At 55.1% G+C, this 219,207-nt stretch overlaps 57 protein-coding genes across 57 annotated transcripts in view; 26 read left to right on the top strand and 31 right to left on the bottom strand.

Annotated features, from left to right (window-relative positions):
• Positions 1-449: 449 nt before the first annotated feature.
• ITC1 (Imitation switch two complex protein 1) lies at positions 450-3,807 on the top strand (the record flags this gene model as incomplete). The annotated part of the gene is made up of 7 exons (XM_037322269.1): positions 450-452; positions 507-572; positions 627-685; positions 739-757; positions 810-875; positions 924-2,659; positions 2,709-3,807. 7 exons carry the CDS (start codon positions 450-452, stop codon positions 3,805-3,807), a joined length of 3,048 nt encoding a protein of 1,015 aa, XP_037179478.1.
• Positions 3,808-7,558: 3,751 nt separating this feature from the next.
• CGCA056_v007019 (putative Xaa-Pro aminopeptidase) lies at positions 7,559-9,671 on the bottom strand (the record flags this gene model as incomplete). Its single annotated transcript, XM_037322268.1, has 5 exons — positions 7,559-7,769; positions 7,835-8,941; positions 8,999-9,125; positions 9,263-9,336; positions 9,613-9,671. The coding sequence occupies 5 exons, from the start codon at positions 9,669-9,671 to the stop codon at positions 7,559-7,561; spliced, it is 1,578 nt and encodes a 525-aa protein (XP_037179949.1).
• A 2,927-nt stretch (positions 9,672-12,598) lies between these two features.
• Positions 12,599-15,736, bottom strand: ASG1-5 (Activator of stress genes 1; the record flags this gene model as incomplete). Its single annotated transcript, XM_037322267.1, has 5 exons — positions 12,599-13,450; positions 13,504-13,888; positions 13,942-14,571; positions 14,623-15,370; positions 15,424-15,736. 5 exons carry the CDS (start codon positions 15,734-15,736, stop codon positions 12,599-12,601), a joined length of 2,928 nt encoding a protein of 975 aa, XP_037179950.1.
• Positions 15,737-25,223: 9,487 nt separating this feature from the next.
• csn-1 (COP9 signalosome complex subunit 1) lies at positions 25,224-27,151 on the top strand (the record flags this gene model as incomplete). Its single annotated transcript, XM_037322266.1, has 5 exons — positions 25,224-25,308; positions 25,484-25,528; positions 25,749-26,029; positions 26,088-26,849; positions 26,912-27,151. The coding sequence occupies 5 exons, from the start codon at positions 25,224-25,226 to the stop codon at positions 27,149-27,151; spliced, it is 1,413 nt and encodes a 470-aa protein (XP_037179947.1).
• Positions 27,152-28,814: 1,663 nt separating this feature from the next.
• On the bottom strand, positions 28,815-29,920 carry prp18 (Pre-mRNA-splicing factor 18; the record flags this gene model as incomplete). The annotated part of the gene is made up of 2 exons (XM_037322265.1): positions 28,815-29,138; positions 29,201-29,920. 2 exons carry the CDS (start codon positions 29,918-29,920, stop codon positions 28,815-28,817), a joined length of 1,044 nt encoding a protein of 347 aa, XP_037179948.1.
• Positions 29,921-30,576: 656 nt separating this feature from the next.
• On the top strand, positions 30,577-31,430 carry SAP18 (Histone deacetylase complex subunit SAP18; the record flags this gene model as incomplete). The annotated part of the gene is made up of 2 exons (XM_037322264.1): positions 30,577-30,650; positions 30,722-31,430. 2 exons carry the CDS (start codon positions 30,577-30,579, stop codon positions 31,428-31,430), a joined length of 783 nt encoding a protein of 260 aa, XP_037179945.1.
• An 876-nt stretch (positions 31,431-32,306) lies between these two features.
• Positions 32,307-32,775, bottom strand: CGCA056_v007014 (uncharacterized protein; the record flags this gene model as incomplete). Its single annotated transcript, XM_037322263.1, has 4 exons — positions 32,307-32,360; positions 32,449-32,564; positions 32,658-32,693; positions 32,751-32,775. The coding sequence occupies 4 exons, from the start codon at positions 32,773-32,775 to the stop codon at positions 32,307-32,309; spliced, it is 231 nt and encodes a 76-aa protein (XP_037179946.1).
• Positions 32,776-33,972: 1,197 nt separating this feature from the next.
• On the top strand, positions 33,973-34,893 carry GTT1-1 (Glutathione S-transferase 1; the record flags this gene model as incomplete). The annotated part of the gene is made up of 3 exons (XM_037322262.1): positions 33,973-34,007; positions 34,056-34,441; positions 34,508-34,893. The coding sequence occupies 3 exons, from the start codon at positions 33,973-33,975 to the stop codon at positions 34,891-34,893; spliced, it is 807 nt and encodes a 268-aa protein (XP_037179943.1).
• A 393-nt stretch (positions 34,894-35,286) lies between these two features.
• CGCA056_v007012 (Pentatricopeptide repeat-containing protein) lies at positions 35,287-37,794 on the top strand (the record flags this gene model as incomplete). Its single annotated transcript, XM_037322261.1, has 1 exon — positions 35,287-37,794. The coding sequence occupies one exon, from the start codon at positions 35,287-35,289 to the stop codon at positions 37,792-37,794; it is 2,508 nt and encodes an 835-aa protein (XP_037179944.1).
• Positions 37,795-38,575: 781 nt separating this feature from the next.
• MCPA-0 (putative metallocarboxypeptidase A) lies at positions 38,576-39,986 on the bottom strand (the record flags this gene model as incomplete). Its single annotated transcript, XM_037322260.1, has 2 exons — positions 38,576-39,192; positions 39,410-39,986. The coding sequence occupies 2 exons, from the start codon at positions 39,984-39,986 to the stop codon at positions 38,576-38,578; spliced, it is 1,194 nt and encodes a 397-aa protein (XP_037179941.1).
• Positions 39,987-43,239: 3,253 nt separating this feature from the next.
• Positions 43,240-43,770, top strand: CGCA056_v007010 (uncharacterized protein; the record flags this gene model as incomplete). Its single annotated transcript, XM_037322259.1, has 1 exon — positions 43,240-43,770. One exon carries the CDS (start codon positions 43,240-43,242, stop codon positions 43,768-43,770), a length of 531 nt encoding a protein of 176 aa, XP_037179942.1.
• A 3,346-nt stretch (positions 43,771-47,116) lies between these two features.
• On the bottom strand, positions 47,117-48,412 carry CGCA056_v007009 (uncharacterized protein; the record flags this gene model as incomplete). The annotated part of the gene is made up of 2 exons (XM_037322258.1): positions 47,117-48,217; positions 48,272-48,412. 2 exons carry the CDS (start codon positions 48,410-48,412, stop codon positions 47,117-47,119), a joined length of 1,242 nt encoding a protein of 413 aa, XP_037179061.1.
• Positions 48,413-56,459: 8,047 nt separating this feature from the next.
• SUR2 (Sphingolipid C4-hydroxylase SUR2) lies at positions 56,460-57,693 on the bottom strand (the record flags this gene model as incomplete). The annotated part of the gene is made up of 2 exons (XM_037322257.1): positions 56,460-56,920; positions 57,006-57,693. 2 exons carry the CDS (start codon positions 57,691-57,693, stop codon positions 56,460-56,462), a joined length of 1,149 nt encoding a protein of 382 aa, XP_037179060.1.
• A 2,142-nt stretch (positions 57,694-59,835) lies between these two features.
• Positions 59,836-60,747, top strand: CGCA056_v007007 (Translationally-controlled tumor protein-like protein; the record flags this gene model as incomplete). The annotated part of the gene is made up of 5 exons (XM_037322256.1): positions 59,836-59,850; positions 60,019-60,130; positions 60,237-60,374; positions 60,445-60,607; positions 60,663-60,747. 5 exons carry the CDS (start codon positions 59,836-59,838, stop codon positions 60,745-60,747), a joined length of 513 nt encoding a protein of 170 aa, XP_037179063.1.
• A 350-nt stretch (positions 60,748-61,097) lies between these two features.
• On the bottom strand, positions 61,098-62,356 carry CGCA056_v007006 (uncharacterized protein; the record flags this gene model as incomplete). Its single annotated transcript, XM_037322255.1, has 2 exons — positions 61,098-62,219; positions 62,279-62,356. 2 exons carry the CDS (start codon positions 62,354-62,356, stop codon positions 61,098-61,100), a joined length of 1,200 nt encoding a protein of 399 aa, XP_037179062.1.
• A 528-nt stretch (positions 62,357-62,884) lies between these two features.
• MTW1 (Kinetochore-associated protein MTW1) lies at positions 62,885-63,999 on the top strand (the record flags this gene model as incomplete). Its single annotated transcript, XM_037322254.1, has 2 exons — positions 62,885-62,947; positions 63,013-63,999. The coding sequence occupies 2 exons, from the start codon at positions 62,885-62,887 to the stop codon at positions 63,997-63,999; spliced, it is 1,050 nt and encodes a 349-aa protein (XP_037179065.1).
• A 1,506-nt stretch (positions 64,000-65,505) lies between these two features.
• ATG15 (putative lipase ATG15) lies at positions 65,506-67,401 on the bottom strand (the record flags this gene model as incomplete). Its single annotated transcript, XM_037322253.1, has 1 exon — positions 65,506-67,401. The coding sequence occupies one exon, from the start codon at positions 67,399-67,401 to the stop codon at positions 65,506-65,508; it is 1,896 nt and encodes a 631-aa protein (XP_037179064.1).
• A 1,552-nt stretch (positions 67,402-68,953) lies between these two features.
• On the top strand, positions 68,954-71,330 carry vps902 (Vacuolar protein sorting-associated protein 9b; the record flags this gene model as incomplete). The annotated part of the gene is made up of 3 exons (XM_037322252.1): positions 68,954-69,291; positions 69,345-71,073; positions 71,124-71,330. The coding sequence occupies 3 exons, from the start codon at positions 68,954-68,956 to the stop codon at positions 71,328-71,330; spliced, it is 2,274 nt and encodes a 757-aa protein (XP_037179067.1).
• A 956-nt stretch (positions 71,331-72,286) lies between these two features.
• Positions 72,287-74,934, bottom strand: ain1 (Alpha-actinin-like protein 1; the record flags this gene model as incomplete). Its single annotated transcript, XM_037322251.1, has 4 exons — positions 72,287-73,163; positions 73,218-74,197; positions 74,264-74,330; positions 74,420-74,934. 4 exons carry the CDS (start codon positions 74,932-74,934, stop codon positions 72,287-72,289), a joined length of 2,439 nt encoding a protein of 812 aa, XP_037179066.1.
• Positions 74,935-77,347: 2,413 nt separating this feature from the next.
• CGCA056_v007001 (putative D-lactate dehydrogenase) lies at positions 77,348-79,276 on the top strand (the record flags this gene model as incomplete). Its single annotated transcript, XM_037322250.1, has 2 exons — positions 77,348-78,970; positions 79,244-79,276. 2 exons carry the CDS (start codon positions 77,348-77,350, stop codon positions 79,274-79,276), a joined length of 1,656 nt encoding a protein of 551 aa, XP_037179069.1.
• Positions 79,277-81,527: 2,251 nt separating this feature from the next.
• On the top strand, positions 81,528-83,188 carry atnN-10 (Aspercryptin biosynthesis cluster-specific transcription regulator atnN; the record flags this gene model as incomplete). The annotated part of the gene is made up of 4 exons (XM_037322249.1): positions 81,528-81,587; positions 81,659-82,150; positions 82,203-82,349; positions 82,397-83,188. The coding sequence occupies 4 exons, from the start codon at positions 81,528-81,530 to the stop codon at positions 83,186-83,188; spliced, it is 1,491 nt and encodes a 496-aa protein (XP_037179068.1).
• Positions 83,189-83,999: 811 nt separating this feature from the next.
• Positions 84,000-85,028, top strand: PRE6 (Proteasome subunit alpha type-4; the record flags this gene model as incomplete). The annotated part of the gene is made up of 5 exons (XM_037322248.1): positions 84,000-84,030; positions 84,088-84,094; positions 84,150-84,202; positions 84,259-84,646; positions 84,701-85,028. 5 exons carry the CDS (start codon positions 84,000-84,002, stop codon positions 85,026-85,028), a joined length of 807 nt encoding a protein of 268 aa, XP_037180446.1.
• A 157-nt stretch (positions 85,029-85,185) lies between these two features.
• CGCA056_v006998 (Uncharacterized protein) lies at positions 85,186-85,668 on the bottom strand (the record flags this gene model as incomplete). The annotated part of the gene is made up of 3 exons (XM_037322247.1): positions 85,186-85,505; positions 85,567-85,610; positions 85,664-85,668. The coding sequence occupies 3 exons, from the start codon at positions 85,666-85,668 to the stop codon at positions 85,186-85,188; spliced, it is 369 nt and encodes a 122-aa protein (XP_037180447.1).
• An 820-nt stretch (positions 85,669-86,488) lies between these two features.
• On the top strand, positions 86,489-88,969 carry SSL2 (General transcription and DNA repair factor IIH helicase subunit XPB; the record flags this gene model as incomplete). The annotated part of the gene is made up of 1 exon (XM_037322246.1): positions 86,489-88,969. The coding sequence occupies one exon, from the start codon at positions 86,489-86,491 to the stop codon at positions 88,967-88,969; it is 2,481 nt and encodes an 826-aa protein (XP_037180170.1).
• Positions 88,970-93,711: 4,742 nt separating this feature from the next.
• TRK2-1 (Low-affinity potassium transport protein) lies at positions 93,712-96,581 on the top strand (the record flags this gene model as incomplete). The annotated part of the gene is made up of 3 exons (XM_037322245.1): positions 93,712-93,811; positions 93,892-95,582; positions 95,634-96,581. The coding sequence occupies 3 exons, from the start codon at positions 93,712-93,714 to the stop codon at positions 96,579-96,581; spliced, it is 2,739 nt and encodes a 912-aa protein (XP_037180171.1).
• A 746-nt stretch (positions 96,582-97,327) lies between these two features.
• Positions 97,328-98,075, bottom strand: CGCA056_v006995 (54S ribosomal protein subunit img1; the record flags this gene model as incomplete). The annotated part of the gene is made up of 2 exons (XM_037322244.1): positions 97,328-97,842; positions 97,898-98,075. 2 exons carry the CDS (start codon positions 98,073-98,075, stop codon positions 97,328-97,330), a joined length of 693 nt encoding a protein of 230 aa, XP_037180172.1.
• Positions 98,076-98,345: 270 nt separating this feature from the next.
• CGCA056_v006994 (uncharacterized protein) lies at positions 98,346-99,552 on the top strand (the record flags this gene model as incomplete). Its single annotated transcript, XM_037322243.1, has 2 exons — positions 98,346-98,460; positions 98,513-99,552. The coding sequence occupies 2 exons, from the start codon at positions 98,346-98,348 to the stop codon at positions 99,550-99,552; spliced, it is 1,155 nt and encodes a 384-aa protein (XP_037180173.1).
• A 181-nt stretch (positions 99,553-99,733) lies between these two features.
• Positions 99,734-100,919, bottom strand: cys-17 (Cysteine synthase 1; the record flags this gene model as incomplete). The annotated part of the gene is made up of 2 exons (XM_037322242.1): positions 99,734-100,731; positions 100,802-100,919. 2 exons carry the CDS (start codon positions 100,917-100,919, stop codon positions 99,734-99,736), a joined length of 1,116 nt encoding a protein of 371 aa, XP_037180166.1.
• A 2,071-nt stretch (positions 100,920-102,990) lies between these two features.
• CHFR (E3 ubiquitin-protein ligase CHFR) lies at positions 102,991-105,949 on the bottom strand (the record flags this gene model as incomplete). The annotated part of the gene is made up of 2 exons (XM_037322241.1): positions 102,991-105,750; positions 105,899-105,949. The coding sequence occupies 2 exons, from the start codon at positions 105,947-105,949 to the stop codon at positions 102,991-102,993; spliced, it is 2,811 nt and encodes a 936-aa protein (XP_037180167.1).
• An 809-nt stretch (positions 105,950-106,758) lies between these two features.
• CGCA056_v006991 (putative enoyl-CoA hydratase) lies at positions 106,759-107,688 on the bottom strand (the record flags this gene model as incomplete). The annotated part of the gene is made up of 2 exons (XM_037322240.1): positions 106,759-107,489; positions 107,553-107,688. The coding sequence occupies 2 exons, from the start codon at positions 107,686-107,688 to the stop codon at positions 106,759-106,761; spliced, it is 867 nt and encodes a 288-aa protein (XP_037180168.1).
• Positions 107,689-108,552: 864 nt separating this feature from the next.
• Rer1 lies at positions 108,553-109,248 on the top strand (the record flags this gene model as incomplete). Its single annotated transcript, XM_037322239.1, has 3 exons — positions 108,553-108,621; positions 108,682-109,099; positions 109,160-109,248. 3 exons carry the CDS (start codon positions 108,553-108,555, stop codon positions 109,246-109,248), a joined length of 576 nt encoding a protein of 191 aa, XP_037180169.1.
• A 653-nt stretch (positions 109,249-109,901) lies between these two features.
• Positions 109,902-111,357, top strand: CGCA056_v006989 (RNA polymerase II-associated protein 1-like protein; the record flags this gene model as incomplete). The annotated part of the gene is made up of 2 exons (XM_037322238.1): positions 109,902-110,172; positions 110,225-111,357. 2 exons carry the CDS (start codon positions 109,902-109,904, stop codon positions 111,355-111,357), a joined length of 1,404 nt encoding a protein of 467 aa, XP_037179536.1.
• A 579-nt stretch (positions 111,358-111,936) lies between these two features.
• On the bottom strand, positions 111,937-113,873 carry CXT1-3 (Beta-1,2-xylosyltransferase 1; the record flags this gene model as incomplete). Its single annotated transcript, XM_037322237.1, has 2 exons — positions 111,937-112,012; positions 112,084-113,873. 2 exons carry the CDS (start codon positions 113,871-113,873, stop codon positions 111,937-111,939), a joined length of 1,866 nt encoding a protein of 621 aa, XP_037179535.1.
• Positions 113,874-117,047: 3,174 nt separating this feature from the next.
• On the top strand, positions 117,048-118,491 carry FUN26 (Nucleoside transporter FUN26; the record flags this gene model as incomplete). Its single annotated transcript, XM_037322236.1, has 2 exons — positions 117,048-117,232; positions 117,294-118,491. The coding sequence occupies 2 exons, from the start codon at positions 117,048-117,050 to the stop codon at positions 118,489-118,491; spliced, it is 1,383 nt and encodes a 460-aa protein (XP_037179534.1).
• A 180-nt stretch (positions 118,492-118,671) lies between these two features.
• Positions 118,672-119,523, bottom strand: CGCA056_v006986 (uncharacterized protein; the record flags this gene model as incomplete). Its single annotated transcript, XM_037322235.1, has 1 exon — positions 118,672-119,523. The coding sequence occupies one exon, from the start codon at positions 119,521-119,523 to the stop codon at positions 118,672-118,674; it is 852 nt and encodes a 283-aa protein (XP_037179533.1).
• A 389-nt stretch (positions 119,524-119,912) lies between these two features.
• Positions 119,913-121,185, bottom strand: CGCA056_v006985 (uncharacterized protein; the record flags this gene model as incomplete). Its single annotated transcript, XM_037322234.1, has 2 exons — positions 119,913-120,937; positions 120,990-121,185. 2 exons carry the CDS (start codon positions 121,183-121,185, stop codon positions 119,913-119,915), a joined length of 1,221 nt encoding a protein of 406 aa, XP_037179532.1.
• A 3,283-nt stretch (positions 121,186-124,468) lies between these two features.
• On the top strand, positions 124,469-126,619 carry MDM34 (Mitochondrial distribution and morphology protein 34; the record flags this gene model as incomplete). The annotated part of the gene is made up of 2 exons (XM_037322233.1): positions 124,469-124,735; positions 125,243-126,619. The coding sequence occupies 2 exons, from the start codon at positions 124,469-124,471 to the stop codon at positions 126,617-126,619; spliced, it is 1,644 nt and encodes a 547-aa protein (XP_037179531.1).
• A 1,724-nt stretch (positions 126,620-128,343) lies between these two features.
• On the bottom strand, positions 128,344-129,211 carry CGCA056_v006983 (Protein AF-9-like protein; the record flags this gene model as incomplete). Its single annotated transcript, XM_037322232.1, has 2 exons — positions 128,344-128,912; positions 128,971-129,211. 2 exons carry the CDS (start codon positions 129,209-129,211, stop codon positions 128,344-128,346), a joined length of 810 nt encoding a protein of 269 aa, XP_037179530.1.
• A 1,175-nt stretch (positions 129,212-130,386) lies between these two features.
• On the top strand, positions 130,387-131,323 carry CGCA056_v006982 (Uncharacterized protein; the record flags this gene model as incomplete). Its single annotated transcript, XM_037322231.1, has 2 exons — positions 130,387-130,499; positions 130,558-131,323. 2 exons carry the CDS (start codon positions 130,387-130,389, stop codon positions 131,321-131,323), a joined length of 879 nt encoding a protein of 292 aa, XP_037179529.1.
• A 100-nt stretch (positions 131,324-131,423) lies between these two features.
• Positions 131,424-132,338, bottom strand: SYF2 (Pre-mRNA-splicing factor SYF2; the record flags this gene model as incomplete). The annotated part of the gene is made up of 1 exon (XM_037322230.1): positions 131,424-132,338. The coding sequence occupies one exon, from the start codon at positions 132,336-132,338 to the stop codon at positions 131,424-131,426; it is 915 nt and encodes a 304-aa protein (XP_037179528.1).
• Positions 132,339-132,800: 462 nt separating this feature from the next.
• CGCA056_v006980 (uncharacterized protein) lies at positions 132,801-134,042 on the top strand (the record flags this gene model as incomplete). The annotated part of the gene is made up of 1 exon (XM_037322229.1): positions 132,801-134,042. The coding sequence occupies one exon, from the start codon at positions 132,801-132,803 to the stop codon at positions 134,040-134,042; it is 1,242 nt and encodes a 413-aa protein (XP_037179527.1).
• Positions 134,043-135,671: 1,629 nt separating this feature from the next.
• CGCA056_v006979 (Kelch repeat-containing protein) lies at positions 135,672-137,938 on the top strand (the record flags this gene model as incomplete). Its single annotated transcript, XM_037322228.1, has 3 exons — positions 135,672-135,849; positions 135,927-136,617; positions 136,672-137,938. 3 exons carry the CDS (start codon positions 135,672-135,674, stop codon positions 137,936-137,938), a joined length of 2,136 nt encoding a protein of 711 aa, XP_037178869.1.
• Positions 137,939-139,795: 1,857 nt separating this feature from the next.
• Positions 139,796-141,345, bottom strand: CGCA056_v006978 (uncharacterized protein; the record flags this gene model as incomplete). The annotated part of the gene is made up of 3 exons (XM_037322227.1): positions 139,796-139,971; positions 140,917-141,106; positions 141,313-141,345. 3 exons carry the CDS (start codon positions 141,343-141,345, stop codon positions 139,796-139,798), a joined length of 399 nt encoding a protein of 132 aa, XP_037178870.1.
• Positions 141,346-150,048: 8,703 nt separating this feature from the next.
• Positions 150,049-151,130, top strand: CGCA056_v006977 (uncharacterized protein; the record flags this gene model as incomplete). The annotated part of the gene is made up of 2 exons (XM_037322226.1): positions 150,049-150,260; positions 150,380-151,130. The coding sequence occupies 2 exons, from the start codon at positions 150,049-150,051 to the stop codon at positions 151,128-151,130; spliced, it is 963 nt and encodes a 320-aa protein (XP_037178867.1).
• A 4,028-nt stretch (positions 151,131-155,158) lies between these two features.
• On the bottom strand, positions 155,159-156,843 carry Haspin (Serine/threonine-protein kinase haspin; the record flags this gene model as incomplete). Its single annotated transcript, XM_037322225.1, has 2 exons — positions 155,159-155,818; positions 155,866-156,843. The coding sequence occupies 2 exons, from the start codon at positions 156,841-156,843 to the stop codon at positions 155,159-155,161; spliced, it is 1,638 nt and encodes a 545-aa protein (XP_037178868.1).
• Positions 156,844-157,248: 405 nt separating this feature from the next.
• CGCA056_v006975 (UPF0674 endoplasmic reticulum membrane protein) lies at positions 157,249-158,746 on the top strand (the record flags this gene model as incomplete). Its single annotated transcript, XM_037322224.1, has 3 exons — positions 157,249-157,321; positions 157,452-158,319; positions 158,374-158,746. The coding sequence occupies 3 exons, from the start codon at positions 157,249-157,251 to the stop codon at positions 158,744-158,746; spliced, it is 1,314 nt and encodes a 437-aa protein (XP_037178865.1).
• Positions 158,747-159,025: 279 nt separating this feature from the next.
• Positions 159,026-159,592, bottom strand: ECM15 (UPF0045 protein ECM15; the record flags this gene model as incomplete). The annotated part of the gene is made up of 3 exons (XM_037322223.1): positions 159,026-159,095; positions 159,154-159,256; positions 159,412-159,592. The coding sequence occupies 3 exons, from the start codon at positions 159,590-159,592 to the stop codon at positions 159,026-159,028; spliced, it is 354 nt and encodes a 117-aa protein (XP_037178866.1).
• A 704-nt stretch (positions 159,593-160,296) lies between these two features.
• On the bottom strand, positions 160,297-161,421 carry CGCA056_v006973 (PI-PLC X domain-containing protein 1; the record flags this gene model as incomplete). The annotated part of the gene is made up of 1 exon (XM_037322222.1): positions 160,297-161,421. One exon carries the CDS (start codon positions 161,419-161,421, stop codon positions 160,297-160,299), a length of 1,125 nt encoding a protein of 374 aa, XP_037178863.1.
• A 4,888-nt stretch (positions 161,422-166,309) lies between these two features.
• Positions 166,310-167,884, bottom strand: cdc37 (Hsp90 co-chaperone Cdc37; the record flags this gene model as incomplete). The annotated part of the gene is made up of 3 exons (XM_037322221.1): positions 166,310-166,432; positions 166,516-167,799; positions 167,861-167,884. 3 exons carry the CDS (start codon positions 167,882-167,884, stop codon positions 166,310-166,312), a joined length of 1,431 nt encoding a protein of 476 aa, XP_037178864.1.
• Positions 167,885-168,227: 343 nt separating this feature from the next.
• Positions 168,228-169,061, bottom strand: CGCA056_v006971 (Uncharacterized protein; the record flags this gene model as incomplete). Its single annotated transcript, XM_037322220.1, has 1 exon — positions 168,228-169,061. One exon carries the CDS (start codon positions 169,059-169,061, stop codon positions 168,228-168,230), a length of 834 nt encoding a protein of 277 aa, XP_037178861.1.
• Positions 169,062-169,463: 402 nt separating this feature from the next.
• On the bottom strand, positions 169,464-175,358 carry mot1 (putative helicase mot1; the record flags this gene model as incomplete). Its single annotated transcript, XM_037322219.1, has 3 exons — positions 169,464-175,116; positions 175,254-175,271; positions 175,348-175,358. The coding sequence occupies 3 exons, from the start codon at positions 175,356-175,358 to the stop codon at positions 169,464-169,466; spliced, it is 5,682 nt and encodes a 1,893-aa protein (XP_037178862.1).
• A 4,738-nt stretch (positions 175,359-180,096) lies between these two features.
• On the top strand, positions 180,097-183,809 carry sudA (Chromosome segregation protein sudA; the record flags this gene model as incomplete). The annotated part of the gene is made up of 3 exons (XM_037322218.1): positions 180,097-180,134; positions 180,193-183,458; positions 183,511-183,809. The coding sequence occupies 3 exons, from the start codon at positions 180,097-180,099 to the stop codon at positions 183,807-183,809; spliced, it is 3,603 nt and encodes a 1,200-aa protein (XP_037179740.1).
• A 4,758-nt stretch (positions 183,810-188,567) lies between these two features.
• On the bottom strand, positions 188,568-191,921 carry pma-1-1 (Plasma membrane ATPase; the record flags this gene model as incomplete). Its single annotated transcript, XM_037322217.1, has 5 exons — positions 188,568-189,194; positions 189,250-190,968; positions 191,057-191,280; positions 191,380-191,678; positions 191,740-191,921. 5 exons carry the CDS (start codon positions 191,919-191,921, stop codon positions 188,568-188,570), a joined length of 3,051 nt encoding a protein of 1,016 aa, XP_037179739.1.
• Positions 191,922-209,682: 17,761 nt separating this feature from the next.
• On the bottom strand, positions 209,683-211,232 carry CGCA056_v006967 (uncharacterized protein; the record flags this gene model as incomplete). Its single annotated transcript, XM_037322216.1, has 4 exons — positions 209,683-210,379; positions 210,443-210,752; positions 210,809-210,910; positions 210,983-211,232. The coding sequence occupies 4 exons, from the start codon at positions 211,230-211,232 to the stop codon at positions 209,683-209,685; spliced, it is 1,359 nt and encodes a 452-aa protein (XP_037179742.1).
• A 429-nt stretch (positions 211,233-211,661) lies between these two features.
• On the bottom strand, positions 211,662-212,782 carry atnD-6 (Short chain dehydrogenase atnD; the record flags this gene model as incomplete). Its single annotated transcript, XM_037322215.1, has 3 exons — positions 211,662-212,055; positions 212,113-212,484; positions 212,535-212,782. 3 exons carry the CDS (start codon positions 212,780-212,782, stop codon positions 211,662-211,664), a joined length of 1,014 nt encoding a protein of 337 aa, XP_037179741.1.
• A 1,810-nt stretch (positions 212,783-214,592) lies between these two features.
• On the bottom strand, positions 214,593-215,174 carry CGCA056_v006965 (uncharacterized protein; the record flags this gene model as incomplete). Its single annotated transcript, XM_037322214.1, has 1 exon — positions 214,593-215,174. One exon carries the CDS (start codon positions 215,172-215,174, stop codon positions 214,593-214,595), a length of 582 nt encoding a protein of 193 aa, XP_037179704.1.
• A 375-nt stretch (positions 215,175-215,549) lies between these two features.
• The window catches only part of CGCA056_v006964 (uncharacterized protein), a gene marked incomplete at both ends in the record, with an annotated part of 3,865 nt that continues 207 nt past the window's right edge, over positions 215,550-219,207 (top strand). Inside the window, 3 exons of the mRNA XM_037322213.1 lie at positions 215,550-215,694; positions 215,750-216,517; positions 216,926-219,207. The exon at positions 216,926-219,207 is cut by the window's right edge and continues 207 nt beyond it. Coding sequence (XP_037179743.1) covers positions 215,550-215,694; positions 215,750-216,517; positions 216,926-219,207 — 3,195 coding nt within the window. The remainder of the gene's footprint in view (positions 215,695-215,749; positions 216,518-216,925) is intronic.

Below are 219,207 nucleotides of genomic sequence, written 5' to 3'. Positions count from 1 at the left end.
TTTTCCCTTTTCCTTTCCCTCCCCAAGCTCACCACTTCTCTTCCCACCTTTTTGTTTTTTCCCCTCGACGTTTCACCCACGACTCGCAGGCTGCGCGTTTCCTCCATTAGCCCGCGACCACAACCACCCTCAACATCGCCATTTGCAACCACATCTACCGCCCTGACACGTCTTGTTCGACCCGCACCGCGTCCGCCAACTCGCGTGTAAGTGCACCGCCGAACCCGCTCTCTCCCCTGCCCGACACCTCGACCGCGCCTCCGCCCCCTCCGGCCGCGACCACAACAACCCGCCACGACCAGCACGACGCGCCGCTATCGACCGGCAGATGCTTCTCGAGAGTCTCTGACACCACTTACACCGGTTCAAGAGAAGGAAGGCTGCAATACAGCCCCGTTGCGCATTTGGACCTCGACTTTTGGACCATGCCATTGTAGCCCACCGCCACCATGGTACGGACCCCGTACGTGCCCCGAGGGAGCGCGCGCCGCTGACTTGCAATCCAGGTCTTATTCAAGCGCAAACCGGTGCAGTTCTTGCCGCCCAAGGACATTAAGGATGACAATGCAGAGGTTCGAAAATTGAACTTCACGGACGATGCGACGAATACTGATGTAAGCCCTCAGGTCTGGCACATACCGCAGACCGGTGAAGTCTTCGCCCATTATGAAGACTATTTAACCAGGTGAGCTCCCCGTTTTTGCGCTCTGGTGGGTGTTCCGAGCTAACTCGGTGAAGAATGGATTTCTACAAACAGGTATGTTTAGTCTAGGTGGGGCTATGGGCCAAGACTTGCTCACACCGCATAGCGCCGATTCATTTGCCAGATCACAGGGCACTCTGGCTTGACGTTTTTCGAAGCTCTCAAGAGCGAGGTTTGTGCTAAGACGTCATCCCCACACCCAGACACTAACACGCGATAGCTTGCTGGCGCCGAAGAAGTCGAGCAGGCCTTCCCCGAAGCCCTCAAGGGCCCGGTGCTGCGACGCGTACAATTCCAAACGGTCTCTCGAATCGATACCCTGGTAGACATGGTTTTTGAAGAGTTCAGGGCGGACTACTACCCTGGCGAAGCAGTCACGGTCAGCACGGCAGACGGAGAGAGGCTGCAGGGCGTTGTCAGAGAAAAGACCCGGTTTGGAGGCAAGGTACTACCCGACGGCACCTTGACACCTCCTTACACTAGATACACGGTCAGCCTCGACGAGAGACCCGGCGCCGAAGCTGTGGTTGACGACGATCACATCTGGCGCGATCGCAAGATCTTCACGAAGTCGGTCCTGCGCTCTTTTATCAAGAAGACGGTGACGCGCGAGGCATGGAACGGCGCCCCGTGGCTCGTCAAGCAGGACTATGCGGCACAATACCACATCGACTCTCGGGTCCCGGCTCACCTGCGCTACGATACAAAGTTAATGGAGCGGAAGCAGATCCAAGCACAGAAGCGAGCAAACCAGCCGCATGGCCAAGAGGCAAACGGAGCAAACGGTGTAAACGGAGCTATGCAGAACGGGCCGGCTAGGTTACCGGAACTGAAACCGGCACCAAAGAACCAGAAGGGCAAGCTGCAGCACCAATCTCCGGATTTCGACGGCAAGGGTTCGCAGGGCATGCTTGCTGGACATGAAGGCGTATTTCAGGCGCCTCCTCATAAGAATCCCTTCCAGCTCCCTCTCAACTTCAGAAACCAGCAAATGCAGCACTCCATGGCTGCTCCCGAAGTACCCCCACCGCCTCCGCCGCCAAAATATCCCATCGAAGATTTGCAGGTACCGATGAGGGAGGGTGTTGTCAGACCACCGCTGTCGTTCTTCTGCAAGAACCCTCCAGCCGAGACCGATGATGCCACCAAGGGCAGCGCTGGCCCGCAGGACAAGATTTCGATGGAGTCAGTCGGCTTGTTCCTGGAGACGTGGGATACGCTCAACGTCTACTGCGAGATTTTCAAGCTGGATTCATTTACATTTGACGATTTTGTTGAAGCGATGTGCGCTGCATCCGAAGAGACGACGATTCAGCTATTCGAAGAGATTCACTGCGCCGTTTTGAAACAGCTCGTCAGCGCTGAGGCAGACGGTGGCAAGGTCAACGTCCCACTGCCAGAAGTCGAGGAGGAGGACGACTCTGAGGAGGAAGAGGAAGAAGAAGAAAAGGAGCCCACACCTGAACCTGACAGACCGCCTGCTAGAGCCACTAGAAGCAGTCTGGCGAGGGCCGAGGCAGAGAGATTGGCTGCGGAGGCGAGGGCCGCTGAGAAGGAGAGCGAAAATGTGGAGCCCGTAATCAAGCATCGCGCAGACGAGGTTCTCGAGGACTACGACTGGATTGAAGAACTTCGAAAGCGAAACTTCGCAAATGGCGGCTGGGAGAGAATCATCGTTGGTCTGCTTCATCAGCTGTCGAAGGACGAACGGCATGAGAAACAATGCGAGGACCTCCTCGCTCAGATCGTTCCCCCGGAGGTGGAGCAGCCCACGCAGGACACCGTCAGGGAGCAGTACGCCAACCTTGACGTCAACCTTCGCGTCCAGGCACTGCAAATCATTTGCTTGCTTACCACCAGAACCAAGGCCATGCGCACGTACATGGAGGAGTGCAGCGAACAGATGACTGCTTTCCGCAAAGAGAAGATTGACTGGCAGCGTCAGAGGAAACAAGCGTGAGTTACGTCAACCCCATCTCACCTGAGAGTGCTAACATCCCGCAAGACTTGAGGAGCTGCGTGTCCTTAACGACCAGCGCAAGATCTTGTTGCCCGACAACATGCCACCGTCGCCGCCTCCTGAAGCGGAGAAGCAGGATGAAGACGTCAAGATGGCCGATGCTGATGACTCAATCGCGGATGCCGAGGATGCAGTTGCCGACTCCGAGGAAGAGGGCGCTCCCCGCAGAAACATCCGCCGTGCCAACGACCGTGCTGCTGAGAGGCAGCGCAAGCGCGAAGAAGAAAAGAAACGCAAAGAGAAAGCCGAGGCCGCGAAGGTGCCGAAGCAATCGAAACAGTTCATCAAGGTCCTCAAGGATATCACCAAGAAGGAGGAATTCATCAAGAAGTGTGAAGAGGAAATTGCTGTCATCGACAACGACCTTCGCGAAGCAGACTGCGGTCGAACCAGGGTGCTTGGCAAGGATCGATTCTGGAACAGATACTACTGGTTTGAGCGGAACGGAATGCCCTACGGTGGGCTTCCGGACAGCTCTACAGCTGCCGCCGAATACGCCAACGGTTGCATATGGGTTCAAGGACCTGACGACCTGGAACGCGAGGGCTACATCGACACCGATCCCGAGTACCAGGCCGAGTACAAGACCAAGTTCGATATGACTGTTCCGGAACGCAAAAAGCTGGAAGAGGGCGCTACTAGCGTTTACAACGCGCGTCAGTGGGGCTTCTACAGCGAGCCGGAGCAAGTTGACGAGCTCCTGAAGTGGCTCGATCCTCGCGGATTCAACGAGCTGCGACTCAGGAAAGAGATTGTGGCCTTCAAGGACAAGATCGTAAAGCACATGGAAAACCGAAAGAATTACCTCGCCAGCGCAGAGCCCGAGGAGAAGGAGGAGAAGAAGGAGAAGAGGAGAGACTCCAAGCGGATGAGTACAAGAGGCCGCCATCATGAGCCGACGCCTGAACCGACGAATTACCGCTGCCTGTTTTGGGAGAACACAACAGCTATGGAGGAACTGGGTCGCCTCCATTCTGAGCCCCCTCCTCCCCCAAGACCCAGGAAGCAGACGACAAAGAAGAGACAGGCCGTTGAGCCCTCTCCCTCTCCCGAGCCGGCGCCGAAGACAAGACGGCGCAAGTAAACGACACGAACACAAAGCAGTCACGGCCTGATGGCCGTGTGATGTACTGCCCTGCATTCACTGTAATTACTAGACGTGGCCTGTAACGACTGAACAGAGCCATCGGTATGGGCTGATCTTGCCCAGCACCGACTTTTCGGGGCTTGTTTTTGGAGCTCCTGCGAGCTTTGTTTCATGGACCTGGCAAAACATAAACTTTGGTGTTCCGGTAACTGAAAAGAAGAAATCTGACGGATGTTCACCACAACTGGGGGACAAGTCGAATTATTTGCAGCATGGCTGGCGGGTGAAGGAACTTTTCAAAGCATTGGGCTGGCGGGTTGGATGGCGTGCGTGGTTTGCATTAGCTACATGGGGCTTGGGTTATAGACTCTCCAAAAAGAAATTCACGGATTATTGTTCTGGATGCACAGGCTTGAAACACGTGTGGTGATATGTGCTTTGGGGAAGGTTTTCCTTCGTTCATGGTTTGGCAATTAAAAGAACGACGGCGCTTCATGCCGTATGATGCTGAAGATACCACGCTACTTTCCATCAAACCGATGAGATGCCGGGAGAGGTCATGGTCACAATGTCGTCTAGTCTAGGCAAGATTTCCAAATCTCAGGAAGACGTTAACGAAATACTCCAATGCAATTCGACAGGCGATATTCCGCATCGTGAATCGATACCAGTGCATCGGAAGTTGCTTGGACTGGTTCTTTCCCTGCCCTACGTACTTAAAGTCGTTGCAGCTTGAACTCGAGGTAACCACCGAGTGGCATAACTTCTTCCATTGCGTCAGGTGTACCTGCCATTGCGTCAGGCGATTGGAAGGTCGAATCCTATCCTTCACAACCAAGGGGCTGCCAGCTTCGGCTCCTGACCGAAAACATACAGCAGGCAGCTCCGCAGGTGAAGCTGCGTGAGTTGCCAATGCCGGCACAAAACACAATGTAGAGAAGGTTGTGTCGTAGCCCATTCTTCCTTTCGACACACCCACGATGAGCGTTTACTCCTGACAACTAGGGGGCAGCTGCCGGTATGCAGCAAGAGCAGATGCAGGGCGTGCTGCTAACGATACCGGCAAAGGTCTTTCCTCAGAAGGTGATACAGGCCTTCCTTTTGCTCCCACACACCCCATGGTGGTTATTGCCTTCGAAGTTGGAGAATATAATGGGAAAGCGCCACGGGGCAAGACCAGCAACGGCAACTGGACAAGACCGCCGTTCTAACGACTTCTAGGCTCCCTCTTCTCCCGGAAACCTCCTCAATTCTACTCTAACAACAACAACACTTCTCCCGCATCCATCTACGCCCGTCTCAATTTTGGCTGCACTACCACATTCTTCTTCTCAGCAGTTCGATACTTCAACTTACCAGCTTATCATCGTCCGATTCGCTGCATACCCATAACATCGCCATACTCTTCCCACCATGGCTAGCTCCAGTACCACCGCGACGCCCCCGAATGTTGACTGGGAAACATGGTCTGTAGGCCACAAAATCTTCCAAGATCAGTACTGGGAACAGATTCTGGATAGCCAGGACGAAGGATTTAAACGCGCCAACCTCAGATTCCGAGACTAGAGGTGTCTTCCAAGGACGCGTCTGACCTTTGCCATTTAGCGACAAAGGTCACTGGTGACTTGAGAAAATACGTGCAGCACATCTGGCTGAACACAGCATTCCATCAATGCAAATGTGAATGCCAGCCTGATAAGACAGAACCAGACGATGAGGCGGAACCAGACGATGAGGCGGAACCAGACGAGGAGATGGACAAACGACACAAGAAAGTGTTGAGAGAAGCCATCCTACAGCTTTTTCGCGCCTTGAAAGATTGGGAAGCGCCCGGTCCAAACGAAAAAGGCATTGCAATCGAATTTAGCGCACAGTCGTTTTCTTACAAGGCGCACTTCAACTTCGACTAGTCATATTTTGGGTCGCGTGACGAAATAGGGGCTCAGCTAAGCCCTGAAGTTGGACATCAGGAGCCTAACAAATCGGCTTTTCCGGACTACACGAAGCGCATTCACAAAAATATGACTTTCCGTTTTCCTCGGAAGGATTATACTGAGGTTCAAGCAGTCACCAAGTTCGTACTGCGCAGACAGTTCCGTCACAGCCTGATGTGCCCGCCAGAAAATTGCGGAGACAACTGCTGGTTTGGACTAAGAGCCATCTTGAGAATGTTGCCTAACCTTGAGTCTCTGGTGTACGAACCATGGCGAGCGTGGAATGACGAGCACCAGCCCCTTTACGATCGAGGTAAGTACGCAGACTATTCACATGATACTTTGACCGAAGCAAGGACGACTGCAAGGACGACTGCAAGGACGACTGCAAGGACGACTGCAAGGACGACAGAAAGGACGACTGCAAGGACGACAGAAAGGACACTCACTTTCATCCATTGTCCCATTCAGCGCTGACTTCTATGATTAAGAATACAGGAACTGGTTGTGTATGCTGCCAGGAAAAGTAAAAAACCTATCCGTGTATGAGGACAACAACGAGTCCTACGCCAAGAGGATTGCCGGTGTTGATCGCCTTCTTCGTGTCCGCAACACTTCCCTCGGAGAGGCGTTTGCTAAGGCAAGCCAAAATCTCACAAAATTATCCGTCGCATTCATGGTCGAGGCCGATGACTTTTTTGACAAGTGCTGGTGGAAATAGGACCTCCAATGGCCACATTTGGAGTCTCTTGCACTGACGTCGCGGCTACTCGTGGGCGACGATCGCAAGGCAATATTGGATATGCTGAAGCGGGCCGCAAATGTTGCTAAACGCATGATTAACCTCAAAACCATGGCGATATGGTTTGGCGCTGAACATAAAGCGTATTGTTTCACATACCGCCAACGCGACGGGCGCAGTTGGATCACCTGGCAAGGCAATGAGCTTTTGGCAGATGATCCCGAGCTGATTCAGTCCTGGGCAAGTGTAACCGAGACACATAATGCCTCTTTTGACGGTTTCGAGCAGAAGGGGTTATCGGACATAGCGTGGAAATTTCACAAACCACACTTTGCAGGCTTGACAGAGGAGTTGAACTCAGCTCAAGAGCTCAAATCTCATGGCCATGCGGTGTTCCTCCTTGGGGATAACTTGCCCGGAGATGTCGTTGATCCTCTCTCTCTATGGCAGATGCAGCAGGAAGCTCGCGTGCTGTGAGCGTTTCCATGTATGTTAGGGTGCGGACTTAGCACAGAATGATTGTTATGAGTTTTGCTAGCCAGACAGTGTCAGCTGGCTATCCGGGCAGTGTCCACAAACAAGTATATCTTTGCAAAGCGACTATGTTTCCTGTCGTCGTCGTCGTCGTCGTCGTCGTCGTCGTCATCCTCATCCTCTTTCATTGTTATTTTTTTTCGCTACCCCTGTGGTTTCTCTACTGCTGTCGTCGTACCTGCTGGGACTCTTATCGTTCATTGTCCGTCCTGTTATGTTTGTCTTCCGTGTCGTCGTTTCCATTATCTACATCGTTCTCACCCACATAGGCAGCAAGGCTCTTTTGTAGACTTGCGGACTTCGGCGGCACTCCCAATCGTCGAGCAAGCAGATTTCGGGTTCAACGATCAGCGTCGCCATCATGTCTTGTCAATTATGTAATCGTTGGATACTAAACCTCGCCATCAAAACCGCTCAATCGCAACCCAACAAGCCGCGCATACCATCTCAGCAACGCTCGCCCCAAGAAAAAGCCACACACGACGCTTCCCCCTTGTCATCATCCGTCTATACAAGAGAGTAAAAGAAAGAGAAAAGCTTAGGCCTTGCCATTGATGACTCTCAACAGCTCCTCGCCCTTTGGCGCCCCGGTCGAGAGGTTCTCGTAGCCGTCGTCCGTGACGAGGATGTCGTCCTCGATTCGCACGCCGCCGACGCGGTAGTACTTTTCCAGCACGGCCTTGTTGATGAAGCGCGCGTGGCGGGGGTTGCTGAGGAAGTAGCCCTCGATGTATTCCCTGCAAAAGTACCTGTGTTCCTCGCGTCAGCATTTCTTTTCACAGCAACGGGTGTTGTTGGGGATGGCGAGACTTACACGCCCGGCTCGACGGTGACGATCATGTTCTTCTTCAGGTACTGCCGGCCCTTGTACGGCGGGGGCACCGACGCAGCGGCGGCCGTGGCCCGCGCCATGGCGCCCATCATCTCCGGCGTGATGACCTCCCGCTTGCCCACGCGCCCGCCGGCGCCGCCGCCCATGGCGTTGTTTAGGAGGAGGAGCCGCTCCCTGCCCGAGACGTCGTGCACCTCGAGGCCGACGTGGTGGCCGAGGCCGTGGGGGAAGAAGGCGGCGACGGTGCCGGCGTCCCAGAGCTCGGCGGGGTCGCCCTTGAGCACGCCGAGGGCGAGCAACCCCTTCTGGGCGACCTGGCTGGCGTGGATGTGCAGGTCGAAGAAGAGCGTGCCCGGACGGATCATGGCGATGCACTCGTCCTGCATGCGCTCGACGATGTCGTGGATGGCTTTCGCCTCGGGGGAGAAGCGGCCCGGGATGGGGAGGGTGCGGGTGATGTCGCTGGCGTAGCAGCGCCACTCGCAGCCGGCGTCGAAGACGACGACGTCGCGGCCCTCGAGGGGCTGGTCGTTTGCGTCGTAGTGGAGGGTGCCGGCGTTGGGGCCGCTGCCGGCGATGATGGCGTAGGCCTGGTCGCGGGTGCCGGCGGTGGTGCAGCGGGCCTGGAAGATGGCCTCGATCTCGGCCTCGTTCTCGAGGTGGAGCAGGCGCTCCGCGACGCGGCGGTGGGCGGCGGCGGAGACGGCGTTGGCCTTGCGGATCATGGCGACCTCGTACTCGGTCTTGACGACGCGGGCCTGGTCGACGGCGGGCTGGAGGGAGGTGAGGTCGACGCGGACGTCGGCCATCTCGCGGAGGAACTCGCCCGAGAGGGGCACCTGGTCCGGGTGGATGACGTAGAGGGTCGAACCCGGGGCGAGGTGGCGGTAGAGGAACTTGTTGAGCTGGGTGGTGTAGCGGACGTCGTCGACGTCGAACTGCTTGAGGCACTCGGCGATGCCCGGGGTGCGGCCGAACCAGAGGACCTGGCGCGGCTCGACGTAGGGGACCCAGAGGATGAGGCGGTCCGAGGCGAGCTCGTAGGTGACGGCGCAGTCGGCGAAGTTGGCGCCGCTCAGGTAGTAGAAGCTATTCGCGGTGTTAGTCGGCTTGAGGTCCGTAAGGTTTGGTGGGGGGAGGCTTTACTATCGTCGTTGCCTGAAGGCCGGGCCCATGTCCGAGTCTTCATATTCGCGGCTTGGTTCGCCGGGGAGGAAGATGAGGCCATCGCTAACGTTGAGCTCGGCGGCGACCTTGCGGGCGTGAAGTTTGGCTTCACGGTGTTAGTCTCAGTACTTTGTTATATTGATGATGAAACACAGTCATTTCCACGGGCCTCCCAATAGGCTCACATAACATCACAGCAAATACACTTTCTCACAACCACCATTAAAACGGAAAGTTGCATACCGGGATACTTGGCCGGGATCGGCGCGACAGAGTTGACAGACTCGGCCGTCGGTGAAGTCTTCACCTCGATAGCCCTTCACCGAAGCACAAAACACAAATCAGCAAATATTACTCATCAGTCGGTGTGAACAGGCAAGAGAATCAGAGCGCGTGAGTGAGTGAGAGAGAGATAGGTGGAGGGGTGTGTGTGTGCAAGCAAGCAAACACGGGAACAGCAGGAAGCTCGTTCTGGCATCTCGGGATGGCCGAAGAGGAGCTGCGTGGTGTCTCTCGCCTCCATCGCCAAGGCTCGAGTTCCCGGATTCGACAGAAGGAGATGGAAGTGAACGCGCAATGCTTTCTCCACCTACAGAGCATCAAACTCATCCACCACCACGACATCGTGATCAACGGCGCTCTCCATCGTCATGGTTGCTTCTTTCTGCGATCCTGTGCCGTCTCTTGGGTCGTGAGCAAAAGGCGGGGTCCCTAGTATGTGGTGGTGATGGGTGGTGGGCGTGTGTTTCCCCGTCGTCCGATGGCAAGGGTGGGTGGTGATGGGCGGTGGGTGGTGGTTGGTTCGGCAAGGCGGTCTGACGACGACTGAGTTCCCGCCCAAGAGGCTCTAGAACGTCCCGCGATGGGCCAAGGCAGAGGAAACGCAGATGCGGCTGGGATTAAGGTAAGGTACAAGGTTTTGGGTCTTGGGGTAAGGTAAGGCAAGGCAAGGCAAGGCAAGGCAAGGCCAAGGCAGGTTTAGTTGGGCTGGGTATCCGTAGTGTAAGGTAAGGTAGGCAGAGTGGGATGCAGATGTGACGGGACCTCTGGGTCTCTGGGTGCGTGCCGCTGCGGCTCTGTGGTTCAGCCCAATAGGCGATGCGGCTCGTGAAGGGTGGTTTGTGCTGGATGGGGGTGGCGTTTACGTGGCGTCGCGTGCCAAGACTCTCCCGAGCGGTACCGCAGCGGTGCACTGTAGGGCCAAGTACCTACCGCAGCGTGGGTTCGGACAACAGCCGCGGGCAGGCTACCTTACTTACCCAGAAGCTAGATCAGGTCTCGGTTGCAAGGCGAAACCTGGGGATTGGTCGATCGGTGTCGTTTGTTTGGTGGAGGGGCACTGCGCAGTAAGGGTTGGAGGAGGAAGGAGGGGCCGGAATGACGATGACACTGGAGCGTGCGTGCATGTGTCGTCGTCGTCGTCGTTGTTGTTGTTGTTGTCTTCGGCAGCAAGGGAACTGGGAACAGGTCGAACCGGCGGCGGTGGTATGCGATGAGTGGTGTGTGGGCTCCCGGATCGTCCCCGTCGTTCTGCGTTGGCGCAAGTTCCGCTCTTCGGTGCCTCCGAGAGGTGACGACGGCACGGGGGCGTCTGTTCGGTGTTGCGGGATTACGAAGTCTGACTAAAACGCCTTGAAGCGTCGCTACGAGCCAGAAAAAAAGTGGCCCGGTTCGACGACCTCAGGGTTCTTCTACGCGTAGTGCGAGGAGATGCAGCATGACAAACAACCGTCCCGTGATAGGACGGCCCGTCGTTCAGAAAGAGGGCCCGGCGCGCGAGATTCCCATCGTCCGCGGTGGCCCGCAGTGTCACGACTCACCGGTGGACCGCCCCTTCATTCAGCCCAGTGCGCGCCGTCGCCCGCCATTAAGCGCCCCATCAAAAAGAACATGCAAGAGAAGGAAGGGGGCCGACTTCGGTGCCGAAACGGCCTGCCGCTGCGAGCTGGATTCTGATAAGGATTTAGCGGAGATATCATACCCACCGCGCTACGCCCAGCCAGAGCCCACCACTGTCGTCTTGGGTGTGGACCGAGGACGGTTCCTGTAGGGAAAAAAGCGCCGCGATCCAATCACTGCCAATGTCCAGCTTCACCAGTGTTGTATGTATCCCTACTCCGGTACGAATACATACAGTGCCCCTCTCTACATACCTGGTAACTGACCCCCCTTGTCCCCTGGATTTGCAGCGGCGGAAGGTACCGTTCGAACGACTCCCCCCCCCCCCCTGCTACTCACCTCACCATCTCCATCGGGGTCACACTGTGTGCTCGCCAACATGTCTCAAGGTCCCGCGAAGAGGGGAACGAAGAAGACCTCAATACGGTGAGCCATCATCGTAGGTAGCGACCGACGGGACCCCGAGCTAGGAAGGTGGGCAGAACATTCAATATGTTTTTGCTTCAGCGCACGAACAGAGGACCGCGGTACGGGCACTCCTGTCACACGTACTTTTTCTCTCTTCAACGGATACGTACAACGCTCTGGAAACAGGCGGCCAACGGTTCCCGCCTTTTACTCCTCTCGCATCAGCCCCGTCTTTCGTTTCCCTGAATCCCGCATGACTCCTCCTCCAAAACCGATACGAGTAGCGAAGGAAGGTACTTGCTTGTACATAGATTAGTATCCCGCCCCCAAATGTCGAGGCGTTGGGGAACCGCTTTTCTTGCCAAAAAAGCCAAGATCGCGAGAGAACGGTGATCACACACACCCACCCACCCCTGCCTGGTAAAACCCGTCAATCGCGCCATGCCTTACCGATACCAACCCCCTCCCTCTCCTCCACTGCACAGGCTGAACGTAACGTACCTCGGCCGCCTGTAGGTCAAAAGTCTTGGCCTGTAGCTGCGATGCGATGCCATGCCATGCGCTGCAATGCACGCCGAGCTGCACTCCATTCCATCACCTACGTAGTGTACATAGTAGTATGCCTGGGGAGGGGACCGTTTGTGTCGCAAGTGGTCCCTGGAGAGCACTTTTGTTCCCGCCTGAATCAACCCTCCTTCAACCCCACCTGGAGGTTGTCACTCCGTCACCCCATGCCCCAAAGCTTGATGGGCCTCCTGCTGCCTACCTAGGTAGCTCACATAGATGAAAACAGATAAATGGTCATGATGTTGGTACAGTTGTCTATATCCAATTGTATACTAGCTGCTGCATCAACTACCATACAGGGCACAGATTCGTAAAGTGCTTCGGGGAGTATGCACACATGTCTCCCCTGAATAGATCCATGAACCTTCATTGAACGGCTCGTTGGTGATGTTGTTGATGGTGGCGGTCCTTGCCTTTCGAGTCGCCTCGCCCTTTGTCTTGCCTCGCCTTCGTCCTGGTGACCGTTTCCGCCTCTTGCCAATGCAGACTTGATTGTAAAACCCTTTATATCAAGTAACAACCTGAACGCCTGCGGGAACCGATATGCCCCCTATACCACTCCCCCAGCCGGCTGGCTCTTTCCACAATCCTCTCCTCTCCTCCTGTCAAAAAAGAACCCCTAGAAAAATAATCGCACCCTGAGCTCGCAGGGCTCCAAAAATAATGCTGGGTATCACTTGAAGCGAAATGGTGCTGCCGCCCCCCTCACAGGCCCTGATATCCGTTCCTGGCGAGCAATCCCGCTGCCCAGTTGCTTTGATAGCCAGCAGACTCAGCGAGCATCCTGTCAATGTCTCCGGGTCGTTGCTGCTGCATGTGCGCTCGCCTGGCCTGCTCTATCCTCGCGGCGTCCGACATGCCCGGGTATCCCGAGTGCTGGTACATGTTAGACATGTCGAACCCTGACTGGTGGTGTTGGTGGTGGTGTTGTTGCGGCGGTTGCTGCTGACCCTGTCCCTGGTGCAGGAAGTAGGCCGGAGACTGGCCGAGGAGCTGCGTGTCAATGTCGTCGAATGCGCCGGGCATCATGAATGAGGACGCATCCTGCGGGCCGCTGACGTTGTTCGGCCCGGGTCCCTTCTGGTAGCCCAGCTCCATCATGGGCTGGTTGGGGTAGGCAAACGGGTCCTCCGACGGGAACATGAGCGAGTCGAGCTTGCTGATGTGGTTCATGTTGTTGCTGTGCGCGTGTGGTGGCGGGAATCCTTGCGGACGGGTCGAGCTGGCCGACGTGCTCACCGAGTCCGGAGTCGCCCGCGAAGCCATGTCCATGGAGAGTAGATCCTGCATCGCGAGGTTCGGGTCCTGGTACGCGGCCTCCGAGATGGGCACCCCGTCGAAGGAGCCACGGACGTGCGACAGCCGCCCGCTGGCGATGGACACACTGGGCGATCGGCTCATGTCTTCGGATCGGCGATGGTTCATAACCCCGTGCATGCCCGGGTGGCCATGGATGGGTATCGAGCTGGTCTTTGGCCCGGGTGCCGATCGCTTCTTCGTAGGGATCGGCTGCGCCTTGGCCTGACGGAGCCTCTCGGGCAATTGTTCAAACAAGACCTGCCCTATATTAGCCCATGTCGCGCCAAGAACAGATTGGGGTAAGCACTTACGTTGAGGGCGTCGGTGACCCTGTCGGCGGCTTGGCTCTTGTTCTTCAGTTTCGCAACAATGTCTCTTCCTGCAATGGCGTCCTCAAGGACCTCCGCGGAGCCTGGCTTTTCGGGATTCTCGATGGCGTAGAAGACGAGCGAGAGAATGGCGAAGAACTCGGTGAAGAGCATAAACCAATAAGGCCCGGCAAGCACGTTTTGCTTGCGGATTTCGATGCCAATATGGACAATGTTGCGCGAGACGCTGATGCATGCCGCGGCGCAAGCATACGAAAGCTCGTCAATGTTCTTGTCCATGCTGATCCGAGGAGACACGTAGTGAAGGAACGGCCTGTAAAGAACGAGCTGCACATGCGCGTAGGCGAATCTCAATAAATGACGGACGCTGTGGCATTGTTAGCAAATTAGTCTGTTGTCAAGGGTCCCAATTTGACCTACCGGATGACCTCGACAGGACCGTCAGGGCTGGGCCGCCATTGCGCAGGCAGAACCTCGTACCACTCCTGCAACTCGGTCTCGATCCGTTTGATGTTCGCGTAGCTGATAAGGTACGTCGCGCCCGGCTTGTCTCCCTTCATGACGCTCTGCCCAAGGCCCTTCAACGGATAGACGAACTTGAGGATCTTGGCCAGAATTTCCATCAGACGAGTGTGGGCGTTGAAGGCCTCGAAGAACGAAAAGACCCCCGGCGGGGGAGTCAGGATACCCTCGTTCGTGATGTATTCGTCGTCGATCTCGGTTGGGTACGGCTGATCAATATCGTCTGCGTTGAGCAGTAGCGGGAATCCAAGCATGGCCGAAACGTAGACATCCATCTGTCGGATCACCCAGAATACCCTCTTCCTTACTTCCTGTTCGATGATGGAAATCTGCTCGTGCTTCAAGAACCTGTGCAGACCCATGCGCAGAGCTGATCGGAGTGCGATACCCACGAACGCGTAACATCCGCTTAGGTTCGAGGTTGCTTGCAGGAACAGAATCATAAAGAGCAGTGCTTGAAGGGATGTCAGGTCTCGACATTCCGTGATGTCTTGAAGAATCCTCCTGGCGGTGTCATAGTATTTCATTCTGTGACAGAGGTTAGGTGAGGTTCAAAGATTGGAAGTTGTTATTACGTACCCCTCTTCCGCGGACTCCTTGTAGGCCACGGGAGGAGCGGTCTCGTCCAAGTTGGCATACATGCAGCCCAGGGCCATAACAGCAAATAGCAAGCCCACAAAACGGTGCTCTTCCTTGGTGTAATCTTCGTGAGACTTTTCGTAAACGCGGTCAAATAATTCGTAAAAGGTGGGAATGTGAACCACCCGGATCAGGCAGGTAGCGCAGTTGAGCGAGTAGTAGCAGAGCTTCCTTGCCACTTCCTTTGGGGGAAGTTCAGGAGCAGTTGCCAACGACGCGTCGAAAGGGGAGGAGGCGGCTGATGCTGGGGAATCCAGGTTGATCAAGCCAGCAGGTCGTTCTGGTCGAGGGAGAAAGGGTACTTTGGTCACCGGTCCCATCATGCCCCGGAAGTTCTCCTTCATGCGGCGCAAAAAGACAGCCCCAGATGACACACCGTGAAAGTCCCAACCGCCCCTCTCGTCCAAGTCCAGTTGGCCTATGGACTCGATCATGGACAGAAGCTGAGCGTCTTTCTCCTCAGGGATAGCAAAGGGGTCTTGCCTCAACTTGGATACCGCCGCTCGTGCGTGCTCCCTGTTGCGGAACTCTTGCTGGACAGCAGGGTCGAGCGTGGGATCGGCCAAGTCGACGTCCGGCATGAACTTGCGCAAAAGAGCTTCTGCACGTTGCAGGCGGCTTTCCAATGCCTCAATGTACTGAGGAGCAGGATTGCGCCTGCGGTTTGAAGGCTTGTCATATGTGCATTCTGGCGAAGTTGTCAATAAGTTAGGCGTAACAGAGCTCTCGGAATCTACAAACCGTAGCTGTAAACTGAGCAATGAGTGCAAGGCTGCTTGCCATCGCACTTGATTTTTTTGCGTCTGCACTCGTCGCATGCCCTGGTTACACGTCGACGTTTCTGTACGGGAGCGTTGGGGGCGTCAGGGCCGCCAGCCTTTTCGTCCATGTCAGAACCAGAATGGCTGCCGCTGGGCGAGGGAGGTTCCTTGACGGGCCATCCAGCGGAAGGCGCCGCAGATTCGTTGTCCGACATGTTGGGAGAGACGCCAGAAGCTTGCGAATCCGGGGGAGAGTTGTTGTCGGTCTTGACAGGGCGTGGTGGAGGACTCATTGCTGGTGGTGGTGGTGGGAGCAAAACCAACAAGAGGTGCGTGTGCCAAGAAATGCCAGATTGGATGTGATGTGTGGTTGTGTAGTAGCTGTTTGTGGTGGTGGTGGTGGTGACAGCTCGTTCGAGCTCACGGTTCTCGGTGTAAGTGCAGTTATGGTGGACGAGCTCTTTGCATATTTGTGTATGTGTGCAAGGGTAGTTGTCCGACAAGCCAACCCAATTGCTAGGAACGGCTTCCGGACTGACCAGTCTTGAACATTTGAAGAAGAACGAAACGTGTGCCAAGACTTCGCGGGGGATAGAAGGAAGATAAGTTTAAACAAGACGGGAGACGAGAGGAGGAGCCGGGGGATCTTTTGCCTCTTTGCTGGCTCGTTTGGGTAGCTGGGGGGTGGAAGGCCCTTGTTTAAGGCCGAGCAGGGTGCGGGTGCGGTGCGGTGCGGTGCGGTGGTGCGGTGCAGCGCAGCGAGCAGCAGACTGAGAGATGGGCGTGAGGTGTGTGTAAGTCGCGCGGAAGCTGAGCGCGAGGATGGATTACGTAGCGGTAGGTAGCGTCTCGGCCGGGGTTGGTTGAGACAAGAGAGTACACGAGTCGAGGGTATGGAGAATATGGTCCCGCACGGTGCAGTCACCGCGCTACTGGGACTGACTGCAACACACAGGACACGATCTGGCGGCAGCGGGAAGGGTGGTGTAGTGTACTCCCCCCCCCCCCCCCCCCCCAGTCCCAGTACACTAGCACTCTGTAGTGTACCTGCCTTGCCCTCCTAGGACTTGGAGACTGGAGTCTAGCACCCCGGCTCGAGGCAAGCTGTAGCAGTATCCTAGGATCTTGGGGGTGTGTATGTGTGTCTGCTCTTCCTGTGTACTGGTTGGGTCACTTAGCGGATAGGGACAAGAGGGAACGGAGACAATACGAAACCGTCGCGAAGGGGGACGGGGAAGCTAGGACGAAAGGACAATAGGGATCGGTACGAGGGTCAACGCCGCGAGTATGTAATGTGTGAGTGTGAGTGGTAGTGGAGGGGGGCAGAAGAGGGGATGAAAGTTGGGGAGTTCGACTTGGAGACATGATAGAGAGTGTGTGTCCAAGTCGAAGGAGGGGAGGGGAGGGGAGAGGGGCGAGCATGAGAGGAACAGGGGAGGCGTAAGGCAGACTACACTGTGACTGCTGAGCATGTACTTACAAGGCCAGCAATAAGCCAAGATGAATTAAGGTAAGGCGAGCAGAGCGTCCAGACGACCTGTCGTGGCGCTCGTGCTTGGGACACTGGCGGAAGCGCGAGGAGACACAAGGGACAAGACCTTTTCGAACTGGGTTCTTGGGCTGAGAAGAGCACAACACAATGGCATGTACCGCTTCCCCCCAGCAAGCAACAAGAGAAGAAAGGGCCCGCCGATGGGGGACCGGGAGGGGGGGCGTATTCCAGGGAAGATGGAGGTAGGGTGGTGAAAGCTCGGTCGAGGCGACCGTGGTGAGAGATGCGCGGTAGCCATTGGTGACAGATGGCGGCAGCTAGATGCGCGAAAGAGACCATCTCCGCGGTACGCATGGTCTGTGAGCGATGCGCACAATGACTACTGTTGTTGTGGTCATTTTTTGTACCTGTATATGCACAGAATATGAGGACGGAAAGTACGTGGGTTAGAAGTCAGTACATGAGCATGTGCCTATGGCGAGTTTGCGCCGTATCTCGTCGCAGAGTACCTTTCCGCTGGGAGGAGTGGGAGGAACGGGGATCGTGTGTCGATTCCACCGAAAGCCAAGACAAAACAAAACGGACGAAAAGAGACGCTCAAAATCGAAAGGGTGCCCGCCCCTGGACCTGACATCTGTTGGTGCTAGGACTTTCAAACTCTGAACAAAGGGGAGCATCCCGACCCGCTAGTGTTCTCTGCAGAGTGCAACAGGCAGCACGGGCGAAAAGTGCGGTGCTGGGATAAGCTAGAGCGGCGAGGACGCTCTGAAATGTACAGGAACAGAAGGTAAGGTAGAGCGAGACTCTCAACCCCGACGGTGGTCGGTGGCATAGAGTCCGGACTCGAGGGGCCATGCTTGTTTCCGTGTTAAAAGCGCCATTGCAAGTGGAGGGCGTCAGGACAATGACGAGATTGGAGTAGTTGGAGCTTCTATCTTGAGAACTTGAGCTAGGCTCCGTTGAGTTAACATGTTGTAGGCAAAAATAGCAGTGCTTTGTGGTGCGGGTAATCTGAACGAACGGAAGGGTTCTTTTGAAAAAGCCAACGGTGCGAAGGGGGCGAGAAGCTAAGCGTGGATGTAGAATTTCGGGTTGGGGTTTGGCTTCGGGCCCGCAGACTTGCAAATGCTCCCTTCCCTTGTCTTGACGAGTTAATGATGATGGCCATTCTGCCGGGCCTGTAACCAAAGAATGGGGACTGAGACTGGGACTGGACCTGGGAACTGCCGTTGGTGGCTGTCAGTCAGTACCTGGGCGAGTACGTCGTACACTGCCATTTGCGGAGGCGCAAGTGGTACGTGTAATTCCGTGTAAACACAATATGGCTGATTGCGATTGCAAGGAGCATCTCGTCTCTGCTTCGTCTCATGGCTATCAAGTGATTAATTGGCCGTGGGACGTACCGCGCGGGAGACCACACACGCTTCGGAACACTCTCAGACTGGCTCTGGGCCGTCGCAGGGCGGGCATACTTCAGCGAGTAATCGCTCTGTATGGGATGAATAATAGCGGCGAGAGTGAGCGACCTGAGTCGAGCACGCAGCAACCGGACGGGCATCTTTGGGGCCCCCGGCTGATTTGACTCGAAAAGGAATAATAAAAGCGGAGGTTTTTCGGGAATGGATGCAGCTCGTTTTTGTTCGATGGAGACTCTTTGAGAGAAAGAGATCCGTTGCAACCAGGACCCGTCGGCCGCGGAACGCTGAGTTGCTCCTGAGAGCCTGTGGTGCAATAAGCCGCCCCCCTTCTGCTGCTGCTGTGTGCTTCGCAGAGCAGCGACCGTCGACCTTGCTTGCTTGCGCCATGTCAGTCAACTCTCCTCACAGCATCATCAGTCATGTCGCAACGCCTGCAGCTCTGCGTCTTGTGGATTGAGAGCCTGCAGCGCCAACGATGTTCGTGCATGCGTTTGGATGCACGGTGGAGCCGGGGGTACGTATGCCTTTTTACCCTTTTCTGATGTTTGTGTCTTTTGCGAATCTTGTTTGAAGCCAACCGCAGCCCTGAATTCCACGCCATTCGGTACCTTACCGCATGGCAACGTGGTGTAAGGAACCTCAATCTGCACACACACGGTAAAGCTTCTGGGTAGCAGTAGCAATGACAGACCGCCACGGGACTGTCATCCGCCCGGTCTCGTCCGGCAAGCTCCATCAAGCCACCAGCGTCTGCAAGACAAACCAAGGCCTGGTCTGACGGTCCACCATCGCTAGGGTTAAGCGGATGCCATTCAACAGGTCTAGGATGTTTGTATGTGTCCATGAATAGATCACGGAAGCAAAAAGAGAGCAAGCCTAGGCGCTTTGTCTTGTCCTCCAGCTCAAGTCAGCAGGAAGAGATTCTCAGTGGAAAGGTAGAGAGAAGAAAAAAGTCGAGTCCTCAGTCAACGCTGACTTATCCCACCTGCCTGCTATGCACGAGACGCTGGATAAAAAGTGATCCAATTGGATCGGAATTGATTCCCAGGACACCCCCGGTCAGGTCCCCGACAAGGGTACCTCCTTAATGCAAAGCAGTTCCTGTTGCGACCAGTCGAGCGCAGAGGTCAGCAGAAAATCAAATAAAAAAAACGAGACCACAAAAACCTAGTGAAAGTGAAATGGTAATGGTAATCAGAGATGGGGGACTGGTCTGATCCGTCGCCGTCGTCATTTAGTATGAGGCAGATAATGACCATCCCTAGTCCCTGGGTGCACTCGGTCCCGAGTAGTATACAAGGTAGGCCATCAACTCATTCGGTCTCCGAGTTGAGCTGGCGGAGCTAAGGCTTTTTGACTTGGCCAGACGATACCACGGCGCATGGCAGGCCCAGTTTCCAAATTGTAAGGACGGGGCCTGCTGGCTCAAACGGTCTGTGATGGTGCAGAGAGTCTGGGCTCCGCACCCGCGCCCGCGCCAGCAGCGAGCAGCCAGCAGCCAGAAGGTCTTTCGTCCTTGCTTCATCGGTCCATCCCAAGCATCGCATGAGAGTGGCTCTCTGTCATCGGCTATTCCCAGCAATGGCCTTGTCAGCGACATCAGCCGCTGCCTCGTCTTGCGATTGCCTTTTTTTCTCTCTTCAAGCTGTGACTCTTGCCCTCCCTCGGCCTCCACCCACATTCCTTGGTGATGGAGGCAGGAGTTGGTCCGAGGTTGGGATCGAGGGTCCAGTGCGTTTGTTCATTGTGTCGCCATTGTGGAGAGGCACAACAGACACGGCAGGTGAGACCATCCGCGCCGATCCAAAAAAGTATGGAGGATGGCATACACCTTCGTGACCTTGCACAGGGACCGGGAGACAAGCTAGACCAACGGGAGTGCCACTGGCCAAGAGCCAAGTTGCAGGACAAGAAAAGGCGGCGGCGACGAAGACGACGACGACGACGACGACGACGCAGGCGGGTCGCCCCCTTTGTCGTGGCATGAAGCAAGGCCGTCGAGTCTTCTGGCCGAGTGTGTGTGTGTGTGTGTGTGTGTGTGTGTGTGTGTATGAGAGTGAGCGTTCAGGTGTGAGTTGTGTGCGCGCAGGCGAGTGGCCCGCAGGACCCCTGTACTTCTTGGTGGCCCCCCCTCTTCCGGATAGCCAGCTCGCAGAAAGATGGGCATCTGGCATGGCCATCGCGAGATTCTGGGCTTTGGATGCAAGCATTGTGGGAATGGAAGACGCATGGAATATTCGAAAAGGCTTCGTTTGGTGGATTACCGTCGCATGGTTGACGGGACGTTGTCAAATGGTCCGCCCTACAGAAGAGCAGGGCCCAGGGCTGAGGGAAGGTGAGGTTCTGAAGTCTTGGCATCCGTCATTGGGGTCGACTCTATTGCGAGTTTTGGCTGTCAATTTTCTCTTTTCGCGGGAAGGGGGGAGCCATTGGATCAGATTGGCGTCCCGTCGGGTGATTGATTGTGTTAAGGTACAGAGGGTACGGGTACGGTAAGTGCGAGACCTGAGCCCTGGAAGGCGCTTGGGGGTGGTGCTTGCCGCTGGGCTGGTTCTGGCTCTGGCTCTGGCGGCTTGGCTTGGGACGGGGGGGGGGGTTGAGCTCCTGCTCCAAAAAAAGCTCCAGCTTCCAGCCTTTGGGGTCCTTCCTTCCATTGGGGTGAGTGACCTGCACCTGCCGCTGGTTGTCTGTCTCTGTCTTAGAATGGGCAAGCGCTGGGCATCGTTCCTGCCACAGGTCACCCGCATGCCGTGCTTTCCCCCTCAAACGGTACAAACGGCAAGAGGCAGGAATCTTTCTTTGGTCCGTAAGTACCTTCCCTGCTTGCTTGCTTAGGTTCAATACCTACGGTAGGAGCTGAGGTACGAACTGACTGAGGCGGCCGGTAGAAGGTGACGACAACGGCAAGTGCCAGGCCACGGACCACAGGGCAGCAGCCAACGGCAACGCCAATGCCGTGACGTCCCTTGGATTGGATACTGTCACCACCGCGTCAGCCCAAGGGCGGGGGGCCAGAAAACGCAAGAGCTTCCTGGTCTTAAGTCTTGGCATGCTCGATTTTCCTCTTTGCCAAGACTTCCACCCCGCCCCTTCGCGCTTGCGCTTGTCTTGACAACATCCATCGATTGTAAAGAGCCTCAGTTGATATATCAAACGTTCTGGAGATGCTGTGAATTGGGCTTTTTTCCCCGTTGTTTTTTGCTCCCAAAACTGCCCAAAAATGCCTCGTCGCTGCCGACCGTCTCGCACCCCCAGGAGTGTGCTCGGGTGTCAGAAAGCAGGAAATCAAGGAACCGGCCACGTTACCTTGGTGCCCTCGCCCTCGCCCTCGCCCATCCGCGCCCGCCCTCGTTATTTCCGCAAAAATTCAATCAAAGAGAAAGAAGAGCCAAAAGACTTAATGCATGTGTCAGCCACTAGCAGGGCCACCATTGTTGACACTGTCCTCCAGAGGTACACCCAAGTACAGTGTGAGCGAGCAGCATGGGGGCGGACCGACCGTCCACATCGCTAAATCTTGGTACGTACCCTTTCCTTTTTTTTCCCCCTCCCCCTTCCTCTCTCATCTTTTATCTGCATTCTGGCACCCTGGTACCCTGCCATCCTGGCACTGCTTCAAAACCCCGGCAAGGTACCTTACAGATTGTACCCGAACCACTCACTCGACTCTGAATCTGCCCGAGTGGTCCTTCTCTTCAGAGCAGGAGCCACCCGAGCCGACCGCAACGCTGAACCACAGTGCTCACGGCTGCTTACCAGCTTGGGGCACCTCAGTCACCACGACCACATCGCCCACCTGCGACCCCCCTCCATCCCCTGACGCGACAGCGACCCGACGGCTTCCATTCAGACAGCACCCACAGGACCACACAACATGCCCTACACCACGATAACGGCCAGACTTCTGAGCAGGAGACCCTCGCAAGACGCGGACATTCATTCCAACGTCCATCCTCTAGGAAGCAAGTCATGACTTGGGTATTCAAGGCTGCGTCTTTTTATGGAATACGGATACTCTGTCTCTGACAATATCCTCCTACCTTTTGCCCGACTGATGAGTGATCCCCCGCCGCCGGGCCCAGCGTTGGAAATGGAACCCGTCATTCGCGCCCAAATTCGCTCCAGCACCCTGCCCTTGCTTCGGCCCTGCTCTGCTGGACTGGACCAGGCCCGGTTGACCTTCCATTGTGAGGCCTGACCTGGACCTTGTCTGGCTCTCTGGAGACTTGTCTGGCTAGAAGACCAGACCAAACCAGCCCAGCCTAGTTGCTCTAGGCTCTAGCCTCCATGCCGCTGTTGCAGTCGTTGAAAATCAATCTCTCGGGCGAGCAACCCTTCGCCGATGGCTACACTTTCTCCTGCAGCAAATCAGGAGCACCGTCAACAAAATAATAGACTGAAAACCTGAGCTGAATCTGAGACTAGCCAACAGGGATCTTTTGCTTTCCCCAGTCCCATCAATCGGCACCGGTTAACTCTGGTGCGCATCGTCACAAGGCCTGCGCATTAGATCACTTTCGCCAGACATAGACTGGCAACAGGCGTAGAGCATCAAACAGTAATATGCTGCCGTAGAGGTCGACCGCGTAAGACGTGCAAGCCAAGGACACTCGTATGGAATCGATCGAATTGGCATGCAGTACCGCACCCAACGAAGCACATACCACCTGCGCTCGACAATTCAGCCCGTCTTTTTAGCTTTGAGTTGCTTGGAAACAACACTTACTCGGTCAACTACCGTCCTGTCACCTGCTGTCTGTGATCATTCCATCACCCAAAGTGCAGCGTAACTGTCTGAACAGGTACGTACCTAAACCTGCCTTGCAGCGCACATCACCTTCAACAAGATAAAATATTGGCTTGTTTTTTCTTGCTTGAGTTGCTGATTTCTGCGGTTTGGATTCGGGCTCCAGTCGCAACCGTAAGACCAGTGCCATCCTCAATGCCGGCCCTGGCCCTTGTCACTGTTGAGGATTCATGTCCAACTGATCCATTCTGATCCAACCCCGATGCTGCCCTGTCGGTCCATGACGGTCTTGCCTCCATCCATCAACCCTCCTCCCGCTCGGTCATCAAACGAATCAGTGCACGAACAGGCCAAGGGTACGAACGAAGAACAAGGTGCGGCTTCTGCTTCCGCGGTCCATCTTACCACCGGCTGAACAGGGTGAGCCCAGTAGCATTGGAGTTTCTGGTTGATGTAAACTTTGCTGCCGTTTGTGTTTACAGCTGGTCTCACCACGACATAAATCGTCGTCGGCTTCGTTGTAAAGACGTTCACAAACAGTGGCTTTGTACTAGGCGTCTTCGCCGCGCTAATCGCATGAGAAGTGTCAGGCTATGAATGCACAAGTCCGCTTATCGGGTTGTAAAGTTGCCGGTCTACCTATGCACAACTTGACAGCCTGACCAGGCGTAAGACAACTCAAAGGGAATGCAGAAAACAGTGGCATCTGTGAGGATCAAGTGGACTTCGTGGGAGTCGGTACCCAGCTTTTGCATCCCATCCGTACATAGTCTGCAAGATACATTCATAGAAAGTGAGGTGAGGTAAGATGAGGCAGGCAGGCGTGGCAGTTTCCATGGTTCCGTTCCCTTCACTCAATCTACCTTACCGTATCGCCAAGACTTTGTACCTTATCCTTATTCTCAGTGATCGACCGACTGCCGCATCTGGTCACCAATCACTGGCTCCGCGACACGCAACGAGATCGCCAGTGTCATATCTGCGATTACCATTCTGCACACTTTTTTACTTCTACCTACAACGTTGCAGTTGCAGTCACAAGTGCAGCACCACTTTTGACTTTCGACACCACGGTCGAAGAGAGTCGCGACACGGACAGACAGCTCCTCGATACACATGCACCTCAGCTCAAGGACTTGTATCCGCTGCGTGGAGGAAGTACCTCTGGCTGTTCACTGTCTTATTCAGGTACCTCCCCTCCTTATTCAATTACCCCGCAAAAACGGCCCCCAGCCACTGCCAAACAGTCTCTGATTTGCTGGAGGCGCCACCAGCCTGCTGCGCCTGCCTGGCTCTGCCTGCAGTTGCCATCCTCACCATCCCTCCATCTCTCCCATCGTGCCATCACATCACCTCCATCCAGTCGTCCTTGCCCCGTCTCATTCATCTCTTGCGCGCAGTGCGACACAGACGCCAGGGTCCATTTTCCATCGTTGTCATTCGCCTGCAGCTCTCCGGTTGCATCCCACGAGTTCATACACGAGACGGTCACAGAAGCGGCAGAAGCAATTCGAGCGGCACATTCCTACCTGGCCTGAGCAGTCGACCGACGTAAGTGAGGCCTTCCACCTTTCTCTGAGCTTCCACCTTTCCACCTTGTACCTTGTCGGCGTTAGCCTCGCCTTCGCCTGCCTGGCCTGCCTATTCGTACCGTACCGTACCCGCCTTACCCTTCCCCAACTGTCACTGTCCCGTCCCTGTTCAAACGGCCAACCTGAGATAGAGCCCCTCATTCCACCCGACCTCAATCTTCCACTCATTCTACGACCATCCACCGCTTCCACCAGCCCCTTTCTCTCTGCTAGCCCGGGCAACTCTAAACCGCTATCGGTGCCATCGGCCACCGCATCTCTCATCCCCATCCCCGGCCTTATCTTCGCCGTCCTTGCCCTCGTTGCCGGCGTGCCTTTCGTTCCCCCTCGCCTCGGTCTCGTTGCCGTCCTCCGCAGTCCTCTTGCTCGGTACGACACGCCCCCCCCCCCCTGGTACAGAGCACTGTACTGGCCTAACGTCCGCACCATACCTTGAGGTGCCGTCCCTTCATTAGTGTCACCGATATACACCTTGCCAGCCCCCTGCTAACGGTCATTTACAGAGCGCTGATACGATATCGCAATCTCATCATGGCTGCCACCAGCGCCAACGCCAATACCTCCCTGTTGACCTTCTTCACCCAGATGGAAAATCAGGGCGGCGTCATTGTCAAAGGTGCGTACGCCCGTTGTCTAAGCCTTGCTCAACGTCCGAGCTAAGCCTCTCACTCATCTTCACCGTGCCCATTCCCCTCATCGAGCCGGGTCCCGGTCCTCCCTTTCCCTGTCTTGTCTCAAACAGGAAATCAGTGCCAAGACGCGTGGCCTGCTAACCCGCTGTCACTCTCTAGACATCCCCAAACTCGATCTAGATCTGTACATCCAGAACTACACAGGTATGTACGCTCTGCTCTCACACCCCAGCACCTCGTCTCAACCTTGTTTCTCGTAAACTGCGCCTTGTTGCCCGTCCATACCCTCGCGGGTCCTCCTTGGCTCAGCCTCCGTCCGCGCCTCCGCCCTCGTCTCCCCGCCTGCCAAGAAATTCCGCCGTTCCTCTCAGGGACCACCACTCATAGGGGACCACACTACTCACTCTTCTCTCACCTGTCACAGGCCGTACCCGCTTTGAACGACTGTTCCTGATCGGCCGGACTTGCGTGCCGCTCTGTGTCGACGCCCTGAAAGCTGCAGTCGCCGAAGCCAAACAGGGTCAAGACATTCAACGATACCGTGAGGCTTTTGAGCACATTCACATCGCCGCTCCTTCTGAGCCTGAGGCCGTCTTCGATCAAGAATGGGTAGACAACACCGACAGGGCCAACAAGGCCAAGACCCACAACCTTGAAAATGAACTGAAAGGTTACAAGATGAATCTTATCAAGGAGAGCATTCGGGTTTGTTTACAACGATCATCTGGCCCTTACGAACCTGGGAACTGACAGAATGATACAGATGGGCAACGAGGATCTGGGCCGTCACTTCGAGGCCACCGGCGACCTCAACAGTGCTGGCGAGGCTTACAGTCGAATGCGACCCGATGTGAGCACATCGAAGCATATCATCGACGTCGGCAAGCACCTCGTTCATGTCTCCCTTCAGCGCCGCGAATGGCCCATGGTCATTGCCAACCTGAGCAAGATCACCGGAGTACAGAACGGCGACGACGAAAAGGGGCTTCAACCCTACGTCAAGATAGTCCAGGGGATTGCCCTCATGGGTTTGGATAAGTTTGAGGAGGCAGCTAAGAGCTTCTTGCAGACGGATGCCGGCAAAGAGGGAGTGGACTACAGCAATATCGCGAGCCCCAACGACGTGGCAGTGTACGGTGGCCTCCTGGCTCTGGCGACCATGGACCGGAAAGACTTACAGACCCGCGTTCTTGACAACCAGAACTTCAGAACCTTTTTGGAACTGGAGCCTCACATTCGCAAAGCCATCTCTCTCTTCGTCAACGGTCGGTACTCGGCATGTCTGGCGATCCTCGAGGCGTACCGTGCCGACTACTTGCTGGACATCTATCTCCAGAAGCACGTCAATGCCTTGTACTCTCAGATTCGGAGCAAGTGTATTGTGCAGTACTTCATTCCGTTTTCTTGCGTCACCCTCAGCAGTTTGGAAGAGTCCTTTGCAGTTGAGGGCCAATCGCTTGTCGATGAGCTTGTTACCATGATCAAGAATGGCTCCTTGCAAGCCCGAATCAACACAATTGACAAGGTAAGTCCGCGGCCCCCGAATTCGAACACCCCAAAGCGAAATCGCACAGTGCTAACGCACAGGCCAATTGCCAGACATTGGTCGCCGTGTCTCCGAACCCCCGAGCCAACCTGCAAAAGCTGGTCCTTGACACGATTGATGGCTACGAGCGGGACGCCCTCGAGCGGATCCGCCGCATGAGTATCATCGCAGCAGAGATGGAGGTGAAAAACCCCCGTAAGGGCACTGCTCATGAGGGTGTTGATGCACTCTGGTTCGAGCAGTCGAACCGGCCAATGGCGGCCGCCGGCGAGCTGAGCTGAGCTGCACAATGTACGTCGCCCTGAAAAGGGTACCGGCCGAGTGTTGGAGCAGTTCTCCGCGCATCGGACGCGAATCGGCAGGCGATGAATGCTGCCGAGCCAGAGAAACGAGGGGCACTTTTGACGATCCACTCGGGCACCCTAGTCAGAAACCCTAAAAATTGGCTGGATGAATGCCAATGCAGAACGGGCGGGTTGGCGCCGGATCATTGGTTCCCCTGAGAGAGGCATACGTACGCTCGCCAACATTTTAGCAACACTGTGGTATCATTCAGACGTCATGGCACTTTTTGCGCCAGAAACAACCCCATTAGCCACTAGGATCAGGGTCACTGGTTGAAGACTTCACGCAGCTGGACGGTGGAGCGGCCAAAGGAACATTTGGTGGTGTTGATCGCGGGATCCCCGGGGCCGATAGATTGAGGCTTACGCAGCAGGCATAGGGATGTGTCAAGGGAAAGGGTACAGTGGCACCAATGGGAATAATCGGGAATGAACTGCTGCCCGTATTCTATGCGACACTGCCTGCGTGCTTGTGCTTCGCCCGAACCGTGTCCACTACGTGAATCCAGCATTGTTCGTGCCTAATTCCAAGTTAAGCTTACCCTGTCGACGGGATCAGAGGACGATAACCGGCGCTTCTCCTCGTAACGGTCTAGCGGGCGAAGATGGTGTTGTGTGCCACATCTCGACATGCGCATGCCTGCAAAAGCAGTTGCACAGTGCTGTCAAGTCTCTCTTTCTCTCGTCTCTCGCTTAACGGAGAATGGGCCTGAACCACCAGGGACCTTTCGGTAGGTGTAGGGGTGGTGGCGGGTTGGAAGGAGAGAGCCTGGGAAGAGACACCTGATGATCGCTGCTTGGCTCCATACTCAAGTGGGCGCAAGGCTCCATTAGCATGACCGGGGCGATGAAATCACACCGAGGCAGAAGAGTCCCCATCCCCTGTTTCCCAGTCGCATCTACCGCAAATAAAAGCCGGTGAGTCTTCAAAATGGGGCGCATTTTGGAGGGACCCGACGCCTCTGCTGTATCTTTTGTCCTTTTTTTTTTTTTTTTTTCTCTTAATTAGGGGCCAAAAAGGCTGTCAAGGATGCAAGATATAGGAAACTCGGAGGCATGTCTCCAACTGACCCTTGGAGGGTAGGAGGGGCGCGGTTCGTGTTCCTAGACTGCATCAGGAAGTCCAACAGTCCTTGCCCACGATCCATCGCGGCAAAAGAGTAGGGGAGGGGGAAAAAGAGGCTTTGGTCTCCATCAAAACTCCATATCCATATCGACCTCGCTTTCGCCTTCCTTTCCCTTTTCTAGTGGGATGCCCGCCTGTCAGTCCGGGACTAAAATGCACCCGCTAAACCAATGAGCAAGATATTACAAACAGTATCGAAGTACAAGTTTTCATGGTGATGATGGCGCGAGTGAGCCCGTAGAAGCAGAAGTAAGGGGAGCGAGTGAAGGGGGAAATGCCGAATGTGCGTAGCCCTGTCTGATGGCGCGTTACCTCCACTCAAAAAACTCCTCCTTTGGCGGTCTCGGCATTGTAACAAGTTCACAAAAGTTCTGCCCCAAAAAAACCTTGGTGACCTTGGCAAACCTGAGTCGTCGTACGTAGTCCTCTTTTTTTTTTCCGCCGTCGTGCATCGGGTGATTGGGCTCGATTCGCTCATCCCATCAATTGCCGCACGTCGGTGGGCGGCCAGCGGACCTGCGCAAAGGTGAGCAGTCGCTTGATGCTCTGCAGGTACTTGCGGGTGACCTCGTCGCCCATGACGTGCCCGCGCTCGCCGTCGTGCAGCTTCTCGCGGGCACTGCGCTCGTGGATGCCCACCATGGTGACTCCGATGGGCCAGGCGGCCTTGCCGATGGACAGGCGGAGGTAACCGTCGTTCGCGTCGACGTAGCGGCGCTCTTGCGCGGCTTGGACGATCTCGATGATGGGGGCGAGGAGGTCGTCGTCCAGGTCGTACTTTTCAAACTTGCGGAAGAGCTGCGAGAGTGGTGTCAGGAACTAAGTGGCTAGCTGGCAGACGAGGGTGGTCGTGGGCATACCGGCTTCAGATTCTCGCGGCTTTGCACCATCGCGCTGTAGGCTGTCTTGCTGGCCGTGGTGTCCCGCCGCTCTTGCTCCATCGCCTTCTCGTACTCCGTCAGGACCATCGTGAAGTACGAAGCGAGCTGCCTGAACAGCCATCGCCTGCCCTCCTTGTCCTTGGGCACCGTGCCGTCGACCTTCATGTCCTTCTCCTCGACCAGCTGCAGCGTCGTCGGTATCGGGCCCTTGGTCACCACCGTCGTGAGCCTCCTGTACCTCCGCAGCCTGACCGCGTGGCTCTCCCCAAACAGCGTCGCCGGCTCGCCCAGATCGCGCAGCTTCGTGTAGAGTTCTTCGTCGGGTATATCCTCCATGCCATCCTCCATCTCCGAGACGTCCTCGCTGCTGGCCTTGACGAGCTCCGGGAGCCCGAGCCGCCGCCGTCGCGCGCGCTCTTCCTCCTCCTCTTGCTCCTCACGCCGCTTCCGTGACTCCTCCGCCAGCCGTTGTCTCTTCTCCTCGCGAATCTTGTGCTCCTCCGCCGCCTCCTCTTCTCGCTTGCGTTTCGCGGCGGCCTTCTGCTCTCGCTCTTTCTCGAGGCGGGCTTGTTCAGCCAGGTACTCCTCCTTCCGCTTCGCTTCGACGTCGGCGCGCTTGAGGTACTTTGAGGATGACGACGAGCTGGACTCCTTTGATGACTTGCCCAGCTCCTTTGACATGAGCGCTGCGAAATCCATGATTACGGTTCGCTGTCTATCGATCGTTGGGGGTTCGTCGTCAGGGGGACTTCGTAGGTCGCCGTGGCCAGTGCTGGCTAGGGGTGGGTCCGTTCCAGCTCAGAAGGCTGTGTTGTCTCGTGCCTGCGTCGCGATGGCAGTCCCGTCCCTTGATGGGTCGATGAAAAGTCGATGAGATGTCGTTGAACAGCTCGGCATGGGATAAAAGAAAAAAATCGGATAAAACGTTCCGCAAAAGCTTACTTTGCTTTATTTTTACGTGTTTCCCCCACACCTTGGGGGAGGCAGTGCAAAAAGTTGTGGTGGACGATCCATGCATGGAAGCTCTGGAAGATCGCGCTTAACTTGCACAGCCTCACTCGCCTACGACCTTGACTCCAGTCCGGGGGAACGCACACACGCAAACTAGTTCCCGCGTTTTCCTGCTGGACACCCCCCGAAAACGTGTCTTTGTACCTGTTCGTCGCAAGGGGAGCTTGTCAAGCTTTTTTTTCCGGGCGTTTTCCTTTACTCCACCGATTTCCTGTGTTTTGCAGGCTTAGGTGCTTGCATTTGACGTCGTGTGTGCGGTGTTGGTTTCGTGATACTTCACCCATCCGACCACACCCACCCGACTTCCGAACCACCTGCTCAAGCCAGAGCCAAGGAAGGACGTGATGGCTTCATACGACCGGGAGGTGACTACCCCATTCTTGCTCCGGCTTTTCTACAAGAATGGGTCATTTCACAGGTAAAGTGGGACTCAGGCACCCTGTCGCTTCGGGCTTGTAGACACAGCTTGCTAATGAATTGATATCCCAGGCCGGACGAGTTCGCATCAAGGAGCCTGCCACCGTCACTGTCGCTCTACACCTGGCCCAGCAGTACCCTCACCGAGCTGGCGGAGCAATTAGCTGCGGAAGATCCCTCCCTCCTCCCAAGCCCGTCCGGGGGCACAAGGCTCGCGTTCCGATTGATCTACCCCGACGCCCGAAACGCGGCAGCCACCGCGGGCGCACATCACGCCCCGACACAACCACGGTTCATGGTGAAAGACCTAGGCAGCGTAGTGCTCGGCGGCGACGGCGCTTCGGCAGCGCTGCTTGCCGCGGCCAACGGCGCGGAGGGAGACGATGGAGATACCGAGATGGCGGGAGCTGCCGCGCTGGCGACCGCGGAGACGGCGACGAAGGACAAGACGCTTGGGGAATTCAAGTTCGTGGTGGGCGACTACGTCTCATGCGCCATCTTGCCGCCGCTCGCCGACGGCTCCGTTGCGCCGGCGATAACGGCACGGAATGATAGGCCAACGGGCCCGAGGGGTCCTGCGGCTGGGCATCCTCCGCACAATAACCGGCGAGATGCTGGGTTTGCAGGACGCCCGGGTCGGGACAGGGAACGGCGTCGCTCTGGGTTTGGAGACGGTGGTTTCCCTGAGGGCGAGTGGAGGAGAGGTGAGAGGCTCCCTGATGAGGCCCCTGACCGGTCTTGGGGAAGAGGGAGGCGGGGAGAGAGGGGCGGCAGATGGTGATTTGGACCCATTTTGTTCAGTTGCGACCCGAGGAGTTTCTGGCTTTCCGGGTCTTCATCGACTTTGCCTCCAACTGGAAACGACAATGTCGGCTTCACTCGTTCGGAGATGGGTTCTACAGACTTTGGTCAACGAGGTAGGCTTCGGAAATTATACGCCGCTCCGTGGTTGTTGACCTGATAATCACAGGGGACCGCGCGACCGGGTAGCCATCTTCGGGATGTGAGGGCCCTATTCGCCCAGATTTGGACGATATAAGCGACGGATGGAAAACTGCATCATATGACCGATCCAGGCTCACCATTGAGCTCCGAGAAGACGTTGGGGACGAAGTTTGACGCCTAGGCGGGTTTCCTAGATAGCTTCCGGCATGGAAGCAGCATGGAAAGTTACGAACTATGGGAGACGACGATGATCAGGGGCCGCCGATGGGTTTGTCAAAGCCCCAGTAGGCACATTCAGGGCAAGATGGATTCAATGCTGAGAATGCATCACGGAAGTGGTGTACATCTATGGCTCTGTCGGCATGCCGTCAACTCGAGAGATTTTGTGAGACGAGCATGGTTCGCCAGAAATACCGGAGGCAAGGAAGCAGAAAGGGGGCTTCGGATCACGACTAAGGGAACGATTGCGGTGGCTTCGCAATCGGCACGGCGTGAAGGTTATCAAAAGGGATACCAATTGTTTTCATTGGGGCCATTAGCAGCCATACATCATCGGGACATATCAATCAGAACATGCTTCAAACACGGCAAATGTGACCTGAGGCGTTGCTTCGAGCAAATGGAAACTTGAATTGTTTTTCATTTATTTCTTCCGTTCCAGCGTGGATCTCCAGGCTTATGTACGACCACAGCTCCATTGTACCAAGTCGATCTATCGCTCGTAGACGAGGTCGCCCTTGCGCTTCGCACGCAGATCCCAGAGACCCTGTTCATTGCGTCAGTATATGTGCCCTTTGGGTATTCCAAAGCGTGCTTAACGCCAGGCGGAGTTCGGGAGAGAGGGTAGGGCTCACGTCGGTCTTGTAGCCAATGTATCCGATGATCGCAGGGACAACGGCAATGTAGATGAAGGAAATGCGGGCTGTTCTCGGCGTCCATCGGAAGAAGATGTGTCTGTTGCTCTGCATGTCTGTTCGGCGTCCTCGGTTAGCACCTCCACTGCTCCTTCTCTCGCGACGCAATCGATTATATCAATCTAGCTCGGATATTGGATTTAACGTACGTCCCAGCTTGACCAAGGCCGGGTCAAGGGCCAGCTCTGTCCGCAAGAATTAGCATTTCTTCAGGTGTATTTTTGGGTGTCAGATTGGCTCACTGTGGTGCTCAACGCCGCCTGCCATCTTGATCGATGTCAGGGCAATGCTCAATCTGTTTCCTGGAGAAGAATTGGCTCAGTCGGGACGACGAAGTTTGCGGGTTTCCGGGGTTAATCGGCAGAGCTCATCGACTTGTGCTGCTTGAAACGCCGTGATGCGCGATGCTCAGCCGACCGTTGGAGTTGCTTGCTTAGGTAATACCGTCTCATGCCTTGAGGGTCAGGCAATAACCAATCATAAGGGCTGCATTAGCCAGATGCTTAGACACTGTGACACTGTGCGAGGCTGCGCTCTCCAGAGCGCCCTGACAGTTTGAAGTCAGCACGAACACTGTCTGACAGACTTGTCCGGCTCCCGCAGGCCTCCTCAAGCTGGAATTGCTGCTGTTTACATAATCACACCAAGTCAACGTGCCAGAGTGGTTAATGGGCTGCCCTGCTATTACATCCAGCCTTCGCTGGAAAATATACAGGCAGTGGCTTCGGTCGCGCAAGTTCGAATCTTGTCGTTGACGCAATTTCTTTTTGCCATTTTTCGTCAACATCCCGTATATTCCGCTCTCTTCGTGTGTGGTTTCGCCGATACTTTTGAAGTTATCGTCTGAACTTTGGCTGTTTCTCCCAGCATTCAATTGAGTTGTGCTGCAGTCGCAAAGTGCCTCGCACTCGGGTTTCAATGAAGACTACCTAGTGCTTCTTATATTGACTTCAGGATCGTAGCTCAGCATCGACGAAACTGCTGTCTACTCAATTTTACCCCCCAAGACTCTAATCATTATGACGCTAACGTGTGAGATCTGGACCAGAGGGAATTGTAGTCGGAGCCAAGAGTTCCTCCGAAGATGCAGTCTCTCCGACGATGATGAATTGGACACTTGATTAGGATGTCGACCGATGCGTTTGTGCCGAGGCAAGCCTAAAATGTGGGGGCCTCATCTGGTGTTGCTCAGAATGCGCTGCTGCGACACAGGACGGTCCAAGTGTTTTTGTTTGGAAGCAGGTGAAGGTGAACTCGGTGGGGCCCGGACACTTGAGTTTCCGGTGTACTAGTGACGTATAAAATGAGGGACATGACCTCGGTGATTTATTTGTTTGCCGGTTTATTTATACGATACTGTGATTGCAAAAAGGTTCGGCCATTGTCTTGAGACAGTTCAGCTACGTTCAGTAACACCGGAAAAGATAAGACGCAGTACCACATACCAAGCGAAACATTAGCAGGATGGCAACAGAGGAACCCAAGGTGAAGCTCTACTGGTAAGTGTCCGTGAAGTCCTGTACGACCAAGATCTCACATACCACTAGGTTGGAGCAGTCCAGAGCCCAGAATATCCTTTGGCTGCTCGAAGAGCTAAAGATCAAGTATGAAGTGGAGGTCTTCCATCGCAACAAGCAGACTCTGCTTGCGCCTCCAGAGCTAGCCAAGGTTCATCCCCTCGGCAAGTCTCCAGTCATCGAGATCTTCCCAGGTGGCTCTGGAGAGTCAATCAAGCTGGCAGAGAGCGGTTACATGACGCAGTACCTGTGTGATCACTTTGGCAAAGACTCCGGTCTGATCCCTAAGAAGTGGAAGGACGGCCAAGAAGGCAAAATCGGAGGAGAGACCGAAGAGTGGACGAGATGCCAGTATTATATGCATTACGTTGAAGGAAGTCTGCTTCCTGTCTTTACCTTGTCTCTTGTCATCTCAGGTTGGTCTATCTCGAATGCCTCAATCGAGCATCTTGTCAGATCTCACAACTAACACGCTTCGTCAGCCCTCAAATCGGACAATGTCCCCTTCATCGTCCGGCCTATCACTTCGGTGGTCGCAAACAGGATCTTCAGCATGATGATCTTCCCTAACGCCAAGAAGCACCTGTCCATGATCGAGGAGCATCTTGCAACTGCTCCAGGTGGAGGAGACAAGTACATTTGCGGTCCCAACTTGACAGCTGCCGATATCCTACTCAGTTTTGCCCTCATCGCTGCTGAGGGCAGGCTGGACGGATTTGGAAATTGGCCAGGAGGCTCAGCCAAGAAAACTTACCCGAAGGTATTTGCGTATATCGAGCGACTCAAGAAGGAGCCCGGGTATGAACGATCTGCTCAGAAGATCCGCGAGATTGATGGCAAGTTTGAGGCCACCATCTCTCGATTCTAAGGGGTATGGGGGTTGGGAAACTGGTGGGCGGAGAACATATACCACTTTGCATTGTTTTTCTTTCTTCCTTTTCTGTTAGTAAATTGACAATGGTAACAACTTTACGTAACCTACCTATCAAGTAGAAACGTTACTTGGCCTGGTGACCTGAGGCTGAACATCTCTCGTGAAAGTGGGAGAAGCGAACCTGGGCCCAAGCTCTCTCGGATAGGTATCCGCACGTCTTAGCGCTACAGCCAATTGACAGGGGCGGTAGCCACACACCAAATCGGCGTGCATCCTTCCGTGCCCCGACCTTGCGTCCCGGAATTTTTATCGAAAATCAACAACTTGCAGCTCAACGCAAGCCTCCAACCCCACGTCACACGGTTGCTCGCCCGATTGCCAGACGCCATGCTGGCTTCGAGGACGGTATGCGCTCGCTGCCGGACCAGGCTTCTAGCTGGCGCGATCGCTGCCAGCACCACCCGCCCGAACTCGACAGCAAGTTTCCCCTCCGTCACTGCCGAGCAACCCTCCGACACGACAGCGCAGCCACCGCGGGCCCAGGCCTCTGAGGCTTCTCCAAACAAGACCCGTTCAAGAAGATCAAAGAACGATGCCGATGCGAAGAAGCGAGCGCTGGACTTGTTCGAAAGCGCCATCAACAAGAGCAGGGGCGAAGAAGCCGTTGCGCAGGAGACGCCGTACACCTTGGAGAAGCTGGCCCGGCTTGCGAAAATACTCGATACTGTCCTGAACTCGAATTTGAAGAAGAACATCACTATTGAAATCGCAGCGAGGAACTTCGTTATTCTGGAGACAGAGGTCTTGCCAAGTTTACGAAACTCGAAGATACCACAACCTATCTTGATGGAAGCTTCGCAAGCATTGCGACAACTTATAGACTTCAAACTCGTCAATACGCATGCGAAAGAACTCCCGAGCCTGACAGACCTCTGCCGACTCATGTCTGATTTCGGAAATGTGAAGCCTCAGTCACGTTTGCAGTTCATTAACACATTCCTAAATGCAATCTTACCAACGCTTTCCGAAGCAAAAGATGACGCCAACATGGAGTCCGCAACTGTAGAAGAGAGGTTACTACAGGATCTTGTCGATTTCTGGAAGCATTTTACTGCGTTACGGCGCGTGGACAGCGGTCTCCGATCCGAGCCGAAATTCTGGCTCACCTCGAGACCGGACTTGCGAAGCAGCGACCAGCCGGTGAAGCTCTTCAGGCTGCTACTGCATTCTGTAGCAGCCAACGTGGTCGGATTGGACACTGCGTTAGTGACTACTTATGTCCTACTTTCAGACCCTGCATACGAACACACAAAAGCGAGGGAAGATGCGGCGCCTCTCCTCGAAGCGTTGGAACCCATTATCAAGCGTTTCGACCGCGGAAAACTTCACCCTCTATTTGAGGCGCAACCTAAGTTGTGGCAGTTTGTTGAACCAAGGGCAGACTGGCGGGTCATTCAAGCGGCTCCCAACGTGTTGGGTGAGTTCGCCACTGCTGCGCCAGACGGCTGGGCCCCAAAACATGGCAAATTCGCCTACGCACTGTGGCACAAACGCTTCAACATGGCGTACCGTGGAAACGACCATGCAGCCGTGCAGCAGGCTTGGAGAGATCTTATCGAGCCACCTAATGATGCAAGTCGGGCGGGCAAACTCCGTAGATGTCCTGAGCTGTTCGATTACATATTGCACATTGCCTGCCATAAATCTCGATATGAGAAGGCCATATACACGCAGGTCATCTACGAGGTTTTAGAATACATGAAGGCCATCGGCCTCGAGCCAACAATCAGGACATACACCTCTATGATGGAGGGTTGGAAGCTGGCAAAACGAATCGAGCCTATCGAACACATGTGGGAGTCTATCACGACAGTCGGGCTGAAACTGGACCATCAGATTTGGTCAAGTCGGATATCTGCGCTTGGCGGGCTTGGAGCAGGGTGGGATGGCATCAGAGCGCTCACCCAGATGGACAAAGCGTGGCAAGAGGCAGTAAAGAACGGAACAGAGGACCAGGCTCTCAAACCTGCCATGTCGAACGTAAATGCGGCAATATCCGGGCTTCTGTGGCGAAACCGCATGGACGGCGTAAAGAAGGTCTTGGAGTGGGCTTCTGAGAGGGGCCTGCAGCCTGACATCTACACCTTCAACATGCTTCTCTCCAGCATGTTGAAGCAAGGCAAACACGAGGAGGCGGACAGGATACTAGTCAGCATGAAAGCGGCAGGTGTCAAGCCAGACGGCGCCACTTTCACCATTATCATGGATACCGCCTTCGCCGACATATCCCAGCAGTCGCCCGAGGAGCAGAAAGCCACTATTGGGAATGTCTTCAGGGAAATGAAGGCCTGCGGTATCGACCCGAATCAGGAGACGTATGCCAAGATGATACATTCTCTCATCAGACAGGGCGACGTCGCGCGGTCGTCCATCACAGCCATCCTCGCCCACCTGCGCGCCACTGGCCAGCAGCCCTCCACCGAGATCTGCACCATGCTCGTCGAGTACTTCATCGACCATCAGCCCGACCTCGACACCGTCCGCGCCCTCGTTGACGACCGCCGGTCCCGCGCACGCGCTCTGACGGACCGCGTCTTCTGGGAGACCGTCATCAAGTACTACCACCGCGCAGACGACCTCGACGGCGCTCTCGAGATCGTGTACGACCTCGACGACTGGGGTATCTGGCCTGGCCTGCCGCTGCTGGAGCCCCTGCTCCGGTCACTACTTCACCGCAAGGACTGGGACGCCGCTAAGAAGCTCGTGGGCACCGTACGGCGACAGCCCCGTCCGGAGGCTGCTGACCGAGAAAGTCGGTACTGGAGGCATGCTTTCTGGGCTGTGGCAAGGGATTACGACTTGGTTGATCACAACGCACAGGTGGTGCAGAATTAGTGATGGCCCTCCCTTTGTACGATGTCGAAGAGACTATTGCATCACACGTTAGAATACTAAAACCAATGCCTCTTCATTTGTAGCCTTTTGTTGGTGATATTAAGACTTAAGTGAAATCAAAATTGGCGACTTGTCCCGGGGTGGTTGATTGATCAGCCCGCGGGCGGCGAACTCATTCCCAAAGAAATACGAAGTCGTAGGAATGATGGACCACCTCCCACTTCTTGCTAACGTACCGCCCTTTTTTGAGATGGATCAAGACTGACCCATATCCAAGAAAGGGCCCCCATGGCATGTTGGTTGTTGATCTGGCACTATGACAAACCACGCGAGGGTCTTTGAGGGTTCTTCCTCCCAAATGCCCATTGAACAAGGCGTTGCCCTGGCTCAAAAGTTCATAATAGATAGAAATAATCATGTGTCAGTCCTGAAAACGTCCCCTTTGGAGTACTGTTCACGTCTGCAGCAGTCCCAGGGAATGTAATGCCACCTATGTTATTCGAGTGAGCTGAGGCAAACCATTGCATATGTTCCGCTGACAGAAAGACGCCGTGTATCTTGATATTCCTCTCATGAGCATCCTAGTATACGGTTTTCCGGAACCATGATCTGTTTGAGTGTTTTATCAAAGTGCAAGCTTCACACAAGGTCACCGGCTGGTGGCTTAAACAAGCTCCAAGTGTCAACCATGGCAGCGAAACTTTGTGGGGGAATCTCTTCACGACAGTGCCCTAGTTGCGGCCTGGAACCTCCAATATGCCCTCATGCTTCGAGGTGGAATCTAGCCAACAACACCAAGAACATACTTGATCCCCGCCCAGTGCTCCTTGACCGTCGGCCGAATCAACTCCGGAGGTAGCACGAAGCCACCGGCACCACTGGTCTTAGGCCTCAACTCAACACTCCAAGAATACGTAGCATTCAGCGCGCCGTGATGGAAGTCTCTCGCAGAACCAGTGGAGTAGTACAAGATCTCACATGAAGGTCCGACCTGATACTCCTCACCACTCGTCGCGTTGATAGCAGCTGCGTAACCGCCGCCAACATCACGCTGTGCCTGCAGGTTCTTGGGGAGGACATCTGGCGCACAAGAGAAACCCCAAGGGAGGAGAATGAGCTGTGAGTAGCTGTGCCAGTCAATGAAGAGGCGAATGCCCCCCGGCGTGGCGGCTAGCTTGCGGGAGAGAGCGGAGAGAACGACGTTCTCAGTCGTGTCACCAGGGCTGAGGCCTCGGAAGGTCTGGCTGCAAGGATCTGATGAGACGCTACCGTCCTCGAGGGGGTAGTTCCATTGGAAGTCCCAGTTACGGTTACCGTCAGTGCCGATACAGGTGATGTTGGAACGTGGTTGACGGTTCTTCCGCCAGAGACGATCTGTCGTTTGGGTATATACGAAGCCTTGATGAAAGTTAGTGCATTGAGGAGCACAAGTAGGACAGGGAATTCTTGCCGTCTGGATTGTGGAAGGGCACGATGTAGAAGTCGTATGCGTCGAAGAATGCTGTAACATTCTTGTTCCCCGACCGATGGCCTTCGATGAGCTGATAAGTCAGGTATTCGACAGTCTGCACCAATGATATCAGTACATACGATGTCATCTCATTGGGAACGCTACTTGCCATAGTTGTGATCCATTCTCTGGCGTGAACGGTACCGTGCCAAAGGACAATGGGCTTGTTCTCTGCCGGTTTTCCACCCCAAAGCTTCAGCCCAAAGATGTTGCGCCCTTCGTACGAAGATCCAATGTCCAGCCACTGCGAGTTGTTTGGGAACGCGGCATGAAGATCCTTCCAATATTGTACGTGGTCATCATATGAGTGGTAGGAGTCGAACCAGCTTAGACTTGGCAAGCCGCCTCGTTTCGTCAATGGGGTAGACTTAATGACTCGAGATTCTTCCCTAATCTGGTTGCCCAAGTCGTTGCTCAGAAGTTGGGTATCAAGTCCTAAAGCCTCGAAGCCGCCAATGTCATTCGGCGGAACCGCGACCTCAATGAATTCTTTCAAGTCGATGGAGGGGAATGACACTAAACGGGATTGGAGGTCGCTGGGTGCATTGGCGGTTGACACCCGGTAGACATGGTATCCATCATAATTGACTTTTGCGTCTCGCGGGGCGTTGCTACTAGTGATTTTCACAGCAGAAGCTGCGACGAGGGGTGACAGAACCGCCAGGTAACTGGCGAACTTCATCATGACTTTGAGCTTCGCCCGGCTGCTAGTGTTGCTTGGAATGACATAGTGGCCTGGAAATAACATTTGAACCAAGTAGGCTTTATATGCGCAAGCCCCTTGATGGGCTTCCTCCTGGCTCAATAAACTCAACAGGGGCAAAGTGAGGGGTTCACTCTTGACAACATGCAAGCCAAGACCAGGATGCTTGGATGACGTTCTAGAAGTCTTTTGCTTGGTACCATTCTGATATTCCTTTCGTGAGATTGTCTATTATTCGGTGGAGGTAGCCTGTATAGGTTCGCCGTGATGTTGCATGGAAATGCAGAGCTACTCCCAGAAAAGTAGGTGCGAAGCATTTCGGGGTCTGAGGCGACTCCAACTTCCACATTACGTTTGCTTGGCATCGAGGATAACCGGCCACTTTAGTTGAACCTTCCGTCTGCGGATGCGGAAGAAGCATAGGCTTGCTTGGATCTGACACGCTGCCAGCATGTCAACTTACGTGAATCATTCGGCGGTATTGGTCTTTTGGCCAAGAATTAGGATTCATATGCTGGTGATCACGCACTCGCAAGGCCTGCTCCGGAATAGTCCCGGCGAGTCCGGCTCCTGACGGGGACCCACTTTTCGGTTCTCTTCCGTATTCGCATCCGACACATCTGGATGTCACGCGGAGCCGGTTCGAGCAGCATTGTGTCTACCCAGTCTTCTTTGGCAGGCCAAAGTGACTCGTTTAGTACTACTTTATATAGCCCACCAAGTATCCGGGGAACGTTAGTGAGCTAGAACTCGAACATGTATGTTTAATTGTGCCAAGCAGTACGAGTGTTATTTGGACATTGGCTGCCTTTTCTGGACCAGCCTAAATCCGGCCTTCGAATCCGCAAAGCTCTATGTCGGATTCCTCATAGGAAAAAAACAACAAGCAACGGGATGTCATACAAAACCAATTCAGATTCTATGCTAGTCGGGCGTGTGAGTAAAATGATTGAGCATACCTCAGCTGGAGTTCGTCTTACTTAGTATCGGACCCAAGCTCCGGCGTGTGCCCCCTAAAGGCTCCACTAGGTAGGCTGCTCAGCGTCGACCGGTTTGGACCCCAAACGCCAACCCCAATTCACCTTACCTACCTAACCTACAGTTTACCTGAGCGTCCCTTGAAGCTAGGTACGTGCAGTGAGTACAGATGGTCCGACGTCACAGGTGCCTGTGACAGCCGCCACTTTCCAGATTTTTTTTTCTCTCCAACTTTGACGCGTCGTCTATTTCTCAACATAGGTGTTCCTTAGCAAAAACATCGAATTATTGCCGCCAAACGCCAGTTCTACGACCTACGAGCGACGTTTTTGTCGCGGAACAATTGCACTGCGGAAATGGGCTAGAAATCACAACCGAAATATCGATACCGACCGACGCGATGGCTACCGAGAGCTCCAAACCTTCGTCGCGCGACGAGTCTTCCGACTCTGGAAGCGGAAGCGACAGCGAAAATGAAACCCCATCGGCAGCCACCCCGACGACGGTCGAATGGCTTGCAACCGGCCGTGCAAAGCGTTCCACAGCCGGCAACCGAATGAAGTCGATGCTGGCCAATGAAGAACCCGACTCCGATCTCGAGCTCCTGTTTGCCGAAGACGACAACGACGAGGGCTTCACCGATGTCGACGATGGCGGTTCCGACATACAGATGGACTCGTCATCCGACGACGAAGACGAGCAGAACCAAGGGGACGACATGGAAGGAGAAAAGGAGCTGGAGAAGCAGGCCAGGGAGAAGAAGGCTGCGGCGCGGAAGCGGAAAGCCCAGGAAGTCATACCGGCCAAGTTCAGGAAGAAGGTCCGCATCGACGCAAATCAGAATACTGCACCAGCTCCGCGGCCCAAAAAGAAATCAGAACGATCAAGTTGGCTACCGTCGCCTGCCGACATGCCCGTCCGTGCCTCGTCCCGACAGACAACAGTGCTCAGCAAGGAGCAGCTGCATCAACAGATGAAGGAACGAGAGGCGAAGCGCTTGAAGCAGGCGAAAGCAATGGAAAAGAAGGCCCAGAGGCAAGCGGAATCAAAGAAGCCGCCGATGACACAAGCAGAGCGACTCGCTGAAGCCGCCATTGTGGAAAAGCGGAACTCCAAGTCTCTGAACAGATGGGAAGAAGCGGAGAAGGCTCGTGAGGAGGAGCGGCTGGCCAAGATTGCAGCGCTGCAGAATCGCACGCTCAAGGGACCTGTTGTCACGTACTGGAGTGGTTTGGGCGAATGGGAGCATCATTTGAAGCATGTTGGCAGGGTCGCGGAAGAGGAGAAGCCTGTGCGGAAGAAGCGGGAGAAGAAGGAGAAGCCAGAGAAGGGCAAAGGCAAGGAGAAGGACGGGAAGGAAGGCGAGAAGGCGGAGGAGAAGAAGGGAGATGGACCAACATCCACTGCGACTCCTACGCCTGGGTCCGAGACTACGCCTTCGAAGCCGGCAGACGGACAAGGGGAGTCGGAACCTGAAGCTCCATCAGCGCCGTCAGTATCGACAACTGGTGATGCCCCTCAGACAAATGGTACCCCGAAGGCACCATCGCCACCCACGCCATCTCCAGCAACACCGGCGGAGGCGACTCCAGCCATCAAGACAGAAGACAGACCCAGCGTCATGGCACCTCCGTCTATGGCACCGCCTTCATTAGCATCTCCTTCGTGTGCGACTCCTTCTCTGGCAGCACCTCCATCCCTGGCACCTCCTACAATTCCACCAGCCGCAACTATCTCACCTGCACCCTCCCAACCTGAAAACCAGCCAAGGCTCATGGCACCACCATCAATATCACCTCCACCATCAATGAGCGCACCGTTAATGGCTCCTCCGCCAATACCTCCTCCGCCGAAGACTTCGGTTCTGGCAGCTCCGGTACTGGCACCACCAGTCCTCGCGCCGCCCCTGGGAGGCATACACCTGGGACACCACAACTCACAACCTAAATCCAACGTTCTCGCGCCGCCCAACACGTCACAACACCGATCTCCTCTCTCCATGCCCGCTCCGCCTCCACCTCCAACGGCGAGACCCCCGCCTCCGCCACAGGCACCCCTTCAACCGACTCAACCTCGAGCTCCCCCAAAACCTCCTGTAATGGCTCCGTTACCACCGCCGCCGCCAGCAGAACCTCCAAAGCCCGAAGAGCAACCCCCAAGCGAGGTGGCCCGCAGCGCATTCATCCTCCGCAACTTTGACGAAGACATGATCAAGGATAAGACAACCCAGACGCAGATTCTCTTCGGACGGAGGATGGACCGCCTTGCGAAGCCCGCCCCTCGCCCAGTTTGCGTCATCACCGCTCACCCGGCTCGCTACCGGGACCCCGATACGGGTCTACCTTATTATGACGTTCGTGCATACCGGGAGATTCAAAGACTCCGCCGTGGTGAGTACAAATGGAGCAGTCTGCTCGGCGCCTGGGTCGGCAGTTGCAACCACGCAGCTCGCGGTGTCCCGGAGAGGTTCCTGAAGGGTGACGGCAAACCCAAGCCCAAGCCAAAGGAGAAGGAGGTGAACGTCACCATCGGGGCACCCTCCGAAAAGCAAGAAGGTAAAGAGGACAAGACCGCCTCACCCCCACAAGAAGGGGGGAAGGAACAGCCGGAAACGGTGGCGGAGAAGCAAACGGTTCCAGCCCCGTCTCCGTCCACACCGCAGACGCCGCAAGCGCCGCAGGCCGTGGTCCAGGCGCCAGCCCAACCTCAGACTCAGGAAGCGAAACCGGCAGCGACCGAACCTACAACGGCCCCTGTGGCCGCTTCGGTCGCGACACCAGTCTGAGTAAGAGGAGACTTTGGTGGTTGCGTCCCTGAATAATGGCGGCGGGAGAACGCCTAAAACCTAAGACGCTCTTTATAGGCTCATACCGATCAGATCGGAACGAGGGGCCGAAACAGGAACGGGGGGTTTAGGGGAACGTAGGGGAAGTGGAGGGCGGGTAGCCTGTGCATGAAGAAGCTTGTTCGCCCGTTGGTGTTGACGCCCGTAATGAACCGCTCTTGGTCTGTAATCATATCTCTATATCGTATGTAACAATACCCTCAGGGCGCTTCTTCGAAGCCAGCCTCTGATGTCTCGAGAATATCTCGAGCAATACATGTTCTGCCTCACAAGGTCACCGAACCAATCTCTCTCACGTTCTGGAATATGCATTAGGCCATCAAACAAGATTACCTACAACGCTAGAATTTCAACCGTTCACCAGCTTCACGAACGCACCCACTCGCAGTACACCCCACCCAAAAGACACCGGGTGCTGCCACACATCGGAGCACTTGGGGCAGAAACGTTAAACGGGGCTCCGGCCGGAGATGTGTCGGCGCCGGAGCTCTCTCGACCATTTCGTCCTGCTGCAAACAATACATGTATTAAGGGGGTCAGGAACAAACCGGAAGGTGTTAGAGAGGGCGGCCCTGTCCACTGGAAGGGGTGAACTTGCAAAACGAAAGGAAAATAGACGTTGACGGGCACACAGTAGCATGAAAAACGTTAAAAATTGAATTGTCTTGGAAGTGTCGTTGAGGGTGTGCTAGCGTAGTGCGAAGAGTCGAAATATGCTTTCCTTCACAGACGGTACAGATCCTTTCTCATGTTGGGACGTCTTCAATCTTCAGACCAGGTACACTCAGACGAGAAGACTCTCTGTCGTTGGCCGGCGACCTTAGTCACAGCTCGACCCGTTCGGCCACTCACACCCTTCGTCTCGACTCTCACCACACGCAGCTCAAGTTTTTCTCATTACTCGTGTGCGTACAGTCTATCCCGTGTAAGCATAGTCAGGCACACACACACTCAGTCACACACAACCACACGGGGAGGGCGACGACGAGGAGGGCAAGAAAGGCACCTGCACACCATCTTTCCTCCTCCCTCGTTACGTACGCACGCAGCGCACGCACATTACTCACCCACACGTAGACCACCACAGAAGGGGGGAGAGTGCGCGCGCGGGCAGGTTTGCTGCAACACAGACGCATGATTACACTTAAGCTCTCATCAAAGCACACCAGACACATAAGACTCACACCCACCCACCCACTCGCCCATCTTAATCCATCCCAAGCTTTCGGGTTCGATATCGGATTCCCGTCTGCCCCCACCGGCCACCACCCGCCGTCCGTCAACCTCGTCCACTCATTCAGGCACTACACTTTCACTTCTCACTGACAGCCTCATCGGACGAGTGATCAGGTCAGGGCAGGTCCAGGGGAAAACTGCAACCGCCCGAAGGGAAAAGGACGTGTTTGAAGATCGCCTTGCTTAACGTTCACGTAGTGTTGGCTGACCCCCTTGACACTCCCACCCACCACAGGCGCCCTCCCCGAACGAATTACAAGCCAGTTGTCCGTCTTGGCGGGGACCAACAGAACGACAAACCGAGACTGAAGACACCAAGAAAGAGAAAAGATGGGAGGATTTAACTCGCACGAACATGGACCAGCTCACCACAGGCCGCTGTAATGCTCGCGGCCCTTCGACCAAACCCATCTCGACCGTCCCTCTCTCGGCCGTGAATGTAGGGCTCGTAGCTTTCCTCCACGGCGGCCCCGAAAAGGGGACTGCGGACACACGCATACCACCACCACCACCATCATCATATCTCGCGATGCTATATCGTCCGTTTACCCCCCGAATAAGATTAAGAGAAGGTCATGTCGTCACCACCCTCATTACGCAGGTACGCACAAAAAAACCTGCTTAATCTTGCGTACCTGAGCTGGAAGAATGAGGGCATTCCCCCCCCCCCCCCCCCCTCACGAGACCTTCACCATGCTGCTCAACACCCTCTTGGCCTCTGCGCCCCCGCCTCACTAGGACATGCAGCAAGCAATGCGCGCGCGTGACGGGCGTCCGAAAGAGGGGAAAATAAAGAATCATGAGGAATACCCGTCTAGAGGAAGTATCGTCAAATTCGAAAACCTGATTAGCCCAAATGTTGCTTTCCCATGAAAGAAGAGGAGTAATCCCGCGCTACGCGTGTCTTGGTCGGCGACTCCGCTCGACGACGACGGTTAAGAACATGCGGAAAATGAATCCAGCATGCAGTCTCGAGACTAAACTTTTCCATCATCTTCGATCTGCTGCATAACGCCAGTCAGTCCCTCCTCCCCACTTGCTTCGTGTTCCTGACCACTGGTAACTCGACCAGCAAGCTAAGCTTCTTTGACGGGTTTGATCTTCCTCTCACACTTATACACACACACACACCACCTGACTGACCACTGGGCCACGCGGAACTTGGACATATGGGGAATGAGAAGCCGCCGAGCCTCATGTTCGCGCGCCCGTGCCCCGTAGTGTGCTGTCCCAGTTTCGATGTGCTTCCTGTTTGGATGCTGTGAAACCTGCTGCGAAGATGCGTCTTGGCTTTTCGTCGCAACCGGCCTATTTTCGAATCAATGCTTGAAGCCCAAGTTTTCCAGACGGCGGGCTGTGTGTATTATCTTTAGATCCTGAGAAACATTGGCAACATTGGCAAAGTGGCTGGGCTGGCTCTTTCACAGGGCGGTGTAAGTCACGCGCAAAGATCATGCTGTTTGTAGATGCAAAAGTTTCTCGAGTCATTGCAGATTTTTCATTCCTCACCTAGCAAATCCATACATTGTTCCACATGGCACATTACCAAGTCCATCGCCATCAACAGCGCACGTTGTCATCCAGTCCTTCTGGCTGGCCTGAAAGCCGCAACAAAGAATGAGACTAGATACTCCCAAGCACCGTCGCGATGTAGTAGTCCATTCCCGACATTTTGCGCCGAATAAAAAATCACAAGAGAGAAGCTTTTGGAATGCCTGCAGTCTTTCCATCCCATTTTCCCCGAATCGCTCAAAAATGCCCACTCCATAAAGCGCCGTCGGCTTGATAGCCGGACCATGAGTGGAAGTAGTAGAAGGGGAAGTGAAAATGGGGTATATCCTCGTCCAGTACTCCGCAAAAATCCTTTCCGTCGTTTGTTCGTTTCTCAGTGGCTTACCCACTTAGAGTGCTCGTATACCCTTCCTAAAGGACAGGGGAGCTAATGCTAATATGTGACCTGTTGTATAGCCGTGTCTATATGTGACGTTGCTGTAGGTGGTTGTGTGTGTCTGTGGTCGTCCATGTGTAGGATTACCCGAGCAGACTCTGTTTAGACACCCTTGCCCCGGATAATGTCGACCATCCAACCCATCTCGTTGACCAAGTCATCGAGCTGGTTGTCGGTAGGTGCTGAGACCACAGTAGTGGTGACACCTGGGTGGTTCTTGATACCAGGTGCACGGGGCAGGCTGTAATTCTGCTCCAAAGAGGGCTTTCTTGAGCCGGGTAGGGATAGAGGCTGGACGTAGTTGACGTCACTTTCGTTTGAGATGCGGTCGTCGTCGGTAGAGTCGTAGAAGGAAGGAGCCTCATCCTCAGGAGAGATGGGCTCGATAGAAGAGGCGACGCTTGAGTCGGATGAAAATGAGAAGCGTGAGGCAGGAGGGATCTCCTCAAGTTCTTTGATAGGCAGAGGAGGAAGAGGAGAGTACTTCTTCTCACGGGTGAGCACTTTGACGTTGCTCACGGTGGGTAGGATACTGTCAGAGTGGGAGCGCTTGAAAGGCGGTGGTGACAGGCTGGTAGCGTAGTGGTTGATTTCGGAGAGGGCTGAAGACGCGAAGTTCTCGTCATCCTCGACCTCTTCCACAATATCATCAGGAATGTAAACAGTGGGCCGATTCTCATTGGCCCTTGCGAACGGGTTCTCATCAGAGAGAAACCTGCGCAAGCTCTCGGGGGAGAGATCGCGCGTACGGCTGCCGTCTGAAGACTCGCTTCTGCTGTCGTCGGAGTGGGTGTATGAGTACGGAGAAACAGGACGCTCATCATCATCCATCTGGCGCCCACGCTCTGTGCTGCGGCTGGTGGAGGGCTTCCTGGAGAAAAGACGGCGCCATGTTGGTGGTGGTGAGGTTGAGCCAGAGCGTGCGATCGCTCTGGAAGGTGGAGCCGCAGGGGCGGAGCCCAGGCGCTGGTGGGGACTGCCGGGGATTGGTGGTGGTGGGCGGGGAGTGATGAACTTGTCCTCTGGGTTCATGGTCCTGTATTCGCCCTGGTGAAGAGATCCCAATGATGCGCTGCGCTTGCGTTCCGCCGCCATCTCGTATGGAACTTCCAGAGTGTTTACAGTTTGTCCTGGCAAATACGGGCATTGCGTGGTGGTCGGCAGAGCAGGGTTGTGAGCTTCGTGGGTACCGTCAAGCTCATACTGAGACGTGTTAGCCAAAGTCGATGGCATTTCAGCCACGAGACCATTGCTCACGTAGTAGTAATAGGTGTTGCCCATCTTCAAGCCACCGTTGCGTTTCTTGTCCCGCGCTCCAAAGTCATCGTCGATGGTGATGTCGTTGAAGGTGTGGCATCCGCGCCATTGGCCGCGATCTCGTCGAATGTCTCGCTCCATTGTGTACGGTTTGGAGAAGTTGTCCCAAGATCCAACCAGCTTTACTGTTCTTACGGAAGGGTGAGTTTGGCTGCAAGTCGCTGTGGTTAGCAATACGAGACTTGGGGATGTCAAGATGTTATGTATCACGGAAGCTCGAGGATGTTGGCAGTGATGCATGCAGTCAGCCGCTAGGCTCACGCCAAGCATCAGGCCTGGGTGGCCCTTGTACCTGTCCTCTCCCGAAAGCGGACGAGGTGCCGACCAAGGTCGGCGATGCCTTTTGGCCTTGGCAGGCGTTTGACGGAGTTCTCGGAAGGTTGCCGTTGGGCTCATGATGGAGGGTGGAAGGAGAGGAACGGGCGCAAGCCAGGGCCGGGGACGCAGGGCATAGCATAACCCGATATAAACTTTTCCGTCCGACAATGTTCGAAACATGAGCCCAAGCAGTTGGTTAAGCACAGGCAAACAAACTTCGGCGCCGGTCCCCGAATGCCCTCCCCGACTTCTTGGGGAAACTGAAGAGACTATGAAATGCTAAATGAGGACAGGCGACGAACTTTCGCCGGCCTGGTACACGCTGTGGTGGTGGGATTGGGCGAGACATGGGTGTAGAGGGTGATGGGACGAGGGGTGAAGCTGTTGTTGTTCAAACATACAATTATGCGAGTTCGAATGACGGTACGTAGATCGCACATTCAGGTAGTAGTGGTAGTGTAGTGTATAGCGAAAGCGACGCCGAGATTTCGACCAGCGAACGGAATGAAGGAACGAAAGCGAACAGTATGAACGACCTATGGCCCTGATAAAAAGACTCACAGCATAAAGGTGAAAAGCGTCGTAGTAGGGTCCATGGCTGGAATAGGTTGGGCAGAGCCCAAATGAAATAGAACGTGGGAGTATGTCTCAATTAATGGGTTTATTGTTCCGCGGCGCCGTAGCAGCGCAATCCGCCCGGAGACTTTGTTGGCTGTTGGTAAGGTCGGAGGGCTTGGTATTTCCACCTCTGGTTGTTGGCCCGGCCGGTACGGTGTAAGTCGACTTGGCCTTCGTTGGTTGGGACAGCACAGTTGGATTTGATTTCAGTGAAACACCAGGAGGCTTCCCATTCTGTCGGGATAGACGCAGAGCAGCTCCAGATTGAGAATAGGCAAGGCAGATTTGAAATTGACGGAGGGGGTCGTCGACCAATGGAGAGGAGGGGATGTGCGTGGAAGCGCCGTGACGGCAGTCTGGATGGGCGAGGTCGACGGTTGACTGGTGAGCGCTTAGAGAAACAAGCGGGCGGGCCCTGGGCATGCAGCAACAGAGGCTGGACGGCAACGCAGGTACGGTTCTGGGTTTGGAAACAGGCGAGGTAACGGAGGAATTGGAGTTTTCCAGAACTGTGTTAGAGGTTGAGATGGAAGTCAGGTACCCGTCTGCTCAGGATTGGCTGTGGTTTTGGTTTTGCTTCTGGGCGTCGGGCTCGGTGGATCGGAGTGTGGGTGGGTGTTGGAGGGAAGTTTCCCGCAAGTCGCTCTCTAATATATATGAACCTCGGACGGAGCTGGGGAGCGTCTCGAGAACCTTGAATTTGGATCTGAATGGAACGGATGGCTGAGCAATAAGCAGAGCCGTAAAGGTAGCGTAGGCTGAAGCAGTAGCGTGGGTGAGAGAATAATTGGACGGTCGCAACAGAAACGTGCCCTGGCAGCCAGTCGAACCAGACCCAGAGTAGACCAAAACCAGGGTGTCCCAGGGTATTTGAATGGTCTCTCGCGCACGAGCGCAAGGTAAAGAAGAACAAGAACAGGTGGGTTCAGTGGATATAGTGGATTCTGGCTGGTCCTTCTCTCGATCTGGCGGCGGGAGTCGCGCTTTGAGCCCACCCAAAGGCCCCTCTGGCAATTCCGCAAGACCCGTGAGACCCCGGTTGAAGAGGCGTCGATGGTGAAAGCAAGCGGCGTCAAGTCAGCCAAGTTGGGTAAGATGGGGGCAGGCTGCTGTTGAAGGCTTTCGCCGGGGTGGGTTTTGTGGCTTTGAGGTGGCAGAGACCCCACGGAGTTGGCCAAGACCCAGAGGCCTTAGAGGCCGCGGCCTTTCCTGAGGCAGCGAGGATTGGTTTCGTGGTGAAAACTGAAGCGGACGTAACGGAGAGACTCTGACGGTTTCTATCAACCAACAGCGCCTTTTGGAGGCGAGGCAACACCAACAGCAGCTGCTGTGAAAGGGGGGCGGCGGCAGCGTGAAGGGCACAGTTTCATGCAACGCGCTAATATGGCCAGGGCTAGCGAAGCCTCGTCAGGCCATGTGGGTGTCCTCGTTCGAGGTTGAGTGCCGGGTGCAGCAGCAGGGGGGGTGCTGCCGTGTGGGAGAATCGATTGGATGATGGGCTTTTTGATTAAGGTCCGCCGATGTAAGGTACCACTAGGTAGGGATTGGCCAGCAGCGATCTGAGGTGACGAGATTCCGTCGTAATCTTGTCGCGGTTGTCTGCCGGTTCAAGGCGATCAGGTCTCACAGTCCACCAGTCTCAGACTCGAGGGGACAAAGATGACGGGCTGGATGATGATGTCGCTTGCAAGTTGCTGGGTTCTTGTTTGGCAAGATGCGATGAGAGTCGGAGCGGAGAAAAGGAAAGGGAAGGACAGGAAAGTGTAAGCAGAAGATGAAGTGCTACGTGACTGCCCGTTGCGTTGCTTCTCTCACGTCGGCAGGTCTGTGTTGCGCCTTCCTGCAATTGCATTTGCAATTCCAGGCGTTGCATTGCACCTGCCCTGCACCTGCACCATGCTGCACCTGCGCTTGCGGACCGTCAGACAGACAGTCGCCAGAGGAAGGGAAGCCACGACGTGCGCCTGCTTCCTGCTGCTTCCTGCCAGTCCGTTCCTGCCTCAGCTGCGGCTGCACGTTGCCTGCGCCTCTCTGCCATATTTGGAAGCATCACCTGCAGCCCCGTGCCTCTGGTCCACTGCAGGCAACACCAAGTTGGAAACATTGCAGCCTGCGATGCTCTCTTCCTGTGTCTTGCTTGATCCAACGGAGGACGGAGGACGGGCCACCCACAGACGGACGGCAGGGACGGGAACGCGGCAGAGAGACGGGAGCAGCAGACTAACGGAGATGGATGTAAGAATCTTCCGTCGTCGTTGTCATGGCAAGAGGCAGGTACAGGCCGAACATGATGGCACTCCGGGTTTGGGTATCCCAGGTCGAGATCGTGTATTCCTTCCTCTTCTCCCAAACACTGAAGAAAAAGCGTCGCTGTCTTCCTGTCCAGCTGGCGAACCGTGACGCTCCAAGGGCCAATCAATCTCCATGTGGCAGGAAAGCCCCACGCCGAACTCCGTCTATTAAGCTCAGACTGCCCTCCTTGTTGGGTCCCATCTCCCACGTCGCAGCCTGCCTGTTTTGCCCAACCAACACTGTTGTACGCAGGGCCACGGGACCTGGTCTGCTTGGGATGCGCGGGAGGGAGCGTCCACGTCGTCGATGATCAAACAGAGCACACGTCGTCGCCGCAACTCGGCAACTCTGGAGCCTTTCTGTAGGCAGTACCCGACTCCCGCGCCTGTGCTTCCCGCCCCCAGACGTACATTGGACGGTCAAACTACCTGTCCAACAACTCCCTGTTCCCCGGGAGAGACACACTTACACGGAACACTTCAAACGGCCGACCAAGGTGACTTACAATCCGAAGTCCTCGCAGCCCCCCATCTCCCCGCGCATAAAAAGCAACCATCGCATTGCAATTAATCCGCGCCGCCTATGACACTCCCAAGGTCACTTCCGGACGGTAATCAAGTCTGTGAGGTCGTTTGCGAGGTTCAGAGAGCCGGATGTGCCTCGTGGATGTTGGCTTGTTCGTGACGTCGCGGCCCTCACCATGACAAAGAGTCAGTTCAATGCCACCACGAGGACCCTCAACCCCGGATGGACAATCGCATTGTCCGTTGCGCCGGCCCTTCGAGGTGTCACTCGGCCACGGCATTCTATATCGATTGCCGCCCGTATCATTGCTGCGTTACCACAATCCGACAACATCGTGGTCCGCTGACCACCGGAAGAACGGCGCCAGACGACCCTCGACAAGCTGACCTTTCCTGCCTTTGACCGCGCATGTCTCAGTCTCGAACAGTTAGCATCCTGCAAGTCGTTGCCAATAGTCCACGGGCGTCACCGGCCCCTGTCGCTTCCGTCGCATTTCGGCCACTCACGGACGCTGCTGTCAATAGCTTCCAAGCATCGAGATGCAACCGGGGACCGCCAGTCCAGATCGGACCTACGCCGAGTTCATGTCCGCCGCCGACGGAGACTTCAGCTCCAGCTCCAGCACTACACTACAGTCCGGATCTTGGCAGGCGTCAAGACTAGCTGCTGCGATATGTCTCCGCTGTCGAGCGGGACCTGCAGACACATCAGGTGCACTAACGCAGTGGAATGTACCGGCTGCAGAACCCTGCATCTCTTTGTGGTGTTTTGCAGGCTGGATCCAGAAAGATACCCACTCATATCGTCACGTTGCCAGCGTACGCACCGCATAGCTTCGCATTAGAGCCCTTCTAGTGTCATCTCAGCTGGAGTGTCACGGCAACGGTTTATTGACGTCAAATTGGCTCATGCTGAGTGTATTGATATCAAGGAACGGGCACGTTGCCCCCTCACGAACGTCGCTACGCTGCCAAGGGCTCTACGTCAGTGCAGACAGCGGCAGTGATGCCTTGACAACACCAAGTGAAGTGATGCCAAATCACTTCAGATACCACAACCATCGCGCAGCGTCCGCGATGCACCCCCTTCTGGAGCGCTCTCCGTTTGCGTCTCAAACGACAAAGGCACGGACGAGAGGCGCTTGACTGGACATTAGTTGACATATTGCTGAAAACGATTTCGACCTTCCCCAGAATCCACAACCACCAAGTGCTCCTTACCGGATTCGTCGACTCGATGTGTCCGCGATGCACATGCCCGTTTGGTTCACGCGATCTACCACTCGTTCGAGCCAGCGTGATCGCAAAATACCCAGACCACCGCCGCCGCCGCTGACTGTCACGAAGAGTCGGCGTTACCTCAAACACACCTGAGCTGCCCAATCATGCTCGACTCACATCTCCGACAACTTCATCTCGACCTCGTCTACCTGGTCTCAGAGCTTAACTCTAAATCTCAGACAGCACAACGCAGCTCGTTATCGGTGTTAGGCCATAGTGGCACTCGGCCGGGGCTGGTCAGGTCCGCGCTCCGTTCCGACCTGAACTGTTTCTTGGCCAAATGCTTATTATCCCACTGGTTACGGCCGACTCGATCTTCGTCTCGACTTGACTCGGAGGCTTTCTCTTTGTCTTTTTTGACGATTCCTTAAAGGGGAAAACGAAGCCGACGACGGGCACGCACGAATGCCTCTGTGCTCCTTGCGCATTTTGTCTTTGACGTGACTCGACTTCATTCTCTCCACGTCGCAGAGGACACCATTCATGTCACGTCTCCAGTTCGTCCCTATTGCTGCTTCTACAGCTTAAGCTGTGCCTATTGCTGTCCCGCCTAAGCGGTCCCCGATCACCCGAGGTCCCCGGATTGATTGGATCCCCAGACTCTCCCTGTCAGGGCAGGACGAACGGCCAGGCACATTCGGGGGCCGTCGGGCGCCGGCCACTCATTGGCTGTCGCGTCGCTCACCTGAGAAATGAGACACACCATCTCGCGCCTTCAGGGTCCAACCCTCTGGAACGAACCGTCACTAGCGGCCAATCTCACGGGCTCCCCTGAATCAGCCTGTTATGAGACATGAAAAATTTACGATACTTTTGTGAAGTACGACGATAGCATGTCTCAAGAGAAGAAGCAATGCCGGCGTATCACAATCCTACGACCGATAGAACAGTAAACATGCAAAATTTCCCGGTGTTCACACCTCGGCCAATCATGTTACGACGTGATGTGAGCACCGTGAAACCATCATGTTGGCTTGATATTATTCACGTGCAACAATGCAAAGTCGTTCGTCGTATCAACGCCTCACAACAGCGGGGTATTTTTCATTGCGGGGGCTTAATAGTTTCCCCTCGGAAGATGATACTCTGCCATCTATAATTTGGCATCTTCGGCGGGCTGCCTGTGGCTGCGATTCTGTGTCTCTACTGACTCGACCCGGCATCAACGTCCAGACGATATGGAACATAAGGTATGCGGAAAGAACGAGACCCGCCTCGCTTCGCAGATTGACGGCGTCGATCACTTTTCACTAGAACCTCGCGAATCACCGCTCAATGCCCCCGTCGTCCCGTCCCCCCTCTCCCCGCTCTCCCCGATTCCCCGAACACGTTCTGATAGATCCACAATCCCAAATATCCGTATTTCCATTTCGAGATGGATGGAGAGGGACCTGGGACCCTTCGTTGCTCTGTGTTTCCCCTGCCGAGCTGAGAGAGGGAACAAGTAGTAGAGCACGGGAACCGCTGCGGTCATGACGCCCAGTTGCAAACACTTTGCGCGCAGATCACACAAATCCTCGGGTGCTTCCTCTGCCGTTTCGCAGCACGGCCGCGCAAACCCAAAGAACGGTCCCCCATTGTGCGGTGCAGCTGCAGCGAATGCACTCCTGAAATGTTTGCCTCCCACTCGCGCGCGCGCGCGCAGCCTAACGCATCATGTCATGTTCGCGCAGCCTAAAACACTCGCACAAACAATGAAGCCACCAGCAAACACGCCAGAAAAGAACCCACCTGAGTGGTGCTAAGGCTGAGCAGCAGAAACGTGGGCTGTCGTGATGTTGTTTTTCCAACACTAATTTTACCCTAACGCACACAGGGCAGCGCGGGCTAGCGGACAAAGGCAACAAAAGTCAGAATTAGAAACGGTCAGGGCAGGAGAATGGATCGTCGGATCATCTTCTTTCCAGGAACGGTGGCGACTTGGACCTGCGCAAGCTTGCAGCGGGATGAGCACGGAATGCCTAAACTTGCGGCGGGACTGCAACAGAAGAAGCCTCTCTGGCAAAAACGCCCCAAACAATGCGTGCCCTTTCCTAACGCTCGACTTTGGCTGTGTGTGGATAGGTAACTGTCAAACCAAAGTCGGGAGTGGCGATGACAGGTTCCAGGCAGATGCCTAAGATGCCTGGATGCCCAAGCGTTCGGACGGCCGAGCCTCGACGGGGACCACCCTTCGGAAGTTACAAGTCCCATCTCCGAACGTCAACCGCGCGCCAGTCTTCGCCTCCTATTATGCTGTTCCGTTGCCGGAGCCGCACGCAGCGTGACGTCCGTGGCTCAGGGGTGACATATATGGAGCTCTCACATGAGAGAGATCCGTTCACTGTTTGAACAACTGCATGTAGAGTATTTGACAACCACACAGGAAGGAATCAGGGAGTGTGTATGTTGCCAAGCTTTCTCCAACAGTAAGCACGGTGAGAATGACCACATGATGTGATTGCAGGAATTATTATCGTCCATTAGGTGTGTGTGATGTGGTAAGCTGGTGTGGGAGTTGATGACCTCCCTTTCGTCATTGATCCTCCCAACCTCCTCAGACTAGTTTGTTCGTGGCCACGTTCCGCAAAAGCCGATGCGATTGCCCCTCCTCCATCCTTCGCCGCCCGACATCTCAAAGGATGCGGGCCGCGACGGGAATCGCACGTGCCGCATAATGGTGTAAAGAAGAGAGGATCCTCTCCATCTCCTCTCCTGGCCGTGTCGCATACAGGCCAACTCATTCTTTCCCTTCCATCTCTTCTCTCGTGGTCACAATAATCGAATCAAAACAAGAAAACATTGCTCCCAACATGTGTGTGTGTCACATGAAAACGCCCATTCCCATGCTTTCCCTATTGTGTCTTGTTTGTAAAAAGTTGTGTTTGTTTTTGCGCCCCTAACGTGATGGTATCCCTTCTCTCTCGTCGGATGCTAAGATTCCCCGACCTCTTTTCGAATTCCGAATGATCCAAACCAGACTCGACTTTTGCGTCAAAAAAAAGCGGGAGGGCGCGCAGGGTTTACAGAAGAATCGAAGAAAACGGGCGTCGTTGTACGGTAAATTATATGTTGTTTCGTCGTCGAATAACGTGGTTTCGGATCGATTTCGGAGTCTATCGCCGATCACCTCCCTCGGCCGATTCGGGGATTTGCTTCGCTTCTGATTCGGACTTGGCCTCCACCGCCTTGCTCTTGCTCGCTTCCACTTGCTGTACTCGGTTTTTCCTGTCGCCCTTGTACCTCGTGTCCAGGATGCGGTCCCAGAAGATAAAGAACGGCTGCGAGAAGTTGGTCTTGATGCCCCATGTCTGGTGATGGATGTCGTGGTAGGCGGCGTTGTTGCTCGAGATGTGCTGCAGGGGGTCCCAGGGCAGGGAGTAGCCGCAGTGGTCGTCAACGGTCTTGATGGTCGAGAAGCAGAAGAAGAGGAGACCCTGGCGGGCGGTCATGCCCGTAAGAAGGAAGCCAATACCGGCGCCGAGGGTGTCGAGGAGGAAACCCTCAAAGGGGTGGTTATACAGAGCACCGTAGGCGTAAGGAACGTAGAGGCGGTGGTGTCGCGAATGGAAGGTAGCTAGAGGAGCACTCTGTCAGTCCTTTGAAGCTCTTCCGGAGATCCCGGAGCGCAAACAACTTTTGCGCCGAGGCGTGAAACTTACTGTACATCCACTTGTTGACGTGCATCAAACGGTGGAGGAAGTACTGCCATGTGTCGAGGACCGAGACAGCGGCGAACAGCTGCATACCGGGGATGACCAGCCAGTAGATGGCCTTAGCGACAAAGAGCTCCCAAGCGGCGAAGGCGGGGACGACGGAGTGCGATCCGTCAAGCAGCTCGGTGGTGAGGAACGGGTAGTGGCCTCCAGCGAGGGCGCCGGCGATGAACGGGTGGCCCGAAGCAGACATGTTCTTGGAAATCGAGGCGGCGTTGAGTCCGAGCAGGCCGAGAACGGTGGGCAGGGCGCGCTGGGCAAGGCGGACGCGGGTCGCCCAGACGGCGACGTCGTACTCTTCGCGACCAACGGTCTGCTCGTCGTCAATAACCTCGAGGAAGACGGACATGGCGACCTGGATCAGCTGCTGGATCAGGACATCGCGGGCGACCTCGTAGCGAGAGACGTGGTTGCGCTTGGTAATCTCCTCGGGGGTGTGAAGGCGGTACTGGGGCCAGACGTCGTAGGTGTCAATGAGGTGGAAGAACATTGACAAGCACCAGTAGACGACGATCGGGCCGAAGACGTTAAGGTAGCTGTCTGGGATGCCAGGAATGAGTTCCGGCTTGGGCCTCAATGTGTAGGCCGGAAGAGGCGGAAGGTCGGCGGCCGCCGACGTGAAGTTGAGGGCCATCATGGGAGGAACCGTTTCGTTCACCATGGCCGGTGCGATTGTCGTGGGATTGGGCGATTGCAATCGGTATGGTGTCGGGTGGTGGTAGGTTGTGAGGCGAATGGATTCGGTCGGAGGGCGCGGTAATGAAGGAGCGAGGTGAGGTTAAGAAGGAAGGGCGGGGAGCGAAGCACGTTCGCAGGCCAAAGGAGCGGACGGGTTGGATATGTACGGATATGAAATGCCAATCCTTGGGTGCAAATGCAGACAGGGCTGAGACGAGCAGTCGACTGGGCCTGTGGCGAGTTGTTGGTCGAGGTTTCACTAGCTTTGACTAGCTTGGTCCTTGTCTGCAATGCAAAAAAATGATAGCGCTTGACTTTAGGTATGTAAGTACACAGTGAGAGAGAGATGGGAGCAGAGCAGAAAACAACAGCAGCAGGTATCAGAGGTACGGTCTTATTCACTGGGCTGGCCGCTCGGTGCTTTAAAAGATGATAGGCAACGGTCTTAGCGGCGACGGCGGAAGAGCGGGCGGGCAATTTTTTCCCTTTCTCGGAGGCCGGGCTCTTCTCGAGGCGCTGGCCCTGCGGTGGTGCCGTGCTGGCCCATCACCCACTCCAAGAATGATGCGCTTTATCAATCTCGCTTGTGAAAAGGCGCGGGCCTCTCGCCTTTCGACTGTCTCCCGGTTTTGCCACGGATCGAACCACAAATGCCGTCGCGTTCTAAGCTTGGTCACTTGGGGGACAAGATCAGCTGGAGGCCTTTTAGACTCTGCGAGCATGCACCAATTGCCATTCCATTTATGCGTGCACTCCTGACTGCATTTACCAATTGCGCGCTCCCTCGCTCCTTTGCGAGTCTCGCCGCGTGTTGGCACTGGCAGCCGACAATACGCTGCGATGACGAACGCCTGCCACTACAACCACGAGCTGGCTCCTCGCGTAATTCGCGGCGGCCTTGTCATGTTGTCATAACTTTAACACCCTGCGCGGCTTGCTACGCTGCCGTGTCAGGCCACCGGGCTCTCCCCTGTCACCACCGTGGATACGCGGACAACTCGGTGGCTTAAGTAAGCCCGGTTCGCCGTGATCCACGACGCTGACTGGTCGAGCCGTGTTGACATGAAGGGGTGATGCTTAATAAGTCCAGAGCCCAATCTCATCGTGATGATGCGCCCACTCTCTGCTGTCAACAAAATATCTTCTCGAGGATGCCCCTTTCCGTGCCATGCGTTAGTAACATCCGCATGTCTGTCGAAGGAATCCAGGCAGGGCATGGCTTGATCATGACGGGTGCTAGACTTGATTACTTGTCCAAAGTGAGGCGTTGGTCCCATCATAGCTCCGCCCAATGTGCTATTCTAGAAAAGGGTCATTCTCACAAGGGTCAGACCCAAGACCAGACGACTCCATGTTGAAGAGAGAGAGGTTCATGTGACACGCCAGAGACTGGCAGTTGAAAGATCGGGCTGGAACTCACCGCTGTCGCACCCTGCTGGGCGCAATTGAGGCTATCCCAGCTTCGAACGTGGATGTGGTGGATATCGCCCTGGAGCCTTCAGCGGCTGCGGCGCCGTCGCCTCAACCTCATCGGCTGGCTTAGCTAAGACACGCTCATCCAGCTGCACCTTGCTGCAATGGCAACAGACGAGGTCGTTGACCAAGAGGTTATTCTCAAGTGTTTGTATCATCAAGCCGTACAGGTCAGGGGTACCTGTGTACAAGAATCCAGGTTGGTGCAATCCATGCACAATGGTAAACAAGATGCAAAAACAAAATACCTTCCCAGGTTGAGATTCCATCAGGTTGATATATGCGCATTCCAGCAGATCAGGCTCGCCCGCAGCCAGCTGCGAGTGTCCTCCGGGTCCGCGCGCACGTTCTCGCCCCTCGGCCAGGCCGCCTGTCCCGTTAGTCAAGCCCCTGTCTCTTCACCCAAATCCTTAACACGCACCCGGCCGGCCATCGAGACCAGTCCGAAAACGACCTAGCGCCTAAAACCCCACCAAACACAGTCCTCCCACTTGCCAAATTTGCGAACACTTTTCGCCCTTCAAAAGCGACCCCTCTTCTCTTCTCCAGACCCAGACAACGAATTTCCGTTTCGCAGTCTCGTTCATTTTTCACACCCCTCGACCTTCTCAGACAAACCGCCAAGATGATTATCTACAAGGTACGACACCAAGCCCCTTCAGACGACATACCGATGGCCTTGCAGAGGTACACGAGCTAGATGGATTCTGTACCCCGCCATTTTGGGCGGCGGAGGAAAAAAGCGACAGAAAATGTTTTTCTTGAGATAGGGGGACCGGAAAGCTAACCAGAACTCCGCAATGAATAGGACATCCTCACCGGAGACGAGATCATCTCGGACTCCTACGACCTCAAGGAGATCGCTGGCACTGTCTACGAGGCTGACTGCGCCATGATCACTGAGGGCACTGTCAACGTCGGTTCGTAATACCCTACCATAGGCCCCCTGGGCGCTTACCCCGCGCCAACTTCCGGTTCCAGCGAGAAGAAACAATAGCGGCAGGATGCTAACGGAGCAACGCTCAGACACCGGTGCCAACGCTTCCGCCGAGGAGGCTGATGAGGGTGTTGAGGACGCCGAGGTCAAGGTCAACAACATCGTCCACTCTTTCCGTCTCCAGTCCACCCAGTTCGACAAGAAGAGCTACTTGACCTACCTCAAGGGTGCGTAAAACTGCAGGCGAATCATGGCCAGCATATCGAAATTGAAGTTTCGCTAACACTGTTGCTCAAGGCTACATGAAGGCTGTCAAGACCGCCCTCCAGGAGAAGGGTGCCGATGAGGCCAAGGTCAAGGAGTTCGAGACCGGCGCCTCCAAGTTCGTCAAGGAGACCCTCCTGCCTAACTTCAAGGACTTCGAGTTCTACACTGGCGAGTCCATGAACCCCGACGGAATGTAAGAAGCAACCCCAATTCATCCCTTTCCATATTTGGATACTGACTTTGATCAGGGTCGTCCTCCTGAACTACCGTGAGGATGGTGTCACCCCCTACATCATCGTCTGGAAGCACGGTCTCGAGGAGATGAAGGTTTAAGAATCTCGACGGAAAAGTTCTGTTTTCGAGATTTTCTTCGGTGCTGGGCCCCATTTTACGTCTGGACACCTTGCTATAGCGTCCATCTGCTTTGGCATATATCCCTTCAGATCCTTAGCAAGCAAAAAAGTGAAAAAAGAACACTCGGTGTTGGCCGTAATATTTTGAATGATTCCTCGGTTGCTGAAGTGAACTGCAGATACTGATTTTGTTCTTATTCAATGCCGGCACCGATTATATCTACAGAGTGCCGTTCCCCGCAGGGTGGCCTGACTGACCGTAACAAAGAACGCCACAAATGCATGCCTTATGTAATGACAACGACCCCGCCTCTATCCATGCGCACTACTCTAGAACGTCGGCTTGGTTGCCAAGGGAATCGGAGGGGGCTCATCATCGCCGGGCGGCGTCGGCTGAGGCGCCCCGCCGATCTGAGGCTTCTTCTTCGGCGGCGGAGGCGGAGGCGGCTTCTTCTTCCCTAGAGCGTTCACGAGTCCGGGCGGCGGGGACAATGGCGTAGACGCGGTACTCGAATTACCCGCCTGCTGCTGCTGCTGCCCGCTGGCCTGCCCGGCATACTTTCCAACCTTGTCGGCAATGCCGTACTTCTGATTCAGATTGTTTGCACTCTTGACGCCGGCAGCGACCTGCTCCCCATGTCGTTGACGGAAGTTGTTGAACGTGGACGCCGCAGAGCGAGCATCTGCCATTGACACTGATTTCGGGTCCTTGTGGAAGTTGGATGCCGTACGGAGAGCTGCCTGCTTTTGTTCCATTGTAGTCCCTTCCGTTGGCGGCGGGCTGGCTGATTGCCCTGAGCTCTTGCCTAGCTTCGCAAAGCGGTTTTGCAGCTCGTTCATCTGGCCGGTGCTAGGCGGCGAGAAAGCCCCTGATCGCGGGGGCGGTGCAGGACTGCTGTTGTTGGAGCGGGACGGGGGATCGGGGGGGGCCGGCCTTCCAATGCCTAGGGCAGGTACCGATAGCCCAGCGGATCCAAGCCGGTTAAGTGCATTTTGGTTGAGGTATCCTCCGCCGCTGGATGTCGGAGGAGGTGCAGGTGATGCTGGCGCGGTAGCTACCGAGGTTGAGGATGGTGTTCGGGGTGGGAGTCTCGGGGGCAGGCTCGGCGGCGGCCGTGTTGCCGTCTGGCCAGGGGTCCTTCCGTCGGCGCCATCTTTCCGTCCCGGCGGCGGGGGCAGGTGAGAAGTCGACAAGCCCGTCGTGTTGACCCGGAATGGTTGTGGCGGAGGCGCCTCCTCTTCCTCTTGTTGCTGGGCGTAGCGATTGTCCTCGTAAGGCGGAGGCGGTACACCAGGCGACGTTGCAGTCGATCGTGGAGGCGGCGGCGGGATAGGTTGGCGTGGATCTCTCCTCGGCGGCGGTGCAAAGGAAGAGGGATCTTGTAGAGACGATAGTGGTCTGGCGACGTGGTCTGCTCGGTCCTTCTCCTTGTTCCTGCCCAAAAGTCCATTCTGCCTCTCTTCGTCAGCTTATCGATTGCGTGCTTTCTGCCATGATTGACCGAACGCACCACTTGGCCCTTGAGCGTAGTTCCCTCTTTCTCAGGATGCCACCCATTTTTCATGAAATTGCCGAGTCCTGAAGACATTGTGCCGCACGCGGTTTCTCGAACGTCAAAAAAAAAGGTTCGATGAAAAGGGGAACGCCCAAGAGATAACGTCGTTATGTTCGACTCGGGTTTCGGGCGGTGTGAAAAGGAGAGACAGGCGTGTCCGGTTGTGCAATTAATGTAAAAGCGTCTCCGGTGGAGGTTCAATCATGGATGTCTCCAGTGGTGGCTCTTCGTCAGCGCTGCATCCTGGTTCGCTGCGTGACGTCGGCTGGTGTGGCAGTGACACTGGACGGGAGTGGGCGCCCCCGCCGCGGTCACTATTGGGCCGCTAAGAGAACGGGCAGTCGGGCGCTGGCAGGGCCGCCAGCGGGCAGATAAATCGTGCTGGGCGCCTTGCGATTCAGGCGCGAAAAAAGCGCCCCTCTGCTGAAGGAAGCAGCGCCCTGGGCGTGGACTAAATATTGACTTTCGTCGCGTCGATCGCGTCTTCGAACTGCATGTCATCGTTGCTGCTTTCCTGACTGCGACCAACCCCGCCGATTGACTGCAGCCCAACAGCCCGCGATGGCGCAACGAAATATTATCGACGTCGAACTGTTGACTGAACACCTTGGATACGCGCCAATTGTACGTTGGTTTCTCATTCCTAGCCAGTGCATCTTGGGGTGATTGTGAGGCTAAGTGCGGCGTAGTCGCTCCTCGACAGCATCATCAACAACGTCAACGCAGTCGCCGACAAGACCCTCGACCGTGTCGAGCAGGGCCTCTCCAAAGCGCCGCCCAAGGCTCTCGGATTTGAAAAGGCACTCAAGCAGCAGAAAAAGAAGGCAGCTTCAATCGAACAGCAGGCCAATGTCGAGGAGACGGCAAAACTAGAGATCATTGACGGGGTGCACAAGCTCGAGACGTTACTATGCGCAGCCATCGACAAGAACTTTGACAAATACGAGTTGTACGTGATGCAGAATATCCTGGGCATTCAACCAAGCCACCGAAACTGGATGCGCCTGGCCCACTACGACGGTCTCGACTTTACAGCAGGAGCACATGAGGACGCACCGACGAGGGAGAGCGCCGACGCGCTGAGGCGGAAGTTGCAGGCCAGCCAACGGCTGAATGTCATGCTTCACGCGGAACAGGCCAAGAACGCGGCGCTACTGGCGAAGTTGAAGGAGGTTGTCGGCGGTAAGCCCGCCGGCGCCAGGAGTTCGCTGGGAGCTGCGGAGGTCAAGGTTGAGGGTGCGGACGACAAGGTGCCGTTCCAGTTCTTGCACAATAAGGGTGACTTGACAGGGGCCGACGCCAAGACGCCGATCACGACCACTACAGCGTTCAACTTGTCACAGCTGCAGGCGCTGCGGGCTCTGTCAACTTCGCTGAGGAACATCATGTCTGACCTGAAGGACACAGCCAGCACCGAAGAAGGAGTAGAGAAGAACAAGAGCTGGAGGCGGGAAAGAATGGAGTACGTCGAAGGCGAAACGAGGAAGCATCTTGAGAGCGTCAGGGGCCTCGAACTGGGCAAGGACGGAGAAGTTCGAGACGGAGAGTGGCAAGGCGAAGGAAGAAAGTTTGCCAAGGGCGAAGTTGAGGGACTTGAAAGCGTGGTCGCAGCCCTTGGGGGAGGCTCAGGTGAGCCTGCTGCACAAGACGATCCGGACGCCATGGACGAGTCATGATTCACTCAGCTTGTTTGAATTGCGATGGGACTGTTTTTCCAACAACACCACGACAGAAATACGGCGCCTATCATTCGCTATCTTTCTTTGCTAAGCGGGCTGTGGCAGCACCGGCAACGCCTCCAAGAGATGAAACTCTACATACAGAGCACATACGCTGAGCGCTGTAGCAGCCGGGAGGTGCCATATCCGTTTCACAGCCGGGCACCATCATTAGTGGTGTTGAAGGCTTGTCAATCACAGGTCTGTGGGCCGACACCGCGACGGTCCCCAGCTCGTTTCCTGCTGCTGGGATCTACACGAAAGGAATTGGCAAAGCATCATTTCGAGTAAGCTGGGCAGCTGCCAGTCTCAGAGATTCGTCGAGTCGCCAATAGCTTGACCGAGCTCGTACCCGCCCACAGCTTCTAGAACTTGGATGCAACTCTAGACACAGGCCACATCGGGTCCAAACGCTCAGTCAGAAGTTGGGCGTCCGGGTGCGTCAAGGAATGGAATAGGACGGTAGAGTCATACATCGCAGGTGGGCGGGAGGGACCAAGAAACATTACGACGTCACGAATCGAACGGTCATGTCAAGTGTGGGGAGGGAGGAAGTAGAATCAACAAGTACATACCAGATGAGCTCGAGAAGGGCAATTGAACCATGGTTCAAACTCCTAATCTTACAAAAAGCTACTGCAACTAAGGTTCGTGATTTCATATAAACGAACTAGGGCGTCGTAACTCTAGTCCCTGTCATACTACATCGGGCTTGATTGAAAGGGTTGAGAGCAGCTGCAGAATAAGGGGGGTCTTTGGTCTTCGAATGAAGAGAATCGCGGCCGCTCAACCACCTCCCGAGGTCATTACAGCCAACCTAGAATTGTTTTCCACAGCTCTGCTGCAATGTCCAGGTCGAGTGTGTGAAGGATTAGCCAAGTGACTACATGATCGCCTCGACCGCTTTGGTTGAGGTCGCCATGAGCTTTGACGATGTTCTGTGACGACGGCGGCCAGAGATAGATAGCAAGCGAGCATGTCTTCTTCTCGCAGCATCTCCTTGATGATCCATAGCATTCTGCATGAGTTTTGCTATTCGGGCTGATAGTATGACGAGATAGTGGTACTAAAAACAATGAGAACGACCAGGGTGATAACAAGAAGGACAATAATGAAGGAAAAGGTCATTACGCTGATTTCATGATGGCAATATAACGATACCACATCTTTCTTGCCCAGTATTCAGCCATGATGTTGCTCAGCACTGTCGCTGGTCCTAGACAAGGTTGGCGGAGTGACCTAGCACGCATTAGAGATATTAAACGGAAGCCCTCGGATTAATGCTGATTCTACTCGTTGTATTTGATCTACAGCTAGCGCGAGCCTGCTGCTATGTACTTCATTCTCGTGACTAAACGCCTATCTGCTGGTTAATGATTGATTGTTATGCTCCCGTGACCCAAACCCATTCCCATTAACACCAGTGAATGTAATACAAAACCATTGAAAAGGACAGAAAAAAAATCACATCTCCTCACTGATACCCTCAGAAGCCTTGTCCCACTCCTTGCACCATCCGAACCAGTATCTTCCGCGACACTCGGGCTCTGAAGGTGCCTTGGTAGGTGCCGTGGTCGGAGTTGCGGTCGGCGCGGAAGGGGCAGAGGTGATGAGATGCGAAGTGGTTGTTACAGGTAGAGAGGCTGTCGTCGAGACCGCGTCCTTGCATCCCCAGAAACGTCCTGGTGTCATGCAAGTGGTCGTGGCAGACTCACTTGTCGTTGTTGTTGACGTAGTAGTTGTCGTAGTGGACGTAGTCGTCGTCTTGTCCTTGCATCCAAACCATCCGGGTGTCTTGCAAGTTGACGTTGTCGACGTAGAGGTGGTGGTTGTGGGACCGCCCGTAGTCGTCGTCTCGTCCAAACATCCCCACCAGCCAGGAGTCTGGCATGTGGCGGTGCGGGTGCGAGTCGTCGATCTTGTCGACGTCGAAGACCTGGATGTGGTCGTGGTCTCGGTGCCGTTACTCTCATACATCTTCCAGTTGACGCAGTCACGGCATTCGGGTGTCGCGTGGCATACCGGGACATTATCATACTTCTCGATCACGTCGTGGATGACCGATCGAATCTTGTGCGTTCCAATACCAACGCGCCATCCCTTATCGGCCACTACGTCGTAGACACACTCAACTCCGGTATGGCAGGCAGACTCCATGGCGTATCCGGCGAATGAACATGTCGCAGTTGCGCCGTTGCAGGTGCCGATGTAAATGGGGTCTGCTGTGTGTCCAAAGTGGAAGGCACCGGTATTCTGACGAGCTTGATGGACCATCTGCTCGGCTCCCGGAGGTACTGGCAAGCCCAGTCTGCCGGCAGCGAGCGCCTCTGGTACGGCTTCGAAGGTAACGACAGGCACACCGTAGGTTAACCCCAGTAAAGAGCTAACCGCGCCACCCAGGGAGTGGCCGGACAGCCAAATATTTGCATCGGGGAAGATCTCGGTGACGTTGGAGTACAGTTCCTTAGCGGCCGTATAGTAACGGTGCTCATCCTTGAGTGCTTGAACGACGCAGGTGTTGTTGCATGAATAAGTAGACGTGGCGCAGTCGCAAACTTGATGCCAGGTCCACTGTCCTTGCTGAGCACAGCAGCAGCTGAAGAACAGGTTGTCGTTGACTTTGTCATTGGTGGTGGTGCCATCGCCGTCGAACACCGCGGGGGACGTGCCCTTCAGTCCGATGACAACAGTCGAGTTCGTCGCATCGGCCCAGATGTGACCGCGCAAACCGTCGGTCTCCCAACCAAAGTCCGCACTCCTGTTGTACGGGCCACCAACTTCTTCCCAGTCCGCTTGTCCCTCTTCCTCGACGTATGCGTTCGCTGCCATCATCGCCATACTCAGCACGGTCGCCCTGTCGGTGATATTGGGTCCGGGGACTTCGTCGGTGGTCCAGGACGACGGCGACATGATGTTGACATAGCCGCGCTGTCGGGCTTCGGTGACCATGGGGTCTACGACAGACGGGCGGCGATCGACCAAGCGTTCTATCTTGAGAGGCGAGCTCCGAGCCTTCAGAGGCAGGACCCTCTCCCTCTCGAAGCCATCCTCAGCGGTCAGCCACACCTGGCTTTCGGCGTCGTTTGCGTGGCTTCGGACATCCCTCCGTCGGTGTAAGTCAGGATGACGATATGTGCCGTGATGGAAGACGTGTCGTAGTGTAAATAGGTGCTCGTCTGAAAGGGGTTGTTGTGTGGTTGGCGGCAGCAACGGTCCAGGAGGCAGTACTGCCTGTTCTTGTTGGGGAGCTTCCCCTGCGGATGTCAAGGTTGGCGATACCGCGAGGAACGATAAGAGCAGCTGGGCCGTGACTCTGCCAGCAGAGGTGCATGCGACGCGGTTCCCTAGTTTTAGTCGCATATTTGGTGGTTGTTGTAGAATGGAGGATGATTGACCAGAGAGCCAGGCGAAAACGGGCGACAGTCTGGTGTTGCAGATATGAATCCCGAGGTTGGGGAAGGGCGGACGGGATCAATGATGCCGACGTTGAGATGCAGAGGACTCGCGTGCCCGTTATGACAGCATCAGGTGGGCAACTGGCGGGTGTTTACGTCGCCTCCGAGTCGCGGAGGGTGCTCAGACCAGGTCTGATAATCCACTGCTGTATCCGGCAGGTCTCCGCCTCCAGATCTCTGTTAAGATCTTAGCGTAGAGGGCCGCTTTGACGATAACAGATCCCCTGAATCAGTACTCAAGACACCATGCCTCCTGATAAGGCGCAATCAGGGAAACCCACACCAGCATGTGACCATGGTCACTTCAGACAGTGCATGTCTTCTGTATTTCCAGCCAGTCGGAGGCCTGACACTCGTTCGTGTCCGCCACTTTGGGGCATCAAGGTCATCTTCAGCGGACGCTCGGTAACTGGACGATCCCGTCGCGCTCCCCAGGCACCCAGGGCAGTGCAGCTGCCATGGATACCTAATTTTTGTCAGCCCGAGGCAAATCAAGCGTATTCATGCTGAAGATTGTCTACGGGGCTTAACACGGGATTCTGCAGCCAGTGTTGTGGACGGTGACCTGACCGCCCAGGTCTCCGGAGCACCTTATTGGGATACCTGAACTGCCTAAGGTACATTGACGATTTGAAAGCAGCCTTGGCTGCCTTCATCCTCTGTCTGCTGCGTTAGGCGAGAGTCGAGGATAGCATGGTGCCCAAGGTTGGATAACAGAGCCGGCCACCATAGCAGATCGAGATGGCAACATGTCTGGCCCAGGTCAGAAGGTGAAAGTACCGACCTAACCAAAATGGACGAGACGGTGAAGCATCATTCGCCCTGTAGTAGAGCGGCTCCTGGACACAAGGTGAAGTAGCCTGAGAGCCACTACGCCCTGCCCTACCTACCTAAATCAAGCCCCCTGTCATGCCTATCCGTCGCTCCCCAGTACATGCATGCACTGAAGGTCGGATCCGTCTGCAGATGACACCTTCCACCTTTTCTAGTGTTCCAATGAGACAAGAGCGGGGACGAAAGCTCCATCAGTAGCTGCCCGTTGCTTGCGTTACGTCGCCTTGTTCATGTTGCTCTGAAGCTTCCATTCCATCTGCAAAGACATCGACTTCCACCTTGTTGCTTTTGCTTCTTCTGCGCGGGCACCGAGCAGGCCGTGCTGCCATCGCAAAGAAACCCTTACATCATTCTGTTAGAGATGCGAATAGAAACATAACTGCCATCTTTGGCCATCCTGCGATCCATTATCCCTGCCAACCCGCTCCATTTATGGCATAAATCCGCCTCACACGCGACTCAACCGTCCCGCGTGCTGCCGCCAGGGATCTCTTTCCTCTGATATCGGGTTTCAAGACCGGCTCAATACTTAATGCCGCCCTGACGACACCAGGTATGCACTTCCTGAGCCCGCGACATTGGCCCGTCTTTTCGCACTCTTGCAATCTGCACGGCTGACAGCGATGGCTTCTAGCACCGTCGAAACCCTCATGGCGTCCACCGGCCCCTCCAAGTCTCCCGCTGCTCGGCCAAGCACCATACGAGCCCCATCATTTACTCGCCAGAGCGAGGACAGCGATCCTCTGAGAGTACCGAAACGAGCCCAAACATTTCAGAATGGCTCTGCACCCGACCCGTTGGCCACGCCGGCCGTCCCCAGCAAGTCGAAACAGGCAGACGAACCAGAGGCCCCAGATGCCTTTGAAACACGACCCTCAACAGATAACGACGATGGCTTCGATGGCAGAGGATCTGTGGATTTGGGCGAGTTGCCAATCGAGCTTGTGAGCTTGACTGACAGGTAGCGCACCTGATGCCTTCCAACCTAGAGTACGATGATCTGACAGAATACAGCTTCGTCGAGTCGCTGACCACGAAACACCACCCGACGCCACTGAACATCGACAATGTTTCCCAGCTTTTCCAGGATTTCTACCAAGTCGCATCAACACACATCAACACCCACATTTCTTCGCTGGTCTCCCGGCATAACCGGGAGGCGTCTCCCGCTCCGTCCGCGTCATCCAAGGTCTCCACAGCCAGTAGGCTTCGAGCCAAGGCAGCGTCTCTCGGCAACAAGGACAAGCCAAAAGTCCTGCCCAAGGCCGAGCCAGAACAGCAAATGATCACTGCGGAGGAGCTGGCCAACAAGAAGAAGGCTCGAAAGGCGATTGAGGCTAAGCGGGGAGTCATCGAGGAGGCCGTCGAGCGAAGGCTATGTGAGGGCATCTATCACAAGATTTATCGCCACAAGAGCACCCAAGATGAGGCGCAAGATGCCAAATTGCGGTCCAAGACTGCAGCCTTGGCCCTTGTTGGTATTGGACCTTTAGACCTTGGAATCGATCTTGGAGACGAAAAGGCGCAGACCCCTGAGGCAGCTGTCGAGAAAACCGAGGAAATCAAGAAGTGGCTGGAGCAGGCCAGGAGAGACCTCATCATGATGAATGAGAAGAGGTATCCGCTTGGCAAGCTTCACCATCTGAAGGCAGCTCATAAGAGCATTGTCGAGACTTTGGCGCACTTCCATCCGTCTGCTTCCGCGGATGAGATCATGCCGATGCTCATCTTCGCACTCATCACGCTTCCTCCTGAACACTTGAACGTCATAAGCGACTTGCACTTTATTCAGTACTTTAGATGGGACACCAAGCTGACGGGTGAGGCCGCGTACTGCTTGACCAATCTGGAGGCGGCCATTGCCTTTCTGGAGACGGTCGATCTATCCACGCTAAGGGCGGATGAGCTACCCCAAGGTCCTGGAAAAGGTCCCAGCCAGCCGGGGACGCCCCGCGCTGACACGTTTCCTCCGGCCTTCCCGCCCGGCTTGACGGTAACAGCGGACACAACGGTGGAGACCGCTACTGGGAATGCTACCCCAACGAAGCCGCCCGCTTCGCCCTCGGCCTCGGCCGGGCTGCGTGCTGCAGTCCAGGCTCGGAATAGAAGACTGAGCGAACTCGTCAATACGCCTGCCCAAGCCATTGGCGCTGCCAGTGATGCTGTTCTCAACACTGCTGACCAGCATATCAAGACCATTTCAACGAGCTTGGGCGATAGCTACAAGTTTCTCGTTGGCAAATTGCGAGAGTCTCAAGGGTCACCCACAGAATCGGGTCAGGGGCTTGTCGTGCCAAAAACTCTTGATGATGCCAGGAAACTGGTCAGCACCCCGCCACCCGAGGAGGAGGGCTCGGTGAGCGGTGCCAGTTCCATTCACGGAACAGAGGATGCCGACTCCACCCGTCGAGCACCCTTACGAGAGGACAAGATGTTGAACCTCATCGGCGGACGGAAACCTAGCAGAGACCACAGTGCCGACAGTTCTCGCAGCGTGAGCAGTTCCAAGAAGGCTACGCTGCTGAAAGAGAATGACGAGAAGGGTTTGCCCACGTCGTCGCCAGCATCGGGCTCAAACCCACTCGACTCTGTGCGCAACTTTGGCAATTCGCTCTCCAGGTTCTCTGGCATGGGTATGATTCGTGGCCTTAGTCGGACTGCGTCTACGCCCGTTGTGGCCAAGGAGATGTCACCGCCAAAAGACGGGCCGGTCAAGGCAGCCGAAGGTGTCGACCTTGCAACGGTATGTTTCCCATAGGCAGCAGCTAGGATTCGAGACTAATTTTGATGCAGGCCTTCCCAGACATCGCGGCCGCTTTGCCGCCTAAGCAAGCACCGCCCCCCAAGCCAGTGCCACAGATCAAACCACCTAACAAGCGATTCATGGAGCTCCAGAATGCGGGTGATCTCAAGCTTAACGAAGTACTGGAGCTGTTGCGTGACTACAGGAGACTGGCAAACTCGTTGAAGGATATGGGTGCATTCGAGAACCAGAAGTGAGATTATATGTGGCGGCGGCCTTGACAGGCAATTTGCGTTCATTACGAGTAGGACAAGGGCAGCATACCGGAGACATTGGCGTTTTGATATTTGATATGGGACCTGTCGGCCGTCCAGGCTACAGGCACAGCGAGGCTACACTGGCACATTATACAAGGAGGGTCGTGTGGTATTATTACTAGACATAGGGTTTTTACAAAGTAGCTTGAAGTAAAAGAAAGACCGTCATACCCCACATCCTCCGTGGCTGATCAAGATGGGAAAGTGCTGATGCTATCGCATAAGCAAACATCCTGTGCGAGCACTGGTTTCCGGGAAGTCTCCGGGCGCCGGTGGGATAAAAGCAAGAGTGCCTCTCCGTACATTAAACATGAACATCGTCCCTGTCAATGGCACGGCCATCATTTCATGATGATTTTCCGAGGCACCAGCAAAGAATAAGAGAAGAGAAAGAAAAAGGAAGGGTTTCTACTCTGATTTTTGGTTTTTATATGTACCTGATAGAACGACAAGAAGAAAACAAAAGGAGTGAGAGAATATCCATTTCGCTCCCTGCGACGACAAGAGACTCGCTCGCGCCCTAAACACCCAACCAATGCCGTGGAAACGATGCTTGAACGCCCGCCTCCCTCTTCCCCAACCTCTCTCCACCTGTTGCTTCCCCCGGTTCACCCGTTTTCAGAGGCCCGGGAGCTGGGGATGTGTTTGGAGGGCCCTCGCCCAGGGAGGGATACTAATGTTTTGTGTGTGTGCGTGTGTGATGGTGGTGGTTGCGGTATATATACCTTTTCGGTTTTTGTTTGTGTGAAGTGTGTGTGGTTTTGGACATAGGAAAGACCCCCGATGAGAAGAATTTGCCTCCCTGCCTCCCAGACCGTTCCATTATTGTCCGTTGTGTTGTTGTTTTGATGCTTTTTGGCTTATTTGATTTCAATGTTTTTTCCTCCCCGAGTGGTCTAGTGGTTACCGTTCAACTTGGGGTCCTTGGGCGGCACTGTGCTCGCGCGGTTAGTGCGCTCCTGGAGCACGCCGATGGGCACATTGCCAGCCTCCTTCTCGTCGTTGATCATCTTCTCCATGAAGGCGATGTAGTCGTACTGCGGCATGCCGCGGTCCTCGGAGGTGTCTGGCCCGTTGTGCGGCGGGATGATCTCAATGAGCTTGTCAATGACCTCGTCGGGTACCAGGGAGTGGCGGAGATCCATCTCAGTAACGTAGGGCTTGCCATCGGCGACCTCACGGAAGGACTGGAAGACCTGCTCGGCGGTGTTTTGATCCTCGGTCACGTCAACCATGAAGCGGATGAACTGCTCGAAAGTGACGTGATCGCGGCCCTTTGAGGTATCCATGAAGTAGTCGTGCATCTCATCCTCGGAGAAGACGAGGCCAAGGGAGGCAAGAGCGGCGCTGAACTCGAGTTCTTGGAGTGAGTTGGTGTCGTCCCGGTCAAAGTGGCGGAAGACAGACTCAAACTCCTCAAGCTGAATGGGCGTCAGGTTGGTCATGTTGCGAGCGACCATCTGGTTGTCGAGGAAGGAAAGCTTCTTCTGCACCGAAGACTTGACTAGACTGTGCTCATAGACCAACTCATCGTACGTGTAAGTGGTGAAGTCATTCTCCTCAATGTTGGCCTCCTGGCACTTGGCGTCCACTGCAGCAATAGTGTCGAGATACTTGTCGAGAGGGGGGAGGTTGTCGCTGAGCTTGCGGACGTGGTGCAGTTGGTCCTCAACATCACCGTCCAGACCTGAGATTGCCAGTTGCATGGTATTCAGAGCCATGGCAAAATCGTTGGCCTTGTCGGCGAAAGATTTGCGGAGGGCGTTCTTGATGCTGCCGTGAAGTTAGTACGAGAATCGTTACACTCTGGAAAGATGCAACACTCACTCTCTGATGGTTTCGTTGATCAGCTGTGCCCGCCTCATCTCCGTTTGCGCCAGAGTTGACCATTCCTTCTCCATCGTCTCCAGCGACAACTCTGGTGGGGGGTCATACGGCCGCAGCCTGTACGTGCCCAACTTCGTCTTGATGTTGCCCAACAGAGTGGCGAGCTCGCTCTTCTCGGCAACCCAGTCTCTCTTCTTACCCCTCTTGAACGCCGCGAACTCGTTGGCTTGAGCTTTGGCATCGGCATACGTTCCTTGGAATGTAGCCTGCTGCCACTTCTCAACCTGCTCCCTGATCTGCCTCAGAAGCTCTCTCATCCGCCTCTCGTACGCACTTTGCATCTCCCAAGCGCCAGCCATGTTGTTGACAAACTTCTCCACGCGACGTCCCGCATTCTCGACCTTCTCCATCTGAGAGAAGGCGTGGAACCAGTAGGCGATGTAAGTCATGAGCGACCTCTCATCGGGCTTGGCAACGTCACACACATCCTCAACATCCAACAGCTTGGGAATACCAATCTCCTTATGCGCGATATCGAAAGCCATCTGCATGTTTCCCCGGCGGTCTGACTTGTCGAGGGCATCGTAGTCGATCAGGTCTGGTCTGTGAATATCAAGTAGGGCGCAGAAGGCGAGACCGTCGTTCCAGCTGCCGCTGAAGTCGCGGACCTCCACCTCGTCGTAGCAAGCTGTCTTTCTTTGACACCACAGGAGCAGGCCCTCCTTGGCTGTCATACCCTCCTCGTTGATGTCACTGATCGTGAACCGCAGAATGAGTGTCCAGATCAGACCAAGGATGATCTTCTGGTTGCCATCGACGACATCCTCGGCACCGATGTTGGTCATCTGAATGCCCCTGGACTTGATGAAATCCAAGCCGGTATTGACATTTTCGAATCGTTGAACGCGAAGCTTTGGCTTCGCCGCGTAGCGTCCCAGTGTGTCGTTGGACAGGCTTTCTAGCAAGTGGATGAGGATAACCTGCGCAAGCAATCTCTGTTAGCCAAGAGAACCCCGCAATTCTGGGAATAGGGGCTTGCAACTTACACCATCGCTGAGATCACGCACGAGATCCTTGACTTCGAGTGAACGAGCCTCCAACTTGGTGTTGAGCCTGGTAAGAAAATACACATATTAGTAGCTGATCGTCACCACCACGGACAGAACCAGGGTCTTTTTCTCGGGGTGGGGTCCGGCTCGTACCATTTGGTAAAGGTCTTTTGCTGGACCGTGATCCATTTCTGCTGTTCAGCAAACGCCATTCTCGTCAAGCCCTGGTCATGCGGCGGCTCAATGGCAGCGAGGGCATCGGCGGGGGAGGATCCGGTGGCAGAGCGGAATCGGTTCTTCTTGGCGACGCTCTCCTTGCGAGTTAATGCGAGGCTGCTGCTTCCAGATCTCTGCAGGCGCTGCGCATGCAACTCCTTTTTGTCTCGTCGGCTTCGCGGGCTCGGTGTGGTGCTGGCGGAGCTGTTTGTACGGAAACGCGAGTCGGGGGAGGACTTTTCTGGAGTCGAGTGCTCGGTGTTGGTCGGTGTGGTCGGGGTCGTGGAGGCGGGTGAAGATGTAGAGGTGTGGCTGCCGGTGGTGGATTTGGTGCCGGCCGAGTGGTCGTGTAAACAAAACTCGGGGAATTCCTCGTTGCACTGGACGTTGCCGGGCAGACTCGAGCCTGACAGTGGGCGCTGCCCCTGAGGGCCTCCCCCGGTGGACGTCATTTCGGGCGATTCTAGTGGCTCGCTAAGTCGATTGGCAGCGCTCGTCCGCTGCAGGCGCCGGGATTTCGATAGTGATGTGGCTTATCGATAACGGCCCAACTGCCGGTCTGCTAGGATGAGGGGGGGGAAACGTTTCTTCTGGACGTCTTCTAAGGGTGCCTCTTTTAGCAGGTGAATGGAATGTTGTGGGTGAATATGTCTGTGTCACTTACAGCTAAAAGATACTAAGACTAAGGTTGGTTAGCAGGTTCAATGCGTGTTGAAAATAAAACAAGCTGGCAACACGGCAACGGCGAGAAGATTATCGAGGGAGTCAGTCACACTACAAGCCGCAATAGGGGAGACTTCGCAGTTTATACCATCCATCGGATTCCCTCCAACGCATTCCAACGCCTTCAGTCTCTTCTCAAGTACAGACGAAAGACGTCGCGCGGCGCCAACAGAGCGAGGTCTCCCCCAGGCGCAAGATCCCTTCTGAAACAAGAGCCTGTCTCCCGTCCCTCCACTCCACGATCAGGAACGCGCCCCTTTCTCCCATCTCTCCCACAAGGACCCCGTTGATCCCTCCGCTAAATCGGCCCTCGACGAGTGCTCGAGTCGTCACTGTCGCCTTCGACCTCGTCACCCCTAGCGCCAACGGGCCCGCCCCCTCGTCCCACTGTCTAGGCCACTCATGCATGCCATGATGCTTGAAGCTGATCGGCAGGGATCCCCAAGGGTGCCATGGAGGTCGTGACTTCCAATTCTGGCCGTCGCGAAGCCTCTTCGTCGTCGCGGATAAGGCAGTTGCAAGAGATAGGGGGAGGCTTGCAGCTCCTGTCTTATGCTATTCGCCGGGCCCTCTTAGTTGCCCATCCTTGAACAATGGCCTCAATGGCCCGTTCTGGCTTTTCTGTCTGCATTCTTGGAACATTCTCCCCTTCAGCCACTCTCCAATTTGTGGGGGAAACCGCCGACAAAACGGCGAACCGCTCGAGGATCGAAATTCCTCTGACGGGGGTCAGTTCCTCTATCCGCAACGTCGTCTATCCCGTGCCGCCGGTCTCCCGCTGTAGTCCTCCGAGAGACCCTCGCGCGGTGGAGAGAAAAGATCGAGGACGCATGAATGCACCGCGGGTACTCTGACGAGGCTCGCGTCAAAGAGCTCAGACGGAGATTGGCAAGGACACTTTGCCCAGATCCCAAATCTTTTAGTTTCACAGGCCTGGACATGGCCGATGCTGTTGCTGGTGCTAGCACACCCGTCTCGTGGCCTCTGCGGACAAGAAAAGGCACGAGGGCCATTTTGCCGGGCGTCTGAGCCAGATTGCGACACGTCCCGCCCCTAGCCGAGACAAAGACCATGAGATGAAGAATGATGAGGTCAGACTTTTGGTCTGAGGAATGAAAAAAGGCATGCAGCCCGATACCGAGGCCAGATCTGTCAGCACGGCACGCAGGTGGCAGAATGAGACGGAACTCGCACTTTTCCTCTGTTGGAATGGTGCTTGCTGAGTTAGATGCAATCTTCAGCAGATAAGATTGAAGTGTGTTGCTCCATGACTTTCAGATTCAAGTTGGAAATCGTCTTTGAGACGAGCCAGTTCAGTTGCATTCTACATCGCTAATCTCGACTTGGCTTCGCTTAAAACTGTCTGACTGTGGGCACCCGAGAGGACAAGCCCGTATGCAGCGATCTTGAAAACGGCTTCAGACATAAGACATCCTGAATATGCAGGAGCTTTTGTGTCAACGGGCAAAACACACTGTGAATCTTCTTGCGGCGTGTCCAGTATGAGCTGCGCCTCTTTTGGGTTGCTTGCGCTGAGTCGCAAGTCTTGCACCTAAGGCTGATGACTAAGACGACGTCGTTTTGGGGAATTCGAGATTGAGAACCTCACCTGTCCGGATTTCGTCATCCAGGAATGGGGTTTCAGAGGCAAAAATGGGGTATTCACTTGCGAATAAAGCCAGATATTTAGACGATAAACAGCCGGTCGGATCGATGGACAATCGAATGCTGAAAGCCAGTTGGTCCTCCACTCCTCGGCAAAAACAAAACTTTTGCCGACGGCGAAAACTAACATTTTTACCGAGCCAAATTGTCGGGACTGCTGCACCGAACCACTTGGTCTATGGCACGCAGATTTCAGAAGCACTCCAGGCGCTGTAGCGGGCTTTGACGCCATCGGGTTGGCAATTCCGCACTATTTACTGGCTGTCCCTGCAGGGGATTAGTGCTTAAAGCCGAAATCGGGACCAATGTTGCCCAAATCTCGAACGTCACGCAACTTTTTTGATTTCTTCAACCCGCTGGGTCCTCAGTCTTTCAAAACCTAGCCAGGACAAACAAGAGAGCCCTGAGCGCGGCTGTTCGGTGCCCCCTTCCATCCCCTCTTCTTTCCTTGTGTCACACAGCCACATCAAAGTCATAATGGCCTCTAGATCAAGGATTCAGCCCCTCCTCCGGGCCGCTGCCCGGAGGCAAACGCTGCTGAGCGCCGGCAGCCGGCATCCCGCCATGCGGCAGATCTCGGCCCCGGCCGCTACCGCCGCTGCCGCCCGGTGTCTCTCGACCACGGCCGTGAGATGTGCGCAGGACAAGAAGGAAGTCAAGCTCACTGCTGCCGCCTACCCGGACCTGAAGCGGGACTCGCGCTTTGCCGAGGTGACGGATGCTCACGTCGCCTACTTCAAAGACCTCCTGGGCCCCTCCGGCGTTGTCGATGGTGTCACCACCGACGCCGCAGACGACCTCGCGGCTTTCAACGAGGACTGGCTGCGCAAGTACCGCGGCCAGTCGCAGCTTGTCCTCAAGCCCGCGTCGACAGAAGAGGTCAGCAAGATCCTCAAGTACTGCAACGAGCATAAGCTCGCCGTCGTGCCCCAGGGCGGCAACACGGGCCTCGTCGGTGGCTCTGTCCCCGTCTTTGACGAGATTGTCATCAACATGAGCCGCATGAACCAGATCCGCTCTTTTGACGACGTCAGCGGCACCCTCGTCGTCGACGCCGGCGTCATCCTCGAGGTCGCTGACCAGTTCCTGGCCAGCAAGGGCTACATCTTCCCCCTCGACCTGGGAGCCAAGGGCTCCTGCCACGTCGGCGGCAACGTCGCCACCAACGCCGGCGGTCTGCGTCTGCTCCGCTACGGCAGCCTCCACGGCAACGTGCTCGGTCTCGAGGCCGTCCTCCCTGACGGCACCGTCGTCGACGACCTGTGCACCCTGCGCAAGAACAACACGGGCTACGACCTCAAGCAGCTCTTCATCGGCGGCGAGGGCACCATCGGCATCATCACCAAGGTCTCCATCATCTGCCCGCAGCGCTCCCAGGCCGTCAATGTCGCTTTCTTCGGCCTCGAGTCTTACGAGAAGGCCCAGCAGGCCTTCAAGGCCGCCAAGGGCCAGCTCGGCGAGATCCTGTCTGCCTTTGAGCTCATGGACGCCCGCAGCCAGGACCTCGTCCACGCCGTCAGGGGCAACAAGCGGCCTCTGGAGGGCGACCACCCATTCTACTGCCTCGTCGAGACGAGCGGTTCCAACGGCGACCACGACTACGAGAAGCTGGAGAAGTTCCTCGAGGACGTTATGACCAACGAGATCGTCGAGGACGGCGTGCTCGCGCAGGACGAGACGCAGAGCAAGGCTCTCTGGAGCTGGCGCGAGGGCATCCCCGAGTGTCTGGGCCACTGGGGCGGCACGTACAAGTACGACGTGTCGATCCCGCTCAAGGAGCTCTACCAGCTCGTCGAGGACACCAAGGTTAAGATGGAGGCGGCCGGGCTGGTCGGTGACACGGACGAGTTCCCCGCCATCGGCGTCGTCGGCTACGGCCACATGGGCGACTCGAACCTGCACCTCAACGTCGCCGTCAGACGGTACGACAAGCGCATCGAGAAGGTACTCGAGCCGTTCGTCTACGAGTGGATCCAGGAGCGCAACGGCAGCATCAGCGCCGAGCATGGCTTGGGCGTGGCGAAGAAGGCGTTCATCGGCTACAGCCGAAACGAAAGCATGGTCGGCCTGATGAAGCAGATCAAGAATCTCTATGACCCGGTAAGTGGATTCTCGGTTCCTTTCTTTTCTCCTTCCTTCTTCCCGACGGAGCAGATTCGTTTACCCTTCCGTGCCGTTCGTGTAAGACGGCGAATGTGACCCCCATTTGTCACTCTGACTCTCACTTGCTGATGATGATGACTCCCCCCGCCGCCGTGTGCTGCCCCCCCCACACGATGCTGCCTGTCACTGCCTCCCCTCCCGCATGAGAATATTGCCCATCAGCCCTGCCTGCCTGGCGTGTGAAAGGAATGCTGACGTTGGGCCAATTAGAACGGCATCATGAACCCTTACAAATACGTCTGAGAGGGCGCCAAGAAACGATACCCCCCATCCCTGAACGGAGACGAGTCCGGCTGCCTTAGCCTTTCGGGCCTGACGTCTGGAAACGGTTTGTTGACGCGTGGTTGGAGCCCACGCCTGTGACACCGGCTGGGTTCCCAGCCAACCAATGGCCACCACCCTCTGGAAAGAAAGAAGGCAATGTGGTTTTGTAAAAGAAAAAGAAAATCAGGTGTGTCGTGTGAGCGAGGCTACGGTCGGTGTGTGTGTGTGTGCCGGCGCGCGGCGCTCGTGTGCGTATGTGTGGGCATGACTGACTGCGCACTCTCAAAAGCGCCCTCTCGTGGTGGTTTAGAAGACTTGACTCCCAATCGGGACATATTTTGAGATTTTTGTCTTACAGAGGGAGAAGAAAGTGCCTCGGCAAGCGTGATTTAGTAGGATATCACACGGCACACACGAAATGCACACTAGATTTATCATCATCACCACCAGAGAGAAGTGAGGGGAATAAAAGAACACAGCCATGAAAAATGTCCAAATCCATCACAATCTGACAATCATCCGCCAATCCTCGGAGCGCCGAACCATGCCCGGGGGACGGGATTGACTTGGATCGGACATGTCTAAGATCGGACGTTGACGAAAACGTGATGCGATCAGTCGGTCAACCCCAGTTCAACAGTCCCCCCAGCCTCAACCGCAGCGGCCCCATGGCGTCCCGAGGACAGGTCTCAGCCCTTTTCCCAGCCCTGGGGGGAGAGGGGAGGGAGGGAAGGGGAAGGGGACTGATGACTCTACGTTCCAAGGACAGTAGTCACATACCATAGTATTGATGGGCAACGACGTAAGCACGTCCATTGGCTACGGTACGGCCGCCCCGAGCATCTCCCAAGGTGAGGGCGAAACACCAATGACAATCGCGCCGTCGCCGACACCCGAAGCCCCGCACACCCGCACACCCGCAGACCGGCGTCTCTGGTGTCTGGTGTGATCGTCCCTGCCTGCTGTTCTGGCAGGCGGTGTCAGAATTGGGACTCGTGTGTCTCTCGGCTGCTGCAGTGCTTTTCTGTTTCTCTTGTTTCCCCCCCTTGTCTCGAGGGGATGGTGCCTGAACCCACGTCGTTCCCCCGGCCGGCCATTCCGCACCGACTGGCTGACAGTGCCCTGGCAGACATCTTACATGCTCAGCTCTCATTTGCCCCTTTACTGAGGATACTGAGTGCGGCACTGCGACTTGCCAACCTCTCCCCTCAGCACTCTCAGCGGCCGCACCATGTCAGCCTCCGAGCGACCAATCCGGAACCAGGGCCCGTATGTCTCGTGGGGCCTCCGAGCCCGACCCCCTGTCGTCGGTCTGCAGCCCTACGGAGGCAGCTCCTAGGGGGGGGACGTGCACACCGTAGTTACCGGGGATGAGGAGGAGCCGAGGAGGACAAGGTGAGATGGTTTACACTTTTTTGTTTGCTTTTTGATGTTAGTCCCGCCTGTCAAGTCTCGGGTCGCACTTGCAACGATCCAAGCTTGGCCAGTCGATGCTGTCATCCTTCACCGGGTGATTGACTTGATTCCCACACTTGCGCATTCCCACGCGCCGCATATACGTAGGCACCCTCTTCAAAGACACTGATCTGATACAATCATTTTCCCCATCCAGGGGCCCGGTCTTGGCCACGGATTTGGGCTCCTCGGTTCGATATCGAGGAACGAAACTAGAACTAGATTGATAGCCTCCGCCGATGCCGTCTCATGCAAGGAATCAAAACCGGAACACCATGTTCTCGCAAATCGAAGCTCATCGTGCCTCGGCCGGGGGAATCGTGATGCTCTATCTACCCGCGCCCTGCCTCCGATTCTAACCAAAGGGAGGCATATATTTGATCGTCTCGGAGCGGCCTGCCTGCATACGCAGCCGCAGCCATCTAATTCGCCCAAGCTGTCCCGGGTGTTCAGTTCCCTTGCTCCCAACTGTCCATACACCGTCATGATCCACACTCGGTAGGGCTGCAGCACACCATCCACCAGGTTATCCCGCGAACCATTGTTTGCCTAACACGGCCCCACAGACGTCGGCACTCGCCCACGTAAGAACCTCCCACTCCGCCATCCTGGACCACGGGAGACCTCTTGACGTCCCGCTGCGGCTGTGTTGGGGCATGATATATACCGGGCCTCGTGCGCCTGCCTTTTCGCGTTCGTCGTCTTGAAGAGGCTAGGCCAGCTATGGGCATTGCGTATCTTCCAACGTTGAAGTTTGAGATTTTGATTTGTCACCATGGTTGGAGTCCGTGGTAAGTATAAGGGGTGCGAGACATGCAGGGCCCGGCGAGTTAAGGTAAGCCCTTAAAGACCCTGAAGAGCGCCTCTTGGGAGAGACAACAGCTGACGGCTCGATGACTGCCTTAGTGCGACAACGAACGACCGTACTGTCGGAAATGCATCGACAGCGGCCGCGAATGCGCTGGGTACGAGCGCGAGATGGTATTCATCACCGCAACCATCGACGACGGCGGCCGTTGCTCGTCTCACCCTCCCCGACAGGTATCCGCGTCCAAGAAGTCTCCGAAAGCAAAAGCTGCCGAGCAAACGGCGCCTCGCCTTGCACCAACAGAGCCGCTAACACCCGCGTGGGATGACTTGATTTCCTTGTCTGAGAATGGCATCGTGTATTCGGTGCAGATTGCGACTCTGCATGCCAGGCTGCAGAGCGTCTTGCTAGGCGAGGAGGACCGCAATCGATTCAGCTTTCCCATTTCCTTTCCACCATACCTACCCATCGACGTGGAAACCTGGGACAACGGAGGTGACACGGACCTGGCTGCGCAGAACTTGATCAGCCTCTTGCCTGCCGGTAACGTCGCCGGTCCACCAGATGGGATATGCGCATTTCTGTTCGAGGTGAGCGGATCTGAGTATCTCCAGAGAGGAAAAGACTGCTAACATGCAGCAGCAAAACCCAGCTTATCTCGTGACGAACGGCATAACCCCCTGGGGCGTACCCCAGGAGAACCAAGATGTAGTGAAGAAGTTCGGGCCGGAACAATTCAAATACTTTCCGAATCACCATTTCTTCGTCAGGGTGTACAGGTGCAATGCGGTAAGGAGCCAAGAAGCACTGTTGTACCGCCAGCGGCTAATTTGTAGGACAAGATCATTCTTGCCCTTCTTCATAGGAAAGCGACCTTCTTATCCTCATTTGAGTGGTGTACAATCCCATGGGAGATGCACCCCAAGAGCATCTTTGACAGACTTTTCGACGTCATCGTCCATCTGCCTGGCATGTTTGCTCGAGTCGATCGCACCATCCCATTCGCTGCAACTTTGCAACGCCGACTGAAAGCGCAGGAACTTTTGAGCAGTTGCTTGCAGGTTGAACAGCAGCTGGAGGAATGGCATACGTTCGCACGCTCCCCGACCCTTGAGCATCCGTATGCGTACTGGATCGAAGAATCGGACGATCAAGATGCGCAACAAGTTCCTTTCGCCAACCCTTTTGCCGACAACTTAGCATTCAAGGACGGGATTACCGCCGTCATGTTTCTGTACTACTGGATGACGCTGTTGCTCCTCCATCGGTGTATCGAGAGTCTGCACCACGCCATATTTCAGCCAGTCATCGAGGATTTTCCGAATATGTACCCGGATCTGCCGCCACACCTACAGATCAATCTAGCGAGATATCAGCAGCGTCGGGAATTCGCGGCCAGAGTGTGCCGTGCACTGGACTTTACCCTCAACACAACAGTACAGCCCGACTTGCTCGTTGCTCCTCTCGCAACGGCTTTGGAGTTTTACCGAGAGCTCAACTCATCCTCGCGGGATGGAGAGCTGGAGATCATGTGGTGCGAAGGCTTCAAGCTGAGGCTGGCATCGAAGGGACAAGATATTGCCAATGTACTCCAAAGCAGGCAGTGGGCCGACCTGGCGAGATTTTGAACGGAGCGGGCTCCTTGTTTTCGATGGCGCTAGGGTGACGCTGACAACCAAAATTCCTACCCGGCTGTAGACAAAATTGTGGAGGTATTAGGATACATGGACTTGATTTGGCTGCGTGGTGTTGACCGGATGCTTTCAACATTATTTTATCGAGGACCCAGCGGTCGTGGTGGTTGCGCGATGGACTGGCCGCCATCGTGGGAGAGTATTATTTTGTAATACATCATAGGCTGCTTCTGACGCCAGAGTCATGACGACACGGCGAAGAACACACCCGCTGCAGCTGAATGCCTCTTAGAAATGTAAGATTTGTCAGATTGTTGCAAGATTCTTGAAGTCGCCGCTTTCGAAGGGGAGAAAACAGTGCAAGGCTTGTCGTGACTTGAACCTCCCGTCGTCAGTGTACTTGTCATGGAGGACCTTTTTCAGTTCACAAGCAGGTAACTAAGCTGCCCGCGTGTGAATACTGATATGGGGGGAAATCTGGTGTAGATTTGCACGGACCATATGCAGACCTGATCCTAGAAGCTCCCCTCGCTGAGCGTGATGGCGGTGGGCGGGAAGGTCCATTACCCGGACTTTCCCCGGCGGTACAGAGCTCCTGAAGCTACTCAGCCTTCCATGCCAGCGCCAGCAGGTACCGAAGCTTCGTCAGACCTGCAGCCTGCCTACCTTACCTCACCTAGTACTCCATCCATCCTCCACCGACCGCACCCCTTCCATCCACGGCGATTGTCCCGCAGTAACGAACATCTCGCCGAACTGAACAAAATCAAACAACTCCTTTTCTACCAGCCGTCATTCAGCAAAGATGGCTTCCGGCTACGATAGAGCATTGTCTGGTACGTCGCCTGCCTGTCCGTTAATTGCAATGTGTTGAGCTAACCCGCCGCAAACAGTCTTCAGGTCCGTCAACATCTCTCCCTCGACCCTGCCCAAGCCCGCCAACTAACTTGCACAGTCCCGATGGACACGTCTTCCAGGTCGAATATGCCGGTGAGGCCGTCAAGCGAGGTAATAATGCGCGCCCGCCACATCCCAGGGCGAACTCCAGCTCACTGTTATCATAGGAACGTGTGCGGTCGGCGTCAAGGGCACCGATGTTGTCGTTCTCGGATGCGAAAAGCGATCAGCCATGAAGCTGCAAGACACCCGAATCACCCCGTCCAAGATCCAGCTCCTCGACACCCACGTCTGCCTGGCCTTCGCTGGCTTGAACGCCGATGCCCGCATCCTTGTCGACAAGGCGCGGTTAGAGGCTCAGTCCCACAGACTCACTGTCGAAGACCCCGCCTCGATCGAGTACATGACCAAGTACGTCGCTGGTGTCCAGCAACGGTACACGCAGAGCGGTGGTGTCCGGCCATTCGGCATCAGCACCTTGATTGTCGGCTTCGACAGCGGCAGCAAGGTTCCCCGCCTTTACCAGACTGAGCCTTCTGGCATCTACTCGGCATGGTATGTTCTTGGCCTAGAAACTTGCGTGAAAGCACCTTGCTAACCCTCTTACAGGAAAGCCAACGCCATTGGCCGTTCAAGCAAGACAGTTCGCGAATTCCTCGAGCGCAACTACAAGGAGGACATGGACAGGGAGGCTACCATCCGCCTGGCTATCAAGTCTCTCCTCGAAGTTGTCCAGACTGGAGCCAAGAACATCGAGATTGCTCTGATGGCTCCGGGAAAGACAATCGAGATGCTCCCGGTAGAGGAGATTGAGAACTACGTCAAGAACATCGAGCAGGAGAAGCAAGAGGAGGCGGCCAAGAAGAAGACGGGCCGGACGCCAGGAACCGGAAGCGCGGCCATCCTGACGAGAGGCTCCGGTGACGGTGACGAGTAAAGGCATGAAAAGGCGTTGGGTTCGCGGATAGACGACACTGATGAGGGTATCAACCAAATACCATTGTATTACCACCTCTAGACATGCCGTGGGGAATCTACTAAAAACGGTGTCCATAAAGTCGCCTGCTGTCACACAAATGCCTAACTAACCTCGCTCAACCCAACTTGTCCGCATCGTCGGTAGGGTCGAATATCGACTTTCCTTCGACTTGACGGACACGCTCGTCCTTGATCATGCGACTGTCCTTACGGGCGTCCTCGCCCTCGACAGAGATGGCGGCCTTGGGAGTGACAGCGTCGATGACGAAGTGGTTATCGCAGTGTGGGCAGTATTCGTCGGATTCCTCAAACTCTTGCGCGTCCTTGCGGAAGCACTTCTTGCACTTCTTGCAGGCGAAGGTCATGTCGAAGGTTTGCATGAGAGGGTGCCTCTCCTGCTCCTGGTGGCACTCGGCGCAGTCGAACCATTTCTTGCCTGTATGGGAAAAACGATTAGATGTGTCTTTCCCAGGATGGGGAGTTCTTCGGCGGCGTACAGCATGGTGAGCGAATGGCGACTTGCGCGTTCAGGACGTGTTTGCTTTCAGGAGCTATTAGCTGGCGGTCAGGGGTCGAAGGCTCGATGGAGCGTACCACATGGTGTATGTTGTTCTTCTGCGTTAACCGCGATTTAAGTCGAACGATTATCTGTCCCGTAGTTCCAGGTTCTTCACTTGCCTTGCACAATCTGGCCAGCGGTTTCGGGGGACATGCAACTTTTGGTGGTGGCCTGGAGGTGAAGAAGGTTCCACCAAATATTTGGGCTGCTGATAAATTTGGCGGGGTCCTGGCTTGTCGCCTCCAGTGCCTGATTCTTCCCGCTGCACACCCCGCCGACTGTGTGGGGGATGAAATAGAACGACGGCACTGTTTTTTGCCAATAAAGGCGTAATTCCAGAAAATATGACCATTGCTTAAGAAGTCTTCCAAAACTTGCAAAGAGACTCAATACTGCGCTCTCAAGTATTCATTTCTCGATCAAAGTTCTTGCTTATGTATTTGCACTCGTTTCTGTAGTGTTGGCATCAGCATATCACCGCGTTTTTCTCTGCCAGTGTTCAACCATAGGAACATGATATAGCAAATACACATCGTCTCATAGTTTCGGAACGAAAATTCGATCGAAGGCATCTACTAGCTACGAGAAAGGTAGACAGGCACCTAACCGACTGTCTGTCACTGAGTGCTTTCACCTGGGACCCTGGCAGGTGGGGCACGCCAAAGCTGGAGTGCAGGAGCCCATCCAATAACTTGCCTTGCCTGCCTGCCTTGTCTGCCTGGGTGTTGCTGCTTACCTACCTGGTACTTTAACACAGGACCCATTTGCAGGCTACATCATTCGCCTCTGCACATTCTCTCTTCACATCATTTCTCTGCATCTTTGCGACGCCCGATATCCCACGACATTCATCCGCCACGATGCCGCCGAAGAGGAAGGCTCAGGGAGCCGTCACCGGCAGCCTCAAGGCAGGAAAGGGCTCGGCAGTGTCCACGCCAGGGGGCGCTACCCCCAACAGGAGCGTCGCTAGTGATAATGAATCCTCCGTGGTAGATCCCATCAGTGAATCCGAAGATGAGAACCTCGAGAAGAATGTCGACAAGTTCTCCGTCGACGCCTACCTCGACAGACCAAAAGCAAATGGACAAGAGTCCATGTCCGCGCTGTTCAAGAAGAAGCGCGACTTCTCGTGGCTCCAGATGAAACCCGACTCCACGAACCGCCCTCTCTACATCGACCCAGCAAAGGGGCGCATCTTCTTGGAGAGCTTCAACCCGCTTGCCGAGCAGGCGCAGGATTTCTTGATCACCATCGCCGAACCGATTTCGCGACCGTCCTTCATTCACGAATATGCCCTCACGACACACAGTTTGTACGCTGCCGTGTCGGTTGGCTTGTCTCCTGGCGACATCATCAACACCCTGGACCGCTTCTTGAAGATGCCTCTACCGGAAAGCATTCGCAAGTTTATCGAAGGCTGCACACAAAGTTTCGGCAAAGTCAAGTTGGTGCTGAAGAACACTAAATACTTTGTCGAGAGTACCGATCCGGTGATCCTGCAGAAGCTTCTGAAGGATCCAGTCATTGGACCTCTGCGAGTTCACGGAAACGAAGAGATCACAACAACGGCTGCTCCTAAGCAGGGCCCCCTGGTCATTCCAGGCACCGCCAACGCCGCAGGTGTACGGCAGGCCGAGGAACAGAAGGCCAAGGGTCGCGAGGGCGAAGCTCAAGCTCAGGATAGCGAGGTTTATGCAGCGCTGAACGACGACGACGACGATGACCAGGAAATCACCCATGCCTTCGAAATTTCGGACGATGCGGTGGAGACGGTACAGAAGCGATGTCTTGAACTGGAATACCCGGTGCTGGAGGAATACGACTTCCGCAGAGATGAAGCCAACCCGAATCTGGAGATTGACTTGAGACCTGGTACGCTGATTCGACCGTACCAAGAAAAGAGTCTGTCCAAGATGTTTGGAAACGGCCGAGCAAAGAGTGGTTTGATCGTCCTTCCTTGCGGTGCTGGAAAAACGCTTGTCGGAATTACGGCAGCTTGCACTGTGAAGAAGGGTGTCATTGTCCTCTGCACTAGCTCCATGTCGGTTGTGCAATGGCGAAACGAGTTCCTCAAGTGGTCAAATATCAAGCCGGAGGATATTCAAGCCTTTACATCCGACAACAAGGGCGCGATTTTCCCTGGTAACACGGGTATCATCGTTACTACTTACTCCATGGTGACGCAAACTAGAGAGAGGTCTCACGAGGCGAAGAAGATGATGGATTTCCTTCAGACCCGAGAATGGGGTCTAATGCTTCTCGACGAGGTTCACGTTGTGCCTGCTAATATCTTCCGCAACGTCACGTCGTCTATCAAGACGCATTCTAAACTAGGACTTACTGCCACACTTCTTCGTGAGGATGACAAGATTTCGGATTTGAACTTCCTCATCGGACCCAAGCTGTACGAGGCCAACTGGATGGAGCTGTCCGAACAGGGACACATTGCCAAAGTGCAGTGCGCTGAAGTTTGGTGCCCAATGACCGCGGAATTCTACGACGAGTACCTCAAGGCCTCGGCGCGCAAAAGAGCGTTGCTTTACATCATGAATCCTCGCAAGTTTCAGGCTGCTCAGTATCTCATCAACTATCACGAGTCGCGCGGAGACAAGATTATTGTCTTCTCGGACAACGTCTACGCATTGAAGATGTATGCCGAGAAGCTCCAGAAGGTGTACATCTACGGAGGTACAGGCCAGGCCGAGCGCATGAATATTCTTCAGAACTTCCAGCACAACCCGCAAGTCAACACTCTTTTCCTTTCAAAGATTGGAGACACATCCCTCGACTTGCCCGAGGCCACTTGCCTCATCCAGATCTCGTCGCACTACGGTTCCCGTCGTCAAGAGGCGCAGCGTCTCGGCCGTATTCTCCGAGCCAAGAAGAGAAACGAGGAGGGCTTCAACGCCTTCTTCTACTCCCTCGTGTCCAAGGACACACAGGAGATGTATTACTCCTCCAAGAGACAGGCTTTCCTCGTCGACCAGGGCTACGCTTTCAAGGTGATCACACAACTCGCCAACATTGAGAAGACACCTGGCCTCGCATATGCGGCTGCGAGTGAGAGACGCGAACTGTTGCAGAAGGTGCTGATCGAGAACGAGGCCGGCGGCGAGGACGAAGTTATCGACGACTTGTTCCACAGCGGCAACATGGGTCGTGCCCCGGCCAGAGGCAAGAAGAAGGCGGCGGCGCGGAGGACAGCAGGTCTGTTGGGAGATCTCTCTGGTGGCCAGGACATGGCGTATATGGAGCAGAACAAGAGGGTCAAGCTCAAGAAGGCCAAGGCTGAGAGCAGCACCTTCTTCAAGAAGATCCAGAGAGAGAAAGCTAAGCGCTAATATGTATAATGAACACGGTCGAGGCGTTTTGGGGGGGGGGGGGGTTACGAGATCACGCGACAGAGCGCGGTTTGCTCGGTGTACTACTATAGAGAAGGCTACATAAACGTCCTCCAACAAAAATGCAGTCACAGCCATGGCCTTCGTATGCAGGGCGGCTCTGCATCGGTAGCTAGACTACCAAGATTGGAAATATTATTCTGCCCAAGGACTTGAACGTTTGTCAGTCTGTGATCTTTCTCCTTGCTTGCTCTCGGATGGACAACCTGCGTGGCCAATCCATGGGTAACTGCATCGTCCGGTGAGTTTTTCTTCTGTACGGACGGCTGTATTGGGCACTTCATAACAAACGCGGAAGACTCGCCACGGGCAGAGCCGAGCCTGGGGGTTGGTTCTGGACAACAACTCGACAAAAACATCCACTCTGTTAACCCCTCATTGCGTTTGTCTGAGATGGAGGCCTGCAGGTGCCGAGCTTCGGCGATTGAGGAACGGTCTAGACACAGCTTCATTGCAATTCCGATATCAAGGCTTTCCGAGTCAAGTTGCTTCTTTCATTTGCCAGCCGCCGGCATTCAGCTCGTGTTGCTAGGGTACTCGGTCTGTCCACTCAGACCGGTGTCCGTGTTCACCGTCACTTGTTCGGGTATCCCGCACGGAAGGAAGGGTAGTAAGAGGAAAAAAAAAATAGGGGGTCGAAAGGGAAGTGTTCTCCGGTCCCTGTCGGTCGGTCAAGGGCTCTATGCGTAGGGTTGGAAACAGAAGCTTCCGCTAGAGGATCGACAATCTGTGGGCGGATAGCCGGGTACTATCGGCCGGCTGCAGAGATTGGCATTGCAAATCCGATGGGCGTTTCTTATTTTGTCGTGTCAAGAAAACCCATGTTGCCAATGGAAAAACGTGGTCATTTGGGGAAAATCAGTTGGAGGTGATAAACAGCAGCCGGTTGCGGATGTTTGTAACCGACCGCACTGAGATCGCCAAGGACGCTCGCCCCTATCTGGTGTTTGCGAAGCGAACAGGGGCTCGATAGGGTCCTCATCAAGGGATGGATTGCGCCATGGCAAAAAACTCGTTGCCCTGTTCAACGTCCCTGGAGAATTAGTCGGTCTGCAACTGTGCAAACGTACCAGTCGGCAGACATTTTTCTTCACGTGGGCCATCTGACGAATAATTCGAAGGCACAGAAGGGATGGTCTCGGCGAGTAATACGGGTTGAATCGGTGTAAAGAGCCGATGATCGCTCCAATACCACAGGCTCGCCATATCTGGACGGCGTATCTCAACGGCGTGGGCGTTCAAGGGTGTCGGTGATGTCTTGGCAGTCCAGGTTTGGAGATGAGGGTCTTGTGCCGCCATCTCACAACTCGCGTGCATTGCCTCTCGCTAGGGCTTGGTCGAGTAGGACCGCGTCGCATCGGTTGAGGAGCTGGTCATCTGGAATTTTAGCGGTGAAGGCGGGTGAGCAGAATCTCAAGGAAATCAGCTGGTGAATAAGTTGTATCCAAGTGGTGAGACTGAGAAGTGACAAGGGTGTCGTATGCGGTTACTTGGCGTCGTCTCTCAGATCTCACCTCGGTGGGCGGCTGTCTCGCTGCTTGTCTATCAGTGCCTGTGTTCTAGACCCCAAGAACCGACCGGCAGTCCGGTTGAGAAGGGTTGGAATTGTGGTCGATGAGCCAGAAAGCAGCATCTTGGTGGCCGACAACGTGGACTTTCCGTGATTTCGCATTGACTTTGACTGCGTTCGGCCCAGACAGAAATCAGGGTTGTTTTGTCAGGTACCTGTAGCTAGGTAGCTTAGTTTTGTCCTCCCCTCGAAGGCGAGTCGAAGGCAAACGGCTAGTTGAGCCAGCGAAGCTGCGAACCAGAGAAGACCATAGTGTGACAGAACTAGAGAGTGTGAGTGAGAGTGCTCAGTAAATGCGGCTGACAGATGTGCGATGTTGTGCCAGGTTGCATTTGTTTCCAGGTTGTGATTGAGCTTGTGCAGTGCCTCATGTAAGCCTCGCTGTAAGAGATATGCTGCGCCTAAGAAAGACTCAATGGGCTTCAGGATTTCTGGGGATACCGATAGGTTTCATAGGCGGCGTGGCTTGCAGGTGGTACTTGCTGGCTTCGGCTAATCAAGGTACGCCGTCGGAGTGCTGGCCGCAGCGTCTCTTCTGAGCTTCTGGGCGATGGGGGTTGCGTCGGCTTGGCTGGGATAGCCGGTATGGCGCGGCGGCCATGCTGTTTCATTATAGGGGTCAAGAGGGCAGTTGCGCCGGTGTTGCAACCACGCGAGAGTCATGGTGAAGGCGTCTGGGGGTCCGAACGGGTTTCTTGCTGCTGAGGAGATGTGAGCATGTTGGAGGCTTGGTGGCGATTTGGGCGACTGTATTCCCGGAAACCGCGGCGCCGTTGTAAATAAACAGACGCATACGACACACTCGGGGTCGATCTGCAAAGCATGAATGGCGCCTCCAAGAAAGATGGAACTGAAGATGCGTCTCAGGATACCGTGGGAAGCATGGATATGCGCGCAAGGTGGTGGGATGGAGCAGCAGCGAAGAAGGAACCGGCTGGTGAAGGAGGGGATATGCATGCGTTCACATGCCACCACTACCACAGCGCACCTCCTTCGAGAGATTGTCCAAGAGATCCATCGAGAAGGAGGGTGAGATGTGCTGGCACAAAATGACGTATTCCGTAGCGTCGTGCCCCTGTTACCCTGTCGCGTCGCAGCCGCAGTCTGCTGGACTCTGGCTCCTTTGGGCGACTGCAGCAGCTCTGCGGTGTTCTGCTTGGGCGAGAGGCTGCGACCCACACCTTCAAATAAAGTTGCTTGGCACTGTGGCACTCCGCCGGCTGCTTGGTCGGGGGGAACTAATAGGAGATTTGGGGGTAACTAGCAATGGCGGGTGTCTTGCTATGGCACGCCGCGAAACACATATCACGAGTTGCATCTCATCTTACCTAGAGTACCGGGTGGGAGGGTAAGCTAAGACAGCTATGTGCTACCTTACTTTAAGGTAGGAATGGTGGACAGTCCGTCGCAGACGGCAGAAACCCCTCGTTGCACGGGAAGGAAAGTCCATGCTCTCCTGCGATGTGTGATGTGCAGAGATGAAGATAGCAACACATGAATGATGTGCGCAGATGATTGGCGATCACTCCGACTCGGCCGCGGACACGGCGAGGGCGGCCTTGAATAGGCGGATGTAAGGTCAGGTCCCGCAGACTATCCATCCGTGCCGGGCACTTACGTGGTATGCTGCTCTGTAAGGCGAGGAACCTGAGGTGATCCAATGGTGTGATTGTGTATCCGTAATGTACTGACTGACTGATCGAGTGCCAGACGGGTGCCGTTCGATACGAAGAGATGCATGCCCACTATTTGTTCTTGCTTGCCTCTCAAGAACACTGAGCACTGAGGTGTGAAATTCGATTGTCAGGGCCCACAGCCAGCGGCTTTCCGAGCTCTGGAACGGATGATGGAAGCCACTTGCCACTGGGAAGCTGGGGAAAGCACTCCGGTTTTCCGGCGATGGACTTTCGTCCCTTACCAGATGCAATTCCTCGACTGCTTCCAGCCCAGGGAACAATTTTTCTGTTCCATCGTGAGTGGATCCTACCAGTCGCTGCCAGACAAAGCTTAGCTCGCCCCATGCTGCTGTTACCCCCAGGCACAGTTCTAGCGTTGCCATGTTGCCATCAAACCCCAATGAAGACCCTGTCAAGGGCATGGATGGCAGAGGATGTGGACCTGGGATGCCGCAGCAGCAGCTGTTGAAGGTGAATTTGGGCGCGCCGTGGTCTGGTTACCACTCCACTAGAGGCTGTCCGTAACGCCCGCAGTCCGCTGCACCATCCTTCTTGCTCCAGTGTCCCTTTCTAATTAAAAACAGAAAAAAAGGCGAGGGAAAAAAATGGGAACGGACGCCTCCGGGTTGTTGACCCCCGTCACACAATAAAGATCCCAAACACGGCCTTCCTTCTTTCTTCCCAGACTGCTGGTCTTGTTGTCAGCTTCTTTGCTCTTTTTTCCTTCGAGGAACCAGGAGCCAGGAGCCAGGAGCCAAGAGCCAAGAGCCTCGGGCATTGGCATTGGCATCGACGCCGGCAGTCAGCAGCAGCAGCAGTTAGCAGCAGTAGCAGCAGTAGCAGCAGCAGCCGCCAGTTGCGAGTAGCACCGGGCAGTGGCATTCAATCCGTGTCTTGGACGATTGTCTGCAATCGCCCATTTCGCAGTGCAGCAGCACCTCACCCATCGGATGCCTCTTCGGTGCGCCCACTCGCCTTCTGAACTCTGGGCTCATCCGATCGAACCTTCCTCACCTACCTTGTCTACCTACCTTTGCCTCGACTCTTCTTTTCCATCCCGACTTTTTACCCAATTCGCCCCTACCATACCTACCTCCTGCTTTATGTACACGGACTCCGCCTATGTCACGCTTACCACGACCGGCTGCCACTACCCCATCCCAATCGCCGCGCACCAATCGATCATAATGAATTCCAGCTCAGCCGTCATCCAATCCTTATAACAAGGACGGTTAGACTGAAGCATCACAGCCACAAGCGCCAAGACCTGGCACATTCGCCAGCACCAGCACCCACGCCCACTACCAACACTGCCATACTCATACAAATCCCCCAGCTGATGTCTCGACCGGCTTGCCTCTAGGCCACTTTGTTTTCTCCCTCCTCTCATCACACACTCCGCAAATCCTCGAGATCATCGTCGCGACTCGAGAGAAATGCTCGACGACGCGCGTGGCTGGCTGCTCGCCCAGCTCCGGGCAGCCAAGCCTTCCTTTATATCCAAGAAGCCCCATTTCAACTTCATCTCGGCTCACTGTAAGTCGCCGTCCCAACTACCGTCGCATTTCCCATCGCCGTCTGCGCATTGCGCTAATTGCACCACGCTTCCACTTTAGACTTCTGGATCTGTGGCCTCACCATCCTCGGCTCTATTCTGATTTACGCCACTGCCGGCGGCCAGATGGCATATGTTGACGCTCTGTTCTTTGCCAGCGGAGCCAACACACAAGCCGGCCTCAACACCATTGATGTAAATCTGCTGAACACTTTCCAGCAAATATGCATCTACATCTTTGCCATGACCTCCAACCCCATCACCATTCATTCCTCCGTCGTGTTCCTTCGGCTCTACTGGTTCGAGAAGCGATTCCAGACCGTCGTCCGCGAGGCTCGCCAGCGGAGAAACACCATATCCAAATCCATGTCCAGAGCCAGGGGAGATGAATTGAACCAGGCAGAGAGAGGCCGTGGCCTGAGTGTACGGAACATCCAGGTTATCCATAGGAGGAGGGGTCGGATGACCAACGACGGCATCGTGTACGATATGAAGGACGACGAGGACGGTCGCATTTCGCCCGGCAGCAACGGCTTTGTCCCAATTCCCGGAACCCCAGCCCATCGTTCTTCAGGCGAGCAGACTCCCAATACCGCCCCGGGGTCCCAAGATGATGCCAACGACATCGATGCATCACAAAACCGAATTACCTTCGCCCGAAATGTTTTCAGGAGTGATGGAACTGAGCCGGAAGTCAAGCTCCCGTCGCCATCGTCTCCTGCGCACTTGGCCATCCTTGAGCGACAACGCAACGATCAAAATGGGGAGACCCTCCGAATTCCCAACCCTAGAGACGTTGAGAAGGGTATAGAGCCCAAGCGTGTTGAACACGGCGATGCTCCAGAACCGGAGGACGACAGAGACCACAATCACGACCATTCCGCTGCCAGCGGAGCGAATGGTATGGCCAACGATGTCGGCAATGCTGGACGCCGACAGACAATCAAGATCGAAGAGCCGGAGCGGCCACGAGACCAACACGACCCCCCTGTCAAGGATGAGCTTGCAGATGAAGCCGAGGCTATCGGCAGAGCCATTTTCCCTTTCACGTTCCGCAGGTATCGTAAGAAGCAACCGCAGGATGATGGCACATCAGAAAACGCTTTGACGAGAGTCCGAAGCCGCGTCGATACGTTCCGATCCGCCCTGTCACGCGACAAGCAAGACGACATGCCCTACCTTAGTTTCACGCCCACCTTGGGTAGAAACTCTGCCTTCCCTGGCCTGACACAGGACCAGCGTGAGGAACTAGGAGGAATCGAGTACCGGTCGTTGAGGACACTTGCTGTCATTCTACTCTGTTATTTCTGGGGCTTCTCGCTTTTTGCTGTCGCATGCTTCCTTCCATGGGTTCACACTAGCTCGAACGATAAATACGGGAACTACATCGAGTCCATCGGCGTCAGCAAGGCCTGGTGGGCCGTCTTCACCGCAAACTCGGCTCTCAACGATTTGGGTTTCACCCTGACCCCGGACAGCATGACCTCTTTTCATGATGTGCCTTTTATTCTGTTGATCATGTCGTTCCTCATCATAATTGGCAACACTGGCTTCCCTGTCATGCTCCGGTTTGTCATCTGGGTCCTGTCAAAGATCGTCCCTAAGGGAGGTCTCCATCAGGAGCTCAGATTCTTGTTGGATCACCCCCGTCGCTGCTTCACCTTGCTATTTCCAGCAGGTGCAACTTGGTGGCTGTTGACTATTCTCATCGGCCTCAATGTCCTCGATTTGTTGTTCTTCGTTCTTCTCGACGTAGGTACTCGATTTCACTCACAAAGCAAACACCGCTAACTTATAATTTAGCTCAAAGACAATGCTGTTAGCCATCTGCCAGTTGGCATCCGCATCGTCGACGGCCTGTTCCAAGCGGCATCGACCAGAACCGCAGGTTTCTCTGTGGTCAACATTTCACTTTTGCACCCTGCTGTCCAGGTTTCGTACATGATCATGATGTACATTTCAGTCTTCCCCATTGCCATCTCCATTCGTCGCACCAACGTTTACGAGGAGAAATCACTTGGCGTATACCATCACCCCGACGAAGACGTCGACGCTGCGAATGAGAACAGCGCCATGTCTTACGTAGGAACCCATTTGCGTCGACAACTTTCCTTCGATTTATGGTACGTGTTCTTGGGGCTCTTCATTTTGGCCATCACCGAAGGACCTCGTATTCAGCAGAAGGACTTCGATGTCTTTTCTGTGCTGTTCGAGATAGTGAGTGCCTACGGTACCGTTGGACTGAGTCTCGGCTATCCCAACGTCAACGCATCTCTCTGCTCGCAGTTCACCACCGGAGGCAAGCTTATCATCATTGCCATGCAAATCCGTGGAAGACACCGTGGTTTGCCTTACGGCCTCGATCGCGCTGTGCTCCTTCCGAGCGAGTCGCGCTTTGAAAAGGAGGCTGAAGAGGCGCCGTTGCCAGTACTAGCACGATCTGCTACGGGCGCATCAACCGGAACAGCCGTGAGCGCCAGTCGATCTCATCTGAGATCGAGAAGGCAGAGCACCAACCGCGGAAACATCAACATCTTGACTCAATTCTTGCACCCTGGTCCTCCCATGGTCCCGCACGCGGACAGTTTTACGTCCCGACGCAGCAGGTCTTTCGAGGTCGGCGACCACCATCTGCCAATAGCAGAGGAGATGAGGAGGCGTGCCACAGAGCCGACCGAGGATGATAGCACGTCTACTGACTCTGAGGTTATGAACACGACTCGAAGAGTTAACACCACACCAGCGCGCTAGACGCTGCAGCAATTGGTCATCCCGAAACCATCAACACCTGATGAGCAAAACAATGAGCGAGCCTTTTACGGAGTTATGCACGATATTGGCATGTGTGCGGAGTTACTGGTTCGAAAATACATATTTGGTGCGGCAGTCATTCTTTTCTGAAGACAGGACGAAATAGACAAGCTCAAGCTACGGACATACCTCGTGAGTTGGCGTTGGGAAATTCCTGTACATTCTTAGGATTCTGTACAATTATGATGACTGATGAACGGAAGTTTCTATTTTCATGTCTGCAATGGTTATTCATGTGGTGATGTGCTGTCTGTCAGCATGGTGACCAAGGCTTAGACACAGTCAAAGCACTGGGACTCCTTTCAACCCCCTCAATCCTGATTGCTCCATCTCTAGAGGGCCCCATTACGACACTCGCCATTCTTCCTTGTTCTATAAATTCAGTAACCTTTCTTTAATTTTCAAGCCTTTTGGCATGTGCCTGCGTCAGCATTGCCTCCAGAACCCAAGCCTCTGCGCCTGTCTTAATCTTAGACCTCTGATTGTCCTCACGGTACTCATCTTGATTCATAATCCGTTGAGTGTAAGAGATCTTTTTGTGTTCATGTACAAGGCTCTTGGGTCCGTGTTGTACAACCCACCAGTTTTCTAATCGTACATCACCCTTCGAGGCCGTTACGGCCAAGATAATGTCAAAGCCTCCCCCACCACGCCTTCTCTGGAACAACCGAGAGCTCTCAAAGTCATCACTTCTGCTCCTTCTCGAACCTCGAACCAACCTGTCCCTTCGCCCTCGCACGCATGCCGTATCTCTCCTTCTTCCAAGCATAGACGAGGTGATCGACGTTGCCCATGTCATGCTTCGGCTTGCGCATGTACGTGAGACGAGCACGCCTCGCGCGCTTGGGCCTGCGCCAGACGATATCGATACCGATGACGGTGGGCGAGTAGATCTTGTACCACATTTCGACGCCGACCTTCATCAGCTGCGAGCGCACGAGGATGGCCGTGTCGACGCCGCGGCGGCGGATGCTGATGCACACGCCGGAGAAGGGCTCGCCGGATTTCGTGGTGACCATGAGGACGTCGCCGACCTTGGCGGCGTCGGGCCGGGTGATGTCGAAGAGGCGGGTTCGGGCGCCGGTCGGGTCGAGGGTCGCGCGCTGCTTGGCGTCGAGCTCGGGCATGGGGTTCTTGTGGGTGGAGCGGATGGTTTCGACTTGCGGCCAGACGTAGAACAAGGGCTTGCCTTCGGGTCGGACTGGGTGCTGTCTTAGCAAATCCGTCTTTGTGAGTGTATCGTGAGAAATGCTTACATCTTGCCGGCTTGGGGAGTTTGAAGGGTGGTTGTGCCCGAGCAGAGCCTTTTGGTGGTGCTTTAGGCTTCTCGACGGCGGTGGCCATGGACCGGGTGAGCAGTCTCTGGTGGCGCGTCTGACGGAGCGCTGTCTTCAGACAGCCCACAGGCCGTCTGAGTAGACAGTTTGCGTTCATTTTGATGTGTAGTGGGCGATTTGGACCCGAAAGGCGTTGCCGTCGACCGAGGCGCAGGGTAGCTTTCGTAGGAGAGAATCCAAAAAGTCGATGTTCGGAATGCCAATTGCGGGCTGTGATTGGCTCGGTGCATCAATGATGCGGAGCCGGGCGCGATCGCTGCACCGTTCTTGCATCTCCAAATTTTTGGAGGGGACCCTGTACTACCCGTAGCTCCCTCGTCGGATGTCTCGATAGTCTCGACAACAACCCACGCCACATACGGAGACCATGTCCAGGAGTTTAGTTGGAAGGGCCCTGAGGGCAAAGCCGTCGGTATGGGAGCAGCCGGCGGGCTGTATCGCGCAGCAGCAACGGAGCTTCAGCCAAACACCAGCCCACCAAAGTACGTTCCGTGATCAACGTTTATACCGAAGATGCTAACCAGGTGGTGGTAGACAATAACCAAGTCATCTTTGACAAGACCTCGAACCCCGGCCTCGCTCCGATCCTCGAAGAGATCCAGTCCAACATCATCCTCCCCTTCCACCTCCCCATCCACCAGCGCCAGCGTGTGTTCTCCCCGAAGATGAAGAACTCCCTCCGCACCGACCCCGTCTACGTCGAGGTCGACGGCCACGAGCACAAGTTTACCCACATCGACCAGGATGCCCTGCCGCCCTCACGCGAGATCACCTGGAAGGCTCTGCGTGAGATGCAGACTGCCGAGGACTGGAACAACTTTGGCCGCCTGCTAGCGGGCATGCGCATCGCGGGGCGCCGGTACAGCCAGGTCGACTTCGCCAAGATGGTCCGCCTGGCGGGCTCCAAGGGGCAGATCTTCACCATCATCGAGGCGGCGCGGCAGGTGCGCAAGACCGGCTTCAAGCTGGACACGTCGGAGAAGGTCAACGAGACGCTACACTACGTGCAGATGCGCGCGGCCCAGAGCGGGTGGGACAAGGAGTTGACGGAGCAGAGCCTGCGGTGGGCGGAGATGGTGATTGAGATGATCGAGGACGACAAGCACAAGCTCAAGCACGACCCGACGGTCAAGCGCGGGCAGCAGGTCCGCTGGCCGCTGCACAAGGACCCCCAGGTTCTGGGCGCGGCGCTGCACCTGGCTGCCGTGCTGGCTGTGAAGCACAACGAGGGCAAGGACGTCGACGGCAAGGTTACGCTGTACGCGAAACAGGTTGTGGAGAGGTGGCCCGCGGACAAGGGCTTGAAGAAGTTGCACCCGAGGGAGGCCTACAAGAACTACCAGACCGGTGTCGCGTACCTGGCCTCGAGCAGGACGCAGTACCTGGCCACCGCCAGCCCTGTCCTGCACGGTCTGTTCCTCGCTGCCCGCGTGGTGGATCAGCCTACGGCGGAGAAATTGCAGGCAATCGCTGCGACGCTCGGCGCCGAGGTGAAGCAGGCGGTCGACAGCGAAAGCACTCCTGCCGAGCGCGGCTTGTCAACCTACAACACCCTCTTTGAGTCCAAGGCGTAGGGGACAATCGGGACATATGAAGGGAGGGCATGACTAATGCGAGAAAAATGGAGGCGGAGGATGGCATAAAGAAAAGAATCAGACGACGCTCCAAGAGGCAGGCGGGGGCTATGTACAGCTGATATGTAAGATTATCTATGTATACAAGCATCAAAGGCACACACCCAAAAGAGACGGCCGACTACGGCAAGACAATGTACTTTTCCAGATGCTTCGGTATCGCGCCCAGGAGCTTCTTCTCGCCCAGCCACTTGCGCGAGAACAACCTCTCGGCGTAGCGGTATGCGCCGTCGCAGAGGATTGTGACGACGGTGTGTCCCTTGCCGAGCTTCTCAGCAACCTCCTTGGCGGCCACGACGTTGAGTGCCGAGCTGGCGCCCAGGTACAGACCCTCCTCGTCGAGGCAGCGGTACACCATCTCGATGCTCTTCTCGTCGGCGATAGTCAGGGAGCCGTCGACGAGCCCGATATCGGGCGCCAGGTTGTCCGTGATGCGGCCCTGGCCGATGCCCTCGGTGATGCTGGACCCCGTGCGCTCGACCAGCTTGCCACCGGAGCTCACGTACGAGTGCAGCACGCTGCCGGGCGGGTCGGCGAGGAATGACTTGACGCGGCCGCCGCTCTTGTCCTTGAGGAAGCGCGTGATGCCCGCGAGCGTGCCGGCGGTGCCCGTGGCGCACGTGAAGGCGTCGACCTTGCCCTGCGTCTGCTCCCAGATCTCGGGGCCCGTGGTCTCGATGTGCGCGCGGCGGTTGGCCGTGTTGTCGAACTGGTTCGTCCAGACGGCGTTGTCGAGGCGCTCGGCGTGGCGGCGGGCCTGATGGTTGTAGTTCTCGGGGTTCTCGAAGGCGACGGCCGGCACGGGGTAGACCTCGGCGCCGAGCAGCCTCAGCAGATCGATCTTGCCCTGGGACTGGGTGTTGGGCATGTAGATGACGAGCTTGTAGCCCTTGGAGCGGCAGACGTGCGCGAGGCCGATGCCGGTGTTGCCCGCGGTGCCCTCGACGACGGTGCCGCCCGGCTTGAGGAGGCCGCGCTCCTCGGCGTCCTTGACGACATAGAGGGCGGCGCGGTCCTTGACGGAGCCGCCTGGGTTCATGAACTCGGCCTTGCCGAGGACTTCGCAGCCGGTCTCGGCGGAGAGCTTGTTGAGGCGGATGAGGGGGGTATTGCCGATGGCTGGAGGGGAAGCCGCGTGGTTAGCGTGCTGTCAATTGAGGAGGAGAGGAGGAAGGGAGTGAGGACGTACCGCCGGTGAGGCCCTTGACGACGCCCTGCGCCTTGGAGAGGTTGAGGGAGTAGGCGCTGGGAGGGTCAATGGCGCGGACGGCCGTCGTCGCGAAGCGACGGACACCGAGACGGTTCATGGTGTCTGTATCTCGAAGAGTCAATCACTCCAAGATTCAGAATCACAGCCCGGGGAACAGCTGTGCAGTGCGATCGGTCGACTTGCGACTTGGGAGGTTGGCGGTTTCTAGGTATGTTGAAGAACCTCCGGCGTTCGGCTTTCTAAGCTGGGTGACAAGGGGTGGTCCCTCCCGTGGTGGGGTTCAATTGGGTTCTGCGTGCCGCTAAAAAAAATCACGTCAGAGCTTGAGGCGGCCGTGGTGGGGTCGCTGAAGAACGGCGCGGGGCCGCGGGACGGCAGTCGGGGGAGCCGGCCGATCATCCCGTACCGACGAGACCGGTCCGAATTTAGGTGAAATAGATGCTTAGAATTGTGTTGCGCGCCTCGGGATACGTTTTGCAAATTTCATCGAACAAGGCCGGTTCGGAAATAATGTTGAACACGGGACAATTAACAGCCAATGCGTACGACGTGCATTTTTGACGTGGACTAAAAGTCCCTTTTCAATTCTAACAGCGAACGCACACTGCTTGATCCAGGACTTCTGGGAGCATTTCTATTTCCTCACAGAAACTTGTGCTGACCCTGACGCCATTTAAGACAGAGACACTTCCCGTTCTCAGTCACGACCGCACCAGGCAAATTGCGACGGTTAAGTTCAATTAGCTTGTAGATATTTTGTTACTACCATGCAAGCGCAAACTCTTTTTCAATAATTGGATTGTCTTGTCTCATTGGTGTGGTGCCTGAAATATCTGTCAAATTGCATTCTTACTGTTTTTTTGTACCCATCCAAATGATCGTTGTCGTCGTTATACTTATGAGACTTTTGGAATAAGCAGTCCCTAGGACAGCGATAGGGCTACGAAGATGCTAAGGCTTGGACACAGACCATTCTTTTATACCAGGGCCACCACTTCATTCCCTAGCGTTTCTGCAATATTTCCCTAGTCGAGCCATACAAAATAGATCGATTTGGGTGTGGGTACCCATAGTACGGATACCCATGGATATGGACATGTCTCCGGTATAAATTTGGTTTGCGCATGGGCATGCGTATGGTATCGATTGGATATCCGGGAGATATCCATATGGTTATCCATGGGATCTGGATACCCATGGGTATAGATACGGTCTGGATATCCGTGGGTGTGGATATGGATATGGACACACATCGGATGTCCGTGGGTACGGGTAAGGGTATGGCCTGGGTGTAGCGATGATTTGAATATCCGTGGGTATGGATTCTATGGGTATGGATACCCATGGGTACGGACATTGTTTATACATCGGTGAAGACAACCACATGGGTAATGGACGATGGTTATGGGTACCCACGGGGACGGATATATTCTAGATGTGGATGTGGTTTAGATGTGGGAATGTTTTGGATACCTATGGGTATGATTTGGGTACGGGTACGGATTGGATATCTGTGGGTATGATCTGGGGATGGGTATAGGTATGATTTGGTCTGGATATCCGTGTTGTACGGGTTCTATGAATATGAAGACCCATTGAATACCCGTTGGATACCCATGGGTAGGGATAAAGTTTGAGAATGGGTACCCATCTGGATATTTATGGGTAATGGGTAATTGGTAATGCTATGGATCATGAGATTTTTACTGCAGCACATCTAACATACAGCGTTCCTGAGGAGTCCTCTACATTAGACACGTTAGAGGGTCACTTGACCAACACACAAAGTTAGTGCTGACTGACTTAGCAGCGACCATTTGTCTCTCTGAAGTTGGCTGACCAGAAGCATCAATCTCGTCATCTCCCGTTAAGGGAGTATTAGAAGTAAGGACGTAGCGGTCGAATGCATACTTCAGTCTTCTTGACTTCCTTCCCTATTTCGCATGTCCTCCTCCATTTTGGACTTCTCTAGGTTATTCAGCTGCCTCATTTAAACTTCTGAGCTAAGTTTTGTTCATATTGATAGATTGGATATCCATTTCACCTATATAGAGAAAATGGTGGCGTCCACAGGACATGTGCCACTTTTGATACTCCCGGCCGTTTCATTCATCACAGCGCCTCATTATACAATCATTCTCTTGCTTTCACCAACCGCCACAGTCTTCTCAGTGCTGCTCCAAGTTCCTCACATACGGCGAAGGGAAGAGCCCCTTGGCGCCCATGTAGACCCCAAAGAACCAGTCCCCATTAACATCCTCAATCTCCCTAATCTCAGCACCCTTGGGAAACATTAGCTCATCCTCAGCCTTGGGGAACCAAGCCCACGCCGCGTTGGCCCGCATCCCCGTACCCCCGTCCGGCGGGAACCCCTGTGCCAGGGCCTCGCTCGTCGGGGCATCCTCAGCCACATCTGTCGTGACGAAGCGCTCGCGTCGCTGCGAGCCCTCGGTCCACCACCACTTGTGGTGCGCTCGGTCGTCGCCCGGGGCTTGTTCCATTCGCAGCCCGCGGCCTCCTACGAGGTCGGCGAGGACGTGCCGATATTGCCCGCCGGGTCCGTCGTGGAAGCCGACGACGACCATGCGGTGCCCGTTGAGGCAGCGGCGCCAACCGGCGTGGCCGTTTTCGGGGCTGACTTGGCCGCGGGCTTCGAGGTTGGCGTAGCAGTTGGTGCATATGTCGTAGTCGCCTGGATAGGTGTCTGGCTCGATGGAGCTGGTGCAGGTGAAGCAGTGGTACCGGCTGTGGCTAGGAACGATGGGGTCCTGGCATACGTCGCAGCGTGTTGTGAAGGTAAGGGGCTTGAAGGGGCCGATATTATGGATGTTTGGCCCCGTCAGAACAGCCGACGAATGAGGCGGTTTTGGCGATCTCGGGCTCGCAGGCGGCGTGTGGGATTGCTGAGGCTGATATGTCAATGGCAGAAGCGGGTGAGTGCAGCATCGTCCCTGGTTCACGCAGTTATTGCAGAAACCCCAGTCACCCAGATTGCACGAATCGCAGCGCCAGAAGCACTCATTCGCCCATGAAAGACAGTTTGCGCAGAAGTTACCGCTCTCTAGACGCTTGATCGGGTCCTCAGTCGTAAGCGTCCTCCTACCCTCCGCTCCGCCAGGGATGATCTTGGGTTGGAGATATCGGTTTGCCGTTAGCATGTGTGGCCTAGGTAGATCCTCTCGACCGGCTTGGCGAGCTTTCTCCCACTTCGTCCACGCGCCGTATCCGAAGCCGAACCAATGCAAGCAGCCCTTGCCCGAACGGTAGCATTCGAGACAGATATTCCAGTTGCCACTGGCACAGATGCCGCAGTTGTAGTGAAGGTCGTACTCAATGTGCTGTTTGGCACACCGGGAACATGCGATGGACGGCTCGGGGTAAAGCTGCGAGCGTGTGCGTTGGTGTCCTGGTGAGTTTGGGCTACCGATGCCCAGTCCGACTGGACTGGAGAGGGTCTGGCTGATGATGGACAGATCTGCTGGACGGTTTGGCCGCTGGATGCGAGGTGATAACGGCTCTATGGGCGGGGAGGGGGCAAAGTTGGCAGATACCAGCGCAGAGGTTGGTGCTCGGCCGGCGAAAGAAAGATCGCGGGACGTGGGGGAATCACTAGGGGGCTGCGTCGTCGGCACAGAGGGAGTGCTGGAGCTTCTAGCTTCGCCAAAGACTGTCCTCGGCGCCGATGCATCGCCAAACTGTGTACGGGTTGTGGTGGAAAGGTCCGTCTGTGAACGTGTAGCCACGCGGACTTCAGACTGCGAAGCTGGAACCGGCGTGGTCGCACTACGGCCGCCGCTAGAGGTTCGACGTCTCCTTCGCCTCTCCTTTGGGCGGATTTCGAGGTGCATCGCACTTTGCGAGAGCGGGGGTCGGCTGCGATCATCGGGGACGCCTGTGGCACTCGTCGACCTCGAGTGTGGTCGCTGCCTGCTTGATGGCCTGCTGCTGTCTGATGCAGTTGCCCTGATTTCCTGAACACGGTCAGGAGAGTGTCTCGACTGCCCATCGGTATCTCTCCTCCTCGTCCTGTCACCTCTAGCCCGCTCCCGCTCCCTCTGTCGGCGCCGGTAGGCCTCCGTGATCTTTCGGCTCAGGTCGTCATTTCGACTGAGGTCAATATTGTCGAGGTCGAGACCATCGAGAAGGCCCTCCTCCTGGATCTGCCTTGCGAACTCTTCAATCTCCCTCTCGATGTCTCGCTCACTCAAGTCTCCGGAGCTGATCAACGACCTCAGCGACGACTGATGCTCAATTTGGCGACGTCGAGATTCCGCCGATGACTCCTCACGTTGCCTTGACTCACTCCTCCGCCTTCTCCTCTGCTCACTTGGCCTTGCGTCGGGCTGCAGCTGGTCTCCATGAGATCGGTCTTCTTCGGTGCGGGGTCGTCTACTGCCCTCGTGTCTGTGACTCTGACGGCTGTCGCGACTAGGATCTCGACTTCTGCGCGTTCTGCCGTCTCCAGAGCTGCTATCCTCCCGGCGTCGTCTGTGCCGCGGAGCCAAGGAGGTTTCCACCCCAGCCTCCCGCAGGCTCAACTCCCGCACATCCTCTATTAACCTCCGCTCTTCCTCTTCCGCCCGCCTCTCGTCCGGCGTTCTTTCTGAACTGCGTATGCGCGGGAGCACCTTGTCCCCCGGCTTGTACTTCTTGACCATTTCCTCGATATCCGCCTCAGATCTCTTTCGGTCGGGGTTTGCCGCAACGAACATGTCGAGGAGGGTTGCGACGGTGGCATTGTGCCTCGTGTCGCGCACTCGCGCACGGCATGACGGGCAGGTGAAGATGTTGGAACTTGGTGACGGTGGGTTTGGCGAGTTTTCGGCCTGCTGGGCTTGAAAAGAAAACCAGTCCTTTAGACATGCGCCGCAATAGGTGTGCAGGCAGTCGAGAAGAGTCAAGGGCTGGTAGAGGAGCTCGGTGCAGATCTGCAGAGACGAATCGGTCAGCGCAAAAAGAAGCATTTAAAGTGCCCCTCCCACTTTCCACCGCTGTCACTCTCACAGGCTCTCTAGACTCCCGCTCTAGGGCGGCGCTACGGGGCTTTGGATCAGACGACAAGGACGGGCAACTTACAGAGCATGTCAGCTCCTTCTCCAGGTCGAGGGCAGGCTTTGAGGAATCCATGGAGCACCACGAGATCCCAAAAATGCCGGGCACCAAGGCAATGTCTTGGGGAAGACGTGGAACTGCCCAAGATGCGCCTGAGGGGACATGGTTCGTATTAAGACTGGCTGGCGGTCGTTGGCGAGCTGCGGTGGCGGGGCGGGCTTGAAAGGCAAAGGCTAGGCGCGCCGTGCCCGCAGCTGCAAGCACTGGACCACCAAGAGAAGAAAAAAAAAGCTCAGAAAACCGCCTGTGATGGATGGCAGCTACAGAAGCCCAACCCCACGTCTGCTGGCCCCGGCTCCCTTATCCCTGCTTACCGCCGTGTCTAAGACTAAGCTGAGGTCACTGCAGCCCTTTCACCAGATCTCTCAGACAGGTAACCCCCCTGCAGCTTTACGGGAATACGAACTCAATGGGCTCGAGACTGGTAAATTTCAGGCTCGATTTCGTGTTGCGAAACCATCATACTTTGGCGGGCCTTTCTGTTCATGTGAGCGCTCTCATAACAAAAGTATCTTTCGCGATGGGCATCCGTTGCGGCTGTTTCGAAAATGTAAGTCAACGTCGACGATAATTTGGTTGTTTCTCCACGGAGAAGCCTAGAAACAGGACATGCCGCCCTTCCTGTCCGAGGCGGATGACAAGACCATCCGGAGGAGCGAGGCCAAGCACGCTCGGCGACGCGCTGACTGTGCTCGCATTACATATCCCGCTCGAGTACAGCGAACGGATTTCCCCAAGAACCGAACTAGGACGGTTGCACGACATTTTGTCTTCCTCAGATTCATACGCGTCTCTCATACATTGATCATCTCCTGCCCGACTTCTCAAGAGTGCGTCCATTCCGCCTTCTTCTTCTCCGCAAAGGCCTTCATGCCGACCTTTTGGTCATTGCTTCCGAACAAGCTGTGGAACACCCTTCTCTCAAACTCAACGCCATCCCTCAGCGGCAGGTCCTGGCTCTTGTTCACGACCTCCTTGCACGCGTTGATGGCTACTCGGGAGTAGCCGGCAATCGTCTCGGCGGTCTTGAGCGTCTCCTCCATCAAGATCTCATATGAGGGGAAAGCCTTTGCTGCCAGGCCCCACTGAGCGGCATCAGTACCGCTGAACGGCTTGCCGGTCAGGATGAGCTCCATGGCCTTGGACTTTCCAATGGCACGGGTCAGTCGCTGACTGCCTCCGGCACCGGGAATGGTACCAAGCTTGATCTCGGGCTGGCCAAAGTTGGCATTCTCGGTGCAGTAGAGAATGTCGCACATCATGGACAGCTCACAGCCTCCACCGAGCGCGTGGCCTGAAACAGCTGCGATGATGGGCTTCTTGACTTGAGTGGTGAGGAGCGACCAAGATTCAATAAAGGACTTGGTGTATGCCTCCGAGAAGGTCAAGGGCGCCATCTCTTTGATGTCGGCACCAGCAGCGAAGGCCTTCTGCGAGCCCGTGAGGATGATAACGGAAGTGTCATCTGCTTCGTTGAATGCTCTCAGGGCATCATTCAGCTCTTGAATGAGAGGAGTGCATAAAGCGTTCAGTGCCTTGGGTCGGTTCAATGTGACTGTTGTGAACCTGTGTAAGCATCACGAACAGGCGAAACGTAGCTGGCTGAGCGGGCACTCACCTTGTCCAACGCCGGGCTTCGGGTTCGAGACCTGGATGTATTCGTACGAACCGCTGGCATAACCACGGGCGAGCCTAGGCAGAGTCGGGGCCTGCAATCGGGAGGCAATCGGCCGCAGGTATCGGAAGGAGTTCATGGTGACGGAGCTTCGGGCGTGGCTTTGATATACAGATGAACCACGAGACCGTCAACTGGTTCGGACGTTTATGCTGGATAAGACACTGGTCACGCTGATTACTCAGGAAGAGAGTCGGACGGAAGATGTAATCGGAGAAAGGCAGCTTCAATTGGAACGGATTTAAAGGTGAGGGCCGAGATAAGTGGTGACAGTGATGTAAGAGGTCAAAGTCAAGCTCGAGCTCCTCAAAGCTCTCCCTGGGTACGAGTACTTTGGTGGGTAGGTAGGTAGGTAGAGCTCAGGCTGGAAAGCATCGGCTCTCCGTGCCCCGGGGCCGAGGATACAGTCGGTCGCAATGGGAGCACGGACTGTGCACTATGACAGGCCCCCCCGCGTCATCGTCGCTATCGTCGCTGAGAGCAGCATCCTGGTTAAAGGACCCGTTTCTTCAGATTTGCTCCACCCGTGTTCCAAGCTCCTCCTCCAAGTGTCGTGCTTGGAGGGAGACTGCGCCACAGGGGCTCGTTCTGGGCCTTTCCTGCCATTTTCCAGGGGACCCAATCACTGGAGCGAGTTGCTAAACTACCGGGTAAGATTCGGGCCAAGCTGTTGGGTGCCTCCCGCTTTGCGCAATCACTGGTGCACCTATGCTGTTAGGGAACAAGCCTTACGTGGCTGAACCTACCTGCTATTCCTGAGATCCCGCCAGTCAACCCAAAAATTCGTCCGGACAGATCGCGACTGCGCCAGGTCTTTTTTTCCCCGTAGTACCATCATCCTCGACCTGCACCGCATCTTCTGATCGGCGAACCCTCACGACAACAGGAACAACACATATTCTTCGGATTCAAAGCTGGTCATACCCACGACAAGCTGCCCAAGATGGACACCATGGAGCCAGAACAGACCCCTTTCTCCTCCGTTACTACGCATACCTCCAAGATCCAGAGAGTACGCACGCCCTCCCCGAGCCTCGTGGTTTCCCCAACCAAGTAGCTAACCTTCGCGCAGCAATACCAAGCACTCCTCGATCAGTCAACGCCCTTTGTGCTCTACAGATGGGTCGGTACCGGCGTCTGCCTCCTTGTCTTCTTCGCCCGCGTCTTCGTCGCGCAAGGCTGGTACATTGTCGCATACGCTCTCGGCATCTACCTCCTCAACCTCTTCCTAGCCTTCCTCCAGCCCAAGTTCGATCCTTCCAACGAGGCGCTTGACAATGAGATGGAAGACGGAGGCGTCGGTATTCTCCCCACCAAGCAGGACGAGGAGTTCAAGCCCTTTATCCGCCGTCTTCCCGAGTTCAAGTTCTGGTACTGGGCCACCCGCGCCATCCTCATCGCCTTCTTCTGCAGTTGGTGGGAGATCTTCAACGTCCCCGTCTTCTGGCCCGTTCTGGTTATGTACTGGTTCATCCTGTTCTTCCTGACGAGTACGTGTCTCCTCCCTCTCAAAATACCCTTGGCGCAAAGCTGATCAGACCCCTCTCTAGTGCGCAAGCAGATTCAGCACATGATCAAGTACCGCTACGTCCCCTTCACTTTTGGCAAGAAGAACTACGCCGCCAAGAACAACTCGTAGGGGAGGTTTAGTGGGCGCTACCGGTAGAGCAAATGCAGGTGCCACGCTCTTAAATGCGGCGTTGGCAGGTGTAAGTCTAGGCACGCGGAATAGACAGAATGAGAAGGCAGATACGAGGATGCAGAATCATCCATGATGAGCCTGGACAGCAACGACGGTGACGACGGGGGAAATTGTACGTATAGAACTGGCGTCGGTATGAGTGCATGCTTGCGACGGCGAACTACGCAGGGCGCATAAGGAAGCGCTCCTCTTCGGTCGGGAGTCATTGCGCCATTGATGAATGATGGACTTGCTTTGGGAATCGTTCATCTCATACACTACGTATTGTAATAAGACAGACACAAAAAGTGTCTATTGCCCTTCATAGTTATCGCCTATTTTCCACTGCGAGCTGTTTGCTGGGAGTCCATCCGATAAGTCGATAAGGCCTGGTTGGCGTTGGGTCCGGGCGTTGGCGCAATTGAGGTAGGTGCCCCCAGCTCAGCCTCGTGGAACTTTTCCGGGCCAGATGCACCTTCCTCCCGAACAGTCAACGCGACCGCGACTTCGCTCCTCCGCTAATCAACCAAGCTCACCTTTCAACCCCCAACACGTCAATTCGATACGAGAGCACATTTCGCATTCAAGCCGAGCTTTGAACAACCGTCAAAATGTCTTCCTCTGCGCCTCGCGGCGGCGAGCGCATGATCCATCAGGATTTCATCGCCAGAATCAGATACTCCAATGCCCTACCGCCGCCCCCCAATCCACCGAAGCTGCTCGACATTCCTAACACTGGACTCGCCAGCGGCCAGTATACGACGCCCGGCTTCGCATCGCGTCTTGCCAGAGAGCAGCCGTTGAACATCGAGGTCGACGCGGAACTGGGCATGCCCCTGGACCTGGTTGGCATGCCAGGTATCTTCGACGGAGACGAGAGCTGTGAGTGTACTGAACGATCCCTTCCACGAGTGCCCTTCTGACATTCTCGAAGCAATTCAAGCACCTTCACACCCTCCTCAAGTCCATCCCCATGATCGACCACTCCTCAGACCGCTGTCCACACTAGGCAGAGCCAAGAGCAGCACCGAAGCCTCGGTCTCTTTCCTTCGCAGAACCGAATACATCTCCTCCGTGATGCCCCGAAAGGGGGCTGCCGGCGCGACCGGCGCCTTTATAAACCCCAAGCTCAAGCGTCCCGAAAAGCGTCGTTCGCCGGAGCCTGACAAGGACTCTCCCGCTGCCATCAGACGCAAGATCGAGAAGAGCTTCGAGAGCGCCGAGCGCTTCATCAGCAACCCGACCCGTCATCGCCACCCGAGCAAGCCCAACGTCCGCCTCATGTCATCCCACCAGCTCCTTCCCGATCACGACGCGCTCCCCGACTCCGGCGCCTACGTCACCGTCAAGCTCCTCACCAACCCTGTCGCGAGCGGCAACAAGTACGACCGCCGCCTCCTCAGCGGTCTCCTGCGACCCCTCGACAGAAGCCGTGAAGAGAACGATGCATTCCAAGCCGCCGTCGAGGCTCACGAGCGCGACCCCGCCCGCAACCCCAAGCCCCAGAACCTCATGGACTACAGCTTCTTCTTGCCCGCATCAGTTTCCACAGCTGAGAACTTCCGCTCCAAGTTTGATCCAGAGAACCCCGATAAGGACGACGATTCTCTGTACACACATAAGAGCGAAGGCACCGACGGTTGCTTCAAGTTCTCGCGTCTCCGTGCCTACGAGACAACCAAAGAAACGGAGCTGGACCACAACACCAAGTACGACGAGGAGCTCATCCTTGCCTTCAACGACGAGCCGACCAGCACCCGGCAGAAGGCCGCCTACTACTACCCTGTTATTCAACGCACCCAAATCCGCCCTCAACGTGCCAAGAACATTGCACGCACTCTCACCCAGGTGGAGGACGACACCCAGGTCGTCAACGAAGTTGAGATTTCCGTCTGCGACCCCAAGGGTACGACCGCCGAGAACATGAAGCGATACCGTGAGAAGCCGATTGGCTTCGTGGAGGAGGTCCAGGAACCTGAAGGAGCCGAGGGCAATGGCGAGGAAGCTGCCCTTCCATCGCCCAGCCCTGAGAGGGATGCTGACGGCGATGAAGAGGATGATGATTAGGGGGTAAAAAAGCATGGAAGGCATGAGACACCATTGGATTTGAGGATTCATGACCTAAGCGATCAGACACAGCTCAACTGGACGGGCGTGTTGTAATACCATTCAGTTCCTTAAAGGGCCAAGTCTGCGCAGTTTGTGAAGCGGAGTTAAAAGACGGCAAGTAGACAAGGGACCGGACAACAGGAAATGAGAAAAATGTCGAGCAGTATCATCACTATCGTAATCAGTGCTTTGAACCCAAGTGCCGCGTCATGGCATGATTAGGTTTTGTAATTTCTATCCGTTGGGTGGGTTTATAAAACATGAGGGTGGGTTTTCTACCTCGTTCCCGCCAATTCATCATACAATTTTCTTGGAAGGAACAGAAAGGTGCCACAAAGGAGACGGAGCAACATGAGAAAAAAACACAAGCAAGCAAAATTTCCTCTTTGCCTTTCTGGTATAGTTGGACGTTGCCCTCTACAGTAACGACTTTCATACCCCGTTTCATATACCACCGAACTCCGTTTTTAGGGGGTTGCCCATGAAAAAAAAAAAACACTACAGAAAATGACAAGAGAGCAAGGCCAAAACAGACTTCTACGCTGGCAGCGGCGGAACCCCTCCTGCTGAGAAACCAATCGTGTCTCTTTGGTCGTCGGTGACGCGGCCGTATCTGTGATGAGTAAGTCAGCATGATGGGAATTGCGTGGGTGTGAGTAAGGGGTGGGTAGGGGCGAAACTGACTCTAACAAGAGGCGGAAGAACCAAACCTCCATGTCCTCCTTGCGAAGAACCTTGTTCGCCCAGTCGCTACTGCTGATGGCCATGCGCTCCGCCTCATTGCGTCCCAAGGCGCCGTCTCCAAAGAAGCGCACCGCCTCGAGCCAATCGTCGCCCTGCAGGCTCATGGGGATGTAATGCGCCCAGGGACGCAGCCACTCGAAATGCCACTCGCGGAAGATGGCGAGCTTGAAGGTTAGAGATTTGGACTGCAGGAAGGCGTAGAAACGGCCCGAGAAGGCGTTGCCGTCCATGTCGAGGAGGTACTTGTACTTCCAGGCATCCTGCTGCTCGGCGTGGCCCTGGATCTTGAAGAATTCCTTCTGGGCGTCGCAGTCGCCGGGGTCACATTGGCCGACGTGGGAGAAGTAGACGTCGATGATGTCGCGGTAGTCGCCGCGGGGGACCTGCTTCACCTCCCACTTGGGGTTCTTCTCGTCGCCGCGGTTGATATAGACCTTTGCCTGGTCGGCGGCGTTGATCTTTTGAACAAAGTGCTGACGGTGCTGCCGGCGCCAACCGCCGTTGCGAGAGAAGCCACCTGTGGTTGAGCCGCGCCAGTAGAGGCGGTCTTCCTTCTGCTCCCATGGCATATCCTTGGACTCATCGTAGGCGACCTTTTTGTACCAGTACCACGGAGACGGATACAAAATGTCGTTGTAGGAGGAGATCTTTGACTGGGAGAAGATGGGGAACAAGTCGTGGACGATGTTGTAGGCGTTGGGTCGGTCGAAGAAGCCGAACGTTTCACCCAGCGAAGGGGAGAGACAGATGTCTGACATGGCAGTGATGTTGTAAATGAAGCCGAGCTCACTGACGCCGTACTTGCTCAGGTCGTCTGACAGTTCGTCCTCTTCGAGACCGCGCGAGGGGCTGTCGGGCGGGCATGACATGCGGGAGTGAGTCCAAGTCGGCTGGTGGGCGAAGACGTTGAACCGGGTGCGCTTATACTCCTCGATGATCTTGCCTTCGCTCAGGTCTCCGTGTCGCTTTGTGAAGGTGTTGGACGGGTTCGGGGATGAGTTCGCCTTGGGCATATTCACATCTTTGGCCCTCTTGACGAGGCGAGCCAAGTCTTCATGTGGCACCACAACGCGCGGCTCGTCGTGGATGTTGAAGGCTAGGTCCATGCTGGGCAGCCACTGGATGAACTTCTCAATCATGCCTGCGGTTGCCTCGCGCTGCCAGTCCTGTCCACCCTGGATGTGCGATATCTTGTGGTCGCGAATCAGCAGGCCCAACAGCTTGTTGTCGAAGCCAAGGGCTTCTCTCGCACGCTCCCGTATCGTTTTCGGCTTCAGGCCCCAGAAGGGCGTGAGCATCTCATGTATCATGTCGAATTCGTCAATGAGCTGAACGCCGTTGGCCTTTGCGAACTCGAACCACTTGTCGAAGTTGGGCGGCGGCGGGATGCCATAACGTCTCTTGTACTCGGCGACGGCATCCTCGAGGGTCTTGGACTGCCTCTTGAGCGTCGTCTGGAAGTCCTTCTCGGCGTCGGTCATGAGGTGCCACATCGGGTGCGAGGCAGTGCCTGTCGCCGGCTTGGGCCGTCTATCGGGAGGGGGGCCCAGGTAGCCAGGTCCATCGTCAACGGGTGGTGGCTTCGCAGCTTCTGGCGCGGGTGGAGGAGGGTTGTTGGAGAGGGGTGACGTCGATATCGGTCGCTGGTCTGGCGGCAATCTGAATAATGAGAATAGGCAGATGGTAACGAAGGCGACGAGGCCAAGGGCCGTCCATTGGCGACGGCGCATGGTGATGATGTAGCCTGCCCCTCGCAGCGGGCTACGTCGAGGCTATTCCGACTGACTTCGGGGAAGTTGTGCGCAGGAAGGACTGCGCCGTTGGAAGCGAAGGTGGGAGGGGGGGTAAGACAGACAAATCAATACCTCATCGCATGAAGAAGAAAAGACGTTGCGCCAAAAAGTGCAGCCGCGTATGCGTTGACGTTGGTGCAACAAGCTGGATGAGTCTGTCCTATTGCTCAAGTGCTAGTGGAGGTATTGCTGTGGTCCTGGAGGTGCTGCTGCCACCAAACCTTCCAGCTCGCTTCTGGGCCGGGCGGACGCTAAGTTGGCAGGTCTGCGATTGACATGCCCCTAAAAGATCGCCTGAAGAGCGCCCAGATTGGAACGCGTTCATCCGTCCAGTGGCGTCGTGCCAAGAGCGACAGGGGTCGTAATTGGACACCACTAGCCACCCAGAGTTCTGGTCTAGATCATCACAGACTCAGGATCCCTTTGGGAATGACACGAGTCCCATCTATGAAAGCTTGATTTGGTCGAGTTCTACTCGGTAAGGTTAGTGGAATGCATCTTGCCATGTAGCGTTGAGACATCGGCCAAAGGGCCATATCGACCTTCTTTGAGCAAGGCAATCAACAACACACCCAGCCTGCCGGAATCTCGCCCGCAACTATGGATGTGCTTCTTAAATTAAGCTAATCCAGAAAATGACATGCAGAAAGACGGCTGGGGATTTCTTATTCGCTATTCAAACTCACGCATGATCTGATTATCTATATACCCAGCCTGCTTATGTATGTCGCTACGAATATGCAGCTGCTGGTCTTGGCCCATCAAGTTCTTGGCCAAGGTTTTGGCGCAAATTAGATATTGTGGCTGGGTGTCGAGAGACATGTCTCTGCACATCTTCTCTCTTCAACGGCAATTCCAGATTCGAGGAAGTGTGGATGCGTTGGTACCGAAAAACGTCCGCGACCACTACTTCGGGAGTTTTTACCTCGTAGATTGGGAGCACATACGTATTGGCTCTGTTGATCCGAGAAGAATTAAAGCAAAGTCAAGCTTTCCGCTGTAACCCTCCGATATTACTGCGGTACTGGTCTTATCTGGGTTTCTGGAGCCAGTGCATAGCATCCGTGTGCTACGTAGGGAAGAAGAAAAGCTCCGTGGGGTTGGGGCTGTCTGATGCATACCTAACGTGAGGCTTGCGGTTGCTTTTCTTACGACCAAATATGCCCATTCCGCCTCATTTTCGATACTCGAAGCAGCTAACGGTTTGAGTGATTGAAATTTTCTCGGTGAGCGGGTCGGTGAGGCCTCAGAAAGAGTACACTGAGATGGCGGTCAAAAAAAGAATGCACGACATACCTGCGTCGCATCAAAACAGCATCACGTGGAGAGCACTTTGGTGCGATAAAAACTCGAAGCGGAGCAAAATTGCTATTGAGATATCGCAAATATGCAAAACATACTTGCATTGCATCGCTTAACTATCACGTGTAGGTCGCAGAATGGGCCTCCTGGAGCCTGTTGCCAGTTAGGGATTAAGGTGAAGCTGGTGATGGAACATTCGACAGTGCTCACCGAGACCATCGCCAGGTCTTGTGCACGCATATCCTGCATATGAGAAGCCCAGGGAGCAGGGGATAGAAATCTCGCAAGAGACGAGCCTGAAAGATAAAATGAAATAAAAAGCTCAGGAGCGGAATCGAACCGCTACCCTACGAAATTCTAGAGGACGTCAGTATGAATTTCTACCAAGTTCTGAATCAACGGGACGAGTCGTTAACCACTAGACCACTTGGCCTTGCGGGCTTGGGTGAAGAGCACGAGACGGGAGACAAAGATAAACCCTACCGGGTGTGCTCACGTACGGCAGGATAGCATGGAGGCCAGCAGGTTGCTCCTACCTGCGATGTCCGCGTTTCTAGCGGATCCAGGCGCAGGAGCATAGACGTGGAAACAGTTGGAGATCTCCTATATTTACTAGGTATGCTATGGAATCTATTTCCTGCAGGCTCTATTCTCATCTCCAACATCGTCTCTACTATCATCGTCGTCTCCATCACAGTCGTTCTCGTCGTCACTGGAGTTGTAACCATGACCTCAAGCCATTTCAGTACGGGGAGTACAGCGCCATGGGCACAAAGAATGTGGTCCGTCTCTTGGATTAAGCTTCAATTAAATTTCCGAGCTCCAGCAAGTGGCACTTATCCTAGATGACTAGTACGTAGCCTAAATCAGCAAAGCAACCCATGTACTATGTGAAGCACTCGGCATTGATTTGGCAGCAACTTTGAGCACATCGCATCCACGATAATGAATATCATGCTTGGAGGTTTGAAGTGAGATGAAGCTCGTGGTGGCCCGCTCAACTTCGGATTTGGTACGTCGACACAGATAAGTCTCACACTGACGAGACTCATTTATCAAACCCTGAACTGCGTGTAAATCGGAAGCAATCACCCCAAAGAACTTCGAATTCGGTATGTCTCAATCCCGGAGTTTGGTGCAGAGCAACTGAAATTCGTCGACCAGATTGGTCAAGATGTCGTTGAGAAACGACGTGAACAGCAGTTCGTTCGAGTAAATTAAGATTGAGATCCTTCCAGGGGTGAGGCTTGTCAGATCTCCAGGTGCTTCTACATGCACCCGTTAGGCTACCGCAAGATCCTGCTGAGGTAATCAACCAGCCCCCCACGCCCGACCAACCCGTACCCCAGATCTAGCTGCACGGCGCGTGGTCATCGATTTCATTCCCCATCTGAGTGGACGACGGACGATCTGGTGAACACGGCACATGATTGCTTGTCTCCGACCTCAAGACAACACACGCCTACCCAACGGAACCCGCTTGTCCTCGTGCCCAACGCATCTGGATCAGAGTCCGTCTATTGTCAGGGAATACTGAGTGGCCGACCGATCCGCACCTGGACGAGCGACGGATGGGGCATTGACTGGGTCCCCAACGGCGACAACCCCGAACCTCGGCGCCGGGCGCGACCTGACTTCCTTCGACACCGAAACGTAACGCTCCGTTGCTCTTCCAGCACAGAAACAGGTCAAATCTGATCTAGCACTCTACTGCCGGCGACTCGAAGCTCCTCGCCATACCCAAACGCCGAGCTTGTTCGAACACTCGTTCTCCGACATCGAAACAGCCGACAGGGCCGAGCAGTGATGATGGACCGCATTCGAGAATACCTGGGCAAGTCCAGCAAGCCCGATCGCGAAGAATATGAGCCCTTAGCAGAGGAAGGCCGCGAGCTCGAGGGCTCTGCGTTGTTGGAGGGTCAAGAAGAGGTGCCCTTCTCATGGACAGAGTACTTGATGTTCGCCTGGCTGGGTATGGCGATGTTGTGGGCATGGTACGGCATCCTCCCGTCGTCTTCTGAATAGTGTCCAGAACAGCACTCTAACGGTCCACAGGAACATGTTTCTCGCCGCCGCTCCCTACTTCCAGGTCCGCTTTCAGTCCGACGTTTGGATCCAACAGAACTTCCAATCCGCGATCCTCACCGTATCGACCGTGACCAACCTCACCGCGATGCTCATTCTCACGAACATCCAATATAGCGCCTCATACCCCTTCCGTATCAACCTCGCCCTGGTCCTCAACACGGGAATCTTCTCCCTTCTCACGGCCTCCACGTCGATGTTCCTCGACGTCACCCCGGGAGCCTACCTCGCCTTCATCTTGTTCATGGTAGCGTCCAGCTCTTGGGCCACAGGTCTTATCCAAAACGGCGCCTTCGCTTTCGCTGCCTCCTTCAACCGTCCGGAGTACATGCAGGCCCTCATGGCCGGCCAAGGTGTCGCAGGCGTGCTGCCCCCAATCGCGCAAGTCATAACCGTCCTTGCGGTACCAGAAAAGGACAGCGCCAACGAGACAGACGCGATCCAGGCGTCCAGCTCCTCGGCCTTTGTCTACTTTCTCGCCGCCGTGGCCGTCTCAGTCTCCGCCCTCGTTGCCTTCATCCCCCTCGTCCGCCGCCACAACCACATCATCGAAGCCCGCATGGTCGAAAACATGGCCGAGTCCCTCAACTCCGTGCAGGAAGCCGAGCGCGCCGCCCGCAAGGTCGTCTCCCCCTTCCGGCTGCTCAAGAAGCTCCACTGGCTTGCCGGCGCAATCTTCATGTGCTTCTCCGTCGCAATGTTCTTCCCTGTCTTCACGGGCAAGATTCTCTCCGTTCGGTATCCGGGCGACGAGAAGTCCCCCGCTGGCACTCTCTTCCGCCCGGCCGCCTTCATTCCCCTCGCTTTCTTCGCATGGAACTTGGGAGACTTGTCCGGACGCATGGCCACCATCCTACCATTCTCCCTACGCCATCGCCCCGCAGCCCTCTTTGGCGTGAGTCTTGCCCGCCTCGGGTTCCTACCACTGTACCTTCTCTGCAACATTGGCGGCCGTGGTGCGGTGATTAGCAGCGACTTCTTCTACCTCGTCGTCGTTCAGTTCTTCTTCGGTCTAACCAACGGGTGGCTCGGCTCGAGCTGCATGATGGCGGCCGGCGAATGGGTCGAGGACGGCGAGCGCGAGGCCACGGGAGGATTCATGGGATTATGTCTGGTGGCTGGCCTGACGACGGGCAGTCTCCTCAGCTTCTCGGCGGCTGGTATTTAGGAGATACTATGGCGTACTTGGTTAATGCATTATTGAATTGGGACGGAGTTTCGGGATACACATATAGCATGACAGATCACGATTGTTGATATCAACATAGAAACATATTCTTACATCAAGGAGCAACGACTCCTTTCGGGTATAACAAACATTACGAATACCTAGGATGAAGTGCCAAAATCAGAACAGACCAGCCAAGATGTCGTCCGCGTTCAACTCTTCCACCCTCGGCAGCTCTCCTTCATTAAACGTGCAATACCATCCCAAGAACTCCGCTACCGATCCAAACACCCGTGAAGAGTAATCCCACTGCGACACGAAGGTATATCTCCACCTCCAGCCTCTATCGTCCCCAGCCCGTCTGCAATACACCGCACAAAACCACCCCTCCTCCTTCCCCTCCCCGAGCTCCCACCCGCCAGCAACCTCCCACCCGGGCCCCAGCCCGCTCATCTGCTTCGCCTCCGTCGGCATCATCACCCTCTCCGCCGTCCTGCGCTCAAACTCCCTCCCCGCCGCCGCCGTCCCCCAAAGCCTGTCCCTTAATCCCCACCAGAAGAACGCAGTCCGGTCCTTCGCGAGCCCAGGCCCGCCCACCGCATCAACCTCCTCCGCTAGGACTCGAAGCTCCTCAGGCACGCCAATGCTCTCCCACACCTCCTCCAGACACGTCCTCCTCAGCTCCCTCAGCACGACGTCAAAATACTCCCCCCACATCTTGCTCCTCATCCCCTCCCGCGCCTGTGGCGACGTGACCCCGTCGAGCCCCAACCGCGGCACCAGCGCCTCATACCTGTCCAACACATCCCCCGGCGTCGAGATCCCCAGCTCCGCGAAGCACTCCTCGTCCGCAGACAATAGGCCCCGCAGGCTCTCCATCCGGAGCCGGTCCAGGTCCTCGCCGTCGTCGAGGTCCGTTTCCGCGGCCGCGATGAAGGGCACGTAGACCTCCAGGACCTGGCGGTTGCGGGATGCCACGCGCGAGCGGTATGCGGCCAACGCGGCTTCGACGTCTACTCGTGCGGAGCGCATGTCGATGTGCGTGTCGCTTGCTGGTGATATGGCATGAAGAATGCGACGTTGATGATGATTTCTACTCCATGGCTCGTTTTTTTATTATTTTGCTCGCGCGAGTCAATTTTGTTGTCGTGCCGCTGGATCCGGCCGGATGCGAGGTGGGCAATTTTAATTTATTTAATCAGATCAACATGCGATGGTCCTTGTGTGAAGTTTGCAATTGAGCTTAATCTATGGGGCTTGCTGGTTGTCCCAGAAATATCATGGCATCACGACCAGTCTCGTCTCCTCATCAAGGATGTGTACGGGCCGCATCGGCCTTTGCGTCTGAATTACATTACACTGTTGTACTTGCTAATTATACACTGTTTTACAGAGGAGAGGGCTCCTGAGTGTCGAGCTCCTCAGTTCCAGAGCGCGCAGTTCCTCATCTGGCCACGGCCAGTATACCACTCCCCTTCGACGAGGGCGAGCTCCTTTGCGCGCCACTCGTCAAATTTCCACTCAATGTTCTTCCAGTCCAGGTCAGCCAGCTTTGCTTCGAAAGACGCATCATCCACTTCCTTCAATTCCTTCACGGTGCCGTCTTTCTTCTTTTCTTTCTTCATACGATATCGCACGAAAAGAGAACAGTCCCTCAACGTCATGGCTATGCCATAATCGACGTCGGCAATGTCTTTTTTTCGTCTGAGAGGACCGAGTGGATCTTTGGAGAGTTGATGTTGTTTCAACAACTTGAGTGTGGGCTTTTGCTTCAGGAGCTCGTACAGACAAGCATAATTCTCATCGTCCTTGAAGATCTTCTTGATTGCCGCAGCGCGGATGGATTCTTTGCCTGGAGGTGTCTCTCTCTCAGGGTCGAGCCAGAGAGGGCAGGGGTAGTTGTCCGGGCTCAGCCGCTGCTCCTTGATTGGAGAATTGATCTCGGCTTTGGCCTTGGCCTTGCCCTTGTCATCGCTGGTCTTCTCATCTCCTTCCACCTTGTGATTGGGTTTATTGGCGGTTTGGGGGTTGTTGGCGTCGTAGTACTTCTTGGATGCGAGAGCACAACACCGGCAGGTATTGGCTTCCGGAGGTGCTGACGGCGACTGAGCCAGCCACTTGGGCTTGAATTCGACAGCGCGCTCACCCGGTCTCGGTCGCATGTCTTCAACTAATGCGACAAAACATTCTTCACCCGGTTCGATTGTGTCCCCTCGAAACTTGGCAGGCCGTCTGGGGGGAGGCGTGGTATCCAAAGCCTTCAGATGGTTGACCATATTCATGATGATGTCTTTGTTGCCTTTCCCCAGTCTGTGCACCACAACTAGGTCACGCCGGTGGTCGAAGATTGGCAGGATAAACTGCTGGAGGTAGCCCACCTGCAAACCTGCATTCAGGTACGGCTTGCTGGGATCTTTAGGTGCCTTTGGCACTCTCAAGAGAAGTTCTGTGAACGAGTCAATAACAAGCGAGCGGAGGCAACAGCTTCCATAACTTACTATTGAGGAGATCTTCATCGGTCTTGTCCCGTGGGTTGGGCTTTCCGGCATATGGTGGCAAGTGGGTTTTGAAAACGACGTTCGCAGCCCCCTCAGCGACGTAGTCGACATATAGCCAGTGGCCAATATACTTAGTATCTTTGGCACTGGTCACCTCAAACGAGAACGGCGGGCGGTTGGCGAATGGTAGTACCATCGCGATAGTAGTCGTGGTAGTGATAGATAGATAAGAAGGCAGTGAAGCGATGTCTAGGGGTTTTGATAAAGGCGAAATCTTTGTCGTAGAACAAGATGATGTTGTCGGGAAAACGATGCCAGACGGAGAGTCCGGAGGCTAAAAGCTAGACACCGTAGGAAACCACCTACTTTGGGGGCTAGGTGGCGGCCGCTTTGAGGAATGTTTTACCCAGGACGGAGGAAGCAACGCCCATTGTGGATGGTTCAAGTTGAGAGGATATGGCAGCTCGGGTAGTGGAAGGTCCTTCCCAACCGTGGGACTAAGGTAGAAAAAGACTGAAGGTGAAATGCGGAGCCGACACTGCCCGTCCAAACGATACCTCGACCTGGATCTTCCTGCTATCTTGTCCAATCCAGCATGGACACAGGATACGTTGGTGAGGTAAGACCACAGATGTCAGCCAACCCAACCCAACCTAGGCTGTCCTCCTCGGGCCGAAGACGAAGGCAGCGAGAACGGCAAGCGACGGCGGCTGGCCCGACTTCACCTCCTGGATAGATTCAGCAAATTCGGAGCGGTATCGACACGTCTCCATCTGCGATTTGTTGCTGCGGCGCAACGAGGGAGTTGTTGTCATGGACTGTTGTTGTCTTTGCGAAGTCAGCGGTATCCCAGGATGACGACAGACTTTCCCCTTCCGGGAGTGGAGCAGAAAGCTGGCTTTTTTGGCGCTGGCAAGCTGAGCTTCCGTCGACACAACCGTAGCAGACAGGCTCTTCCTTGGTTCAGCAGGCGCTGAGGGGTTGGCCAATGACTGACACCCTTTCCGCAAGGAGGCGTCGGCGTTGGCGTGTTTGTCATGTTTTGGGCGTTGAACAGGACGGGACGAGTGGTCGGTGCAGAGCGAGCAGTCGTGTGAGGCTGTTCACTTTCGCTAAAATTTACCCCAGAGTCTCGTGAGAGGCTCGTCGTTATTAGTGGACTGGAAATCACTGGATACCGCATCTCCTCCCGTTGCAGACTGAGGGGCCGAGTACGGTGCAAACGTAGGAAGATGGTCCAATTATTCCATCGACACAGCGTCAGCCCCATGCACATGCTTCCATTCCATACATGAGTTCCTGCGGCGAGAGCAAGGCACGCCCTCAGCTCTGGCAATCTGGGTAGCACTCAAGAAAAGCGAGGCGCCGTGCCGGCCGGTCTCTGCCGGAGGAGGACCGAGAATGGCCTGTGCAGTTGGTCGCTCGTGTCAGTCCCCACCGGCGGCCCAGAACGCATCCATGGATTGCGTCGTTTTCTTCCTTTGCGGCGTCGCCCGTTGGCTCCCTTCCACCGATAAGCGGACCACTGCGGAGAGCAGATCCAAGGACAGGGCCGTTGGTGGCTGGATGAGTGGCCTAGAGTGAGGGGAAAGGGACGAGCGGTACTGGCTGGACGTTGAAAGTAGGTAGATAGCAGGTCGTATTGGGCCGTGGGTGACGGGAGAAATGCAGCAGATCTGACAGGAGGTTTCGATGGGATAAGAAAGCGTCGGACTGGGCGACGGTCAAGAAGGAGGGGAAAGAGAGTCATCGCCTCGGGGCCAAGGGATGGCCGGGACGGCGGGCAGGTTGCAAGACCCGAGAGCGAATCGTCGGACGTGATTTGTCCATGTCCTTGATCCTTCTTCCAGCAGTCTACAGGGGCCACGAACACCTCCCCGGCCTGGCGTCTGCCTTGCTATTATTACACGGAGTATTGCCGTGGAGCGCATCTCTTCATCCCCCAGTCCAGGAGACGGAAGATGACGATGCAGGAGGGGAGAGAGAGCATGGTCTGAGATGGAGCAAACCAGCCCATGCCAAATTGATTTCCAGATTCAGCCTTCATGCAGATGCATCCACCAAAAGGGGATGGCGGCGTTTCCTGGAGTTTGGCAGTTTTCGAGAATCCTGCAAAGTCATCTCATGCTTTTTCGGTGCCTAGAGCGTAAAGTGCCCTGATGTCGGATCATGTCAAGCACATGTCTGTCAACGTCGTCCGATCTTTGCTGACTCTCCACCCCTCGTGACCGGTCCAAGGCTGCAACGGCCACCGGCACCAACCAACACGGCGGGATCGGGGTGCGGATGCGGATGCGATGGGAAGAAGCCATGCCATGCCATCGGCGGGTTCGTTTCGCCAAACGGTCCCAGAAGGCTGATTCGATTTTAGCTTGACAGATCTGAAGAGTCTCTGCGACCCCCCGTTCCCCATACGGTTCGCGCTTGGGGAAACGAGGCCCAACTCTAAATCGGCCACCGTCATGATCTCTTCTGTTAGCTCTTTCTCCGTCGCAATGCTGCCCGCTGCGATATGCCTCTTGGGTGTGCGCCAGATGGCAGATGGCAGATGTTAGTCTGGCCCGTTGTCTTAGAATCCAACCTCGGGTGACTTGCATGATGGCCAATTCGCCCCTACCTTACTCATACCGCCCTTCTCACAAGCAAAAACGCACCTAGGGACGGGCCTGTAAACACTGCCTGCCCTCAGTGCTACGCGCCAGCCGGGCTGCCAGACAAGCAGGTTGCAACCACTGTAATTAAGTGGAGCACACCCCTCCAAACACTGAGGTGTGAACCCCCCCCCCCTCCCCCGATGGAACTTGGAAGACCAACTGGAAGGGCTTCCTCCTGTCTTAACCGTGGCTTGGGGGCGCCCATCACGCTGCAGCCGTTGCGCCGACCACTCACACAGGGCGCCGACGGTGCCCACCGCCTCTGTCGCCCCACCCCAGTCGACCTGCCTGCACGCGACACCTGCAGGAGTCGACCAGTCACAGCACCCGGTTTCCCAAGTATCAGAAATTTTGCGGGAAGGGAAAAAAAATTCACGCTAAGCCCGCACCGCACCACTTACCTCCGAGTATTCCCTCGACCTGGGAGGCGCTCCCGAATACAATAGTGTATTCGTAGCGCACCCGACCAGCGTCATTCGGAGGAAAACGCACACACGCACCGCACCACCACCACCACACAGAGCTCGCCCCGATCTACATCCAAGACCTGCCTCCTCGCCAAACCAACCCTCCTTCTCCTCCCACTCACCCCATATTATCCCGCTGCTCTTCCCCGGACTCTCGCCTTCTAATTGCCTTGCTCCTCAACGTGTCCGTCCTTTATCCCTCCCGACAAACCGTTGCGAACAAAGCTCAAGAGCTCTTTCCGTCGAATGACGATTTCATAGCGACCCCCTCCGATCGACTTCGTCCTACTTTTACTCGGCCGAACGGCCTACACCAAATCACCCTTCGATGGTTGGCCGCAGTTAACGCCATTTCAACATGGCCTTCAACTTCAACTGGTCGCCGCTGACGGCCGACGCCGAGTTCTATCAGCGCGCCCGCGAGATGCTCACAACTGCCCTGAACAAGTCTCCGAAGCCGCCGATTATCGTCGATGACATCCTCGTTACCGAGTTCAACCTGGGCTCTGTGCCCCCCGAGCTGGAGATTCTTGAGATTGGCGACATTGCGGAGGACAGATTCCGAGGAATATTCAAAATGTGCTATTCTGGCGACGCCTTCCTGACGTTGAAGACCCGGGTTCAGGTATGCCGATTTTTTTTTTCTGGTGGCTTTTTTTCTCCCGCCTTCCCTGCACCCGCAGCTTTGGAGGCGAAGCTCGGTGCCGCGGCCGCGGCAATGACTTCACCAATGCCGCACCCCGACGAACATGCACAAATTCAACCCCGACGCATCCCCGTTCCAGCGCGACTTCGTTGCATCGAGTATTTTCAATCGCGATGCCATTCCCATGCCAGTGCTTGGAATGACCGCGAGCCCCGCCAACGACCACATAGCCGGGACTCGATGACGCTGCTCCAAAAACATCGTCAATGAGCTCGGTTACCAGACTGCCCAACTTTCCTCGCCTACCCCTCGGCACTTAGCCCAAACATCCCGGTGTTTGTTTTTTACTCATCAAACATTTCGTCCCTACCCGCGTCCTTGCATTGATGCTGAAATTGCCTTGCTGGGATGCGCGTCCTTAACCTCTCTATGGACCTACCAAATTGGAACGTGCGTCATAGCAGTGGCTAATATATCAACAAACAGGCAAATCCACTGAATACCTACCTATCTTCTAAGCCAAGCTTCACATCGCCCCAGCCATTGGCGGCGGCATCGGGGTTGACAATCCCGCTGTCAATCACCTTGTCCGAGATCAAGCTCTCGGCTTTCATCATCTTGGTGTTTTCCAGGACGAAGGGGCTCACCCTGGTTTTCCGGAACGACCCGCTAGAATCGCTTAAGGTCTCCTCGACCTTTGATTCGATCCAGTTTGTGCGCGATTATCTGCAGCGGACTATCGAGGCCCAATTGAGGAATCTGATGATGGACGAGCTCCCCGCCATCATTCACCGCCTGTCTCTCCGCCTGTGGTGCCCCGATGCAGTACCAAAGGACGAGGATGCGTCCAAGGAGAACACTGATGAGACCGTAGTGGACCCCTTGGCTAGCCCCCCATTAGACCCCGTGGACGCGAATGGCAACCTGCTCGATGCGAACGACGTGTCGTCACTATCGTTAGAGGGCGGCCCAGAGGTCCAATCACTTTTCTCGCAGAAGAACCTGCTGAGACTAGCTGCACTGAACGACTCTCATCGCACCTGCTCCCTCTTCACGCCGGGTATCCGCGATGTAGTTTTCAGGGCTTGGACCAGACCTGCAGCGTCTGAACCAAACAGTACCCCGCCAACCGCGACCCCTAGCTTGTCCAAGACGAACTCGTTCGCTGGGACGTCGACCACGTACACATTCTCTGACACAGGTAGCGCAGCTCATGGTCACCTGCCATCCCGGCCGTCCATGGTGAGCCTTAACTCGGCGACCACCGGACTGTCTCTGGGAGCTGGCATTAGATCGAAATCGTATGCAGGCCGGAAGAAGAAGAACAGAGTCGTCAACCTCCGTCGCACCCACAGCGAGGCGTCCACACCAGAGGCAAGCGACACTTACTCGGATATAGCGTCTGATTCTGCTTCCGTGGCAGGCCCTTCGACCGAACCCCTCACATCCTGCTCCATTGCGGAGGATCCTGAACAGGAGGAGGCCCTGGCAGAGCTGGCCAATTCCACGCCGAGCAAGGTCCGCTTCAGCCCCGTCGAGAGACCCCAACTCCACTCCCGGCCTCCTTTGCAGCCCAACTTCTACGCTCCGCCCACCGAGGCTCTCAGTGCGCCTATCAAACTCGATAGCGCCCTCAATGTGGAGACTACTCCGACGGCCCAACAGCCAGCCGACAAGGCTCGGACTTATCCCAATGAGAAGGGCGTTGCTGGCGAGAACTCGACTGTGTACGAGCAGGCCTGGATCATGAAGATGGCTGGAGAGATTGCTCGCCGTGTCTACGACGAGAAGAACCGTCAGCAGCAAGGCATGTGGGACGAGAGGGAGGATGTTCCCCCTCCGGCCTACGAAGCCTCAACCTAAACAACAGACCTGCGCATAGCAGGTGAACATAACGTATGACCGTACAAAGATCACCACCTACCCATCCACCCTGCTGGATTTTGCATTTTCCTTACCGTCTGTCCCATCGACTTCTCCTCGCAAGGCGTTTGGGGAGCTTCTCTCTTTTTTCCCTTTTTTCAAGCGGAGACAACACAAAAGGCTCTGCCAAACCATTGATTGCTTTAGTGTTAATGTGTATATCCGCATGGCGTTCGACAGGACAAGGGAGGGGATCATAAAAAAAGAATGCTTGTTTTGTCGACGACGGGGAAAACAAAGATTGGAGAAACCACGGCTCCCCCCCCCTTCATCGTCGAATTTGTTTTGCGCTTTTTGGATTCTTTGGGTTGGGATTCGGGGGGCCACCAACCACGACTGAACTGATGACATGACGAACGGCAGTCTTTTAGAGACACACCAAACTTTACGGCTGCTGCTACTACCTTATCACGGCATCATCAGCCCATTTTTAGCGACGTCCTCGAAAAGGCGCGTACGCATACATACCAAACTTTACACCCTTTTCTTTTGTCATGGAATTATATGCACAGAGTCACGTCCGCGGGGGACGGATAGACAGAGAGAGGAGGTGGAACAAAAGCAGGAAGGAGCCGCTGCTGCAGACCAGGAGAGGAAATCACATTGATATCATTCGAAAGAGCGGGGAAAAGGGGGTCAGACGGAATCTGCGGACAGACATTGAGTATCTTTTTTTGCGCGAAAGCCTGGCTCGACAGAGAGACCCATGGCGAAAGGCATGTCAGTTAGACATGTCGGAAGAATCAAACTCCCATCTTCTAAGCATAGTACTGTTTTCTCAATTGCGTATGTGAAGCATGCTATCGATACACCTTGATTCGCCACACCATTAAACATCGACAAGCTAAGCCGAACCTATTTGTATGCTCAGCCTGTGACGACTACTCGATCTTTGCCTTTTTGTTCGACAACTCGACTTCTTCCATTGAGATGCATCGCTTCAACGGCGATGTACGAACCTCAGGACGACGTCGTTCGATGTTCGAGTGCGCAGGATACGGAAAATGACGCGTTGCAGAAGGCCCAGGCACATCATGTGCTGTCAAGAGTCGGGTTTGACTTCTGTTGTCAGGCTGGCTGCCGCAACTTCTCATGTATGACAGAGCTTGAGATGACACCGTCCGTAAATATTTTACGGTCTCAGGTGCAAGAGATTGTGACATTTCAGCTGGAGCGATGGGCTGCTGCTCGGAGGTTTCACCCCGTGGCAGATGGTGGTCGCCCTGCTCCTCGTGGTCAACCGCACTGTCCAGCATCCGCCGGATTTTGCTGTCAAGTATCTTCTTCCAGAAACGGGCACATCCTTGTTGATGCTCGTCCAATAGTGCTTCAAGATATAAATGTCTCTTCAGCCCATGAGGCCAACGGGCTGCCGCATAGTCATGAATACTGTCGAGTACGAAGTTCTGGGCCACGTCAAGGACGCCTAACTCCCACGGGTCAGCCTCGCTGTCGCCGCAAGACGCGAGTGCCACAGAGTAATCGAACTGCGGGCACAGGATATTGCTGTCCACTGCGGCAGCAACAGCTTCAATCTAGGAGTCGAGGATCTTCCGCAGATTTTGCTTCGCTTCCTGTACCTTCTTTTCGTCTTGCTTTCGTTGGGCTTCGTCGGTCTTGCGTCGTTTCCTAAAGAGCCCCTTGTTTTTTGCGCTGGGCGGCTTCTAGCTGCTCGCAGCAGCAGCGTTCTCGGCTTTGAGCTTGGCAAGTAATGCTTCCCTCTCCTTAAGAATCTCGAGCTGTTTCTCGGCCATCTTCTGGACCTTGTCCTTGGCCTCTGCGAGTTTCTTAACCTCGATCTGCTCCGTCTCGAGACTGAAGGGCTGTCCTGGCTTATTTACCGCGGGCAGAAGGGAACTCCGCTCCCAGGAAACTTGTACGTTAGACGTCTTCTCAGGCAGAGGAGGAATCGGCTTGTTCTTCCCCTTGCCGCCCTTCCCAACAGGATGGCCCTTTGGAGTAGCTCCAGAGGTGAGGATCTCGTAGAAGGCTTCGTAAGGCTCATTGAAGAGCTGCTCTTCGTAGTTCCAGGCGGTAATCTCACCATTGTTCTGGCGGGCCATCTGTTCCTTCTCGGCATCGGTCCTACCGAAGGGGTGCAAGCGGAGATTGTGGTACAGAGTTTGGGGCTTCTCGCCGGACTCGGTCACGTAGTACATCTTAATTGTGATCTCGAATTCTCCCCATCCGGTCTCATGGATGATGAAGGGTTTTCCGGGTTCGCCGTCGATCACTTCGTTGAGGTTAGCAAGGTTCGCAGCCTAGTAGGAAAGGCGAAGGGGGGAACGCACTCCGCACGTGGTTGGGGATGGACTCATGTAACTTGAACTGGACTCTTCTAAGCCAGTAGGTAATGTCTGTGTCGTCAATACCCTTTACAAAGACCTCCCATGAGTGGGTGTGGTCGTCTGGGACGCCCTCTGGCTTCGGATTGCGCTCGGGATCGAAGGGTCGGGCAGTGGTTCCGTAGATGAAGGAACGCTTGATCTGGGTGCCCTTGACGCGTTTACCGAGGCTGCTGGGCGGCGCCATCTTTGCGGTTTTTGCGGAATACTCGGATGGATTGATATGTCTTGTGTGACGATACAGTATTAAGGAGACAATCGTTGTCGTTAAAGTTGGTGTTCGAAGATGTACATGGTGGAAAATGAGTTGTCGCAAGAATGGTTTCTGCAGTCGCGCCCCAAGGCGAAGAAAGACAAGGTAAGTACCTTCAGGTAGCCTTACAGGTGCGCAACTTTAAAGTGGGCCAGAAATACCACCCCTCGCTTTTTCCCCATCGAATCTGTTGCCGAGTCTAGGAAACTCTGACGCGATGCCGTCTTTCATCCAGCGGCAAGTCAGGAAATAAGGGTATCATGCAAAAGGCAATGGAGTTCGCAGGTTCGATCGAACCGGACTTTTGGCTGTTTTCATGAGTCCGCCTTTTTTTTTACTACATTTCCTGTGTGTTTGTCTGCGACCTTCTGAAGGCGTGTGACATATATCTAGAAATGCACTTACAGGGAACTAACCCACAAGATCTTGTGTAACGCAGAATGCACAAAGTGAAAGGTTGAAATTACTGACCGCCCGAAGGACAGAACTGGAGTACAATCCGGAGAGGTACTCAATTTCTACACTAAGCTTGGCATCCAGCGCTGGTTATGAGGTCATAGACGAGTCTCCACTGGAATCGAGAACCGGTCAATGACTTTCTACAAAGTGATAATAGTTAAAGAAAAAGAAGCGTCTGGACGAAGTATTGAGATCTTTCTTTCGGGATGCTTCGAATACCTCAGTATACACTCATTGGTCTGATGTGTCTGGTGCATTCCTTCTAGTCTGGTACGTCCGTCCCATGGATGGAATATTCCAAGCTCAGGCACAGTGGACGCAGCCAACGCGAATCGGGTCTGGCCAATGACAAGCTCCAATGTAGCTGCGCACCCCTGTAAGCGCACGCCTGCGTCAAGACCCTGGAAGATTTCAATGGGGAGCTGGGGGAGCTTCGGGGCGGGTGATGATTTCATGACTTTGCACCGCGTCCGGAACGGCATCGAACCACTCTCGGAAGAAACTGGCATTCGATTGTCGGTACACTAACGCCGAATTCGGGGTTCAATCTCATTCAACAGCAATTGGCTTTCATCCAGCTCTGTTCGCTCGTGAACCCTTCCAATCTCCCCTCAATTGGTCGACCGCTCATACCTTCTCACACTGCGACCATGTCCACATCAGCCGTCACCAAGAAGCTCGTGGTCTGCGGAGGCAACGGCTTCCTCGGGTCAAGGATCTGCAAGTATGCCGTTGCGAGAGGCTGGGATGTCACGTCAATCAGGTACATCCTCCCATAGGGCTTCATCCAGCTTATCATCTTCTCTAACATCGTTCCGCAGTCGCTCAGGTGAACCCAAGTGGCAAGCAGTGACCTCATCACCAGCTCCTCCTCAATGGGCACACAAGGTCTCGTGGGAGCGTGCCGATATGCTCCGCCCCGCGACGTATGCACCGCTCCTTAAGGGCGCCGACTTCGTCGTCCACAGCATGGGCATTCTCCTCGAGGCCGACTACAAGGGAGTCGTCTCCGGCCAGGAGTCACCCATCTCCGGTCTCCAAAAGGCTTTCGCGCCCGTCAAGGACCGCGGCGTCGACCCCCTCAAAGGCCCCGAGGGCGCTGACCTCAAACCCACAAACCCTAAGGACCAATTCACCTACGAGGTCATGAACCGCGACAGCGCAATTGCCCTGGCCAAGCAGTCAAACGCCGAGAACGTGAAAGCATTTGTCTACATCTCTGCTGCCGGAGGTGCGCCTGTACTACCGGCGAGGTACATCACCACCAAGCGCGAGGCAGAAAGCACAATTGCCAGCGAATTCCCGCGCATGCGTGGCATCTTCCCCAGGCCGCCCTTCATGTACGACAGCTCGAGAAAGTTCACACTGCCTCTAGCTGCCATGACGGGCGCTGGTGCTCTGTTCAACAAGCTAACTGGAGGCGTGTTGGGCAGCTTCATGGGTGCAAGCGGTGTGAAGCCTTTGCCCGTGGAGTCCGTGGCAGAGGCAGTCGTAGAGGCACTGGATGACACCAAGGTTCAGGGGCCTATCGAAGTGCCTGAGCTCGAGGAGCTGGCGAACAAGGGATGGAGAAAAACCATGCTCTAGGGCATGTCATGTATTCTAAAAGTTGTCATAGACTGTATCATTCCCCAAAGCCGTAAGGCTCCCCGCGCGCTTTTACTCCCATTAATTCAACATCCGGCTCTTAAATCATGGTTCCTCTCTCAAAACTGTCCCTAATCTCCGCAGTGTACTTGTTGTAGAAGCGTGCCAGCTTCTGGTTGAACTGCTTGTTCTTCTCGTTGATGTATGTGACGTCGCCGTCGTCGCCGTTTTGTGCCATGCGGTCCTTCCTCTTCTTCAATCGGTTCTCCTCAGCTCTCCTGAGGTCTTCCACAAGTCGGTCAATGGCAGCCTTGTCGGGCTTGCTTTGTGTGAATGTTGTAGAGTCGGCAGTTGAATAGAAAGACCCGTCCTTGTCCACCGCAATGAGCTCTCCGTCTTCCGTCTCGACGATGTCGAGTCCACCAGACGCCGCCGCGCGCTCGATGGCTGCCATCTTGTCCTTCTCGTACTTTTCCATATCCGGCGCGATGTTCCTCAGCTGCCGCTTGTAAATCTTGTTGCTCTCGGCAGTGTAATCCTGGAACGCATTGTTGTCGCGGTGCGCCTCCCTCTTCTTCACGCGCTTGTCCCACTTCTCGCTCTCGTCGATGGTCCAGTCCCACGCGCGCTTGCGCTCAAAGTCACCACCGGCGTCCTCGACATCGGCCTTGAGAAGCTTGTGCGAGGCTATGGCCTGCTTGCGGTGGATAGCAGCCAGTTGGCTGGGGTCTGTAGCGAGGCGTTGGGACTCGAGCGTCGCTTCTTTGAAATTTTGGTCGGAGGAGCTCTTGGCGCGGGCTTTGAGGGCTTTGAAGCGCGCCATGCGATCTTGTGCCTTTGATGCGGCATCGTTTGATGCGGATGATTCTGGGACTTCTGCCTCTGTGGTTGTTGTGGTAGAATCCTCAGCATCGGGCTGTTGGGTAGCGGCAGGTTCTGCCGGCGCGTTTTCCTTGATTTCCTCTTTGGGGGTGGCCTTGGGCTCGGTCTTTCTCTTCTTAGCGGCAGGAGGCATCTTTATGGTTCTGAGAACGTGATGGGGAAAGTCGTGGTTATGCTGCTGATCGCAAAGGGTGGAAGTTCGCTGGGGTCTTGGTTGGAGATGGGATGTCACTGGACAACTGAAGTGCGCCAGGCGACGAGAGCCGTGACGCTCCTCCGAAAAATCTCCAGCCTTCAAAGTATGTGGCTGGTGCGGTGCACTGTTTGTGGCTGTGCTTAACCCGGAACAACAGATAGCCCCACCCGCTGTGGATCGTACGGGGGGAGGCCACAACGGGACCTGCGAGAAAGCACCCGCGGCTACGCGGGCGGGCCATCCCTGTCACGCCCCAACACCCCCTGCGTCCAGTCTCCCCTCAGCACCTAGACGCGCCCTCGGTAGTATGCCAAGCGACATCGCGTGTCCTTGAAAAGCTTCATCCCCAAAACTGACCTAAGCTCGGAGCACCCAATGAGCTAGCCAAGCGCGCCAGCTATGCCACCTCTGAGATGTGCGAGTGGCATCCAAGGCCTTCGACGCACAACATCATTGCCTGCCGCGGCAGCTCCGTTTCATTCTACTGCTCATCTCACGAAAAGGACACGACCGAGGATTCACCTGAGAAAACGCAGCACCCCTACACCAGGACCATGGTGGAAGCCTTTTGAGCTCACAGAGGCGGTTTTGGACCTGGACAGCTACGAGAGCAATTACACGCGACCGTATGACAAGGCCGAAGAAGTGGCCCAGACCGCAAAATGGAAGTCAGATCCAAGGAAGGATGCCATGGGGAAGCGCATCGACAAACTTGAGGCCGACTATAAGGACGCCAAGAAGAAGCTCGAGATCATTCAAAGCAAGTCCTGGCAACCATGGCGTGTCACGGATCTCGACATCATGACTGCTGCTCTTCAGGGAGCCCCCAAACGCCCAGGGCGCGAGACCCAAAACGTTGAAAGTGTTCAACTCGAAGTTGTCGACAAAAATGGCATTCCCTTATCCGTCTGTGAAGACGACGAGCGCCTTCTAGAGTGGCTCATCCACCGAAAGCACACCGCCCGTCCATGGCGACTGGGCGCTGAAGAGCTTTCACGACTTTTAGAGGAACCAACCAATGCGAGAGAGTTTCAGCGTTTACTCTCGAGATTCCTAACGTCAGGTCAAAGTCATGAGACAATCGCAAACAACGCCACCGCTGTTGCAACGGTTATATCAGATGCGCTTTGTCGTTTGGAGCGCCCCGTCGAATTGCTGCCCATCATCAACAGCTTCAACGCTCGCTGCGAGTTGCACGACTATCCAATGGGTCTTCCCCTTTGCCACGAGGGTATGAAGCTTTGCGCTGGAGCTTTCAAGCTCTGGGGCTTGCAGAACTACATCGAACATGCCTTCAGCCATCGGTATGGGGTTGAGCCAGTCGTTATCACTGAAGTAATGCGCATCCTCCAAAAGGAGGTACTATTAAGAGAATCACAAGAGGAATCTGGCGTCGGCTCAGACCTGCAGAGCTTTGAAGGCCCCCGGTTAAATCTCAGAACCTGGAAATTCAAGATCTTTCGCATCTTGACTGGGGCTCCAAAGAAAGGAAACCCCGACAAGACGAAACCGTGTTTCCGGAAAATAGTCGAGAAGAAGCCCGACGAGCAGGAGCTGAACGATGTCTACCAGGAACTATTAGCAACAGTCAGACCTCTGCCACAAGACATGGTCGACATGGATAGTCGAAGCGGACAGTGAAAGAGACGATAGCAAGGACAGTCTATCGCAAAGGGACAAATGGCTGAACCCCTTGTCAGATCTTGTCAAGGCAGTCGTCGAGATGCAATTCCAACCTTTGCTGGAATACGGGTCATGCAAATCAATAGAGCTCCAGAACAACCGATGAGTCGAGCGTGCGCTACCCTTAGAAGAGATAGACATCAATGGGAAGAACGAAACCGCGCGTTTCGATGGAAATCTTTCCTTGGCCACTGAATGGAAACTTCAACTCCAAAGTTCGGACCCAACTGTTCGGCGTCAGAGCCCTGCCATCCCGCTAATTAGTCGAAGGTGGTTGCTACTGCTCTATCCTTCCAACGGCTCCCGCTCGCGTCGTGAACTACTATCTCACCCAGCCAACAAGCGTAGTCGCGCCTCCTCTTTGAGCCGTCGGCCTCAGCCCTGCCACGCCCATTGCTGGATGCAGGATCTAGTGCCATGTGGCTGCCCGAACTCCATCCCATCCGGAACTTTGCTCCAGTGAGCTGAAGCGGGACTCTCCAGACCACTTCTCCAATTGGACCCGCCTTTTCTCTAAACACAACGTTAAGGCCGCGTTCGTGTTTAAGCCTCCACGGACTTCCCGTTTGTCTGATTTGCTACCGCTTCGTTTTTTGGCACCTGAGTCTCCCGGGAGGCTGAAGCAGCTGTAGCGCAAGCCATGAAATCCCATCTGCGTGCCTGCTCAGCAGCTGCTTCACCGCAAGTTGTCTCAAACGTTATTCCTCTGCCTTCGCGGCATGTTTGGGCGTTGGCTTAGGGGCTCAGAAACCCCTGGTACTCAAATGCTGGACATGCCATTGATCCTCACAATAGAAAAACTACAATCATCAAAGTCGATGATGATCTCGATCTAGGCCTTGTCCCGCTTGACATTCAAGGCGCCTCCCCGTCCCCCACTTGACCCGGGAGTCAGGTTCACTCACAGCCAGACAACCAGAGTACCGAACGTGGCAAAGCAAGCTACATCGATAGAGGCATGGTGTCCCGGGCTAGAATTCCAGCTGTCTCGCCCGTTCACATCTGGTCAGCCTCTGGCTGCAGCCGAGCCGCCGCCCGTCTGGATCCGGTCTGGCTTCATGCCTTCTGGTCGCGGGGTTGACTGGCACTCCTGGCTTGCCAAGCCTGCGCACTCTCTTGTTCCCCATTCGATTCTTTGTCTCCGAGCTGGATCATATCTCTGGGCAGACCTAGCCTGAACTCCTTTCGTGGGCAGTTCCGTTATTTTCTGGAGGTTTGCAATCCTTCTGCGTCTTCAACCTTGGTCGTGTTCCTCGTCACATTTCTCCCTTGAACCACGTTCATCTCCGCGCAGCATTCCATTGCTCGCTCCTACCAGACGATCTTTCCTTTCTAGTTTGCAGAAGTAATACGCTATCCACGAGCCGTACTTCTCTGGTCGACAGAACAATTCATCTTCTTCTCGACTATTCGTTTCCTATTGATCCCCACTTACTTTCCTCCCTTGCCTGCCGTGCGTTCGATACACCCCGCACTTTGAACTGCCGACTGGACGCCAAATAACTGCATATTTTCACAATGGGCCCGTCCCCAGACCGGGAGGGATCGACAGCCCGGGATGAAGGAGTGTTAGGGGTCCGATCAAAGATGTCTATGCTATGTGCGTCCGTTCTGTTACTCGTGGCACCGGCCATCGGACAACAAGATCCCGTCAGCAATTTCTGTCGTCGATTCGGGCACCAGACAGCTGTTGTAGACAGCAAACTGTACATCGATGGGGGGCTCATTAACTGGAACATAAACGAGAATCCGAGTAACTACTCAAGTACGTCCACTTACCGTCGCTGATAGTTCAACCTAAAAAGATTGCATAGTTCAAGAAGTCTCGCTAACACCATTCAGATCCATGGCTCCTCTATCAAGACCTCTCCCAGTCAGCCCCCAATGTGGGTATGCCGCCATTATTTGCGAACCTCTCAAAGAACGGAACAATCCCCAACACCAATGGCGGTGGCCTATGGGCCGATGGTGTCAACAAGCGTCTCTATCTGTTTGGCGGCGAGCACAATGCCGAACCCCCATCCCCGTTCAATCTGTGGTCGTATGATATCATTAATAACTATTGGACATCGTATGGCACACCACGGTCCGGTATTCCCATTTCAAAAGTCAGCTACGGAGCTGGTGTGTCTGTCGACACGAGGGGTGAAGCGTACTACTATGGCGGCTGGCTTAGCAACGCCTCCGTCGCGGGATGGGGAACAGGTCCACCAGTTGCTACTAACGGGCTCGTCAAGTACACCATGGACACGAACAGCTGGTCGAACAATACTGGCCCAGACAATGTCCGCCGCGCTGAAGGAAGTCTGCATTACATACCTGCTGGAGGCGGCGGGATGCTGGTCTACTTTGGCGGCATTCAGGATTTCAATACGAACGGAACAGGGGAGGGTCAGCCGATGGACACGATCTTCATGTACGACATCCTGAGCAGCAGGTGGTACACGCAAAAGGCGACAGGCCAGATCCCCGAGATGAGACGGCGTTTCTGCGCAGGCGTCACATGGTCGGCGGACCAATCCTCCTACAACATGTGAGGCTCTTTTTTCCCTTCCTCCTCTAACGTCCATCACTAACATGTTCAAAGCTACATGTACGGCGGAGCAACGGTCCCAGGAGTCCTTGGCGCAGGCTACGACGACGTCTACGTTCTCTCCCTCCCAACATTCACATGGGTGAAGATGTTCCCTTCCACAAACGGCACAGGCTCGAACCCTCACCATTCTCTGTCCTGCAACATTGTTCCAGGCCGCGCGCAAATGATCATCATCGGCGGAACTTTCCCTTCATCCAACGACTGTGACTACCCCGTGCAGTGGGGAACTCACAACGTCGACCTTGGCAAACAGAACAAGAACAAGAGCATCTGGGAGCTCTACTCCCCGAACAAGACGACGTACTCGGTCCCAGATGAAGTCATTGCCGTGATAGGCGGCAACGGCAATGGCGGCGCAACAAAGACATCTCCCGCAGCAGGCTGGAATACCGCAGACCTGGGCCTCATGTTGGCCGACCAAGCCGAAATCACGCTCAGAACGCCCACCCGCATGGTCTCTGCTACATCAGCTCCATCCAGTGGCTCGTCCCTCTCCACCGGTGCCATCGTCGGCATCGCAGTCGGAGCTGCCGCCCTCATCATCTTGCTCGGTCTGGCTTGCTTCTGCCTCATCCGTCGCCGCCGCAGCCAACAATATCACAACCCTCCCAACTCGAGCTCAGGCCAACCATTCCATACGCAGACCATGTCTGAAGCATGGTCCCCGCCTGCAACGCACGTCAGCCCAGCGGCATCGCCATACTCGCCTCCTTACCACCCCTCCCCCTTCACACCACCGCCGCACTCCCCTCCGCCGCCGCAATCCGCACAAACGGTCCCGCCTTACATGGGACCACCCGTCGAACTCCCGTCCGAGTCTCCAGCACTCACAACAGCTCTTTCTCCCCCGCCGCCGCCCTCAGGGGGACACCATTCCGGTGCGACGACGGCAGCAGGCTCCTCGATGACGCGCTCGTCCTCGGTAACCTACCCTCCGCAACAAGCCTACTTTCCAGACCCGGTAACCTTGTCGAACCAAGTACAAATCGACGCCAATGGGAACATGTGGGTGCCGCAGGTGAGCATGGTCCAAGTTTCGTCCGGCAGCCATCCGGGTAGCCAGCACGGGACCCCTCCGGTGTATACGCCGCAGATGGGAGACCGAAAATCACCAGCGGCGCAACCCACGCCTCCGGTGGAGGTTCAGCCGACGCCACCAACGGAGTTGCCCGGGTCGCCGCAGGAGCTGAGCGCGGACCGGGATGATGATCGGGTGGGTGGTGGGAATTCGAGGCACCAAACATTTTACAACAGGTGAAAAGGGCCTTTGACGATGTATATTCGGGCACATTAGCGAGAGCATGCGTGACTTGGGTCAAATGTGTTTATTGTCACGAAGTCAGCCTTACAAAGTACTTGAGCCTGCCGCTGTTTCTGTTTCCTTTGTTTGGACGAAAAGATTCCACTCGGAGTTTGGATGAGGCGACTGGGATTGGGGGCGTCAAGAGCGCAGTGTGATAACTGATGGGGAGGTAATGCGAGGTTTCAATACATACTTTCCGCCACTCCTGTTCCTTGGAGAGGATGGTGAACTCTTTCCCGAAGCTTTGAAGCTCATATCCAGCGATCTCTCACAATACTACGAGACTCGGTTACACTTCAGGAGTCGGATGTCATCATTTGAACAATACTATCAGGGACAAGAATGGCATCCCAATCCTGTATCTAGCACCGTGTTCCGTGATCTCTTGCGGATCGAGGCAGCTTTGACAACAGCTCTACTGCTTCATCATATAAGTGTACGCGCTGGTACTGTCTCGAGGAAGTAGGATAGGCGGTGCATTCCCCTATACTGTATATGCCATAGACCAAGTGTTGGCTTCAGAGATCCAGATTGGCAGACCCTTAAACGAGATCCCGGAGAAGAGCATATCGCTTGGGCTGAGAAGGAATATTCGTGGAAGTTAGAGGCCCTTATCGATGCACGTTTCAGCAAGCTATTCCGGACCTAAGGTCCCGGTTGCTTCATCAATGAGTCAACATGGGAAGATGGTTCAACAGTAGGGTCATTCTCTCCCGGCACACTAGTTACCATGGACCAAGTAGGGATCATCTGCAGCAATACTGAACGTACCCTCTGACACCAAGACCAAGACGCAAGAGTTGCCTGCGTAGTCACACCATCCGGGTCTCTCTCTGAGGTCATCAGGGTCCAGGATGACGACGACGCGACGACCCAGGGTCCGAGGAAGCCAAGCCTTTCTTGCGTCCGATGGGGCTACGTCCCCTCCCACCGACTCCGTGACGTTGTCTCACAAAGGACGTCTTCTTCTGCCCAAATGTCACGATGATCGGTGATGGTGTCTGTGTCACAAGAGCGCAGTGTAACACAATGCACCGTTCATTAGCGAGGTAACTAGCGAGGTAACCAGCGAAGCGCGCGATTGCGATTGCGATGCCGTTGGCGCTTTTTACGTCATGGGAGTGCCAATGCACAATGTCTTGGTTGCGATTTGTCTTTGGGACACGAGAAGAAATCGCATCATATGGAGGTCGCGTGACGAGACGGACACCGCGATGCCGTTTCTCTCGCTTTTACGGATCGCCGGGGGAAAAGCCACAAAACCGATTGACAGCGACTCCCCTGCTTGTAAAGTTTTTAGATTAAAGAAAGAAGAAAGGATGGGCTAGATCATGATGTGGATGTCGTGCTCGGAATTGAGGTGTGGGGGGCGGCGCCAAATGCAGTGATGCGAACACGGCGGCGCGTTGCGTCTTGGACGCTTGGGTGTTCTTTCTTGTCCGCTCTACCTAATATTTTTCCTTTCTTGCCCAGTCCCTGCCTCGACCCCACGATTCGTCATTGCAGGGGCTGCGTAGAGTGATCGCCGCGGGTTGTGAGTCAAAACTCGACGACATTTTGGCAAGATCACAGACACGCGGGCGGGTACATCGAAAAAACTTACGGTGAAAAATATAGGCGATAATACCGCCGTACGACCCGAGGTTCTGATTCAAACCCTCGGCGCCGAGGATCTCCGTTACACAATGCGTGTCTTTCTCTCGTGGAAATGAACCTGAGAGAAGCCAGCCCGATATCGCTCGCCGGTCTTCGCAGAGCGAGACCGGAAGGGAAGTGTGCTCGGGACCATTGCTGGGGATCTAGGACTGGAGTTCACCTTACCTCAAGGGGACCAACCGCACCGCACCCGCTGCGTGGTCCAGGCCCGCAGGCGTTTGCGGTATGCCACATGGGAAAGGCGCCGAGCGGACGTGGCCCAACGGCGACGACGACGACGTCGTCGTCTTTGTGGTTCCCGGGGAGCAGGCAAGAGGGTCGCCGTACGCAGACTGCAGGCCGCAGTCAACGACGTGGGCGGGGAGGGTTGCGGGATAACGAAGGCCGAGGGATGTTTGTTGGCGGCTGACGCCAACATGCAGCATCACTGGGGATACTTTCAAAAATCGGCGAAAAGAGCCATCACACCGAGCATGGGCTTTCTGCTCTGGCTCTTTGCCAAAAGTCGTTGTCAAACAAAGACCTTTGGGCAATCAGGGTCCCCACGATCCCACGATATGGATGGACCCCGGACGGGTTGAAAGAGGCATAGCGGCTTGAGGATCGTCTGCTTGCTGCTGCTGGTGGTGGTGGTTGCCCACTCCCACTTCGCAACCACCCATGCTCTCGACAGGGGGGCAAGACGCGGACGACTTTGCAGTTGCGGTTCGTCCGCGTTCCCGTGTCTGACTCCATAGATAAGAAGAACAGGCAGGAGAGGCCGATGGGCGTACTTCTCGTGCGCGAACCAGAGATCGTGGCCGTCCCGCATTCATGCCGAGGCCATCCCGAGCCCTTCTTGGGCCCTAGTACCTGCAGACGGTTAAGAAGGGCGCAGGCCGTGATTTGAAGCTTCTTCAAAGACGGGATAGGCTGGTTGGGCCGGGGGCCAGGGAGAGAGGCAGTTTCCGGGTCGCCCATTTTGTCTCGTTGCATCGCAGGTGGGATATCCGACTTCCTTGAGGTGTGGCGCCGTTGGTTGGTGGTCGTCTCTTCACCTCCGCCTCGAGCGGACTCCTGCTGCTGCATATCCGCACACTTCTTCGCCGGTCCTAATTTACGTTAGGGACGATTTGGCTTTCAGGGGACGGCAGCAGAGAAAACTGGTTGTGAAACAAGTAGACGCAGTTTAGAAGCTCTCAGAGGTCCCGGATGTCGTTATCTTGCATGAGAAGTTCACGATCCAAGACGACGTTCAAAGGGCCTGCATGTTCGTCGAGAGGTAACCACACCACAACCGCATGGGCTGGTCCCGAAAGTATCCGACCCAGCTGTCCATCTCTTGGGTCGCTTCCAAAGAAGAGGCGTGGGATGACAGTCGAAGGCAATTGGGTCGCCAGCGGGAGATTGAGATCCAGCACGTTGGTGAGCCAGAGGCTGTATTGCGCTTGTTGTGTCTTGTTGGTGAAAATTTTCATTGCTCTGGGGCTGTAAGCGAGTAGGCAAACATGTCGTCAGTTGCTGGCCCGTACAACAACCAATGGCGAGCCTTCTGCCATGGTCCGTGAGCTGAACCAAGACCAGAATGGTCTACTGTCTTGACCGAGGCGCTCGGCCGACTTCGTGCGTGGTGAGCTCTCAAGGTGACGCGCGAGGTGAATGAGGCTCGTGGAGTTGTGACCTCCTCGGCTCACCTTGATGGCGGCGCTTGCAAACCCGCCTCGCATGGATTGGGGCACTATCGGGACCGAGACACGGGATGGCCTTTCTTTTGCGAGGGGCACGGGTGTGCTGAAGACGTGGGATGCCAGCTGGGAGAGGGAGAATGGCGCGCATATCGCAAAGGCTGCCGCCGTGAGCCAAAATGGCATACCGGGACGGCAAGTCGATTGCGAGCGTGGTGTGCAGTTGTCAATCTCGCTGCCTCGGACGGCAAAATGTGGATTTTACCGCGTCCAGATTCCCTCTCGAGACTCGGATGCATCGACGTAACCCTCCCTTGCCAGGCTGGCGGGAGACGGAGGCTCAGACGGCATCCTCTCTCTTGATTGCGTCGTCAATCAACTCTGATAACTCTGATAACATAGAGTGCAGGCCGAGAAGGGATGGACCCCCACGCGGAGTTGCAGGTTGTGGTTTAATTGAGCGCATATGGATGCCCGGTCTTGCGTGGTGTAGAGACGGCAGACCGGGTGGGTTGAGTTCCTATCCATGCGACTTGTCAACCGCCGACTCGTCTGGCCCAGCGCGCGCCTACGCGGGGTTGCGAGCGTCAGGCAGAGACAAGACGACACGCAACCGTCCCTCGACTAAATTGCAACCCCCTCTGGCCCACGAGCAGGAGCTGCCCGTATCGAGCCAGTCGCGGGAATGCGAGAGTCTCAGTGGTGGTTTGTCGACGCAGTTGGCTTGAATCGCATGTCGCGAGATATGCGGTCATGTCTAGGAGGGGAAAGTGGCAGCGGAAGGGACCTCTCGTTGATTGCACGACAGCAGCCGGTTGCATAGAGCTTGCCAACTCAGTTGGGTAGTTGATCACGTCGATAGCAGATAGCGATATGGCGACATCCAGTTGCCAGCTTGTTTATGGTAGAGAAGAAGGACCCCGGGCGGTTGAAAGACGCGGCGCCAGACGACATGTCTTTGCTGGATTCGGCCGAGCCCAAGCACCGTCCACGTTGCGCCGGTGAAGCCATCAGCGCAGCCCAGCGGCCCAGACTTGCGGTTGTGAGTCGTGTAGCGTCGTATCTGGCCGTCGTCTTTGGTTGAGAGGGAGAGGGGGAGATGATAGATGGTGGTCGAGAAGGATGTGAGGGGACACTCAGATGCCATTGGGTACCCTGGGGAACATGGATAAAACGGCAGTTGCGATCGCGAAGACGACCCCGCATCGAAAGGGGGTGAGACAGCGATGAGCACCACCAGCTGGAGAGAGCAATTGATCAACGCAACACAATGATCCCCCCGTCCGTTACGATGGCTTCGCATCTGACGGTGTGAATAATTGAACGGTCTACTGGTGTGACGACCGACACGGTACAATGGGGTGCGGCCTTCCAATGGGTAGGGTCTTGGCCTGGGTCCGGCGGTGCGTCGGGTCTGGGCCGGGGGATCGCCATCTAGCGGATTGGCCGGGTGGGAAGCGGTGCTGCTTAGTCAACTGTGCTTTCGCTGTGCATGAGCACGTTTCTTGTTGTTGCCCGTCGTCACGAGGCCATGTACGTGATGTTGCCATGTACTCTCACGACAAACAATGTACCGGCATAGGCCGTTACAACTAATGTGGGCTGGTGGTAACCTGTACTGTTGCAGAGCCATATTCAAGACATATTAGACGGCGGATTCGACATTCTCATCAGCCAATGTAGTCTCGACGTCTCCAACCTCGATGGACACGTCCCAAACATGTTGAATAATCGGATCTCCATCTGCTAGGTAGGGATTTTCTTCTTCACACGGGCAGACGGGAGTAGGGAAAGGCAATGGGATGAGAAAACCAAAAACTTACGACGATCAGAACAGCAGCTCAACCCCCCAAGGCGAGCACTACCCCATGCCCATGTGCTGGTTCCCGTGGTTCCTAGCCAAAGATTTTCTGGACCTTGGAGCTTCTTGCAATACAACTTGCAGCGTGCAGCTCCGGGTTACAGCAGAGAGAAAGAAAAATTTCCGTCGGCTCCCTCGCCGGACGAGCCTGCGCCTGGGATCGCCCCGCTGCACGAACCACAGGAAGGGAACAAAGGGAAACGAAACGCGCATCAATGCTGTGGGTGTCACTGTAACTGCCCGAGAAGAAGAAGAAAAAATTGAATTGGGTAATGGGGCGTACTCAGTTGCCTCTGGCCATACACGATGCAAACACGTGTGTTGCGACGGAAGGCATCGTCCATGTCGTTACGTCTCAACGTGGATGAAGCGGCGGTTGTGGTAGGTGGTTTGGCTGTACCAAAGCAGAGGTACCTTCCCACCAGCCCAAGGTACCAGAGGTACCTGTGGCGCCTACTGGAGGTGTCCGTACTGCGTAGACGAAGTCCAGACAAGGTCCGTCTTGAAGCCCTGGCAGAAACGGAACCGGGAGGGAAGGAAACAGGCGGGGCGCATTTTGGGGCTCTGGACTGCGGTGCCGTGTCATTGAGTTCCCTTCCAGACTTCTCCTTGCCTTCTTCTCATTCGTCTATTGCTCAGTCCTGCTGCCCTTTTCCACAATTCATCTGTTTTTCTGCCCGTGCCCTGTTTGGTTGTGGCATGCAGTGGATTCCATTGTTTGGCGGAGCGTTGCAGTCTTTGTGCGTTATTCCTGGGAAAAACGGAGTCTCGTCCTGGTTGTGTCGCGGGCGACGGAGTGAGGGCCGAAGAGGTCCACGGGCAGTGAGAAAAGGGGTGTGAGGGACGACGACCAGACCAGACAAATGGGGATCTTCCACGGGACCCCAGGTCGGTGTCGCCAAAAAAACTCAAAGAGGCCTGGACGATGAGCGCCGGACCGCCCAAGCTTGCAGCGCCGTTCGGGAAGCATGACGCCTCCAGGGGACTCAGGGCCTCTGTTGGGTACATCCATTCCCGCTGTGGGGACGATCCTCCATGTGAATGGAGGCAAGCCTTGGACGACCGGGCTTCCGGTGGCTCTCTCTCCTAAAGGTCCTCCTGAGAGTCCTGACTCCTGAGAAAAGATGGCCCCCAACCAAGGCCTGAGACTTGCTTGTGGGAAGCTGTCGGTCAGAGGTCTAGTTCCCTCCAGTTGACCGTCTTTTGTGGAGCTGTTTTGAACTCTGTGCGTTTGTCTAACCCAAGCCGCAGCAGCTCTTTCGGGGGCCCCTTCGTGGGGAAACGTGCTCAAGAGAGTGGATGGGGTGATGTGAGTGTGAGAAAAGCACTATGAAGTGGAGTGGTGAACGAACAACCAAATAATATGGGGTCCTTCTGCGTTTGCGACTGACTTTTGCAACAGACACCGCGGCAGCAGCCAAACACGGCTGGGTTCGGGGAACACGGCGCTGTAGCATAGCAGCGGGATCCTCTCCAGCCCGGGCTTGTGGGAGTTGAGTCTCCAGAGTCTCCAGAAATTCTCTTTCTTTGCCGGGTCACACAAGCTGCAGTGTCGTTGTCTCTGGGTCCTCGTTTGTACCTGCCCATTCCCACACCCAACTTACTAAGGCAAGGAGTCAGAGGACCCGCGATGGGCTGACAATAGAGTGACGGGGACTGTTTGGTGTCCCGTCTGTTGTTGCCCTTTGACGAGAACTGCAACATCCAGGGACGTGCCTAAACTGAAAAAATTGGAACTGCGTCACGGCGGATTTTTTTCCCTTTCGCAATTGCATCATCCCTCTGAGTCTTTTTGAGGGCTATTATCGCAACCTGCCTCGGGCCGGCTGATGTTACATAACGCGCTACTCTTGTAAGTGCCGCCCAGTACCCGTTGTTTGCGGGCGTTCAATTTGCACTCCTGAGTCATCTGGAAGGGAAAAAAAAATCAAAAACCTCGGATAGAGTCAAGGCATTTAAGAAACATGCGGGCTGTGCAAAAAAATGCCAGTTTAGCGGTTGAAAAAAATGCAAAAAATGCAACCAAAAAAAAAAAAAAAAAAAAAAGGGCTCAAATGCCTCATGGAACGACGCGGTGGCGGCCAGTCCCAATGAAGCAGCTGGCAAGATGCTGTACCGTCTCTGCCTTGGCTTTTTGAGTTGAGACACTACGTACGTATGTACCATACCATGCCATATGCTATGCCATGCCGCTCAAGCGATGGAAAGTTGGAGAAGATTTGACGGTACCGATGCAAGGTACCTCTCACGTTCATGTGCGTGTGTGTTGTTAAATTTTTTTCCCTGGTTCCTTATGCACACGGGACGGCTTCCATCTCTCCATAATACGGGGTACGCAGCAAGGCACCTTGCATCCAGCTGCGCGAAGCCGACTGGCCGTCGCCAGGGACTGAAAAGTCGCAGTGTTCATGCGGATGGAGTCCCCAACATATGATCACGATCGATGATGGGCGCGCGGCGCGGGCATGGTCACAATGTCCCCTTCCGTTCCATCTCCACCGCATCAAGTGCTTGTTCTCTGCTGCCCACTCGTCATCTGTCGGGTGTTTTTCATCCAAGGACTTTGGACGGAAGCCGTGTCTTCAATGTTTGATGTACCGCTTGGCTCGTCGTCAGCCGGGCCGGTACATGTAGTGTCTGAGGGAGCCGACAGCGAGGCCGTAGAGGTTTCGACTTACATAAGGCGCTTGGAGTGCAATGGCCGGGATGCAGGACGGGGGATGGGGGGGATGGGACGGCTTCCACCAGCTCAGAGCTCCAGCAAGGAAACGACCCAAACTTCTAGGTTGTCGCTACTTGCACATCTTAGCTAATAAGGTGCCTTCTGTGATGCAACAAGTCAGTCGTCCATGCAGCCAAAGCTACCTACCTTACCTATGCCCGTCGGCGTGCACTCCGGCCGCTACCCACCTACCACATTGCAGCACGGGGAGCCGTGGCCGTGGGTGAGGAGAGAGTTAGCGAGTGATGGAGTGAGCTGATGACAGAATTGCGAAAATGATGCATCGCAATGGCAACTGAGCCCCCCTCGGCTCGCGTCAGGCCTGGGGGAGACTGGTTACCTTACTGCGTACCTTAGGTACCTTAGCTTGCTTCCCACACAGTCTAGTCCTTCGCAAGGCCAGTCACCTGGCCACACCTTACCTCACACCTTGGCTTATTGTCTGCGCTCTGCTGTCCAACAGATGCCCTCAAGGCCTCCCACACCCTCGGTGACCTTGATCTCAGGGCCTTTTCGCCATTGTCCTGTCAGACTGGAGGGACCAGAGTGAGCAAGCAAGGTACTGCACCCCGTTCTGCTTGCCGCTGCATTCTGTGTCCGTACCTGACATTCTAGTTTCGATCATGTAATGATGGAGGGGTCGTGGGTAGATTCGTAATCGCAGGCTTGAATTCACCATTCACCGTTGACCGCCAGAGGACTCTGCTCCGGCCCTGACCCTGAGTACGTACCCTACAGCCTGAGGTGGGAATGGAAGATACAGAGGTACTCTGGGTCGTCGTAGGTAGTCGCTGGAAGTACTCTTCTGATGCTACCCGTCCCCAGACTCGTTCGGCAGCATCGTGCATCACCTCTGATTTCCCTCTCGCTTCCCCATATTTTGGCACTATTAAAAGCCCTGCTCGGCCATTCTGCCCTAGCCCGAAAGCGCCTAGCAGCCCTTGGACGTGGTCCCCGCCAGTCCACTCTGCGTCTCCGCCGCAAGAGAAACCAGACCACTTCTCTCTTTCTCTCTCCAGTGAAGCAAGCTCACCCACCTCGCCGACAGGGGGTCCGGATTACCCAACAGAGCCTTTCGAAAGACAGGCTTCCCCCGTCCACGCGCAACCTCGCAACTGCGCCAGAGGGATCGAGAGCAGAGAGGTACCTACCTGACCTGACCTGACCTGCCTGCCTCGCATCCTGCCCACTGCAGAGAGAACAAACACAATTCCCGTGATGACCTGAGCTCTGGGGGCGAATTGCGATATAAGCCTCGGACCCCGATCTTGAAATCTCGATCTGAGAGGAGACAGGAGGGAAGGGGAAGAAAAAAAAAAGGTTAGAGATTTCTCGCTAGTGAGCCGCATTCCTCGACACGTCAATAAGTCGGTGAAGGAAGGAGAGGAAGGAGAGAGAAAAAAAAGAAAAAAAAAAAAAAAAAACCTTTCAAAGACCAAAAGAGGATCAAAGAATTCCCAACCAAATTAGTCTGCATACGAAAAAAGACACTCGCACATCGCGTCTAACCACACAGACGTCAAAGAAGAATACATTTGGGCTAGACATTATTCTCCGGTCTCACGTATGCGAGAGACAAACCCGCCGCCATTCATTCCTCTCGGGGGCCCTTGCTTTTCTCCAATTCGTCCACCGCCGCTTGGGAGCAGGAACTTTTCTGCTTGGCGACGAACTGGACGATGAAGACATTGGAGAGACAGGGCCACAGCCTACCTACCCAACGCACACGCGCGCTTTCTGAACAACTGGAACAACAGGTCAAAGGATAATTTGAAATGGAAAGAGGGAAGGTCATCAGGGTATCTGCAGTGTGCCCTGTTGTCTCTGGCAGCATGCTACCTTTGCGGCGGCGACTAAAATTGCGCGTTTCTGCACTTGTGACTTTGCCTCTGGCAGCACAGTGCTCTCTCTCTCTCTCTGCGCAGAGCAAAAAAAATAAAAAAAAATAAAAATAAAAATTGGCCGTCTGTCATGGGCAAAGTTGAGACGACGGACGAATCGGCGGCGCTGTGCAGAGTCGATTGGCTGAAGGCCCGTCCGCACCCCGACATCTCCGCTTTCGGCGAACCCACGGCCCTGCTCGTCCTTGCGTCAATCCGAGGTACTCTTTTTGCGGGCAATGTACCTTTCTCTCAACCGGGCTCTTGCCTGGGTCCAAGGTCCAGGGAACAGACAGCGAGAAAGGGAAAGGGAAAAAAAATACCCATCTCCAAGGGAGTGAGCAGAGTACCTCCATAGTATCCGTAGCAGTAGCAGCACTCTAGTAGCACGACAACGGAAAGAGTCACACTCGTCAAGCGGCCCCATCCATCCCCAGAGACCCCGAGAGAAAGCAGCAACAGCTTTGATACAAAAGCAGATCGTCCTGCAGCACTACAAATAATTCCCGAGCCCTCCCGTCCGTTTCCAGAGCCTCTCTTTCGCGTTTTCCCGTATCAGTTCGGACTACGAGGTATCTCGGTCATCAGTCACCATTCTCATTCTCATTCTTCTCTCTCTCACCACCCCACTCTCTTCCTTTCCTCTCTCTGTCTTAATCGTCTCACTCGAGGCACACATACCTGACCAAATCGTGCTCTGCTCCAACAAACTCCGACTACGCCCTCCGCTTCTCACTCCGACCCTTGGCTTAAACCCACCGCCGAACATCAACGACGACGGGACCAGACCGACATCCCAATCCACATCGACATCCGCAAAGTAAACCGCAAACCACTTCGCCTTACCTCAACTTCCCTAGCTTCCTTTTTCTCTCTCGCTGCTAGCTAGCCCTGGTCCCCGCATCCGCACTCCTCTCGCTCTCGTGTGTCGTCATCGTGCTTCCAGCCAGCGCATGTTCGTTGCTGCACCCGCTGTTTAATTAAATCTCGAAAAAAGCACCCGGCCACGGCCCATCCCTGGATCGAGAAACCACTACCACGGTGCAACTTGGCGCTACAGACGCCCGCCTTGCCCCCGGCTTGTTTACGACTTACACCAAGCTTGCAACCTCTCACCATCTTACCCTTACCTAGCACGGCAACATCAACCACCGTCAGCTACAAGCCTCTCAGCCGAGTTAGCCCTCGCAAAAATAGAGCGCTCATCCGGCCATCCTTCCTGCGGGCTAGCTAGCACCACCACGGCCGCCCAGCACCTCATCCGCCTGGGCTTGAACACCGTCTGTGTCAGCGGCATCTCGCCGAATTGATAATTAGATAGGAACCTGTTCCTTGGGTACGGGTATTCATAAAGGCGTATCAGCCGCCCGCACACACGCTGCAGCACCCACTACCGCTCTCGCATCCTCACACACGCTCTCACACTACTCACCCACTCACTCACACTCACACACACATACAAACAACACACACCCATCACTTATCAGCTCGGTCAAATACCTACCAGGCCATATCCACACCCCCAGGCAAACCCGCCGCTATCTATCAGTTCCCATCACCAAGGCGCCTTAGCTATTGGAAATAAGGCACACCACATCAGGCGTCCCTTGCACTTGCGGCTGCTCTCGACCCTTCTTAATCCTCCCAGCACCCGCTCCGACCTGACTTGTCTGCGGGGGGGGGAACTTGACTCTCCAACGAACGGGCAAACACAAAAAATCTCTTCAGCGGCATCGCGCAACGGTCCAGACCTTTTTTTGCCACTGGGAACGCGTGAGAAAGCAAGGACCAATTTCCTGCATTCCCATGGCCAAGGCCACCAACAGGACGGCAACCCGTATCACACAATCCCCGTTTACGAAAATTTTTCACGAGAGTCACCAACTCGATTCCTTCACCTCCACGGGGTTTTAAACTGGGTCTTTCTGTCTCTGCTCGTTGCCAAACCCGACGGCCGAGACAGCACGGGCAACCACCTTACAGTTGTGTTGGTGTCAATCATCGCTCGTTAGGGGAATTGCACAGCGCCTACCCCTCCACCAAAACACCACCATCCCCGCTTATCTTCCTCCGCCTGCCACCACCGACACAGGCTCCCGCTGCATCACAGGCACCAGTGACTGTGTGGGAGACGACACACAGTGAGGACTGTCGACTACAAGAAAGACCCCTGCCAGCATACCATTGGCTTTCTGACCTCACCTCCCGATCTATCTCTCTCTCCCATATACTCACACACACACACACACACACACACACACACACACACACAACAATACACAATGCATCACAGTCGCAGAAAGTCAGGCAACACCTCCATGACGGAGAAGACCGTTACCGCCACTGATCCCTCCCGCTATGGCAAGCGCCCAACAACACTCTCCCGACGCCAAACACCCGTCACCGCGCAAAAGCCGGGCAAGAGCCACAGGGACCGCGAACGCGAATGGCAGGACTCGTGGGACGATGACCGTGAAAGCTTCCCTCAGTTTTGGTATGTAAACATGATCTGTCTTTCTCTCTCCGCTTCACCCCGGACCTTCCTTTCTTTCTCTTCAGCCTGGCGCAAGTGGCTGCTCGCGCCATGTTCTAGACTGGCAATCCCCGCAACAGCTCCGTCCTGTTCTACGCAATGATCTTCTATGGCTCGCTGCAGACGGTTTCCCTTTGGGAGTGCTGCAGTGTCACGAAGGACGCGCAGCTCGGGGCGTCACCCATTACCCCGTCTTCCGAGAAGCCTCTCAAGCCCATATTGTCTTTCATGACTACCACAAACACACCCACTGACTGGTTGTGTTCTAGCATGACGTGCGAAAAGCAATTCGTGCCCCAAGACGTCAAGACGCTGTACTGCTCAGAAGCGTGCCGCCTCCACGATCAGCAGAGCGCATCAATCGGCAGGAGTCACAGCCAGGTGCACCAGAGTCACTACCCTTTCTACGCTGCAGGCAACCCCGAACCGAGAGACATCGTCCCCCGCGCCTCGCCATCGAGGCCCAACTCGATGCACTTCTCCCCGCCCACGACACCAGGTGCCACCAGCGGTGCTCAGTACTCGTCTGCCATCTCCGCCCTGAGGTCTCTCAGCATCCGCCCTCCCAGCCCGCCATCCCCCACATCCTCGCACCCTAGCAGCTTGTGGCCCTTCACCAAGAGCAGCACCGCCAGCCCCAGCTCCTCCTACAACCGCAGCGGCAACGGATTCTTCCCCGCGACCTACGACGGTGGTTACGCTTCCACCGGTTACGCCTACAACTACAGCTCCAGCGGCATGGATCGGCCGCTGCCGACGCGGAGACCCACTGGCCCGGGCTACTCGAGGCCGAAAAGTATCGAATTGGTGACACCCATGGTCGGTCGCTAACGCCCACCAAAAGGGCTTGGGGAGGGCTGGCGCCACCAGACACACATGGTTGTGGACTACCATCCCATTGGCAACGCACGACGACATCGGGGGCGGAACTGGCGTATTGTTCGGCGACCTCCCTTCGCACCCGAACAGGTGTACAGCGGGGGGCCGACGGGGGCGCCCTCAAGGGCTTTCTCCTCTCGTACTCGCCTGTCCACCCCAGCCCCCAACGCGGGGTTAGCGTCGATTTCGAGCGCCGGAAAACGCGGGGGTTTAATTTACGGGATGGACGACGGGCGATAAGGGGGAGATTCGATGCCAAACTTCAGTTTCTGTCTTGTTTGCTGCTCCTCCTGCTTCGGGTCGCCACATTTCCGAATCATCCGGCACTCACTTTTCTCCAGCCGATCTCATTCCAACACCACCCTCGTCCCTTTACCCCACGAAAATGACGCTTTGACGCGCGCGGAGAAACCAGCATGGTGGAAGTCACTAGTGTGGGGATTTGCCAATTTGCGCATCTGCGGCGTGTTCTCATCGGTCATGTGAGCGGGGGAGGAGCAAGGGAAGGGGGGGATCACACACTCAAAACACACAAAATCGGGGTTGCATTGGCATAGGCATTGATTGGCATTGACACAGCGAGTTATTGGGGATATTGCCTGTCTGGATTTCGAACCGGCTGTTTGGTACGCCATACCCAAGTCATCACGGAGGATCTCAACGACATCTCCGTGCCGGGGTGGGCTGTGGCCGGGAACGATTCATGACGGGGGAGTTTTCTTATTTTTTATCATCTTCTCTGAGCGTTGCGCACGTATCGTGTGTCGTTCACGCCATCTTGAAAGCATATTAGAAAGGCGGGCATTTACGGGTCTCCAGCTTTCGCATGAAAGGACAACGGGTTCTTCAGGTTGTTACTCGGGCGCATTTTTGTCATCATCATCATCATGACCTTGGGATAGGAGGCACATGGCGGATACAGTACTCCCCCTCCTCTCAAAACGACCATAGTCTGGCTTTTTATTGTATGTATCTCATTCCGCGATCTGGGTGTATGTCTCTAGAGCAGGCACGACCTGATTTCGCAAGGAACAAAATATGAATCACATCATCATGTTGTTTGTTTGTGTATAACCGGAATGTCTGGTGTCTGTCTCACTCGTACAGCGCGCGTTGAGAGTGTATGATTGGTGAATAGTGGATGCAGACACACACACGCCTAGCTACCTAGCATTAAGCAACTAACTCGTGCATCCGGGGGTGTGAGGGAAGGAAGATACCTGCTCTACCGGTCATGGTATCAGTTCCACACTTATCTGAACCTGCCCACCTCCGCAAGACCCATTGTCGATCTATCTCTGTTTTTTTGTTCTTTCTTTTTACCCGGACGAGACATGTATGGAGTGAGTGGCCCCGCGAGAGATGTGCGCAACTGACTCGGCGGTGGGTTCTTGCGGGAGATGGACAGGAGTAACCTACCGTTGAGACGGCAGCGCAGAGGACGGTTGATGGACAATTGGGGGTGGCCCAGGGGTGGTGGGAAAAGGTGTTGCGCGCACCGTAGGATTTTGATATTAATTGGACACCCGTTTTTGGGAGGAGGGAATCCTTGGTTTTGCTTGGGTGTTTGCTGTGCCGCTCAGGAATACTATAGAGAGAGGTCTGGACCGCTTTCTTCTAGGGCCCGAGGTTCTGCTGAGGTCGTACAACGTGCTTACGGATGGGGGATGATGTATGTGTGTGGTCTGGTTGGTTGGATGGCAGGTGGTGAAGGATTATTGTGCCTGTGTGGGGGGAGGTAGTGTTGGCGCCGGGCGGTTTCCGATATCAGAGACTACACTACGTGTGATTGTGCCATGTTTTCGGAGAGCTCCTCCTGGATTGGGGGTGTGAGGTCGGGATTTTCCCATCACGACGACCTTGGGACGCGTCGAGGCTTGCGGGCGCGGGAGAACTACGGAATGGGGTTTGGGGGGGAGAATAGGTGTCCCGGGCTGTTTGGCAATTTGGGAGGTCACTTTTCTTGCGTGGGGCTTGGCTTTTCGGTTTGGACGATCGTGAGGAGCAAGATCTGGGGGTGGGCTCTTTTCTCGTCACGTTTGGGGTGGGCGGTGGAGACAGTCACGATTCGGGAGCATGGGGGGCGTCGAAAGAATATGGGATTATACTGTGTGGGATGGTTTCCGAGGTTTAGCAGACCGAGTCAGGTGGGTTTGCTACATTTGCTCGCGGGATGGTGATTATGTGTGCGGGTAAAGTCAGATGAGTTGGTTGATTGAGGTTGAGGCGAAGTCGGCCAAGGGTTAGGTGTCCTATGACGAAGCGGTTTACGAAGGTCTCGTGCGTGTGTGTTGACGATCGTGGTGATGACTTTGGCTGACGCACGGGGGTTGGGTGTTGTTTGGGGGCGGTGTAGGTCCGGTGAGCGGGTTGAGGATCCAGGTGAGCGGAGAGGACGCCGCGAGCCGCGAGCCGTGAGCCGTCGCCCCCTATCCCGTTTTTGGAGCCGTTTCGATAAGAGATTCTTGGTGGCGGCGCGGCGGGCGGCTGAGGCGCCTGCTGTGCAATAAGGGACGGCGTGTGACGGTGTCCCAGGGAGGACCGGTTTAGTGATTCTGGTTGTGTGTGGTGGGCTGGATGGGTGGGATGATGACGTGAGAAGGGGTCGTGTGGTTTTTGCCTACTTGGGATACCCGGGGGGAATCGCATAGTCGGGAGAACTGGAATCATGATCTGCTTTGGGCAGGGTGGTTGGCTGCGTAGCGCCGATGTTGGATTTTGGGTCGATCAGATTGGGGGAGGAAGGTGAGAGCAGCGCCATGCGAGATAGGCTAGTCTCGGTTGTCGGTGGCATTTGCCAGATCTAATCTTTGCTCGGGGATGAGATATCCGAGATTTTGGATTAACCCTCTGGCAACAGCGGCCCAGCGGTTCGCAAATATGTCAGGTTTTTTTTTTTTTTTTTTGAGACATGGTAAACAGGTTTTGTCCCCCGCCTCTGTGTGTGATGGGATGTGATTGATGCACGCAGTTACCGGTCGCGTCTCCAAATGATTTGTGTTTTCCCGTGTTTGTACAATGTGCGACATTCCTCGCGCGTTTGCTCGGGGCTGATTGCCGTGGGAGGGAGAGACGGCCGGCGCCGTGTCGGCGAGGCCGGTGTTGTTCGGGGTGGAGCATCGGGGGTGCCCGAGTTTTGCGGCGTGCACGGTGTTTGGGCCGCGGCCCGGTGAGGAGGAAGAGGAGATTGCGACGCTGTGTGTGTGTGTGTGTGGAGGAATGACTCTCCCCCCTGCTTTCTCTTAGGGATTGCATCGTATCGGGGCCCGGTCTTATTTCGGGAGGATACGGTGACAATATCGTGAGGGCATTATTTACTGAGCCGCTTTTGGCGGTTGTGGGAAACGGCAGTTTGTTTTGCCCCCGTTGTGGTTGATAGTCGCTTTCTCGACACTGGTCACTAGTCATTTACACAATAATCTCTCTCGCGTCTGTGTCAAGTACTTGCAGAGGCCTTGTAAGACCTGGGCCTTTCATCGCTTGCTGCTTCGAATGTATTTCAAAACCTAAAGTGTGACTGGGGGCTACGAAGACAACGACGGTTTGGGACACGATATGACCTGGGCGCCACGCTTGAGAACTCAGCCCCAAGACCCCATCCCAGCACTAGGCAGACAATCTTGTGGCCAAACAATTTGAACTTGACTTGACCATATCATAAAATCTGATTAAGCGGCCCCTGGAAGAAAGCCAGTATGCCTCCCGTTCACCATGGTCATCGAACTTTCGACGCATACTTTCGACGCATACTGTGGAGTACTTTGCGACTCTGGCTTCGTTCGTCGCCACTCGCCTTTCCGAATCACACGTTAAATGCAATTGTATATGCAAACGCCTACGGGTATATCGGACGATCTATGCATGTCCTCTCTAAGCCGCCGCTTCGCTAGATACCCAAATCCAATGCTCCAACTGATGCAGCCTCCCGACCCAATGCTCCTGTAACGAAACGATGTGCACCCAATATTCAAACACATTGCTCACCGCACCCTCTTCCTCGGAGACCTCTTGAGGTCTTCCACCTCTTCCCGAGATAGGATGATGCTCTCCTCTCTCTCCTCTGTATCTCCCGACAGCTGCTCTTCTCCTATCCACCCGGCCTCGACAGCAAACCTGACGACCTCCGCGGCACATCCAAAGGACGGGGTGCCGGCCTCGGCCTCGGGATCCAGGTACTTCCAGAGCTCCTTGGTGGCCTTCTTGAACTCTGCCGCATCCTTCTTCTCGCCCTTAAAGCCCTTGATCATGTACTGGTACAGATACGCCAACCATAGCACGTTCGTGTACGGCACGTAAACATCCCAGGACAGGGGCTGCCCGTCCGCTGCCTTGGGGTATGGCGAGTTGTGCGCTGTTGGCGGGAGACAGCCGCGCTCGCCCTTGATCAGGAAGGACCGCATCTGGCGGTAGACCTTGCACTGTGGTGCGTGGGTGCTGGTAAAGATGCCGAGTTCCTTCTCGAGGTCCAGCGCGATGGGCTCGTCGTCGATGTCCAGGTCCTCGGCCCGGGACAGACCGTAGTCGAGAATAGTGATATCGAGTCCCGAGTATCCAAAATGGGGCGCTGTCTTGCTGTTACCACGGGCTTGAGGCTCGTCTGTCCGCCGTATGCAGAGATTGCCCTCGTGAAGATCGCGATGCTGGTTCTGTCAGTCTACGAAGGAAAGGAAGAGTTGTGCGAGCGTACCTCAAAACAGTTGAATTCTTCTGCTCTCGCCAAGGCAATGGCAACGAGGAAGAAGATGTCCCACAGCTGACTTTGGTTCACGAGCTCAAAGTCCTCCAGCGCCGTGCCTGCATCGCCCAGCTCAACGACGAGGAACTTCGTGTCGGCAAGATACCGGCTCGGACTCGGGTAGAACTGCAGCCTGTCCGGGTCCTTCCGCTTCATCTTTCGATGAAAGGCCTGATGCGTCTCCAGCAGACACTTTGGCGCCTTGCCCTGCACGATGTAGCGCTCCTTGTACACGACGAAGCCCGGGATGTCGGCAAGCCACTCGGATATTTGTAGCTCGCCGCGCATGTCGTCCTCGGAATGCGGCTCCTCGTCGACAAGACCAGAGCGCTCCTGTGCCTTGGTCTGTGGCTTGATGGGCGACTCAAGACGGATGCACTTGATGATGCTGGTGCCGCGCTCATTTCTGACGCGGTAGACCTCGGCATAAGAGGCCTCGGCGATCTTCTCAATCGTGTCTCCCGGCGGGCAGACCTCGTCCCATGTGAGGATGCGGTAGCCGGGCTTAGGCTCTTCTTGGGGCTCTGGTGATGCCGGCTTTTCAGCTTTTGTAGCCTTGGAGGACTTGGACTTGGACTTTGGTGTTGTGGTCTTGACTGGTGCCGGTGATTCCTGGACTTGCTTCTTTGGGGATAGCACCTGTCTCCTCGGCGAGACGGGCTTCTTTGGCTTTGGCGGTGATTCCACCACGATGGAGCCAAAGTCTCTCGACAACTCATCTTCCGAAGAGTCATATCCAGCTCCAAGCGCGACTGCGTCAAACTTCTCGGAGATCCTGATGATCGAGTCATCGTCATCCGAGTCCACCGCCACTGCTACCGTCGTCTGCGGCTTTCGAACTGGACTCTGCGGCAGCTCGCCGAACAGGCGCCGCGCCTTTGACTTGGTCGACGTCTTGCCGTACGTGCGGCTCGCTATCGTGCGTGCCATTTTTGATGTTGCGTGTTGTTGAATCTGCGTCAACTTTGGAAATATTGCATCTCTCGTCGTACGACACCGCAATGGCCGTCGTTGGCATCTATTGACAATCCATGCGGTTGACCAGACAACGGAAGCTTCAACGGAAGGGACGTTACTCCGCGGCCGCTGAAGACCCACTATGACCCGCCAAGCTGGGCTCGACCGCATTCAGACGGGTGTGGAGCACAGTTCATCTGCCCCAGCTTCCAGAAGAAGCCACTTGACTGGCTGACGACTAGCTAATTTCGCCATCTCGTTGGCGACGTTGCGCATCTGCATCTGCCTCCTCACAAGCTCGCAGCTTCACTGTCTGCAAGTCTTGCGTCCTTTGACAATCCATCGCAGCCAGCCAGCCATCCATCCCCGACCGCAACCATGGCCAACATCCTCAACGGCCTCTTTGGAGGTTCCAAGCCCTCTGCATCTCCAATCCCCAGCGGTGACTCTGGTACGTCCTTTTCTCTCGTCTTCGCCGGATGCCTGCATCTCAACGTCAAAGCTTCACCCACGTCTTTCCCCTCCGCACCCACATTTCCACCTCCTCAATTGAAACTGACGCAATCTCCAACCACGCACAGATTTCGCAGACTTCGCCGGCGCTCCTGACCCGTCGCCCACGCCCAGCTCCTTCACTGCTGCCCCCGGCGGCGCGAGCCTTGCTGGTGGTGCTCCCGCTGCCACAGCCCGTCCCTACACGAAATGGTACAACATCCATGAGCGCCACTCGCTTGACGAGTTCAAGCTCGAGGGTGCCATCCTCGCCGTCAGCGCCGTCATCTTCCTTCTGCACATCATCGGCTCGCGTCTGAACCGTAGCAAAGCCAAGGCTTGGGCTACTGCTCACGCGCCGGTTCTGAAGAGCGAATTCGCGTCTGTCGGCTTCGACCCGAACCCGACGGTCGACAGCGACCCCAAGAGCACCGATGGCGTTCTCCGCGAGAAGTCTCTGTTTGAGTTCGCCAGCTACGGCACTGGACGCCAGAATGTTGCCTTTATGGACGTCAAGTTGAGCCTTACCAAGCGCTTCAACCCGGCCCTAAGCATCGTCGAGACTGTTTCCAGCTTCTTCATGGACTCTGTCGAGGCTCCCCACGACTCCCTCGAGGCTGTCATCTACCCCTTTGACGGCAAGGAGTCTCTCACCGTCCCTTCTGTCCCCGGCACCCACGAGCTGCGCAGCAAGGATAACAAGAGCACGTACGACAACTTCGTCTGGGCCATTGTCTCCAAGGACCGCATGAAGCAGGTCCGTGATGATCGCTACGATGTTTCCATCACCTTCACCAAGGACCACAACAAGCTTCCCAACTGGGTTACCGTCATGAGCGAGAGCGCCGAGATCACCGAGCAGCTCCTGACCCCTGAGCTCGTCAAGGCCGTGGAGGCCGCCGGCGACGCGTTTGACTACCTCATTGTGTCTGACCAGCCCATTCAGAAGCCCACCACGTGAGTCCATTGCTGCGCCGCAATTTCCCGCGTTTAGATGCTAACATCCTGCAGCCTGGAGGAGACCGTCCCCCGCAAGCGCGTCTTCTTGCGCTACCGCCTCCCCTCCAACAACAACTACGACTCTCTGGTGCCCCTCTTCGAGTACTTTGTCCGCATCCCCGACGCCCTCGTGTCCGGTGCCCACTTCCGTCCCGAGGTCCTCCGCAAGGTCCGCAGCATCCGCGACGAGAACATTGCCCAGATCAAGAAGGCTGCCGAGGCTGAGAAGGCCGAGGAGCGTGCCCTTGAGCGCGAGAAGCAGAAGAAGGCCAAGCGCGACGCCGAGCTCAGCGGTCTGGACGCCAAGGCTCAGAAGAAGTACCTCGAGAAGGAGCGTGAGCGCGAGCAGAAGAAGGCCCAAAAGAAGCAGACCATGCGTGGTTGAGCGACCTTTTGTCCTTTGTATTGGAAGCTGTCGAAAAAAAGTTTCTCGCTTTTTTGTGTAACGTTCTGAACAAGAAGACCATGATCTGATGTATCTGGGTTACGGGGGATAAAGGGGGCCGGCGGTGTCTATATCACGATCTAGGCTGGACGCGGATGAAGGTGTATACTGTACTACCATGAAGAAAAGCGACGGGGAGGTAACTAGCATATCTGTCAATCATAACTTAATAAGCATCATTTTACATGCATTTGAATCAACTTCATTCGAAAGATTGGTCTATTTGTCTTCAGCCAGGATACCCTCCACGCGCTTCACCTTGTCCTCGGCAGACTGCTTCTTGTCCGTTCTGATTCGTCGTCAGGTCTTGCTTCATCTGGGGGTTGGATGAGGCGGGACGTATTTACCTTGAACCGACGCGCATCGACGACTGAATCCTCACGACGCCCTGCTGATGGACGAGGGAGTGCGCCTGGCCGATGACGCGAAAGACATCGTCCCAGCTGCCCTCTGCGATTATTGTCAGCTCTGCACTTGCTCCATCGTTCACACCACGTTTCTCTCAGTGATCCCCGCAAGTTGGGGTTCTACCGCTCTCATGCCACGACGTAACCAAAGAGGGGGAGAACACCATCTTCGAGGACTTCAACCGGGGCGGCACTCACCAACGGTCGTGCCGGCCGAGTGCATGGTGTACTTGAGCCCGCTGGCCTTGAGCAGGCGCTGGACCTGGGCGACCTCGTTCGCGACGGAGACGCTGCCGGTGCCGACGGGGATGAGGCAGAAGTCGGCGTAGGCGGCGGCCGGGGTGGGGATGTTGGAGTAGTCCGTCGTCGGCGTTGACATGTTGCCGGTGGTGCTTTTTGCGTCCGTGGCACTTGATGTCTGTGAGTATGTCGAAGGATATGTTGAGCGCAACGGCGAGGAGATTTCTGGTCTCACAATGCGAATAGCTTTCAGGTTAATCGTGGAAAAGGCGCCGTAAATGTGAGGGCAGACGTCGAAAGCTTACTGCGGCATTATCCAATGATGCAATGGACTGCGGGGCTCACCCGTCCAACGAGGGGTCAACATGAGCTCATGGCTTTCCTTCTCATCACCACATATTAGCAAACTCACTAGTCACCGATTTTCAACCTGACTATTGTTCAACATTGTGATTCTTTTTTTGAAATTGACCCGTCCAGTACATGATTGTACTGTGCTGGGCATTCCTGAAAACTATCCTAATCCTCTGCTTTGATTGGTATGTGTCGTGGCCCTGACTGTGGGCGTGTGTATGTATCCTCCTCGCCAGCGGAACGTTTCACGCTTTGCTGTGCAGTAGGCCGTTGAACAAGATGTCGTGAAGAAAAAACAAAAACCCCTTTCCCGCCGGTGTTCCGGCCCATATAACGCCATCGCTATGCTTCGAATGACAAAAGGAGAGTAAAACAAGGCCGAGTGAGGAAATCTATGAAGGCCCATGATCTTCCGGTCCCTACGCAGTGTAATTGAAAAAAGTGAGTCGCGTGCTGGCGCATTGACCCTCGCAATCGCTCTCGCTCCTCTTAAAACAGGAACACGGCGGCAGCCAGGAATGCGACGAGCGCTCCCGTCTCCATGCCGCCGGGCGCGCGGCCTGCGAGACCGGCGCTGCTCGCGGTGGCGCTGTTGCTGCTGCTGCGACCGGAGATGTCGCTGGACGACAGGCCGTTAAGGTCGTCGGCGGCGTCGATGGCGGGTCCCTTGTTGAAGAAGTCGACCAGGACGAAGGTCGGCTTCTTGCCCCATTGAGAAGTGCAGGTCTGCGCGTGCAGGCCGAGGTTGCCCTGGGTGGAGGTGCTGGCGGAGTTTGTGGTGTCAATGTCGCTGACGTCCGGGATGAGGATGTCGCCGGTGAGGATCTGGTACTGGAAGTGGTTCATGAGAGGCATCATGTTGGCGGAGACGGCGGCAGAGGCGGTGGTGTAGGTTGAGGGGCGGTCGATTGTGCAGTTGAAGCCCGAGGCGGAGGTGACTTCGTAGTGCGTCTCGAAGACGTAGGCGAACTCGGGGAGGAGGTAGGGGTAGGTTGAGTCCGCGGTGATGGAGGCGACGAAGGTGACGAGGCGGGTGTTGTTCGAAATCATCTCCTGCAGGGTGGGCCAGCTGGAGGTGGCGGAGGAGGAGGAGGGCGTGTAGCCGTACTTTGAGATGCCGGAGGACTCAAAGACCTTGCCGAAGACGGAGGCGGCCTGGTTGTCTGAGTTGACGAGGAGGATGGTGACGACTTCGTTCTCGTGGGCGTCCATCCAGGTCTTGATGGAAGAGAGCCACTTCTCGAGAGTACCGGCGTCGAGGAGGGAGCAGGTGGTGTGGCAGAGCTCGAGGGTCGTGCCGGAGGTGCTGTTCACGGTGTGGACCTGGGCTTGCAGCAGACGAAGGCCGGAGTTGAGGGCGACTGTGGCATTGTAGTACTGGTTTCCTGCAATGGAGTTCGATGTGGATGCGTCGCGGAGGAAGGCACTGTCGTGAGCGCCCATGTGAGTGATGTTGTTGTACTTGCGACTGCATAGTGAGGGGGAGTTGTTGCAGGCTGTTGTTGAGTTTGATTCTGCGGAGTTGGTGGTTGAGTCGGAGACTGTTGAGGGCAGGGCGTTGACGAGAGATGTCGTCGCGAGGAGGGCCGCGAACGCTCTTCGGAGGGAAACCATGTTGATGATGTTTGCTTTTGGTATTGATGCGTGTATGTGAATGTTGAAAGGCCTGGAACCACCTTGTTGACCAAAAAGGGGTCCTTCCTCTGGTCCTTATATGTATGTTGTCTTGAGAGGTTGATCGGCAGCAGGCGTAACAATGAGGTGGTTGGCGTGGAGCAGAAACAAGAGACGAGGCAGCGGAGGAGGTTGATGAGAGGTTGTAAGCAGGGCAACGGGATGGGCGGGATACGACCAGGTAAGGTAAGGTCAGGTAGGGTATGGAAGGTAGCGGGACAGGGTATCAGGTAGCTGCTGGCCAAAGGTTAAAGAGCAAAAGAAGCAAGACGAGACTGCGATGACCTCGACTGTCGGGAAAGCAAAAGTGAAAGCGGTGCCGGATCCCCAGTCTTAATAGGCATGGGACTGAAGGAGCATCCTCGCAAGGCCAGGCCAAGGCTGGACGTGTGAGATGGGTGTGGTGTGCCCCCCATGTAAGGTGAGGTACTCTAGAAGGTGGCTACCCGCCTTACGTATTCGCCGATGGAGCATTTTTTTGAGGCTGGGTTCGATGGTGTACAGTGGTAGCGACGCTGGCCTCGGTCCAATGCCCCCAGGCGAATATCAGACAGAGCGTGCTGCGGCTCCCTCTCGCCGTCGTTGGGTGCGAAAAGCTGAACAAGATGTGCAGAAGTGCAGCGACTGGGACAGCCCAGAGCCCTTGGACCCTGTTGGTTGCGCGGCCCCCAGTCCGTACCCCGTCCCGGTGGGGCTCCGGGCGTGTGGGCGGGCTGCATGGCGGCATGGCGCAGTCGCAACTTGGCAGTTGTGCAGTACGTATTCCCGCGAACACGGCTCTTCAACCACTTTATTTTTTGTATGCTTCTGCCATGCCTGTCGCATCAAGCTTTTTGTGTCTCTCGTTTCTGATAGCCTGCCTGTCTCTCGCTTGTCTAGTCTTCATTGGCCCCTTTCCGCCCTTTCAACGACGGACGGAACAGAGATAGAAACAGCTCCAGCACACGGTCGACGGAAGTGGCATATTCTCACCACTCAGACCTGCACAGCCGCCTCGCTGTCGTCCAGTGCGTGCATTGGATTCGTAGGCAGGCTGTAAGGAGTCGCGTCAGCAAGAACGTGCAGTGCATTGGCAGACGTTTTATCCACCCAGGCTTACCACCGAGCACACAGCGCTCTTGCAGATGGGTATTGGAGGTACATCGAATGGAACCCGCCCAATGTATCTGTCGTAGCATCCCTAGCCTGTTGCCCCCCCGTTTAATGCCCGTCGCAATGCAGATCCGGCAGTGAGACGGTACAAAGGAAGGGGACCGGCTTCATCCAGATTGCTCTGGTGTCTTTCCAAGGCACTCCGTCAACTTGCCCGCTAGCCAGTCCAAAGGTTTTAGCGTCAAGGTGACACGCGCAAGACAAGAACAGGCGCCAGGCAGCGGGAACAGAAGAAGAAGAAGCAGCCAGAGGAGGGCCCGACTCCACGGACTTGAGACAGTCCCAGCTAGAAGACGGTGGTGACGGCGCTCGACATTGCTCGACGTCTCACCCTTCAAACCTTGGACGAGGCACCCTGGGACAACAACACCCTTCTTTCCCCTCTCCGTCGCAGCGGACCTCCTCGCACCGCGGCGCTACCACGTTGTCCCCTCCAGCTGTGCAAAGTAATCCGAAGCCTGGGTAGACAAAGTGGCCATCACACGGCAGAAAAAAAAAAGTGCGAGAGTTGCAGCCGCACACAACCTTGCCTCGTCTGGCTCAAGCACGCACCACACCTCCCGCGTGAGAGAAGAGGCCCTTGCTTTGACTTCCCGTCTTCGCTTCTTGTTCGGCGAGCGATCACCCCTTCACCGGCCTCCGGCTGTCGGCCGAGGCGTATGAAGCATAACGATAGTGGTGGTAAGCAAGTGCGCATAGTGGACGATCTGCGACCGCTGTATGGATGTCACCTGTAGTTTCCCCCCAATACCTATGACGTATCTACGACAGCGTTCCATTGGTGTCGGGCAGTGTGGACGATCTCTGATGGAGACCCCGACCAGCCGACCGGCCGACCGTTGGCGAGAGAAGACTGACTCCAACCTTCTTGTTCCTTCAATCTGCTGGCAGTGATGATGCATCCAGTCTCCATTCCATCACCTGCGGCAGAAATACAGGAGGTTGTGGTTGTGGTTTCATGGGGGCTCCAATGTTTCTTTTACTCAACCAACCTCTGCCTGCGCGCTGATCACCTTGTTAACCTCGCAACGACGACCCTCAGAAAAACACTGACAGCAGGGGATGACTCGTGCGGCTGTTTTGTTTCGTTCGCCTCGTCGGATTATGTGCCGTATGCGACCTTTGCAGTCAACTCTGTATGTGCATCTGTCCAGTAGCATCACTGTTGCCCAGCCGTTCCCAGCCCAGCGTTATTCCAAGTTTGGTGTTTGGCTGCATCAGACTGGGGACACAGCGGCAGACACGGGAGAGAACAGGAACAGAGTTGCAAGATCAACAAGCGTGCCCCAGGTACCCGTAAACAATCAACAAAAAAAGAAGAAGGCTGCCAGACCGCCAGGTTGTGGGATACCGTTCTCCAATATTCATTCCCAAAGCCACATGGGCTTCTCGCAACCTCACTGGTGCAAACGGCAAACGCCTGCCACAAAAAAAACAGCCACCGGCTCCTGTGCCACGAATGCCACGCAGCGGAGTCTCGAAGCCACCCAAAAAAAAAACAAGCTGCAACCTCCAAGACTCTGGCGACCGTCTAGAGACGATCATCTGAAAGGCCCCGGAATCCCAACCATGGGATTTCATGGAATTAGTGGAAACGTTCACTGGAGACGCCTGGAAAACCTGGCAGGCAAACCACATCGACCGGTCGACCATGGCCCAGACCATCGTCATCTACCATCAGCACTTGTTCCTCTCACACTCCACTGGCACCTCTCAGTACATTGAAGGTGACCTATGAATCCCATCCCGCAGGCTGTGAACCCGATGAGAGACGGGGAGGGCTGATCGGTGTGGACCCACAACGCCAGGAAAGACCCTGCCACAGAATCCCCAGCGACGATCGCCCTGGTTGCTATTTTTGACTTTTTTTCACTCTTCCACCCGTCAGCTTCTCAGCCACCACCCCTGACTGGGACAAAATGTTTCTCTGGACTTCACGACACCGTTTTCAGGATTCAGCTCTTACATTCAGGCAGCCAATATTATCGCCAAAAGGCAGCCTTACGCTGTACCACCGTACAATTACAAAAACGTATTGACGATTACTCTTGGCAAGAGAAGCCAAACAGCTAACGCAACCACGCCTCTTTGACCAGAGAAAAGAGCAACAGTCACCGTGAAACACCGTTCCAAATGCATCTAGACCTTTTCCCAGAAGCACCACCGCGTAGCGCAAGGCATGGCGCGCGCAAAGATGCGGGGAGGCGTCAGTCAACGGAAAAGAAGGAAGACGAAAGAAGCCCAAGCACCCCCCAGTCTTCGTCACCTCACGTGGTCGGTAGCTTGATCCGAACCGCCTACTCAAAATACGCACAAACATTTCGCCTCCGCGCCCGGGTGGTTTGTCCCATCGCCTTTCTCCAATGTCACATTCGGCAGAGGGAGAGTTATCAAGCCAACATCATCCACAGAAACTCCAGATGACATCGCCATCGCCATGACCCCCCCATCGCCCAGAATTGCCCCACGGGAACAAAACGGTTCGTATTCAATTCGAGAACGGCACACTCTCGTTGCTGCAAATAACTCGCGACCACGAAATATTTCGCCTCCTTACGTGCCCCTGCCGGTCTAGAACCAATCGGTTCGGCGCTCCGACAATTTTCGTAGTTTTTTTCTTTCCCGCTTGCGCTGAGCCTCGCCGTGCGGCGCACCAACCTGTCAAAACCACCACCCATGTCACCCGACGCCGGCATTTGCGCCCACATCCCTGAAGTGACGGCTCGCCTTCCCGTCTCGATGAGGCCTTCTATCCGGACAGGAGAGAAGAAAACTGCGGTTATGCAGTGTAGCTTAAACCACCGGAATGGCAAGGTATCACGGGTTGCGGGCGGACGGCCGCCACCGCGCCTCACCCTTTTAAGGTAGTCTCACGTCTGGCGAACGCCGAACCGTACGTTCGGTAGCTTGGCCAAATTGTCAAATACCCAGGCGGGTTTGCCCTAGCACTGCCGTATTCCGTACCACGAAGGAAATGCGCAACCCGCAGCCATAGAAGCCGAGATTTCAAGACTTGAGGCTCGGAAACAATGACAAGCAAAAGACTAATGACCACGTCGAGAGTAAGCAGAATAATTGCAATCAGGCATTGAAAAACGTTTACCCTAGTCTGCCGTATCTGTGCCAAATGCACGCCTGTAGCAATTTGTCGTCAAGTTGCAAATGGTTGTGAGCTACAGGGATGGTAGGTCGATTGAGCATGGACAAGTGCTTCAGACCATCGAGCACACGTAAACCGCATCACTAAGCCCGGCGCTCGGTATCGAACAGAGGCAAGAGTCGAAGGTCTTGGACCATAAGTTCGGCGGCGTCCATGCCACACGAGAATAAACCAGTCAACGGGTGCGTTTCTTGGGATAAAAGTCATGCTGTGGGGGAGAACCGACCGACCAACCAGCCGCAAAAGCCGCGTGGTGATGATTTTCAGGGATGCCAAGCCACACTCCCTGTTCGTCTGGCCATTTGAAATGCTATGCAGTGCGCATGCCGTGTTCAACGCTTTCCCCCATCAGACAGCAGTTCATCAATGCCTTGGTGCGATTCTTCGGATGCTGCTCTTATTGTTTTCATCTAGTTTGCTTACTTTTGACATGGTCATCAGTCTTTGCCCATCATCATACTTGTCCTTCAAGTATTTTGGCCTCGGCTCCAAACACACAGCTCATCCTCATCTGCTTTACTCTGGGTCCGGCGCGAAGCCGGATTCCGAGCCGGCTGCTGCCTCCATGTCCTTGAGCGCCTTCTGGCCTTCTTCCGTCGTGGCATCGATAATTTGCTCCTCGAGACTCAGAATACCGGCCTGCAATTCGCAATCTCGTCAGTAAAACATGTCTCATCAAACAGAAGCGTTCGTATCGAAAGAAATGAAAAGAGCCCACTCACCTCGCTAAGCTTGCCGACAATGTCCTCCGCCTCGTCAACCTTCATGTTGCCGAGCACCTTGTTCACCTCGTCCAAGCTGCCGCTCTCGAGCGCCTTGCGGAACTCGGCGCTGAACCCCTCGAAAATGGCCCGACCCTCCTTGACCGCCGGGTCCTCGCTACCTTCAGGCGGTATGGTAATCTTGATCTCCGTGCCGGGCTCCACGGCATGCAGCTGGATCTGCTCCACGCCTTCCGGCTCGTTGGCGCGCTCCTTGACAATCTCCCTCGCGCGGTTCCTGATCTTGCCGTACGTGTCCTGGACGTCCTTGTAGAACACATCCTGAGCCTGGTGTCCCTTTGTCGTGATGCGCTTGAAGAACATGCCCACGCCGTCCTTGCCCAGCGCTCGGCAGTACTGCAGAAGCAGCGCCTGGTGTACGCACTGCCGGCAGTAGTCGTCCTTGCCCTCGAGGGCCGCGTCGAACGCGAGGACGAGAAGTCCATCCGTCTCCTTCTCCGTCAGAATCTGAGGGTTACTCGACAGATACGCGAGACTGGAAGAGTAGTCCGCGGCTTTGATCTGCGCAAATTTCTTCGCGGCGGGCGACGCCTCGATTTCCTCGTCGTCGTCGTAGGAGGTCTTGGAGTCCTTCGGGGGAAGCGTCTGCGACATGTCAAAGTTGGGGTTGAGCAACTCCGGCTTGCGCTCCGACTCCTTGCCCTCTGACTTTGACTTGTTGACATGCGAGCTATCGAAGCCCGTGTGGATACCCTCGCTCGTGATCTTGCGGCCCTCCTCCTTTTCCAGTTCGGCAAGCTTGGCCAGCAGCTCCTTTTGCAGGCCCTGCACCTTCTTCAAGTGCCCCTCGACACCCTCGAGCATGCCCTGGTAGCGGTTCTCAGGCTTCTTCTCGTCCAGCTCCTTGTTGACCTGGTCGAGCAGTACGGCCATCATCTTGGAAAAGGTAGGCAGGGGCTCCGACTCGCTGTGGACGCCTTCGGGGCGCGGGGGAGGCTGGTCATCCTCGGGCTTTCCTGCAGACTCCATAACGGCCTGGAAGGCCACCTCTCCAGGGTTGCGCGTTTCTGCCTCGGAAGCGTGGGATTTCAGGGCTTCGAGCAAGCCCGAGATACGCTTCATGAGGCCATCGTTGATGATGCGCTCGTACTTGAGCGTATCTATCTGGTGCTTCCGTTGTAGTCGTTCCTGGTGTATTTGGTTCTGTTTGGCACGAATAAACGAACGTTTGTCGACGTTGGGGTGCACTTCAACATCCGAGTCGTCGCTGAGCTCCAACGCGTCCTGTGGAGGGTTCCTGATTAGCGGCTGAATGACTGCGGGGTACGGGGACTGCGCGACTTACCCATTTGCTGTAGTCGACAGGCATTTTGGCGGTTGTTTGGCGACGCGATGTATGTCGCCAGGAGGGCCTCTGTCGTTGTGGTTCAAAAATCGTTGTGTCGTGGAATGTTCTGGATTTCGAGGGCAGGAGCTGGTTTGGCGGCCACTACCTACGGAGCATCACAGATGCGGGGCAATACCCCGCCGTTTAGATAGGCGCGTCACAGCTGCAGCCAAACAGCCCTGGGCAGCTACCTTATGAGGTCAGCAGGAACTGCGCTAGAGACGACGGACGACCAGCGGAGACGACGACGGGGACGAAGACGAGGACGACGATAAAGGACGCAACAGAACACAGTCTGTGTAATGATTGGGCGTTTTTTGCTTTTCTATCTATGTCTTTTTGGCCTGCCAGAAAACTCATTCTCAATCAGCGCGATAACTCTGCCGGGATTAAATCCATCCTTCGCAACTCCCCCGTCGCGCACATATCCTCTCTGGTTACTCAACAATCTTACTCCCTGCACCACTTCATCCGTCGAATAATGTGTATGCCCAAACACCCAACACCGAACCCTCTCCCAACCTCCTGCCCCCAATAGGTCCGTCGCAAACGCGGAAGACCAAACGCTGCCGCTATGCCTGGGTTCCGACGTTCCCTCCATCGACGGCGCGTGATGCGTGACTACAATGACCGACCTCTCCTCCGGCACATTGCCCAATTCCCTCCTCAACCAAGTGACGTCTTCCAGATGCGCCTCTTTATGATCATCAACCGTCCACGCTTCGATATGCTCGAAGTCCTTGACCTTGGCCGTCACCGCCGCCCTGGCCTCGTCGGGAACCAGAGACCACAACGTGCATCCCAGAATCGTCACCAGCGAGCCGGGAACGTCAAATCTATCGCGGTGTAGAATGTGAAGCTTCCCTTCCAGAGATGGCTCTGTTTCAAGCCGCCGCGCCCGCTCAATTGCGCTGTCGTGGTCAAGGCCGTGGAACTCGTGGTTGCCGAGGACGAGCACCACGCCCTCGAAGCGGTTCGTCTGACGGCGGACGAAGGCGAGGTACTCCTCGTAGTCGGCCAAGCTGCCTACATCTCCAGCAATCAGGAGGTAAGGTGACATGGCTGGAAAGTCAAACGTAGAATACTGGTTGCCAACTTCGAGGTGCAAGTCTGACATGTACTGGATGAGCCCCTTCTGGGCAATGCCCATGTTGGCCATCTTGGTTCTGTGGCGTGTAATTTTTCAGGATCGATTTGAGAATTGAAGTTGCAAACAAAATGTCTAGAAAAACGGGTCTCGGGTTGACTTACCCACAATCGAGAAGAAAGTACAAAAGGTCTCGACGATTTCAACGTTGGTGATCAGAGTTATTGGGTAATTCGCAACGCTCTAAAGATGCATATTCAAGTGTGGCAGTTTTGCCCACCACTCCACCCTTGACTCCCTTTTTAGGAGTCAATACTATGATATGATACATAAAGTTCGCACATACGATTTCGTAATGAATACAGAGACGCATAAGGCTTCTCGTGCCCTCAAACATAAGAGCATCCAAGTCGCTCTCGTCAAAATCTAGATGCCAAGCCAAACTCCGGGTCATTGATTCGATGGTTCCGTGTCTCATTGCATGGTTTTCAAGAAACCATCCAGGTCGAAACTCTCCTCGTACTGGCTATTGTCCCATAGGTCGCCCAGGTCATCAAGCCAAGCCTTCTTGCCGGGCTGCTTGCCTGTAACGACGTCACCCGTTTCGATATCCACCATGTCCTCTTCCCTGCCCTCCATTGCGTTCTTTGGTTTGTCGGATATTAGACTAGGTCCTGTATCTCCCAGGTTGAACAAGTCCAATATCTGATCTGTGTCCATGGTAGACAGGCCTGCATTCTGCTGATTGACGACAGTTGATGCAACGTCAATCTTGAAACGCTGGAGACTGAGAATCTTCTCCTCCAACGTGCCCCTGGTAATAAGACGGTAGACGTTGACAACCTTCTTCTGCCCAATTCGATGGGCGCGATCCATAGCCTGCATATCCTTCTGCGGGTTCCAATCATGCTCGACGAAGATGACCGTGTCGGCACCCGTGAGGTTGAGACCCAGACCTCCGACACTGGTCGTCAAGAGCAACACATCGTATGATGGATCACTGTTGAACTTGTTCACGATGTCTTGTCTCTTGTTGGCTTCGACTGAACCATCCAAGCGCAGGTGAGAAACGCCGGGCAACATGTTCTTGAGGACGGTATTCTGGACCATATCCAGCATTTCCTTCATCTGGCAGAAGATAAGGGCACGATGGGGCTTGATCGGCTGGTAGAGTGGATCATTAGACTCAGCCTCTTCCACGCCAATGCCGCAGTCGACAAGCAGATCTCTCAACGCGGTCAGCTTCGGAGCGTGAACCGGATCTTCGAGGCTAGTTCCCTGCTTGTTAAGGATGCGTTGAGTCTCATCGTACATGCTGTGCGTCGGCTTCATGACCATTGCTGGTGAGTTGCAGAGCTTTCGCATGTATTGTAGGGCCTGGAAAATGTGTGACTTGGCATCCTTGTCTTCGCGCCCAGCCTCTTCTTGGAGCTTCTTGCCTTGCTTCCTAGTAAAATCGTCGAACAACTTCTTCTGAAGATCACTGAGGTCGCAGTAGTAGTTCTGCAAGATCTTTGGTGGCAGGTCATCAAGCACCTCCTCTTTGAGACGTCGCAAGAGGAACGGGAGTACCTGCTTGTGGAGTGCTTCGATAGCCAATGCACCAGCTTCCTGCTCCTTCGATGATGCCTTGCTGAAACGACTGGCGGCAATGGGCTTGGCAAACCGGTCCAAGAACACTTTCTCCGCACCGAGAAATCCCGGCATCAAAAAGTCAAACAAAGACCACAGCTCAAGAACGTTGTTCTGGATGGGAGTACCAGTCAGAATCAGACGGTGATTGCTTGCTAATTTCTTGACAGCAATCGTGATCTTTGCCTTGGGGTTCTTGATCAAGTGACCTTCGTCGAGAATGACATAGTTCCAGTTGTACTTGGCGAGCACTTCTGCGTCGTTGCGGCAGACGTCGTAACTGGTGATGACGATGTCGGTCTTGTCGAGATTGTCTTTCATCGTCTTACGCTCAGCAGGCACACCGACGTAGGCCGTGACGCTGAGGAACGGGGCATAGGTCTTTATTTCTTGCTGCCAGTGGCCAGACAGCGTAGGAGGGCACACGACCAAAGACGGAAGACGACGAACATCGGGAGCACCGGTTTTGGCGAACTCCTCCGCGCGATTGTGGTGATCACTGGCAACCATGCAGATGGTCTGCAGAGTTTTACCAAGACCCATGTCGTCGCAGAGAATGCCGTGGAGGTGATACTTATTGAGGAAATGCAGCCAGTTTACACCATCTTGCTGGTATGAACGAAGTTCGGCCTTGATGGCGACGGGAATCTGGAAACTCTCCACCTTCTTGGGATCGAGCAGTTGCGAAATGAAAGTCCTTTCACGATCTCTACCCTTGAGAAGCTCTTCGGACAGACCTGGAGGATCTGGGATACCAGCCTCGAGAGGCACTAACTTGACCAAGGTGGCAAACGAGGTTGTTGCAATCAGACGAATCTCGTTGTCCGAATCACTCATGCGGCCGAGGACGGGAACGATGAGGAAGATGACATATGGTAGAATGGCGTCGCCCATCACGGCAATCAAGTGGTAGATGGCCTCGATAGCTCCTTGTCGGAAGTTGAGATCGACAGGGTTGCTGATGGATGGGAGCACCTTTTCGACAAGAGCCGTCATACCCTCCACAGTGATGACACTGCAGATAGTGGCCATGCACTTCGCTGCCATATAACGGAACACTGACAATTCGGAATGCAAGGCCTTGATCACCAGCGGCACCTTCTCCATGACGAACGGATGAATGGCTTTGTCGAGAGTTGGCATGAGAGTCCGGATGAGTGACAACGCGTCGACGATTTCTTGGCCAAAGGTGTTCTCCGGGTCCCGTGCCTCGGCGGGCAAGTCGCCACTAAATGCCTTCACGAGAGGTTCTTCCATGAACGTTCTCACGGTAGGAACGGCCGTGAGTAGTTCGGCGCCATACGTTCTGGACAGGATTTCGAGAGCCTCCTTGGCGCCACGTCTGGTGATGCGCGCCGCCTTGGCTTCCCTCGCCCACTTGGCTGCGTCTGCGTGATCGACTCGGTCTTCTTCCTTTTGCATGGAGAGCACGCAATCAGTCTTGGTTGCATGTACGGGGAATTCGGGCGTCTCCGCAACCTCAACACAAGAGAATTTGATGAGGTTGGAGACCACTTTGTCGGCAGGCCCGCGACGGCCCTTCTCATTGAACAGCTGGACGAGACTGGCAATCGTGGCAGAGGAACGACATTGGAGTTCCTGGTTTTCCTCTGTCTTGATGCTGTCCATGATTCCCTTGATGAGAGGACTCGGCTTCTTTGGAAGAACCTTGATCGCAACCAAAGCGCAAGCAGCAGCAGCCTTAATGCGCACATCCCGAGCTTCTTTGGCAGTCCTGGCGTCGGTGATGGCTGACGCGGCCACATCTCTGGCTTCCCCGAGCTGCTGGCTGGCCACCAAGCGTTGTCCGGGCGACATGGCCTTTTTGAGCTTGTCAAAGTCTTCGCCGACGACTTTGTCTGCGACGGCGATGGAGAAAGCACCAGGCCCAGCTTGCTCGTCTCCCTGAACCAGAACGGCGAGTGTAGGGAGTCTGCCGCTTGAAACTTTGCCATGATCGCGGAACATGTTGAGAAGTTGCTGACACTGGGATCGTACGCGATGCATGTAGCTGACTAGGTCTCCGTAATGAGAGGGCCGCTCCGCCTCAATAATCTTTTGCAAGGGTGCCACAAATCTCTGAGGTCCTTCGGCTGCTGTGTTGTTCTTGGCGTACTCGTCAATGACCATGCAAGCCGCAAGCTGCGTGGAGGCGTTCCTGTCTGCGAGACCACTAGTGATGAGCTCATCGTACTCTGCCATGTGGCTGTTCGGAATGAAGGACATGATCAGACCCATCGCCTTGGCAGCCGAGACTCGTGAACGAATGAGTGTATCCATGCCAACCAAGTCGACGTCTCCTTGGATCATATGGCCATCGACATCATGTGTATGCGTCGCGACGGGCGCGTCATCAGTCTTGGCAGACTTCCGGCGGCGCTTGGTGGCTCGTTCAGGACCCTCAGGAGATGATGCCTTACGGGCGGGTGTTGCAGTGACTGCCGTGTAAGTGCCGCCTGAAGGTCTCTGGAAGAGATGCGCAGGCATGGGTAGGGGATGCCGTGACACACCAACAGGGTGCAGAGTTAGCCTCATCAACGGATCGACGTGTGCCGCAAACTCATCAGCCAAAACGTCAGGAGTCTGCGAAAGAGACCGCACAAGAGCTGTCCACACATCAATAGACATATTGAGTGTTTCACGATCTCTCTCGACGAGGATGTTCTGGAAGATGAGGCGCAAGATCCTGCCATTGAGCCAGCCGCGGGAGTTTTGGGCGCCGAGGTTGGCGAATGTCATGAGCGCTTTCAATACGGCTAGTCGGACGGAAGTGATTGTGTGTCGAAGGAAGGGGTAGAGTCGCGGTACGAGCAGAGTGAACGAACGCTCCTCATCTTGCGCGGCGGATGTTTCCATGGCCTGTAGAACCTCGGGGTAACTGCAGAGCGTCGCAAGAAGGTCCATAATCTTGCCAGTACTTGCGCTCAGGTCATCACCGAGATCCGCGAGACTTCCCCACATAATGTTGATGAGTCCGTCGATGGAGCCAGGACGCATAGTGACGAATTCCTTCGCCATCGGCAAGAGCGTGGCAGCACTCACTGACCGGACATCGTCATCGTGTTCCTCCAGACCCTTCATGACGAGACGTACGACTCCGTCAATCATCTCATTATCCTCCAAGAGCAGGTCTTTTCGGACAGCGACGACATATCGGAGACCGACCATGCCACCGTGGCAAACCGACCATTGGAGCATCTCAAGATGAAGATCATCTTGCATGACCATGCGATAGAGGATCTTGTAGATGCCGTGGACTGAGTCTGCCGGGACGTGTCGAAGGACTGAGCCAAGGGATTGACCAATTGTTTCGCGAATTGGTGCCACGGAGGTATCCGAACTGTAGTCAGTGAATCTGTCCAACATCAAGACACAGCAGAGTCGGCAAGCCAAATCGTCGAGCCAGGCCTGGTTCAGACGGTTGTTCTCAGCCCGAGACTTGGATCGTATCCTGCCGGCTCCAGCACCATGAACACGAATTACTTCACGTATGCCCATCGCGGCTCCATGCCGTGTCTCCCAGGACGGGTCGAAAAGATCCACCTTCAAGAAGTCGCACAGTCGGTCGTAGGGCCATTCAGCACCCTCCATGGTCTCGTCCGCCTCAATCTCGGATTTGATTGGAATCACGGGCCCCTTGAATTCGCTGACAACTTTTGACTCCTCATCGACGTCGGCCGGTCTGTCCAGGTTGAAGTAGTCGTTGACCTTTCCATTCTTTTGCTTTGAATCGGCATCGGGCATCGGTGTGTCGTCGAAACCCTCTGAACCAGCGGTGGTCGTCCTCCTAATGGAAAGATCTCCAAATCCGCCCTTTCCTTGAGCGGCCTTCTGCAACTCTCTTTTGCGTTTTCTCTTTAGCACGTTGAGTTGCCTTGAACTCAATCCTGCTTCCTCTGCCGGTTGACTTTGGCCTTGGGAGGCATTCTCCTTGCTTCCATTATGACCATTGGCTGAATCTTGGGGAGTCATGGGACTGTGGTCCTTCTCCACGAGGACGGGCATCTCGGCGTCCTCGAAGACCCTGCCAAGGAGACCTAGTCGTCCATTGAGGGTCTTCTTTTGGTGTGCAAGTCGTGCAGAGGGGTCTAATGAGGCCAAGGCGAAATCGATGTTGCCGCCTCGTAATAATTGCCGGCCATGCTTGATGATGTGTTCAACGTTGAGCGTCCCTAACTTCAGGAGCTCATCGGTAGCAAAAGATGGAATGTCCTTCTCCTCCTCCTTTTTCACGTGGCCGTTCTCCTCCGGCTCGTCTTTCTTGATTGGCGCGGAATCTCCTTCATCCTCATTTGGGTCATAGAGAGGTGCGTTTTCAATGATCTTGCCAATGGCCTTGGCAGCTGTTGACCGTGTCTCCCATTCCTTATGTCTAAGATAGGGGACAACTCTGGAGAGAAGGTTGAACAGCTCATCTGGGTGCTGCTTCTGCCAGTCAGCCAATTGATTGACAGCAGTGTCACGAATGAGACGGGTGCTGCCCGTTTCGAGAATCCTGCAAGATGTCAGCTATCTTCTGAACGACGAATATGGTGACCCCTTGAAAGATGGCTATATCCTGCACGATCCACATAACGAGCGAATGGAACGTGACAAGCGGATGTGCCTGGGTTGCCGTGTGGATTTACTCACGTGACCAATCTGTCAAGTCTGCAGTAACAAGGTTAGTGCTAGTTCTGGCATAAGATCGCGGGCGATCGCGATGATCGGATAGAAGAAAACGCACCTCGACGCCATCTTGTATTATGATGGACTTGATGGGAGTTTCATCATAGATTGGGCTTCTGCTGGCGTGTTAGCGGCGTCTCAAGGAGCCCGTTGTGAGTTTGTTGAAAGTGGATGGAGGGGGCGTGGCGGGTAAATGGGTGTCGGCATGGATGGGGCGAAAAATAAAGAATGAGAAACGTGGAAGTCTAAACACGTGGTGTATGCCATCCTGACTTGCCCAAACGAAGGTGATGCACTTTGGGTTGAGTCTGAATCATGACAGCTGGGGAAGCTGATGGAGGTGGGATGACACGGATAATGGAATGCGTTTGCGGCACAGGCATGGAGACGTGCCGGACCGAGCGATCCAATCAGAAGGCGAATATTGCAGAGATATGAGAGAAAGGGTGTGTCGTGCAGATGTCGGGGCAGAGCAGATGCCGGCTAAGAGAATAAGATACGTACCTGTCTCTAGAGCAAGCGGGTGGGAGTGATGAGCATCAGTCTGGATGGGGCCAGAGAGCAATCGCGATCCCGTCCACTGCGGACAGGCCGAGTCTTGTTCAAGAACAAGCGGCTACCTTGCATGCATCGGGCAAGCAGGATCCAATTGATGTCGCCGTGCCGGGTCGAGTCGGACTTTTAGATCCGAGACCGAGAAATGGCAGCAGTCGACAGACTAGTTGATTGCAAGTTGTCGTTGCGATGCAGGCGTGATGCGCACGAGAATCGATTGGTGATGGTGATGATTCGAGGTGGGTGTGTCTGTTGCGCGCACGTGGTGATTGCAGACAGGGGCGAGGAAAGAAGGCACCGGGAGAGGTGAGGCTCCAGAAGGCAAGAGGGACGACGCCTTAAGTGGGAAGGAAGCGACGCGCCTCTGGGTGGATAATTGGATGCAGTGGCGGGCAGGTGCGAGGCGGGAATGCAGTGCTGCTGCTTGTTGGTGCTGCTGTGGTGGCCTAAGGATAAGGGATCTCAGCTGCAGTTGCCTGTCGTGGTGCTGTTGGTTGCCTGTGGTTCTGGCTAGGCGTGGACCGTTGGGCCAATCAAATGGTGCGATCCGAGGCTGGATGGGGTCCGGTTGAAAAAGGGCAGCACCTCTGGTGGCCGCGGGACTGCGCTCTGGAGGGAAAATTTGGGGTGGAGGGGCCCGGACAGTCTTAAAGGTATGCCTGCAGTACTTTTATAATTACCCGTGGGCCCGTGAGAGAAAAAAAAATGGAAGGAAAGCCAGCCGTTCCTTCACGCAGCGACGGTGTCTCGCTTAATTTCCTTAGCGTCATCTAGCGCCCCTGGTCCGCCTCCACTCCCCAGCAAACAATAACCCCTGCCGGCTGCTGTCGTCGTCGTCCTCTCCGGCCTCCTGCCATTTTGCATCTGTCCATCCAGTGCCTCTGACCTTACACTGACACTTCGATTTAGAGGTGTGCCTCGCTGCCTCATGTCAACACCTATCTCATCGTCCCTTTTCGTCCAAGCTGCATCCCTTTAAATCGAGTCCCCTGTCTTGCTACCATTCGCAAGGCAACAACACACTGCGGCTTACAACCAGCTTTGCGCCTTAGCTCAATTTCTCATACATCAGGGTACTGTTTAGTCGCATCGTGAGTTTGCAGAACCACCTCTACGACGCGACTGCTATCTTTATCCACTTCACAGTTTTCAAGCGTCATCAAATCCTACCACGATGCCAATACTTTGGTATTCTTGGCGCCACCCGCCAGCGCCAGATCTGATAAAGGTTGAAGATAATGGTGCATATTTGAAGCCGGCGAACACTCGAGCAGCCTTGCCGCTCGACTGACACCAACGGTTCAGACACGCTTTGGAAAAAGCTGAGAACGGTATAATCAGCGTTTCACACACATACCTTTAAGAGCCTTGAACCTTTCTATTTTGAGTTTGTTCTGTCTCTGCCATCATCCCCACGTTCAAGGTTCCCGCTCGGCACTTACCACAGCGACAGAGCCTATCACGATGCTCGCCCACCGCTAACGTGCTATCTCTGAAAACTGCGAATCGGAGTCCAGTTTCCGCATGTGTCATCATGCCTCTCTCCCTTGCGTGAGGTGACGGGTGAGCTTGCCTCAATGTCTTGACTTTTCTTGGACTAGACGAGACCCAACCCACGGCAGATCTTTAAGAGTCTCTCTGGTTGACGACCTTCCGCACATACCAGGCGTTGCCCCCTTGACAACGGAGCGTGATTTTTTCTTCATTAACGGGGGCTAAGTGAGCAAATGCCTGTGAATGATACAAAAAGGCCATGTCAACGGACGGCAGACTCTACGTCTTCCATCGCATCTGAACAATAAGTCAGATTGGATAGATCTGACCGTAGCTGTTAACCCGAGCCTGCGATTAACATACCAGGCTACCCCTTGGAGACTAGCCCGGACAGGCACTTCACCTTAGGTACACACAGACAGGATGCATTTTTCGCCCTATTGGCAGCATTGGGCAGTAGGCAGTCTCTCACCATATCGCGCCTCCCGAAAATCCGACGACTGGACTGAAAGAGATGATAGATGACTGGATGACCCTCTGGTTTAGATGGATCGATGGATTGAGTGTCTATTTTGATGGACGAGATGGATGGGAGCCGGATTGGCGGCGATGAGCGGGCTGCGGATGCGGATGCGACTATTGCTGGCACTGGCGATGCAGGAGACGGCGCGAGGATCATCACAGGCATAGCTAAGGCAGGGCGTGCAGCTGCGGCCACGGCCAGTCCTGGTTTGATGCCTCGAACTGGAAATAAGCTGGTTCGGCTGGCACAAAAGACGTGGGGTAAGGTTGGGAATCTTGGCAGTGCCGCAGGGTCCCAAGTTTTTGGCGTTCCAGCGGCACGCCATCTCTGATTCGTTTTGGGTCATTCTCTTTTCTTCTTCTCTGTCTACCCGTCCTCTCCTCTCGAGATTTAGAGAAGCCTGGTGTTGTCGGAGAGTATGTGGCCGACGGCCAATTCCTCTGGCAGTCTGGTCGCTGCTTTGCTGTGTCGTAGGGTATCACTGGCATGGAAGTGACAATGGAACCAGCCAGTGCAGTTCAGACTGCCCCGATTACGATGGCCTCATTTCACATCGAGCTCCGCCTGTCCCGTCCGTCCCTGGTTGTTCCAGGGCGACCTGGAATGTCTTACCCGCCTCGGCCATTCTGCCCCTGCCTCTGTCTCTGTCAGTTGTCATGCCCTCTCTCTCGCTCTCTCTTTTTCTCCAGAACTCGGTCTTCTCTCTCTCGTTTCCCCCCCATAATAGATTGCGTTCCTACTTCCACAGATTCTTGGTTGGGGCTCCAGCAAGTGAATCGCCTCAACTTTGGCAGCTGTGCCGACACCTTATCCAGCTGCAGTGATACGTGGTCTCTCAGCCAGTTGTTGGCAGGGAATTGTACCTTACGTGGACGCTGTATCGACCAAAATGGTCAGTGCGCGTGGCTCGACAGCGACCCGACCGGGGTGCATATGGAATGGATCCAGCTCTATCCATGTTGAAGCTCAAACTAGTCGTTGATCGCCCGGTATCATGAATGCTGCTCAGGCACACCGACACGCTCACGCGGTCGCCCGGCGCACCCACAGTCTAGCACTTTTCCCGACCTTGAGACACAGACAGCTCTCTGCATGCGCACTGGCGCCGGCTCTGGCAACCAGATGGAGGCCAACGCGGAAGTGTCGGATCACTGCGCTGAACCCTTACGTGAGCTCCATGGACCTCCGCGTCTCCTTCGCCAGCCCCCGGAAGACCTGCCATGCTACCCAAGAGCGGCAGCTCGTCAGGGACGCCTCCACACTCAACCATCCATCACCCACCGGCTGCAATCCACCCTGCTCTGGTAATGTCTGTCTCGGCGAGGATGGTGGCAGGTATTCCTCTGACGAGTCTCTGGTATTTGAGCGGAGATTCGCGGACATATCTGCCGGAGTCAGTCATCCCAATGCGACGAGCACTATGGTCGGCGCGTCCGACTCGGACCGCAGTTTCAACCACCGACTGACGAATTCTCAAGCCCCTAGTCTGGCCATTTCAAGGTTCATACGACCACGAGCGCCGTGTTCCAGTGGCTAGGTAAGGTAGTTTACAATCAGGCTGAGCCAACGAACGACCGAACGGCCGCAGCCGCGTCAAAGGTCAGCCAAAGCCGTGGATAAGCTTAGAGAACAACCAGACGAATTTGAATTTGCCAAGATCGAGTCAGCGTGCCCGCGAATGACGGGGTTTTCCTCTCTTCAGGTTACCGAGAGAGGAAAAGCAGGGAGCAGCAGCCAAAACAAGCCGTCTCGGTACTTGAATACTGCCAATAGAAAAAAAAAAGCCGTTGTCAAATCCGACTCAAAGAAAATCCCATCTGCGGCTCTTGAGCCACTAGTATGCAGTGGTTATTAGGCTCCTTACGCGGGACGGGATGAGCGTCGTGCAACCGTCTGGCCGGGACGTTGACATGGCCGATTAATATACAAACCCGGGGTAGAGTCACAGTATATGCACTGTATTGCACGGGTTCTGCACTGTCCACTCAAGCCGGGCACTTGTTCCTCAGGCACGCGCCACCTGCCAAATGAGCGCACCCCAGATTCGACGCGCCTGCATCTCACGTCGAGGGTATCGCGGTTCCCGTCCCAGACGCGTCAATCCCCACCATCACCAACAACCCGTCGCAGCTCCTGGGCAAACCGATGAAAATCTTGCGCGACGCTTGATTAAGCCCGTCAGCGACTTCAACCGCGCAATCTCGCTGCCCTTGAGGCCGCACCCTCTCCGCAATCATGTACATTAAACAGATTATCATCCAGGGCTTCAAGAGGTTTGTGCGCCCCTTGCGACAACAATCGCCCAACCTCACCCCGCTGACCCGATCGCAGCTACAAGGACCAGACCGTCATCGAGCCCTTCTCCCCCGGCACGAACGTCATTGTCGGTCGCAATGGATCCGGCAAGAGTAACTTCTTCGCTGCGATCCGATTCGTCCTCAGCGATGCCTACACCCAGATGACCCGCGAAGAGCGGCAGGCCCTGCTGCACGAAGGCTCCGGATCCGCCGTCATGTCGGCGTACGTCGAGATCATTTTCGACAACAGTGACGAGCGCTTCCACGGCGGAGGCAAGGAGGTCATTCTGCGCCGCACCATCGGAACCAAGAAGGACGAGTACTCGGTCGATCGCAAAGTCGTTACAAAGACCGACGTCATCAACCTGCTCGAGGCGGCCGGCTTCTCGAGGTCGAATCCTTACTACATTGTCCCTCAAGGTCGCGTCACGGCGTTGACGAACATGAAGGAGTCCGACAGACTCACGTTGTTGAAGGAGGTTGCGGGTACTCAGGTCTACGAAGCGCGTCGAACCGAGTCGTTGAAGATTATGAACGAAACGAACAACAAGAGAGAAAAGATTGACGAGCTTTTGGGTTACATTAAGGAGCGTCTGGCCGAGCTGGAGGAAGAGAAGGAAGAACTTCGAGGCTTTCAAGACAAAGATCGCGAGCGCAGGTGTCTCGAGTATGCGCTTTACTACCAGGAGCAGCAGCAAATTCAGGAACAACTTGACCGCATCGAAAATATTCGTCAGAACGGTCTAGAAAACACCGATTCGATTCGATCAGAACTGAAGGAGGCGGAAAAGCTTGTCACCAAGTTTGAGGCCGAAATTCACAAGCTGAGGAAAGAGATGGACATGGCCAAGGTCGAGCGCCGCCAACTCGAGGAGGATCGTCGTGAAACGGCAAAGGCCAAGGCGAAGGCAGAGCTGAAAGTCAAGACGTTGTCTGACGGACAGTCAGCGGCTGTTCAAGCCCAGCAGCAACACGAGGCTGACCTCGCAGCAACCATCGAGGAGATCTCCGCGAAGAAGCAGGAACTCAACAGCATCGTCCCGGAGTTCATCAGACGAAAGGCCCAGGAATCGGAGAAGAAGCAGCAGCTGGACACTGCCGAAGCTGCACGGAACCGTCTGTTCACCAAGCAAAGCCGTGGATCCCAATTTAAGAACAAGGGCGAGCGTGATAAGTACTTGCGAGCCGAAATCGAGGATCTCCACTCCAGACTCATGAGCCACAAGGCGAACAAGATGGAGGCCGACGAGGATGTCACCAGAACCGAGAACGCCATCAAGCAACTAGAAAGCGAGGTTGCCAATCTTAGAGAGCAGCTGCAGAACTTCAACGGAACTCGCCACGAGCTTGCAGAGGAAGAGCACAAGGCGAGGGAGATTCTGGACAAGCTCGACGATGAGAGGAAGGCGCTAGTCCGTCAGGAGGAGAAGCTCGACACCGTTCTGTCGGATGCGCGACAAGAGAGGGAGCGCGCAGACCGCGAGCTTAGCACGATGATGGACAGAGACACTGCTCAGGGTCTTGCTACCATCCGTCGACTGAAGGCCACCGAGGACCTCCCTGGTGCCTACGGGACGATGGCTGAGCTGCTTGAGGTCAGCGACACCTACCGACTTCCCGTCGAGCAGATTGCCGGCAACAGCTTGTTCCACTACATTGTGGACACCGACCAAACGGCGACGTACTTGACCAACCACCTGCGTTCATCGTATGGCGGTAGGCTCACATTCATGCCACTCAACCGGCTTCACCCAAGGCACATCAACATGCCAAGATCTTCAGACGGTATCGTCCCTCTCTTGAGCAAGATCAACTACGATCCCACATTCGAGAAGGCATTCCAGCAAGTATTCGGCAAGGTCGTCGTGTGCCCGAACCTGAGCATAGGAGGCCAGTACGCGAGGAGTCACGGCGTCGACGCTATTACCCTCGACGGTGACACGACCAACAAGAGAGGTGCCATGACTGGTGGATACATTGATCCCAGGCGATCTAGGCTCGAGGGAGTTCAGGCTGTCAGCAAGTGGCGCGATGAGTACGAACGTCTGCTTGAAAAAGCCAACGAGTTCAGGACTCTGATCGAGCAGAAGGATCAAGAAATCACCCGCGCCTTGGGTGACGTCCAGAAGGCTGCGCAGAAGCTGCGGCAACTGGAGGCCGGCTTTGATCCTTTGAAACACGAGCTGAACAACAAGAACTTCCAGCTTGAGCATGAGAAGAAGCGCTTGAGCGACGCCCTGAGACACCGCGAATCAGTCGAGCGGGACATGAGAGTGTTCACGGAGAGCCTGGCAGCTGATGAGGCTGAATTGGCGTCTGATTTCAAGAAGGCCCTCAGTAACGCTGAGGAGAAACAGCTGGTTGAGTTGGACGCTCAAGTGCAGAGGCTCCAGAAGGAATGGAACGATGCCAGCAAGAAGAGACGTGATGCCGAAAGTCGGAAGCAGATTCTCGAGACAGACATCAACCAGAACCTGCAGCTGCGTCTTGATCAGCTGAACAGCGCAGCTTTCGAGAACAACACCTCGTCTGGCGAGTCCGGCAGTCTTAAGGAGGCTCAGCGCGAACTCAAGAAGCTCCAGAAGGAGACCAAGGCAATCGAGGCCAAGATGCAAGAGATCGAGGCTAGAATTGAAGAACTTGGTTCAAAGCTCGACCGTCGGGAAGCCAAGAAGGCGGAACAGGAGGAGATCCGCGCCACGGTCGCCGCGAGGGAGGCCAAGCAGCGCGGTGCGATCGAAAAGAGCATGTCCAAAAAGGCTGTGTACACGGCGCAGGCTGCCGATGCCGCGAAGGCCATCAGAGACCTTGGCGTTCTGCCTGAAGAGGCCTTTGACAAGTACGAGAACATGGACCCGCGACAGATCGACACCAGGCTCAAGAAGGTCCGCAACGCGCTGAAGAAGTTCCAGCACGTCAACAAGAAGGCTTTCGAGCAGTACAACAGCTTTACTCAGCAACAGGATCAGCTCCTCAAGCGTCGCAAGGAACTCGACGCCTCTCAGGAGTCCATTGAGGAGCTCGTTGCCCACCTTGATCAACGTAAGGATGAGGCTATTGAGCGTACATTCAAGCAGGTGTCCCGCGAGTTTGCCACCATCTTCGAGAAGCTCGTGCCGGCCGGACACGGTCGCTTGGTTATTCAGCGCCGTACCGACCGTCGTGTGGACCCCGACGAGTCTGATGAAGAAGCTAGAGGCAGTGTCGAGAACTACACTGGTGTTGGTATCAGCGTGTCCTTCAACTCCAAGACCCTCGACGAGCAGCAGAGAATCCAGCAACTCAGTGGTGGTCAGAAGAGTAAGCCAACCCTCGTCCCTTTGCTGACCCAGTTACTAACTTGCCAAATCAGGTTTGTGTGCCTTGTGTCTCATCTTCGCCCTCCAGCAGACGGAGAGCAGTCCCATGGTCATCTTTGACGAGGTCGACGCCAACTTGGACGCGCAGTACCGTACCGCCGTCGCCAGCCTTCTCCAGTCCATCTCTCAGGACGCCGGCACGCAATTCATTTGCACTACTTTCCGTCCCGAGATCGTTCACGTCGCCGACAAGTGCTACGGTGTGACTTTCCACAGCAAGACGAGTTCCATCGACTGCGTTCCTACAGAGGAGGCCCTCAGCTTCGTCGAGGGCGTTGCCGCCGGCAAGTAGACTGTGGGTATTGGTGAAGTTGTATGTGGCACTGCTCGTAATATGGGTATGAGGAAGCCGGGCTCATCTGGGAAGTGATGGTGTCAACCGGGCATGGCGTTGCGGTGCGGCGATTTGTGGTGGATGGTTGGCTGATTGATATCACAAGGCTTGTTTACCTTTGAGGAGTGTTCTCCTGGCTGCCATGTCAACGTGGCAGAATGACTTTGTCTTAGACTTGTGCTCGTTTCACGGCTTTATGACGACTTTTTACCGTCTCATCTGACGTCTTTCTGTGTCTTTATGCTGTGCCCCCTGGACGCCTTGCAACGGTCCATGTGCGTTGGGGAGATAGAATTGAAAACCACCAACTTCTAGGTGCTTCCTTTCCCATCCTAAGGATGAATTCGACCACTCGGTCCGTTCTCTTGGCGCTTCCTTGTCCAACAAGCACAAGGGCATGACAGCACACCATCTACATCAAGTTAGACGAATCGGGTTGCATAATTAACGAGCAGTTCGTCAACTAACACTATTTGCAGTTCCCCAGCCCAGCATACCATGGCTTCTCTGGCAACCCTTCCGAACGAGCTTCTGGACGCGATTCTCCTTCAGATTTCCACCGCCGATCTCGTCAGCCTTACACAAACATGCCGGAATCTACGCCCAATCTCTCTGCCACTGGCTTATCGCGATATTGCCATCACTTCGAACGGCTCAACCAATGATCGCCTACCAAGAATCACTTTGCTTCTTCGAACCGTCCTGGAGAGCCCTCACCTTACAAGACACATCAAAAGCGTGCGGCTGTTTACAGGAGAGTTGCGCCGTTATGACTATTTGGCCGACGAGAGGGCGCGGATCGTCACCAAATGGACCGGCCCTTCGCTTGTTGCCAGCGACATGAGCGACACGCTGGTCAGGAAAGCTGTCCACGAGATGCAATCCTCGTGTGCTGCAGAATGGATCACGGCGATCTTCGACAGCGACCTCACGGCCGCCTCAGCACTGATCCTAGCGCAATGTGGACAGCTGGAGAGTCTGACGGTAGACAACGAATTCGCCCTGCTGGGAGCCAAGTGGCTGACGGCGGTCTTCCGCCATGGTCTGAAGAACGACACTCGCCCCCCCGACGTTCGGCAACCTCACAAAGCTTGACGTCACCTGCTATTATAGGTGGGATGTTTCTCACTATTGGGATCATATTCCGAAAGAGCTCGTCATGCTGTCCTTGTATCTGCCCAAGATCAAAAGCCTGCGTCTGGGGAGAGCTCCTCGCATCGAGGCCTGGGATGAAGACGCTCAACGCTTCGACGTCGCATGGCCGTTTCCTGCGCCTCCCGATGCGGCGAGTCTGACGAGCCTACGTCTCGATTGCTCGGTGGCAACTTTCAGCAGCATCGAAGCATTGCTAAAGCGAACACCGAGTCTCAGATCCCTCTGCTTGGACAGTTTCATTCCCGAGTCGTATGTCCAGGATACAACCGTTCTGCGGCAAGCACTCCGTCATGTACGAAGCACGCTGCTGCGTTTGACAGTCAAATATCATACTAGCGACGAAGACTACCCCGACGCTTTGAGCGTCTCAGTCAAGGGAAGATTCGACTCTCCGGGACCTCGAGGTGCTAGAAGAGCTGAACATCCATCTATGCGTCTTCTACGGCCAGGACAGAGATTTGGCAGCGCTGCCGTCTCTGTCAGAGGTTTTGCCCCGGAAGCTCAAGCGCCTCACTATCAACGACAGTTTGTGGGACTTCGTCGCCTTTGAAGAATGTCCGAGCCAGGTCTACGTGCCGCTTCTGGGGTCGTTCCTGGGCGGCGGCTGGAAAACTGGGACTCCGGAGCTGCAGGAGTTTGCGTTGGACGCGAGAACGATAAGCGATGAATATGGTGACGAGTTCGCGCGCAGCATGCGGAGACTGCGCAATGTTTGCGAGGAACAAGGGCTGAAGTGGAGTCTTCCTGGCCACATTGATTTTGAGGGTGATGAAGAAGAAGACAACGGCGACGACGATGATGATGATTCTTTGTATCAATGGTTCTGATTCTCCGTCTACTCGCTGGTTTCTTTTCGGCTCTTGGAAGGAGGTTGGTAATCGGCGGCACGCCGTTCAAGCCTTGGCGGTTTAAGGATCTTCACTTCAGTTGTCAAGAACTCTAGCTAGGTGACTTCAAAACATCTAGCGAACAGTTTACACTAGCCATGATAGCCTCTTGAACTGGCCTCGATCAAGGTCCCAGGCTCATTCGACGGCTGTTTCTGAGGGCCAAAACCCGTCTAGGTCTATCTTCCTGCCTAAGCCGCAGGCCAGCAGCGACATTCATACGCTTATCTATGACTTGCTAAAGCCTTCGCTATCCTATACTCGTATACTTCATGCGAAGCTCCGCTGTAGTTTGTTCGTCATTCACCGGTCTCAGGGTCACAGAGATGCATCACTAGCCCTTGCTCTATGCGAACGCAGCCGGTCAGACAAAGGTAGGCCTTGGAGCAGACCACAACAATGATTCGACTGACAGGAATCTTTGGTTCATACATTTCCATTATTTGTCGAAAGACCCTGCCAAGTCCGTGGCCTACTGCCTCAGAGCGATGCGTGAATAAGAAACACGAGTCACAGACAGCAAATGTACACATGTGTGTATTCAAGTAGTTGTTTCACTTCCACATCGGAATATGACTGAGTCGTTGCTGAATAGTAGGCGTCATCGGTAACCTCTTACAAGCGCTCGCGGACTAGTCTATTCTTACCAGTTGAAGAGCATACATCCCACTGAAAGAACGTGGTAAACTTGGTCTATGTGAATACAGCCGAGTAAATGCATGGTTAATGACCATTGAGGTATGTTCAGTGAGATGTATCGATCAGGTCGAGCCTCTCTTTCTGAAACTTCGAAGGAGCTCCTGGAGATTAGTTATGGATGAGTACACTCTTCACTGAGGTTTTCCGCCATCTGTAGGTCACGTTCTAAGCTCAAACATGTAGCCAAGACCCAATTTATTCCGGGCGATGAGAGGGGCCAGGATATCAAGAATGCACCTAAACTCATCGAAAAGTTGTGTAGCTAGCGGGTAAGAAACCCGTGTAAATGATCTTCAAACATGAAGTCGATGTGTGGACGCAGAAGAAACAAATGAGCTGTGGGCGCCAACATCGGGGCCTCACATGCGGTGCAGGATACCGCCACAGCATCCAATCTCCCCATTACCTCAAATGGCAAATTCTCAGAAGTTTTCGATGGCAAGGGATGTCCCATGAACACAGGAGTCCGCCGGCCAGAGTCCCGCGAACGCCTCCAACACGGAAAACCACAGTAGACACCGTGGCGATACGAGAGGTCCCTCGCACAGCGTGAACGTCAGCACCGGAGAGGGGCGGATCTCCAAACAACCCTCCAGGGATCCACGAGGTTGTCAACGTCTCTGACCACGAACATGGATTCAGGTTCCTCCAACAATCCTCAACGGAAAAAAACACCATCCTTTGCCGCTTCCAAAGCACGCAATATGCCGTTCCCGGGCACAGTGTTCGTTCGGTCCCGACTCATCGACACCGATTGGCCGTGAAGGGTGTATGAACGACGGACCGCCGTGATTCCTTCCCGTCCTTCACGTATTCCCTTCTCCAAGCGCCGTGTTCAACACGAGGGCAAGGGGTAAAAAGAGAAATCCCAACTCTCAAATCCCATAACGCATACACCGGACTTTCCGAGAGACCAAAGCACTGCATACGCTACACAACACGACACGCACCTGCTTTTAGCAACGTTGAGAATCCCGGGAAACTTGCTCTTCCCACGAAATATCGTCATCATCCGTCCCTTCCCACGCCCCCTCCGAAAGAATTTCTGTACGAGACGGATTAACACTGACCACCCCGGGATCCGCACCTCCCCAACGTGAGGCAGAATGCTCGACTCGTCCAACACCTCCTGAGCGAGGTCGGGGCCAGGCGGATGTCGGCGGAGGCGAAATTGCTGACTGCGATGGGGGGCGGGATGGTGGGAACTCGGGCCAACTCGACTACTCCTTCAAACTTCGGCCGGAGGAAGAAGAGTAGCGGAGTGGGAAGGGAAGAAAAAAAACTACTGCCCAACGCATGAAAGGTCCGGGAGCCCACCCACGCACGACTTGCAAAACAGCCGGAGTTGCGAATCATGTGACGAGAGACAAGCGCGGCGAACCAGCCAACTGGAGTTTGCCCGAGAGAAGGAGACTTCCGGGAGTATTCGTAAGCTTTGGGGGACAGGGCGGAAAGACCAGACAATGCCTCGCCTGTCCCGCCCAGCTTTTTCCGTGTTGTTTGAGACCAATCCGAAGAGAGAAACGTTCCAAACTCTGTGAAGTTGGTTGCTGTTGTGTTAGTTTGGGAACACCAATTATCAAGTAACAAGTCACGATGCAAGAGGGAACTGGTATGTTTGTTTAGAACATAGAAAAATTTGATTCGATTATCCGACCGACCCGACCAACGCCAGAACAATGGTCTTTTGTTACAATTAGAAAAAATCGGGGGCCATTAGTGACAGTTGTGATGTACGCAGTATTACCGAAAGCGCGTCATCTAGTAAACCCCCTTTCCACCCCTTTGAACCTTTTCTTCTTCTTCTCTCTATGATGTGACGAAAAAGATGTGTTTTTTTGAACCCAAGTTTAAAAAAAAAAAAAAAAAGTAATTTGCAGAATGCTGTGGTTGGGAAAAAGACGCTCTTGCTGAAGTCATGTCTCTTTTTCGCACGCTCTTCTGACGCTGACTCTAATTTGCGAGATCATGCGGTTTAACCCTCCTCGACAACGGTGCGGTTGGCAATGTAGAACCTCTCGCCCTTGTCGTCCTTCTCGTGCTCGAGGGCGACCTTGCTCAGCTGAGTGAGGACGTTCTCGATCATGGTGTCGGTGACGCTGCGCTTCTTGCGGCCCATGTCGTTGAGGCTCTGCATGTTGGTCATGATGTAGTAGACCAGGGCCATGACGATGGTGACGGCGACGGAGTAGACGAAGACGACGCAGACGGTGACGAAGTCGGTGCGGCCGTTGTCGGACAGGAAGCGGTTGAGCGACGGCGGGGAGGCGGGCTCGCCGCGGCCGCCGGAGAACCAGCCGAAGACGCAGAAGAGGATGGCGAGGACGTCGACAGCGGCGATGGCGCCGATGAGCTGGAACGAGGGGAAGGTCTCGAAGCCGCGGGTGACGAAGATGAGCCAGTTCTGGGTCAGGGTGATCTCGAGGAAGAGGATCTCCTGGATGGAGCCGTACTCGTGGATGACACCGCCGTCGGTGAGGTACATGGTGCCGCGGAGGACCCAGGTACCGCCGGCGAGGAGGGCACCGAGGACGATGGAGATGATCCAGATCTTGGGCAGCTGCCACTCGACGGGGCGCTTCTCGAAGTGGGCATTGTCGTACTGTAGACATGTTAGATACTGAAAGGTAGTGTGAGAATGAGCAAAGTGAACTTACAGCAACGGCGATGGTGGCCAAATCGGCGAAGAGGGCGAGGAAGACAATGAGGTCGGCGCGAACAGTCTCGTTGATGATGATCATGGAGGAGACGAGGTAGATCTCAAGATGCAAGCAAAGAGCGATGCGGTACTGGATGTAGGCCTTCATGCGCTGGAAAATCTGGCGCGAGAGCTTGATAGCGGAGACAATGGTGGAGAGACCGGGAGCGAGGAAGACGATATCGGCGGCAGCCTGGGCAGCCTCGGTGGCACCCTCAACAGCAATACCGCAGTCAGACTTCTTCAGGGAGGGGGCATCGTTAACACCGTCACCAGTCATGGCAGTCAAGTGACCACGCTGCTGAAGCATCTCGACGACCTGGTACTTGTGCTCGGGGAAAACCTCGGCGAAACCATCGGCGCGCTCGCAAAGATCGTGGATGGAAGTGCCGGCCATGTCGGAGTGGAGGAGCTTGTCGGAGTTGTAGACCTTGGTGCCGAGCTGGAGCATGCGGCAGGTCTCGACAGCGATAGCGTGGGCGTCACCAGTAAGCATCTTGACCTGAAGACCGAGAGCCTGGGCCTCGAGAATGGTCTGGCCAGTGTCGGAACGAGGGGGGTCGAAGAGGGACAGCATGCCGAGCATCTCCCAGGGGCCATCCTCCTCCTTGACGGCGACGGCGAGCGAACGGAAACCACGGCGGGCGAACTCAGCGGCCTTCTCCTTGAAGAGAGCGGATTGCTCCTCGGTGCAGTCGGTGAGAGCGAGAACGGCCTTGGGGGCACCCTTGGCGCAGGTGTAGCGGACTCCACGGTGGGTGGCGATGGTGGTGATGCGCTTGGAGACGGGGTCGAAGGGAGTGAACTTCTCGGTCTTCCAGCCGTCGGCGATGAGCTCCTTAGCCTTGGGGTAGCGCTTGAGGGTGAGGACGGTGATCTTGTCGATGGGGTCGAGAGCCTTGATGTTGTGGGACGAAGCGAGAGCGGCGACGGCCATCATCCAGTTGATGTCAACACCCTCCATGACGAAAGGCTCGCGGACGGAAAGCTGGTTGGCAGTGAGGGTACCGGTCTTGTCAGAGCAGAGAATGTCGACACCAGCGAGGGACTCGATAGCGGTGAGCTTCTGGACGATAGCCTTCTCCTCGGCGAGGTAGGCGGCACCGACGGCGAGAGTGGTGGTGGTAACGCAGGGCAGACCGATGGGGACACCGATGATGAGGAGAATGAGAGCGTAGTGGAGCAGGTTGACGGAAGAGCCCTCCTCGGAGACCTCGATGTTGCGGTAGAAACCACCGACCCAGGAAGCGAGGATGAAGATGACGACGAGAACGAGGAGCGTAGTACCAATGGAGTCCATGACGGCCTTGAAGTGACCCTGGTCCTGGGCACCCTGAACGAGAGAGGCAGTCTTTCCGACGAAGGAAGCCTGGGCGCCGTGGGTGACGATACAGTAGGCCTTGCCGCGCTTGCAACCGGTGGTGTAGTAGACGGTGTCGGTCATGAACTTGTCGACGGCGAGAGACTCACCAGTCATGGCAGACTGGTCGACGGCGATGATGGCGTGACCGAGCTGGGGAGTTCCCTCCTCGCCGTCCTCGTCGAACTTCTCACGGTTGGGAGACATGACATCCTGGGCCTCGAGTTCGGCCTTGTAGGCGGAGTATCCGGCGGGGTTCTCATAGTCGCAAATCAGACGGGCATCGGCGGGGACGACGTGGCCTTCCTCAACGACGATCTGAAAAGTTCCGTGTTAGCCAAATTGACTTCGTCGCGAACCAGAACCGCGGGGCGCGGAAAGGCTGGTTGATGATGAGACGACTTACAATGTCACCGGGCACGAGCTCACGGGCGCGGATCTCCTCTTCTCTTCCCTGGCGAATGACAAGGGCCTTCATGGCGATGTCACCCTTCAAGCTGGCGACGACGTCGGCAGCCTGCTTCTCCTGGTACCAACCGACAGCGGCGTTGAGCAACAGAATTGCCACAATCAAACCGGCGTCGAGCCAATCTTGCAGAGCAAAGGCGAGGATGGCAGCAACCTCCATGACTGCATTGGACAATTAGCCTTTGGTCGGGTATGTTTCATGCAGTCATGCCAGGCTGTAAAAGTCGGGCGTGGCCACGGCGTCTTTGGGGAGTAGCTTACCATAGAGAATGGGACCACGGAAGAAACCAACGAACTTGAGGAACATGTTCTCCTTCTCGGTGGAGAGCTCGTTCCAGCCAGTGTATTTCCTGCGACGCTCGACTTCCATCGGGTCAAGACCGGTCTTCATGTCGGTGTTGAGCCAGTCGGCAGGCGTGACGAAGGCGCTCTGGCCGCTGCTACCGTCGGCCTTCTTCTTCCAGAACATCCATGAGGGGTGGCTTGCTGAGGCGCCAGACTCCTCGATCTCCTCAACTTCCGCATTGGGATCACGGTATGTGTCGATGTAGCGGACGAGACTGTTGCGGGTTGAGTTAGTGATGCTGCAGTCAAGGAGCCATTGGGTGGTGTAAGACGTACGACTTGTATTCTTCGTTAGAACCACTTTCACCCTGAGCACCCTCAACCCGGTTGTTCCTTTGGCGTTCCTGGAGGAAGTTGCCCGTTTCCAGGTCTTGGTCGTCCTCCTCGGTGCTGATGGCCGTAGGGTAGTGCTTGTTGCCACCCTTGCCGATTAGACCGGCCATTTTGAAGGGAGCCATGGTGACGAGGGATTACAGTCCAGCTGTAGCCAACACGAGCCAACTAGCCAACAAGAGTACGCAAGCAGGACAGGTCGAGATTGAGGGTAGGAGGGGTTCAAAGAAGGGGGGGAAGGAGTGACGGAAGGGTGAAGAGGTGAAAAGGCTGGGTTAGGAAGACATGAATCACGGTGGGAGGAAGGGCATAATATATTATCTGTCAAACGGCGAGGCCGGACGGGGTGAGTGGGTGAGGACTTCCGCGGATGCGCACAAAAAAAAGAAGAAGATGGGACCAAGGTATGCCGGGAAGGCAGACTGAGCATAACTCGCGGCAAGCACAGGACTGACGGCACACACACACACTCGCGTATGAGTGTGTATGTACACGAGTAGAGGCCAGCCCAGATGGAGGCAAGGCAAGGCGGCCAGACTCCAGCCAGAGACACGAGAGATACCGCGGCGGCGTGTGAGCAAGGGACCGGCGTGTAGCTGCGTACCCCGTCTTGCTCGGATCAACGCCAAGAAGTTGCAAGCATCAAAACAGATGCGGGTGAGGGAAAACTCCACACACTGTGACCGGGCGACATCGATGCTATTTCGAGCAATCAGCGACGACGGAACAGCAGCACAGTGAGCAGCAGCAGCAGCAGTGGGAGTAGCAGCCACCAGCAGCAAGCAGTACGTATAGACAGAACGGCAGAAGATGGGACGGTGTGAAGGGTGAGAGAGACAGAGCAGGACTGCGTACAAGGTAGCGGTCCCTTTCACAGTACGAGCTTCGTGCCATCCACCACGGCAGAAGAGAGGAACCGCCGGGCAAGGAAGAGCGAGGTAAAGGCGAGGCAAGGCAAGGCAAGGCAAGGCAAGGCAAGCAATAGCCGACCTGCTTCTTTGGAAGAGATGGCCAATTCTAGCGCAAATTTGCCAGGCCCCATTAGACGGGCCGACCTATCAAGACAGAGACAACTCGCTGTCTCATCTGCCAGGATGTGAGGGTGCGGTCCTGACAACAAGGGGAAGCCAGCTTGAGTCGTGCGTTTCGAGGAAGAACTCTGAAGTGACTTGACGATGTGCGGGAAGAGAGCGTGGAGTTGTGGGTAGTGTGTTGGTCTCTGAGTACGGGAAATAAAATGCCTCAGTGGTAGTATGAGTGTACCTTGAACGGGTAAGGGCCCTTTCAAGTCAATGAAAGAAACAGTGGGAGGAGCCTGGAGCCGAGCCTGGAGCCAGCCAGCAAGCCGGCCGGCCCAGCAATAGCGAGAGAGCGAGAGAGGAGGAGACCAGGCATATGGAGTACGGTATGGGAGAGTATGGAGAAGAAAAAAAAGAGGAGGACTTGACACAGACACAACTCCGAGATTTCGTCGAACAAGTGTGGTATTGGATCCGTACCTCGACACGGGCCAACCCCCCGCGCAAGTGGTCGTTGAAAAGAACAAAAAGACTCCAGTCTTTCATCGAGAGTCCCCATTTGTTGCTACGAAGAAGACTACGTACTAGGCCAGGTTGAGCGCGGACCCGGACACACCCCCCTGGTCAAGGACATGTTCCGTGGAGAGAAGAGACGTTTGACCATCTGGGACCTGGTCCCCTCCACCCATGGCGGCCCCCCCCCCCCCCCCTGGCCCCTTCTACCCTCCCACTCCCTCGTCCGGCCCCTTGGACGCGACAGTTTCAGCTCCGAAACCCACGTCACGTGACGCTTATCTTGGTGCAGAATTGATGGACCACTCACTTTTGACTAGTCACTACTGCCTACCTATGGAGTGTCCGTCCAGTGGGTACGTACTGTTTCTGCGGTGGATATGGAGGCGTTCAGCAGAATGGAGACAGACAATGGGGGCAATGGAGACATGGATATGCATCTCGCTGCTGCATCTGCATCCATCTGCACTTGCAGGCATGCACTGCACATCTCATGTCCGTACAACTTCCGCCGCCAGCAGGCCTGCTTGCTGCCAGTACAGTGCCCGTCCGCACGTATCAACTCGGAAGGATGCACACCAGGATCTCCTCTCCTCAGCAGAGGGAAAAAAACAGAGCCTCTGCTGCCAAGCCCTGAATTGTCATGTCCACGTCTTGCCGTAGAACGCGGCCACACATCCTCTTGGCCCTGAGAGGCGTGCCAAGAAATGCTCAACCCCGGAATAGAGCGCGGCGGCGAAAAAGAAGAGACACTTATCCAGTGTCTCACTCGAGAGGTGTCGTCTGCCATCTACCGCGTCTCGACGTCAAACTATACGGCCATGTCCCGCGTCACACAAGTCAAGACAAGGTCGTCGGTATAGATAGCAACAGTCCATGGCCATGCAGGGTTGCAGCAGGAAGCCCGAGCTCATCGCCAAGTCTTTCCTTGGAAACACTCCTGCCTCTCACTCAGTCTTTTCTGAGCGTCTTTTTGCGGTCGACGATCTGCCTGGGTCTTGGCAGAGGCTATCGAACTGTACAGCCCGTAACTCTCTGATGCTGCTGAAGCCTGATGCTGCTGCTGCAGCCACTGTCACTGCCACTCTCCCACTGACTGCCGTCGTTTCTCGCTAGGCCCGTAGTCATGTTTAACCCAAAATTCCTTAAACAACCCCGGGCAGAAACCTGCCAAGCCCTTTCCCCGGCCAAGCCAAAACCCATCTCGGATCAAGTGCGACTGCATCGTCAAACGGTTGGGTTTCCTGGAATAGCAAAGCAGCAGAGCATATCGGCAATTCTAGCTCCAACGGCTGGCTTCTCCTCGTCCATCGATGCCCCATTCAAAATCGCCAATATGGGGGAGGAGCGCCTTGGATTCCTTGAAGGTCCCCCGGGACGATGCCCGGTGTTCGGGGATTAGACGGGGGGGGGGGGGGGGGCACTGAATCAGCTCGTTGAGAAACCGAGGAAACCTCCGCGATGTGCAAAGCGGGCCAAGAAAGCAAGGCAGACTGCCAGCACTTGCGATTCTGTCATCGATCACTTCAGCTCGCGCTCGCCGCAGTAGCGTAATTCATGCATTGTTGGGGAAATTTCAACTAAGAAACTCATGTAAATGATTGAATGACTGATGGTTGATCAAGTGCCACATGGTCTATGCCCTTTACAGGTCGTCATGTTCATCATCCCGCCTTGTCACTTTTTTTTTCTTTTTTTTTTCTTGGTTGTGTCCATTGGGGGTGTGTGGAAGCGCCGTACCGCAACTCGGCACGGAGAAGCGGGCATGGAAGTCGGAGGCGAGATTTGACGATGGATGATGGATGAAGGCTGTTTGGGTGCTTGGGGAGTGGCGAGCGAGCGAGTGAGCGAGCAAGCAAGCAACGACAACGATTAGTGGACAGCGGGCAGCATATCGGCCGGGCCGTTCACGGCGTACACCGTGTCAACGGCCACCTTGAACGGAACAAATTGTGCATCTAGTCAGTGAAAAAAAGTGAAAAGAGACCGACCGACGAGAAAGACGCCGACGTGGCATATGCGCGGGTTTGGCGAGCGTCATCTCGGCGCCGCGACACGAGCACACCTCTGCTCTGCAAGGGCTCCGTTGGGTGATCCTGCAAATCTGTCGTAATTGAACCACCATAAGAAAGTCGCGCTCACTCCGCCATGCACAACTTGGCACAGTGAGAAAAGGCGAGATAGCGCGGCGGGAGCGACGACGGCGACTCGAGGCGGACTCGACTCAGGGCACAAGGAAGCTGGCATCGTAGGGGAAGCCGTTCGCGCTGCATTGCTGGGCTTCATGGACGGCGCCAAGGTAATGCCTGTCACGATAAGGGAGCGGCAGGCCGAAAAGAGAAAGGGAGCTCCTGGGCCAGAGCTAACGAGGAGGGTCCTTGCTGTGGACAGGCCCCCTGCAGAGCCCCAGGGAACCCACCACGATCCCCATCAATCCCCCCCTCGATCGAGCAGGGGGGCATGGAGCTTTCAGTGCCGTGGGGTTGACGTGCTGCGAGTAGCGCGCAGGCTAAGGGTTATGGATGGATGGAATGGGTGGGTGGGCATACATACGGGTTCTGCATGTAGTGTATGTTTCCTGAGCAGCCAGTCAGGATCCTGCCATTTCGTCCGACCTCGCAGCGGGAGAAGAAGTGAGGCAGAGACAGGCAGACAGAGTTGAGGGCTGTGAAGAGATTTGATGTGCTGGACCTGCATGCTATCTGAGTTGGAGGGTGGGAGAGTTGGCGGTGGTCGTCATGGCTTTGAGGCGCGGACGTTGGAAGTTGGGAGGATACGATACAGATGATGTGTGTGCGTCTGTGGTGCATGTTTCTTTTTTTCTTTCTCTGTTTCTCTTTTCCTGCACAGGAGGAGTGCGAGAGGATGAGCCACGGGCTGAGCACGACAAGTCTTACGTCTGAGTTGTGAGTTGTACAGCCAATCTTTGCCAGAGTCGGTATCAGAGGACACGACACGGGAGAACAGACACGATGACAGCCCGGACGAGCTTCAGCCAAGGCCAGGGCCAAGAGAGACAGACAGTCGGGGATTCGCCCCAAGGCGAACCTGGAACAAGCAATCCCATCCATCCATTGTTCGGTGAAAGTCCCGCAGACTCGGTGCAGGAGCCGTGTGGGCGGCGTGGGATGGGCCAAAGACGGGGGTTCGGTGGGAAAAAAGAAGGGAACGCGCGAGCAAACACGGCAATTTTGCGGACCTGCAAAATGCTTGCCTCTGCCTGCCTGCCAATGCCATGGAACTCATAGAGTAGTAGCATGCCTGTCTTTTTTTTTTTTTTTTTGCGTCGCGTCGTTTGAACGGTTCTGTTGGGGCGCGAAGTGTCGATGTCTTACAGGGATGAGCCACGCATTGTCGGTACTTGTTGGTTCTTCAAGTCTTCAATTTTTTTCTCTTCATGTCCTCTCACTGCGACTGCGACTGCGACTGCGTTGCGTTGCGTTGCGTTGCGTTGCGTGGGATTGTCTTGGTCGAGTTGAAACAGTGGGAGAGATCAAACAACCAGGGAAGTGAAGAGACGAATGGGGGCCATCGTCCAGGGATGGTAGAAGCTTTTGGACAAGACCGACCCTCGCGTCGCACGACTGGGATGTCTTCGGAAACAACCGCTTGGCGCGCGAGATCCGTGATCGCTGTTGGATTGAAGATGATGTTGCTGCGTGTGAGTGAGCGAGTGAGTGGACTGTGATCCGTACTGTGTGCTGAGTGTGAGTGAGCTTGCTTGGTGGTGCGTGCGTTGAGTGAGTGCATGCTGCGGCTTGAACATAAAAGAAATGAAATAAAAAAAAAAACATAAAAAAATTATTCATGATCGCTGCTAGCTCGGTGTAGGATTAGGGAAATTTCTTTCCATCATCCAGCGCGAATCGCTGGATTATTTTACCGAGGCTGGGGAGGCATGTGTTGGATCTATACCCGTGACTATCCCCGTCCCCCGTCTTTCCGTGTATTGGCAGCATCTCAATCTCGCTCTCGTGCTCTCCCGCCCCTCGCATCGTGGGTTCGCGCCTCCATCGCCCTCGTGAGCGCTGAGCCCTCTCTCACAAAAGCGAGATAAGCAAGCCGCTTCTTCTCCGCCCCAGGCTGTCGTCGGCCGTCCCATCTCAAAGGGGCCCCCAAGTGAGGTTTAGCCCGGGGGCTTTCGCCATTGGGGAGCCCTTTCCTCGCCAGGGGAAATCGGGAAATGACATGGAATCTGGCATTGAATCCCGCTCCGACGAGCCTCGGAAAGCATATCGCCAATGGGGCTTCACGTCATTGTCATTACCGGGAAAGCAGAGTTGGCCCAGCGTTGAAGTAAAAAGTGGCACCTTGGCACCGCTTTGCGAGAGAGAGCACGCAGAGACAGCAGGTTGTCATTACGCGGTATCCCGCCCGCTTTCCAAGCCCAGCAGAAGAAAGGCGGTACAGCCTCGATTGGGCCAAGGCCGGTCTCCGTAGGTCTCCAAAGAGTCAAATTGATGGTGGGGGATCGGAGAGAAAGAGGGAATTCGGCTGGCTGGCCTGCAAGTGCTGCTGCAGCTGCTGCAAGGGCAGCTCACATCTCACAATTACGCAACTGCTAGTCCTCCTCCTCCTCCAACTTGCTGCTGCTGTTGCACCTGCATGGGGGGTTTGGCTCGTTGGAACTTGGGGTATCATTGGGAAGTGCAGGGCATCGAGGCTTAGCTTTCTTGGCTTCCCAATGTCCCATTCCTCCCACACGTCCCAAGCATCGGTCAGAGTTGCATCCGCGTACCGGTGGGTGTACTGTGTAGTGTGTGCACAAATAAATGTGTGTCGTGAAAGACGCCGTGGTGGATGGTGGTCATCTCACCCTCACGCGCCTATCGTGAACCGTCATCATCATCGGCAAAGCATCCACGTCCACGGGCCATATGGCCCATGCCCTTATCGTCATTCCTGAAGCCAATTGCCCTGTCGAATCCCTCCCACCGTGGCCCCTCCCCCCCTTTCCCCTCGATGGCGGACAGCAAGAAGACGAGGCTGCACGCGTGGGGACCTGCCGAGGCTTACTCTGACTGATAAGTTACCTAAAGCAAAGCTTCAACGGGGGACGGGGACGGACGACGACAGTGGCACAGTGGCACCCGGGCTGGGGTTGAGATTCAGATGGGTCCCTGGGAAATTTCTTCGGTCGTTGGTTCAGGTTGAGCAAAAAGTCTTAGTCCTTTTCCCTCTCATGTCCCGCCCGTCCAGTCCCCATTTACCAAATGGTCCCGCCGCCGCGGCCGCGCGCGCGATAAGACGCGCAGTAAAGACTCCATTCAGACACATAGAGTTACCTCACACGTCTTGCCTAAACCCTTAACCCGACAACGGGGTGTGGTCACTGTGGTGGTGGTGGTGGTCGAGGTGGATGGGAAAGGGGAGAGGGAGGAGCGGGATCATCATCAGCAGCAGCAACAACCTTTGGCTCTGCAGCGAACGCCAACGCACGGCGGATACTCGCGAGACGGGTTGGCAGTGCACTGTCACTCGGGTGTCCATCACCACCATCACCGCTACGTACTCAGCACCGTTGCGCGTTCAAAAAGTTGGGTTGTCAATTGCAGCGCCAAGAGAAGCGCCATCCCGCGAAGCCTGAGTAACGACAGACACACAGCCAATGCGTGTCCGTCAAACCAACAGCGACACTCGGCACTTGTGCCTTAGCCACAGTTGAAACGCAAGCTCTTTGTTGTCAGCCCAAGACAAGACATAACAAGGTGCGCATCCCGCAGAGCCAAGAACGACTACGCCACGTCAAACGCCAGCGCCAACCACCAACCACAGGAGTCAAAACGGCCGCCCGTCTCTCGCACCATCGAGTGTCACGTCAAGTCAAACCAGCAGTGCGGGTGCGCCCGTGGACATGATGCCCGCCCTAGTACAGCCGACGTCTGCAGATCGGCCACTAAACGCGATGGCGTTTCCAGTGCCTGTGCCTGTGCCTGGCCTGGCTGCTTCTAGGGGCCTGCCGCCGCAACGCCACGCCAGCCCGTCACGGAGAAAAGGCGGCGAGATACCTCAGGGAAGAGACACGGGTGCTGTCGCGTGTGAGCGAGACAAGAGGAGAGACAGACACACGGCCGTCGTCGCCGCCTTAGTGCCGTGTCAAACCTGTCGTTCCTTCTGTCTGGTCTCGCCCGTCATCCATGATCCTGCCGCTGCGGCCCCGTCCCGTCTCCGTCGTCGTCGTCAATCCGTCAATCCGTCAATCAAGAGCGGTCAAAGAGACAAGACGACACATACAGGCATCACACGCACGCTGCTACGTCGCGTTTCTCCATCAAAGATCAAGCTTCGCCCAGCCCAGGCTGCCCAGCACACGCAGTGGTGATACATGGTCGTCTAATAGTGCGCATCGCGTTACCGTCGCAGTCGCAGCCGCGAGGACGACGTCGTTCACTTGTCGTTTGGGACCAGACCAAGCAACCCAAGAAACCCCCCGGGTCCTGTTCCTGTTCCTGCATGTCAGGGTTGCACCGAGCAGCTGTGCGGCGTCAAACGGTGCAACCCTCCACGTTCCCTCCCACGCCGGGCCCCTCCTCTCCTGGCACAGTGACACCTCGAAAGCAGCCAAAAACCGCCCACCCCTCCATCGAGTCCCCTCGTCCAAACAGAACGAAAGGCCCGACCGCTTGTGGTAAGGGCCATTGGACGGCGGTTGGCAAGATCGGCTTCGACGTGGTAGCGCTACAATCTATCGTATCGAAGAGTATCCGTGCCCGTCCCATCCATCAAGCAGCAGCCAGCGTAGTACCGACTAGCAAGCAAGCCTCCTGTGCCAAAAAAGACCTCAAATCCATCAGAGACAGACAAATCAGAAGCGCAGACGGGAGACGTGTTCTGGAGCTTGCCTCAGCTGCTGGTCTGCCGACGGTTCAGCTGAATTTCCGTCTTCTAATTTTATGCTAACGGAAATGCACGAGAGAAACGAATACCGCGTGTGTGTGCTCGCTGCGTTGCATTTCCCTGCCTGTCAAAACAATTGCGTGAACAGCTTCACTCTGACTGAAACGGGAGAGCTCGCCGAGCCTTGGAGGGGGGCCTTTGCCATTTTCCAATTTTGGGGCTTGGGGGACCTGGGTCTGAAGCTTCTTTTTCTCTTCCTCACCAATCACGTCGAGTCGCGCGCCTCTTTTTGCTCTCGCTGCGTGTTCCCAGCCACTTTTTTCTCAACCTCCAAGACTTGGAGAGGCTCCGCTTTTCCGAGCGAAACCTCGTTTTCCCTCGTCTTTTTTTTTTTTGGTCTGGCTGTCGTTTTTTTTCTCCGCTTGGTCTCGGTCCAGCGTCTCTCTTAGCTCTGGTTGTGGGGTTGCGACGATGGGGCTAATGAATGAGATTGAGAGAGCCATTTTTACCGCACCCAGCCAGTGATCCGTCCAGTACTCCGTACCTGCTGCTCTCGTTTCTCAGGTTCAGGTCCCAGGTCCAGAGGAGGAAGGGCGGAGGTCCCATCAGAGGTCCCTGAATATTGGCCAAATATTGGTCCAATGGTCTGGCCCGCATCCTGTGGGAAATTCGGCGCGCCGCCTCCACATCCAATGACACAAACGCGCCGTTTTCCCGAATGTCGTCAAGGTTGGCTTGGTTGACCGCGCAACACGACCCTGTTCACCACTTGCTGCTGCTGCTGCTGCTGCTGCTGCTGCTGCCTCGGAGCTCCCTTTTTTTTGTGTCCGTCTATCTCGCCTCTCTTTCGCGCCGCTATTGCTAGGTATCGCCGCCGCAGCTGCTGCTTCTGCAAGGTTCGGATCTTGACCGCAGATTTCACCGCAGATTACGATTCACCACCACAGCATCGTCGGCCGCATTTCTTGCTAGGCATATTAGCGCGATGCCGGTTTATATTACTGAGCTCCATGGATCGTCACTGACGCGGCCCTCCTCGTCTTTCCCTTCCACTGCTGGCTGGAGCGGCACACAGTAGTGACAGGAGAGAGAGTCGGAGACAGAGCGACTTGCTGGCTCGTCCGTCTCCAGTGTTTCCTCCTCCATTCCAGCCCATATCTCCTCAGCTCCTCCTCCCAATTACTCTCTCCATCCGCTATTAGCTAATACGTTTCTTGGCTCTGCTCCAGAAAAAGAAACCAAAAGTCGGGTCCCCACGGGGGTGGACGTCTGGCATGCGGTCAATCCCTCTGCAACGATTCCCATTTGCTGCAGCGGATTTCTTGGCAGAGCGTGAGTCGGGTGCTGAATCAGTACAGGTCCCAGGCCGACGACAACTTGCGGCACGTATCGAAAAAAAAAACTGACATCACACTCTTGTCGTCTGTCTTTTTTTGGGTGCAAACATGGCTCGTGCAGCGAAAGACGTGAAGAACTCGACCCCAATTGGCTTGACATGAAAAAAGTATGATTGGCGTGATCTCGCCATGATCGACCGGCTCTCTTGCTGGCCAGTTTCCCTGCCCTGCCCCCTTCCTTCTCTTGCAACCACACTCAAACGCCCCGTCTTCCCTGTGAGAGGTGCGTTGTCGTCTTCGAATGTCTTGGCGGGTGGTTCAGCAGGTCTCGTAAGGCTGGTTGGTCTTGCGCGGCGTCCGCAACGAGCGAAGCAGCAGCGGCGGCGGCTGCTGCGCCGTGTTCAAACGTCCCCAAATTCCCTTGCCCGTCCCATCCCATCCAACGGGATGCGCTGCCGGCGGGAGTTTTGCTTTTCGTCTTTCTTGTCTGAACAACGCATTGTTCTTTGAGGCTCTGCCAAGAACAACCCAAGACACGCGCACCCAAGCTTTGTTCCAATCGTCTTGGCCTGGTGTTGGTGATCGATGCCGAGCCCCAAGAGATGGTCCGTTTCTACCGCTCTTGGTCTTCGGGTAGATATCCTGGGCTATGCTGAAGTTTCCCAAGACTTTTTTTGTGTAGTATCTGCCTGGTTGAAGCTTTTCTTTCCCCCAAGGACTGCCGGAGCCAAGACGTTCGCTGCGAGGTTGAAGCCTGCCATCTGCGTCTTTCAATGCGACCTCGGGTCGATGTCCCAAATTCTCCGCCCTGTGATATGCCTAGGTAAACGTAGTTTTCCCGTCTGCCTTGCGGACCGTGCCTCTCTATGTCTTGTTCCAGCGGAAATTCCCCGGGTTCATGGTCTCGAGAAGACCGGTGGGCGGCGGGGGTGGATTAGTGGGATGTCGCCATATACCGCCGCCGGTCACATATCACCTTTTTCGCCACATTCGAGTAGAATGAGAGACGTCGTGCGTTGGCGTGAGGTTGCTGATACGACGTCGGAGGTATGGGACAAGAATAGGACCAAGAAGGTGTCAACCGCATTGCAGATCTGGGGGAGATGGGCGTGGGGTCTTCTCGCCGTGTGTCAGCGAACGACGACGACGGCACCCCCGGAGCACATCAAGCTGGAGAAGCCCTGCTCGACGTTGCGGCCGACGATGGTGAGGCGGTCCGGCAGTCAAAGCTTGTGTTCTTGGCGTAACTGTCGATGTAAGAGCCCCCCCCCCCGCGACCCTCGAAGGGTGAGGGTGAGACTGGCGATGGGCGTGGCCTCCTTCCGCATCTGGCTACCTGTCTTTGATGTTCTGCTGTCGCAGGCGGTTGCACTTGTTTCTTCGTCTGCCCTCTGTTGCGGTCTTTTATAGTTGTTGGTGAAGTTCATTGGGGGGGATGTGAATCTGCGACGATGTGCTCACTTGACGGCCTCGACTTGATAGCTCTGAGACTGTGGTGGCGATTTTCGTGGTGTCAAGTCTGTCTTGATCGAGTCTCTGGGGAACAGATAGAGGAACGGTGTGTTGCAAAGCTGTTCCACGCGATCATACTCTATTGTTGTCAATGTTTTGTGGAATCAGCGAGCCAGAGCGTAACTCCATCGCCGTCATCTCACCCCATCTCTTCCCGTCCTTCTCCATTGCTTGTCAGTCTTCACCATCCGTCGCAGCCACTACAGGATTCTTATCGTCTTGCAAAGGTGCGTACTCAAAAGAGCAACTTGAGAGAAGTGTTTTCGCTGCTGACTTGCTCTCGTGGTTCAATGTACAGTCAACCAAGCCGACAAGACGACACCTGATGGGGTTGAGTAGACGGAGCACCAGATTCCATCCCGATTGTCTGCGTGTGTGAGACATCGTTGAAGATACTGACGTACAATGTAAAAATACGTCTGCAGCTGTCGTTCAACACTAACTCAATGGCCTTCTCAGACGGCCTACTTGGTCCCGACCCAGGCTGACTTGGAAAAGACAGTCGATGATTGTGCCGCCTCTGATTGCGGATTGGCGACGAAGTCCCCTCAATTGCCTTCAGTCTGTTGCAGGACCAATGTCAGCTATGTATTGCTTGTTTCGGTACACATACTTGCCTGGTTCCGCTTGACTCACTGACATACGCGAGCAGTGCTTGACTTCCGGTATCAGCATCACTTCCTTCCTCGCCAAAGCTAGTAATTCATGCCACAGCCAAAGCTTTCCGATCTCCAAACAATCCGTAGCGCCTACTCGAGGCTGATCATGGCCATAGGTAAGTTTTGAATGTCCTGCAGTTGCAGCTGCTACTCATCCGCCGACATTCCATGGAAACCCTTGGCCGTCTCCTTCACGTTTTGCAAAGCATAACCGTCTTATCAACCTCCATACGTGTTCGTCCGGCGATAGCGCTGACTTCAAGGCAACGGACTTGTACACCTGGACGATAGTGTAGATGCGGACAACCTCGGAACACTGGTGAGTGTACACAGCTGTCTGTGATGGGCAGACTTCTTTTAGCGTGCCTGCTGAAGCCAAGCAATCTGACGTTCCTCCCACCACGTCTCCCTAAGGATTGATGGGCGCGCTGATAAGATGGGTTTTGCCTTGCCCTCACTTACATAGGCCATGTTTCATCAACAGAGGGCCAATGACGAATGTCAGTCGGCGTATGGCAATGGCCGCGACAAAGGGCTTGCTCATAATACCTATGAAGATCTGGGGCAACCGGAAACCCTGATAATCTGCCTGATGGGACATCGAGGAACGAGCCCGAAAAACATGTAGGTCGTCATGAAGTTGCGAGGACGTCTTCACGATGGCAAGATGATGTAAAATCACAGCGTCTCGTTCGAGGTGTGCCTGGACCCGGTAGGTGGAGTTCTCCTGCGAGACGACTCTGCGAAATGTGATCTTTGGATTGGTTCATCTTTGACTATGGCGAACGGAGCTTCATGGAGTTTGTCGACAGAACATGTGAAATGCCACGAGATAATCTCACACACCGCCCTCGTCGTACACTACAGATCCGGTGTGACCCATACGATGTAGGGTCATTCCCGACCATGCAACGCTTAGCATGCGACGTTCATTTGCGGTGTCAAATCGTTATATCTCGCACTCGCTCAGGTCAGCAGCCCCGTTCGCTGGCTCTCACATTGCGGCTAAGCTGGTGTGAAACTACCGATGGACAACAAATACAGCGTTGCAGAATGTTAGAATTAACGTCATTTAAGCGCCTCGCTGCGCGTCGGGATTCTCCCTAACAGAGTCCCCCAGGCTTGTCTGCTCGACACTTGGGAAGCGGGCTACATCCAACGGCTGGCATGGAAAATCTGGGGTCGTCTTTTCAGTATGTTGATCCTCGATCGTCTTGCAAGCAGAACACTAACCTTTACAACCGCAGTCTCTGCAGCTCTCAGGAGCAGCAGCTGCGTTTCAGTGATTATGCCGGGGACAGCGGCGACAGCGCTCACGACGGCGTCCACACCGGAGACAGCACGCTCGATCGCCCGCTGGTCGCGAATGTCGTGGAGGACCTCAATCCCTTCCAGTTCCTGCCGCAAATCCAACGGAATCTTACTCAGGTCACGAGAAAGACCTCTGCGCTGTGAACCCGTGCCGGGGCGGAGCGCGCACATGCTACAAGGCCGGGAATACTCGTAATCAAAATGAGCATCTTGGGCGAATTGATGAACAGTATGACGGTCGAAACGACAGGAAAGGCTGATTTGATGCAGAGGAGAACGAGACTTATTAGACAGTAGCATCACAGGTATATATTGATATACGTGGTCTTGTTCGGCGTCTCTGTTAGCTTAGTACCTGGGGTATGTCAGTAAAATCTTCTTCATTGCACCGCTAGCTCGAAGACTAGGCTCACCACAGTGTACGAGGCATGGTTTTATCTCTCTGCATGAGGGTGCTAATGGGATTGTTCTTGTTAGGGATAGAGTCGCGGCGAAATAAGAACGGCCGTTGCGGTCCCCAGTTCGGGAATCCCTCCTGTGCCTACTCCGACTTTCCTTGCTGCAACTCGGAGACTGTTGCAATATGGACGGCGAGTGCGGTATCGGCTCTGGCTTCTACGGATTGGGCAAGTGTCAAATCGGTAACCGCATCACCTCAGCGCTGCCGCCACAAGGCACCTCAATGTCGGTCTTTCTCATATGTCAGGGACTTGCAGCATATACACGACGCCGACGACTGCAACAGATTCAAGCATGATGACGACTGCGGGAACTTCCACATCATCCTCAGCCTTTCCAGTCTGTACAGGTTGTACGAGAGCCGAGGGAATACCGCCAGCGCCGACACAAGCTATGAGGCACCTAAGGACGACCCGACTTCGGGCATAAGACTACCACATTTCGTGGGCCACGTAACCGCATATTTCTTGCAAAGTCGGTGATGAGGCACCAAAGGACGACGACAAGATCAATGCGCAATCCCGTCGCGCGGAACGGGACTACGACGAATTCTTCCGCCGTCGTCCGTCTCCGTCGTCCTTTGTCTCCGTCGTCTGCCATATTATTCATCCGCAGAGACCGTCTATCTACAGGACGACAGGGAATGATTGACGCAGTTCCAATGCCCAAGACGATGATGTCGGCTGGTCCGCCTCAGACGACGAGCCAGGGGACGCGGCAGCTGCTCTCAAGCAGTTCCTCATCACCGACTTTCATCGCTTTGGCGACAAGAGATATGCGGTTACGTGGCCCACGAAACGTGGTAGTTTTAGACTCGAAGTCGGGTGTGTCTTGCTGGATGCAGTGCGAAAGGCTCAGCGGGGAACCCTGAATATTCAAGTGGTCTGGCCAGGTTTAGAAAAATCTGCGAATGGGGGATGCAGTGCCGCCACTATAGTATCAACGAGGTGGCTGCGAAACTCATACACATCTCTTGCTATAAGACACTTCAAGGTGAGTATAAGACTTAGGAAGTACCTGCAAAACCTATATAGGGGAAAACTGCTAATTTTTTCGTGTAGGATTACACCGGCACTTGACAAGTGCCATATAAACTTGTATATAGCACTTGTCCTAACTGCGGGGATTCTTTTTGAACTGCTCCTCTCCCCTCTATGCATTTTTATATATAGGAATTGGCAGTTCCCTCAAACTGGACAAAGCAGACTCACACCCTCTCTCTGCATACACTTTTTCACTGCACTTAGTGCTTTACAGCAGATCTGTGTACCTGGGACAGGTCGTCGGGTTCTGCCTGCCATGCAACCTTTCACTCTAAAGGAGGCTTCAGATTTCCACCATCAAAAAGCTGCTAATCTGGACCCCTTCGTGAAGCAAATCAGCCTTGTACGAATGGGCTTTGATTATACCCATCACAGACGCGACGCGTCGGCTTGGGAATATCGTAATTGTCCGCGCCCACACGTCTGAAGTCTCCAAGAGCTCAGCTCTGCTTCTTGTCATTAAGGGAACACTACTTCCTGTCACTGAAGAGGATGAGATAAATTACAAAGGCAGATATTCGCACACGCTGGCATTATACATGGCATTCATCTCATTCAGTGCCCTTAGATCTGTCGCATCTATCGCCCGCGCTGCCACCTATGTGATCCCCCTTCGTCGGTGCCTCCTGCCTCCTGCCTCCTTGCCAAGTCCAACCCCCACCCCCCCACTCCCCAGCTCTTTCTCTTCTACACCACACCTCTCCAACCCGGCCATCACGCAAGATGGCAGGATCTCGCAAACAATCGGCCCCAGAAGCGGGTGGTCGTGCACCCAAAAAATCACGCAAGAACGACGACAACGGCAGCGAAGCCAGCGATGATGAGAACCGAGGGTCCAGGGCCTCAGGGCAAGAGTGCAGAGGCACCAAGCAACCTTCCTGGATCGCCTTCGAAACAGAAATGTTCGACAGAGTACCACAGAAGTGCTCCGAGACTGTGGCTACCCAGGCGCCACGACTGACGTTGGAAGATATCGACAGATTGCTCCCAGAGACACTGCCCGACACTGACTACGACCAAGATTGGTCACGAGACGACGAAGCGAAGCTCGTCAAAGATTGGGAAGAGGAGCCGCTTCGAGACGCCCTCCTAGACTACAAAGACAAAGCGACCGACACGGTCTTCCGAATGTGCCTCAGATTCTATCACATGTCGCCATTTGAACTCATCTCGGAAAAGTACAGCCTGGTCTACGAGGGCAACACCGGAAGGGGCACCCCACCGGCGCGATGGGCATCGGGATTCGCCGACAGCCTCAAGAGAATTCTCGTGCATCCTCTATGGAACGGGGACGTCAATCTCCTCATCATGGGCATACAGTACACTTGCATATTGGACAAGGAGGACCGACGCGCCTGGAGGTTCACTCGGCCATCAAGCATACACCCTTTCTTCACCGTATTCAGGCAGGTTGTTGCCGAATGGAAGGGCCAGAACAAGCCTCTCGAGGAACATCACGAAGAGGTCCGAAAACGACTCGAAGCCCGCTCAATCGAAAACACCGTGTACTTGGCGTACCTCCGGTCTCTCGAGGAGACCGTGCCGATTGCCGAGAAGCTGCCTGGCACGAAAAATGCCACAGTTACAGACGACAAACCTTACTCCGTCTCAATCAGAATTTACAACTACGTCAGGTACGCCCTCGACCAGATCAATTACATGGGGGCTCCCTACTTCCTCCCTGCGGACGTCACGGTCCGCTACGTGCTTGGCGCCGCTCCGGACAACAATCCTCCTAAGGCGGATCTCAAAAGATACATGAGCCGATCTCTACTCGCTCTCCGACGCTATAACGCGAAGAGGGAAAACCGCGTCAAGCGCTTGGGTCAGGCCCAAGGCGATGGCGCGGACCCGCAAGATGCCACCACAGGAGCTCTGGACAACGAAAAAGATGCCACTATTGTCGCACTGAGGCAGGACATGGACCAATTGAAGTCTCTCATCGACGAAATGAACAAACTGCTCAGGCGACAGGAATAAGACAGACGACTGCCATATACCGGCAGCCCCGATCTCTCGGGATACGGCGATCCGTTCAATCTGGACTCAGATGAACCTCAGAACACAATAGACCCCAATGTGGTCACGGACGCGCTGCCTAGCCTGCCCACGGACGAGGAATTGGAAGCTGCCATTCACGGTTGGCGGCCCTTGGACGTTATTTACCAGTACAAATATTAAATCTTTGTTCTACGTCGCCGTTCATCACTCTAGTCTGTGTCGTCCTCCATCTCACTTGACCAAACTCCATGCCCGGATGATCTGAAAGCTATGTAAATTGGCAACGTGCGCGAGCCTCTGCTGTTGCATATTATCTGTTCCTTTCTAATGTCAGTAAATAGAGCTAAGCAGTTAGAGACGTCAGACATGTGGTGTGCTCTTCGGTGTTGAAGCATGTCCTGAGCGAACGGGTGTGGCGCCGACCCACATGCTGTAACGGGCGACCATCTAGCGTACAATTGGTTGTTCAGTGGGATATGACCTCCGCCAGGCCAGGCCGGGCCAACCTTGCCCTTCATCCCGTCTCCTTGCACCTTTTGGAGGCAAACAACAAGAACATGGCACTCAAAGCTTACCATAACTAGGGAGGGATTCTCTTACGTCGTACCGGCTCCAACTAGGGAAGGCGACGTCATCGGCTTTTTCATGCCCAGCCGGTTAACTGTCGTCCTCCGTAGCGACCAGAATCCATGGGTCGCTCAACGGCGCAAAGTATGAGATCGTTCGTTCAACAACTGAGAATTCCTGCGTCGAGAGCCATGGTTGGGCAACTTGGTTTGAGCCTGCTTAAACTTCCCATCGGACATTATCTTGCTCCAGGAAGGGGTCATTGTTGGCTAGATATACGAAGACAGCGCCCAAGATATCGCTTAGAGCGTCCGCTGCTGTTGTGCCCTCTTATCGACTCAAGCGTGCGTGACCTGGAGTATGGATGTCGAGTCCATTATACAGCCACAAAGGAAATATAATTATCTGCTCTGCCTGGCTCGTTCGTAAGTTGGAAAGTGTGTCTGAGTCTTGACATTATCGACGAAGATTCAAGGCTAGTTGAACGTCAACCGAGGGCTTTGTGGTACCACCTCCCAGTCGTGATCGACGCACCAGGCTACTACTCTACTTAAGGTAGCTAAAATACGAAACCCTTTCCCTCGACCACTACTGGATCGTGAGCAATTTACTTCCTTCGCATCTTTTCTTACAGGCCGGACACTAATTCATCGCCTACACGATAAGCTCCCTCCCATAAACACCGTGCGGGCGCATCATGTAGTGTGTATATCCACGGAAACGCGCTGAGATGATGGTGGATGGCTGCCCAGTCACGCAGGTTTGCGCGATCGCAAGTCTCCGCGATTGCAAGAAGCAGCCAGCTGTGATCATTGGTTTTCAGGACCGAGATGCCGCTCATGAAAAGAATCCACAGCGGCAAGGAGACATCGCCGGTCTGCGCGTCTACGTGCTTCGAGTGGAACCTTCGAACGGCGTGTCCTAAACGAGTACATAGAAGTGACGAACCGAAGTTTTCGCGGCAATAGTTGGGAAGCAGGCCGGTCATGAACGCCAGCATCGCGAGATGTGCTGCGTCGCCGTGGAGGCCTTCTGAAGCAAGCAGGGGCTGTCTGAGAGGTTCACCTTCCAAGAGACGGTAAAGGAGTGAGATAAGCGTTTCTGTGTAGTCTAGAGGGTTGAGCTTGGATCGTCCCTTCTTCACCCTGTCGTTGAGGATACTAGCGAAAACGATGAGATCTAGCATGATGCGGGGCAGCCCGGGGGGACAGGCAGAAAGCTGTTCTGCGACGGTGCTAGAGGGGCACAAGACAGTCGTTACGGGTACTTCGTGACTATCAAACATCGTGGGTGGCCCGTTCTGCATGGCCAATTCAATATCGAGCCTGCTGTTGATCAGTATTCTTTGCTTCGGAGATTGAATGTCAGACTGGGAAGAGGCTGCATACCTGAGTGGCTTGAGGGCCAATGGACGGTTCTCCTTCATCAATCTGGCAATACCCCCGCGCAACCCAATCATTCGATGAAGCCCTCTGAGGTGTACGAGGCCGGTGGAGTGTTGCTGGTGTATTTGTTGGTAGATGGCGAGGGTGACGACGGCGGCAATTGCGCTGTCCGATATGGCATGCGGGCCTGAAAGTTTGAGGCTGACCAACGAGTAAGCCTGGCATATGTGATGTAGAGTCTTTGGCGACGTGGTAGGCCTCCGTTCAAAGAAGTCGATGTACGATGCCGACACGGCCAACGTCGAGTGAAAGTCTATGGCAGCGGTGAGCTGAAATGGCAACCCGTCGGCATTAGTTGAAGTTACTCACATGCTTCATCTACGAGTATGCAATTGACCCAGATCGACTTCAAGATGTCGAACTTGTAGCAGAATTGGGGATGAAACAGCGTGTCACTGATGTCAAGAAACCCTGGAGAGAACAAATCAGAGAAGCTTCAGGATAGAGGTCAGGGTGGTTGTAGATGGGTTGGATGAGCCGTACACCGATGCATGAGCCTAGTTGAGTCAGAATCGAGTTCTTGCGGGAACGATGTCAGAGAGAAGTCATTCCAGAAAACACGTCGCGGTATCTTCAGCCGACGCTTAACGGGGACACCGCTCGCCTGTCTTCGCGTTGAGGGTCGTGGTCTGCCGGCATTCTTGCCCCTCATGACATGAGAACGAAGGGCGCGGCGGTCGGATTTGCCTATCCCGGCCGCATTCTGTTCGATGAACACCAGCGCATGGCTCATCGTGGTCGCTCAAAGGGTCTGGTCGATGTCGGTACGGAAGATTACGGTGGGCGGGGTATCCTCTCTTTGAGCTGTTGCTGTGCCTCTCTCCAACGGCATGGGATACGTATCTTCAGACCACGCTAGCCTACAATGGGTGTTTCTGATGCCAGATTTCCTAAATATTGATAACCTCCATGGATCTGCCTTTAAAAATTTGGTCTGATTTGACATGTTCCGAGATACATGATTGCCAGCTGCTATGACCCATAGAGTGTTGACTGGTCCTATCGGACAGCAATCGACATCAATAGATCAGCATCAGCATTCGAGGTGATGGATTGACCTGAAGTGTCTATCAAAAGAAGTCAAATTTAACTAAAAAGTGGATTGATCAGGGTATCTCATATTCCCTACAACTTAGCTCCCTCAAAGCCAATATCCAATCTACTAAATCTGAGATATGCACCCAGGCTGGACCTCTTCCAGCTTAGTAACGAGCTCGTTCCATATCGCCTTCTGCAAGCGCTGGCCCTCATCGTTGCAAAACCAGTCCGGCACCCAAAACTCCTTGATCTTACAGCCCGACAGAAGTTTTCCGTGACCATCCTCGCCGACCATCAGGCCGTGCAGGATAGTGCGACTGCCCACCTCCGCTGTGCGGGCCATCATGGCCCGGACCGTCTCATGCATGATCTTGGTGAATGTCCTCGCATCGCGTCCCAATCTGGTGGTGCAGAGACCAGGGGCGACCATGATGATGACCACGCCGGTACGGTCCACGGGAAACTGGGCTGCAAATTGACGGACGGCACATTCCTCGACGAGCTTCGTAAGAGCGTACCTGATATGCATTAGTCCCGTTGCAAGCCGCTCGTTCTCTTCTGCTTCTCCGACGAACCTTGAGTCCATGTTTGCACGCTTCGGGTCGTTGAGCCCGTCAAAGACGCTCCCGTTGTGGCTCTTGTCCATCTCCGCCTTGACGGTGTATCCCAGCACGCTGACAATGAAGAGGAGCGTAGGCTGAATGCCGAACTTGCGCGCACTCTCGCTCAGCTTGGGCATCATCAAGACTCCAAGGAACAATGTGTTGACGACGTTGACGAAGATGCTGCTCTCAACGCCTTCGAAAGTCGCCCACTGGTCGATCATGACGCCGGCGTTGCAGACGAAGCCGTCGATCCTGTCCAGCTCCTGAGAGATCTGCTTGGCGAAGACTTGGACGGCGGCATAGGTTGATAGATCCAGATGCCGCACCTTCGTGACGGGGGTTCTAATATCAGTCTGTCTTTCTCGGCCGCCGGTGTTCGGGCCAGATCCAACGTTACCTGTATGACGCCCTTGCGTCCCGTCGACTTCTCAATGTCTGCCTTGGCCACTTCTCCGGCGTTGAGATTCCTCACGGCCAGGACAACTGTTGCGGCGGAGGCGGCGACCAGGTGCCGCGCAGTCTCCAGGCCGAGGCCGGAGTTGCCCCCGGTGATGACGTAGGTCTTTCCCACGCAAGTCGACTCGTCCACCAGGATGGGGAGCTTCCTGTACTGCTCTGCAGTCAGCCGTAGCATCACCATCTTTGCTGGTACTACAAGATACTGTAATTCTTTTGTGGAGAATTCAGGGGAAGCGGAGAAAGTAGACTTTGAGATGAGTTCAAGAAGGGCGATATATGAGGTTTTGGGTATGCCAGGAGACACAATGCCGGCGTTTTCACGACGCGGCATTCGTCCTTTTTATATTCCAAACAGGCAGCATTGTACGAGGTCTGCCAGGGACGAAGGGAGTATTGAGGCTACGGCACGGCCTTGATACCCATAATCGATCCAACGCGCGTGGGATCATTTTGATCAGTCTTATGGTGAGAATAAGTTAGAAGCGGCCATTCAAAGGGCCCAGATCTGATCTCGGCCATGTGGGGTTCTCTTTATGGCCAATCAGATATTACTTTCTACTCTAGGACTAGCATAGTGGGACCCGCCTCTAGCCCGAACCAATCAGATATTGATTGCCTCTTTAGGAAGGTGACGAGAAGCTACAAAGACGATGTCCCTTCATCCTCTCTCTCTCTCTCTATATATATATATATATATTTCTAATATCTAAGCAGAAAATATTACTTATTACTATGTTCCTCACTGATCTATTATTCAATTGATAATGATAGGCTTTTCCTCGAAAGATTTCGAGTTTCATCTACTTCAGGCTCCCACAAAGTCATCAAGTATCGAGACCATTTCACTAACACAGCTGGCTTATAGGTAGTGTCAAGCATCAACTACACTAAAGCCAGCGTATGCTTACAGCATCAACAACCAGCACCTTGCGGGCCTTAGAACACAACATAATCGAGTCTATTTCTATTCAAAGGATGGTTATAGGCAGGGTGGTGGAGATTGAGGCGAGTCGTTGCGGGTTGTAGCCCCCTCCACGACAGCCTCATCCCCTGCCTTTATAGTCAACTTAACGTACTCAAATCAGCACATACGACCATACCCATTGGAAAACTCGGGATCCCGTCCGCTCTCCCATAGATAAGCTAATGAGGGCTGGAGTAGTAGTCGGGTCGGTGACGACCGGCGAATGCCCGGTGTTGTATGTTTTTTGCTTTCCCTCCCTTTTGCGACCGCCAGCAATCATGAAGGGAGTTACCAAGAGGCTGGCTGACCAGAGGCGCTCATTGACATCTTAACTATGTGTTAAAGCAAGCAGGCTCATTATATTAGTAGTAATAATAATATTAATATATGCTTCACCTGCCAGCCAGCTAGCAGTAGGAATGAAATGGGTAAACATGTGTGGAACAAAGTAAATTCCAAGAAAGAAGATGAGAAAACCCTCGGCCCGACCGACCACAGTCCCTTACGGCAGCAAGGCCGGCATGGCGATGGCGCTGGAGAGGTGAGGTGTGTGGCGGTTGTGATCAAATTGACGTTGATGTGTCAAGATAAACATTCATGGAAAGAATCTGCATGCCAGAATAAGCCTCGTCACTTCCCCTAGGTGAACCATCCAACCATCCTTCTCCTTTGACAGCCAAAATTCGCGGCTGTTCTCCCTTGCAAGTCACCTCTGCTTGGCTGTTGTCGGAAATCTCCTGTACATTCCTCTACTTGCTTACGCCAAGAGCTGAAGGACTTTGACTGAGACTCGATTAACTACCCACAACACTAGTATTTGGGTGGACTCTGACCATCGATTCATAGATCTACTCGTGTGCTCATCACGTTAAGCTTTAAGCTTTCGAAACTAACGGTCCCTTCGAACACCTGCTCTGAGCACCAACATGAGGCGAGAGGTCCTCGCATTCGCTTTGCTTGTGGCCATTGGCGCCAATGGCGCTAGCCCACCAGTCCGACGGCAAGCTAGCGATGCGCCAGTGCGCTTCTACTTAACGGTCAATCCAGTACTTTTCCCCACTGGAACCGCTGATCCAGCTCCAACCTCGAACGGCGGCGTGTCTCCGTCTTCACTGGCGGGGACATCGGCAGGGACGTCGGCGGGGACGTCGGCGGGGACGTCGGCGGGAACGTCGGCCGGGGTGCCGGCAGGATCATCAGCGGCATCAGCGGCAGAGTCGCCAACTAGAACCGCAGTAGGGTCACCGACGGGGGTTTCCACGCCGACATCAGCGAGTTCTCTCGCGCTGTCTTCGATCGGAAATCCTACAACGAACCCTACAACGAATCCTCCGGCGTTGTCCTCCTCATTGTCCACGCGCAGTCTTTCCGGTCTCAGCTTCACATTTTTGAACACCACATCTCCGTCTTTCACTAGTACTGTGGGCTTCAGTACTTCTCCCTCGACAATTCCCACATCAATGGCGCCTATGCCAATGCCCTCCGATCCTCTTGCTTCCAGTCTTATCAACTCGATCACACCCTCCGAATCTCGTTCACCCACGTCGGTTCCCAGCTCTGAATTTCCCGCACAAGCTTCCACCGGCCCTTTCACTTCTGCAGGTAGCATACTCATATCACCAACGATCACTGGCCCTTCACCATCATCTCTTAGCTCGGGATCGACGTTTTCGGGTCTCTCAGGATCCTCTTCACCATCCTCCTCAGCGTCAGCTTCGCCCACATTTGCTCCAGGTGAAGGGCCAGTTATCTTCCTTGTCCTCCCATCCAGTGGCGCCCAAAAGAAGAGAGACACCGCTGGCTTTCTTAGCACCGAGACCAGCGAGAAGCCGGACACATGCGACCTTGCCACTCCGTTTGTTCTACTGTCTGGAGAACTACTCATCCAAGGCGTTCCAGTTCATTATACTCCTGGCGAACTTTGAAGCCGCTCCTCAGGGGCGGTTCACCACCCCCGGGCGCCATAACAACCCGTTTCACACGCATGAACGGGGTCCTTGAGTTCGTCAACGCGTCTCTCCCTGGTGGACAGGCAACGTTTTGTCAAGATAGCAATACCAGAGAGGTTTTGCTCAATTTTGCATCTTCTCCACCCAACTGTGAGCCGGCCGTTATCGTGGTCTATGGGGGTAAGCTGCACCAAGAACTCATTCTGTGCTACATGAGACTAAATCGCAACAACAGCCGAGCAATGCCAGAACAAACAGATTGTCTCCGCGGTCGTCCCCAGCATTCGTGGCACCTCTTCAACTCAACTCGTCATTGGCCCTTCCTCCAGCCAGTTGGTCACGCCTATCTCAAGTCTTCCCACAACATCTCTGTCACAGCCTGTCATCCCATCTGGCGGCAGTCAGACAGGCACGGCTCCATTTTCCACTCCCGAAAGCAGTTCGGGATCGCCAACCTCATCAGCCACTCCGAGCTTCGAAACGCCGTGCGCCCCGCAAGCATCGACTTTGTTCGTACCTTCGCAAGACATTGACATTGACAGGACATCGGCGGACAGACTGAACGCCGCCAACACCGTCTTTCTCAACTATGTCGAGGTTCCTGGGGATCGTGTGATGCAGATCGAGCTGTCTTTGAACTCTGCAGGGATTTTGCTTGAAAACTCAAACCGCGTCACTTCCGTCGTCTGCACAAATAGCACGACCTCAGAGCCCTCGGAACTTACGCTGAACTTCCTCACCCCCGACGACGCCTCCAGATTTGCTTTGGTCTTGAGCCAGTCACCCGGCTTGGTTCTAATCACCCAAAGCAATACTGGCTGCAGCCTCGATACAGCGCGAGGGTTCTGGGAAATTGATTCGACAAAGAACTCGCCCGCAACGTCCACATCTCTCACAGTTCCCGCTAGGGAGCGAAAGATGGTTGAGGTTGCGAACAGGATCACGCTTCTCTATGGCAAGAGGGAAGGGATTAGTGGAAAGAGCTTCACCTCGACGGCCGCTGGTGTTTCTTCAGTGTCATTTCCACTTCCTGTGCCCGATTCGTCATGTGTTGTTTCGGCAACCCCTGAACCTTCGGGCCCGTTGGTATCCTCCGTCCCAGCTGGTCAATCTTCCTCCGTGTCTTCAACTGGCCAATTTTCTATTTCTCCCGTGGAACCATCACCTTCCTCATCCTCGTCTCCTGGACCTTCGTTGTCCCCCTCGCCAACTATTTCGGCGCCATTGGATTTACTGACTACATCATCGGTTTCTGATACATCATCTGGACAGTCATCATCAATCTCACCGAGTGAATCTTCGCTCTCAGTCTCGCTGACTGAAACTTCGTCTTTGGTTTCATCGACTGAGTCGTCTGCAACTTCATCGACCTCGGCCACTGCGAGTCTAACTGGTTACCGACCCCCTCCAGAAAGACTAGAAGACCTGACGCCGGGTGCGAGGGAGCTATACGACTACTTCCTCAATAGCATCAGAGTCGAGAACAACAACATAGCCTATCATGTCCCGGCTCTGAAGGGTAGCGATCTTCCAGCCGCGCCCTACAATCCAGATGATTTGGCTGGGCAGCAAGCAGCCGAAGACGGCTTCACAGAAGCCGGACTTAGCAAACCTGCAGACTTGGCATCCAAGGCGACTGAAGGTCTGAACCAAATTGCTGTAAACGTTTGTCCGCCCAACTCCAACGCAACAATTGTCCGGCGAATGCTACTGGGACTGGACCAACGTGATGATCCTCAGGACACACCTGCATTGCGTGCTCACCGTTTGGCTGACTGGCTGAACAAAAGACTGGAAGCACGCGCGGTCGATGGTTGGGACATCGCCTGCGACGACACTGTGGGAGAGCTGGTTGGTCTCATTCCTGGGGGCGACCTTCTTGGTTTGGTGTGCGCCGGAAAGTCAATCTACGATGCCCGCGACGCGATCAAGTGTCTTTTTGGAGGTTGCCAAACCGTCACGTATATCGTCACCAAGACGATGACATACGACTTCAATTACTCATGGTTGATCACCTACCCAACAATCTCACAGGCTGTGACATACGGCGGAGGCAACAAAGTCTTGTCCTGTGTCAATTGTGGCTTCTCAATATCTTCCATCTCATTCATCGGCAAGATCATTGTAGTCATCACGAACGGCGTAGTCCAAATTCAGCAAGCTGACGTTACGCCCGGGATATCCGGTGTTGCGAATGCGGTTGTTCGGCTTCAGTCAGACGGGCCGTGGAACGGCATATGGAATTACAACTATAAACCAGTGGACCTTGGCCCTATTAAGATGGATGGTGCATTCCGGATCAACCCTGCCGTCCTCTACAGCATCGGCATCGAGTACTCCACGGACTCAAGCGTCGACATCACAGGCGGAGCTCGCTTCACTTGGGCTAATGCCGCCGCCACCGTAAATATTCTCCAGAGCAGGGTGACAACGCAGAGGAACTGGAAGCCGACTGTCGAGTTCACCTTTCCCTCGTTCCGGCAGGGTTCTGCGGTCAAGCTGAAGCCGTTCATACGATGGGTCATCAAAATGGAGATCGATATTTATGACATGATCAAGCTCAAACCGTTCGTCACTGATCAGACTGTAGCTGGTATTGAATCCACATACTCTTTCGCCACCACATCGAACTGCCCGGCAAACCAACTAGCCGTCAACAATTACGTGTACAGCGCCAACACTATTGGCTTCGGCACTGGAAGAAGCGCAGTGCTGTTCGACGGAACGGCGGGCAGCGCCAAGCAATGCTTGCTTGTGCCAGGAATCACCCCCTCGCCCGATGAGCTGGCTTCACTGAGGCTGGTTGGCCAGGCCTTCTGCACGGAGTACATCAATTATAGACCACCCTCGACTTTCACCTACACTACTCAGACATCCACCGTCCCCACCACCACCACGACGTTTGTGACCACCACTGTCTTCATCACCGCGACGGTTACCGAGTATAAGAGCGTAAGTCTCGACAGTTACTTTACACGGACGTTCGCTGCACAAACGACGACCGTCACGGATACCTCAAAAGCCGTGAACTTCTTGTACTTGAACTACAAGCGAGATTCAGAGAATACACCCACGACAACAACGGACGGCATAGACAAGCGCGCTGTTCCCTCGCCTGCCTTGGTGAGAACCTGGGACGCAACTAAGATCTCCTTCGCGTGCAAGCAAATTGCCACTGGTACAACGACTCTCACCGTCACAGCCACGACGACTGCAACGGCCGGAACGGTCACCGTAACTGGCACTGTTACACGAAATCAGCAAGCCCCGTTCGTGACTGTCACGTTTACGTCCACCTTCAAACGCTACCTCGGCATTGCGACAGCTACGGCCGCAACTGTTGCCACGGAAACTGCCTGTCCGCCATCCACCGTGAACAAGTGCTTCAAACTCAAGATTCATGGTCATCCTTGGACGGAGGGCAGGTACATCCGCTGGGCACCGACATGGCAGAACAGCGGGTGGCTAGAGCCCGACTCCCAGTATGGCACCAACGAAATATTCTATCTAACTACACAAGGACATCTTGTTTCCACCGTATACCCTGGACCCCAAGCGTACATTCTCGGCACACCAGGTACTAATGCCAACGCCAGCGATTGGGGCGAGGTGTTGTTTTTGTGGTCGAACCAAGGCGTCTGGCCTCAGCGTCAATACGCCAAATGCGCCAAGGACTCTGATCCGTGTTCCAAC

Source organism: Colletotrichum aenigma (genome assembly GCF_013390185.1).
Source record: "Colletotrichum aenigma strain Cg56 chromosome Unknown KSG_Cg56_contig04, whole genome shotgun sequence".
In the NCBI taxonomy this organism is placed as follows: domain Eukaryota; kingdom Fungi; phylum Ascomycota; class Sordariomycetes; order Glomerellales; family Glomerellaceae; genus Colletotrichum; species Colletotrichum aenigma.
The sequence above is the reverse complement of the archived record's forward strand: the minus strand, read 5'-3'. Positions and strand labels throughout refer to the sequence as shown.